This window comes from Marmota flaviventris, chromosome 10 (genome assembly GCF_047511675.1).
Source record: "Marmota flaviventris isolate mMarFla1 chromosome 10, mMarFla1.hap1, whole genome shotgun sequence".
NCBI lineage: Eukaryota > Metazoa > Chordata > Mammalia > Rodentia > Sciuridae > Marmota > Marmota flaviventris.
The window spans coordinates 54,532,901-54,758,869 of NC_092507.1; the positions used below are offsets into that span (position 1 = coordinate 54,532,901).

General features: G+C 37.6%; 1 protein-coding gene and 1 long non-coding RNA gene across 16 annotated transcripts; one reads left to right on the forward strand and one right to left on the reverse strand.

Moving 5' to 3' along the window:
* Positions 1-10,835: 10,835 nt before the first annotated feature.
* Sgip1 (SH3GL interacting endocytic adaptor 1) lies at positions 10,836-212,108 on the forward strand. Of its 15 annotated transcripts, XM_071617936.1 has the most exons (26): positions 10,836-11,222; positions 12,090-12,212; positions 100,581-100,644; positions 106,633-106,657; positions 113,276-113,332; positions 118,916-118,970; positions 119,679-119,854; positions 134,086-134,097; positions 139,521-139,532; positions 142,579-142,603; positions 143,569-143,620; positions 144,995-145,080; positions 147,936-148,028; positions 150,663-150,737; positions 152,825-153,334; positions 160,314-160,441; positions 161,349-161,475; positions 165,749-165,814; positions 166,771-166,830; positions 188,533-188,644; positions 197,690-197,845; positions 201,580-201,712; positions 205,678-205,880; positions 206,924-206,988; positions 207,722-207,886; positions 209,328-212,108. In XM_071617936.1, exons 2-26 carry the CDS (start codon positions 12,203-12,205, stop codon positions 209,348-209,350), a joined length of 2,490 nt encoding a protein of 829 aa, XP_071474037.1. In that variant the 5' UTR covers positions 10,836-11,222; positions 12,090-12,202; the 3' UTR covers positions 209,351-212,108. The 15 variants fall into 15 exon arrangements, with proteins under 15 accessions (XP_071474037.1, XP_071474026.1, XP_071474028.1 ...); XM_071617925.1 differs by lacking the exons at positions 134,086-134,097; positions 139,521-139,532 and adding an exon at positions 109,558-109,629; XM_071617927.1 differs by lacking the exons at positions 134,086-134,097; positions 139,521-139,532 and adding an exon at positions 109,561-109,629.
* Positions 171,695-180,994, reverse strand: LOC114103714 (uncharacterized). The gene is made up of 3 exons (XR_003584720.2): positions 180,911-180,994; positions 180,251-180,322; positions 171,695-171,793 (listed from the first exon to the last, which is right to left on the reverse strand). It is a non-coding gene; the product is annotated as an uncharacterized lncRNA (long non-coding RNA).
* Positions 212,109-225,969: the final 13,861 nt, after the last annotated feature.

Here is a 225,969-nt window from a genome sequence, read left to right on the forward strand (position 1 = left end):
ACCTTGAAACTGAAATGATTTATTCATCAAGACCCTTCTCTTATTCCATTTTATGAGTAGCATAATTTGGTGTAATTGTCAACTGAAAAAGTGATAAGATTAGAGAACTTAGTAATTTGTCCCTTTTATGGTAGAAACACTTCAGCATGGCCTGTTTCCAGAGACGTGAATAAAGAAGAGTACAACTATTTTCTTAAAGAAGAAAAAGGAAGCCACAGTATAAGCCCTTCTGCTTTTTCTTGAGTGTAAACCCTAAGCCCTCCAAACATTTGAAGCCTGCAAAGAATATGTTGCACAATTCATATTATAATTTGGACACCCGTGTCTATTTAAATGAGCAGCCCTCAAAAAATTTTGGTCATATGTGTACTGGTGGTAAATTCTACAATGAATTTAGCTGGATACTATTCCTTTTCTGAACCATGATCATAAAATCTATAAGAAGCTATTGGCAGTTGAACTATTTTTAATTTGGCTCTGCAGTATGAAAGCACAGTTCAGTTTCAGCTGATAAACACACCTGCCTGACTACATGCACATCTACACACCATACATATCACATGTGCTTACACACATGAAAAGCCTGATTGTAACTGAAGCTCCAAGGCTCCTCCTAATTCTCTTTGCTCTCAGTAGTGCCCCCGTCTAGTGGCATCTGTTGACAAGGCCCCTTTTGGACACTTGCTGACAGGGACAAGGAGCTTATGGGTTTTAAATGGAAAGGATTTGCTAAATAAAGCTTCAATCCAAGCCTTTAGCCCTCCCTCCCAGAGACCAGGGCACTGAAGTCCTTGGTAGCTATGGCAATCACAAAGTGAACCAATGAACTATAGACATCTTGGAGCTTGCAGCTTGACACTGATCCCAGTTAAACCGAGTTAGGAAATTAAGCTCATGCAATTATATTTTCAAATGTAAATGCAGAGTGAGAAAGCTGCTTTTTTTATAGCTATGTAATTAGAAGTGGTGTGTGCACCCTTGGTCCATTGTCAAATATTAAATATCTCCTCGTATAAAAACCTCAACACATCATCTGGGTGAAATTAAGTCTACCAAAAACTAAGGCTCTTTTTCTTCTAGGAGTTCATTCTCCATAACTTAAGTTTCTAGGCTAATGTGACATGTTATATATGCAAATATCTTTGATTTTTATTTTGATTTTGTCCTCAGGTCTCTCATACATATATATATATATATATATATATATATATATATATATATATTTTTTTTTTTTTTTGTCATTTAAAAACTGGCAAGGATACCAGTGAAAAACATTATTTTAGGATGGGGATGGCCTTCTTTGGGCTTGACTCTTAAAAGAATTTATTTTATCTTATGATATTATGATCATTGTTCTTACTCTATCTATGTCTTTTAGGGAGCAGGGGGCTTGTGCATGCTGAGCAAGCAGTTTGCTACCCCCTGCTCATGTCTTTAAATTAAGTTGACCTGTTGATTTTTATTTTGGCTAGAAAACCCTAAAAAGAAAGAATTTTATGTTTCTTGGAGCTCTTGCACAATAAATGATCTTAGATGGCTTCGTTCCCAATGTCTCTCTCACTGAACTACTTTTGGTATTTTCTGACTTGCCTCTTCTTGCCTTCATCTCTTAGTTTTGTCATTTCTTTTGCTTCTTGGACAAGGTTTTCTACCTGTCAATATTCTTGGTTTTGATCTTGCCACTCTTTTGCAAGTGACAGACAGCCAACCTGAATTTGCCTAAGCAAAATGGGGAAGTTATCAGTTCCTGCTATGGTTCAAATGTATATGTCCCCTCCAAAATTCATGTTGAAACTTAGTCCCTGATGCAGTTGTTTGGAGAGAAGGGGCCTTTGAAAGTGATTAGGTTGTGAGGGCTCCACAGATTGGGTGGGATTAAGGCCTTTGTAACAGGGGATTCACACAGCATATGTGCTTTCATCCCTTCTACCAGGTGAGGCATAGCATTGATCTCCTCTGGAGGAAATAGCAACAAGGCACCATTTTAGAAACAGAGAGCAGTTCCTACTGGACACTGAGCATACAGGTGCCTTGGTCTTAGATTCTTCAGCCTCCAGAACTGTGAGAAATAAATTTCTATAAGGTAACCAGTTTGTGGTCTTTTGTCATAGAATCACAAATGAACTATGTTCCCTTAACCATGGGAAGATCAAGAACAAAAAACATGAAAGGTTCGCCTGCCAAAAAAGACTGACTTCCTACCTGACTCTCTCCATGTTATTTCATTCTCTTCTGCACAGAGGCTTTTTCAAGGTGAGGAACATGACAATTCATAATTTTGGGTTTCCATTCTTATAAATTTAGTACCTCAGAGGAAAAGTCTCCTCTTCAGAATCTTTACTCCTAGTGTTGGATTCTAATTGGGCCAGCTTGGTTTATGGCCTGGGGCATAAGGTATTATTGGTTCACCTTGGGCCAGATATGTTTCTCTTGACTAATCATCATCGTGAGGAAGGAGATGACAGAAACCATTTCTTCTTTATGGAGGTACATAGAGAGAATAGAATTTCTTCCCTAAAAAAAGGAGTTGTGTTACTAGATAAAAGAAGGATTATGTTGGAGGCCAAAAGCAATTAATGTTCACAAAACAAGTTTATACTCCTTCAATCTCAAAGTTAAATAGTGGGCTTTAGTGTCAGATAGATGAGAGCTTAAGCCCCAATTCTGTAACTTGTTGTTTTCTTAGAGAAGCCACTTATCACTTCTGAACCGCTGTTAAATGTTAAATGGGAATAGGAATGTCAAAGCCATAGGTTTGGGGAAATTACATGAAATAATGGTTACAAAGCACTTAGATGACTGCCTACAGAAAATACTTAATAAACTTTGGCTATTAATATAATATTCTTTGTTTTTTCTTCTTCATTTCTCTAATAACAACCCTACCCAACTAGGACAGGCTTAAGAGCCCCAATCTGAGAGGCAATTTTCTGGGCTTGTGTTCCTACTGAGATTTTCCTAGGGCTCTCTGGGCTTATCCAACAAGAAACATTTATGCTTCCTCAAATTTCTTTCCTGTCAAAAAGATAGTAAAAATAAGCAGAATAATATTACTGTTATTGGATTTATATCACAAAGTGAAACATGATATATTTGTTTATAAAGTAATTATTGGGCAGTAAGTAGGTTCTGCATCCAGCATTATGTTGTTTTTTGTAAGAAATGTTAAAGGAAATTTATGATTCCTTTTGTGTAGATGTCTTTTTAAATGATGATTACTATATATGAAATAATTCAAGGATGACAAATTAGATTTAAAATATTAAACACAAAGATGAGGTCCAAAATAGGTTTATATTTTTGGGGAATAAACTACAATAGAAATTAAAGTTATCAGAGAGTCAAGGAACTTTAAGGTAGAGATGCAGGATTATGGAAGAGATGCTAAGTCATGAATGACAGGACAGGTGGTGAGCTAAAGAGGACTGTGATATAGTTGCTGAAGTCATAGAGGAAAGTTTGACCTGGAGGGGATCTGAGGTTGGTAAAAACACCAAAATGAGGGAAAGCAGGCAGGCTGCACCGTAGAAGAATCTTAACCTCCAAGGTGACAGTGTTAGGAGGTGGGGTCTTGGGAGGTGAGTAGGCCATGAGAAACTGGCACAGAAACTCAGGTGGGAACTAAGGCAATACCAGCCCCTCCTCTTCATTCAGTGAGGTGGGGATGAAGATAGGACATGGGAAAGAGTGATGGCTTCCACTGGAGCAGATATAGGGAAAGGAGAGAAACCATCTCATTAAAGGAAAACGGGGGTTGAATTTAGGCAAGATGATGCTAAAGTGTCTACAGATGTTTCAGTCCACCATTGAACTGGATATCCATGCAGAACACTGCAAGGGTTATTGGAGGAGAGATTAAAGTTGAGGAGAAATGAGGGTGAGGAAGCAGGTAGGAGTAGATAGATGGGTTCAGTAGGAGTGTGTACTTGACTTGCCCTCAAAAGGGCAGCTCAAGGAGTACCTGTGTTAGAGAGCCTTTGCTTTCTCTCCTCCATCCTGAGCGTTACTTTTTTGTGCTGCTGTGGCATTCTGTACTATAATTGTTGGTTAGTTTATCTGCTTCCTCCCCTTACTAAATAAGCTTCTTGAAAGGCTTGTGCCTTTTCCATCGTTGTGTCCTTAAATCTGACATAATGCCTTGGCATAGATAATTCTTAACATGTCTTTGTCGGGTGAAGAAATGATGGGATGTGAGTGTGGTGGGGATATGCACCTGCAACATGCAACCTCTTCAACTTAGCCAGTCCTCCTTGCTCGTTTTTGTTGGGTTGACTCTCAGAATCTGTCCAATGGAAATGTAGTGTGAGCCACCTAATTAATTTTCTAGTAGACATATTAAAAAGAAACAGATGAAATCCATTTAGTAATATATTTTATTTCACAAAGTGTATAAAAATTATCATTTCCACCTGTAATGAACATAAAATTATTAATGATATGTTTTACGTTCTCTTTTATACGTTCTTCAAATTTTGGTATGTATTTTATAGTTACATCATATCTCAATTTAGACTAGGCATATTTCAAGGGCTGAATCGGCACACAGAGCAACTGACTACCATTATTGTATAGTATACCTAGTTCTTTCCTTTTTGATGGCCTCTCTTCTAGAAGTTTCCTAGGTTTGAATTACTCTCCCTGTAGATTTTTTATTAAAAATATATATTTTAAAACATATCACCCACAAAATATTGTGGGCACATATTGCAATGAAGTGAATGTTATGTCCATCTAAAACTCCTGTGTTGAAATCTTAACCTCCAAGGTGACAGTGTTAGGAGATGGTGTCTTTGGGATGTGAGTAGATCATGAGGCCAGAGAATTCATGAATGGGATTAGAGCCCTTATGAAAGACATCCAGAGAGATTCCTGACCTTCTACAACATGAGAACATAGAACCAAACAGTAGGCTGTCACTTGACAATCTGCTGGGAATTTGATCTTAGAGTTCCAGCCTCAAGAAATAAAATTCTGTTGTTTATAAGCTACCCAGTTTATGGTACTTTGCTATAGCACCCCTGGATGATATACAATGCACATATATATGTTCATACCTATATAAAAATGATGAATATGAATAGTTTAGAGATTAACACTATAAAAGTTTAGTTCTTTCACAAAGACAGATGAAGATCAGGCAGCTCTCTAACATTTTCAAGGGGAATAAAAATATGGAGAGTACACAAGATGTTTATAAAGGCTAGGCCTGGAAAATTCCATTTGCCTTAATTTAGTTATATGACCCCACCCAAATGCAAGGAAAGGTGACACATACAGTCTTGTTATGTACCCAGATAGAAAAAAAATAGTGTGATAAGCACATATCAATGTCTCTGACACAATATAATTTCTTTATCTTCCTAATTTGGGAATGATATTTGTAGAACAATATTAAATATTAAATAACAGTAACAACAAAGAACATTTAAGTCTTATTCCTGATTTTTATTCCTAAAATTAGAAATTTTCATTATATCTCCATTTAACAAGATAGTAGATTTGGGGTGTAGATTTGGGGCAGAGATTTGCATATTTTATCATCATAAGGAAGTTCTTTAAATCTCTTTTATGTTAAGATTTTAATTTGTTTAATGAGCGACTTGAGTGGAAATTAATCAAAAGTTTTTTTCAATAACTATGGAGACAATGATGCAATTATTTTGATAGTTTAATATTACGAATTATACTATTAGATTTTTTAAATTTTGAATTATTTTTCTATATCATGATGTATATGTGTGCATTTGTGTGTGTATATATATACATATATATATCATATTTTGAAAAGCTGGATTAAGTTTGTAATTATTTTAATTTTTGCATTAATATTCATAAATGAGACTGAACTATAGTTTATTCTTTATTATTTTTGTCATGATCTAAAATTTATAAACTACAGAATCTTTTCTTTTCTTCTATTTTCTTGAACTGTTAAAGCTGCATTGAGTTAACTGATTCTGCAAAGGGAGAGAGAATTCCACTATATTTGGGCCAGTTGCTATTGTGGTTGTGGGTCTATGCTTCAAAAATATTGCCACTGGCCTATCAATGTATAATCTTGGCAGCATTTGTTACATCATTGACTATAGTTGTAACATTTAAAATTATTTAATGTTTTTACTACTTTTGTGTACTCTTTCTCTTATTATGTTTTTATGTTATCATAGCAATCTGCTCTTATTAATTGCTGATGTATCCTTGAAACTATATAAAAACTAAAAATAGATTTTTAAAAAAATATCTTTCCAGTTTTCTACATTTCCTGTCTTTCAATGAGGGTATTTCCTCTGCTGTAGCGAACCATAATTGTGTTCTTTTCTGAAACTTCTTTTCCGAAACTATTGATTCTCCTCATATATTCAATTCCTACTGCTTATTTTTTTCAACATAGATATAAACTAAGCAGAACTCCCAGCTGGTATAAATTCCTTTAGCACTCACAGAGGTATGGATACAGGGCTCTCTGGACCAGCATAGACCAATGAGTGTCAAGTCCCAGGACATGCCTTGTCTTAAGAGTAAGTGGCCCAACAAGAAGGATCTGTATCCCCAGTGGGGAAGAGGGTGGCTACAAGGTCTTCAGGTTTCTTTCTGGATGTAGTTAGTGGGCATGTATAAACAACCTCTCAAGTCTGTTGTGTGGGATTAATGTGGCACACTGTGCGCCTCTGCTACAGTGAGTCCTTGGTAAGCTTCATCTTAGGTACATAAGTAAAATCTATGTAGTTTATAGCTTTTGTTTCCTAGTTTCTTTCCCCATATTTTTTCTGGTAATAATACCTTTTCTTCCTTTGACAACATCTTTTCTACCCCTCCAATCATATCAGGAGTTCATACTGTTAAAGATTGTCATCAAAACTTGCCTTTCTTTTTACTCCATGTTTAGTCACAATAGTGGGCATATGACTAACTTCAACATAGTTTTTAGCTTTTCAAAAACCATCAAGAGACCCCATCAACTTGGCCCCACTGATTAGCCAGGTCTTCCCTGGAAGTTTGTTGAAGGATATCTTGGAAGTCAAATTGCAAAGATGTGATCTTAGAATAGTCTAAGATCACATGGATAAAAACTCCCTGATCACATGGATAAAAACTAGTAAGAGAAAAGGAGCTGAAATCCTGGGAGAAATGGAGAGAGTTCTGAGGATTTAGTTTACTTGAGTGTAGCAATGTTTTTGTTGTTGCTTTTCTCAGTTGTTTGGTTCTTCCTATAATTCTGTGAGCTAACCTAATAAATAGTGTGTGTGTATGTGTGTGTGTGTGTGTGTGTGTGTGTGAGAGAGAGAGAGAGAGAGAGAGTGTATGTGAGTGTGTGTATGTGTGTATAGGTGTACATCTTTTACCTATATCATCCCAGGGAAATCCAACTTCTGAAGTGAGAATTTCTGTTGATTTCTAGACTTTGGATGATATTTTCCAAAATGTATATTTCCAGATTCATTGGATTGTCTCAAAAGGGATAGCAAGATGGAAAGACTCAGGAGTCAAAAGTAGTGCTAAGATCATTATCTCCTGAACTTTTCCATTATGTTAATTTTCTTTTCTCCTTCATAACTGAATTCTCAGGATCTTCTTTCTCTTTCTAAACTATGGACAGATCATGCCCTTCAAAACACTAAAATTGGGAAATAGTGAAGGAATTCAACTTTTATAGCAAGAATATAAGAAGTTTGGTTCCAGGACGCATATGAAATAGATCATTACTGCCTTAAAAATGTGATTTCAGAAAACAAATTAAATGTCTAGTGACTTCATCCATTAAGTTTTTGGTCTTAATCTTGGACAGTTGCAAATACTATCTAAGAATGTACAGTGATCTCTGGGCATACCTGGTATTATGGTTTGGACATGAAGCATCCCCTGAAAAGCTCCTATGTAAGAGAATGCAGAATGGTTCCTAGGTGAATGATTAGATCATTTTGTAACCCAATCTGTGGGTTAATCCACTGATATGGATTAACTAGATGTAACTCTAGATAGGTAGAATATGACTGGAGGACATAGGTCACTGAGAGAGTCCCTTTGTAGTTTATATTTTGTCCTTGGTAACACAGCTCACTTGCTCGCTCTATCTATCTATCTATCTATCTATCTATCTATCTATCTCTGCTTCCTGATTGTCATGTCCTGAGCTGCTTTTCTCCACCATGCTCTTCCACAGCTTGACTCATCTCAGGACCACAGCAATGGAGCTGACTATGTATGAATTTAGACCCCAAATAAACTTTTACTCCTCTCATATTGTTCTTGTTGGGTCTTTTGGTCACAGCAACAAAAGGCTTACTAAAAACCTGGACATACCTTCACATTCCTGATGAACTCCTGGGCATAAGTATGTGTGTGTACACACACACACACACACAAGCACACACTTGAATATTTTTTAGACACGAGAAATGGAATCCTGTAATTTGTGACAACATGGATGAGCCTGAAGGACATTACATTAAGTGAAGTCAAGTTCAGAAAAACAAATACCACAACTTCTCATTACTTACACCTATACCTGGAAGCTAAAAAGTTGAGCTCATAGAAGTAGAAGTTAAACAGTGATTACCAAAGCCTGAGAAGTGTAGGGAGATGAGGAGAAGGAGAAATAATGGTTATTATGCACAGGGGTTCAGTTAGAAACAAAGAATCTCTTCTAATGTTCTATAGAACAGTAGAATAAATATGATTGACCATAAATACTTGCATAGCTAATAGAGAAGATTTTGAATATTCAAAACACAAAAAATAATAATTTGATTTTTAGGTAACTGATATGCCAATTATCTTGATCTGATCATTAAATATTGTGTATGTGTATCACACTGTTACCCCATAAATATGTGCAATTATTATCTACCAGTTAATAATTTAAAAATATATTAAGAACAAAAGAAAATCTTTAAACTGACTTTCTATCTGGTAGCCTTGCTACTTGTTGAAAACAAAACTGTTGTGAACCTTGGGTAAACACTGTGAAACTTACAGTGGGAGGGGAGGGCAGGCAGCCTGAGCTTCATGGACTCTGTTCGCAGTGTCCCTTACTCCTGCACTTCTGGGCTTTCACTCACCTCCAGATTTTATAGCAACCTCATTTCTTATTTAGAGTTCCTTAAATTCTTTAGAACTGCCACTCTAAACCATTCCAATATTTTTCCAGCTTCTAAAATTCCATCTCTCTCCAGGCTAGGTGTGGTAATCCCAGTGGCTCAGGAGGCTGAGGCAGGAGGATTGCCAGTTCAAAGCCAGCCTAAGCAAAAGCGAGCTAAGCAACTCAGTGAGACTCTGTCTCTAAATAAAATACAAAATAGGACTCCAGTGGCCAAGTGCCCCTGAGTTCAATCCCTGGTACCAAAAAAAAAAAAAAAAAAAAATACCTCTCCAAATTCACCTCATTTGGTCCTAATCACTCTTCTACTTAGCAAACCCCCAGAACTCCCCAATGTTACCACTAAAGATGCCTCACCTACCTGGTCTTTCACTAAGATATTCTCTATGCCTGTGTACAATTTCCAGTTGGCCTCAATTTTTTTTGATGTGCCTGCCAGCCCTTTAGTAATAATGCTAATTCTGAAAAGCCAGTATGGATGGCTTAGAATGCTCCAGACACATTGTTAAGTAACTTACTGGCAGAATATTTAGAACACTGTTTGGCACATAGTTAAGTGAATAACACAGGTTTGTTATTATTTATAGCTCTATGAACTTGGTATCATTATCATGATCTCCATTTCATGGATAAGGAATCTGTGAGGCACAGAGAGTTGAATAACTTGCCCAGGATCAAACACCTCAATAAGGATCAGAGACACAACTTTATCTCAGTTTGTTTGACAATAATATTTATCCATGTCCTTAACCTTTAAAAAAGTAATTTGCTAACTATACACATACTAACCAACCATTTTATGATAATTTTCCTGAAGATTTCAGAGCAGTGTAATTTGTACTTAAAGTGGGTTTTACTTCGGTATTTATTGTGCTTTTAAAATTCAGCTTATAGACATAAGGGGAAAAGTCACAAGTATTTGTGTGTCTCTGGAGATTTTCATTTTGAAATTTAGAGGCCACTGAAATATGTGTCCTTAGGGAGAACAATTTTTAAAACACTTTTAAGTTGCTAAGGAACTGAGTTTTTGGTTTTCGTTTTTAACTGTTGATGTGCTGCTTCAGTTGGCCTCTTTGATTATTTTTTCTTCAATATTTCTCAGCCACCAATAGGTCACATTTGCTCTGATTGAAACAGCTAGACCTTGTTAAGAGCTGAGCAAATATTAAAACTTCTTGAGTGTATTATAATATAAATGATCAATAATAATATTAAAGACTCAAACCTGAGCATGTCATGCATCTTTTTAAAGTTTTTTTTTTTTTTTTTTTTTGGAGTACATTCTCATCTGTCACTCAAACTGCTACAATGTTGAGAGCTTCTCTCCTAGTCTATATAGTAGAAGTGCCCCTTTCTCTGTCCTCTCCCCGGGTTCCTAAGAGGTCCTTTGCTGGCCTGCCATCTCCCTTCCTCCTCTTCTCTCTCCCTCCCTCCCTCTCTGTCCTAGGCCACCCAGCCCGTTTTGTTTTTTCCCTTTGCTGTTTGAGCCTCTTAGAGAGAAGCAAGGATCATTGGACCGGGTCCTGGGGCCCTCTGAAAGGCTCCCGGGGTCTCTGGGGAGTAGTCAGATGACAAACTCTCAACCCAACCAGAATGGGTGCCCGGAATCCTTCCCACTAGGCAGACACAGGAACCTAGATCCCATCCTGGAACTGCCAAACCCAGGGCTCCGCCCACCCCTCCCGCCACCACCAGGCACAATTGCCTCCCTCCGGATTTCCACCAGGGTGAACGAATGGGCTTGGAGGAGACTCCAGATGCCAGAGACGCGTCTTGAAAAACGTGTCATTTAGAAGAAAGTCTGTTCCCTACAGGGAGTGCAGTTGGCAGCTGTAGCCACAGTCGGTTGCGAGAAAGCTCCCCACCTGGGGAAGCCAGGCGGCTCACGTGCGCGCTCGGCAGGGAGGACGCGGCGGCCGCGGGACTCGAACCGGTGGTCCAGAGGCGTCCTGGGGTCTGTCTGCGGCCTGGCCTGCTGGCCCAAATTAAAGTGGGAGGAAGCCGGCGTGCACAGCTGTCGTCGGTCCGGCTGAGGCCTCCGCTCCCTGCCTTCTCCCCTCTCTCCCGCCTCCCGCCCCAGAAATGATCTCAAGCGTTGCCAGTTTGATTCCAGAGCCCCACTCGGGTGGGTTCTTTTGTTTCTTTGTTTTAATGACAGTTCCCAGCCCTTCGGCATGTCATGCGCAATTAATTCCCTGGCTCTCTTGAAGGCAGCTGGGGTGAAATTTTTTTCTGCATCATCCTTTTGGGGATAATTGTTTATGATGTGACGTCAACGGATTGCTTTTTTTCTCTCTTGAATGGAGGTGACGGCGAGAGAGCGAAAGCGAGAGAGAGAGAGAGAGAGAGAGAGAGAGAGAGAGAGAGAGAGAGAGAGAGAGAGAGAGAGACTCACAGATGTGCGCAGAAGCCACGGATACTGACATTTGGCATTCCTTCAGGGCAAAAGGAGGTTGGAATGGGAGCGTTAAAAGCGTGTTGCCAAGACTTCGGGCTGCACGGAATTATTAAGAAGTTTTTCTTAAAAAAAAAAAAAAATCCCCGCCGCAGCGAGCCACTTAGGTGCTCCTTTCATGCTAGAGTCCGCTGTTCAGGTGGCAGCGCCTGATAATTAATCTCGGGCACCCAGGCGCTGCAATAGGCTTAAGAAGAAGACGCGGAGGGGCGGGGGGAAGTGCGTCACCAGGTGGGGAAGGGGCGATGTATTTGGTGACAAACGGGAGGCGCTGGGGTGGAGAGGAATGGGGAAGGGAAATAGGTTCCGTGTGCTCTCCGGGGGTATTGTGTCAGGAGATGCAGGCTGGCTACCATGTGACGCGGTCCAGAGCTGAAGGGATTGGCCGAGGCAGCGCAGGCGGTGCAGCTCGGCCGGCTTGCTGTTCCTCTGCCTTTCTCTCTCAGCATCTTCCTGGGAGCCTGTAGGTGAAGCAGCACCAGCAAGCATCCATGGCCTGTCTTTCGGGTTAACACTTGTCTCCTTTGGCTTTGGCAGCTGACACTGCAGACCTCAGCAGCGGCGTTGTGAGGACTTAACTGAGACCTGGAAGCGTATCCTCCTGTGTTTTTTCAGACTCCTTGGAAATTAAGGAATGCAATTCTGCCACCATGATGGAAGGTAGGATGCTTTCTGCTGATGTTGGCTGGCTTCGGGCAAGATTTGGGCAAAACAGCACGGAAGAATGTGTGCAGCCAGTGTTGGTGGCCATTCTAGAACCTGGTTGCCAGGGTTTTGCAAGCATAAATGCTGCAGTTTCCTTGCAGAGAACCAGGGCTTGGACTAATGGAATCAACCACAGGGCTTCTGTCTAGCTCAGAACCTACAGAGAGCTCCCAGCTCCTTTAAGACAGAAAAGCCTAAAGTATTTGTAGGAAGCTGAGCTAGAGCTAGGAAAGAGCTTGCAGAGCAAATAAGTTGGGAGAGAAGATAAGGTTTTCTTTGCTCGGTTCCTGGAACTACACTGATTAAACATTTACAATGGAAACTTGTTTTCTGAAATTGACATTAGACAGGAGAGGTCATTTACAGAGTTATCCATACTGTCATTTTCAGTGAGCTGCTTAAAATTAAAAAAAAAAATCTTATAAGATATTTTTGTCTCTGCAATTTATATCATATAATTAGAGTGATGTTTACAGCAAATTTGGTCCATGAACTGAAGTTTTACATTTATGCCATTGCAAAGAATGAACAATATAAGGAAAATATCTGGGCCTCTTGGCTCCTGAATCAAGATCTTATCAGGTTAAAAAAAAATGTGCTTCCTAAAAGCTTTCCCCATGCAATGGTTCTTAGCCAAGCATCAAATGATTACTTGCTGATTATCTTTTTGCATTCAATATTAAGTGTAAGGAGGAACTTTCCCTGGGGAGATGCTATTTAAACTATATATTATTCTACCAAATTACCCTTCCCAGGCTGAGATAGTGACAGCCAAGATTGCCTCAAAAAAGCTGCAAGCAGATCAGGAAAGAAGCAGTCAGCTCTATGCGAGCTTTGATTTTCTGTTTTCACACTACAGGATGGTGCAAAACTCCTGGCCTTTCCTAAGATGACAGGCAGAAATTTGTCCCCAGCCTGGATTTTACAATGCAGAATTGAGTGCATAATGGGTTTCAAATCAGCCATGAAAATGGCAGAGAGGCCACCTCTTAAGCCAAAGTCTGTCTTTCCAATTTTAAATATTCCTTAGAAATTTACCAAAATGGAATTAAGGGAAGGATGGTTTCAAAAAAACAGCAGTGTACTTATTTGGCATAAATGAATTCTTTTTGCTCTTTCTGTCATCATGTCAAATGTTGTTAGTGTGATTTGGGGGAGTGAAGAATTCCAGAGTCAAAACCCATAGATTTTGGAAAATAGCCTTATAAGAGAGATTGGGTATCATTTTGTTATGGAACCTGATCTTGTTTGTAAAGGGATCTGAAGCTAGTTCTTTATATATAGGCAGGCCTAAATAAATTGAGACTGCTAGCACTCTAAGATTAAACCATTTTTCATTAATTCAAAATGAGTTTAATCTTTGAATAACAAGGAAAGGCAAAGAGAGCATCACTTATGTACTTTTCAATTAAAAGTCTATGTGGATTATCTTCTTCAGTTTTTTTTTTAAATCTTCTATATGGAAGCACTGTATTTTGCCAGATAAATTTCTTGTAGCTTTTCATAAAAATGCATCTACACTCATTCTGATTAGATTCCAGTTATATATGGGCAATTGGAAGGTCTAACATTGTACTTCTTGCCTTGCAAACTACAGAGCTAGTGTCTTCTCTGAAGGTAGTAACATTTATTGATGCTCATTAATGATCCTCCCTGGTAATATGGTCTATTGTGCCAACCCAGAATGTCAGTTCAAAGCCCTGTGATAAGCTTATCTGAGCTTCCTAAACTGAAATGAGAACTGTAACAAAGACTTGGGTTGGAGCTGAATTAGCACTATCGCCGGGTTTGCCAAATATATCTAATGAAGGATATTATCTTAGCTCTGGTAGGAATTAGAGGTGACACTGGATGCAGTTGCCTTGTATCCGACCCTTGCAAGAGAAATTGGACAGATATTGCCACTAGTTTAAAAATTAAAGTGAAGCAAATAATTTTTTCTACCAATAGTCGCTATTTGAATTCTTTTCAAACCTTGTTATTTTAATGGTTCAGTGACCTTGAGAAAGCAGGTAGGGACCTTAACCAGAAATCCATCTGCATGTCAGTGGTCTTCCAGCTTAGTTGCCAATCTCTTTGGCAATAATCTGTTTGTGTTTCTGATATTGTATTCCAGAATTTCACCTCTGAATTGCTCTTACTCTGAAGATGTGACATAATGGTTATTTTCACTTAAGTCACCTGAAAAAAAAGCCAAGGTGTTATATCTATCATAGTAACCTTGGAAAGACAAGAACCCCCTAAAAGGCATCCTAAAATGTTGTCTTAGCTGAAATATCAGTGGACTCTGAGAATGTGCCCCCAAACATCTAGCTCATTAAAATCGTGTCTGATCTCAACTTGTACATGTGTCTCTCTCACACACACAGTCACTCACACACATAGTCAGCCACATGATCGGCTTTCTATGGAGGGGGAGAATGAATGGCTGCAATAGTGTGTGTTCATTCTATATTGCTGAAGTATTTTAATCTGCTGCTCAGAAAAAAAGCATGGCCAGGGCAACTTTTCAAAGCCACTTCTCTACTTTGTGTAAAACAAGAGTAAACAAATATGCAATGGAATGGAGCATAGTTTAGTTTTGTGTCCTTGTTTTTGTGGGACAGGATACAGGCTCCATTCATTCAACAGCCTATTGGGAATCCTGGTCATAGAAGAAGAATGTAACTACCTCCCCAGTGATTCTAAGGTCATGAAAGACAGCTTAATAATTCTGCAGGGACTTAAGGGGGCCACCAGTAGTTTGTGGGTCCATGATTCTATATCAACTATGTATTTTTAAAATACTTGATTTGTTGCTTTCTACATTCTTCCTTTTTTGGCAGTGTTTGGTATTGATTTGTTACTTTTCTGAAGAAAGCCCAATGATATAGATCATATGTGGTATAAATGTGAAGGGAAAGATAAGCAATAAAGGGAATTATTTGCTTAAGTGTGTGTGCATTGGCTACACTTACAATGTAGTCTATTTGGTTAGGGCAACTATTCAGGACTATTTTCCATATATTATTATTAAACTTTAAAAATGGCATTTTTTAAAGTTATGTTTCCAAAGATAGTGAGGCCAAGCCAGTATCTCTTAGAATATCTTTTTATTCATGAGGCTGCCTGGAAAGAACTTTCCTTGTTCATGCAGAAGTGACTGAAAGTGCTTTGTGTTTTTAATTCCATACTCAGGCTTTTAGGTGCTGAATCAGAAAGATAAGTTTCTGAGTGCTGATTGTTTCATACTATATAACAATGTTAAAAATTAGCAAGTGTATTTTAAGGGCTTCATTGAAATTCAGGGTAATTTAAAACATTTTATTACGTTTACTACTGAAAATAAATGTATTTAATGTAGCAATACTTTTGCAGTAATTTTTCTAAATCTCAAAAATAAAAGATAATACACTGACACAGAAAATGATGGAATGAAATTTGAACCTAAGTCCATTCAACAACAAGACTCATAATTTTGGCCTTCTAGAAATTTTTTCTTTTAATTTTGTATGAGGATGGGCAAGGTAGCCAAAATGGAAAAAAAAAAAAAAAAGAGGCCTTTGTTTCTTTAGTTATACATTCCATTTTTCTCCATTTTAAATATGAGAATTTATGGAACCATATCCTTTGGTTCCTTTCTAATTCCTTTTCTGCCAGAATCATTATTTAGATGGTTTGGACACTATTTGAGGTTAACTGAAATTCTGCTATTGCAGTAAGCCCAATAAACAATAAAGGCTTTTTTTCCTATATAGAAATGGAGTTTTATAATACTTTAAAAAATTCTTTGATGTGATCAAAAAGGAAGAAAGCAACTGAAGCTGGAACTATTTATTTTACAGTTAACTAAGAAGTTTTTAAAGAGAATGCTTCTAATTAGCCCTGCCAATCCCCTTCCCTCAAATAATGAAGCTACTTTAGAAAATCTAAGCATGTATATGAGATTCTAATATATATCCTATCATTTATATAGTTTTTTTTTCCTTCTCTGGGACTGTGTTGTTTGAGACTCTTTAGATGTATAAGTTCCCATCCAATTTAAGGGTCAACTTTAAAAAGAATACATAGTCTTAAAAAAAAAAAAACTTAGATAAACCAAGCTAGATGATTCTGAACAATTCTTTCTGTTGTAATTGGCATATGTGCTACCTGTGTTTCAAATAAACAAGTTGCAGAAAGTCACCAACTCACAGTTTTTATGTCCTCAAAGTTCTTTTGTGAGTTACTGGAACGTGTTTTCTCATAGTAACAGTGACATAAATGATGGTATCACACTAGTCCATTGAAGGCTATTAGCCCAATATTATCGCATATCTGCAATGAGATGTATAAATAACAGTACAGTTACCATAGTGATTATCCAGAAGGGGAATGATGGCATTAAATATGCTTCTAATTTCAAATATTGCTGTTTGATATTGCTATTAGTCTTCCAGCCTGGTTTATCTAATTATTAACAAAGAAGTTTTAATTAGAGGACAATGAGAAGCTGGTGAGAATATTTGAAGGTGTTGTTAGATATTTTCAAAAATTTTTAAAGACTCATAGCACTGGATTTTTCAATTATTTTCAATTTTACTCTCATTCTTGTGGCTTTTTTTAAATTCAATTTTATCATATTAACTCTTATTAAATGTGAGTAAGGCTATTACATAAATTCAAAAATGGAGTTGAGGGAGAAGGACAGAGAACTTACTGAGATGACTATAAAAAAGGCAAAGGGAGAAAAGGAATAACAGGTTATAATGAATTTGGACTTGTATATCTGAAAAAGTTCCTGAGAATAAATTAACTAAATAAGAAGAAGGAGGTCATAGATACAAGGGGCTGGGAAACATCAAAAGGGAAGAATCCCTTAGGAGAAAGTGATTTATGGGCAGGGGTGCTGGGTCTAAACAAATCGTGTGGTGACTGCCAGATATATCTATGAGCACAGAATGGCTTGATTAGGGTGAGAAAGCTATGGGAGAAGTACTTTGGGGGGGGGGGGTCTCCATTTTTTTGGAAGATACTTTACTGGGTCTACTTTAAGGGGTCTCCATTTTTGCAATCTACATGTCAGTTAACTGCATCTACAGGATATTAGAAAAAGATATTTCAATACCTTATATCATGTAAGTACCTTATTTAAAAAATTCATTATCTTCCCATTTCTTTTAAAATCCACATCCCATAAGAGCCTGCATTCTCAGTCCTTCTTTCTTCTTCAAGTTCATCTAATCCTTTACTGAGAGGCACACTAGTGTGTAATCCTAATGTTTAGAATAAACTCTTTCCTGCCTCCTCTTTCCCCAGCTCATTGAATTGCCAATTCTCTTGTGACACTAGCATCCCCAGGAAGACTTCCCTATCGTTTTTGTCATCTTAAGCTCCTAAACACACGTTTGGGCCACTGAATCCGCAGAGCTGTATTTATGACTTGTTGTTTAACCTTGTGTTACCTGAATGTCTCACTCACAGGTTAAGCTCTGTAAAGGAAAGAATCTGGTCCACCATTTTCACCTCTGTACCTGCAGCCCCCAGTAGATAGCTAGAATGTTCGCTTACTGAATGAGTAAACTTAGGTCCAAATGACTCTGATGACTTATTGTACTTTTTAGGTATTATTTTGGGATCATTATATTTAATAGGAAAAAGTTATGTTCAACTTATATTCTCACTGGAGAAACAAAACTCATAAACATAACACAATTAGAAAATAAGACAATGTATTATGAAGTGTTAAATTGTGAGACATAGATAATACATTTTGAGAAGCAAAATAAAGAGTTCATTTGAGAACACATAGTTAAGCTTTAATTATTTGGGTGATTATTATTTTTTTAATGAAGGTAACTTTTTTTCATAACTTTATGTTATTCATTTATTTTTTATGTGGTGCTGAGGATGGAACCCAAGGCCTCACATGTGCTAGGCAAGCACTCTACCGCTGAACCACAACCCCAGCAATTGGTGATTATTTTTAAGGAAATTATTTTTATAATGGAAAGAGATACATCATGGCACAGCTCTTCAAAGAAATTCAGAGTCAGTTTTTTCAGTATCCTGGATGCTTTTTTCTCTTCTTCCCTCTTTTTGCCTTTTCTTGCTCCATTTTTCCCAATCATCCATCCCAGTTCTCTCTTCCTGGGTTCTTTTTCCTTTTCTCTGCTTTATGACTAACCCTGAAAATGGTGTCTTCTAGAGTCAGAAGGCTTGACTTGAAATCAGGGAAATTATTTTTAAATAAATAAATGAATATAGATAAGTGTAATGTCGTACAACGTGTTCATGTGTGCAATGGCAGTGTTGAGGTATGTGAAGTTTTACAGATGCCAAATTTTCTGATTGGAGTATTGGCTAATTTTAGTAGCTCAAGGTGCTGGGTGAAATTGTGCAGTTTGGGCTTTTGGTAGAAATAGCACAAACCCAGAAGTCAGACTTGAGTTTGAGTCTGAGTGTTGTGACTGCTTGGCTGTGTGCCTTGAAAAAGTTACTTTACATTCCAGGGCTCTGCTTCCTTGCAAACAAAATGAGATTTTTTGATCTGCCATACCTCTAGAACTTCCAGCTCCAAGAGTCTCTGGCATTTGCTGATTGATTTGGATTCTCCACATTGATTCCCTCCAAAGGCTGAATTCTAAAGATTGACTCCACTTCCTCTCACCTTAAAAATATACTTGCATCTGGCACACAAACAATTTGAATGCAATGCTCTCTTCTTCTTGTTGCTGTAATCTTTTATCCACTGTTATTCTGTCTGTATGACACGAGTTGGTTTTGCATTTTTGCTGTATTAGAAGAAGAAAAGTGCATTTATGCAACTCTCCTTTAAATAGTACCTGCTATTGCACTCTTCCTTTATTCTTCAAAAATTACATAACAAATGTTTCAGGCATCGTTCTAGATGCTGTGAGTTCAATAGTGAACAAAATAGATAAAAAAAATTTCTTCCTATGTCGAGTTTCCTCTCTGGTGCAAGAGCGAGATGATTTAAAAACATAAAATACATAGTACATTAGACGGGGGTAAGTACTTGGGGAAAGAATAGAATGAATTGCATGTGTTTGCTGTTATAAAGAGAGTGATGATGAAGACCTTGAGGAGGAGACATTTGGGCAGACTTGCGGGACAGAAGGAAGGCAGTGGCTGTGTGATTATTTAGATGAAGAGTTCAAGAAGTAGGGGAAACAGCAATTGTAAAGGATCAGAATGGCAATGTGTTAGGCACGTGGGCAAAACAGCAAGGAGGCTAATATGTCTGGATCAGGGAAAGTGATCAGGAAAAGAACACAGAAAGGTAATATATAAATAGGCACCTATGAGTCTTTTTCATTGGTAAGAAAGCAAGTTTCCTATGCAGAAGTCTGTCAACATTAGCCTTTGTGATTCATGCACTAAATGACAGTTGGGCATTCAGAAAACTGCAGTTTTCACATTGATTCTACAAATGTCTAATGACGATACCTCTTGGATTTATTCTTCCCACATATTTCAGTAAATGGATGAATGTCATGTCATTGCCTTAGCTCATTCTTCCAAGCTCAAAGTTAGAGCTGAAATCTCAGCTGGATCTCTGAGCTTGAAATTCTCCATAGAAAAGATGTTAGCCCCACAATAAAGATTATTCTAGAATCAGAAAGGTGTGTCATAACTTTTAGGCCATATTCCAAAGATACTCATTTTTACTCTTGGTTCATATTCACTTCTATTATGCACCTTGACAATTGCTTTAGGATTCTTAAAAAGGTGGAGAAGTTATTGTTGTAATTTGTACCTTTAACATCCCCCCAAAAGCTCTCATGTTAGTGCAGGGATTGTTCAGAGGTGAAATGATTAGATTATGAAAGCTGTAACCTCATGGGTGAATTAATCCATTTGATGGATTAATAATCAAACTGGACTACTGGGTGATAACTCTAGGTAGATGAAGCATGGCTGGAGGAAGTAGATCACTGGTGGTATGGTCTTGGGAACTAATCTTGTCTCTGACTCTTTGCTCTCTCACTGTCTCCCAGCTGCTGTGAGCTGAACAGCTTTCCTTCATTATGCCCTCCACCATGATATTCTGCTTCACCTTGGGCCCAAAGCAATGGAGTCAGCTGATCATGGGTTGAGCCTCTGAAACCATAGGCCCAAAATAAACTTTTCCCTCCTCTTAAGTTGTTCTTATCAGATATTTTGATCAAAGCAATGCAAAGCTAACAAATTTATCCATTTTACATATCTCTAACAAATGGCATAAGAAGGAAAATATTGTTCTCACATTGTTTTAAGATTATGTGACATTTGCACACACTTAAAAGTTTTAAAAAGTGCTTTTTCATTCAACAAGTACATTTGGAGCCAATAAGAACATTTAGTCTCAGGTTCTGTGCTAGACACTGAAAATGAAAGGTGGGGGGCACACAAGAGAAGGGCGACTGCAGTTCCCAACCTCAGGAGAATCAAGTCTAGAACTGTCTATGATGTCACCTACTTAGGTACATATTTTATTCTCACAATGTCTGTGTGGTGGAAAGGATAAGTATTGCTATTCTTATTTTAAATAGGAGGAAACTGGGGCCCAGTGAGGTTTAGTGACTTGCTCAAGGGACCAACTGTCAAGTGACAGAACTAGCAATCCTGACTCCTAGTCCAGTGCTCTTTTATTTGTGTCACAGTATGAAAAGTCCTGCTCGTGCTTCAAATTGTCTGGCTGGGTTTCTGGCTGACAAGGAAACATCAGACTGCTTGTATTTGATGCAGTGTTTTCTTCATAACTAAGCAAGTTCATTTATTATCAGGTCATGATCCTTCAGACTTGCTATCAACTTGAAGACCACCTAATACAGAAGTGTCCTATTCCAAAAAAAACTCCTTTCAGGGCCACTCATTGTCACCAGGATGGTGTGATGAGAAGGGTCACACTGTGATGTCACTAACCCAGCGGACTCTAAACTTTCACAGCTTACATCTGACAAACATTTTATTGAAAAGCCTGGCTCCCACTATGAACAAAAGTCCTTTTTCTCCTAGGAAGAGTTCCTGTTCCCTGGCATTCTGTGAAAGCTTTGCCATTATCATGAACACATGATATTGTGTACCATCAGTTGAAGAGTAACCAAACTGGCCAACCTTGTTTTACCATTGAGGAAGCCAGGGCCAAGTGAAAGAACTTACCCAACTATTTTTATTCTCTTTGTAAGAGGACAAGTCAAAGTTTATTTTAGTAATGATTCCAAAAATGTGAATAGACAAAGACTTGGAACCCATGGTGTCTTTCACGTTCAAAGGTGCTGAGGATGGCTGGGTGACTGCCAAAGGACACACAAATGAAATGTGTCCCCAGGGTCACCGTTCTACTGAGTGCACACACAATGTGACCATTTATAGCTCTCTCCTCTGCTTTCACAGCTCATGCATCTGCTGTGGGTGAGTCAGGACAGTAGAGCGAGAAGGGCCCAAGAGGGGCTGTGCCTCTTTACTAGTCATGTGACCTTGAGTGAGGTCTGGAACTGCTTTGGCCTCAGCCTCCCCATTTGTAAGAGAAGAATAGCTTTGGCTTCCTATCTCATCTAATTGTTGTGAAAAATCAAATAAAATTATAAATATGAAAACATCTGAAAGAGTGTAGTGCAGATGCCAGTTGTTTTCTCATGAGGTTCTTTCTTACCTTAGTTGTTGATTCCCTAGTATTTAGAGGCTAGACATGACTGCTTGCTGATTCGTTTCTCATGTAGATTATTCCTGCACCAAAGATGATATATCTTATCATCTTTGATTCTCAATGTCCAGGTGATAAGCTGCTCTTTTCTTGACTATGGATGGCATCATTAATCAATCACATCACCTGCCTTTGATTATCTCCTGTGCTTTGAAAATGAAGTCTGGTTTCAGCATCTATCACAACATCATATTCCAAAACCACCTCTGTGGGTTGATTGAAGTTGGCACATGAAATGACATCACTTTGCTTTTCCTACCATGGGCAGTTTCCTAAATTTAAAATACAGTGATCAAGACTAGGGGCTGGAGATATAGCTCAGTTGGTAGAGTGCTTGCCTCTGATGTATAAGACCCTGGGTTCAATGCCCAGCACCACAAAAATAAAATAAAAGACTAAATAGAATATTGGTGGTCTAGCTGTGCACCCACCATTACAAATGCCCTTAGAGAATCACTGAAAATGACAAGTGAAAAAATGCTCATAGCACCAAGCTATAGCAACAATGATAGGAAGTGGTCTTTAAGCCCTACAGTGGATAGAACTCTGTGGCTCCTGGGCTACTAATTTAACCATGGGCTTCTTTGTGTCTCCTTGTGTCCCTCATTTGAAGAACTGTGTCTACCAGATAGCCAACTAGAGTTAGTGTTTGGATTTATTCATGATTCCTCCCTACTTCCTGTCCCACATCATTAGTCCTCCGGAGATGCAGACATCCTTCCTGAGGAGCTCTTGACTCTGTTCTCTTCCTTTTTTCCCCTGCTCACAAGCTGATCAGGCTTTTCTCTTTCTACCTTCCAATTTTGTCCTCCTTTCAGCTATCACAGATCAATTTCCTCACCTGCCTTTGATTATCTCCTGTGCTTTGAAAATGAAGTCCAAAAGCCTTAGTATCCCCTGCAAGACTGTCACACACAGGCTGCCTGGTTCTCTCATCTCCCACTGTCCCAGCCAGCCAGAACTCCTTGCCCATTCTTTCCCTTCTTTATGCAGTAACAGTCAGTTCTGACCATTCAAGTTCAAACCAAAGTGCCCTTTTCAACGAAGCCTCCCCACATGCAGCAGGTTGGGTGAGGTGCTCCCTTCCCTGTGTTCAGGTGGTTCTCGGTTCCTGACTCCCAAGGCCACATAGTGGAAGACTGGAGAGTATTGGCTTTGGAGATTGACCTAGGTTAAACTCCATGTGGATGACCTTGGGAAGCTAGCAAAAACATTTCTGAATTAGGAAAATGGGAATGATGATAAGTCTTCTTCTCATAGGTTATTTAACATGTAAGTTGTAAGAATTAAATCAGAAAGTGCACTGGTAGCACTCAGAGTTCTCCAGAGAGGCATGGCTGAACCAATAGGAGATTTACCCATGTGAGAGAGAGACAGACAGACATACAGAGACCGAAACAGAGACTTTTCAGGAATTGGATTACATCTGTCATGACAAATTCAAAATCTGTAGGTTAGCCCGGCAGGCAGGCAGGCAACTGGGGCAGGAGTTGATGCTGCAGTCTTTTGGTTAAGTATTAAGCTCCCAACAAATCTTAGCTGCAATTTTCTGTTAGGCAAATCACTTTCTTGTACCTGCATGTTGGTTCGTTATGGAAGACCAAGGATTCTGCCAGGGCAGGGAACAAATCTTGCTTGACAACCCTATTGTGTGACATGTGTAAGTGCTTGATAAATATGCTGTAACTGCGTAAATCCTGTGTAGGGATCACAGAGTTTTGGGAAAATGATGAAGCCATCCAGTATGGTTATTATGAGAATTGAATAAGCTAATATATGCAAAACTTTTAGGACAGCATTTGATCCATAGCAAAGGCTTATTAAATGTTACTTTTGTAGTCATTTATTCTTATCTCCTAATCTTCTAGAATACAAGTCCAATCCATGAGAGCAAGGACTCTAAGTGTATCGCGTATGTCTCATGCCCAGACCGGTGGCTAAAGCATAGCATTCCATGGTCACTACAACACTTCCTCTGTGTCCACACCAAAATGTAATCAAGAGTGTGCTTCGACTGTGCTCTCTCCACTCTCCTGCAAATACCCATCTGCTGTGTAGGATCCCTCTGGCTGAGAGCCACCCTCTGGTCCAGCAGCATGTGGTTTCTCACACACTTGCCTGACGTTTAATTGTTTTCTTCTGATTTTGAGAGGCCCATTTTCATTGTAGAACTTTTAAAAATAGGAAGATTCAAAGAAGATATTGAAATCACCAATAATCTCACTGTTATGAAATAATCAATACTGCTACAATTTGTTGAATGCGGAACATGGACTTTGGAGTCAGGAAGTTTCTTAATTAACCCCCAGTGATCACATCAATCAAATAGGTGAAATAATACCTAACTGTAAACAATTGTTAAGGAAATTAAGTGAGATAATGTATCATTTACACTCAGCCTAGTACTTGGCATATTAAGTAAGCACTCAATAAATTATCTATCTATCTATATATGTCAAAAGGTTTAAAATTACATAAACACAGGCATACATACACATAAGACTTTTGCACTTTACACTGGATTGTATCCTCTATCCTAGGCACTGTCTATATTTGTAAAGAGAATGGGCTCTAGAAATGACTGCTCAGATTCAAATCCTGACCTTTACCAGCTGCATGAACTTATTCAAGTTATTTAACCTCCCTGTGCCTCAGTTTCTTCTTCTATGCACATGATCTCTACCTATAAAGATTATTATGGCGATTAAATTCATTTAACTCATATTATTATTATTATCTTAGCATATCATATATCCCATATAAGACATGCAAAGAAGAGTATTTGATACAAAGTAAATACTTAATCAAGAAACATTAACTGTCACTGTCATTATCAAGAAATCATCTCCAAAAGTGTTATTTGTACTGGCTTCATACAGTTCATTGCATGAGAATTTATTTATTATTATCCTGTGGTCAGATATTGAGACTATTATCTGGAGCTTAGTTTGTGTATTGAGCTGGAATTGCTCAGGTTAGTGAGTCATGTGGTTGATATGAATTCTTGGCTCTTGTTTAATGAGCCACCTTGCTGAAGGGATGAGCTTTCTCTCTTGTGTTCCAGCCTTGGCATTGTCCCAGTCAGCTGGATGACTTTGGGCTAGCTATTTAACAATGGAGAGAGAAAGCAGGTAGTAGAAAGACAAATTGATTTTAATTCAAAGAAATACTAGTATTTCCTGGCACCCTTGTTTCTTGGTGTTATTAAAGATGAGGCTAAGAATGTGCTACGTGAGTAGGAAGTAATTTTGACATCTCTCTACTAGCTGGCCATCCCTCTAAGGCAGGTCACCTCTTCTTTACCTTTCCATCTGTGGAATGGCAAATGATATGAGCATTCCTAACTTTCTTACTTGGTAATAAATATACAAGCACAAAATATATGGGAAACTATTTTGAAAACTATAATTTTTAAAATACAAAATTATGCAGAATTAGAACCATTAGCATCTTTAATATCTTGGAAACGCTTTTCAACTGAGGGGTAGGCTAAATAATTTTGAAGCCGGTGACTAGTGTTAGGAATCCATGATGAAACCCTGCTACTATCATCCCTTGTCTCTCCATCTTTGATGCCCACAAATGATTTGCTTATTTCTGGAGACCAGGAGATGAGCACCTTTCCTAATTTGATAAATTCTTTGTTAGAATGAGGAAAGGTATATGTAATATTGTTTAACATATTGTTACTGATAATGGATATGTAGTGAGTCCATTTAAAACCAGTTTAAAGTGTGTTCAACTGAAATCTGTCTTGGCCTAGTTACAAAACCAAATAGAGACCTGTATAAAGTTTCAGATTATAGATAGAGAGGATTCAGTCTAATCCTCTCACTCTAAATGCCAGATCAAATTATTTAATCTGGATATCTTCTCCTGAGTTTTCTGCTGTCTTCAGATTCATGGCAACATAGTTCCCAGGGCACATTGAAGGAGAGAGCTTGGCACACTCTTGATTACATTTTGGTGTGGACACAGAGGAAGTGTTGTAGTGACCATGGAATGCTATGCTCTAGCTACCGGTCTGGGCATGAGACACACGGGATACACTTAGACTCCTTGCTCTCATGGATTGGATTTCTCATGGATTGAAAAGGAGATAAGAAAAATGACTACAGAAGTTAGCTTCAGACGGTGACAAAATCAATAAAAGAAGCACAAGAAAACTGAAAAACAGAACATATCAATGAGAAGAACAGAGACAAGGGGCCTGGGACTTATAAGCTGCTCTTTGGAGACCAAAGGCCAATAAGGAGGGAAAGAGACAGGAGAGAAGAACAAGATTCAAGTCAGGAAGGGCTTTGTGAACAATGAGACGATCTGGTATTTATTCTGAGGTCATGGAAAGCCACTGGAGGAGTTTAAGGAGAAGGTCATGAGCTCGTTTGCATCTTTAAACAATTACTTTGGGTTTTGGATGGACGTCAGCAGCTACAGATGACAGTTTTTTGTTTTTTTTTTTTATTTTAATGGAGTGTTGTTTTGAATCTGTGTTTGGTAATACGTACTTTGGTTTTATTTAAATTTCTGTTCATTTTCCGGAAAGCTGATGGAGATTGGAAGCCATTGCTGTGCCCCTCCCCCCAAGCCACTCATTGGCACCCTCACTGATGAGGTCTGAGGAATCAAAGTAAACACTTAGTTCAGCCATGGAGTCTTTTTTTTTTTTTTTCCTAATCCAAATGGTTCTGGCATTAGGCTTTTTCAGAGGTGTGTTGAGAGGTTAAAAAAAAAAAAAAAAGACTTTATTAGTGATCCAGGTGTATCATGTGCTTTATTTTCATGCACTTGCTTTTAAATGGCTTTGAAGTACTTTGATTCTTTGATAGTCATTTTGATAATGAATCCGTTAGTTTATTAGGCTGACTTTCATCACTGGGGCTCTTCTTCTGTAAGCCAGATCAGAAAGATAGAAGTACATAAGAGATCTTGCCCTTAACAGAGGCCAGGCTCTCTGTATTCCATTTTCCTCCACAAATGTTTCCATTAAAACCTCTTGTGGGGGCTGAAATTGTGGCTTAGCGGTAGAATGCTCGCCTAGTGTGTGTGAGGCCCTGGGTTCGATCACATAAAAATGAATAAATAAAGGTATTGTGTCCAACTACAACTAAAAAATAAATATTAAAAAAAAAACTCATTTAAAAAAAAGAAAAAAACCTCTTGTGTCCTCTCTGAATTTTATCAACTGGGGAGATCTCTACTGCACTTCTCCAACTCCACGGCCCCTCTCTTCCTACCTATGCCAAAACTTCCTGTGCTATAAAATGCATCTGTACACCAGAGGAAAATATATGTGGTTTTCTGTTAGAAAAAAAAGGAGTTGTTCCTGTTGTAGTCCTTTTTATACAAACTCTAGTTTTCTTTTGTGTAATTCCTTATACCATCTAGCAGCTAAGGGAAAAGACTTGGAAGTTAAATATAGTTGGGTTTAGATTCTTACCCTGTGAGGTACTGTGCCTGTGGGCCAGCCTGAGCTTCAAGTTTGTTCTTTTCTTTCCTCCATTCCTTCCTTCCTCCTTTGCTCCTTCGTGTAGCTGCTGTCATCTTAGCTATTTAAATATTTATGTCATAAATTCACAAGATTGTCAGCAAGTGTTTATTGAGCTTCCAAACATCGTGCCAGGTACTAGGTATGAACATGATGAGCACATGTGAAATAGACCTTGTGGATCTTAGAGTTTCGTGACACAGATATTAAATTAATACAGATTACTCAATGATAACAAATGAGCCAAGTCCCATGAAGGAAGTACTGAAAGGCAGTCTCCAAAACCCGAACTGGTCCTGCAGGAGTGAGTAAAAGTTTTTATATGTATTACATGTTACTCACTATACACATCTAGCCAAACATACTCCCTCTTACCTTTTCATTCAGTGGAGCGTAGCTGCTGTTGTTATCATTTCTCTTGTCACTACTAATATGACTTGTACCCCATGCCTCTACATGTCCTGATTCAGTGAGGCTTCCTGGGACTTGTTACAAGGTGCTCCAAGATGTCTGTTTGCTGTATTCTTGGTTACTTGCCTAGATCTGTTCTGCACCTGTGCTTCCTGACTCCTGCCAGCTTACCTAGCTTCGGACCTGGTATCTGAGTAGTTTCTGGGGCTAACCACACTGGAAATTTAGAGTGTTTTTGTTTCCATCCAGGCTTTAATTCTCTCTTGGAAGGCCCCTGATTTGATAGCTCTTTCTCCAAAATGAATGTCATCAAAATCCTGGCACGACAACTGCTATGTTGCTATGCTGTTCCATAATAAAGCACGAACATTTTAGGTAACTTTCCAGAAGAAAAGGAGGGTACCTTTTCTCTGCTTAAGGACTTTTGAAGAGCTCCTTGCTGCACCCACTCTGTGTTATTAGCACCTGTTGTGGCTGGGTTACCAACTTGGGGGATATTGCTTCTTCCCATTATTTTTGAGAAAGTCTTCCTTGTTCAGCATGACATAGAAACTAGGTGTTTTGGTCACCGTTTTCACTGCTGCGACTAAAAGGTGCAGCCAAAATAATTGTAGGGAAGGAAAAGTATATTTGGGGGCTCACAGTTTCAGAGATCTCAGTCCATAGACAGCTGGCTTCCTTCCTCAGGGCTCAAGGTGACTCTGAACATCATGGTAGAAGAATGTGGCAAAGGGAAGTGGCTCATATGATGATCAGAAAGCAGGGAGAAAGGTCTCCACTTGCCAGATACAAAATATATACCCCAAAGCCATGCCCCAATTCCCATCTCCTCCAGCCACACCTCACCTGCCTTCAGTTACCACTCAGTTGAATCCCTCTCAGGGGATTAATTCACTGATTGGGTTAAGACTCTTACAACCCAATCATTTCTCCTCTGAACCTTCTTGCATTGTCTCACACATGAGCTTTTGGGAGACACCTCACATTCAAACCATACCACTAGGCCACAGATCTAATCCTCCAGCTTCATTATTCTTCATACCAAAGCCTGTAAAACTGTTTTTAAAATTTTTAATATTATCAGCACATGGGTTACATACATCTATGCATGGCAAATCTGTGATTTCCCCCATCAGATTGGTGAGAGAAATAGCTCTTTCTGCATTAGCTCACAATTGCTTCTTCTGTCAAAGTTGCTCAAATCCAAGTTTATTTTTTTCCTTTTCTTCCTATTCTCTAATTAGATATTACTAAAAGATAGATTCCCTTCAACTTAGCCAAAAGATAGCTGTGCCCCCCAACAACCCTGGGTATATTATATAATAAGAAAGACAGAAAATAACATTGTCTCTGTAATGTTCCATAATTCTCTTAACAGGCAGGTAAAACATAACCACTGCCCTCCTCTAGGAGAGGGAAATGTTCAAGTAGTATACAGATTTATTAACATAAAAATAGCAACCATTTCTTGAGCTCTTGCGGTATATAAGAAACTGTTGAAATTATCTGTAAGTATTCATTTCATCTAAGATTCACCATTCTCTGAGGTCAATTCTGTGATAATTATCCCTCTTACAGAAATAAGAAACTGAGCCTTAGCTAATTTATGACTCACTGAACTAATTTATGACTCATCACACAAACGGTAAATTTTAAAAGACGTATTTGTTTTCTATTATGCTATGAAACAACTACAATACCACAAATCAAAATTGCTGGCTGATGAAAAAAATGGATAAATGGTGGTAGAAGTAACAAAACTGTTATCCAGGATTTCTGTATTTTGATTGTATTTAATCAAATTTGTTTGTAGTGTCTCGCCTTCTGCTTTATAGTTTTCTGTGGCACTGTATTTTAAAGCAACTTTTAATGAACTATCTAGGATGTTTGAGATAAATTTGCAATGCCTTTTTTAGTATTTAGTGAGATTCTCCTATGCGTGCATGGGAAATCTATTTCTCCCTCTTGCTTCAACAATTATTGGGTACATCTTCTAGTTTCCGCTATAACAGAACTTTTATAGCATTTCGGAGGAAATTCAAGCATCAGCTGACCTTTGTTTAATATGAGAAATAAGATCATTCTGACTGTGTGGTTTGCAAAGGGTTAGAGTTCCCAACTTCACATTAATACCTTCATTGTAGTTACGAACTCACACCACTTTTGATTTTAATATTCCTAACAGATGCTCAGTTCTCTATAACTCTAATAAATTGCATATTTTAGAAACGTGTAAAATTATGCAGCTCCTCTCCATGTTTATTTATAGGCCTGAAATAGAGCATGTATGCCATTTACACTGCAGGAAATACAAATAAACCCTTAGGTGTTGCCTTTTACTTCTGCTCTGAGGTTGTTGTTCTCAATGCAAGTTCTTCAGTCAGGACGAAAAAAAAAAAACAGCAGTAGAGTCGGATGCCATGTATAAAGCACATGACCTCAAACTGCCCGAAGTCAAAAACTCTGCAGATTCTCTCAGGATGAGATTGGCTCACAGAAAGGCAGGCAACAGCCACTCAAGTCTGGTAGTAATTAATATTTGTTATTAATCTGTACAGTTTTTCAATGTGCCGGACTCTGAGTCCAGGTCTGTATACATGTGGCTTAACTATCTCTTACAATAACCCTATGAAGAATATTCTTAATCCCATTTGATAAATGGGGAAACTGAGGGTCAAGGTCACATGCATAGCTATGGAATGGCAGAACAGGGTGGTAACCCTGAGTCCCAGCTCATGTGACTGCGGGGACCACCGATGGTTTGCCACCAATTGTCACCATGGACTACTGTGACGTGGCTGGGTTGGTGAGGCTCTTGTCCACTGTCATAAGCAAGGATTTCAGGTGGGAACTGTTCTGAGCACTTGAACTTGCCTGTTTTGCTGTTTATGTATTTTAAAAGGCCTTTTGAAACTTCAGTGATTTTATTTAACAAAATAATTTCCAGGACTGCGCTATACCCTTCCTTCCTTCTTTTCTCTTCGGCCTTCTTTTAGATACTGTGTGCCAATTTGCACTTCTACAATGCGCCCTCTTTTCTTTTCTCTTTCCTTTTTCTTCTCCTGTTCCCTTACCTGGTCTGCATTGTGTTGCCACTTCCTGTGTTCCTGTTCTGTGGCCTCTGCCCTGGATACTCCCTCATAGTTCATTTGTTTATGTAGCAGTAGAACATCATATAAGATGGAAGCCTGAGAAGCTAGTTTTCAAGCCTGAACCCTTCACTTACTCTCTGTGCTGTCCTGGCTAGTTGGCTTTCTCTCTCTCTCTCTCTCTTTTCTTTGCCACTCTGTTTTCATAGCTTTAAAATCAATATTATAATACTAATGCCTATCTCAGAGTTTTTGTGAGGAATAAATAAGTTAACATATTTAAAGTGTTTTGCTTTGTGCCTGGCACATAGTAATTGCTCACCTAATCAGTTTTCTTCACTAAGTTTTGTTTGTTTTTGCAGAATGATAGGTAATTTGTATCAGAAAAATCGCATCCTCAGGTGGAAGGAGAAATGACTTCAATCATCACAAGGAAAACCCTTCCCCCAGGAAGAAAACAAAACAAGTCCTCCCTTTAAGGTGCTTCCCATTTGTTCGTTTTCAAGTTCCCGTTGGCCACAACAAAGCAAATTGGCTGACTGCCACCGGGACCTCAGAGACCAATACATCAGCCAAGTTTTGCTTTTCTCTTAACTCTTGCAGTTCCTGTGTCTCCAGCTCCCAGCCACCCGTATTCACAATGCTGGAGGATGCTGAAGCAAGCCCCACATTGTGCTGAGGTTGAGCTGAGTCTTGCAGTCCTAGAGGACAGACAGAAGCAGAGAGAACAGAGACTTTCTGCTCACCTGCTTGATACCAGTCAGGCATCAGGGCACACATGGTAACTTCACGTGCAGATGGGAAGGGAGGGAACAAAGAACTCAAAATGACTCTCAGAGCCAGTTGCACTTAGAACTTGAAACATGAAGCACCAATTTGATGCTCCATGACATTATAGATAGTATTATTTTTTCCCACTTAAAAAATAGTTACCAAAATGTGACTGAAAGAAGTTAAGTAACTTGGCTAAGATCTACCTGATTCCAGCCCCTGTGCTCTTAACCCACTCATGATCCTGCTCCCTTTACTATCCTGTACATCTTCCTTCCTATCCTACCTCTCTTGGCCTCAGTTTCTTTATCTGTAAAGGGATTAGGGTTTGCCACGTTGGTTTAGAGTTTCCTTCCAGCTCTGATGTTCTGGCATTCTGGCGTGGGCATCTGAGTTTAGAAGCACTGTGCCAGTGGTCAGTTTCTAAGCGTCCATCTGGATGTGCACAGACAGGCTCATGTCCTCACTGCTGCTTGGTTTAGGCTGCAGCTGTCTGTGGCTCTGTCACTGAATCACATTACAGCTTACATTATCTCGCTTCCTGTACCAAGCAAATATACTTTGTTCCATTACCACTGAGCAAATCCTCTAAGGAATCCAACAGAGCTCCAAGAATTCTCTTCTGGTAGTTGCTTAATATGTGTTGCCTTGACCCACAAGTTAATGCAATTTCAGAAGAAAAGACCTGCCATGGCATCTAAGTAAGGTTGGGGTCAAATGGGGAGAAGAAAACACCCACCCACCACTGAGCTTTACTGAGCTAAGTATCTTGCTTTGCTCTTCGAAACCTCATGAGATTAGACTCTTTCTCCACCACTCAGAGCAAGACCCCTGACGTAGGCAGAGAATTCAAACCTGATTCTGTCCATACGTTTTCTGCAATACTGTGACCTTTCTGCACTGTGTTAGTAGAAAGAGTCACAAGATTAGAACTATTATTCCAGCCTTGCTACTCATTTTTAATGTGTTATTTCAGATAACACACTCTTTATCTATAAAATGAGTCAATAAAATTGATTATCTTTAAACTGACTAATCAGAGATTCGATCTCTTGAGCCAAATTAATGTCCTAATGATCTCAACTGGTTAGAAGGAGGATGAATTATATTTTCTTCTTCCTTTTCCTTATCGGGTAAGTTCAGTCACCAAGGACTATCAGTCCTCTCTTCAAAATGCATCTCTCTGTCGCCTTCTATTTCTGTCACCACTGCTTTAAATCTGGACTTTATGCCACTGCTAGAATCCCAAAATAGATTCCCCTCTGCCCATACTCCCAGCCTGTACCCAATTCCCTTCCATGTATGTGCCTGTGTGTGTGAGCATGTGTGTGTGTGTGTATGTGAGAGAGAGAGAGCGAGAGAGAGCGAGCGAGAGAGAGAGAGAGAGAGAGCTTGTGTGCTAGCTCACTTCTTGCTCTTGTCTGAAACCTCAATTGTTCCTTCTGTATCATTAGTGGCATCGAATTCTCTGGGCTTCCGTAAACGGGAACCACCAAAATAAACTTTCTGTTCTCCCAGGGCTACCATCTTTATCTTATCTCTGAACCTTTGCCAGAGTTGTTTTCTGCAGTTCTCTTCATCCAGTTCTTCCAAATCCTCCAAGGCCCAGTCCAACTACAGAAAAGAACCCTGTCCCTCTTGTTCCTCAAGAGGGATGTATCCCAAGCACCCACACAATGCCAGGCTCACAAGAAGTGCTTGGTAAATATTTGTTGAATTAATGAAGGACTCCTTTCCACAAAGGTTTCCCTGACTACATCAGCCTGCATTCATGTCGGAGTCTCTCAACCCCAGTGGCTCCAATTTGCTCTATGGTCTTTTAGTTTCAGAGAGCTGTTTTGTTTTTATCCACTTAAGGAAGAACTAAAATCAATGAAACCAAAAGAAGGTTTTGAGTGGGATGAATCCTTGCCCTAGCCATTTTCTTTTCTTTTCTTTTCTTTTTAATTTTCTTTTGGGGGGAGGGGTACCAGGATTGAACTCAGGGGCACTCGACCACTAAGCCACATCTCCAGCTCGATTTTATATTTTATTTAGAGCCAGGGTCTCACTGAGTTGCTTAGTGCCTCACTTGTGCTGAGGCTGGCTTTGAACTTTCGATCCTCCTGCCTCAGCCTCCAGAGCCGCTGGGATTACAGGTATGCGCCACTGTGTGGGGCTGCCCTGGTCATTTTTCTTACAGATGAGAGAATGAAACACTTTCTGTGCATCAGGCCCTGTTCTAAGTTTTCTATTAATACTTGACTCATTGAACATAGCATTGAGAAGCAGGAGCTTTTTTATCCTCATATTATTGATGTTAAAACTGATATCCAGAGAGTTAAGTAACTTCTTCAAGATAAGAAAGCTATGACACGGTTATACCAAGATTGAACCCTACGTTCTAACTGCAGAATATGCAATTATCAGTACTATGCCATCTCTGGTACCACTGCAAAATACAGGAAAATATTGAGTGCCTCACCAGATGAACCCTATAGCTCCTAAAGCAGCCTCTATAGTCAGTGAAGCCCAATATCATCTCATTCAGAATAGATGGGCTTTAGATCCAGCTCCTGTTTATTCATAATCCCCAGTAAGATGCTCTCCCTGCTCTTTATAAAGGGATCTGCTCTGGTGTTTGACACTGTAAACCACGCCCTCACTGGAGCTCCTCTTCTGCCTTTGAGGGGAATTCTCAAGGCTCTGAAGTGTCACATGACCACAGCAGGATGTGCCTTCTTTAAGGAAGCCCTACTTCCTGGTGCTTCTCTGGCATGGCATCCTAGGAAGCTCTTTACTGCAAGTCTCTGGTCAGCTGAATAAAAATGAAGTGGGCATTTGTGTTTCCCTGCTGATTGGGTTGGCTCAACCTGATGTAGGTTCAAGTTCACAAAAGCGTAGACAGGCTTGCTTCCAGCCTTGCAGTGGAGCTGGAGGAAGGCAGGCTGTGTGCCCGGCTTCTTGCAAAGCGTGGCCTTGGATGTGTGTCACTGGTACCCTTAAAACCAAGGCTCCAGAAGCCCCCACCCCCACCAACAAATCAGGGGATGATTTGTGCAAGATGCCCTACTTCTGATGCCAACTGGACCCCATTCAAATGAATGTGCAGATCAGAAAGTGTTTTCTAAAGGGTGAGTGCATTCATCATGGTAAAATGTCCTGTTAAACAAAATGCCTCAAACTGTCCCCCTGTCGATTATTCAGTCTTAATATTTTGATTCCATACTTGAAAGTTTATTTTTTCTCAGAAAAGACTTGATCTTTATCATGTCAGTGCCAATTCTTTAAGAAAATGCCAGCCTGGTTAAATTATGTGCTCTGAGTTCTTGTGTGACAAACAGAAATTACAGTAGCATCTTAATGTTTACAAGTTTACTGTTGGGGTTCATGCAATGCACATTAAGTTCACAATAAGGAGTGATTTGTAGTTTTCCTAAGGTGTAAACATGAATCATCCATTTGGGAATTTAGGTGGGATTAATTAGAGAATATACCTACCTAACCGGTCAGCACCCCCATCTCAACATGGTTATTCTCTGGAGGAGTAATTATAATATAGGGATTCCCCTGCAAATTAAAGGTAAAATCTCCTTCTGAATCAGGTGCATTGTTTTGGATTTTTGTACAAATGGTTGTGACGTGAAGCTTTTGGAATTTTCCTATTCTGCTTGTGGGGCAAGCATTGCTAATCAATCCACTACACTAGCAAATGCAGCCTCCATCAGAATCCTCTACAAAAAGTTAATTGGATTACAAAAGGATTTAATGCCTGAAGATGAGAAAATTGCTCATGGTTGCTGGGCTTTGCAAAGTCTAAAATAAGCTGTCTCTTTTTTCCTTTTTAATTTGAGCCTGATATTAAACACAGATTTCTCCATTCTCTCCTACACATATTTGGGTCTCTTAGAAAGAACTTGCCAAATGTTCTCCAATTACATCAGAAAAATGGGTCACTTCATTTGGTCTGCCCACCTCTGGTAAGGCACTAGAAATAGACATTTGGGGAGGAATGGTTAAAAAAAGGAGGAGTAAAGGCCAAATTCATAAAGGAGAAAACTAGGTACATTGTTATGGTTTGGATATAAAGTGTCCCCACAAAACTCCTATGTTAATGCAAGCATATTCAGACCTGAAATGATTAGATTATGAGAATTGGGACCTTATCAATCCATCCTAGCTTTGAAGGATTACAGTACTGTGATGGGTGGTCATTCTGTGCTGGTGGGGCTTAGCTGGAGAAAGTAGGTCACTGGGAACATGCCCTGGAAGGATTCATCTTCCATGTGGCCCCTTCATTTTTCTGTCTCTGCTTCCTGGCCACCATGAGGTAAGCAGTACTCATCATCAGGGCCTTTTACTACGATGATCTGACTCATCTGAAGCCAGAGTGGCGGAGTCAGCCAATCATTGACTGAACCTCTGAAACCATAAGCCCAGAATAAACTTTCCCTTCTCTAGGTTGTTTTTGTCAGGTATTTTGATCTCAGTGACAAAAAAACTGACTAACACACACAGTAGACAAAATTTTATAAACTAATAATATGCCAATTAATCATCCAACTTATGGTACTATAAGATAACCTACTTCTTGGCCTTGTTTAAATATTTTGCCACACTCAAAATTAACTTTGGTTAGGAGAGGAAATTTACTAATCTATAGAAGACACTTAGATTTTATGGATTTGTTTTCAGTTTTTAATAGTTAATACTTTTTTGGATTCCTCTCCTACAACAATCTGATGCCTCTCCTATAAGCCTATTTGGATTCCTCTATTATAACAATCTGATGCCTCTACCGTAAGCCTATTTGGATGTTAAGTTTTCCTGCTGGAGAATAAGCTCCATAAAGATGGGAGGAGTTGGGTCCTTATTTTTAAAATTCTTAATTAGCATCCAAGAAGTTATCAATGTGCCTTGGGTGTGGTAAGTTTGAATGAAGAAATGAATAAACAACATTTAGCATGAATGGGTTTCATCTCAGAGCCTTATCTACCAGGAACCAATCATAGACCTGTTCCAATGACAAGTTCTCTTGAATGCAAGTTTTCTGAAATTGGAGATGACTGCATTCATCCCTCTTCTATTTTATCCTGAGAACTATGCTTGCTTTATGTTCATGAAACCTGTGAAACTGTATAAGAGCCCACACATAGAGGAGCTCCACACTTGGTCTAATGCTCGGCCATTGCCTTCTTAAAAGTTCTAATCATTTTGATCAAGGGGTCCACCATTTTCATTTTGCACCAAGCCCCACAAATAAAGTGCTAGTTCTGCCTGAGAGCCCAAGATACTGTGCTAGAATGGCAGCTAGGGATTAGCCTCCCTCCAATCTGGCTTTTCTCAAGTAATGGCAGGTTATGCATATGTGCTTCCCCTAGCTTAATAAAAGCCTCAACAGCATGCATTTCATTAGACGCATCCCTTGTCATTTGGGTTCTAGATGAATAATTCTAGATTCCTACCATGCAGAGATTATGATTTGGCTTCAGAGAGTCAAAGACCAACAGGGAGGGCACCCAGAGAGAGGCTAACATGTGCAAATGACTTCCAGGCTCATCCTTCTAACTGGGGATGAGGGAAAGGAGAAGGGAGCTAAGCAAACCTGAAAAATCCCCCAAGAGATCCCCAGGGGACCCATGTTGCTGTGCACCTTTCTCTGCTTTCTCTTCCAGAGCTCAAGTGTTCTAGGACAATTTTTCTCCAACTTTAGTGCATGCAGGAAACACCTAGCCATCTCCTTAAGATGCATATTCTGAGGCATTAAGTTGGAGCATGTGATTCTACATTTCAAATAGGCTCACAGGCAAGGTCGATGCTGCTGTTGCATGGATTACACTCACATAGCAAGCTGACAGGATGCCAGTTTTCCGGTTTGGGGGCAGATCCTGAATTCCTGTTTCATCCTGGCTTATGGTAGAGTTACTGCCTTTCCTAAAAGCAGTCTGGCTATTCCTCCCTTCCCTGCATTTATTCTGACACGTGCCTGCACAAATGCACGTGTACATGCTATGACTTAGCATGGTCAGAGCTTCAAATAAAAGTCTCACTCCAACTTCCTTAAACAGTGATGAGATTTACTATTTTACACAACTGAAATAACAGAGGGAGTCAAAAACAGGCCCCAGGTGCAATGTCATCAAAGATCAGGGTTTTCATCTCTCTTCTCTGCCATCCCGAGTAGTACAAAATGGCTGTGATTGTTACAGGCATTGCCTTTAGATAAAACAATGTCCAGAGGCACAAAGGAGCAGTCTCTCTGGTGTTTTAGAGCCTGGATACTTGTATTCATAGCCCATCGGTTCCCAGAAGCCCCAGACATCTCACATTTCACATCATGGGTCTGTTCCTAACTCCATCAAATATTTCACCAGGGAACAGAGTGGCTATGACACTCTTAGCTTGACGAAGATAATCAGGGAACACTTCCCGGAGCCAGAGAGGAAAGAGTTGGCATCCTTTGAAACACATGGATATGTAGAGGAGTAGATATCTAAAAAAAAAAAAAAAAAACTCAGGTTATCTTGGAAAGAGGGAATGTGCAGAACTATGGGGGAAGGGAGAATAAATACTGGGTTGGCAACCAAATACGTGTCTGCTCACACATTCTCCCACCTGTGTTAGTGAGCTTTCCATGGCTGTGACAAAACTCCTGGGAAAAATAAAGGAGAAAGGATTCATTTTGGCTCCTAGTTTTTTAGGATTTTTAGTCCGTGGTGGGTTGGCTCTATTGGGTCTATAGTTAGGAAGCATCATGGCAGATGTGACAGAACAAAGCTGTTCACTTCATGATGGTGGCCAAGAAGCAGACAGAGAGAAGGGGGGTCTAAGAACAAGACAGAGCCTTTAAGGTCAGGTCATCAAGGACCTACGTACTCCAACTAGGCCTAACCTCCAAAGTTTCTGCCACCTCCCAATAGTCCATTGAATTATTAATCCATCCCTGGATTAATCCATTGGTGAGCTCCGAGCCCTCATGATCCAATTGCCTTTCAAAGACCCCCACCTCTGAACACTGCTCCCTCGGGGAGAAGCCCCTAATACATAAGCTACGGGGGAACATTTTAGATCTAAACCATAACATGAACAAAAAGCCTTTATTTGAAGGAGGGCAACTGACCATTTTTTTGCAGATCTTCACAGAAAGCCCCATAGTATTTCATGGTGTATACTTGCCCCATACCTTCCACTGGAGTTGTCCTCCCCTGAAGCTGGAAAATGCTTAATTTGACTTTGAAAAAAAAAATAACCTTTATGGCTCCTCTTGGCTAGGCAGCTGGTCATGGATGCTTTGTTACAATGCAGGAAAAGGAGGAGGATGTGACTGTGAAGTAAGTACCTGGTTTGGTTTGGCTGTCAGTTTTACTTGATTGAAATAGTAAACATTTTCTCAGGTCCACCTTCCTTGGAATTCACGCCATCCTTGTGATACATATTCAAATAAAGAGTGGGAACTCTGAAATCCAAAACTTTCTCCATCCAGTTGTAGAAATAGCACCATCTTCGCCAGCATTGGGGAGCGTGGTTCTTCTGTTTAGACACTAAATGGATTTTACAGCCAGTCTTCTGGATAACATTCCTAGAAGACCCAGTGACCTGCCAAAAAAACTAGTTTTTAAAGTATGTTCAGAGAATGTGTTCCTTGATACAAATTCCTATAGTTAGAACATGCATTGAAAGAACCTTCTGTCCTGGTTATTATGAGTGTTATTTTAAAACAAAACTAAAAAAAAAAAAAATAGGCAGGACACGTGGGGAACAAAGTCTCAGATTCTGAACCCCAACTGCAGCCTCAGCTGAAACCTCAGTGATTTCTCTAACCAGTGATCTGAAACTAGTTACTTAACCTCTTCTAAACTAAGTTAAATTTATTTCTTATCTGACACATCAAAAACAACAATTTTACATATTAATGGGGTACCGTGTGATATTTCCGTATATGTATACATTGTGTAATATTTAAATCTGTTTAAGCATATGTCTTCTCAAACGCGTATCATTTCCTTGAGATGAAAACATTCAAAATCCTTTATTCCATCTTTTTGAGATATATATATATATAGAAAGAGAGAGAACATAATTGTTATATGTAGTCACCGTATTGTGCAATGGCACACAGGAGCCTCTTACTGCTAGCCATAACTCTGACAATCCTTTGCCCCATGCCACCCTCCTCCTTACCCCTCAACCTCTGGTAGAGACCTTTCTACTCTCAACTTCTATCTGATCAACTTTCTCTAGGATTCCACACGAATGAGATCATGTAGTACTTATCTTTTTGTGCCTGGCTTTCTTTATTTAATGTGATGACATCCAGTTTCATCCATGTTGTCACAAATGACAGGGTTTCATCCGCTTTTATGGCTGATTGGTATTCCGTGGTGTATACTTGCCACACTTTCTTCATCCATTCATTAGTTGATGGACGCTTAGTTGTTTCCTTTTCTTAGCTCATGTGAATAGTGCTGCGATGAACATGGGGGTGTAGGTGTCTCTGATACACTGACTTCAATTCCTTTGAATATATTATTCAGAAGTGGGATTGATGGATCATATGATAGCTGTATTTCTAATTTTTCAAATTGTTTTCTACAATGACTATTTACCAATTTGCGTACCCATCAGCAGTATTGAAGCGTTTCCTGTCTCCACATCCTGGCTATGCTTGTTACCTTCTGTCTTTTTTATAACAACTATTGTGGGAGTGAGGTGATACCTCATTGTGGTTTTGATCTGCATTTCCCTGATGATGAACCTCTGTATAGTCTGGTTTCCTCATCTGTGAAATGAGGATCAGAATAGCACATATGTCTCTTGGATATTGTGAATATTAGGTATGCAAATAAATCAAAGACTGATTAAATTATGTTGTAATCATGTACAAATATGCCACTATGAAACACACTATTCTGCGTGATTAATATGCACCATTAAAAATTAAATTAAAAAGAATGCTTAGAATAGAATAAGTCCTCTATAAATCTTAACACATGTATTTGTCTTGATATGCTTTCCATGAGGCAGGGCCTAAATTTATACACATTTTCTCTAATCCTCAAAATGATCCTGGAAGATTACATATATTGCAAACAACAACACCTAATGATAGCTGACATTAATTGAGCACCTACTATGTTCCAAGCAGCTTTGGCGACTAAACAGACACCATCTCATTGTAGCCTCCCAGTAACTCACAGAAATAGAATTTTTCAATTTCACAGATGAGGAAACTGAAATACAAAGAGATCAGTTAACCTGCAAATGACGTTCACTTTGTCAGTGACACTACTGAGACTGGAAGGCAGTCAGCCTAAATCTCACAGGCTGAACTTCACAACACCATTGATACTGGAGTCTATAGGCTATGATGTTGGGTGACTTGTTCGCTCCACTCCTCTATGTTGCTTCCCCCAGTTGGGTATTAACCATCTACTCCATGTAAGAAAAGGCAGAGGGATTCTGAGATAAATGATCAATAAAACACAGCAGAACAGGAAGAAACAAAGAGAAAAGTTTCAAAGAGTACTAATAATAGCACATAACTCTTCAAAAGGATTTGGAGTCTGCAAATCACTTTCATATTTAACTAAAGTAAATGAGGATGTTAATTGTCGTCAGTATGAGCTGTGCCTGCTTTACAGAAGCAGTGCCTGTGGGAGGGTACAAGGTCAGGTTCAAGTTCACAGCCAGGTGGAAAGGACACACACAGTCCCAAGAGTCAGCTCCACTTCACCTCAGATGATACCATGACCATGCCGTCTTAGATCAACAATACCGCCGCTTTAGGTATCAGAGCACTTTTGTGCCAATGGAACATTAAAGGGAACGCAATGAATAAAAAATTCAAATGTTTTATTAGTATGCATTTTTACTTTCAGTTTTATAGTAAATTGACAATAAAGTCCATAACTAGATCAGTTAAAATACAACAGCCTTAAATTGTGCTTCCAGTTTTCATGTATTTTGCTTTTGGCCGTCCATTTCTAATAAAATCTTGAGTCTGACCAGAGTAATAGCTACAAATGTCAACAGCTCTGGACTTTTTAGTTCCCAGAGATTTCTTATATATCAGTTTGAGTAGGTATAAGAGTTTGTTTTAGCCAAAAAAAAAAAAAGTGTCCTTTATTCATTGGCATGTATCAGTGAGCATCTGCTATGTGCTAAGCACCTAGCAGCACTGCAACACCCAAGAGACAGGGAGACAGGGTCCCTGCCTACACAGAATTTTGGAGAGTGGTAACTTCAATCTGGAACCTGCACAGTAACTAGTTTGCATTGTTCATTTACGTTTCTTTAAAATACAATAGACGTTAGAGGAAATTTTCAAGCAAGAACATTTTTGTTAGGCAGGGGTTTCAGGGGGCAAGAATTTTTCTCTTTAAAAGGAAAAAAAAAGATCATGTATTGGGTAGAATTTCAGAAGGAATGGAAGCACTGGGTGGCAGGAACTATGGTAGATTGAGTAGAAGGTGTACATGAGCAATAATGACTGGGACAAAGGCTACAGTGAGAGCCCAAAGCTGGGAAATGTGGACAGTGAGGAAGGATGGGTAGATTCCCACGCACTTGCTGGGAGTACGGAGGTGTAGGGTATTTTCCCCCAACAGCAGAATATTCTTAGGACTTGAACTTGAATTTTAGTTTGTTGATTGTTTACTTTTAACAAAAACTGCTTTTTAGCTTTTTGAAAGGGGGTAGGGGAGAAAGAGCTGAATTGCTATAGAAAAAGATGTTGGAAGAAGTTTTAAGTATCCAGGAATTACCTAGAAGGGGACTGTGCAGTAACCTTGCACTACGACTTTGAAGAAGAGCGATGTTCCAAATTCGGTTTCACCTTACCTGCCTTGCAGGATGCAACCCTTCCTTTGTTATTCTCTGTTCGTTGTTGTTGTTGCGAAATTTTATCAACCACTATTCTGTGAGAGGAAAAATAAAACATCAAAATTTCAGCCTAAACAGACAGTCTGAACAAGATATACCTAAGAGGAAAATTGGATTGAGCAGAGGGTCAGTGAGTGTATCCTGGGACATGTCGGGGGGGGGGGGGGGCGGGGGGGTATGGGGGGGCTCAGGCATTTCTACTTCAACACTGAAGGGTTGTGTAAGGGGACTGGGAGGAGGTGGCTCCGGGGAAGAGCCCATCGCCTGGCATGCTCCAGGCTCTGCCTTCGATCCCAGCACCATCACAAAGAAATGTTATGTAAGGCCAGAGGACTTGGGGCTGCCCATTTGGCCAACTCCTGGGTTGTTTGGAGGACACACCATAATGGCAAGAAGGCACTTTAGCCCCACATATCTATTCCAGAACCTTCAGTTTACACATTTGGTAATCACAACCAAGGAGAGGTGAGGCCGATGAAGAAAGACAATAAACAGATCTCCCCACAGCAAACCTGGTCCTCCCTCCACTCTAGTCCTGCCTCTTCACAAGGGATGATTCTGTGGTCTGTGGATGTTTGGGGAAAATATTAGTGATTTAGAGCTCTCCAGTGGGCTGACTGGCTTAGCAGCTGGGAAACTCTGAATCACATCGGATGGAATGTTTTGTTTACTTCCTCCCCACAGGGCTAAAGGGGAGAGTGGGTTTGTTCCCCTCCCCTCTCCCCCCCCCCCAACCAGTTTGCTGAAAGAAGTAAATAGTTTCCCAGTTCATCTGGTATCACTTCCAACCACTCTTTCTGTGGCTCATTTCAGAGAAGGGATATCATTTGAAATACTTGATTTCTTTTCAGAACCTGGCAAAGGGGAAGAAGACTGTCTCTTCTTTAACCCCTCTCTTAGTAAAGCTGCTGCTGTCCTTTGCTGTGATGGCACACTGTCACAGCAAAGTCCTCTCTAGGGCAGCCAGGGCTACTGGGAAAGGAAGTGTGTCCAGAGATTGTCAAACCAACTTGTCCATTCAGTCCGCTAGCTTACTGGGCCAGAAATCCTTCTTGAAGGCAAATTAGTCAACACCCCGTGAACAAAACAATGATGAGACTGGAACTGCTTAGGTAGAAGGTAGAAGCCCAGAACACCTCCATCTCCTCCTTAGCTGGTGGAGTAGCCCCTGAGACATGTCTCTGTGGAAGACACTGGAAAACTACTAAAGCCATGAAGCTAATGCACACTATGATCACTGTAAGTTCCAAAGTCATCTCCCCAGGTCCTATGAGTGGCATGTCTGGATTTGAACTCACATTCTCTCTCCACAGGCTCGGTCCATTGGCCTTCTGTAGCTCACTCCTGTGGTAAAATGTTCTCATGACTTATGCCCCACAAGGAACTCAGATCTCCTTGGAGGCAGAGCAAAAGGATGAGGTTAGACATGCAATATGTTGCTGTGTCCAGGAACCAAGGAAATCTCAGTGAGGTTGAGTCCGAGGAAGCTTGTTTGAATTGACAAACATGCAAAGATGGGACCCCCAAAATTATTTAATGTACATTCACATGCTATTTAATGAGGTGAGTACCTTCTGAGAGACGCCTGATCAGGTGATCCCATCACTGACCGATTGCACTTAAACAAACCTGCATGGTGCAGCCTACTGCACACTTGCGCTACACGGTATATATCTATGGTATAACCTGTTGCTCCCAGGGACACAATGAAAAAACAACACAAGATTAAACCAAGCACAGGAGACAATGATGCTCTCAAGAGACTCAGTAACATGAGATGTATGATGCTGCTGCTAGATGACATAGCACACTGCTTGATGGTGAACATTACTTTATAAATAGGAATGTACTCAAAAATAATAAATAGCATAGTTAACACATAAGCCTGCAGTGCAGTCATTTACCATCATTTTTGAGCATTACAGACTTTACATAATTTTATGTGCTATACTTTTTTATGACTGACTGCAGAGTTAGCTTTATTTTTTCACACTGACATCACCATAAACATATGAGCTATGCATACGAAGCAATAGGGATTTTTCAGCTCCATTAAATTCTAAGGAACTACCATCATATACACAGGTGTTGACCAGATGTGGTTATGCAGCATCTGACTGGCAGTTCTTAAAAGACTTGATATTTCTGTGTCACCTGCCCTTTCCTCTCTACATGGGTCCAGACACTATCCAAGGATGCCCTGCAGTCCCGAGCAGAAACAATGTAAGTAGGAAATCATGCTGCATTCATTATTCTTTTTTATTAAAATGTCATGGTGGGACATGTTCACCAGGCCACTCAAAGAGGAAGGGAATTAATTATGATTGAATGCTCACTAGGAGTCCTAGTGTCACTATCTGTGGGACAGATGCCAGTCACTCCAGCCCACTGAGCTTCCGTCTCCTACATCACAAGGAGGAATTGAGAGAGAAATGAGGTATTACAGAGAGCCCTTGGCCCAGTGCCTGGGTATAGTGAGCAGGCCATAGTACTAGCTATTATTTTTATTATATATCTAGTATAATAATAACACTTCTTACAATAACCCTGTGGGGCATAATAGTCAAAGTCGTCATTTTCCAAATGAAGAAATGGAGGTCTGGAAAGTTTCAGTGACTCAAAGTCACACCTTCAGGAAAGAGGCAGAGTGGATACAAAACCAGGAATATCTAACCACTGTCAATTTTAGACTACAACAACCTCTGATAAATCACTGCTTCAGTTTAATTCAGGAAAGAGATGTTTCTGCCAATGAACTGTCGTTCGACTGGTAATTCAGGTGTTTCCCTTTTGGGAATCAAATTTATTGCCAGAGTATATTGATCTACTTGATCCAACATAATTTATCTTTTTTCTTCCATTTACATGGGCTCCCTTTTCCTGTGACCTGTTTTTTGTTTACGTTTTATACAACTTACTGTATTACTCTTGCTCAAATCTTTCCCCCAACTACCCAGGTTATCAGAAACTAGTAAAAATTCAAATATAAGTATTTGAAGTCTATCTTAAGTTATAGGGGATATAAAAAGGACAAACTGAGATTTCTGACATTACAGAAGTCACAGTTGAGGACAGTAAGATCTATGCATGAAAATGATGAAGCAGGAAATAAATCCAGGTGGAGGGGTATGGGCAGAAAGCATAAATAGCACCAAAACAGCAAGAGATTTCTAAAATTGGAGGTTACGTTGAAAAGCACTCTGAAAATTGAGCTTAGAATTTCAGAAAATAACATGTTACAGAGGAATTCAAAAACTGGAAGACTCGACTTTAAATAAATGATTTGCTTCCTCATTTTTTCAACACATTTCTGTTTACCTTATTTGTATAGGTACCAGGTAGTGAGTACAGTAAGAATGGTCTCTGCCCCCATAGAATTTAAAGTCTAATTTGTCAAACAACAATAATAACAACAACCCAAAATTACTTGTTCTGACATGCTGTACTTCTAGGAGAAAGCAGAAGATACTGAAATGGAATAGTCTAGTCTGCATTTCAACTAGTCATCTTGTTCCCATTTGCCAGACTATTTTATTAAAGGAAAACTCTATTTTAAGTAATTTATTCTAGATACTTTATTTTTCAGTTAGGTTCAACACAAACCAGTCATTAGGCTGAAGAAAAGATTTTGATGTCTTCCTCTTATGGAAAGAAATTAATCATTCAGCTAGAATATGTTGGAACAAACAAACACTGTATAAATTTTATTTTTAGAAAGATACTGGGGTGATTTCTCTGGTGGCAAGCAACCCACCTCCAGCTAATTTGCTATTTACATCATAGGACCTTTTCAAGATTGATGTAAATAATAACCATTTTTTTGTTCCATGGGACCATCAACTTTCTTAGGAGTTGGTTCTCACTCCATCAGAAACATTTGAAATAACATCTGATAATTTTGAAAAGGAAACTTTAATGTATTTGATTCCAAAATCCTTTATTTTATCTAGTCAAAAAAAGTGTACTTTTTCTAAAGAGTTCTCATTAATTTGGGGATTGATTAATTTTTATCCTAGTATGCAGAACAGTGTACACCAATGAAATACCAGTCAAGAGGGAGTTAGTTCTGAGTTTTAGTCGTAACCACACCACTTGATTGGTCTTAGTTTTTCAGTGGTGATGTTGGGATGATAATGACAACAAGGTAGTTGTGAAAGCATAGTACAAAATAGAGTATGTTTTATTATTTTTTTCCTTCTTAGGATGTTTTTACTCTCTTCTAGTAATAGTATCCAAAATTTCCCTTGGATATTAGCCGCTTTCCCATGTGGCACAGACTTAGCCAATCAGAACAGTAAATGGTGATGCTTATAAAAATAAAAAAACCACATCAACTGACTCAAGATAGCATGTGTCATACAAATTGGCCAAATAAAAATGAATTTTTGGAATTTTTGTGGGCACTACATACTGAAGTAATTTTTTTGTTTTGTTTTGTTTTCCTGACCTTAAACCTGAAATGATATGAACCTGAGGCTATAGGTTCCAAATAGTGGGCTCAAGAATGAAGGTTCCACAGATAAATTTTCTTTCTCAATCTATATATCTTTTATTTCCTTTTCTTGTCCTATTGCAATAGCAAGGATTTCCAATACTGTGCTGAAAGGTAAGGCAAGAGGGGACATCCTTGCTTTTAGCCTGATCTTAATGGGAAAAGCTTTCAAGTTTATCACCATTAAGCTTAAAGTATTGTTGGCTGGTTTTGTTGTTGTTGTTGTTGTAGCTATTCTTCATGAAGTTGAGGAGGTTATGCTCTATTCTTAACTTACTGGAAGTTTTTATCATGACTCTGCATCAAATTCTGTCAGATTCTTTTTCTGTATCTGTGAATATGGTCATGTGGATTTCCTTTAGACTGTTGATTAAACAGATTACTTTAGTTGATGTTGAAACATCAAACCAGGCTTTCATACTTAATGTAAATCCCAGTTAGATGTGGTGTATAATTCTTTTTATACAGTGTTGTATTAAATTTGCTAACACATTACTAAGAATTTTTGCATCTATGTTCAAGAGAAATATTGATCTATAGTTTTCTTTTATAATGTCTTTGAATTTTTTTATTAGAGTAATTCTGACCTCATAAATTAGTTAGGAAGTATTTCCTAAACTTTTACTTCTAGAAGAGATGGTAGAGAATTAATTATAATTTATTTCTTAAATATTTGGTACAATTCACTGGTAAACTCATTGAATCCTGGGTGCTTCTTTTTTAGAAGTTACTAATCATTAAATTGATTAATTTGAGAGATACTGGCCTTTTCAAATGATCTGTTTTTCTTATTTAAATGTTGTCAGGTCGTGCCTTTTAAGGGTTTGTCAATTCAACTTGATTATCAAATTTGTAAATATAGAGTTTCATACTATTTCTTTATTATCCTTTTAATGTCCATTAAATCTATAGTGATGTTCCATCTTGTGTTTGTGATATTAATATCTTTTTTTCTTAGCCTTACTAGAGGCTTATGTTTTATTGATCTCTGCAAAGAATCAGCTTGGGTTTTGTTGATCTATTATTATTTTTAAAGCTCTTGACTGTATGAAATGCCATGCGTAGCCATGCATAAATTCTCTAATTACCATCATCCTAGGAACTTTTTCAAACTTCCCCTTTATGGCTTGAGGCCAAAACATTTTACAGAACTGACTCTTATATTACCATAATCCAAATATGCAGTCCAAGAAATAAATTTATGTTCTTTTGTCTTTTTCTATATATATTTAAGCTGTACAATATGGAAAATGCATTATAATATTAAGCATTTTCCCAAGGCACTGATAATTAATAGACAAATATTCTATAGGCAAACCAAATTTAAAGAAGTACTATGTTATCTCCCTATTTGATTTCTGTTTAATAATGTGAACGTCCAACTAGTTCTTTGTTTTAGAAATTTCAGTGCCACCCATTTATCCATCTATCCATTGATAAATATATTTAACAAATGTTTATTGAATACTTACTATGTGACAAGCACTGTACTAACCATCAAGGGTTTCATATTAAGCAACATTCACATAGTCATCTGCTGTCATGGAACTTAATGTTCTTTTGTCCTCACCACTAGCTCACCCACCCTGATTCCCATCTTCCATCAAACTTGTAATAAACTCAAATGTTCCAATAATTCTATTCCATAATACTTTTTAATCTGACAATCTGTTTCTCTACTATTTCTGCCTTAAATTGCTTCTACTTCATCTCTCCTAAAACACTATAGTGCCTCATCAACCTGTTTCCTAGCTTTGCCATAGTCCATCTTTCACACAGTACCAGTAAAGTTGTCTTCTTGATAGCAAATCTCACGATGGTCTTAGCATCACTGTGAGTGGGTTCACCAGATGTTAAGGGTCTCTCAATGGAATGCAGTATCACCTATAGAATATCACCCATGACATATTCTTGCCTTAATTAGTCCTTGTAGAATAAACTATTCTTTACAGATAGAAGAAGAAAATAAATGATACCAACTGGGAAGCAAGCAAAAAGACAAATGCAATATGGGACACAGTCCCCATGGCCCTGTGCCATGTTCTTTGAGTAAGTCAGTGGTGTGGGAATATATGATTCTGGGTGAAGAGGAGGTGCTATAAATTAAGATCTCTAAGAATCATTATAATCTAGTGCAACTAATTGAGGTCCTGAGCTGAGCAAACATACTATAACATGGATATTTATGAGATAACTAAAGACTTTAAATGTAGACTTGGATAAATAGTACCAACAAAATATTTATAACTTAGCTGTGAAAATGGATTGTGGTTAGATAAGAACACATCCATATGTAGAAATATAGGGATGAAATTAAATAGGTTGAGAAGATTGCTTTAAAAATCACTCTTTTAAATAAATCAAAAGTGGCAAAATCTTGACAACTGTTGAATGGTGATTTATATATGGTGATTTTTAGGTTATTCTTTCTTATGTATATGTTTTCAAGGAATTTTAAAGTAGTCAAATCGTGTAGTTATTTTTTTTTTAAATCTGCTAGATCTCTTGTGTCTATGGAACAAAATCTAAACTCATAAGCTTGCCAAATGAGTTGTTTCATAAGCTGAGCTCCAACTAGTTTTCAACCTCTTTTTCATTTCCCCATGATTCTGTGGTCCATAGCTCCTTTTCCTACACCTACATAGATGGCCCCCAAGTCTGTGTACATCCCATTATCACTGCCCAGAATTTCCTTGCTCCCATTCTCACATAGCAAATGTACTCATCTTTAAAGACTCAGCACAAAATATCTTCCACCGAGATAAGAAAATCTGTAAAAACTAGTTGTTTTCTCCAAGTTTCCTCTTAATTCATGTAAGTCTTTCTACATTCTGTTGTAATTATCAAGCCTACATCTCTGGATCTCTGTATTCCTAGCCTGCAGACATGGGGTGCTGCATAACTGTCGGATAATAGTGTAAATATCCAAATAGCTCTTGGTTTGTAGTGAATGTCTACAGCGTCAGTCCTTCCTTGGTAAATCCTTTCTTTGGTCTTCCCAATACCTAAAGAGGACAAATACAGAAAAAATTAGTTTTTTATCTTGGCAATTTTTTTCCCCATCTTGTAAATCTTCTTAGAGATTTGATTTCTCTAAAATGGAAAAGTGATCACAATTCTAAACTCCTGGGCTACAGAAATATGCTAATTCATTTATAAACACCACCAACAAATTGGCTCTGTCATTAAGATTTAATGGCTCTTAGAATAGCTGGGATTTATCTTTAGAAAAACACTGAGACTTGATTCCTTTAATGAACTTTTCTCCCTGATCCAGCAATACCTAATTTCTGTTTAATTGCTTCGTGTTGACATTAAATTTAATTCCTTGGGTTCCTCCCCGAAATACATCTTCAGGGAAGCTGCTCTGGGGCTGTTTGACTGCAAGACATTATTTTTTTTCCCTTAACCCATGAATTAAAAGGTTTGAAATCATGTCCTTTCCTCTTTTTTTTTTTTAATTTATTTTAGGAAATCTGTATATTATTGATTTCGCAGTAGATTCAAGTTTTCTGAATGCTTTAAGATTAAGTTAACAATATTTGGCAAAATTTGGACTTTTGTAACCCTCAAGGCTTTTAATGTGCATCCTCTAGTTAAATGAGTCTTCACTTTAGTGTGACACTAGGATGTTTTAAAAAGACGGCAGCAAAGATAATAAAAGCTTAAACATGAGTCATTGTTATGATTTAAGTAGGAGGTGTGCCCCAAAAGCTCAGGCATGAAACAATGCAAGAAAGTTTAGAGGTGAGATGATTGAATTATGGGAGTCTTGACCTGACCAGTGCCTTAATCTACTTGAATGGAATAAGTGGGTGTTAGCAGTAGGCAGGTGACTAGAGGAAGTGGGTCATTGGGGGTATGCCCTGGAGGTATATATGTTGTCCCTGGTAAGCTTAGTCTTTCTCTGCTTCCTGATTGTTGTGTTCTTAGCTGCCTTCCTCCTCCTCCACACATTTCTGCCATGATGTTCTGCCTCACCTGGGAGGCCCAGAGCAACAGAGTCAGCCATTTGGGGACAGAGACTTCTAAAACTGTGAGCCCCAAATAAACTTTTCCTCCTATATACTTATCAGGTCTTTTGGTCATAGCAGTTAAAAAAAAAAGGCAATCATCAACTAATGAATGGATAAGTATAATGTGACATATACACACACTGTGATATTATTCAGCACTGAAAAGGAACAAAGCATTGATTCATGTTACGATATGGATGAACCTTGAAAACATTGAGTCAACTGAAAGAAGCTAAACATGAAAACTACACAGTGCATTGTTTCATGCATGGAAAATGTTCAGAATAGGAAAATCCATATGGAGAGTAGATTAGTGGTTACCAAGAGCAGGGAGGGTTGAGGGTAAATAGGGAGAGAGACTGCTAATTGGTTTCTTTATGGAGTGATTGAAATGTTCCAGAATTAGTGGTGATGGGCTCACAACTCCACGAATGTACTAAAACCCCTGAATTATACACTAATAATATGTGAATTATATGTCAGTAAGGCTAGTTTATTCTTAAGCCTAGGGGGAAAAAATCAGAAGCATTATTTTTAGAGTAATGTTAGCTGATGCAACAAGCAAACCTAGATGTTAGAGTGACTTCTCATGACCAATTTAATGTGTTTCTTCATTCACATAACTGTCCAGTGCAGGTGGAGGGAGACAGGAGCCACCCAGCCAGTCCTTGAGAGATCCAAGTTCTTCCCATCTTTAATCTCTAGGATCTGCATCCTCTGCCCCAGGCTGCCTCTATATTCAGTTAGCAGAAAGAGAAAGACAGTGGGAAGAATCATATCCAGTTATCTGCCTCTCAGCTTAGGATACTCCACCTCATTTCTATTTAAACTTCACTGTGTAGCATAGCACACCAATTGTCAGAGACTGTTGAAAATGGAACTTAGTCATGTGTCCAGAAAGGAGGCTTGTTTGGCAAGTGGCTCTCCGGTCCCTACCATAGCATTCCCAAACTTCCCATCCCTTTCACCCTCCCCAACTTGCTGTTGCTTATCTCTGATTATTATGTTTTATGCATCATCTAATATTAATTCTGTATTATATACAGTATCAGGCTTTAATTAGGCACACATGGTACATACCTGTGAGAAAAACAAGATTGCTTTTCATCCTTTAAGGAAAGTGATCAAAGATAATAAAATGGGAATTTTTCAATCTGTTCTTTCACTCCTGTTAGCTCATGGTCTTGTCCTCAGACATGTCTTTCTTCAGCAAATCTATTCCTGACACTTCCTCTTCTTAGGATATTCACTGGCTCCTTGATGCCCAAAAATGTGGTTTTCACATTACTGTCTGTAGACTGATTTTTGTTCATAATAAAATTATAAAAATTAAGATAATATTGTGTATATGGGAGTTATTTATATGATTGTCAATGCCCTTACTAAAGACATTTATTTAAGAGATTTCATTTTTCTGATTTGGGGTGTGAAAATATTATTTTCTTTCATGAAACCGTGGTGCTGGGTGATTATTTTTAAATGTCCTTCCATTTCAAAATAGGTTTAACCTTTTAATTTGTCAAAATGTGGGCAAGCAGGTGTTTTGAGAGGTACAAAGCTTTAAAAAATGTCTTTTGAGAGAAGAGTTTATACAATTGCTACTCACAGAACATTTGGAAAGCACATGATCTACATAGTCAGGACCATATGACAAATATTTTGGCCTTCTTAAAAGGCCTATGCCTATCTGTGGTTCATGGAGATTAGAATGAAGGGTCTCTTGGGAATTTAGAAAAAGTTACAGACAAGATAGGAGGCTTAACTCGATCATGTCTGAATTGGCCATGAGACTGCTGTTATTCATGAAAAAATTACTTATGATCCTAACTACAATCCATAATGCTCATTTTCAAAACCCATTTGGTCAACTTTTTCATTCTTATGTTTACTTGAATTTATGATTACATTCAACCTTGATCTTGCATTTACTTGTAAAATGTAACCCAAAAGTCAATTTGGCTTTACATTTATTTATAGACGCACCTTCAAATCCTCTCTACTTAACTCTTATTTTAGAAATGAACCATTTAAGGGGCTGGAGCACCATCATATAAATAAATAAAATAAAAGTCCATCACCAACAACATATTTTTAAATTCTTGTGTATTATATGTATATGTATAAATGTATTATAAATGTATATTATACACAAGAATTTAAAAATAGAAATGAATCATTATAGTCAAAAACCTCAAAATTGAACCTAAGTATCCCTAGAACAGAGTTAATTTAGTAAATGTATATCCTATAACTCACATTGATTGACATCCTGTACCTGGCGCAGTGTGTGTCCCTACTAAGCCACTGGGGCTTAGTTTTCATCAACAGAAAAAAGAAACAGTGGGCCAGTCTAATTTCTAATGTCTCTTTATTTTTTAATTCTGCACACATTAAATTATTAATGCCGCGTATATAGTTACTTCATGGTAATATCATATCAAAAGCTTTGTTTTTTATTCATGGTTATAACCTGACAAACTTCACAGTAATTAAAATATGTGTGTATGTTTTAAACTGAAGTAGAAACGATCTGCCATTTAGGTGTCTTGGAAAGACAGATAGAGGCCAAGTTTGCTTGTTATCCATGACATGCTTCAACAGAGCTAGGCTTCAGCAGCAGTTTGATCATTACCTCAAGAGCACTGTACAGCTCATTGAGTTTCCAGGACCTTTCTTTCCAGAAATATGTGGGCTGAAGCTAGTAGTGAAGGGGCAGAGATCCAAGGTGGGCCAATATGTATTTATATGTTGCAGTGAGAGGTCAGAAAATAAGCATTCGCACTAAAAATATGAAGATGGGACTCAGAATAGATCCATCTGGAGTCACAGGATTGATTAGAAAAAGAGATAATCTGTCAACATTAATGTTTCTCTTCTTGAAAGGGAGGTGCTAAGATAGTATCAGTTTGGAATTGCTGAAGATGAGCAAGAATAGAAAAACCTTTCTTCGTTCAGACAAAAATTTTCACCAAGAAGCTTCCCATCACTGAACCTGGGTAATTAATCCCATTAAGATGGGAGGGGGGTGGCATTAGGAATATAGTGTTCTGTAGTCAGCAACCTTGATTCAAAGTCTGGCTCAACCACTTAAAAGCTTTATTAAACTATTCAAGTCATGCACCTTTTCAAGCCTATGTGCCTTCAGCTATACAGTGGAGATCAGCAGAAGCTCATGATAAGGATTTAAAGAACTATGACCCCTGAGCACACAGTAAGCAATTGAGGATAGATACCATTTTTCTTATTGCACCAGCCTTGCATACATATCCCAAAATCTCTTCGACCAATCTTTTCTGTCTTTACCATTTTTGCTCCAAAAATTCATCTGTTTAAATTTTATGAAACTGTTTGCAGTTTTACTCCTTTTCTTCGTCTTCTCTTCCTCTCCTCTCTTTTCTGATCCCTCAGAGTAGGTAAGGATGGGTGGTAGCCAGGTACAGACTGTTCTTAAAGGAATATGATTTCCAATTAGCTGGGTGGCCTCTGAAGTTTTGGATCTGGGGATTATTCTTCAATCATTGCAAACCAGACAAGGAGAATTATGGTCTTATTTCCTCTCCACCTCTTCCCCAGGCAGAGCTACTGCTGCCTGCTCAGGGCTGCAGTGAAAGCTGCATGGTGCCAACTTCAAGGACTGCAGGGCAGCCACAGGAGTGGTGCCGCTCTGGGTGTGTTTGAGAAGGGCAACTGCCAGTGGGTGGGACGAGCTCTAGTGTCTCAAATAACTACCTACCTGTTAGACACCAGCCTAGTAGTTTTTCCCAGCTGAAGCTCAAGTTGCTGTTGAGATCACCCTCCTCCCATCTTTGCTTATTAATGTTTTGTCCATTCTTCAAGGTCCATGTCAAAATCCAGCATAAAATCCTTTCTTAGTGTCCCCTGAACTTCTTCCCCTCTCAGCTCTTAGCATGTCTAATAGCAGAGACTTTTGTCTTTAAATATCCTCGATTAATCTAGAGAAATGTCTAGGGCCTCCTCATGTAAAAGAACCCCTTTAAAAATGTTTGTTCTACATAGACTGGCTCTGAACAATTTCTTGTAATATTCTCATTTTTTGCTTTGATAACCATCCTCTGTTTTTTAATCCAACCTAACCCTGATACTTAAATTAACTAATTTTATCCTCCCTGGCTTCTGATTCTGACCACATGGGGGGCTGATCATTTGCAAGTGAAGTGCATAGAGGAAAGAGGTCATGGGATGATTTTAACTGATGGGTGCTATGTTCATTCATTTGAGTTATAGTGACAAGTGTATTTATCCTTGTTTGAGAAAGAGTCCAGGGACTTGTTTTCTACGTAAAATGAGGTTTTGAACATAGCAGGTGCTCAAACAATTAATAATCTGAACTTGATGCACTAATTTATTTAGCAATCTGGAAAAGTAATACAAATGCAGTCTCTCTCTCTCTCTCTCTCTCTCTCTCTCTCTCTCTCTCTCTGTGTGTGTGTGTGTGTGTGTGTGTGTGTTGCATAAGCAGACAGAAGTAGAAAAGGCAATGACGCAGTCTAGTCCTAGGTTACATATTTGAAATTTTCTTTCTGTGACTTCTTTTGCACTTTACTTCATTCATGAAGACAGCATTCAAGTCCAGATGATCAATTCCAGCTTCAAGGTTGGTTTCTATGAATCGCTCCTCTACTAAGACCTACTGTATCCAAAATATCATGCTGACATTTATAAATCAGTATGCTTTTTTCAAGATGTTACCTCTTTTTTAATATCTGATTACCCCTGGGTAAAAATCTTATGCATATGCAACTAAAATAAGATATATTCCATGCTTATGTAATTATATCAAAATAGATTCTGCTGTCATGTATAACTAAAAAGAACCAATAATTTTTTTAAAAAAAGAAAAGTTATCTCTTGAAGCAACATTTATATTTTACTCTTTCTCTGTTATCAGTTATAAATTACTATCATCTACCAGTACTGGCCATTATCAAGAGGTAGGGGACATCCAATGTTGTATAATACTAGGTCCCCAACTGGCAGATCGCCTGAGTCCCCTGGGAGCTTTTATTCTTCATCCCATCCCTGCAGATTCTGAGTCAGAATATTTGGGATGGGCCAGGCACTAGGAATTTTTTTCTTTAAAAAGCTTCTTAAATGGGGCTAATGAGGAACTGATGTAGGAACCACTGAGATAAAAAGATTAGGTTCTTCCCATTAGGAGCTGATGAGCTGCTCAGGAAGATAAGACATATGAGCAAATAACTCGTAAGTTTTAACTATATGATGAGAGACCTCCCATCTTATAAAGTATTCTCACATACCCCATCCCTCTGCACTAATGCATTTTTTAAAATTCTATCTTTTCTTATAAGTAGGTAGTGAGGCAAAGACTGGCTTGTCTAGAAACCCAATGTCCTGACTGAGCCCAGCTGCAACATAGCACACCCCATTCCCTTGACTGCACAAACTGACTGGGTGGGGGATCCATGGTATCTATTGATGGTGAAACAAATACCAGAACAGCAAGCAGAGGACTGGGAGGTGCATCTACAAGCAAAATAAAACTGACTGTGCAGAGACACATCTGTGACCAGGTATTTTCCAGGCATTTCATCCCGACCTGTGTGATGATAGGATTAACATGTTTTGCTGTTCTTGATGCTTATTTTTTATTTTCCTTTTTTAAAATTTTTTTCATAGTTGTAGATGGACAGAATGCCTTTATTTTATTTGCTTATTTTTATGTAGTGCTGAGGATCAAACCCAGGCCTCACACATGCTAGGCAAGTGCTCTGCCGCTGAGCTACAGCCCCAGCCCTTATTTTTGTTTAAGAAGCTAATGTGAAGGGAAGTGACTGCTCTATACTCCCACCTTGTCAGTACCCCACATGCTATTTCCCAAGGCTACACATGCATGGTCTCACCCATTTTGTGCTGGCCCAGACCTTTATGTTAGTTCCTACAGGGATACTCATTAAGGTTCAAGATAACAGGTATTAGATGGTGGACATGGGGATGCCAATTGTTAGAAGTTTTGTTTAGTTGGTTTTTTTATTTAAGCTTTTATAAAGTGATAGACATAGACAGAGGGCAGAATTCCTATGAGAAGAGCTTTAAAGCTATGCATTCAGACCTTAGTTCTTAAATTCTGTTCATGTGACAAGACACCTGTAGAATAAAATCCAAGCTTATTAGTGCACATGAAAGGCTCCTTCCTCATTACTCTGACCCTGCTGACTCCCCAGTCTTATGCTCTTTGTCCTAGTTCTAAAAGACTTCTTGTATGATCCCACAACATTCTTATATTTTACATGCCCTCATCTTGGCTACTGGTACTCATTCTGATAAAAATAACCTTCCTTGTTCATGCTCCCTGGATGAACTTCCCTGACTTTACAATACCTACTCAAGATTTTGTTCAAGTGTTATTTACCCTTCCAAAGCCTTCTTTGGCAATACTCCACCCAAATACAACTGGCCATCTTAGTAAATGCCAATTTTGTAAGTCCAATGGCTCTAACCGAAAAATTTTGAGTCATCCTATCCTCTCCATTTCTCCTGTACCACATCTCATCTACCAACCATCTAATCATCTCTCAGGTCAGAATATATCCCAAATACAGTCACTCTTGGTCATCTAAAAAGCTCTCACCCTTTTATAGCTGCATTATGCTCTTAGCTTGTTTCTTTTAATAACTTCCAAATAATCTTTTCTGTTTCCATCTTAGCCCCATTTGTATGGATTTTTCTACATGACAGGGTGATCCTTTTAAAACAGAAACAAGACCATGTCACAACTCTTAAATGGGTTTTCATTTCACTCAGAAAAATCCTCACTACTAATAACTGCCTAAGAGCTAATACTTAGACAGTAAGACCCCACTGTCTCTCTGACCTCCTCTCTACTTTTCTCTGAACCTATGAGGGCTCTTGTTTCCTGTACCCCTTCAAGCACGTTCCTGTCTCAGAATCTTTGCACTTTCCGAAACCCTCTTCCCTTGATAACCATATTGTTCATTCCCTTACTTCAAGTCTCTGCTAAGTTGTCATCTCTGTTAGGTGACCTATCTCTTAGGTCTTTCTAAAGTGTTAGCACAAAAAAGCAAACATCACTTCAAACCACACAATCCACCTGAATCTGCTTTTTCCCCATCCATAGTACTTCTCGCCACCTGAACACAACATACATTATTTGTTCACCATCTCTCTTCCCATACACAGAAAGAATTTTGTTTATTACTATGACTTTAATACTCAGCATAGTGCCTGTGTAAAAATGACCTGAATAAAACCATCCAATGTTGTGATTCACTGTAATTATTTACTTATATAATTAGGTATTTTTCCTAATTTGACAGGAATTCATTTCTTAACCATTCTTATCTCCAGTATCATAGCAAATAGTACGTATTCAATAAAAGTGATCCATGGGTTACTACTACACAGTGCCTTTTATGAAGCACTTTGAAATCCTTAATTGCAGGTTTACTAGTGGAATATATAGCTTTATGCATACAGTATAAAAGCATGACAGCAAACAACAGGCATAAAAAAATGAGCCATTGTAACTAATAATCAGCTATGTGTAAGTTTTATGTTAAATGTATTTATTTCTTTATCTGTTAGGCTCTCTCTGCTCTAATCTGTAAGAAGCCATCGCACTATACCAAAAGCTTAAGGAAATGTATGGAGAAATTTGGAGAATGATTGTCAAAACCACTTGTTTCATCCATGGTCAGAACAGAAGGCCTCCTGTTGTACTGACACCCTCTGAGACATGAGAGCAAGGGTTGTCCTGTTCACTCGTCACTGTAGACCAATAAAGTCCCAAGTATTTAAATTGCCTATTGGTTCACCAAGGTAAACACTCTGCCCTCAGATTGTATGTTTAAATTCCAGCTTGAACAGTTCCTAGTTATTTGAGCCTAGGCAAATTCTTAGTCTCTCTTTCCTTGCATATAAATAGGCACACTAACAGGAGACCTCAAAGTACTGATGAAAGGATTTAAGGAGATATAGCCACAAAATATATAAAACTATGCTTTGTTAATAGTAGGATCTCAAATGATCTATTGTTATTTAAATTATTATAAAATATAGTTCTCATTACATTTAATTATACACAATAACTGCTAATTAGGTATTTCCTAAAAGGCTCTGCTAGTCTTGACTCAAAGAATAAATAAAAACTATTCATGATCAAACTCCATTTTATGGTCCATACATTCTCTTCTGTTTAAAATGCTTTGCCTGGCACATCCTTCACTCAGCTCAAGAGGAGTTGTTATGCACTCTTCATTAGAAAATTCCACATAAGTGGTTTTAGTTTGTGTTCCCTGTGGAAGACTGAAGAATGATTGCCTTAGTAATACATGGTACTAAATATAAGGTTGATATTAACTTATTTAATACTTCACCATTAAAAAGCACCAGGGACTTTTATCAAATTCTGCTTCTTCACCATGAAAGATACAGGACAGGTCACGGCCTTTCTCATTGTGTAGGGAGCTCATGACAGGCCTGGGGACCTGGTGAACAGGAAGCATCTGGAAGAGCTACAGCATGGCCCATCGTAGGTGTCTCAGTAGAGACAAAGCTAGGTACCCAACTACTTTGGTGCAAGGAAAATTATGCCAAAATGGGGGGCAGGAAGAAACATTGAATTATACTCAGAGAAGAAGAAAATAGAGTCTAAATCTCTCACTTCATAGAGTCAGAATTCAGGTCTCCCAAAGTCTATTTGATGCTCTTTACATTCTTGCAGCTCTTGGGGCTGGTAAAAGAGATTGTGACATATCTGAAAACCTGGAAAAAGTTCATGATGATTTTAAAAAGGCTCGTAGATTCTGAGTGAGAATAAGGAGACAAAATAGTAACGGGGTAGAAAATACAAAACATCACTTGTTGTGTGATGTGGCCTTTGAAAATGAATGGCTATGCTCTGAGGTATTTTTTTCCTTGGGGGAACTGGCCAGATGAACTGGCAAGTGAAGGTAGAAGGACGGTACTGTTCAGCATCCCTTCCAGGGACACTGTATGAAAATGGGTCAGGTCCCAGCTACAAATATGAATGGAGAGTCATTGTTCCCTGGGTGACCTCAGGAAAGGCATTTAGCTCTGAGTTTTTGATTAAGTGAGGGAAAAAAGACACTTCACAGGCTGAAGATGATTTTTTTCCTAAAGGGCTTTGCCAATTTATGTCCATTGAAAAAGCAATTAACTCCTTCCAGCCAAAGAGATAGAAAGGATTTGGAGTCATCAGTGCATGAACAAAACTGAAAAGATCATCCACCTTGAAAGATCTATGATCACCTTCATATAAATCAGCCATGAGATTTCATTTTTAAATCCTTAAATCTTTGTTAATTTTACCAGAGTGGCAACCAGTTGTGCTATAAAGAAAAAAATAGATATTATCTACAGGTATTTGTTGCTTTAAAGCAAACCCAACTTAAATTCAGAATTGTGCAAAAATACAAATTGCGGAGTGACTTAATTCCACACATATTTATAAAACTCTTTAATATATCAAATGCCTAATAGGTTCAACATCAGCTGCCTCATAAGTATATGAGGTACAGATGGCTTTTTGGACTCTGTCTAAAAATTATTTATCAACAAGAAGGCGAAACAGAAATGTTTGAAAGTACATCAAAATATGTGCTTCCTCGGATAAGGTACCCAGCTGTAATGGTATAACAGAAAAGCCTTAGCGATTCTGATGAAATCAGAAGATGAATTTGTGCAATAGAGAAGCCATCAGCTCTTTCTTATGGGAGAGTTAAAATACATGGTCTCAAAGTGTGGTCCAGGGACCACTTGTACTAGAGTCCTCAGAAGCGATCTTTACAAACTCAGATTAACACACTGTGCTGAATCTTGGCAAGTGAACCCCCATAACTTCAGTGCACCAAGTTTCTTAGTTTTTTTCATATGTACAATCAAGTTTGTCAGCTGCTGGTATGTCGGACTATTTTACCTTTGCCAAAACTGATGATTCTACTTTTTATTTTCATAAAGATCCAAAGCTTCTCAGTTCGTAATTAAATACATTTATTTCTCTGAATCTAAATAACACTTTTTAAAGTGAATGAAAGAAAAAAACCTTGTGATGTCATTCTTGGTGAAGGTGTCCTATTTCTCATTTATTTCCTTCCTATTTCCCATTTAGTGCTTTCTTCTGCATATCATTTGGTCACATGATATTGCATTTTTTTTTTTTTTTGCATAGTTGATTCCTGTCTGCTCCACTGACTTTAGAACCCGGAAAGGAGAAAATTTCCTTTAATTACAAACCTCATAGTATAGTAATCAAAGTATAGTAAGTGCTCAATAAACTTTTGTTGCACAGCTTTATCTTTGGTTAGTAAGTGTTAATGTTTGGAAGACATGTTGAACTAAAATCTTTCTTGGGTAGACTTGGGACTTTCTTGCTAAAGAGGAGTCTGGCCCCTAGAGGAGACCAAATAATCCCAAGAAATGTATCAGAGATAAATTAGTAAGTAGAATGCCTGGAGTCCTGCTTTGTTGTGTGGTCTCTTAATTGTCTCTCACATAGTAACAGAGGCTTGTCAGATTAAAGTGAAACTGTTGTTTGAGTATCTGCTTCCAATTAAACTATAAGCTTTTTAAATTTATGAATTATATCTCAATAATCTCCATATCTCCAATACCTAGCATTTAGCATAGGTGTTAAAAAGAAAACATTTGAGTTAGACTGAATGTAACTTAGCATCAGGTATAGCCCTTAAAATTGGAAAATGCCTAGAAGATGCTGTTTGTATTGCCCAGTACCTACACAAACCAAGTTAAGTTCCTTAAATATAAGAAATCTCTGAATACGTAAGGGAGAAGGGACTTCAGAAGTCATCTCTCCATCTCCTAAGACACAGATATTTCTTCCTCAACAACTGTTAAAATTCCTCCAGTTCCAAGAAGCTCACTGACCCTGAAGGCAAATGTGTACATTTAAAGTGCTCTAAGTATTCACAAGGTTTTCTCCATGAGCCAGAACCACTCAATCCAATGCATTACTGTGGGAACTTCTTTCCCCAGGTGACTATTTTCAAGAATTTCCATGCTAGTGTACTTAAGAATTTCTGAAATGTGACAGTAATCTTAAAAAAGTATAATAATGTAATAATAAACTTAGTTAACAGAGAACATTAAGAGACTGGGAGGCTTATGAAGTGGGGAAAGAAACCTGATTCCCTGCAGCCAAATTCTGTGCCAATGAATATTATGCAGAAAGTAGGACAGATGATTCTATGTATGCAGGGTCCTTCCTTGATATCTGATGATTTCCTGACACCACCACTGCCGTGCCCTGAATTTGCCTTACTTCATGTTTTTCACAAAAGTTTTAATAGTATAACCTGATTGCAGGCTTAGTGTACCCCCAAACATGAAGAATATGCCTTATAAATGCTTACTCTTTTCGTTGCAGTAAGCTCAGGCAGTATTCCAAGGTGCAAACCTTCCCCCAAACCACCTTCTAATTGCACCTCTGCTTTCTTGCATTGTCATAATCTTTTGTGCCCACTGGGCTCTACTTCCTGCCCTGTCACTTCTGGTCACAGGATGATTTTATATCCTGCCTGGAATGTCCCTTCTTTCAATCACTGCACACACATCCTTTCCCATGGTGCTTCTTGCATTCTGAGCCATGATTTTGTTTATTTTGTTCTGTTTATGCCTTTGATTGTCTGTTTATTTTGAGGAGAACACTGCATCCCTGAGACTTTGATCCCTTGTCCTTATATTTTTCTTCAGTGTAACATCTTTTATGCTTTCTCTTATGGAGTCTGAGATTTTAGTGTTGTGATGTGGTGTGTCAGAACATTTCCTCTGCAAAGTATGGGTCTAGTATATAAGGTGATGTTGGGTTGGATCTGCAGCTTTAAAAAAAAAAAAAAGACCTTGAGAAAGCAAGTGACTTTTTGTGCCCTTCCCCTAGGGGCAGTGCTGCTTCCAGAAAAATAAAAAGGAGCCTTAATTTTGTATAGGTATCCACTGATTTCCAAGTTTCATACCTACCGAAGAGTCTGTATTAGAGCAATTCCAAGTCTAATATTTCCTCCAGAGTTTCTGCTGAAAGAACTTGCTTGCTTTCTCTTCAATTGTTCTATCAATTGTTGGCAGAAAGGTGCTGAAGTCTCCCACTATAATTATGGGTTTGTCTTCTTCTTTCATTTTCACCAATTTTTGCATCACATATATGCAGCTTTGTGGTTTTCTGTATACACATTTAAGATCACTAATGTGCCTTTTATCATTGTATAGTTTTGTTCCATGTCTCTAGTAATTTTTCTTGTTCTTATGCCTACATTATAATAAATATAATATAATAAATATAGTAAAATACAACATAATAAACAAATATAATGAATGATATAATAAATAAATATAATGATAAATGTAATAATAAAGTCACTCCTGCTTTTCTTTGACTAGTGTTTGCATAATATATCTTTTTCCATATTTTTACTTTTGATCTGTGATCTGTCATTATATTAGAAGTGAGTTTCTTGTATACAGCATATAAATGGGTAATAGTTTTAATCCAGTTGGTCAACCTCTGTTCTTTTAGTTGATATGTTTAGGCCATCTGTATTTAATGTAATTATTGAAGTGTTAAGATTTACATGTGCCATTTCTTGATTATTCTGTTTTTGCATTTGTTTTCTTTTTCCTGCCTTCCTAATGGTTATTACTTTTACACTTTTTATAAGATGATGTTTTTAGAACTCTATTTTAAGTGTATCTTTCATATAGCTTTTCTAGTGGCTTCTCTAGTTATTACATTATGTATATATAACTTACCACAGTATACTGATGTCATTGGTTACTACTTTGAGTGAAGCATAGAAATTTTACTTCTCTTTGTCTCTTTACCCTCTCCCATTTAGGATATTGTTGTATCCCTTCTGTATGCTTTCTGATACCCCTTCTATCTGGCTTTAGAACCACATCAGACAATATTATAATTTTTGTTTCAACCATCAAAAATCATTTATAAAACTTAAGAGACAATATATGCCTGTGTTTTTGCTTATCATGTATTTCTCTTCTTTTCATGTTTGCTCTTCTATCATAGCTCACTTTTTAAGGACATTCTTTTAGAACAGGTTGGCTGGGTGATGAATTCTCTGTTTTCCTCATCCGAGAATGTCTTTCTTGATTTTCCTTTATTTCTGCATATTATTTCTGCATATTTTCCCTGAGTACTGTATTCTAGGTTGATGGAGGGTTTTTGTTGTTGATTGGTTAGTTTTAGGACTTAAACATATTGTGCCACTTTCCTCTAACCTCCCTGGTATCTGATGAGAAATGCGCTGTCATTAGAATTGCTTTTCTATTGTGAATATAATGTCATGTTTTTCTGGTTTCCTTTAAATATTTGTTCTATTCATTTAGTTTTAAGAAGTGCTATAATGTGTATCACTGTAGATTTCTTTGGGTTCATTCTCTTTATAGTTTTCTCATCTTCTTGAGTCTGAAGATTATGTCTCTTGTCAAATCTGGAAAATTTTCAGATTTTTTTTTTCTTTGAGCACTTTTACAGCCAAGCCTTCATTTACCTATTCTTCTGAGTCTTCGGGGACACAAATAAGAGCTCTCTTGTTATAGACCCATGTGTCCTTATAGCTCTATTCATGTTTTTGCTCAGTCTGTTCACTTTATTTTCAGATTTGGTAAATTCTTTTTCTTTTTTTAAAAAAGTCTTGACATTTTATTTGAATCATTTACATTTTTCTTGTAAAGGTGTCTATTATAATCCTTAAGAATAATGGCATTAGAATTAGACAAAAATCCCTTCAAATTATAGCCCAATAATTCCTTGGCTTTGGCGAATTTACTTAATCTCATCTTATCTCCAAAAATTAAAAATAAATAAATAAATTTAAAGGATAACATCAACAGTGGCCTTGGGCTCTCCTCATGGTTCCATGAACTAATCCATCATTGTACTTTGTCTATCACCTGGCACAGGATAAATACTTTTAAAAGAAAATATCATGACGATTTTGAAATCAATGTCCTTGGAGATTATTTAACATCATATGTTGCCCAAAGATACAAGTTTTTTTTTTTTAAAGTATAATGTGATCCCAATTTTGATTTTTCAAATATTAAATAGATTGACACAGACAGGAATGAAATGCAACAACATGCTAATGATGATGTTCTCAGTCGTACAGTTGTGGACACTTTTTATTTTCTTTATAATGCAATTTTGAATCTTCAAATGCTTCCTGAATCAATCTTTGTTTTTCTTCCACATTTTTTTCAAATTTAGTGATTTCCATTGTTCTATTTTCCATTTCACTTATTCCCTGCCATTGAGCCCATCAACTGAACTTTTTATTTCAGTTAGTTTATTTTTTAGACAGGATAAATCAGATTTCTAATAATACAACCCCTGCCTTGTTTGTATCACTTTCTTTGGGGCTCTTGATATATGTTGGAAACCTGTGTCCATAACAAATTAGAATTAGGCTCACTATTTAATCCTGGAATAGCTAGGTTCCTACGCTCCCAGTGCTTATGTGGATATTCTAGAATACTCTTAATTTTTATTGCTTTTACCTTAACAAATGCCAGGGAATCATCATTCTGAGAGTGAAACAATCACCCTGTAAAATTGATCACATTACTTCCTTTTAAGATAAAAGCAATCCCTGCTTTCTTGTTCTGTTCTTCTGTTAATCATCTTCAAAAAGGGTAAGGAAAATGGAGACTGCAGAAAAGAAAGAGAGGTGAAGGAAGAGAAAAACCTTTGTAAAGCTTAGTGATGTTTTCCCTAAATCTTCTCCCAAAAATAAAGACATCTTTTTATTTAACCTTTGTCTAGAAACCCTATTGCACACATTTTTAATTTTTGAACTTCCTTTCATTAAAAAGACATAGCAACAAAATTGGGGTAATACTTCATCTGGATTATAATACTAGCCCTTGAACTCACAAATGAAATCTGCTGAGAGTTTCAAGTACTATCATTTTTATTCTGTTTGTTGTTTAGATCTTCTTTGTATTAACTTCAATTATTAAACTTCCAACAGGGTTGCATTTTTATTCTTTGATTAGGAATGTTGCTAGGAGATCATCTATTATTATCATCAAGAAAAGTTGGATCACTGCAACTGCATTTGTCCCTTTTGCACATGAGAACAGAGTAGCACAGTAGTTAAATATTATGCAAGTACTGATGCTTCCTAGTCCAAGTTGCCCCTAACTCACTGAAGAGTCTCTGAGAAGGCTCTGGCCATAGTTCTCCTTCAGCATCTCTACCTGCAAAGGTGAACAAATCAGAACCTCCCCTCCTTCACGGAACTGTTGAAGAAGAGTGGAGCAATGGTGTTCCAACCTCCCATGAAGGACATATTTGTTAATATGCAAGATTTGCTAATATGTGAGACCATGTGCTCTAAGGCAGAGATGTATTCAGTGTAATATATATGGTAATTTGATTTTTACAATAAAGAAATGAGTTAACTGAAGAGAGTTAATGTTTCACTCATTCTAGTTAGTCTTCCTGTTTTTTCCATTTTACTAGGTCTGTGATCTAGAAAACCCCAACTGCCGCTAACAATGCAGTTAAGCCTCACAATGCCTCATTCTTGCTGCCCTTTTGATTTCACTTTTAATTTGGGTCTGATTCTTTGCAAACTATTAAAATAGATTCTTAGTTGAGTATTTTCTTTGATGGAATTTTATTGTTATTACTAGTTCTATACATTTTTAAATGAGGGGAACATGCTGCTGCCCTGGTTATGTAACTTTGTAAATTTCGGTAGAAATGTGACATAAAAAAAGAAAGAAAGAAAGCTTCTAGCTAATAAGAAACAGAAGCAGAATTTCTTCTTCTTCTTTTTTTTTTTTCTTAATTTTTTCTAACAGAAAACACAGACTTGCTTTAACTACTATTAAATTATATTTTAAGTTTTGTTAAATATGTCAGCATTAATTTTCTTCATTGAGATTTCTCATACCTACATAGTAACTCTTTTTTTAAAAAAAAAAAACAGGGTTTAGAGTTAAGAGAAGGTGAAGGGTTCAGGGATTTCTCAGGACTAGAAGGAAACAGAATGAATTAATTTAATGTTTGCTGAAGAGGCTAAGAACTGCCTATTTTTGACTTTGTTTTCTTAAATCATTCGGGTACAAAAATGTCCTCTGTACTTAACCCCAATTTCTCTTCTTTTTTTCAAAACAAACAAGTTCCCTAAACACTGTATCTTCTAGAAGGGCAAGAGTCTGTAAAGCAGATTCAAACTGTTGATCTTTCTGGGCCACAAATTCCACTGAGATTGGTTTTCCTGGTGGCTCCTGCATTTGTGAAGGAACTTTATGTCTCCTCCACATCTGGCCTCTAGCAGATGCCTGTGGTGAAAACCCAATCACCATGACAAACACTCTCCTGATGCCTGTCCCTTTCTGCCTAATGGACCCCAGCCCCTAGAGCTCAACAAAAAGGGTGTTTGACAATGTTATCTGTAAGTACTCATTTAATGAATCCTCTTCAGATGTGATAGAAATGTCTGGCTATTTAAACCTTCCATGGCTATGAAATTTCCAATTCTACTTCCGAATATCAAGGTCCAACTCAATACTTTGGAACTTAGTCTCACCTCATTTTTAAAACTCTGAAGTCATTATCCAGTAACTTTTGTAAAAATTTCTTTTACATATAAACGGGAAGCAATCAGCCCCAAGATGATAGGATGCTTTGTGTTGTTTCCTGTGTGTATGTGTTGCCTCCTCAGGATTTTAAATTACTTCAGGACAGGATCTCAAAGGAGCCTCAGTAGAGAAAAGATTTTGGCATTCTCTACCACCACCATATCTAATTCAAAATAGAAATGACATCCTTGGGTCAAATAAGGAAAAGCAAGTCTAGCAAATTTCAAATTTTTCCATACTTTTTTTTTTTTTTAAAGAGAGAGAGAGAGATAATTTTTTTATTTTTAGTTTTCGGTGGACACAACATCTTTATTTTATTTTTATGTGGTGCTGAGGATCGAACCCAGCGCCCTGCAAATGCCAAGCGAGCGCGCTACCGCTTGAGCCACATCCCCAGCCCCATACTTTTTTAAAAAAATGTCATTCATTAAATTTTCTGATTTTTGATGTCCCAAGAAAATGCATAGATGACTTACTGGGTAATCCTGACCTGTTTGAAAACAGAATCAAATCTATGCTCCTTATAAGTTTCTAGGAACAACTAGAATCTGCCCACATCCATTTGTTTAATTGACAGTCCTATAGTAAGTCACCAAAATATTGGCGGACACGTTAGGAAATTATTTTTATTTGTTATTGGTTTTATGGTGTTCTACCAGAATTTCTTAAAATGAGGGATATATTCTATTTCTGTAGCACAGATGACAGTGACCTACTTGTCCTCCTTTCAAACTACCCCAACAAAAACTCCATTCTTATCACAGCTTCTATATTAGTGAGAGAAGTAAAATTTGTTATAAAATATTTTTAGGGGAATGGAGACATTTTTATATCATGCATTCATAGTAAAATTGAAATCTTATGTGTTCACCTTTCTCTAAGTTTCTGATGGATTCAACATTATTTCTGGAGGGAAAAGAGTTCTCTGACTTACCCTCTATCCACAGCCTTCTTCCACATTATGGATTTGGAACCAAAGGCCAGAAATAGCTGATCAAATCTTTTCCCAGCAATGCCAGATAACTCTTTTCAATGAATCTGGATCCAATTGTTAATAAAAGTTTTTTTCAGATAATTATACCTCATTTAGACAAAAAAAAAAAAATCTGATTCTTAAATTCAACACAAAACTGTTAAAATGATTATTTCCTCAGGTGATAAATCTTTCTGACCCCTGTTTTCTTTATTTTTTGGGGGGTGGGGTACCAGGCATAGAATTCAGGGACACTCAACCACTGAGCCACATAACCAGCCCTCTGTTTTGTAATTTATTTAGAGACAGGTCTCACTGAGTTGCTTAGTGCCTTGTTGTTGCTGAGGCTGGCTTTGAACTTATGATCCTCCTGTATCAGCCTCCTGAGGCATGTGCCACTGTGCCCAGCTCTGACCCTTGTTTTCATAAGGTACCTTCTTTTCCTACTCCGTTCACTCTTTTTTTTCCCTCTCTGATGGATTGTTGTTTTTGTTGTTAATAGATTTTATTTTATTAAACCAGTTTTTTAGTTCATAGCAAAATTGAGCAAAAAGGACAGAGATTTCTCATATGCCTCTTGCCCCAGCCTACACATATAACCTCTCCCATTATCAAAATCCTGAACCAGAATGGTACATTTTTTTACCACTGGTGAACCTACCCTGACACATCATTACCTCCTAGAGTCTGTAGTGTTCATTTTTGGTGTTGTATTTTCTGTGGGTTTTGACAAATATATACATGACATTTATCCACCATCACAGAAGAACACAGAGTAGGTTTACTACTGTAAAAATATACACTCTGCCTATTCATGATTCCTTGCTCCTTGCCCCTGGCAACCACTGATATTCATATTGTCTATAGTTTTGCCTCTCCCAAATTCTCAAACAATTGTAATCATGCAGTATAGAACCTTTTCAGATTGTGTTCTTTTACTTAGTAGTATACACTGAAATTTCTTCCATGTCTTTTCATGGCTTGATAGCTCATTTATTCTTAGAACTGAAAAAAGTTTCATGTCTGGATGTACTAGTTTATTTATTCATTCACCTACAAAGGACATTATGGTTGCTTCCAAGTCTAGGCAATTATGAACAAAGCTGCTATAACATCCATGTGCCAGTGGTATATGCATGTGGTTTTCAAATTATGTAGGTAAATGCCCAGGATCACAATTGCTGGATTGAATGGTGAAAGCATGTTTGGTTCTACAAGGAACTGACAAAAGTTCTTCCAAAGTGGCTGCACTATTTTTTATTGCATGAGAGGTCCTGTTTGTGCACTGTGCTGCTCACTTTTTCCATGGGTTGATTGTGTCCGTTGGCACATAGCATTTACCAAGACATGTGGCTGGTCAGGCACACAGTTCCTTTATAAGGGCCATTTCTAGTCATTTAGCTGACATGCAATGCTGGTCCTCATTTGCTAGACAACTTGAAATGACTTTGTCTTAATTTCTTACGTATTTTGGTTTCCTTTTCTTCTGTTTAAATTTGAGAGACATCAATATATTTTAAAGAATATTTATCTAATAATACTCTTAAAGAATATAATAAATATTTTGATAAACATTCAAGCTTCCTGGTAACATTATGAGAAGTGAGGTCTTGTACCCACGGTTGCTTATTTAGAGTGTGTTAATCATTCTTCACAACTTGAAAATATAAAGTGTAATGTGAGTATAAATTGATAAAATTATAGCTATTAATTATAGAAACAAGAACAGAGATTATTCATGAGATGGTCTAAAAGGAATTAAAATGCTATGTGAAAGAAAAAGATGGATACAGTATTTTTTCTAAAATGTAGGATTTTACATCTCTACATCTCCTAACCCTTCATCCTCAAAACTATTTCTTTCCACTCCCTTGTAGGCCTCCTTGGAAAACTTGTTCCCGTTGATTAGACCTGTTGCTGTTATCATGAACATACTTTCTCACCCTATAGATGCTTACAAATTACATGTACTTCTTTTTCAGCAGTTCTAACATTGTGATGTGACCGGACAACCCAGACTCAACTAGAGATTCCTATATAAAGCATAACTCCACTTTTTTGGGGGTAAATGGGGATACTGGGGATTGAACCCAGCAGTGCTTAATCATATTAAGCACTTTTTATATTTTATTTAGAGACAGGGCCTCCCTAAGTTTCTTAGGGTCTCGCTAAATTGCTTAGCCTGGCTTTGAATTTGCAATCCTCCTGCCTCAGCCCTCTCCACCTTTTGTTGTTGTTGTTGTTGATAAACCTTTATTTTATTTATTTACACATGGTGCTGAGAATCAAACCCAGTGCCTCACATGTGCTAGGCTACCGTTCTACCACTGAGCCATAACCCCAGCCCTAGCCTTCTCCACCTTTTTAACATACAATAAGAAAGTAGAGATCAGGGGGCAAGAAAAGCAATGGAGACAGACAAAGGCTTTTCTTTCCTAGCTTGGGTGGGCTTCTGAATTTCTTCACACCTCAGTCCTCATCTATAAATGGGGAGGTTAATAGGAAACAACATCCCAGGGCTGGGTGAGAATTCATGAAGTAATGTATGTAAAATGCATTAGCACCCTGCTTATCACTTACTAAACATTCAAATATTAGGGAAAAAAAGGAAAACTTCTAGTTCCTTTGCGCAGTGATTTTTTTCTCTCAACCTGGGATATTTTAGGTCTAGATTCTGAATAAAAGGTCTTCAGGAGATTGCAATGAAGGAGAATTTGCCAGAGGCATCCTTTACGCTACTGGAAGCTTCTTGCCTGAACAGTGCTAAAGACGCCCTGATCAGGTGTTTTTATCTAAACATTGTTCAGACACACTTAACACACTTAGTGCTAGGCACTGACCTTCCAGTTGATGTCTCAACACCACTGCTGACAAACACCTGGCACAGATGTGGCACTGTTTCCACCAGCACCTGTGGCGGACAGTGAGAATCTACTATGATCTGTTGCTGCTGCACCTGCAGTCACCCTCCGACCCCTTCCCATCCCTGCCCTCCATACAGCCACTACTACTCACCCATAATTTTTTACTGCAAGTGAAATGCATTTGCTGACCTGGGAATAGACCAGAATGAAGTCACCAATACCTTCTCTTGAATGGGGCATGATATACCTCATTTTTCATCATTGTGTGCTGTTTCTATTCACCATGGTAAGAGATTTTTAGGACAACTTCCAGACCTTCCACAACTTCACAAAATAGGAGAGAATAAAGAGATATAGCGATCTCCATAGTAAGTTTAAAGGAGCTGGTCCTTTGGGAATTTCCATTCACTGGTTTCCTTAACCACTTCAGACAATTTACAAGAAGGATGGCTGGTTACACCAACCATCACAGGGAACAGTGTTCAGTAATGGAAGAGCCAGCTACAGACCCAAAACACGCTGGATGGAGGAGCTCAAGGAAGTTGAGCTGTGCTGAAAAGGCCAGGTTCAAAAGGTCGTACAGTTTTTGATTCCATTTATATAATATTCTTGAAATGACAAAATTATAAAGATGAAAAAAGAGATGAGTGGCTCTCGGGGTCAGGAAAAGGGGAAGAGGTAGGTGGTTAGGCTGTTGAAGAGTGGCACAAGGGGTTCTTATAACAGAAATATTCTGCATCTTGACTGTGTTGGTATTCATGAGAATCTTCACGGGTTATAAAACTGCATTTAAAGAATACAAACACTCCTGAATGTATAACTGGTGATATCTGAATGGATCCGTGGATTGTATCAATGTCAGTTTCTGGTGATGATACTGCACTGCAGTTATATAAGAGGTTACCATTGAAACGGGAAACTAAGAGAAGGGCATATGGGGTCTCTATTATTTATTACAACTACACATGAATCTATAATTATCTCAAAAGATTAAAAAACATCTATAATGGGCATTTTGAGAATTGTAACTATGTCTTATAGCAATTAAGTATTAAATAAAGGGGATTATTCCTTCAGAATTTTGTAGAAGAGAATGTAGCACCAGTGTTTTTAAGCTTAAAATGGCTGTGTTCTATGGGGATACAGCCACATCAATGTTTATAGCTGCACAATTCACAATATCTAAACTGTGGAAGCAACCTAGATGCCCTTCAGTAGATGAATGGATAAAGAAAATGTGGTATATATGCACAATGGAATATTACTCAGCAATAAAAGAGAATAAAATCATGGCATTTGCAGGTAAATGGATGGAGCTGGAGAATATAATACTAAATGAAGTAAGCCAATCCCCCCAAAAAACAAACGCCGAATGTTTTCTCTGATATAAGGAGGCTGATTCATAGTAGGATTGGGAGGGGGAGCATGAGAGGATTAGATGAACTCTAGATAGGGCAAAGAGGTGGGAGGGACATGGGGGTAGAAAAGATAGTGGAATGAGATGGACATCATTACCCTAAGTACATGTATGAAGACACGAATTGGTGTGAATATACTTTGTATACAACCAGAGACATGAAAAATTATGCTCTATATGTGTAATATGAATTATAATGCATTCTACTTTCATATATAACAAATTATAATTTTTAAAATTAAAAAAAAATGAGTATAAGAAATTGTCAAAATAAAGGAGCCTAAGGATATAAAATGAGTTATGTAGTATCCTGTATGGTATAATGTAACATAAAAAGGACATTACATAAAAACTCTGGAAGTCTAAATAAAGTCTGACTTTTAGTTGATGATTTAAAAAAAAAATGGCTGTGTTCTTAAAATTTCCTAATATTTCACTTTGGGGAATGTTCCCAAGGACATCTAACCTGAGTCACCCATGTTAGAGCAGAAGCTCTTTACCCAACATCTCATCAGCCTGAGAATCTTATTTAATATTTGAAAGAATATTGGTTTATAGTTTGTCTCATTTTCTATTTTTAATATGAAACAGTATAATAAGTAAGCAAAAAAAATAAGTTAAACAATGTTTTTCCCCATAAAAATAGAAAAGCAGGTGGTGCATGCCTGTAATCTTAGAGGCTCGGGAGGCTGAGGCAGGAGGATTGCAAGTTCAAAGCAACTTAGTGAGGCCTTAATCGACTCAGTGAAACCCTGTTTCTAAATAAAATATAAAAAGGGGGCTAGCTCAGTGGTTAAATGCCCCTGGGTTCAATCCCTAGTACCAAGAAGAAAGAGAGGGGGGCGGGGCGGGGACTAAGGAAAGAAAGGGAATGCCAGGAGTATTCTAGAGCACTTACATAGTTCAGCCAGAGATGGCAAATATGAGGCCAGTGCTGCCAGTCAGCACGCTGTCTGTGATTGATGTCATTTGTTGATCATGACACTTTATTTTCTGAAGAGTCTGGATATTTCCTAAGAATCCTTCTTAACATACACTGCAGGTAGCCAGTAACAATGAGTTGCCATTGATACAAGTTGGGTCCCCATATATATGCTATTTCTCCTTCTTAGAGTGTAAGATTTTGCAGTGTACTCTATCCCCTGCGCATGCCAAATAAAGAGTTTTATGCATTCACATTGTTTCCTCCCCCAGTTTCACCTCATGGAGCATGATTCACATCCTTGCTGAAGTGCTTTTGTCTTTCATAAATAAATACTCCCCACTGGGAGTGTTTTTGCATTTAAAATACAACGTTAAAAAATGCAGCACCATATGCAGCTGGTAAACTGTGAACAGATTTTTAAATTCCTTTATAAATCAAGAAGAAAAAGCAAACAACTGGTCAACATGGCAGAAAGTAAGTTCTCTTGGGCAAGTCAAATGTTTATTTTTAAAACTATTTGTCCCTTTTTGTAATAATTAATACTTACTGGCAACTGTAAGTATCAAAGCTTGTCAATATCTAAATGCTTATATCAGTGACTTGTTTTAAGATAACTTTTAATCTGGGAGAAAGAGAAGAACGGGTGATTTTAATTTATTTTGTCTACAAATACATGCAGAGTAGTATAAGAAAAGCCACAAAAACTAGCAAATCATAGAATGGTTTGCCTGCAAGACAGAACTCTTCTAGCGCCCAATCCTTCTGAATACCTGTTGTGTTCTAGGATCACAACGTTCACACTGTGAACCAGGTTTAGAGGAATGAGCTTAAGGCAATTCACACTTCCAACCTTAGACCATGATGCATTCCTCTAAATGAGCTCAGATCTTTGCAAAGCTGAGTTTTAAATGGGTACTGTGATGGAGGCAAGTAGACCATGAAAATCAGTGTGGAAGAGGGACTGAAGGAGGTGGGAGCTGGTCATTTACAAATACCATCAAATTGTGACTCTTCTTTTTTTTTTCAAATTATATGAAGCATTTTATTTTCAAAAAATCTACTAGGTTGTTAAGGACCTAAATGTTCATCAAGTTATTTGGACCTAACTTCTTAATAAATGGGACTGTTAGATATTTCTGTTTTATGAAAATATTACTTAGACCTCAAGTGAATTTGGGACCTCTGCCCTGGGTCTCTGGGGAATAATTTCATCGATGTGATCTCTTGTATTCCTTATGAAATCCCATAAGATGGGTATGATATGGTCAAAGAAATCGAGATTCACCTGAGTTTTAGGGACTTGTCTAAGTCTACCCCACTGGTGAGTGACTGAGGTTGTATGGGCGGTGAGTTGCCTAAAAATTTCATGGCAAAAGGAGGCAGAACTAAAACAAAATGCTGGCGTGATTCTCCCAGGACACCATACTTTTTCTGCAAATCCTCATTTGTCTTCCTTCCAAGTTTGAGTTGACAATAGAGAGAGGTAAACTTCATTTCACCTATCTCATTTTGCCAAAGGAATATTTGTGTGGATTTCATTGTTGCCCTTCCTGGGTATGTGAGGAATATAGTCTGCCCTGGTATATTAATATCCTGAATAAAGGATAAAATAATATTAAAACAACTTTGGGCTCCTGTAACCAAGACGACCCTGAGGTCCTGCAGAGAACCTCTCCTCAGGTTTCCTGTAGCTAAATGGCTGATCCAGCCTTTCAGGGAATTGGACACTTGGGATCTATTTTCAACCTGGTGAGCTCCAATTTAACACTGATGAGAGCGAGGATTTTCCCTCTGGCTCCTGCAAAAATGATCCCTGATACCATCTTTTTAACTTAGAGGGACAGGTGATATTAAAACCCAGAGTCTATTGAATGCTGATAAAACCTTTACAGGGTTTTCTGTTTTGGCCTCTTTCATAATGTGTGGTTTAAAACACAGTTCTCTCCAGGTTCAACCAGTTTCTGCGTCGCTTTTGAATAGCATTTTACATGCAGCCTTCCGAACAGCATGTTAAACAGTCTTTGTGCTTTTTTTCCAGCTTATTTCAATAAGCTTATAGAAATTTAATTTTAAAAAAAGATTTATTATAAAGCTGAGTTAAAATGACTCACATTTAGATACAAAGGTATCTCTTAAGATTGAATCTTTCTTTGATTTGAATAGCTTCCAGTTGTTCAGATATTTATTGACCTACATATTATTTGACATTCTTTCTGCTGGAAAATAGAGACCCAAAGGGGAGCAAGCACAGAGACCCCCCTGTATAAATAGAAGTCGTGCAGTTAGAATTCCATTCTTGTGGTGGTTGCAATAATAAGGCATTTACCAGTTCTGAGGGCTACAGGGAGAGAGTAGAGGGTTCTAGATAGTGCTACCAAGGCAACCTTTTAGAAGAGGTGCTCATTAAGTTTTATCCTGAATCTCGAGTAGGAGTGTTGCTGGGTGAATATGTTGAGAAAAGGAATTCAGTGCAGAAAAAAGTATGTACTCAGAAATCAGAGGCCAAAATGGCATGCTGGGAGGGAGGAAGCCCATAGCTGAGAATTACTGGACTATAGAGTGATGTGGGCAGAACAGGAGATAAAGCCAGTGCACATATGAGATTTTGATGGTCAGTGGTCCTGAAGGCCATAGAAGTGAATGGATTTTGTTTGCACCAAAGGGTTGAGCCGGGTGCAAACTTCACGGATCAGCAGAGCCTTTATTTAGCGGTGGATTCACACCTCTGATGGGCCCACTTTCCTGGTGGAAAATGAGCCATTGGCCAAAGGGGGAGTCTGTGCTTATATAGGTTATACTGAGAGGTGATTTAATTAATGAGTGTGTCAGTTTGGGCACTCAGGAATTTGAGATCTGTTTTTACTGGGCCAGATGGAGGGTCTGGGTTCAGCAGTCAGTACCTGGGATCTGCTTTTACTGAGCCAGATGGAGGGTTTGGGGTCAGCAGTCAGTATCTGGGAAAGGATTTATTTTGGGAAAGATCAATGCTTTGGCCTCCTCCCAGAGACTGTCATTCTAGGCTTGATGGATAGCTCCTCCCCAGGGCTTATCTTGTCACTAGGAAAGAATGTATTGGGAAGGGATCAATGTTATCAATGATAACATTTCTTCCTCACTCCCCCTTCCCAGGCCACACTATTTGGGGGTTTGTCATTTTCCATGTCTAATAGGTTTTATAGGGAAAGAACAAAAGGGCCAAGGCATGACCTGATCAGATTTGCAAATTTGTTAAAAAAAAAAAAGTCCCTCTACTGGCAGTGTGAAGAATGGCTTGAATGGGTATGAAACCCAAACAGGGATCCTGCTTTCCCTTGGGGACGACTATGAATGTCGCTTGTCACTGCAGAGGATGGGAACAAGTAGGATGAATAGATACTAGGACCTTGCAGAAAAGTGCATGTTGGAGTAAATCTATGAGATTTTCAAAATGTTATAAAAAGTAATTTTTTTTTTTTTTTAAAAAAAAGGTCTTCTGGACCAACCTAGCCAACTTGAGCTTGCCCAGGTTCCCTGCATGACTGGTTGCTAGTCCCTTCATGAATGACTCACCTGGAAGGCCACACAGACATTTGAGAGTCAGAAGCTCGAACACCATCCATCCATGTCCTTTTACTTTACAGTGAGCATTTTAACTCCTCTAACCTTTGGTTTTCTTATCAGAGAGTGGTGAGAATTACATGATAATTATTCAATCTTAATTTAATTTATTAAATTATAATTATTCAATTATATTATTTGTATAACTTAATTATAGCTGCTCAAAATCTGTTCCCTTCTTAAGACACTTTGCCTTAAGGACATTTCAGAGGTTAAGAACAGGTGCTATTGCAATATTTGCAATATTCTCTTTGCAATATTCTCCTTTAATAGGGCTTCAGAAACATGGCCAGTTTCCATGTGACAGAGCAAATATTTCTTCCTATTATGTGTTTCCTTCTAATACCCTCCAAAGTTCAGATCTTTCCCTGGCTGTCTTCTCAAGAGAAGACAGAACATAGAGGAAAGAGCTATATTTTTTTTTCCTTACTGTGGGAACTTGGGTGTTATGTTTTAGATGTGAGGTGTCCCCCGAAAGCTCATGTGTGAGACAATGCAAGCAGATTTAGAGGAAAAATGATTGGGTTATGAGAACCTTAACCAAATCAGTGAATTAATCCCCTGACAGGATTAGCTGAATGGTAACAGAAGGCAGGTAGGGTGTAGCTGGAGGAGGTGAGTAATTTGGGGCATGCCTTTGGGCTATATATTTTCTATCCAGCAAGTGGAGTCTCTCTCTCTCTCTGCTTTCTGGTCATCCTCTGAGCTGCTTGCCTCTGCTGTGCTCTTCTGCCATGATGTTCAGCCTCACCCCCAACCTTGAGGAATGCAGCCAGTTGTCTGTGGACTGAGATCTCTAAAACCAGGAACCCCCAAATAAACTTTTCCTCCTTAAAAATGTTCTTGTCAGGTCTTTTAGTCACAGCCGCAGAAAAGCTGACTAAAACATTGATCAAGTCATATAATCTGTCCTGGCCTCGGTTTTCCCATTTCTTAAATGGGGGTTATGAAGCCTATCTCTTAGGGTTGTTGTGAGGACTAATGTGAACTCATTGCAGTAATTGTATTGGCTCTCAGATACCAACAGTTAAGCACATCTTATATTCCATTTTTTCTTGTAATTATTTTATTTTTTTACACAAATGGAGCACAGCTTTTCATTTCTCTGGTTGTATATAATGTAGAGCCTTTTTTGTTTATCCCTGGACCTCAGAGCAGCAATCCAAATGCCAACTGGATATTTCCACTTGCACCTGCCTCTGACATCTCATAGTTAATATGCTTATAAACTTAACTTCTCCTTGAACTTACTTACTCTCTCATATTCCCGTGTTCACAGCAATTGGTACATGGTACCATTATTGATTCTAACTATTAGAATAGAAACCCATGAGTTTGTCATCTGCCTCTGCTCAAGGCAAGGTCCTACCAATTTTAGCTCATAGTTTCCTCTTAATTTTATCCTCTCTTCTCCATTCAAACTATCCTGGCATCACCACCCCTCACTTGGATCATTGTGAAGCTCTTTCCTCTTGTCTTCAGCCCAGAGTTTTCTATCCAGCAACACACCTGTTGATACCCATCCCTTCAGTGGTCCTCACTGTCTTCAGGACAAAGTCTCTACTATGTATCAAATGATGTAGAACTCTATCATGATCTTGGAAGGTTTTTTTTGCCATCTCATCTTTCTGGTTTTCTTCACATTCCAGTGCTTGGAGGTACTTTCAGGCTCCCGTGAATACCATGTTATTTCTTGCCCCCCATGTTTGTTCATGCTCTCTCCTGTAACTGTATTCCCCCTCCCAGTTCTTCTTTCCCTCATTAGCTTCAACCAAATTTAACACTACCGCTAAAACCACCACCCTGGCAAGCCAGGGTAGAGGGTACGATGTTAGAAGGACAACTCTAGTGTGAAAGTTTCACAATCTACTCTTATTTCTACCTTCCTTAGTCCAAGCAACAGGGACTAGTTGTCACTAAACACTTCCTGAACTGAACTGCCCTACTATTCATTGCTGATGATGCTGATATTTCTGTGCTATTTTTAATTTTTTTTTTTTTTGAGGCAGTAGTTAGTATGATTTTCTTGTGCCATTCTACATCACCTAGCTTCCTGGGACAGTGTTTAGAAATAACTATTTGTATGGTGAAAACTTATTAACCAAGACTCATTTTTTTAAAAATATCTTTTATTTCCTATTTATTTATCCATATCTATCTATCTATCTGTTTATTTATTTATTTATTTATTTATTTATTTAATGTGGTGCTTAGAATTGAACCCAGTGCCTACACATGCTAGGCAAGCGCTCTGCCACTGAGCCACAACTCAGCCCCCTAAGACTCATTCTTAAAAATTTTGGTGATTTAGTTCCTCAAACCCATCCTCCTAGTAAAAATGACTCTTCATAATGAACACAAAGAGAATTCTTGGCCTTCTAAGGCACAAAGGTTGGTTTGGCTCAAAAAAAGTAAAAAGATTCTGCTAAAGCAATTTTCATAGTTCTTTAGAAATTTCTACAGTTTTCCTTTTCCTCTATTTCTGTTAGAATTTGGGGGTGTCTCTTTTTTGGGGGGTGTGTGTGTTTGTGGGAGAGAGAGAGAGAGAGAAAGAGAGAGAGAGAAGAGAGCAAGAATAGAATCTGAAATATAATTGGAAGGAAGCCAAATGGCCTAGTCCAGTGTTTCAAAATTTTTGCTCAACCCACTGTAATAAAAACATGTTTCATTGGACCCAGATATACAGTTAAACACACATAAGCAAATTACATGTGAAACGCTTTTAAAACCCAGAAAGTACCCAATTTCCCATATGAGAGATACTCTATTTTCTACTTACTCTCTTGTATTCAATTTCATTTTAAAAATGCTCATCAACTTCCAGTAAGTTGATTCCCTGACCCACTAACAAGCAGCTGATTGCAGCCTTAAAAATACTAATTTAGTTCAACTTCTGTTCTGATGCAGAAAGCCTTTCCTTATAATAAATTCAATAAAGCAATCCTGCCTTTCTGGGGCAATATCCCAAGCATATCTGTGTATTTTCTTCCTGTCAGGGGAACGTAGAGATTCCACTAAACTGAGAAATTAGACCTCTGCATCTCAGGCCTCATGGATTTTCTACTAGAGTGACTTTGAAGTCCAAGTAGATCTAAACAGTTCAAAGCTGTGGTAGTAGGAAAAAAAACTTGACTCTAGACTTGGCCTGTAACTTCAGCTTCCCAAATACTGAGCTTGGACTAGCTGCATCAGGTTACCTGAAGAATTTTTTGATGCATTAGTTCGGAGGCCTTAACTCCAGAATTATGAGCACAAAGCTTGGAAATATGGATATTTTATAAGCTCTCTGCATGATCCCCATATGACCATGACTAGAAACCTATGACCTGGGATCTTCTTCTAGAGAGTAGTCATGCAATCCACCTTCCTGGTATGGTCGTTAAAGGGAATAAATTGAACTCTATAAATTAAAACACATTTTATACACACTCACAAGCAAAAATATCCAAAAGTCTTAGGTGCCAAAGTGAAGGTCTTCTAGACCTTCCAATCAGAGTAAATTAGCAGGGTAATCTGGGCAAATTAGCAATGGCTTTCTGAATTTTGAAGTTTCAGAATCAACTGCAATGTTTAGACTGAGCATAACCAACAAATCCAAAAAACCACAATATAAATCAAAAAGTAGCATACAATCATCCCCCAGCTAGCTTACTCTATCCTTGCTCACCTAGAAAATTATTAATAATAGCTGAAAGTATAAAGAGATGGATTTCTTTCTCCTAATAAGCTTGCATTTTGCTTGTGGTAACACCAAGGATTTCTTAGAGCTTAGAGAAAAATGTTTCACATAAATTTTTAGAACTATGACAAAAAGAATCCCTCAGTGAAATGTTGGCCTCTCTGAAATAAAATAACATGATGTACTCTAGTTATTACCTGCATAAAACAAAGGTCTTTGGGTATGCTCTCTTTTTTTCTCCCCCTTTACAAATGCATATCAAAATGAAGACTCAAAAAATTCCACCTTATGTCTTATGAATAGGTAAAATCTAAATGAGTCAGTCCTAAAGTGAATTGTGGATGTTAAGTTAATGTACTTTGACAAGAGTTTGTACTGGAAAAAGAGAGGTACATAGAATATTCAGTGTGAGGAGAAGATATCAAAGGCTTTTCAGGTCCCGTATGAAGATACTTTACTTCAGTTCTCTCATGGTGATTATGTAGTAAAGATTTATATTTAATAATATAACATATAATAAGATTTATATATAAAGTCACATTCTATATAATATTTGTACATCAAATTCCATACTTTCTGTCTGAGTGATTTGGATTCTGTCTATAGCTACTGGTGAATAAAAGTTAAGTTTCCATGTTAAAAATAAGCAAGTAATTATTTCCCAATGTTGTAAGACATTATAAAAACTGAAGATATTTTAAAAACTGAAGCTAAGGGGCTGGACTTGGAATAGTCACTTGCATGGTTTCTACTAGAGTACCTAAAGTATAAATCCCTGTATAAAATAGAATAAGGACTAGTAACTAAGATCACATTATGTTGGACCTATCATTGAAAGACCCTTCTTTAAAACATGATATAAATTTTCAGGGTAGGAAAACCCAATCTTTTGAGGCATGCTATTTAAAGGAAGGTCTAGAATATAAGAAAAATAAATAAGTAGAAAAATAGATCAATATTAAAGATGCTTAAAATTACCATATTTGATAGATGTCTGAACAATTGTTTTCCAGTTTCCCCCAATATTTGAATAAGACAAGCTGCTAGAGAGTATTTTTTTTTTTCATCTTTCATAGCTAGGAGATCAACTCCTAGCTACTCTGTCAACCTCAGAGGAACTTTGGAATGTGCTGATATAGGGAATAGACAATCAGAAAGGAGTATGAAGGATATTGACTCAAATTTTTTGGTCCTCCTCCCTTTTATTCCATTACTGACCAGAGGATAACAACACAGCAACATGTGTTGGGAAACACTTTGAAGTTTATGAATTCCCTTCATCTGTGTTATCTTATTTGACCTTCAGAATATTTGGTAAGGTAGGCACGATCTGTCTCTGGAAACATTGTCTAAGGTAAACTAAATAAGATGAGGTATCTGGAGAAAGGAGGACACTTGTCTACTGATCAGTTACTGAGACCATAAAGCTCAGTCTTTGGATTTATTCCCAGAGCTCTGAGTTTGATCTTACAATGCAGCAGAATATGCTATGCATGTAATCACCAAAATACAGAAGCAGAAAGACTCAAAAGATGAATGAAACTTACATTTCCATCCTGGACATTTCAGACGAGATTCTTCCAGTGAGGAACAACACAGCATAGTATTAGGTCAAAACATATGCAATTATGAAATAGTCAGAACAGACTGATTTATGTGGTTTATCTTAGAGAGAAAGTCATTTTCTAGATTCAGCTGTGTAAACTGGAGTCTGAGCCCCCACTCTGACACTGTTGACCACGACCAGGTAACTTTCCCTGAACTTGTGTCCTCCTCCAGGAAATGCACAAAATAGTGTTTATCTCATGGGACAGTTGAGAGGATGAAATACATGATGTGTTGAATATCCAACTCATGAACTATTTCCACTATATAAAAACGTGAGCTTTTACACTGGGTCAGCTTTGGGATGAGCTGGTGTTTTGCAAAATCAGAAACAGCTCCCCCTGGTGAACATGTGGCCCCTTACTTCTGACTCTGAGTCATTTTGAGTTCTCCTCATTCCCTCAATCTAGTATCTAATTATCCACTAAATATTTCTCACTTTATATCCTAAATGATTATTTAATCCACTTTTTCTATTTTTATAGCAGTGCCCTGTTTTAAGACCTCCATAATATCTCTTGACCAGATGGTTACAACAATCTCAAAACTGGTCTCCTTACTTCTAGTCTTAGTTCTTCCACCCTTTTCCTTGATGCATATAAATCTAACAAAATGCCTTCTAATAACCTACAGAATAAAATCCAGCTCATTACCATAGCATCATTTGTCCACCCCCCAGCCGGATCTTTATCAAACTTCCCTGACTTGTCCCCTGTCACTGTCACCTTACTAAGTTTTAAAAACAGCAAATTATTTTTAGCTTTCCATGCACACTATCCGATTCGTTCTTCTGTGTGTGACTCTGGAAGATATCATCTGGTTTGACTTAATAAGCTGCCTTATCTGACAGACAAATGCTCCATGGCAGTAGCTCCCCAGTTGGAGCCCCATGGGCAGGTTCTCTAAACACCAGGACCCTAGACTGGCTGCTTTCCTCACTTCAGTTCCCTTGCCCAATAAAAAATATATAAATGGGAGATCACCAAAAGTCAAAGAGATGCGACACCTCCAAGGCATTTCCATAAAGAATTGTAATGAGGCTTTGTTTTCAATCTGGATCCTTGATTTCAAGGAGACTGCTCGCAGACTCTGTCTAAAGGGATGTGGCAGGGAGGTGATCAGTCTAGATGTCAGAAAACCACTGTGGTATCTGGTATCTCCCAGAACCCTCAACAACTCCAACACAAACAGTGACTCACGACCCCTTTATATCCCGAAACAAGCTGACACTCTTTGTCAGCACACTTCTGAAAGGTTTTGACTTTTGATCCAGAAGGAAAAACAGGCGAAGGCTAATTTCGTGACTGAGGGCTGAATAGAAAGAGGACATGAAGTTTTATTCTTGCTGCCTGACACCATGATTGCCTCTGTGGTTCAATTAACTGTGTCTTGAAGAAACAGGGCAACACGAGTCTAATGAGCCTAGATGGAAGCCCGATCATACAGGTTAGGTTTCAATTGTTTTGTGGCTCAACCAAGACCATGTGACCCCAGTATTGGAATTACCTGAGTACTCTAGAAGGGGTAGATCACATTTTTCCTCTCTCCATGCAAGTCTTTTTATCTGGACATGCCTTAAGTTCTCTCAGACATAATTTCAAGATACAGGAAGCAAAGAGTTAGATTTCAGATTTGTTTTTAAATAAATGCTTTTAAAAGCATTATAGAGTAGGAAAAATACTACTCCTGGAGTCACACGCAAATATATTAAATCTTAGTACCATTTATCAACCATGGGTTTTGCATGAGTCACACAGTCTCTCCAAGATTCTAGCTGCCCACATGTAAAAGAGGATTGATTTAAGGGTGAGATAGATACTTGTATGTGAGAGGGCCTAGCATTATAATTAGCACTCAGGAGGAACTGTATCTTTTTATTTTCTTTCATCATCATTGCTAATGGCCAGTCTCTTTGTTTTGAAAATAACTAGGTTTTTCTCCCCCAACCTCCTTCTACTCATATTTGAAAGCTGCGGGTCCAGCAAAATCATTGTGGCTGTCTGCAATAAAATCAGATGGATGACTAAACCAGCCAGAGGAAAAATAGGGCGGCTCCACGAGGGAGACATGACAGAGGGCTTGGCTGAAGGACTGTAATTTAGAGCATCCATCATCTTTGGCCCAGGGAGCAACACTATAGTCTAAGCCTGACTTGAGCTCTGATTTCTTCCAAGGTGTTAAGAACTCATTTAATAGTGATGAAGACTCACCATAGTGCTTGTTATAGCTGGGTTATCTTTGCCAAGATAATTTCTTATATGCTGCTGTTATACATTCATGCAAAACAATGCATTCCTACAGAATAAGAAATTTAATAAGCCCTTTGTGAATACATTCAGGTAGCCTATATAAACTCCCCAGAATAGTACACACAGGTTGGTAGATATATGTGCATGCCAGAATTCAATAAGGAGAGGATCCATAGCTTTTATTAGGCTCTCAGTGAAGTCTGTAACCAAAAAGAGTTTTTAAGAATCACTGCTACTGCTACAGAGCGAATGACCTTATTTGTGACAGCTATAAGAGACAGTTTTCAACAGTGTATTTTTCCTGAAATCTCAGAACATGTGTCTTGATGAAAACAGGATTCAAGCCATACAGTTTCTTTGAACAGTACGAGGTGATTAGAGTTTTTACTACATTTGCAAGCATGGGGGCACACACCTATAATCCCAGCAACTCTGGAGGCTAAAGTAGGATGATCACAGGTTCAAGGCCACACCCAGCAACTTAGTGAGGCCTAAGGAACTTAGCAAGAAGGACTGGGTTTAAAAAAAAAAAAAAAGTGGCTCAGTGGTGAAGTGCCCCTGGGTTCAATTCCTGGTACCCCTCCCCCAAAGTTTTTTTGTTTTTTTTTTTTTTTTTTAACATTTGTTTCTTAGCTACTCCTACAGATTGCCCAAGGTCTTTCATAAAAGTTGATAAAACACGCTCAATTTTATGATACTCTTCTAACCTTAAACTTTCCCTAGTATTCCCTCAAATATCAAAAATAAGTTCTTTTTAATTTAATTTTATTTTTTTATTAGTTGTTCAAAACATTACAAAGCTCTTGACATATCATATTTCATACATTTGATTCAAGTGGGTTATGAACTCCCATTTTTACCCCGTATACAGATTGCAGAATCACATCGGTTACACATCCACGTTTTTACATACTGCCATACTAGTGTCTGTTGTATTCTGCTGCCCTTCCTATCCTCTACTATCCCCCTCAAAAATAAGTTCTGTTTTTCTCAAATGACAGTTTCTTTGAGCATGGCTTGGAGTTTCCTCTTACATTGTCCAGATAACCCGTGTGCATTACTTATAAATAAAACCTCTGACTATTGGAATACCCTCCCACAGATGTGAAACAGAGCTGCTTCGGACATGGTCCATCCACAACCCGGTATTAGCTGAGTGACAATGGTGCAATCACAGTGGTGAAGTGGATTTTGCTGGAAATTGGTGGCTGGGAGTATTTGAAAAGAAGCAGCTAAAGTGACTGCCTCTATCACGAAAATAAAAACTGACAATTCAGAGGAAGAAACAGTGCATTCTTTTCCGCTTGCCCTCTATTCTATACTAGGGGAGTCCTGAAGGCCTGCAGGGATGCCCCATAATCAGGGGACACCTTGTCACAGAGATGCCTTTCTGACCTCTTCAATTTCCTGAGAGGCGAGGCCCACTTGAAAGGTTAGCAGTTGGTAGACAAAGGAACGTTCAGTTGGACCATTCCAGTCCCCAACATTCTTGCTATTGCTTTTCATTTCCTTCTTAAACTTCCCTTCTCTATACTATTGCTAACAGGGAAAGGAAGCAGACCAGAAAAAACAGACCAGATAGAGCAGATGCTCCCAGAAGTGCTGGGAGAGAGAACAAGAAGCAAGGGGGGTTGGGGGGACTCGCCAGGAAGCTCCTGAGTCATTTAGCAAGTGTGTGGTCCGGGGAGGAGGGAGTTGAACTGTCTCCTCAAACACCCAGCAGGCAGTGTGAAAATGGCCCAAACTACAGGCTTGGAGTTCCACAAACCCAAATGAACCCCCCCCCCCCCCCCCCCCCGTTATCCATGCTGTGTGGGCAAATGGTGGAACTTAGGAGAGGTCTTCCTCACTGCAAAGTGGAGATGATTGTAGCCACCTCCCAGTAGGCCATAGTGTATTATGTATTAAGGTGATAATGCTTGAAAAGTACATGGTGGACATTCAGTAAATGCTAGCTTAAGCCTAGATACTTTTATTTCACAGGATTAAATTTTCTGAGAAACTGAGATATAACCCTTTAAAAACCTCATTTTTAAATAATAATGTTTCTAAAATATGGTGAATATACAGTTGGCTTTTCATATCCTCAGATACCATATCTATGGATTCAATCAACCATGAATGGAAAAATTTTGAAAAAAAAATATAATACAACAAAAAAATATAAAATAACACAAAAATAATACAACAATAAAAATGTAAATAAAAAAATAGTGTAACAACTCTTTACATAGCATTTTACTTTGCAGTACATATTATAAGTAATTGAGAGGTGATTTAAAGTACACAGGAAGATGTAGAAATTTCTGTACAAATGTTGTACCATTTTATGTAAGGGGCTTGAGCATCCATGGATTTTGAAATCAATCCTCCAAGAATACCAAGGGAAAACTATATATTATATATATTTACGTATATATACATATATACATATGCATCAGTATATATTCTTGTATTTCTTAAGCAAATGTCATCAAACATAATTTAGCCTGTTTTTTTGATGGTGAAAAGGAACATTTTTATGACTATTTAAAACAATTTTAAAAATACTTTTTATGTCAGTCATTGTTCAGCATATCAATGGATACCCTATGCTGTAATTCACAGAGCTATTGGACATTGTTGTTACCCTTGGGCTGGTAGCCTGGAGAAGAAAGCTCTCTGGTTTGCTGAGGTGTGTAGTGTTATTTCCGCTCTGGCAGTCACCATTCTTACTGATATTTAACTTTTTCTTTTGACCCATTCTAATTTAGGAGGGTTCTTCTAGTCTGGAAAAGGCTCTTAGTAAGGGTAACAAGAGCAAATTATCTCTGTCCTTAAAACAAGAGGGACAGGGCTCTGATTAATCTGAAGGTTTTTTTCTGTTTTGCATACACAAGTGTTAGTACATGGACTCAGACCTTATTTCTCCTTTCCTACTACTTAATTGCGTTTGCTGCATGGGTAGGGTGTCGCCATATTTAGAGTACATGTTCTTTTGTAAGTGAAGATTAGCTGGTATTTAATGGAGCTTATTCCCCCAGTAATAGAAGTCTTAACTTGGAAGCTTGGAACTCTCCTCCTCAGTTCAGTGAATGTTAAATCTGTCATGTGCAGGTCACTGAACTAGGTTCACCAATGGGGTACAAGATGAATGAGAACTGGATCCTGTCTTGAAGCAAGTCTAAGACATGTAAACCGTACTCTGAGGCAAAATCAGTTACATTCTATGATGAAGTCTTAAGTGACATTTGGAAAAATCCAAGGGTAAAGAATAGTTTCTGAAGACCAACTTCCTACAGGTATGGCAGGACATTTCTGGTCAACTTGGTAATAGGCAGGTTTCTACCATCTTGACTGAAAAGAAGGTCATCCAAAGAGAGTCATCCAAATACAAGCAAATAGAGCACAAAGGTATAGATACACTTAGAGACAATTTTCATTTGATTGCAGAGTGAAGTATTTAAAGAGTTAGAGTAGCAGATAAATCTGGAGAAATATAGTAGATCACATCCTTAAAGGCCACCCTGAGTAAGGAATTCTGTGTCCTGGAGACTTCAGACCAGATTAAATTCTGCTGAAATCACTCAGGTGACTCCATGTAAACCAAATGGCAGAGGACAAGACATGTGAACATGCAGTCACATCTTTCTTCATGATGGAGAAGATTCTCTGGGAAATACTTCATTGGGTGATTTCATTGTTGGTGATCATCTTAAAGCGCACTCATACAACCTACATGGTGTTTGCTGGTTAAGCAACACACCTCCTTGATGCCATTAAGAAGCGTGGCGAACTTGGTGTATACAAGGCTGCTGCTGGCATAACACAACACACTGTTTTACAGCAAACTTCTTTATGAGTGGAAAGAGTGCTCTCTAAAATAATGACAAAAGTACAGGATAGTCAATACATAAACCAGTAACAGTTGTTTACTATCATCTTCAGTGTGACATACTACATAAAATTGCGTGTGCTCTACTTTTGTACAACTGTTATCATGGTGGGTTTAGATACAGCAGTGTCACCACAGTGTCATCATGTCCTAGAACAACACGTTACTCACACATGTGAGTAACGTGTTGTTCTAGGAGATGATGACAGCTACGACATCACTAAGTGGTAGAAATTTTTCAGATCCTCTAGAACCTTATGAGATCACTGTGGTGCATGTGGTCCATCATTGACCAAAACATCACTATGAGACAAGTGACTGTATTTAGATGGTTATCAGTTTAAGAAAAAGAGAAGACTAGAGGACTGGGGATGAGAGTCCTTGCCTGGCACATATGAGGGTTGGGTTCGTCACCAGCCCTACAAACAAACAAAAGCATAGAGACAGAGAACGAGAGAGAAAAATCTAGTGTTACCTCGGGTTTTTGTAATTTGAGAGGAGAAATATCTGGGCCAGCCTGACTGGGATGCTAGCAAACTTTTATATTAAGCACACAGCCTCTCTTGTAAACATGACTGTTCCAGGAAGACTCAAAGTACATTTTTGAAAGGACCACGTAATTAGCTTAATTCAGGTTCAGCATTTGGATCTTGGTGTCTCTACAGACCTCATTTCTAATGACATTTTGTTCTGGTTTGTTGTATTTTTTATCATTATTTAAGTCACCTTTGACTTTCCTTCTGAAAACTGTGGGACTATAAGTCAAAAAGTCTATTTAGAGTACTTAACAGAAAATTTAATCAAAATGCTGAGCCAAATTTCAACTAAAAACATATTAACGTCAGTGGAATTGTGATTCAGATTCAGATTGTCAGGATAATGCCGTTCAGCCAAATAAAGGTTTGCCACACAGTTCCAGACATTTAGAAAGTAATGAGATATTGAGCATAGAATAGAAAGGAAAACTATATTCAAAAAACCAAAGCTACTCAGTATGCTAGAGTACTACAGAACACAGACACATCATTTGTTATCTTCTCTTTCTCAATGTAGTTGTATTTTTCATATTCAGACACATCACACACACATGTCCACTCATGCTTATAGTCACATGTGGTAATGTGTACTGAACTGATGGAAGTGGGTGGATGTTTAAATTCAGACTCAAAATTTCTAAAGATTTCTGTAATCATCACTTTTAAAAAAAATTATTTGATCTTATTAGTTATACATGACAGATGAACAAATTTATGCACTTTGATATATCATAATATCATACATAAATGGAGTATAATTTCTCATTTTTCTGATTGTACATGTTGTAGAATCACATTGGTCATGCAGTTTTATATATATATATATATATATATATATATATATATATATATATATAGAGAGAGAGAGAGAGAGAGAGAGAGAGAGAGTAATAATGATGCTTGTTTCAATCTAATATCCTTCTTAACCACCATACCCCCTCCTCTTCCTTCACTCCCCTCCATCTTATCTAAAGTAACTCTATTCTTCCCTAGCTCCCTACCCCCATTATGAATTAGCATCCACATATCAGAGAAAACATTCAGACTTTGTTTCTTTGGGATTGGCTTATTTTGCTTAGCATGATATTCTCCAACTCCATTCATTTACTGGCAAATGCCATAATTTCATTCTTCTTTAAGACTGAGTAAAATTCCATTGTGTATGTGTGCATGCACATCTTTTTTTTTAAATCTGTTCATCTGTTGAAGGGCACCTAAATTGGTTCCATAGCTTAGCTATTGTGAGTTGAATTGCTATAAACATTGATGTGGCTGCATCAATGGTAATATGCTGATTTTAAGTGCTTTGGATATAAACCAAGAAGTGGGATAGCTAAGTCAAATGGTGGTTCCATTCCAGGTTTTCTGAGGAATCTCCATACTGCTTTCCATAATGGTGCATTGGGAATGCACCAGCTTGCATTCCCTCCAGCAATGTAAGAGTGTATCTTTTCCCCACACATTATCGCCAACATTTATTGTTGTTTGTATTCTTTTGATAATTGCCATTCTGACTGGGGTGAGATGAAATCTTCAAGTAGTTTTGATTTGTGTTTTTCTAATTTCTAAAGATGTTGAACATTTTTTCATATATTTGTTGAACAACTTCAACTATCACTTTTAAGGGGGAAAGTTAATTCAGTAAATCATAGTATAGATGTGTGTATTTTAATTTTGGAAATTTTAAGAATTTATCTTAGGCCTAGATTCCATTTCTAGAAAATATGGATTGCAATGAGCCATTTATGTTGCTAAGCATGCGCATGCAAGACAAATGTGGTCTTCATTGCCAACCTATGAGATAAGATCCATTTTATGGATTTTACTTGGAGAGAGAACCTGGCAAAGGACTTGCTTTGGAGGCAGGTGATGAATACAGCTCTAGATCATGCTGTCCCAGGTAAACACTGTGTGGGATCATTTTGATAGATTGTTGAAAATTAAACAAGACTGTACAGAAACTTAACATTGCCTAACAGAAGAAACAGGAAAAAAAAACACTTCTAGTTTATGAGGGGAAATGGAATTTCTTCCCCTTTTCATAATAATAGGGAAAGAGGGAGACCTTATTATTGGAACTAGATAGGATACTTTACTTTTATATATTTTACCATTTATAACCCTTAATTAAAATGATAATTAATTATACAAATAAATGATGGTATTGATTTTTACTCATGTAGCATTTTATATATACGAATACTTTTTTTCTCGTTTAATACCACAATCACCTGAAGCAGGTATTTTACAGTTATATAAGCTGAGTCCTTGAAATATTAAGTGATTTTTTTCAATGTTACACAGCTCATTAGCATCAAAGCTAGAACCTGTTTTCAGGTCTGAATGCAAATATAATAGTTCTGAGAGGTTTGATTTCTGGAGTTATGGGGGATTAAACAAAAGGATCAAAATTAATCTAAATCTTAATTAAGATTGTCAAAATAGGCATATTTACATACTACCACAACTGGAAAACTTAAGAGCTGAGAAGTGCTCCTGTATTCAGTTGCTCTGGTAAATTAAGTATTTTAATTAGAGAAAGTTTGTGTTTCATACTCGACTATAGATAATAACTCAAACGCTAGTTTTCAAACAATTACATAACAGTACCTTTAGTACTAAAACTATATTTGATGTCATTTTGTCTTTGGGTGATCTAGAAAACATGCTAGTTCTTTATGTAGCTTATCATAGTCACAATTATGTAATTAATTGCTATTGCAATTGCCTTGGAGTTTTTTGGTACTTAGTACTTGGTAATAGACATCAATGGCAGGGGAAAATAGGTGTCACTTCTCCCACTCCAGGGCTTCCTAAGACTGCTACTTCGTTTAAAATCTAAGTCCTTGACAATTAAGACTTGCATTTCTGGGTCTTGACAACCTCATCTCATGTCACTCTTCACCTCAAACACCACACAATCTATGTATGTGTCCCTTGATGAGTAGATAAGGAAAAACAAAAGTCAGTGACAGCTATCTAACGGAAGGAGTGTTTGCAGGTATCAGGAACTGAACTCTCTCACACAAGTCAAGGGTGACAGTAGGTGCTGTATCTCCAGCCTAGAAGAGTCTCTGGTACATGATAGATGTTCAACATTTATCAATTGCTGAATGACAAGATGAAATCTTCTGATAGTGATCCACAATACTCCAGAATTTTCAGGACTGTCAACACTGAGTGAAATGCTGGCTTTGTATCCCCACCCCAAATGGAATATTGGTGAAGAGAACACTGACCTGTGATGGGAAAAGTTGCCATTCTGAGCTTGCCAAGTAAATATGTAGTCCTAGAATCAGAGGATCGTGTAGAAAAGCACATGAATTTAAATGTTAAAAATGTAAGCAAAGAAAGAGAATAATAATATTACCATTTAACCCAAAAAGATGCTGAGGGACTGGCTTAATAAATCTGCATGGCTACAAAGGTTTATTTTCCAGGAGAATTAACTTAATAAAAGACTAAGGAAGAGCAGGTTTTTAATGCAACTGGATGGATTTATGTGTTACTCAACTGCATAAAATTCGTGACAGTAGACTTTGTTACCTATTGGGATTTATAGACAAAGGATGGGTGAATGGAGGACAATGGATGATTGTTATTATAAATCTTGCAAACAGAATCAATCCACATGTATCCCAGAGGCCTTAAGTCCTCTCAAAAGAATTTAGGGCTCAACGGTACATTTAGTTCCTTTTAAACCTTTTATTTCTGTGTGCATTTTTCTGATAGCTGATCTTTTTAAAAGTATTAATAACTCCATGCTAATGTGTTTTTAACTTTCTAAACCATTCTCATTCCTTTTTGGAAGTAGGCTTCACAGATCCTAAATAAACTTGGCTGAAAGCCGGTGGTGGGTTGAATGAGGCAAGCCTTGTAAATCTTCTTTCCCTTTGCATGTCTCTTGCCTCTACTATGTAGTAGGTTAGAATAAACCAAAGGAATATATAACGGTTATGTTCCAAGTTTCTCATTTAATTGACCTCTGAAAAGTACAATGCAAAGCATCACATAGCATGTGTAGTAATTGTTTGTACATTTTTAACAAAGAACTTACTCCTTCCTTGATAAAAGATAAAAAGGCTAGGGCATATGAAAAACACTTCTGTTATTATCCAGTTGGTTTTCTTCTGGATTTATTTTCCTGTTGAAAATGGAGGGTTTTTGTTTTTGTTTTTTTCTAAATGAGGTGTGATGAATTACAACTCAATTGAATTCTTCTGTTCCGACCTGAAAAACAGAGCCTATCAGAGCAGACCATTAATTCAGTGCTGTCTACATGTCAGTGTCAGGCTGGGAAGATGGACGGAGACAGAGAAGCAGTGAACAAGGAGAACAAAGGAGAGAAAGAGAAGAGGGAGACCATTTGACAGCTCAAGGTTCTAATGGAACAGGTCATATTAAGTATCTAAAGAGTTATTCTTTAAGGAGAGCCTATGTCTCCCCACTAGGCCAGAAGCAGGAAGTTCCAAATTCTTTATACTGAACCTCTAGCTCAAGAAGAAGGAGCTCTGGCTTGCCTTCAGACCTCCTGGGAGGATCACCTGATCCATTAGTTTGTAACAGACTCACACAGAGAGAAGATCACCAATGCTATTTTTTCCTGTAGCTCCAGAAAGTTATGTTGCTTGCTGTGAGTCTTTGAATCCCCACTTATCTTTTTTTTATTTTGTTTTAATTAGTTATACATAACAGTAGAATGCACTTTGATACATTATATATAGTGGAATATGATTTCCCACTTATCTTTTATGATAAATGTTAATTACATTTCTTGAGGCTAAGTTTTGTTTTGTTTTGTTTTGTTTTGTTATGACTGTGGTAGCCAAGAAAAGCTTGAGATTTTGAAAACTGAATCATCTTTACATTTTGATGTGTTTTTATTTCCAAAGGAATAGACCTATAGAAGCTATATGTGTTGAAGTCAGGCATTTAGTTTCTCCTAATCAGTTAAAATAGTTGATTTCTCCTTGTTTTGTAACTGTAAACACTTCAAGAAACGCAAGAGAAATCTTCATGAAGTGATACCCTATGTATTACAGGTGTTATGCAGGGCTCTTACTGTTCATTTAAAACTTACATGAACTTTTTTGATTAGTAGATGAGGAAACTGAAGTTGGGAGGTTAAGCAGCTTGCTTTGTTCCTGGAGGTAATACAGACGAGGGTGGAACCCACATCTCGGAGCTCAAAGCTCATACTTTCCTTACAGCTGAGTATGTTTTCCATGGATCTTAGTAGTGTATATATAGCTTAGTAGAAATTGTTTACCTGCTTAAAATTCTTAGTGATTTCACTCAGTTCCATCATTACATTAATATTGGCATAGCAAACATCAAATCCTTTTGTATCAAATATATTCCATGGTATCTTCTTGAATATTTTCTTCCCTATCAAACAAAGGTCAAACATTTCTTTTTGAAAAAATGCATATTTAGTCCACTGGGGTTTTCAGTTGCCTTTTAGAAATCTCTGATGTCTCATATGAATTTTCATAGATTGAATTTGAACCTCAAGGTGCCATTCATATCTGACTCATTTATGATTCATTGATATTAAAGCATGCCATTACAATTTCCCCAACTGGAAGTGTTGGGGAGGGATATTGGCCAAATTAATTGTTACATTGTATGCATATGTGAATATGTAACAGCAAATACCAGTATTATATACAACTATAATGCACCATAAAAATATTTGGAGAGAAAAAATAAAAATTTCCCCCAAAATACTCAGCTCAGAGAGACTGGGTGCTGTCTTGTAAACAGGTTTGTGCTTCCTAAGCACAAAGATCATCCGGATTTCCTTTGAGTCACCTAAACATCAAGGTAAAGCATTCAAACCAAAGAGCACATAGCACCAACTTTGAACAATTTGTTTTGGTTAAAATTATAAATATGTAGCATAGACAATAAACATTGAGTGACTCTCATGACCTGGTTACTGAGAGACACTAAGCATATTTCCTAGCACTTGCTTTTATTAAGCATCCCATGTCTTCAGCAGTAGAAGAGGCACTTGAAGTTATAAGTATCATAAAATGTCATGGAAGGGTCTGGCCTCCATCTAACTGGCCTTAGGTCTTTCTATAAGAACGTCTTATGAATTGGATTACAGTAACTATATTTAAAACTTAGAGGAAACACTGATATGTGAAGAACCTTAATCCTTCCTGACAGAAATACAGTGACTATCATAATGAATAGACCTTGCCAGTCTGGAGTTGCTGTCAATATGCGGCATTATGCCCAGGGCAATTAAATTTGCCTGTTTTTCATTACTAAGACTAAATGTTTGGCCTGAATTTATGCAGAAAATAAGTAATTCCATTACATGTGATTCACCTTTAAGTAACCCTCTAAGTGGATGAAGACTCAAGTTGAAAACTTACATTTATTATATAAATAATCTATTTAGCAAACATTTATTAGTTTACCTTATGTTCACCAGGAAGCATACAGAGGTTTGAACATGGAAAGTACAGTTCTTGTGTTTAATAAATGTGCAACCTAATTTGACACACACACACACACAAAAAAAAAACACTTTTCATTAAAAAAAAAATCACATGGGAAGGGGTTGTTTTTAATAAGAAGGCAAAATGAATTGTGATAATAAGATACTCTAAAGGCATGAGGAATCTGGACTCCGGAGTCAGACGGGGTTTTGGAATGTTGTCTGCCAGTTACTGCCTGTGTGACCTGGCGCCAGCTATTTCTCATGCCCCATGCTATACAATCTATATGATAATAGCTCCCACCTTATAGCATTGTGTTAGGCCAAGATAAGGAAGTTTCTGGCAAATTTCCTGAAATATAAATACTCAATAAATTGTCCCTATTCATTTTTATGATGTGTTTTGGGCTGAACTCAGTTTTTCAATGTACCATTGTGCACATTCTCCACCTAAAAATGTAATGAGGTCACAGTATTCCCTTTACCCTGAGCCTCTGCTTGCAGGCCTAATGCCCATGCATTCAGACAGGTCCATCTTGTGCAGTTGGAGGCTCCTTCTCCTTCCCTCATACTTCCAAAATACAAAAGTGGATGCCAAAAAAAACTGAATCTCAATGGAATGCAGATTGCAAAAATCAGGACAACTCATTTTTTCTTTTAACAATTATACAAATACTCACTGACTTTTTAAAATAAAATAGTTAAACAAGCAAGAATTGGGTGATGTGCCTGTTGAACTGGGCACAGCTCTGGGTGCTGCAATAGTCATCAGGATCACTCTGTGAGAAGTTGGTTGACTTGTGAAGCAGACTTTGTCTCAAAATCTTGGTCTCTTATGTTTCTTTAATGATTTCAGAAGAAGAGCATACTCACTTTGAGTCTGTTTCATAATCCCTAAATAGGGAGTCAGTTACCTTCTGGGGTTGTTGAAAGAATTAGCCTATCTATGCCCAGTGCTTGGCACAGTGGCTGACACAGAGTACTCCATAAACAGGAGCTGTCTTCCCCTCACTCCTAGTAATTACAGAGACAAACTGACACTGCCTCTCCAAATCTCATGTCCAGCAAGGAGATGGACTGTGTTTGTAAAGTAGCACAGTACTTAGATTCTCTATGTTGCTGCAAATGAGAGTCTTCACGTAGTCAAATTAGGATTTGAACCCAGATCTTTGAATGCCAAAGACAGCCATACATTTTTCATCCTTCTCTGCTGTCTTCCTACTTCTGTTTTGGGGGAGTATTATGTGGGAAGACATGCATGAGATGCATTAGATTCCTTATTAACTGTGTCTCTGTATTGACCCTAAACCCCAACCTTACCGCCTCTTCCCAAAGCTGCTCCTCTTCCTCCAGAGCTCTAGGTCACTGAGGAGCTGGCTTTGTTCCTAGTCCTTGCCTTGTCTAGCTCGGCTCAGAAGCACAGTGTGGGGAGGAGAAGTGATCCAGAAATGTGATTCCCCCAAAGTGGCGCTTTCTTAAGGATCTTAAAGGTAGTTTACATGGGTGTTTAACATCAGCAATTAGACAAAGCAATGTGTAAGCCAGGCTGTGAAATGAGTAAGCAGAACAGGCAGAAACAGCATCTTCAAAAGTCTGCCCCCCAACAATCAAAGACACAGCCAGCACCAGTCACCACCTACCTCCACCCACCTCCAGTGTTAGAACCAGGCTTTCTCCTTAACTCTTCCTTTCACCTCTTCCTAGCCTAGTCTGTTTAAAATGGCTCTGTGATAAACTAATTGCTGCCAAGATGTTAGGGAGATAACCATTCCACATGTGACCTCTCCTCCATGTCATCTTACCAGCTAACAATGGAAAGGAAGGAGTCGAGGACACAGAGAGGAAGAGGGGCTTCTTGGTGGGATCCTCCACCTACACTTCTAGGCATCTTCTATGTGGATGGTCCTCACCTTATGCTTACAGGATGCCACCCCCTCAGTTATCTCCTGTTTAGGACTCAGCCAGAACCATGCTAGCCCTTCATTATCAGTGTAACAGAATTCTCTCCCTTTGGATCTTTGTTTTGATATTGGCAGGGAAAAGTCCTTTCATTTTTCAAAAACACTTAATTTTTACCCTCCCATTCTCAGTAAAGAATAGGTGACCAAAATCTATGCTAGAAACAATTCAACTGCAGAAATTAATATTACAGTCTTCATGTAGTTATGGAATCAAAAGTGGGAATCACTGGATAAAGTGTTTTTTAAGCTTATCAGATTATCAGACGAGTGTCTGAAACTTGTTATTTTTAGAGTATCCTTAAATATCATTTCTCCTTTTTGAAAAGTTTCTTTAAATATTTTTTCTTATAAACTCTCAAAAGACATAGTCATCCTTCTCCATTCACTTTTAACAGAAAGTGTGATTGCTTCTTCTAAAATTTTCTGAAAAAAAAAAAAAACGGTTATAATAAGAACAACGTATACTTTATAACTTCATTTGCTGTAATCTTTTGGTTTTCTTCATACTTTTCCATACTTCAGACTTCTCAAATCTTTCCACTTTTCCTGGGGGATAATTTGATCAATGCTTTTTCTTATTAAACAATTTGATTTGCATTTTTTCTGGAATTTCACATATATGATATATTTCTACTTATATTCCATGTATAAGTGTATTCTGTGTATTAGAAACATGACTTTCAGTGAAACTATACTTACAAATTGACATAGCATTTTATGAAAGTAAGCAAATTCTTTTATCTCATTACTGGCTGATTTGGTATATATAGGCCAAGAGGTTGAAACACAAACAGAATGTAATTTGTATTAAGCTGTGTGATTAGAAATGATGTTGGGAATGGTTTTTACGTCTCCTAACTTCGGATACAATGTACTTTTTACTGGAAAATGGATAACTCGTTATGTTTTTTAATTCCTGTTGTTTGTTATCCAGATATGGTGGTCAAAAGCAGGATAGGATCTCTGGAAAACTACTATAGCCTATTCTGTTGCTAATTTAATACAATAATTACTGAAATTTGTGTGTATTTTTTAATCTATTTGGTAGGGTATGCTATCTCTTAAAGACTGGGCTCCCAGAAATCAAGAACTTGAAAGCAAAAGATAAAAACAAGATTAGTTTTGTGGTCTTAAAATCACCAGTAATGATTTGTGAATACAGCATTTATTGTGAAACAAAGCTAAACTGGAAGCATAGAGAAATCATTTAGGAGAGTAGAAATCCAAGGAAAATTGTAGGAAGAAAACAATGTGACTATGATATTTTTTTTCCCTATAAGAAAATACAACCATTGGAGGTGAGAGAGAAGTAAAAGGTTTAAACAATAAAACTTTAAATGAAAGGGGGAGAGACTGTATCCCTAAATATTATGGGTAGATAGTTTTAAATGTCAATAAGTTTTCCTATAAACTCATCATTTGAAGAATAATAGAAAATAGTTCCATATGGGAGGAGATTTTTTTTAAAAAATAAATAAATACTGACATTTTAAAGACCTAAGTGTCTTAAATGGTATGTTTATTACAATGCAAAATTAGACTGCACAGAGACATTTTGGAGATCATATTTGAGCAGTATCCTAAGAGGCAGATAATAAATGACTCAGATAATCTGAGCGATTTGGGCTGACTCACATGTTTTGGAAGAAGGTGTCATCAAATCCCTGATTCTGTCAGTGTTTTTCCCTTTGTTCCACCTGGTAGTGCCAAACAAATCCCAAAGCGTGAGTTTTCTACCTCCAACTTTTCAAATCAACATTGGCATTTAGTATATTTGAAAAATATTCCCTAACATAAGTAACACAGGCCACATGATTGCTGGCAACGTGCAGGAGATGGGAAGCTCAGACAGAGCCTTGACTAAATAAGAGCAGAGACCCAAGACTGGGTTTGGTTTGTCAGGATAGAAGAAAGGGGAATTTTTACCCTACTGCTGCCTGAATGGTGCTTCTTGGAACACTTATAATCAATAAATATTATCTGGTACCAGTATGAGATGTAAGAGAAATAAGGAGGCATTGGCCTCTATCCTAGAAAGGCTTGGTCTATCACAGAAACTGAGGTAGTAACTAATGAGTGGTGACATTTGATATAACGTATATTAACAACATTCTGGTTGAAGAGCCCAGAATAGTCACTGTCTTCCACCACTAGGGTTGAGAGGCCCTCACAGACGATGTAGCATGTGGCTTGGGCCTTAAAGAATTAAAATCTCAACCAGAGGTAAGGATCTTGTACACAAGGAAGAGACACTGGTACTAATGTTGAGGTATGTTCAGAGAATGGTTAATAATCCAATCTAGCCTTGAAAAAAAATGGAAGACCTAGGAAAGAATGAGATAGAAATATAGAGTTGTGTCAGGTCAATATAGTTCTCTTGGTAGAGTTCACATGAGCCATTTCTTAGTATGATCTCAGTCTCAAGAATATGTCCAACCTGGAAATGGCTATTCTAAATCTGTGATTCAGTTTTTTGACAGAGCCTCAATCTAGGTGATGAATAACAGTAGTCTAAGAAAAGCTTGCAATTCTCTCCATACCCATACGTCCTTATGTTGCTTGTAGTGCTACGAATTTACAGTGCCAAGTTCTGATAAACATCTATGGAAAATGTAATAATGAGTCATGTATATATGCACAAACACATACATAAACTTGCTTTTGAACATGCAAGTTTAACAGCTGATGCAACTTCCAAACTAAGTTTACTTGTGCTGCAATAGAACTCTTTGACCCTTTCCTGTTTCCCCACAGGATTGAAAAAACGTACAAGGAAGGCCTTTGGAATACGGAAGAAAGAAAAGGACACTGATTCTACGTATGTACTCTAAGAGCGTCATGCCTCTGCAAGCGAGCTGTCAGGGTGCTGCTGTCACTCAAAGATTGCCGCAGAGTTTCCTTGAATATCCTGTAGTTTTCTTTGTTCTCCCCATTTATGGGAAACTGTAGTTTCTCAGCATAATTAGTTAGTTATTAGATTTGTGCTAAAAAAGGTGAAAAATTGTCATCATATGTTCAGTTTTTCATCTCTCTCTCTCTCTCTTTTTTTTTTAAACCACCTGGTAGCCTTGCTTGCCAGCAGTCCTGGGAAGCACAAAGTATGACTGATGGTTTTGTGGGGACCTAGAAGCACTCATTTCTACTTCTAGGGTTGCTCCTAATATCTGAATGGAAGAAACAACAAAGCACCTGTTTAGCTAGATTAGTCCTAGCCAAAGACAGAAATGTGTACTACATGCCATCCTAAAGCTCTTACTTGAGATGCCAAGATTTTGTACAAGCAGAATCATAAATCAGCCAACAGAATTCACAGGAGTGATAGGATATTTGCCTGTGAATAAGCAACTAATGCCAGAAACAATGACAGGGATGCTTTTATGTGTTTAAACGGTCTTATTCAAGAGAATTGATTGCCCATGGACACTGATGGGCCCTTGAAAACATCAATAAATAGCAGTTTCATTCTATGTTTAGTTATTTGACCATCTGGAATTCTTTTTCAAAAATATTTGACTCTGATACAAAAATCTCAGATGTCCTTCTGAGCCAGGCAGATAACTCCATACATGAGGTTAGCTGGCCAGAACTCAGCATTCCAGTGAAATATCCCATAAGGAGAGAATCGTGACTCAGCTGTGGCTGGCTGTGACCAGGTGGAAGAGATCTGGGGTGGTCTGCTGAGTAGCAGAATGGAGCTCTTAAACCCCTCATTTGGCTATATTCCCTGAGAGAACGTTAGAAAATGGAAAAATCAAGGTGGTACAGGTAGAGGTGAAAATGAAGGCGGCCACGTTGATTTTCTGGGCATTTTGTGTGTGTGCATAAATTTTCTCACAAGGTGCTCAGTATTTCCCTGTGCCCTTGTCCTCCACAAACTTGTAATTCACGGATAAAATACTGACTATATGAATTAAATCATCTTTCCTACAACTAAATGAGATAATATTTGAAATGCCTACTAGTACTTAGTATTTTACAAATGCTCCGTAAATGACGGCTGCTACTAGTCTTATCACTACTGATATAAATCAATAGTAATAAGTTCCTTGTGAGCAATTGAAATGGAATTTCATGGGAATTTGAAGGTGAGAAAGTTTACATTTGGACTGAGGATCAAGGCAGGAGGAGTCCTCAGTTTGGCCTTCAGGAGGAGGACATGCATTTCAGGCAAAGGGAGCCACAAAAGCAAAGGTAGACAGGTGGGAAAGTCCGGTAGGCATCCAGGACCAGGTAAGTGGGGCAAGGTGTCTCCCTAGGCTATAGGTAAAGGTGATAATGGGAGGCAACGCTGGGAAGGAGATGAGTTCCAGATAGGAAGGGCCTCAAGTGCCAGGCTGAGGTATCTGGACTTCCATTCTTCCCTAGTAGGTAAGAAGACCTGAACATTTTTAAGGCGAACAATGTGAAGGATTGGGAGGAGAAATGTTGTTGTTGTTGTTTTATTGTTTTGTGTTTTGCCCAGATGCCAAATGTCAACTCTCTTTTTTTATATTTTCTCTTTGGGTAAATATTTCCTGAAAATTACATTTACAGAATTTTTTTTCTAAATTATTGAGTTATAATATTTTTTCAGGATCATATTTGCATTGTTTCTGAATACATTTGTCATTTTCCTAAAGATTAACCTTGCAGAATAAGTGCTGGTCCCTTTGCTAGGGTTGGAACCTCTGGGCTCTTACACCAGTTCTGCCCATAATTCAACAGCCTTCGAAATTACATTTTCCCTCTCAGGGCCTAGTTTCCTCACATGTTTAAAAAAAAAAAAAAAAGAAAGAAAAAAGTGTACACTAGATGAAATCAGGTTTCCCTAAAGGCCAGATACCCCACCAGCATATCAGCAATCTGTTGACACCTACAGTGTGCCACCTGTTGTGTGGGACACTGCTGCATGCATCTCAGGAGGACATTATAGCAGAAGCAAACTAATTTTCTATGAAAATAGTGTCGATAACTGCACCAGAGATTTCTGGTGTGTGAAGAAAGCTAAAAAGCTTTCCTGAAAGGAAAAGAAGAGGTTAAGTAACCTCCCTGGGGTCAGCTGAGCTAATTTACAGGTGGCCAAAGCACTGTTCTTCCATCTCCAATACCAAAGCTACGAAGATGAGTAAGTTATTCCCCATGGCTTTGGGTGGACGCCCAATATGTCTCTGTGGTACTTTAATGAAACATTTGTTTAGAGAATCCCAAGCATCTCTTCTTAACTTCTTATCATTTGAGTGCCCAAATTACTTACGGGATAGCAAATTAGTTGTAAATTGGTTCCCCCATTGGTGATTGGTCCAAGGACAAGCTGTTTGGTTTTGTTGTTGTTTTTTTCCATGAATTACCCTCCCCCATTCTCTAATTGGATCTCATATCATTTTTGGAAAATGAATCATAATTGCAAAGGGGTTGGTGAAATGCTCTGGCAATTTGCTGTCCCTTCAGCTTTGGTTAATGCTTATGTTAGACTGCACTCATTGAGACCTTGTGGATGCAAACTGTTTTCAGGGCTGTTGCAATTCACTGGCGTTGCTAAGCAACCTGCTAGGGTAGCTGCCAGCTCCAACTACAGCTGATTGAACCTCTGTAGATAAAGAGTGGGGTAAGGACCAGAGCTTCCTGATTTGATCATCGTTACGGTGACTGGTAGAGGAAGAGAGAGAGCCTGTGCTAAGTGGAAGGCCCTGTGCAGGATATTTTGTTGCACTGATATCCTTTTTAATCCTCGCAGTAATTCAATAGGATTAATAGTAATATCTCAGTTCTAGGGATGAGAAATCAATTCCAAAAAGGGTTAAGTAACCTGCTAAAGGTTAGGCAGAAAATAAGGCTTGGAACTAGTATCCTAGTCCAGTAACCAGTGCCTGTGCACTGGTCATCCAGAAGAAGAGGTGTGGGTGGGCGAGGTTGTAACCCAGTGTTTTAATCAGCTTTTTCGCTGCTATGACTAAAGGACCCAACCAGAACAATTGTAGGGGAGGAAAGGTTTATTTAGGGACTCACAGTTTCCGAGGTCTCAACCCATAGACGACAGGCTCCATTCCTCAGGATTCGAGGTAAGGCAGGACATCATGGTGTGGAAGAGGGAGGCAGCTCACATATTGACCAGAAAGCAGAGCGAAAGAGAGACTCCACTTGCCAGATATTTTGTATACCCCAAAGACACCCGCAATGTCCACCTCCATTTCAGTTACCTCTCAGTTAATCCCTATCAAGGGATTAATTCACTGATGGATTAAGACTCTCACAACCCAATCTTCTCTGAACCTTCTTATATTGTCTCGCATGTGATCTTGGGGGATATCTCACTTCCAAACCCTAACACCCAGACAGGAGGGTGAAAGACAAATGGTAGAGTTTCAAGAAGTCACCAAAACTTCTAAAACAAGAGGCCAACGGTCCACAGTGGATGACTAGTTTGAAAATAGATACCCGTAAATATAATGGGTCTGTCATTAAAAAGAAAAATACTATGTTAAAATAAAATTAAAGACTTCAAAAAATGAAGGAAATGAATTTACAACATACACCAAGTATCTGAGGCAGTTAAAATCTTTCCCCATCCTGGGGAAATAAACTTTAATGAATATTCACTGTGATCTAGGCACTGTTTCAGACTTTTCACTTTTATTAACCTATTGGCTCCTCCTGTAGTCCTGTGGGCACATGCCATTTCTAGATAGGGAAATCAAGACACAAAGGGGTGAAGTAACTTGCCTGAGTTTCTATAGCTGGGAAATCTACTTTGGTTGTACCCAAGTAGTCCAGCCCTAGAGCTGGTCCTCTTAGTCACTATATTTACTCTTCCATGAGAGAAAACACCCGCCCATGTGCATCGACTGATGAAACAATGCATTAAAATCAGACTCCAATGTTGTTATGTACAATACAGTCTTTCTGGTTAAAAATTTGAAATACCATTCCAATAACTACCGTAGGCACAGATCAGGTGGCTTCCCACTTAATATCCCCTAGTGATGTGATAATGGGCACCACCACAGCCAAGCCAATCTCCAAAGGCTTCTCTTCTCTACATCTATTGCTGACTGTCCCCAAAGGCACTTCTATAGAATCAGTACCTCTGAATATGTCCTAAAGTCATTGATGCAACCACCTCTTTCCCAGCTCACTTGGCAGGGGATGAAATCCTAACAGGAAATGCCCATTTTTGCACAGATAGATATACGAAGGAAACTAATCTTTGATTAGTATAGGTTGGCCTCTGTCTTCTTGCTTTTGTCCTATTCTGGGCTTATTATGGCCACCGTAACTCACTGGATAGACTTGCCTGCCTTGTTCTTTCTTTGTTGAGCATGTCTTTTCATTATTTTTATCCCATTGTCCTAGCCACTTGCCTGTATATTTTAAGTACCCAATATTTGTTCAATGAATTATAACTTTTGCCAGATGAGATTTTTTTTCTGCCTTTCTATTTTAGATGAAATTTCTTTGAACCATTTAATTCCCATGCCCAGGAAATGTCCAAATACTCCAAGATCTCTATCAACTCCCATTGTCTTTCAACATCTGAGTCCTCTTTGCTTTTGGCCCCAGTATCACTGAATTAACCACTGCATCTGTTTGGACAGAGAACTAATTATCAAAAATGATGCTACCAAATGTTTTGTAATCCAGTTGGACTATTCCACTCATTTGGAAGTGGTGTTGATGGGGAAGGGAATCATCTGAGCCCAAATGTCTAATTGTCTTCTCTCTCCTAATAGCTCTCCCTCTCTATTTTCCACTGCTCCCCGCCCCCACCATCATGGGTCCCACCCTATGAAGCAATAAAGAATTTCCTTAGCTGGTTCCACCTTCTCAAGAACAATTCCAACCCCACCAAATTCCTAGAGATGTCACAGTTCTCTCCAAGTACTTATTAAGATTTTCTTCCCCAAAATACAGGTTCCTTTCCAAACACAAATCTGGTAAGCTCCTTACACAAGGAATTAATATCAGAAGTTACCAAGTGACAGTGGAGACCCTCTCTGCTTCTCCCTACTTCTGCTCATCCAGCCCAGTTTCCAGTGTGCCTGCAAGTGAGCAGTTTTGTGTTCCTGGTGAAGAGACATCATAAAATAGAAAAGAAATTATTATAATCTACTAACACCTTTGAGGACTTAGAATGTGTCAAGAACTATTATAAGTTTATTTTATACATACATTTATAGAGACCCACACACAAACTTAATATAGCTTAAAGAGGTTAAGTAACATGTCCAAGGTCATAGAACTATGAAATGGTGAAATCCAAACCTACAGATTCATCTTACACTAAAGCACTGAGCACCTCAGCAGAGTGTCCCCCAAAACAGCTTCCCTGGATTTTAGTTATCAGAAAGAGCCATTTGGTAAAATATGCTCTTCCTTCCTGTTCTCCTATAATCAAAAGATATGTAAATACAGAAATGAGGAGAAGATACAGATTTTCAAAATAAGCTCGAAAATACCTCAGAAGTTTCACCTAGCAAGAGACAGTTCAGGATCACTTGCAGTGGGTGGAAAGAGAACATAGGTTTACATGTGACACTTTTAAAGTAAGACTGGGCAGACACTAATGAAATCTCCTCTCAAAACTCGGCCAAGGCACTGCACCACCAACTTGTGCCTTTGGGCTTCGGTTTTCGATGACCATCTTTCTCTCACACCTCACTCTCAAATATCACTCCCCCAATTTGTTTTGATTTAGTTTTCCTTATACAGGTTTACTGGGGTGGACACAGGGGAGCAGGAAGGTGTTGGTTCATGATTCTTACTCTTGATACTTTAGTCTGTGAAGTCAGAAAGATTCACAGTCCTAACTATCAACTTCTTTTTGTTACAGAGGTTCACCAGATCGAGATGGAATTGTAAGTATTTAAATGACTATTTTTAATGGTTTGCACTTCAATATATACTATATTTAAATTTCCTGCAGCTCCATTTATTTTTCTTTTCTCTCCTCCACCCCCGCCCCAGGGAAAAAAAAAATAGCTTGGCAGACTTTTCTGACCTCTCACTGTTATAATTTTCTCTAGTAATTGCATGAGACATACAGGTAGTCTTGGTCAAGTTACATTTATTTGGTGTATTCACCTAAAACCCTGCCGAGGAGCAGGCAAGCAAACTTAGTCATGGAAATGATGGCTCCAAAGCCAGACAGTTCATGCAGGGACTGCTACTGTCAACTGTTATTTCATTTCCAATTTAATGATGTAAAAGCTCATTATGTGAGAATGTTTTTCTCCAACAGAGGCCACAGAGTCATAAAGGAGCTGGGATCCAATAAAACTGAATGAAGCTTTTCCCCTGGCGTAGCTGGGCTGCAGATATATTTTCTATGTTAAATTCAAAATTAGGAAATGGTCTTAAAACCACTTAGGCCTGAATTTACAGCCTGAAAGAGGAAAGTGTGTCCACTGGGTTTAGATTTAATAGTAACTCTGGCTCCTTGCTAGCCGCCAAGATTTCTTGCTTTTTTAAAGAAGTCTGTGGTGCACGGGCTTGGGTTTATCAGAGTTGCTTGTATGAGATTCTGCCCCAGCTTCTAAAATGACTTCCTTCAAATCTAAATCAGATGCCTATTCAGAAGGTTCAAAAGAACAGCTGTTACTGAAAAAAAAAAAAAAATGGACTCACATTAGGCTCACTGGGCAGAAGTGGGCTAAAATAAACCTGGTGGTTAAAAACTTATTTTTCTTTGAAATCACCCTTTATGATATTATACCTAAATTGGGGTGCTAATTGCAGCTATAGAAGGAGTTTTTCGCCCGCACTTGACTTGAGGTTCTTAGCTTTGGGGTGACTTTTGTGTTCATGTGGTTCTCACTATGAAATGTTAAGAAAAATAGAGAGAAATTGATCAGACATTGGGTAACACTATAATCAAGGCTCTATTCAGCAGGGGAAAAAAAAGACCCAGAAGACTCAGCTTCTCCTCACCTCTTGCTTCTGGCTCAGAGCCCTCTCGTTAACTCTGTCTCAGGTACTCTTTGCTTCTGTTTCTTCTCTTTGCTTCTGGCTGGTTCTCCTCCCTGGGTCCTCTTGTCTACGCCTCTCCCACCTCTGCAAGGCTCTATTAGCTACTCTGCTTTCTATCCTGGCTGCTCCAGGACTGGACTGCTTATTTCTTGCTTTTCTCACTCTGTCACTCTCAGTCTTGTCCTTTGTCTTTCTTTCTCCGAAAGCCCTGCTCATTGTCACTGAGGCCCTATTGCTACCTCACTATTCTCTGCTCTTCAGGGAACCACCCGTTTAAATCTCTAGTAAAACACACACCATGGTACCTGGTGCAGCAGCTGGCACAGAGCAGGTAGCTGAACATGTGCTGTGTTAATGAAGCCAGTGTTCATTCTGGGGGACCCATCTCCCCAATCCAGGGCTTCATGCCCAGGTCCCCAAGCCCTCCTTCCCTACACCATTCCAGATTTTATAAAGTTATCTAGTAGAAATTTTGTCCTCTTTATTGCTTAATTAGAAATGCCACAAATATCATTGGTCATAGGTCACTGGTCAGTCTTACTTGGAAAGAAAGGAATTATTTAATTTCTCAGGTTATAACACAGACCTGTTCTGAACAAGACTACATTCAAAAGTTCATTTTCTCAGAACCAAGGTGTACAGCTTCATAGATAACTGGAAGTTATTAGCCCATTGCAACTTTTACCATTTGAAAATGTTAAGTTTCCTTCCAAAATTTGGCCACCGAATTTTGAAAACCAGTGCTGTCTGACTGGGTTCAGATTCTGTTTGTATTAAGTGCTCAAACATCTCCACCTGATTTTCTTTCAAACTCAAACCAATTCCTTATCTGCTGACTCAGTCCACTTTTGTATGGCTAAGACAGCTTCCAAATGATTGTCTTTTGAATGTCTGAAATTGAAGTTTATAGTTTCACTAACATGTTCCAATAAACTACAGGTGCTGGTATGCCCACCTAGTGTTTATAAACTACTCAGCAAACACAGGGCCTGCACAAAAGCTCTAATTAGTAGTGCCCACTTAATTTCAATGTCTCCAATTTCACTGAAGCCCATCACTGATTGCAATGCTTTTAATCACTTCTTGAAGGGGTTGTGTATATGAAGGTGGGCTTGCCTTGCTGCCCACTGGCTGAGGGTCCCCATCGCTGGCAGAGTTGTCTGTCATGGTGGTGAGACTTCAGACAGAAGTGTACAACAAGACCTTTGCACAGGATTCACTAACTTTTTCCCAAGCAGTCTCCATTTCTCTTCACAAATAAACTAGTGTTCCAGGGTCACAACCCTTGCTGTGAGATCTTCTCTGCTCATCTCTATCAGGCGTGCAGGAAAGGCACAGATTTGGAACTGTCAACTGTGTGTGCTGTTTGTATTGGTGACCCCCAAGAATATTTTGACCAGGGGAAAACATGGCGGAGCGAAACTCTTCATACGTAGATATACAACAGTTTTATTCCGTCTTTTCTTGTATGTCTTGGTGTCTGTTCTCTACTTGTAAACTAAGTCTAAATGAGGAATAGATTCACATGGTCCCTAGTACCTGGGACACATCTTCCTCCTTCCCCCTTCCCTGACCTAGCCAAGCCGGCCTGCTGAATAGAGCCTCATTATGGGCCCCAAAGTCCACTCTTTGAGAAAGGAACCCTGCCAAGATTGGTAGGCCGTACAATTTGGCCTAGAAATGGTTTCTCCTCTGGTATGTTTGCTGACGCCATGTGATTCTTTATGTGTCTTGAAGAACAAACAGATCCTTTAACAACTTTTTTCTACATGAAAACAATCAATTCCAGCAGCCCAGCCCACATGAACCACCCTACAATAACAAAGCAGAGTGTGCGCGTGAAGGAGGAAAAAAAGTTTCGGTAAGGAAACAGATTTTAGTTTAAAATTTCCAAGGGGTTGTAGAAACAGTGAGTAAAATCCCACTTTGAATTGTGGAAAATACAATAGTTTTTATTTATTCCACTTAAGAGGACTCTTTCTTAGGTATTTCCAAATGACTTCTTGAATACCTGGGTTCAATTTTTAAATCAACCTTATTGACTTTATGTATTGACATCCGAATATTCGTTTAAAGAATGATCAGGTATAAAATATTTGTATTTCCTTTGTCATAGACAAAGGACAGGGATTCAAATTTTAAAATTCAAATTTTGAAAGAATATTCTATCTATAAAGAAGGCTTTTGCTGTAATAAAACATCACCATGCAAATTGAGTAGCACCATTTATTAGAATAAGCACTATCTCAACAATATAAGTTATATGGCAGGACCTTGCCCTGTGGGAACCAGTATTCTTGACTAAAGGATGTAGGGTCAGAGATGCTGATTCTAGGCCAGGCTATGCAATAACTATAGCTATGTTGTCAAATGTGGTAACCACATGTGGCTAGTTGGCTAGAATTCAGCCCCTAGCCACACTTACACATTTTAAATACTTCACAGCCTCTCATGTCTAGTAACTACCATATTTGACAGCACACAAATAGAACATTTCCAAGTTCACAGAGAGTTCTACTGGTCAGTGCTGTCCTAAAGGATCATTTACAAACCTACCTTGATAGGGAAAGGATAATATTTAAGTAGTACATCATATATTTTCAACACTTCCCACCCCAAAATCACTACATAGCTATGAGCTGACCTCAGATAAGAGGGGCACTCACAATGGAACTTTGATGAATATAATTGAACATAACTTTTATTATATTCATTGATTTAGCCCATCATATTACTGAGAATAGATAATAAGCTTCATCAAAGTAAAATGCCTATTAAAACAACTTTATCATACTTGTGAACATCAATTATCTTGAAATAGCAGTCATACGTTTGAGTTATAAAAGTTACTAATGTCAGGTGTAGAATTATAGAAAATACAGAAGAGGAAGAAGTAAAAGAACATATTAGTCCAACTCCAAGAGAGAAAAAAAAAAAATACTGTTTGTCAGTGAATAACTGATATTGCTTTGAAAATTAGGCCTAATTGTCAGAGGATGTTTTCCCACCTAAAATATTCTTCCCTGTTTATTCAATGTTTTCCATTTGAAATCAATAGATTTCATCTTTACCATTATCATTACTATGAGCTGTACCTTGCTTAGTATTTGAAAAGAAGGATCCCCCCACCCCTTGGAGTCTAACCAAAAGAATTCGGGAAGGTTCTGGCCTAGCTTTAACATAGTAATTTTCACTTGTAAAACCACAGATATTTGTGAGAGTAAACTGGCATGAATGAGACCAAATTACCAGTTCTTCTAATAAAGACAAGTGTATGAGTGTGTGTGTGTGTGTGTGTGCCCCAAAAGAAATGTATTGTTATGATTTGTAGTTTGTGTTTAGTATTTGTTATTAAAATGGGTCTGTTTTAAAAGAAAAAAAAAATGTATAGGTTCTGCTTTTCCTTTAGCTCAATCTTCCATTGATTTCCAAGAAAACTGGGAATTCTCCACTCAGACCAAATGTAGAAATTCATGAAATTCTTTATACATAGTGTTAGATGTGTTATCAAGAAGAAACACACACACATAAACACACACAAACAACAGATATGAAATTTGTTGCACTGAACATATAGACTGTCTTGGATTTGAAAGGCTTTAATTATAGAGATGATATTCTAATGGAAAGGAATTGCACAACTGAAGATTTTGAAGTCAATAATTTACCCAATCTCTTTGGTATTGAGATAGAAATCCTTTGTACTAAGGAAAGGTTTAAAATCTAAAAGGTATATTGATATCAGTATCATGCTGATCACAAAATTCATGAGTTTACTCCTCTGGAATCAACTTAATTCACTGGATATCCTATCATTATAAATTAAATTCTATACTGAACTCGGGTTTTGTATATGCTTTCTAAGAAGGAGCTGGAACACTTTGCAATTAAATTATATATAAAAAAATTGATGAAGAAGGAATTTTAAAAGAATCACATATGCCAAAAAGAAAATAGGAACCAGACTTATTTCCAGGGGAGAGAAAAATTTTTTATTATTGTGACACAATGGACTATGTTCTCAACAATATCTTCATAAAGTGTATATGTGCAGAGTGAATGTGGCAGATTTTTAAAAAGATCTTTGTACAAGGTAGAAAGAATATTTCTGAAACAGCAATTCAATGGAGACAATTCTATAGGAAGATTGAAATGATGTCCAAGCACAGATTGTCAGGAGCAGGACAAAGAAATAGATAGACACATGTCCTATGTTCCTGGGTGCTGGTCCATGGAAACAGGACAGAGTTCTTGTATTTGTAAATTCTAGCGTATGTAGAAAGAGTGAGGTCACCAACACATCTATTCCTTGCACCCTAATTTAATACACTTATTAAATTACTGCCAATTCTAAGAATGCCCAGTCAACATTCAGTAAGTGCTAGTCAATGACAACTTTTATTCTGGGTTGTCTAGTGATCCTCTGTGTATACCTGAAAAGCTTACTTCCCATCTATTTGTCAAATTGGGTTTCAATGCTTCATTGTAGTTCAAGTGGCCTTTGTGATTGCAAATTAGAGGTCCTGTCTTCAATCCTCATGCATTGCCATTTGATGTGTCATTCTGAGATCTGCTATTGCGCAGTAATATACCATTGCTCTGTGTGCTAAATACAAGAATGTTCTTGGATAGAGCCTCCATTACTGACCCGATTTATGTTTTTGTCTTTTGCTCACCAAAAAAAAAAAAATAGAGAATTTTAGCAATTTCCTTTTGGGTGATGCCAGATCCTTGCTTGAGAGCCTGTGGTCATATGTCATGATTGTACTAGGGACCAAAATAAAACTTTAAGATACTCAAGAGACAGCGTAATGCTGATATACATTCAGCTTGCAAGGAAATGTGCTCATGGAGACACAGACCACATAGATAAGGAAAGTTCACCATTAATCCTCAAATTCTATTTTAATAATTTGATGAGAAAAACCATTTTAAAAGAATCTCAACATTAGTTTTAATAACTAGGAGCTGAATTAACTAATCCGGAGCTGACTTCCTTTATACTTTATCAAAGAATTGTTAGAAAAAAATTTGAGTCAGTGTTAGAAATGCTAAAAGATTAATTAATGAGTTGGATGAAAACTCTTTTAATATGTTGGAACTAATTGTATATGAGAGCAGCATAGAAGTAAAAATGTTTCCATTCAAAATATATGTGTACATGGTTATATCCCCTGAAGGTATAGAGGATTAAATTATAATGTAGGTGCTGCTAATCCTTTGGTAATTGAATAAAATTTGAATAGCTAGTTGCTAAAACCCCTGTGCCTAGGTATCTTGTGAGATATTTAGGCTTTTTTACCTAGTGCCATGGCATCTAAATTAACCATTCAATTACATCAATGTGTTTCCATAATAGGCTGCTCTAATTTGTCTTTCCAGTGCTGGATTTTGATAGCTCTTGCTAAATACAGATGAGTTAAGTGGTTTTCGTTCCATTGTGTTTTCTTTTTCTTTTTTTCATTTAAATGTTTCCCTTCTGAATTTTATTTTCAAATTTATTACAGAAGAAAAGCAATGGGGCACCAAATGGATTTTATGCAGAAATCGATTGGGAAAGATATGTGAGTATCAGAATATTGTTTTTATTTATTAAGCATTCGGCAACTTTACAATGAGTTGAGACACTCATATTTATAAGAGGACTTAGAAATAAGTAAAAGACTTTCCATCTCATTAGGAAGTGCCTGGTGCATTTAGGATGGTGGGGAGGTGAAGAGCACTAGAGTCTGCCAAACCCTCCACATACCAGCTCCATGTGGCCATAGAATAGTTATGTGCTGGCCAGGAAAAAAAAAATGATGTCAGTATAATAGTTACTTTGTAGTTTTGTATCAAAGATTCAAGAGTTAATTATTTGCCGAACATTTTAGTAACCTATGGAACTCACAGTAAGTATTTTTTTAAAATGCTTTTTCTAATATTAACTCTTGGGGTTTCCATCTTGGCTCTATTTCCCAGCAGCTTTGAGGGTCAAGTCTAGGCAGTTAACCCCTGAATTTTGGTTTCATGACAAATACTATAGCTTCTTGGTACCAGTTTTTCTCAGGGTGAATAATAATCACTTTTTGCTTCTCACGGGGTGAAGGTAAATTCCAGCTGAGACTTAAAGTTTCCCCATTATTCCCCCCAAAACCAAGATCATAACCATATACTTCCACAACAACAGCCTGTTGGATCCAGCCAGGATCCCTCCTATATTTCTAATCAGATAGAACTTTTAAATTGTTTTCACATTGAAGATCATTTCTATTGTGTATTAGGTGCCCAAATTCATGATCCCCACAAAATGCCCTTGCTCTTATCCTGTGACTGTCATAGCCCAATCTTCTCTTTCATGAAAGTTACCCTTCATGTTTAAACTTTTTCATATTTGTTAGTAAGACTTTTGTTTTTATAATAAATGAGCCTATAGTTATTGAATGCTCAGTTTCAGTTATAATAGTAAATGCTATTAATCTTTACAACCTTAAAAGGCAAACGATACATTATCTGCACTTTAGAGAAACTGAGGCTTCGAGACATAAAATTCTTTATGCTTTCCCCCTCTGCAGTCCAAGCATGTCACCTTGCCAACATACTACCTGTCTTCTCTTAGGCTTCTTTCCCAGGATTGAGATCCTTTCGATATTTCCTTTTATTTTAATTGATTTTTTAAAAATTACAGCGGAATGCATTACAATTCTTATTACACATATGTACCACAATTTTTCATATCTTTGTATATAAAGTACATTGACATCCAATTCGTGTCTTCATACATGTACTTTGGATAATGATGTCTATCACATTCCACCATCCTTGCTAATCCCCTGCCCCCTCCCTTTCCCTTCCACCCCTCTTTCCTATCTAGAATTCATCTATTCCTCCCTTGCTCCCCCTTCCTACCCCACTATGAGTCAGCCTCCTTGTATCAGAGAAAACATTCAGCATTTGTTTTTTGGAGATTGGCTAACTCCACTTAGCATTATCTTCTCCAACGCCATCCATTTACCTGCAAATGCCATGATTTTATTCTCTTTTATTGCTGAGTAAAATTCCATTGTATGTATATGCCACATTTTTTTTTAATCTACTCATCTAGGTTGGCTCCACAGTTTAGCTATTGTGAATTTTGCTGCTATAAACATTGACGTGGCTGTGTCCCTGTAGTATGCTGTTTTTAAGTCCTTTGAGTATAGTCCAAGGAGAGAGGTCAAACAGAAAAAAAAAGTAGGCCCTAATCTTCATCATGTGGGATTAGGTCCCAACTTCCTTAATAAGACTCCTATAGCACAAGAATTAAAACAAAGAATCTATAAATGGGATGGAATCAAATTAAAAAGTTTCTTCTCAGCAAAAGAAACAATCTTTGAGGTGAACAGAGAGCCTACATCCTGGGAGCAAATTTTTTCCCCTCACACATCAGATAGAGCATTAATCTCTAGGGTATATAAAGAACTCAAAACGCTAAGCACCAAAAAAAAAGACAAATAACCCAATCAATAAATGGGCTAAGGACCTGAACAGACACTTCCCAGAAGAGGATATACAATCAATCAATAAAAATATGAAAAAATTCAGCATCTCTAGCAATTAGAGAAATGCAAATCAAAACTACTCCAAAGTATCATCTCACTCCAGTCAGAATGGCAGCTATTATGAAGACAAACAATAAGTGTTGGCAAGGAAGTGGGGAAAAAGGTACACTCATACACTGCTGGTGGGACTACAAATTGGTGCAGCCAATATGGAAAGCAGTACGGAGATTTCTTGGAAGTCCTTTCAATATTTCTAACAGTTCAATTCCTCAAAATGTCTAACACCCTCTAAGTTATCCTAATTTCAAATTATTGACAAATATTTAGTTATAAGGGAAGCTATTAGAGTGATTTCTTCTGTCAAAATTAAATCTTCTTACCTAGAAGAATTTTGTTGTGTTTTATAGAAGTCTTTAATATATCTCAATGGTTAACTCAAAACAAACAGGAAGAATGATCATTATAATATCAGATAACTCATCAAATACTTACATATGACCTTCCATCTAGCAAACAAACCCTAAACTCCAGTGCTGTTCCCGGTTGGCACAAAGTACTTAAATGAAGCATAACTTCCTTTAAATGCGTTTAGGTCTGAAAATGAATCAGATCACACAGGAACTGCTGTTGTAATAAATTGTGCATTACATAGCAATTACTCCAAGAAATAGGAACAAGTACTCCAAGAAATAGGAAGAATTTTATTTATTTATTTATCTATTTATTTATTTATTTATTTATTTATTTTAAAGAGAGAGAACTTTTAATATTTATTTTTTAGTTTTTGGCGGACACAACATCTTTGTATGTGGTGCTGAGGATCGAACCCTGGCCGCACCCATGCCAGGCGAGCGCGCTACCGCTTGAGCCACATCCCCAGCCCGGAAGAATTTTAGTAATGTGTTAATTTTATTTAATACATTACATCATCCTAATTTTGTTGAGACAGATCTCAGAAAGGAATAAGCTTTAAGCAAAGGCCTAAAGTACAAGTCAAGGATAAGTGGCTATACATTCCAGTGAAGAGAGTTCCAACCAGAGGATAATACATTCATGAGGACCCTGAAATGAGAAAGCTTTGCAGCTTTCAAGTCCCAATGTTGACAGTGGGGAAAACTGCAGCTGGAGAGGGATGCGGGGCAGTGGGTAGGGGGGAGAAGTATCTAAGGCTAAAGAGAGGGGCAAGAGGCAAATCATGCTGGGTCTTGTTGGCTACACAGAGATGCTGGGTTTTTATGCTAAGTGCAGTGAGGAGTCAGAGACAGGTTTTCAGCAGGGAAATGGCCTCCCTACAGTTGCATTAAAAAAAAAAAAAAGTAATTCCGAGTACTGAAGGAGAAGGACAACAGGGAAACCACAGTATGTGTTCAAAAATGGGCAGCTTTTAGACACAGAAAGGAAAATACTATGATCACTTATATGCAGAAAATCTTTTCTTAAGTCAGATAAATAGAATAGAGAATAAATAGAGAAGGGTAGTTCCCAGGGGCAGGGAGGGGGAAGAAATGAGGGAAGTAGGTCAAGAGGTACAAATCTGCAGTGAGGTAGGATGAGTAAGTCTAGATCTCTAATGTACAGCATGTGGATTGTAGTTAATCAAATTGTATAAACTGAAAATTGCTAAAATAGTAGATTTTAGATGCTCTTACCTCCACCCCCACCCCCACACACAAAGGGTAACTTTGGAAAGTGATGGAAATGTAAATTTGACTGTAGTAATCATTTCACTCTGTGTATGAGAGCATCAAGTTGTATGCCTTAAGCACATACAGTAAAAAATTCAACTTTAAAAAATGGTGGCTTTTTCCATGGAATTCAGGTCCTGTTCTCACTCCATGGTCGTGATGTTTTTATGCCTTCAATAAATGCAAAACTCATCTCCAAATCTCCTCTGTCACTGCCAGGCCTGTAAGCTGAACCTCAGCAGGGCCTCCCTTGCACTCCTCATCTTCCTCCCCTCTGGGGCATAGGGCATAGTCTCAAAATGCCATGTCTGACATGGGCTGTGTGTGCTCTTGAGAAATGGTATTCTGATTTCACTTAGTTTCCTTCTGATTATTGGGATATTTTTTTCCACATGTCATTTTTATGTCATTCAATGAGATAAAATGTGAGTCACCATATTTACCATATAATAGGAACTCAAATATGAAATGTTAATCCCAGTATTGCAAACTGCCTTTTATCTTTCCTTTTTCTAAAAGTAGTGGTTTTCTGCTATTAGAACCAGTTCAACTAGGAATACCAGCAATCTCCCAGGAATAGAGGGTAGAAATCTTAGATTCTTCTGAAATTTCCCTCTCTTTTTTCTCCTGTGATTGATCTAGTACCAAGAACTAGTAATCGATCCTTTCAGATGTCCTTAATGCATCCTATCTCACCACCAAATCTTGAGCCATATCCTCAGCACATCTTGCCTGCATTGACGCATGTATTTTAAATTAGTTTTCTCCAGTTTCTTCAGCTCTCAATCTATCTGCAAGTATTCTTTCAGAACACCTTAAGATTCTGCACTTGGCATGTCCCACCCTGAGAGGCTGCAGCAGCTCTAGAGAGTCCAACCTCCAGCCTGGCACATTGACCACCCGTGGTCTTATTGTCCAGTCTCCTGCTGCATACCTGTTCTCCAGTTGTCATCTCCGCTATTGCCTCTTTCTTCCCCATCTTCCTGCCACAGTGTCTCAATATAATCTGTTCCTGCACCTTCACAGGGGCTCCCTCTCTGCTCCCTCCTAACTGTTTCAGAAGGCACATGTGGACCTCATGCCTGATGCTTTCAAACTTCACTAATTTCCTCTTCCTTCTAACACGGGTGTTTTGTATTGTCATTAATTGTTGCCTACCCAAATCATTTCAATTCCATGAGGACAAACAATTTGCATTTTGATTTCCCCATGTTGCTTGGCAGTCCTCAGCTTACAGGAAATGCTTGATAGGTCCCTCTTTGAATGTCTTCTTCCACTGACAATGTCCTTTTTTTTATTTATCCAGTAGGAGGATTCTCCAAGTATCCTTGAGTAAATATATAAACATATACTGCTCAGCATTTGCTTCCAGAAGTTAAAACCTTTGGCCCCCTAAAATAAGAGACTATCTTACATAAAAGATAGTGAATGAATGGATAAAGAAAATGTGGTATATATATATATATATATATATATATATATATATATATATATATATATATACACAATGGAGTTTTATTCAGCCATAAAGAAAAATGAAATTATGTCATTTACAGGAAAATAGAGGGACCTAGATAATATTTTGTTAAGTGAAAAAAGTCAAACTCAGAAGGTTAAAGTTTTCTCTCAAATGCAGAAGCTAGAGAGAAAAAAAGGAAAAGAAAGGTAGGAGAGCAGGGATCTCATGAAAATCAAAGGGAGGAAAATGACCATGGGGTGGGAGGCGGTGAGAGAGAGAGGGGAAGTGCTAGGGAGTGATATTGGCCAAATTATATTGCTATACTGTGTGCATGTATGAATATGTAACAACAAATCACATCATTATATACAATTATAATGCACCAATAAAATGTGGAAAAAATATGAAAAATACTCTAGGAAGAGAAATGTGCCTCTATCATTTCAAAATAATAATTGCTTAACATATACTTGTATTTTACAGAATTCACCTGAGCTGGATGAAGAAGGCTACAGCATCAGACCTGAAGAACCCGGCTATATCCTTTCTTTATTTTTTTTTTAATTTTAATTTAGAATCTCAGAAAACAGTAAGCTAAGGTCAGGTTTTACAAAAGTGATGAAATAACCTGAGCTACTATTCCTAATATGAGAAATGAATAAATAGCACAGAGAACAGCCTGATTGCTAACAAGCAGGCATTTTGCCTTGATCTATTAATAGAAAAGAGAGAGAAGCGAAAGAAATGTGCTAAAAAAAAAAAAAGTGTGAATTATGGGTACTGGGTTGTCTGCTAAAATCTGACATGGCAATGCCATTTATACTGACTGGTAAATAGCCCTTACTGTCCTCTCCCCTCCAGTTCATCTCTGGGCAAAGCATGTCACACTCTGAAGCACTACCCAAGACTCTTCACAGATGATCCAGAAAGAAAGAAGTCTTTCTCTGAGAATGAGTGAGCTCATGCATGCTTGTGTGTGTGCAGAGTGTGACACAACACATGAGTGATGACAGCAAAAATTAGGGTATGGATCAGTACTCTTTGAAATTCATGATCTCTGATCATATTCTAAGGAATGGTAAAGAAATCCTAACTTTTTAACTCTTTTATTTTTGTTTGTTTTGCTTTGATTTCCTGCCATCTCAGAATACTTTTGTAGTGACTATGTGCAATCACTCTTGTCATATTATACTCATCAATGTCTCCCAGTAGAAGAAAGCGCTAAGTATCTTTAACTGTGTTCTACCTACCAAAGGAAAGCACTTTTATTCTTCAAGTGAATCCGAAGAGGAAGAAGAATCACACAAGAAATTCAATATCAAGATCAAACCATTGCAATCTAAAGACATTCTTAAGAATGCGGCAACTGTAGATGAGCTGAAGGCATCGATAGGCAACATTGCACTTTCCCCATCACCAGTGGTGAGTGGCTTTTTATTTCAAGCTTTGGTGAGGTTGGACAGACAGCTGTGTTCTGCCTGTCTGCATTTAGCCCATCATAAACCCCCTACATTGAGGGCTTCATGCAGTCACCATTGTATGAGGTCTATAAGCCTCAAACAGATCATTCTAGCTTAAGAAAGTTTTTGCTCTTTCAATACTGCAGCTCTTGCATTTTTGAAAATGATACAAATATATGGAATCACATTTTCTTTAATTTTCCTGCAAACATGTTTTTAAAAAAGTCATGAAAAATATCCAGATTTATTTCTGAAACAAACTTTAACAATTAAGAACATGACATTCACAGATTTACTAATAGTGACTTCTAAAAACACATTTTAGTTTACTTTTTTCTCATAAAAAAATACTCAAAAGGAAAACTAATAAAAATTGGCTTTGAAAAACATTTTCCTAGCTGTGCTCCAGAAGAAAATATTCATAAATATCATAATGTAACTAGATGTAACTTAAAACTCAAATTCTTCATTATATTTTATGATCAATTTGTCTTAAATATTCTCATCTTTAAGACACTTCAAGTACAAATATTGCCCTGTTTATATTTTTCAAATGAGTGTTTTCCTACCGTCTGTGCTTCCTTTCCCCAAATCCCATCTACTAAATTTCTTTAGTTGCTTGATTCTTTCAACATTTAGTACTTTTTCTATGGTGTTTGATAAATGCCACCATTGTTATCTAAAAATAGCTGTGAAAAGTAGATGAGGGCTTTCAGACTGGCAGCTAATGTGTTCCTGACTCCCTGCAGTGTCCACCACAGTAGTTGAATAATGCTAAACAGTTTGGGAGGTGCTTCTGGAGATGTCTCAGACTTTCTAAAGGAGTCTAGTCGTGCATCCTTTGAGGATGAACTTTGACCAGCTGGGGGTGAAGACCATCTGTAAGGATGCCTTCTTTACAGCATATGTTTATAACAACCCTCCTCACTTCTGCGGGTGACAATCAAAATGATTGCTGGTAGCAACCAACCATAGCAAATGATACTTCAGGTAATTTTTAATCATGTACTCATGTGCTACCTTAAAATACAGCCCAAAAAAAGAGAAGCATAAAATATATGAGTTTTCTTTGTCTTCTGCAACTGAAGATAAGGATTTTAAAATGAAAGAAATATATTTCTAGTAACAGGGGCGTATTAACACACACACTTCCACTTTTCACCTGACATCTTTCAAATTGGTTTTCAGTTACCAAATCATTTTTTTAATTGTAAAGGTCCACAAAAATGCTAGAAACTCATTGATATTCACTTCCCTCTAAGGAATAATAAATGCAGTGGGCACTTGGAAATTATCTAGGATGAGTGAAAAAAGGCAAGTTCACAGGATTAAATGAACAAATACACTTACTAGCATAGTCCTGGAAACATAGTAGAACTTACTAGTATAGTCCCAGAATATTTGCTGAAAGCTTGTTGAACCTAAGAAAGGTTGTTGAACCCCACGTCCAAGACCCTGTGTGCCTAAGCCATCTGGTAGGTATCCCTCCCACCCAATGTGTTGCTAAAGGTGCAGCAAGAAAAGGAGTTTTCTTTGAGCTGTTCTGGAATCTGTTTTTAGATTATATGAACTTAAAATTCAGGTTCTGTTATTAAAAGACAAACAAATACTATTAGAAGACATTGTCAGTTTCTGTCACTGTGTCTTAAGTCATCTCAGATTATTTAGGGGGAGTTCATTTGGAAATGAGATTTTTTTCCTGATTTTTATTCAAAGTTATTCCCAGAATCAGTTGAATCCAAGGTATTCTCTTTTGAAATTTGGAATCATTCATTTCTAACTAGTAGTGATGCTATGCTACATGTTAGGTAACGGCTGGATGAACAGAAACAAATTTCAGTCAAGTATCATCTTGCTTAGTTGATTCATAACCCTCCAACAGTAACAGTGCCTTTTAAGGCAGACTGCTTCATTGTTGAAAGAAAAGATCTTCTTCTGTTAAACTAAATATGTAATTTTTTGTCCTTGGTTGTGATTTTGTTCTTCAAAGGATGAACAAAGGATAAGATTCCTCCTTTGCCAACTGGTTTTCCATGGAGCAGATGGATTCCAACTCAGAGTTTATTGTGCAGAATATTTATTAAGGAGTGACCTTGGGCTTAATACCTATGGGATGGGGTGAGCAGAGGCAGAAATTGGACTGTTTAACATGTCCAGCAACAGCCTGAGCTAATCATAGGAGATCTATGAAGCTAGAAAATGATCCTTCAGTGTTACCTTAAGTTTGGCTGAGATGAAAAACCTTTATACTGCTGTATTAGTTATAACTCTCATAGGGGCCACCCTAGGAAGAGATGTGACCTTGAGCAAGGTAGCTTTCTGTAGCTGAGGCAGACCTTGTGCTGGCAGTTGAAGGCTATCAGTATCCCTCCTAGCAGCTTATGCAAGGAACCTTAGGAAGGGAAATCAGCAGGGCACACTTTGGTATCCACCACAAATCCCTGGATCTGACATGGAGCCTGATTATCATTGCCATTCAATAAATGCTTGTAAGTGAGTGAAGAAACATGTGAATGAGACCAGGCCAAGGAAAGAGCTCTGAGGCATGTCACCACACTCTAGCGAGTTTACTCATCCACACTTTAGACATCTTATTCATCACACTTGTTCATTTATTATATTTATAAACCTAACTGAGCCTTCTTCCTCGCCTCTTTTTTTTTAATTCTACTCAAACCAGTAATGCAATGCTGAATTTGAGAGACCTGGAATGTCTGCAGCATTTCCTGGATCTACCAGATCAGAAGCCCCATTATAGAGAGTGATGGGTTTACTTTGCCCTGGCGTGTTCTTTGCATTGGCACCTAGGGCTACCACCTTCATTTCCAAGTTCTTACTGGCCCATCTGTTTAAATAATTGGTTCTAAAATTTTAGGTTACTAGGAGACAGCAATGTGGTAACATAAAAAGCAAAGAACATGAATTCAGGCAGACCTGGGCCCCAGGCCAGAACTATCTTATTCTACCTTATACAAGCCCCATGACTGTTCTTGAGCTTTATTTTCTTACCTGTAAAGAGCTAGGATGATAATAGTCCTGAGGGAATTTTTGTGCAGATTTCATAGGTCCATGGCAGAGGTGAAGCACTTGGGTAGTTATCAATAATTGAATGAGTGAAGCACTCAGAGTATCCTAGTAACGGTAACTGACACTCTGCAGGCATTTGTTTCTTCATTACTAATCTACATATTTTTAAAAATCTTTTTCTCCCTATTTGAGGATTATGCTGTGCTTCCCCACACCCCATCTCCTGCCCTAAAAACAACTCACTGTGTTTTCATGCCCTGGAATCTAAATGTATATCTTGGGGTTTGAATTCAGTGAAAGGAGCCTGGGGATCTCTTGCCTACCTTGAGTTTTCATTCTTAACTCAATTTGACCCACCTTTAAGGGAAATTGTTTTTAATTCAGCTTTCTCCCATCTGGATATTTATGATTCATTTTTCTTTCAATACAAATAAAAACTACTTACCCCTAAAGGAACTGAGGTATAACAGGAAAGATGACAGACCTGAACCTGGCCTTTTGCTAGGTGTGCTGTTTAGGCAAAGTCCTTTGACCAATTTGAGTCCTAGATTTTCCCTCTCTAAAATGGGAATAACAAACGCTTACCTACAGATAGATGATTGTGATGTGTGTGCCTTTTTGATAGTACAATGTAAACACCAATCCCCCAAAGGAGAAGATAGAAACAGAGATGTGAGATGATGTCTTTTGCTTCCCGTTATCCCACACAGAGTAGGTGCAAACCTCTATTAAATCATCCAACAAATAGCTTTGTTCTTAAAAGAGTAAAATTATTTTCTGAAAGGAACTAAATAAAATAATGGGTACAAGTACTCTCAGGTATATGCCTTTACAAAAGCAAACAAACAATAAAGTCAGAATTCAACATATAATTGAATGGAATACAATTCTCTTTAAGGTAATTTGAGAGAAATGAAAACAGGTACTTATTCCAGTTGTGTTATAATTACTCAAACAAATGAGCTCTACTCCTTGTTAGCTGGTGATCCTAGGCACATTACAAAATCTTTGCCTTGGCTTCTTTATCTGTAAATGGAAAGAATTCCCATGCTTATTTCATATTGCTACTTTAAGGATCGAATGAGTTAATAAATATGTACATGTATTTATTATATTTATAAATATTTACATATAGTAAATACTCAGTATATTCAGAGATTATCTCATCAGAATTGTCTGCAGACACTCTAGGTCAAATTTTTAAAAATTATCATTAATAGTGGTAAATCAGGTAAGCCAAACATCCAAAAGTCATTTAGCTCCACTATCAGTAATTAATTATCCTAAGCATCAAACTGAGAAAATACGTAACTTTTCAGCAATGCCTATGAACTGATTTTAAAGGAAATTCCTTTCTTAAGTCATTTGACTAACATCTACATCCCCTGAATCAGTGTGGTGCTTCTTTCTGGAAGAAAATTTCTGTGTCATGTATGCCCCCACCAAATTTGTTTCATGGAGAATGGACTTTCTTACTCCCCTTCAAGTTATTTCACCATATATTTGTTGAACCCCTTCCATGCACGGGGACCTGAGAGCCTATAACAGAAATATTGAACAATATGTCTAACCTTCTTACCAAAAATAAAAAAAAATTAAACAACCTATAACTAACATTACTAGCAGGACACAGAAGCTGAAAATCCCCTTGTGGTCCAAACCCCTGCCTGCCTTCCCCCTCTGACCTCCTTTCAGCATCTCCCTGCTTCCTCACACTTCCCAGGGGTTTACATGTAGACATCTGCATTCCTTCTGGAACCCACTTGGAGCATCATCACTGACACATCTGTAACCATGTGCTGTGCTCACTAGGCACTTAGAACCCTGTGGCTCCTTCAGTTTTCATGGAAGTAAAAAAACAAATGCTATGGTTTAAGTCTTGGTGCAATCATTTCCCTTCCTCATATGCTGCTATTGACCCTTTGTTCTGTGAGCCAAAGACACTGCCAGCTTATCTTGAGAAGTTGTGTTTTACCCAGAAGTGTTTAGTTCTGTATTGATTAAGTTTTGCTCAGGAGTAAGTCTGAACCCTTTACATTCTGACTCAGCACTTTGACTCAGCTATTGGCTCCTTTTAGGAAAAGAAAAGTTTATTTACTCACCCTAAATATTATGCATACAGTTTCTGAGTACTCACAACCCTTCGAGTGCTACTGATGGATGCCCAGCATCCCACAGTCCCAACTCTGAAGCCCACCTCTTGGTCTTTCCCCCCCCCCAGACAATCACAGATGCTCCCTTCTACAGCACTTCATGTTTCAGCCCTTGTAACAAGAGAACCAGGCTACTGACCAGGTCTGGTCGTATGCTGTTAGGTCACATGTGATTTCTAATTTGTTAAAATTCGCTCATTTTATATTCAGACTTCATGCACCTTTGTTTCAAATGTTAAAGAATGACAACTCATTTTTTATGTGACTTATATTTCCATTACCCCAAACAATGAATCAGTCAGCAAGTACTTTTTATGTCAGTGGTAGGTTGTAATCATGCTTTTATGTGTTTGATCATGTCATGATCAAAAGGATGAAATGAGCGGCAACACTCTTAAAGAGCAGGCCTGTGATGATTTGTAGCCCTATTTTGCAAAGAAACCAGCCTCTTATACCAACACTGATCAAGAGGTTATTAAAAGTTTGAGGAACCAGGACTGGAACTCCCATATCTATCCCCTTTCTGCCCAGGGGAAACACATGGTGTTTTCCCATCTACCAAGGTGGGGTCTAGGATTCAGTTACCTTTCGGATCAGGCTCTGCTGTGTTTTCTGGCCTAATGGTCTCTTTGGAAAGCTCTCTGCTGTCAGGCTGACTGGGTATAAGGCAAGAGTACCAAGAAGGAGAGCATTTCCTTTGAAGCTCAAGGGCAAATAGGAAGAAGCAGGCTTTTGAATCAAATCCGTGTCTTATTATCTGCATATCCTGGGCAAGTTCCTTAACTCAGAGCATCCAATTCCAAGTATGTAAAATGGGAACAATAGTTATGGACCTTCCCAGGGTCAATGGCAGAATGATGGGAATGGTGTTGCACAAGGCCCCGTGCCTTGTCACTCAGGGGAGGCCCATTCACTGTCACTTCCCTTTTAGGGGCACCTTCCTTTCCCCTCCAGCTGAGAGACTTGTGGGAGGCAGAAGGAAAATAAAAATAGTGAGGGAGGAATTGAGCAAAGTCAAGAGGAGGGCTGAGAGAAAAGATGTGAGAGTAGGAGGCACCCTATTCTGGTGTGTAGGCTAGTGCCTCCTCCCTACCCTCTAAAATGCAGTGATAGGAGGAATTAAGGAACTTGATGTTGAGTTCTGAAGGAGTAATTAGTTTTAATATTGTTTCCTGGAGAACTGCAATCCATAACAGAGTTGTTTATCCAAAAACTCTGAGAAGGGGGAGAAAACTTTGAACTGGAGACAGTCTGGTGCTGTTTGTCTGTTCCAGGTGGCCCACCCACCGTCCCACCCCCAAATTAGCCTGCCAGAGAGCAAAATCCATGCATTTGCTGCTGCTTGGTAACACCACCCCCTTTCCTGTCCTTGCTTTGGCAGAAGGTTCAGCACCCCGTTGAGTTCAGTAAAAACAAGGAGTCATCAGTGGGGGAGGAGAGCTCCCATCTCCTATACACCAGCACTCTCTCCCCGCAGAAACACTTTGGTGGTGCAAGGAGAGGCTATTGGATGCCTTATACTGCACGCATGCTCCTGGTGACTGCTCAGCCCCTGACATCATATGCAGCCAGGCCGTAGACAGGGGTGCAGCTTTGGTTCTACTCATCAGGAAAGCTGTACAGGGCAACCATGATTTGAGTTGGTCTAGACGGGGCATACAAGTGACATACAAGTGCCACTTCCTCCTCCAAACACTCAGCTAGAGGTAGTTTGAGAATCCCCCTCTACATTGAGCTGCAAGCCATTGGACCAAAATCAGCCATTATTAGCATCTGACATGAAAATTTTCTTTACCCCCTAGACCTTATAGAAAAGGATAGATAGGAAAAATAGGTGGGAACTTTCTTTTTCAAAATATATTGTTCCTTCCCCTATATTTTAAAAAACCACAGACTGACTTCAAAAGTATTAGTTATGTCTAATACACATTGGTTCTCTCCTTCGTTACTTAATGTATTTTTCTGGGAGAATTCTTTGTTGCTTCCATTTTCCGACCTCTAAAATCGCAGTATCATTTTCCAAATCTTCCATGTCCACCTTACTTTGATAAGAAGACATGGTTGAGTTTTTGTATGTTTTGATCTCCTTGAAAATAAATGAGAAACATACTCGGTATTCAATCTGGAGCCCCTTAGTCGTTAGTTCCCCAGCTAACATTGGTTGTGGTTTCTGAGTACAAATACTATGTATTTGTTCCCCCACGTGAGGTGTAAAGAGGCAGATTTTCCTTCTTTAACTCCCAATTCTTGAGTTCTACTGCTTCAGGCAACCCTCATTTTTGGGGTCCGATCACAGTGATTCAAGACCACACTTAATTTCTGTCACCAGCTTAAAATCTAATTGAATGAGACTATATATATACAATATTGACCCCCCCAAAAATATTAGAGTAGCCTCACCAGAACAGCAAATTCTCAAATGCCATGTTTTGTATTATGATGTCAATTGAAATATTTAAAAAGGCTAAGTTTTATATCTCCAAGCTCTTCTACTTTGATTGAGTTAGTCCTTCTGATATCGAGTTTAGAATTTGAAACTATTTTTTAGCATCTCGTGGCCATAATCAGAGCAGAATGAGCTCTGTAAAAAAGAAATCAATGTAAAAAATACATTTTTTAACACAAGCGTAATGAATGAACAATTCATTGAATATTGGGTGTTTGACAACCCTTTCTGCACTCAAAAGTTGTAGGTTCTTAGCTGTTTCTCTAAGTGGCTATTTCCTCTAGAGCTCACAACATTGGAGGACACATAGTAGATGCTTTAAATACTCCCCTTTGATTGATTGGGTGGACGAATGCTCTTCACCATGGAAAATTACCCGGAACTTGGTAGCTAGTCAGAAAATAATACAACTTATAATCTTCATGTTATTTTATAAAAGGAGCAAATTATGGTTCTCAATCTCTTTAGCTCTCTTCCTCTTCAACTCCACCAAGTTTCTTTCTCCTTTACTGGAGATTTGAACAATATGGGTAAAAACTTCCTGTTTTTCTTCTCTTAAAATTTGCAGGTAATTTAAAAATGTTTATTAAGGTATTTGTCTACCCCCACCCCTTACCATGGGTCCTAGTTTTTGTTTTAACACTCTCTTTTCTTCATAATCTGATGAAATGTCTCAGATTTTTTTGTCACTTTGTCATCTTTGACCCTAAGGTCAAATATCTGTGATTATGTTTCTTATGCTCATTTTCATACTAAAGCATTTCTATAAGTGTACAAATAATAGTATAAAATAAGTAGGACAGGGTAGGAAAGAAGTATCTATCTTTTTGCCCTCTAAATATTTTTAGTGTCCGAAATCTATAGCAATAAATGTAATTTTTAATTGTTTCATTTAAAAACTCAGAGTGTGAATTACTCACACTAATGATATAAAATTTTTTCCATAAAATGGGGAAAATGTCATTTCTACACAGAGTGAAGTTGATATTTTTCTCTTATCTCTTACATCTGTCTGAAAGAGAGCCTCTAACTGCCCCTGGACCCTATCTGCATCAGGGGCCAGCACAGAGCCCGAGCTGCTTGTCCTGAGATGGACAGCAGAGATGGAAGTGAGATGCACTGACTTCATTCTGTTGCTCATTTAAAACTCCCTTTCTACCTCCTAACCTACTGGAAACCCCTTTTTATATATTATATTATTTTTAAACATGGTACATTGGGGAATCCTGCTGCATCCATGTATTTTCAGATTTATTTTTTGTTTTGTTTTATCTATGCCTCTTTTCAGTGGCTGCTTGTTACTGAACATCCATACTAAAGAAGCCCTGATAAGCAACAGCAATGAGCTGCTTCAGAAGAGAGTAAACCAAACTCTTTAAGTGGCTTTCCCAACCCTCATGGTCAGGTCACACCCAGTCCCCAAGACTAATACCTGCAATTCTTCCTGCTCACTTCCATCCTCCTGGCTCCCCAGCAGGACTCTCTTCCCCCAGATAGCTGCATTTTGACCACCCTCAACAATGTCAGGTCACCTTCTCAAGGAACCTATGCTGACCACTTTATCTGAAATCACAAGAACCTTTGCCCTGGCATTTCCAAACTCCTTTATTTGCTTTGCTTGTAAAAATTGCATGTATCACCTGGCATGGTGCTTGTAAAAATTGCATGTATCACCTGGCACTCCTGTAATCCCAGTGACTCAGGAAGCTGAGGCAGGGGGATCACAAGTTCAAAGCCAGTCTCAGCAACTTAGTGAGGCCCTAAACAACTTAGTGAGAACCCATCTCAAAAATAAAATATAAAAAGGGTATGTGGCTCAGTGGTTAAGCACCCCTGGCTTCAATCCCTGGTATGAAAAAAAAAATCTTTATTTAAAATAAATACTTTGCTTATTTATTCCATTTATTATTTACTTGTGATCTGTGTCCTCTTAGTCCAAAAAGTAATCTCAATATGGAGCCTTTTTGTTGTTTTTGTTTTTCACCACTGAGCCTAGAACAGTGTCTCATATTGATTATGTGCTCAATAAATAACTGTTAATGGCTTAACAAATGAATAAATAATACATTTGCTCTCTGTGAACACCTAACTAGCCATAAATAACTCATAGGAAGTGATTATTTTATGATAGAATCTCATTAGTTATAATAAAAATTCAGAGTACAGCCATTCTCTTAAAAGGGCTTACAGATTGAACTTGACTTTTTATGTCTCAATTCTACTCTATGATGCTTGATGCCAAAAACCCTCATGGGCAGCTCAGGTCTTATTAAGCTGTTAAATGTCAGGAATGTACTCAGAGCACAAACCCTCATGTAAGGGTCATCAAAATTCTGGTGTATATTTCCTTAATATTCTACTGTTAGCTTTGGCTCTGGTTTTAAACAGAATCCAGTTTCAAATGTTGCTGATTTCTAGCCCCTCGTGCAAAAACATAGGCTTTGACAAAACCTAATTTGTAGAAATGCTTGCCTTACCAAGTTTCCTGGAGCAGTAACAGTCAGAAAGAAATTCTGGCTCTGTGAAGGGCAGGAGTCTGTGGGTTCTTTGGAAAATTCTTGATCAAAGAAGGAGATGCCCTTCAGCAGGACTTGTAAGTTGGTAATTGTGGTTTTTATTTGTTTGTTTGTTTGGTACTGGGAATTGAACCAAGGAGTGTTTTATCACTGAGCCACATCCCCAGCCCTTTTTATTTTTTATTTTGAAACAGGATCTCACTAGTTGCCTAAGGCCTCACAAGTTGTTAAAGCCGGCCTTGAACTTGAGATCCTCCTGTCTCAACCTACTGAATCGATGGAAATTGGGCATATGCCACTGCACCAGGTGGTAACTGTGTTTTCTTAGGGCATCACATGAGAAAATCCCTGTTCTTAGAGATCATGCAGTGGTCATGTTTTAGGTAAATGCATTGTCCAATCTAAAAATTTACTTATTCTATCTCTATTTAAAAGTGAACCTGGAATAAACATTTCTTCAATTCTCTTATTTTTTCCATAATTAAAAATAAACTCTAATGCTGTTAGAGTACTTTATTTTTTATTTTTAATTGGTGCATATTAAATATACAAAATAGTGAGTTTCATCGTGGCATACTTATATATACATAAAAGTATAACCAATTTCACTCCCAAATACCTCCCCTTGCTTCTCTTTTCCCTCCCCCTGTTTCCCTACCTCTACCCTAATGGTGTCCCTTCTATTTTCATGGAAATTAGTATAAAGGTTCCTCAAAAATCCAAAAATAGAACTGCCACATGATCCAACTATTGCACTCTATAGTATTTATCTAAAAGAATTAAGGTCAGCATACTTTAGAAATGCACGCATACTCTTGTTTATCACAGCACAATTCACGATAGCCCCATAATAGAATAAGCCTAGGTGTCCTTCAACAAATGCATGGATAAAGAAAATATGACATATATTCAATGGAGCTTTATTCAGCCATAAAGAAGAATGAAATTATGTTACCTGCAGGAAATTAGATGAAACTGGAGATCATAATTTTGAGCAAAATAAGTCAAATTCAGAATTTTGTGGTTTTTTTCATGTTAGCTCATTTTAAATCAAGAAATATTTTTGTTTTCCCATAAAGAGAATTGTCATGCTTTGTTTTCTTTTTTCTTTTCCTTTTTCTTTTTTTTTTTACATTCTGAAGAAACCCTTAAATTAAGAGGCCATTGACTATAAGTGTAGGTAGCTGCTAATAAAACAAAACAACATGTTGAATAAAGATGGTTTCAGACATCATGCATTGTGGGATTGAAAGATACAGGGAGAAGGGTAGGGGTCCTTATCATTTATGTGCTCATGTTTATTCTTTGGATATTAATTAAATGAGGTGTATTTAGTTAGACAAAAAAGATTGAAAATTATATTATATCATCAGAGTTTAATCCCAAAGACTGAAAGCCTGTCTCTAAACACAAGTTCACCCTCCGAGTAGCTTGTTCTCTGAGACCTGCTACTATAAATTGATATGATCTGTTTAATTCCTTCATTGGAAGGATAAAGTGTATTTTCCATTCTTTATGATCTCTGAGTATTAGCTCTATTGTTTTTAGATCACAAAGGTGATAAGACCCTGAAAGTGGGTTCAGTCTCCTTAGGGGACATGGCTGGACCAGCCTCTCTGGGGTTAGATAATCTGGGATCTAGTCATAGCCATGTTCCTTTGTAATTATGTGACCTTGGAATTCCTCTGAGCCTCCTTTTCTTCATGGATAAATTAGAGACAATATAATGACACCAACCAACCACACAAGGTAAAACAACAGCAAATTCTTATGGAATTTTAACAGTCCGTGTCATCCATGTTTTTAATCCTTACCCCAACCCCACAAGGGGAATCTTACTATAGGATTATCCCTACTGTAGAAAATGCTTAATGGAAGTGCGCTGTGACTTAGCCAAAAGCATCCAGAAAATTAGGGGCTGAGCTAATTTGAATACATAAAATCTCACATCCTTCTTCCACCATGACAACCCCTTACAGGGTTATTTGATTTTTAACTTCCAAATTACTTTTTTCTGTAGATTGAGAGCCTGCACCTTGTTAATAATTTTCATTTCTCTGTGCTACTTACCAAACATCTGCCTTTGAAAGTGGCCTCAAGGATATGGTCCTCTCTCAGTTCTCAGCTGCTCTGAAGCATGCATATTTGCTATAGAAGCAAATTCTACCCTGGAGATCTGATCACATAATTCCATACTAATGTCTGCGTGAAGCTATGTCACTTTCTTGGAGCCTTTGTAACATATGTTAGCACCTAAGGTCACTAATGGGCAGAGAAATTAACAATTAAGTGGGAGCTAAGTGAAATATTTATAGGAGCTGGTGAAGGAACCATTACAAATGGGGTCACGTGCCTTGTGCCATTTACAATTCAGCCTTATTCCAGAGAGCAATTCATCTTGCCATATATCAAAAGGCTATGCTTCAAACATTTGTATAATGTTTTAATGGCCCTCAAAAGTGAATTCATCAACATGTTTTGAGAACCTACTATGTATCTAGCACCATGTTTGGGGCTAAAGAAGATTCATTTGTAACATTACAGTGAGTTAATAATTGTGTAGAGACATCTAAATGATACAGAACAAAACAAAAACTGGGAAAATATAGTAGCAATGTGTACCTTTGTTTTCCCAAAGGCTAATAAATGCCAAGCAAATAGAAAGGCCTTCAATATTTATTTATTGTTTTAAAGAAAAAGAATGTGCTGCCATCAAGCGAGAGTAGGGGACAATTTATTCTGACTGGGAGGCTTAGAAAAAGATCTCATGAGAGAAATGTTACTGGAGAATGAATAAGATTTTGACAGAAGAGAAGGACAAGGCTTGGAAGGCAGAAGCAGTGTGGACAAAAGGCAAGGAAGGGGCCTGGGGATATAGCTCAATTGGTAGAGTGCTTGCCTCACATGCACAAGGCCCTGGTTTCAAACCCCAGCACCACCAAAAAAAAAAAAAAAAAAAAAGGCAAGGGAGCCTGTGAGTGCTGTCTTTGTCTGGAGGGGTCAAGGAGAGCTACAGCTACACATGGGCCTCACAGAAAGCCCACAGAGGAAGGTGAGGCTGTGATGGCAAACTGCAGCCCACAGGAAGACCTTCAGAGCCCCAAACAGGGTTCCCATTGTATTCTCTGGTTTTTGAAGAAGGGGGTAATTTATTAGCTTCTGTTTCTGGAAAATGATTCTGGGGATAGTGTGAAGAGTGGATTAGGAGATAAAACAGGAAATAAGATCAGCGTCAACTAAGAAGTATGTGTAGGAGACTACTGGAGTCCACAGTCAGCAAGAAATAATGAGGGCCTTGCTAAGGTAGTTGCTGAGGAAATGAGAGGATTGACTCTTAGGAAGTGTCCATGGGCCAGGTATGGGCATGGCTGTGATCCCAGTGCCTCTGGAGGCTATGATAGGAGGATCACAAGTTCAAAGCCAGCCTCAGCAACTTATCAAAGCCCTAAGCAACTTAGGGAGATGAGACCCTGTCTCAAAATAAAAAATAGAAAGGGCTGGGAATGTTGCTCAGTGGTTAAGTGCCCCTGGGTTCAATCCTTGGTACAAAAAAAAAAAAAATTAAAAAGAGTCCATGGAATGGTGGGGAGAATGAAAGATAGCTTCAAAGAAGAATCCATGGCTCTAGCCAGAGCTGCTTGAGAAAAGATAAGTACCAGGTTTTCTAGCAGGACTCGAGTTTCTGGGAAAGTCACCTTGTAGTTTCATGACCAGATCTGGCTGCAATACATAAATGGCATTTCCTAACCACTTTCAATATGACAAGAGCTACTTCTATTTTCAGGGCACAAATCTGTTTGATAAAATAAACTATTCAAAAGAAAACTCAGAATGTGCTCCAGTGGAGGCCATACCTTTTGCCCTCTGAAGTTTGAACTAAAAACAGCAGCCTAGAAATGACCATATCAGACACAGCGGAAGCATGTACAGAAGCAGTGCTTTACAGAGCGGTCTTGTGAGGTCTTTCTGAGCCTTGGGTATTTCTTCTAGAAGATACATGTTACCTCTCTCATTTTCTCTTTATTTTCCCTCCCCATGCCTTCGCTTTTAGAGGAAAAGTCCGGTAAGAAATAAGAAGTCCTTTCCATGTTTTGGCCAAACATTATTAATTCTGTTCACTGTCACCATCTGCATATCTAATGACTGTGTTATATACCTAAACAAGTTTGAATTTGAAAACAAACCTTTTGAACCAGGACAAGATCTAATTACACCACCTGGGGAAAAAAAGGAAGTTGGTTGCTTAGTGATTTTGCAACCCTGTTATTAAGGGCCATAGGTAATTTTGTGAAGATTCACCTCTGTTTCAGTCACAGGCATGTGATCAAATAAATATTGTAGGTGCTACGGTTTCTTTATTGCAGCTTCCACTTGAATTAGTCAAACTACACATACATACCGTGAGTTAGGCAAACATTTTTTAAGTTGATTTTTTTTGTTTAATGTACCACATGTAGCAACCTGAATGGTCCTGAAGCTGGCCTGGGAAAAGGAAGTTTTAGGGAGTCTTGAAGGTTTTTTTGTTAACTTGTTTCTGTTTTAGTAAATCAAAATATCCCCTCCTGGAATTGTTAGAGACTGAGAAAGAGGATCTTTATAAAATGTAAATCATCTCCTGCATGTTACTTTTTAGTGCCAGTGGCTGATTTTTAATGGCAGCACAAATTTGTTATGAGGTACCTACATCTTTTTATGTTAGAAAAACGAAAAGATCTCAGGGTGGGAGGAGGGGCTTATGTTCTTTTCCTTGCCTGGTTTATTGGGAACATGTTCCCAAGATGCCATGACCACTACTGTAAAATGTAAAAATGTATTTTCATGTTAACAAACACCAAGAAGTGGTTGGTTGATTCTACCTAACTCACCTAAGTGGACACTGCAATAATTCTGTCACCTCTTAGCCTGCCGGTTGAACCAATCATGCCAGTCTCTACACCACATGCAGAATGCTGCACTTGAAGAAAGTCCCTGTGAAGGGGGCTGGAGAAATGGAAGGCACAAAAAGCATTGAGAAATGGGATTGAAATATTAAAATTTATCAAACTATGGGCCCACATCTTTTTTTTTCCAAAAACTAAAATGAGCATCTATTGTTATAGTTACGATTTTGGTGATCACTAAGCTGAATGCCCACTTCTATGGTAACTGTCAACTATCTGTCACATGTTATGTGACAGTAAAACATGGCTGGTGTCCCTCAGTGACCTTTTGGTATATGTTGCCAATTTCATCTATTCTTCTTGATCCTAGATCACTCTTAGAATTAACCAAATTTGACCACTTCAAATTTGCCTGCTGTACTTTACAGATTCTCCATTCCTCATTGGTTTTACACCTGTTGTCCTTAAAGCAACTTTAGCAAGTACATCTTTTCATTCTCATCTGTGTGTCTTGACCTCAAGAATGGGTCTTGCCTTGTTTTTCTTTGGAAATATCTGTCTTGTTGATGTCTTGGACTCGTCACCTCTGAATGATATGTTGGTTAGTGGCAGGTTCTTTGTTTCATTTCCCACATGGAATTTCAGATCATCTAAAACATGATACAATAGGTGTTCTCTGTGATCAGACTTGTAATATATGGGGACAAGCTTAAATACAAACGAACAAGGACAATAGTGGCACCAATAGGAGCTTGCTGGATAGTTTGTTCCCACCCAAGTGCATTTGAAAACAAATAGTAATGTTTGCTGGGATCATAATAATAAACTTAATTCCAACATTCTAATTCTTTTCTAGAAAATTCTGTAACATGAATCCCTTAATTTTCTGTGACCAAACTGCATAAAAGTGTTTGATGCTTTATATTTTATCACTCATTTTTCTCTGTTTCCCCAAAGCACTGAATTTAGCAAATGAAGATATTTCAAAATCTGAGGCTTGGTTATTTAGTGAATTTTTAAGCAAGAAAAATGATATTTAGTTACTTATAAGTTTCTCAAAATACTTGCCCACCTTGGTTAAGACCAAGGTATCTCAGGGGCTGGGAGTGTAGCTTAGTGCTAGAGCACTTGTCTATCATGTGTGAAGCCCAGAGTTCCATCCCAGCACAGGACAAAAAACAAAAGAGGAAAAAATAAATGATTAAGGTATCCTAATTAACTGAATTTAAATAAGTTTTGTTGTCCAAAAAAATAACAACCCTATGGCGTGGTAGAAGGACATTGTCGAAACAATATTTTCTTTTAGGGAAGAATATTCATATTTGAAAATTATATAAATTTTGAGATAAACATGTTCTAGCTAAAGGAAGATCTTCATTCTAGTGACCAAATGATAAGTTAGCTGTTTACCCACTCTAAAAATACAAAGAAAGGGTTATCTGGAGTTAATCATCAAAAAAAAAGTGCAAAGGAACATAAAAATGATTCCCAGAAACTTCTCCAGAATATACCAGAAACCCAAGAGAATTGAACAACTAATGTTTAATTAGGAATGTAGGAAATCTGTTCAAAACACAAGTAGTCCAACTGCAAAGACTCTGAGCAATCAGGCATAGAGATGAAATAACAACAGCAGAACTTATGAGAACTGATTATGTGAGATACAAATGCCTGCAATCAGGGACAAATTGGCCACCTGCAGAATCTTAACAACTGAATAGGTGTTTTATTTGGTTGTGCAGTTTAAAACAATTTTAGCCTACATTTGAAAACTAGAACATTTCAATTTTTTAAAAAAAAATTTGGATATTCATCTTCTCTGTAAAGATCTAACAGCAGCCAGGCATAGTAGCACATACCTGTGATCCCATCAACTCGGGAAGCTGAGGCAGGAAGATCACAAGTTTGAGAAAAACCCAGGCAATTTAGTAAGACCCTGCCTCAGAATAAAAGAGAGAGAGAGAGAGATGGAGCTCAGTGGTAGAGCATATGTCTCATAAGCACATGGCCCTAGATTCAATCTCTAGTACCATTAAAAAAAAGTAAATAAATAAATAATCAAAAATAAAAACAAAAATAAGACCTAAGAGCACTAGGCCCACATTTGCACATGGCAGACACCGGGTGCACCTGAATAGTGGCCAGTTCCCCAGGACTTCATGACCAGCCCTGCCTTGACACCCAGTACCATGTGTTCCTCCCCCTCTAGGCATTTGAGTCTTTAAGTCTTGACCTAGATCCCTCAATTTTTAGAATAAATCAAGACCAAATGCTAAATTTATTTTCTTCTATCTTTGATGCAAATTCTGTATGTCAGTAGAACAAAAACAAAATGCTAAATGTTTTGAAATTCTTGAGAAATGACAGGGGAAAGGGTAAAATAGAAATTTTAACAAAGACCCCTCCCTCATGGCTAATAATAATTTGGCTCACCTTTTTGTCCAGCAGAGCTCTTCAGTGGTGATAATGTATGTAAAGTCCTTTCATTTTATTTCTGGAAACCCTTTTCTTTTGAGGATTTCAGCTATCCCTTAATTGTAGAACTTCTGCGTCTGCATGTTGTATGACTTATACACGTGACTTTTGGATTCATGTTAATCAAACAGTGACCATGTGAATTTGAACATTCTAGTCTGATGAAAGAATTTGGAATGACAGTTTCCGAAATGCTATTTCTTAAGATGATCTTTTTCTAGGAAAATTATAAGTTTGAACTATTGATTTAAAATACAGGTTTTTATTTCATTAAAAATTAAGATACAACAATTTGAGTGGATCAATATGTTCAAAATTATTTTGAAAAGCTCTCTTATCATCTTACATTGATAATTTTCTTGTAGTTAAGATTCTGACTCTCTATGGTTGAGATCTGCATTTTATATCACATTACTTCTTATAATTCTATACTATGGGAACTGTGTCACTTTTAGTCATCTATTTTGAAAGTTTGTCATGAAATTCCCACATGTGATTTTTGGTGGTGGTGCTGGGAATCGAACCCAGGGCCTGATGCATGCAAGGCAAGCACTCTACCAACTGAGCTATATCCTCAGCCCCCACATGTGCTTCTTTATAAAAGAACTTTGGTCACTAAGGAATCTTCCTCTGAAATAGTGAATATTCCTCAAAACATGATATAGGTTAGTCTGTAAGTGATCTTATTTAAACTCAAATACACAATTGATAAATGACATTTTTTTTCTAATTTTGCTTAAATTGCATTCATACAGACAGGTTTATGAGAAAAGTGGGATCAATAGGGAACAGTCCCTAGAAAATAGGGCAAATAATAAAGTCTAAATTGTTACAAGGAAAACTGACTAAAGTAAGTGTGTTTAAAGTCCTAGCCACTTATGAAACCGGTCTGAGAAATCACAGTTCCTGGATGTTAGCCTCAGTGATTCTCTGCTCTAGAAATCCTCCCACAAGGTCACACTTAAAATCATGAAAAGAACAGAACAGAAGATCTGAGATCTAAATTCTGCCTCTGGTTCTGCGGATTTACTAGCTATGTGTCCTGGAACCTCCCTTTCCTCTCTGCATCATAAAAGCAGTGGATTAGATCCCCCTCGAGGCCTCCCAGATAAAAAGGCTACAGGCCTTTGTGTCCTGTCTGTTCTGAAAAGTAGCCAGCCTCCTCCTGTTGAGCAGCCTCCTGTACCTCTCTTTTGTTGCTCTTGACCTGAGTTGTCTGAGGCCAGGAGCGAATCTGGTGAATCCTGGATTAGCCCATATTCACATCCGCAAACTTCTGCACATCTCTCTCCCCTCCCACACCCTAGTCACTCATGTTACTGCAAAAAAGATCCTAAAGAGGGACAGTAATCAGAGGCTGTGGGGTAAATTGGTGGCAGCTACAGTCACGGTTGGAGGAAAGAGAGGTCATGTGTCTGCTTGTTTGTGTTTTCCAGACACGGTTGGGTCCACCCATGTTCTGTTGCTGAGCAGTTTCCCCTGTTCCTTCTGTGTTTATCAGGAGCTACTCATCTTCCCCATCACATGCCTACTCATGGGATGCCCACATCGCCAGGCCAAGGACAGATACTTAGCAAAAAATGGAAGGTCCTCAGAAGCACACATTCTAAATAGAACACTAGAAAGAAAAACGGAAGAAGAGGGCTCTCTACATTCCTCCTAATTTGTTTGGAAGCTCCCTTTTAGGCCCTAGTTATGGGAAATGCATCTGTGATGCTTGCTAACAAACAACACCCAGTTGCACACAGGGAAACAGTCTTCCCTGCACTCTCTACTCTCTTAGACCTTCCTCTTCAAATAATCTGGAGAAAACTCCTTGTGGTAAGACATTAACACCATCAGTAAAGACTTTGTATGTTTCTGCCTTTTTCTTCCATGCACATAACTAAAGCTTGAACATCCCCATGAGCAAAGCTGTATCATACAACAGTCCCTCTGTAAGGTTCTGCAAAGCCTTCCATGGTTTAAACAAGCCCTAAACACAAAGCCTGCCTGTCTTTCTTTCTCTGGCCTGATTATTTGGGGTGTGTGTGTGGTGGCCATGTTGAAGTCTTGGATTATCCACGCCTGTTGACTGATCCATCATTCTCTGACTAGGTGTCTGTTCTCTATTCCTTTTTGCTGATCACAGAGGCGCAGCCCGGTAAGAACTCTCAACATTTTACCTTAAACATGTATAGAGAAAATTGCTGCCAAGGCAAGGTGGCCAGGTTGGTTTCCCATTAAATTTATGATAACTCAGTGTGAATGAGGCAGATGAATTAGGTTTACTGGTTGGAATCCTCTGATTTTCTAAGTGTCAAGGGCATGTTTTAGAATTATCAGAGCATGTTTCCATAACAGAATAAATCAATACTTGGGAATCCTAACTCCTAATGCTAAATTTTAAAAAATGTATTTGTATACATTGTGGTGTGCGTGTGTGTGTGTGTACATCTCCAAGGACTGCAGATTGGCCAGAAAGACCCATAGAAGTTGATAGTAATGTGATAATAAAGAATCATAAAACTATAAAGAAAGTAAAGAATCATTTTTAAGCCACATTGTTCTTAAGCCTGTGTTCAAAATATGTGCTTGGACTATAACTTACATCAACCACTATACACTAATACATACTTAGAATTTACATTTTGGGGTCAGACTTACTTTCAACTCAATACTCCTAGATTGTCAGATCATTCTAAATTTCATCACTGAAGACAATTCTGGTAGGGTAGATCAAGGGTAGTTCTCATTGGTCTAAGTGGAATCTCATTTTCCTCAAGTTAAAGAGCATGAAGAATGTAGAGCAATGACAAGAACCTGCTGTTTTTGAAATGACTCCCCTCCACCCTGTCTACCTAGCCAGTCATGTTAAAGAGGAAATAAAACTGAAATCAACACCCTATGAAATATCCCTATGCCTGTGTCTGTTCAGCTAATTAGTTTGAGGCAAGTACCCTGCCCAGGTGATGCTGATGGTTTTCTGTTTACACTATACACCTGAGGTTAAACAAGGCATCTGTAGGGACTGCTCTATACATGTGAGTATTCCAACCCAGCAGTTGGGTGGTATATCAGATGAGGGAAGAGTGGGTTTCATTAATTAAAAAATAAAGAAAATGGATTCACAATATACATATAGATAAATCACTGAAAGGAGGAAAATATGTTCATATATTAAGAGGAGGTTTTAGGTCAATGGGCTTCTGTCCCAAGTGTGGTTTGTGTGGACACCCCAACCCTGTTGGAGATTTGTCATGGTGACAAGTGTGCTGGATCCAGCTCACAGTGGGACTTTCTTTTCCATTGCTATTGATTTGCTGCTGGTATTTCAAATACCTGTTCTTTTCCAAACAAACTTATTGTTTCTAATTTCCAACCATCAGGGTTTTCTTGCATATTTCTTCCATCTCTGGCTTGTCCTTAACTTATGATCATTCATTCATGAGAAGTATTTAATAAAAATGGTATAGGGACTGCTTCTCTAGTGCCTTTCAGTAATAACTGATGAATACAAAAGAAGCTTTCTACCTTTATTGTTTCTCGGATATTAACATTTTTAATAAAATGAATAGGACAGAGAGACCAAAGTACCTTCAGTCTGCCCCCTGGAATCTCCTAACAACTGGATATCAGTTCTCACAGAACTGGATTGGCCCTGTTCCCTCAATGCCAACTTATTGATCTTGTATTTGACTATCTAAACCTATTTAACTATTAAAACCTTATTTAATTCTCAATATCAAGAAGGTCCCTAACCCAGAAAAAAAAAACTTTTAGCCTCATTTAAATAATTTGTTCTCTAGTTGTTTGTCTACAGACCCTTATTACAAAAAAATGAAAAATAAAAATAAAAATAACCCTCATATCCAAATTCCCCTAATGACCTTAGCAGAATTAAATAAGCATATTTAAATTTTTTTTGCTAATTATGCACTAATCTACTATCTGGCACATGTAGTAAGGGAAAACAAATTGCATTTTGGTCAAAACAAGTCATAAAATAATAATTGGATTGAGCCACTTGCCAGAAAACACCTAATAGATCTTTGTTCAGATTGAAACTGCTCCTCCATCCTAAATTGGTTCAAAAGAGAACAGAAAATTCTGATATGTCCTTAGGAAAAAGAAAAAAGAAGCTTCTTATAGTTCTATTACAGAGGTGCTGGATCTTGTCCTAAGTTGTTAATGCTGTAGTCTGAAAGAAGAAAACAGATCTGTGACCACCAGGTCCAGCTTTCACCATAGATAGAAAATAGGGGAAAACGTGTTTGGTGGCAACTCACCAAGATGGTCCATGGTCCTAACCCTTTGCTTTCCCTGCCCTCAACTGTGTCCCTGGTATTCTCTTAAGTCAGGCCATGCCTAGTCATGCCCTACCCCATGATGTAACCCTACAGTGGTCCCATGGTTTGCATCCCACACAAAGGATCTTTCACAGCTTCTGTTTTTAATTCAAAAATTGTTCTCAATTCTTCTGTTTTCAGAATAAGTTTATGCCAAGACATTATAAAAGCTAGAAATGACCTGCTCCACAGTATTTCTGCCAAAACTATTTGCATTCCAATAGCATCATAATGTCTTGAGCTAAAGAAATAACTCAATCAGTAGATTGATGGGTCTAGTGGCAGACATGTGGAAGAAATTGGAGAGGTGGAACTCCTTAGCTTCCTGAATTAAAAACCCTTCATTCAGTGGTAGAAGCCCCTAAGTTTCCCCCGCCCCTTTAACACTTGCCAATTTTTTTAATTGAATTAGTAGCTGATGACTGGTTCTACTAACACTTTGGAGATCCCACCTGACTAGGAGCAGTCAATATTCCTAAATACAGTCTAGAACTTTCAAATGTCAAACATATGTTAAACTTGGATTTACCCTCTTATCAGTTAGAGTTTAGGAGGGGTTTTGTTTTTAATGGACTATTCATTATTTGACTTTAATTTCTCAAATCTACCCAGGTAAGGGGTTTTTCTCAGTCAAAAGACTTAGGATTTACCTTCCCTTCCACACTACAATCTTCAAATAAAATGAAAAACTGATTTATGTGTGTGTCCACAAGTTCCAACTTAAGTATGGTTCTGAGAAAATTTTTATTTTTTCCTTCTGCATTTCTTTGAGTTCAGTTTAATTGCAATGACAGAAATAATACGTATTGTACATAACATATATGTGGTCGTAAGCCTTATAGTGTCTATTTCTAATTCTAGGGTGCAATTAAAAGGAACTTATCCAGTAAGTATATCATAGCTACCAGAAATAGAGTACAATTTGAAAGAAGGAATAGTTCCTTGGCTCTTGGAGCATATATACATTTGATTTATAAACTCTTGGGTTTGATTTTTAAAGCTTACTTTTTTGTTTTTGTTTTTTCCTTTTTTATTTTTTTTTTACATTTACAGCAAAGAATTCTTGTTATAATAGAGTGCTTCTCTGGGTTCTGAATAATTAATGTTTAAATTCAAAAATTTAATTTTTTTTTGGAAAAACTTTGCTATTTTCTCCCTGTATTTGTCGACTATTGCTGAATTATTTAAGTTTAGAAATGAGTTTAATCAAGTGTGCATTTGCTAATCGGGGTGGGGAGAAGAGGAAGCCAGAAGGAACTAAAGGTAAATTCAACTTACCCATTCTTATGTTATTTGATATGAATATTTTAATCAACCAAAGTGATATGATATGGGTTATAATATACATAGGGCATGATTTTCCTCTGCTGCATACAACACATCCTAGGGAATTATAAATTCACGGTTCATAGTTAAAAGATAAAATATTTTCTTGGCATTTCAAGAAGAGAAGAGGCAGAAAATGCTGGATTCATTTACTATGTACATATGGCTGCTTTGTCATTCTTTTATGGTAATTGGGAAGCAGAACTGATCAAGGCAGCAGACATTCAAAGACTGGTATGCTATTCCACTGAGTGCTGGAGTGTACAAATCTTCTATTCCATGGCTTGTTTATGGTAATTCCTTGGTTAATGAGGTTTTACAAATGCCAGAGAAAATGCCACTACATGTGACAAATATATTTCTGTTGCGATGCCAGGGGAGAGGGTTTCTTTTGCAGAGTTTTCTTATTGAATTGTTTATTGATGGGACTTCAATCTCTAAGTGTTTCCAAACATAGTTCATTAGACACATCAGAAGGGAAGGGTAAAAACGTGCCTGAAAAGGTCTTTTGTCCCTGTGCATCAGGTGAAGAAGTGGCCAGGCCCCGGCGTTCCACACCAACTCCAGAACTTATAAGGTGAGCATGAAAGACATGAATTGTGTTTTATGTGAGGCCTCACGAACTCTTAACAATTAGGCAAATATCTTCTGGTCAAAACTCTTGGTTCCTGTTAATGAAGGGCATACCTACATGTACAAATTCATGCATCCGTAGCATGTTACCATTTCTCATAAGTGCAGCCCCAGGAAGACTTTTTAGGGAAATACTGTGCAGTTATCTAAAGTAACTCCCTATCAGAATGTGGTCCCTTCACTAATGAAAAGGCTAAAGGTCTATATAATAAGATCTTTTAGCTTCTGAAATGTTGATCTGAAATACGTTTATATGGCCGGCTCTATGAAGGAAAGTCTCTCAGGCTGTACACAGCTTCATGATGCAGCTCATCTGCCACAAACCAAAAGAATCCTCTGGTGTTTGATTTTAGCAGAACATTGCATTTCACAGTGTATTCTTTGGGTAAAATATTATACAGATGCGCATTGCTTTCCCAAAAGGCTGCTATTTTTTTTAACATCTTGATCCTTCTAGGACTTTTACTTTCCTCCCCAGCCTCTGTCCTCTCCTCTCCATCCCTGTCCCTCATCACACGCAGAGAACTCATTAGAATTCACAAGGTGTGGAGTAGAAATGGAGAAGATTGTGCAGCTGTGAGAGTCTAGAGTAGAAATTAGGAGAGAGTATATGTTGTGTTCCTCCTGTCCCACAAATAGCGTCAGCACTCTTCTTTTTTCTCTGATATGAACTGTGCTAGAGTATTAGGAGGTCATAATGAGTCCTTAACTGGGAGGGGGACAATGAAGTTAGAAGCTGAGCAACCCAGTTTCTTGTTCAAACACCCAATTTCTTGGGTGGCTTGTGACGTCACATCCCTATGCTCAACTTTTACCAATCATACATAGACTACCTTAGTTACAACCCAGAGATGTGGTAAAGACTCATAAAAATGGTTTTTTAGATATAAGGGCCAAAGGGTACTTTGCAATAAACTATTATCTCTAAATATTATCTCTTCTAGACACAGAAAATCATGATGCTTTGAAAAACCTTTTCTCCTTCAACTTATTTCCACTTGACCAGTACCCTGGCCCTCCACTGAGAACCAGAGATTTTATCTTTGACTAATACTCTTTTCCCATAATACATTTGACATCTTGATGTAATACTTTCTAGCCATAAAATAGCTTTGTATATACATTCTTGCACATATATATGCATAAGACTTTCTATGAACTTTCATAACTTTTACTATGAACAAGTTATTTTCATCACTAATCATTGGTTTCTTCTCCCCCCCATTTTTATCAAGAAAATATTTGAAAGCTTGTATATCTTTTTGAGCATTAATTTTTGAGCCCTCTCTTGTATTTTGCCTCAATGTATGTGATTTAGCAAAAAGCCTCCTGATGACACTGTGGCCCTTGCTCCCCTCTTTGGCCCACCATTAGAATCAGCGTTTGATGAACAGAAGACGGAAGGTAAGAAAAAACACTCTGCCTCTGTAGATTTGTTTCCTTTTTCATTAAATTATAACTTATCTAAAAAGATATGTATATTTTGAGGTATGTTTTTAATGTATCATCATATCTTCATAGTAAAGAAAAGTTCCAATCTTGGTTTATTTTCAAGAACAGGAGTTTAGTTTGCATATTTCTGTTATTTTAGGATGTGACATTTACTTCCAGAAATATCTAATAGCTAATAAGCTCATTCCTCGAATAAGGTTGGTAAAAATTAATGCAAATCTACACAAATCCTTATTGAGGAGTCAACACTCTGTGACCAAATGGCTGTCCTATGGGGTGTTAGCAGGAGCATGAATGGAGCCAGGCCTTCTGGGACTCATCACAGTCATTGTCACTGGCCTCTCTGCTGCATTTAATCTCTTTCCACCCCATCAGTGGAAGTGACCATGATAGGCATTGTTTCCTGGCTCAAGACCCCAAAAAGACTTACAGTCATTTGGCAACTTAGAAATCAAATGCTATGAGAAAAATACCTTCATTTATGCCATCGTTGCTAAGCTTTCTTATTACACATTTATTCCTAGTGTTAAATATTTAACTTTTTAGAATCAACCATGTTTTTTGGATGGCCTAAAAATAATATATACCTTGCTGTTATAAAATAATCCCTCTGTACGAGAGATATAATCTATTCCTGAAGTGCATTTATGTCCAATGCATGTATCTCCAGTAGCTGTGTTTGATGATATACATGTATTTATAAAAATTGTTTCATTTAAAAACATTATGGTATACATATAACAAAATGGTATCTTTCTAGGACCCAATGGTGAAATACCCTTATGTGTTAAATGCAAGAATGCTTAGAAGTATAATGAGTATAATGCCTAAGATTCAGTAGCAAAGAAACAACAAATAGAATTTTTTTTTAAATAACAGAATTTTATTTGTTTCATGTGAACAGTCTGGAAGAAAGCAATATTGAACTGGTAGGGTTGCTATATTGTCCACATCAGTTACCTTCATCTCTGAGTCCAAGAGAGCTTCTCCAACTCCCCACCCGCCTCTGTCAGAGGAAAAGTGGTGGGGAGAGGCCAATGGAACTCTGCCAAAAGTCAGAGCAATCTGGAAGAGACACCCATCACTACCAGCCAAAGCCCACTGGAGAGAATCTGGTGTCATGTAGACAGCTAAACTCTTTGACCATAGAGAAATGGAGAATGAATCTGGGAAATTAGCAGCAATCAGCCACACCTGAATATTTTCAATGATTTAATAGTTAGGAAAATGTATAAAGAACATCTCTAAATACTCCTTTAGTTATTATTAAATGTTTATAACTTGGATTCTCTCCATTAAGGCAGCCTTGCAGTCAGGCAATTATTTGTCTTATTAACTCATCTGCAACCAGTCTTGCTTTTCATGACATAGTTGTATGATGTGCAGAAATGGGATTTGATTTTTTGACCTGAATCTGTCCATAACTATATAGAAACGTTATGTAAAAAATAGAAGTAGTTCTTAAACATCAAAGTGATATTCCACATTGAATTCATGAAAGTAATGCTGCTTCACAACAAAACAGCTAAGATCATTTCTGAGGTATGTGATTGAGAGGAGAGCCATGCGTGGACTTGTCAGTCAATCTGATTTATCTGTCCATCAAGTGACTGCAGCCCCTGAAGTCCTATAAAGTTCTACCATTTGCATCAACCACATGATCCTGAAATGGATTAATTCTCCTAGTACTAGTTTAAAAGTCCTGGAAGGCTATCTATATTTTGGACTTAGGTATGCCTGGATCAGATCTTAGCTCCTCTACTTTTTCTATGAACAAGTTATTTTCATCACTAATCAATCGTTGGTTTCCTCTTCCCAAAGTGGCACCAGTATTACCACATTGGTGGTGTTATAAGGATTAAAATAGATAACAACAGCAATTGCCCTTCTGATAAATGTGCATTTTACAAACATTTCATTTGTATCCATTACTTGCTTCAATCTTATCAGTAACTTATTATCTCCATTTCACACTGAAGGAGGGAAGTTCATAGAGGTTCAATGCTTTGCACAGGGTTCTAAAGTAAGACTAGAGGCTAGATTCAAATGCAAATCCCACTGGCTTCCCAGTCTGCAGTCCACAGTGTAATGAATCACCTCAGTACTTGCTGAAAAGAGGTAGCTCTTCTCACCATTTCCATAATAACAAGATCAGAACAATAGAAAAGAAAGAGAAAAAAAAATATTAAATTCAATGTCCTTAGATCCAAAATCTAATTGCCCTGATTTACTTCAGATGTCTAAGCATTTATTTTTCTGGTGCTCTTAAGATATTCACCAACCATTTTTAGAATAATTATGTCTCTTTATGATGCTGAAAAGGGTTTTTTTTAAAGACCCTGGAGACCCTTTAAAGATAGAAACCACTGCACAGAACACAGGCATTTTCAGCTTTGAAGCATATTTATAAGAGATTTAAATAAACCAACTTACAAGAAAACAAACATCCATGGAATTAATGCCCAAATTTTCAAATGGATACCCGAATTGGAGCCAGTATGTGTGCTGATATTTGGAATGTCCTTAAGTGACCACTAGGAAGAAAATGCAGAATCCATTTTGAAAGTTTTTACTCAGCTATATACATACACACAGACGCCCCCTCCCACCCCTACACACTACACTTCTATTTCTGTTTTCCATTTAAAAAGAATGGGAGCAGCACATTGCTAAAATAATTTCCCAGTATAAGGCAAGGGGGAAATAATTTTGTAAAGTTCAACTTTAAATTGAAATTTTTAAATTCTAAAATCCAGGGAGGTTCTTTTTTTAACTTACCCTGGGAAATTCTCTTTTTATGTTTCCAGTTATTTTAGATCAGCCTGAGATATGGGGTGCAGGCCAGCCAATTAATCCAAGCCTGGAATCGCCAAAGTTAACAAGGCCTTTTCCCACCGGAAGTAAGTTATATGTCTGCTCTGTCTGGAAAAATAAGTGACTCATTTTACTGTCTGTCTGCAGAATGAAATCAGGTGACTCCTAGAAAGTCAACACAAGCAAGGCTTGAACTGTATGATATCGAGGGGAGATGTTATTCTAACAGGCTATAGGGTTTAAAGAGGCCATGGCAAGTTATCTAAGCCAGAGAAGTAATATTATTAACCTTGAATCATAGACTCTTCTGATGTCCCACATGTTCATCCACTCATTCATTCATTTCATATGTATATGTAAGAACCAGAAGTAAATGAGCTGAAGAATCTGCTGGGCTGATGAGATATGGTCTCTGCTGGTCCTACAGAACAAGTGAGGCTTCATAGGACAAAAAGGACACATTGAGATCAAAGAAGGACAGTTGGAAAGCAAGAGAAATTGCTAGAGAGAAGCTGAGACAGGAAATCAGAACAAATTTATATCAAAGCAGCCATCAGCCCAAACAAAGCTGGTTGGCTGGAGGAGGTCCAGAGATCTTTGTAACCCTTCACCTATGATGGGCTGGACTATTTGGACTGAATGCATTGCTTATTTGGCCAGGTCACCTGTATGATGGGTTAACTGAACTTTCCTTTCAGTAGACTGCTTTTAGCAAGCAAGCATATGGAAGGTGCTCCTTAAAATACCCATGGGAGGATTAGATCTCAGGAAAAGGTGGGTTGAGGCTGTAGAAGGTAATTTAACTCCTAGAGGCTCATGTACAGACCAACTAATACTTCTTCCAATTCAACTTCCCCAGGGTTTTGCCTTTGGTATTTAAAAATGATCATGGGAATTAGCCCAGAGGATTCATAATCAAAAGCCAAAGGTTATTTGTTGAGAATATTATTGTTACCAAGCCATGTAAGCCAACCTTTCCAAGAATATTTCTTCAAAAACAGAGTAGAAAACAGCATCATCAACAACTCTTTTTAAATTAGTGAACTTTGAAATATGTAAATGAAGAATGTAAAACAGGGCTGGGGTTGTGGCTCAGTGATAGAGGACCCGCCTAGCACATGTGAGGCACTGGGTTGAATCCTCAGTACCTCACAAAAGTAAATAAACAAAAACAAAGGTATTGTGTCCAACTACAACTTAAAAAATATATATATAAACATATTATATTTATATATATCATATATAATTTATAATAATATAAAATATATGTATGTATATTTTAAGTTGTAGTTGTATATATATAAACTACAGCAGCATACTTTGGAATGTTTCTCCATGCTACTAGGAAACAAAGACAGAGGAGAAAGCCCTGACTTCCTTGAAAAGCTTTCTTTCTTTCTTTCTTTTTTTTTTATAATTTCATTTTATTTATTTCTCTATGTGGTGCTAAGGATCGAACCCAGGGAGGTGAGCGCTCTACCACTGAGCCATAACCCCAACCCCAAAAAGCTTTCTTTACAGACCTAAGTTGCCTAAACCATTCCTAGAAAATTCTTCCTAAATGCCAAGAAGGTAAACAAATGAAATGTTTGCATGGATAATGTGTTGCTTCAAACACCACTTATTTCAGAGCAGTGAGTTTTATGCACTGTGGTGGCACCTAGCACAACAGAGGCTGTTGTTTATTGATGGATATTGTATAGTTCTGCTCATTGCATGGTTGCAACACAGGTTTATTACTTCAGGTTATTAGGCTTTGTGGTATTTTACTTGTTTTATAGTGTTTTGTTGATGACAATCTTTATCAACTTTTTATAGAAACCATTACTAAGGAACCTCTGATTGACTGGGAAAATATGATCCACAAGAAGTGCTGTTTTCAGTAGCTCATAACGAAGATTAAGGGCCAAGTGCTCCTAAGCTTTGAGAGGACAGCTGTTAGTCATGCTTATTGTGGAAAGAGCCCTCCAGCTTACATGTGCACCCGACTCAGCCTGCTTTTAGGATATGAAAGATTAGAGCACATCCAGGTTCACATCTGAACCTTGAGATGATTTATGAAAATAGTGTGAACTCTTTTGAGTGAACCAAATATGGCCAGTGACAAGAAAACATACATTAAAGGGAAGAAAAAAAATGTAGCTGTTGAAACAGTAATTTTTAACCTCATCCATAAAGTGATAAAGCCCTGTTCAGAAGAGCAATCTCTTGGTGGAGACCATAACACTAGACTTATTTCTATCTGAGGATTTTGTTGGCTGTCATTTTTACCAAGGGAACCTTTTCATTCTTCATTGACCCAAGTCACTTTGCCTCTGACTTTCATTATCACACCTGGATTGTTAACTGTGAACATGATTTTCATCATCAGTCACAATTCCTTGAGGGCAGAGGATTTTTATTCAACCCATTTTGTTCCTAGCATAGCAGGTAGAACTTAGTTGTGGATTGAAGTTTATTAAATAATATTTAAATGAATAAAGCATTGATGTTATTGTTACTATCTGACATCCTTTTGGCAAACTCTCATTCTCATAAAATTGAAGAACTTTAATAATCCTGCTTTAATCTGTTGGCTTTGAACTTTACAAAATTTATATCATTGATGATATTTCCAACATCAAGTCTATCATTGAAAAAACTCTAACCTGCTTATCTAGTGTCTTGTGTAATTTAGGAAGAATGTAATCAATAATACTTGATTTCTCATCTCTCTACAGCACCTCCACCACTGCCTCCAAAAAATGTACCAGCCACCCCACCTCGAACAGGCTCCCCCTTAACAATTGGACCAGGTAAACTTCAGGTCCCTTTCATCTAAGATTATATGGCAAACAGGCACAGCCCTGGACCTCAACATTTCCTTGATGCTTTGGAAGTTGTAGTCTACATTAAAATGGTACAATATTGTCATTTAGTTTTATTTCCATCACAATGTATTGTGCAAACTTATTTTAAAATACCACTTCCAGGTTTCACACATGAAAGAGAGAAAGAAGGAAGGGAGGAAAGAAAAGAAACTTCTCACAATTTTTTTTCTTGGTAGAATAAGAGCCACATTCACTTATAAAGTGAAGGGGGGAAAATACCAATATGAAAAGTTGTTTAATTAACCATTCCTCTTGTTGGATCTTATTTTGGTGATTTAAAAATTCAAGGCATAATTTGAATTTTTCCAAGAACCAATAAAACTTTTGCTAGAACTAAAACTGTCTAGTCTACAAAGACATAAAATGGTTCTCAGGATGAGTGGTATATTGTTGGTGTGGAATTTTTTCCCCAGTAGTCATTCAAGTATTTACCATCTTATGGCAAAGAGATGTATAAAGATCATGAAATGTGGCAAGAAACTTCTGCATCTTTTTAGACAGACATCTCAAAGACATATCTTTGCTTTCTATTAAAATCAATAGTATATATTCATAAAATTTATAATCTACCAAGTCTTATTGGACTGTCAAATCAAAAGTAGTAATGGTTATTTTATGGATCTGAATGTGGTTCTTTGTCATTTTGGAATTCTATAGCAGTTTCATCCTTTGCAATTTATGCAGCCTGGTGAATTTGATAGGTACAGAGAGGGTATTTATCAACAAAAGAGAAAGCAAGAAATGTCATTTATAAAATTTATATTGACTTAAACCCCCAAAAAAGGATCGTTCAGAGTCGTATAAGTACAGGTGTTTTCAAGTTTGAGCCACTGGGGTCTCCTGTATTTCCAATAAATTATGTTAGACATAAATAAACCTACCAGCAGCCAAATTATAAATATTGTGTGCCACGCAAAATACTACCCCATTTATCTTTAGCCTTGGAACCATGAAAGTTAATTCCTTTCAAACTATAAATATGGAAATGACAAGCCAATTCTTAGAGCCCAAGAGTTATTTAAAGGTAAAATAACTTCTGGTCATGCCCTCCAGTTATTTAAGTAACAATTTCTAATTTGAATAAATTAGAAAGTTTAAAAAAATATAGAGTTCTTCAAATTGCAGTTGTTATCAACTGTTTCACGCCAAGCGGTAGAAGACAAGTTTTTAACTTTTACTATTGATATGAATTAAAAAGACTACTGATGCCATCTAAGAGACTTCTGTTTTGTAACTGCAGATATATACCACAGTTAAGCATGTGATGTTAACAGATGAGATTTGATGCGAAAAAGAATGATTACATTTTTATTATTTTCTTCTCTATTAAACAGGCATATGTATAACAGTGCCAATAAGTAGCAAATGCTTCCTCAGTAACCCATGAGTGTCATGTGTATGCATGTGTTTAAAAATATTTGTGTGGGAACGTCTTTTTAATCTTTGTGCTGTGTTTCTGGAGTATTAGAAGACCTACAGCTAAATGTGATATCCATTTTTTTTAAACTAACAGATATCATCATCAGTTTCCCCAAACACACTACAGCAGACAATAGTCATAAAATATGTGTGTGATTTTTGGCACACAAGTCTTTGTCTACTGTGTTGTATTGCAGTAGCCCATATTTTCAGAAACAAACTCCTTTTGGAATTTGTATTTTCAGAGCCTATGTTTCTTATGAATTGAACATGAGTTTCTTGAAATGCTCCCTTGGTTCTCTTATAAGCAGCCTTGAGAGCAGTATCATGCTCAGCACTTTAAGTGATGGTAAAAGTGGCCAATTGTTATCACCTTGCAAGAATAAATAAGAGCATCAAAATATGACGCTCACATTATGGAGGGGGGATCTCTCCTTTCGCCTTCAGCTCCTAACCCAGCCAGATATATTCCCACAAAGGCACTTCACAGGGCAATATATCTACCAGACTTTGCCTCACCCTTATCACCCCCCCCCATATAAATAATATTAAGAAAGTCAATTAAAGTTTAAAACCAACTACTTTGACCACAGGAAATGAACAGTCAGCCACAGAGGCCAAAATTGAAAAACTACCCTCCATCAATGACTTGGACAGCATTTTTGGCCCAGTGTTGTCCCCCAAGTCTGTTGCTGTGTACACTGAAGAAAAGTGGGTTCATTTCTCTGACACGTCCCCGGAACATGTTACTCCAGAGTTGACTCCAAGGGAAAAGGTGGTGTCCCCACCAGCAGCATCAGACAACCCAGATGACTCCCTGGCTCCAGCCCCTCCTGGCCCCCCGGCCCCCACGGGTCCCCCAGGACCTCCTGGGCCTCCTGGGCCTCCTCGCAATGTACCATCTCCGCTCAATTTAGAAGAAGTCCAGAAGAAAGTTGCTGAGCAGACCTTCATTAAAGATGATTACTTAGAAACAATCTCATCTCCTAAAGATTTTGGGTTGGGACAGAGAGCAACTCCACCTCCCCCACCACCACCCACCTACAGGACTGTGGTCTCGTCCCCCGGACCTGGCTCGGGCAGTGGTACGGGGACCGCCAGTGGTACGTCTTCTGGTTTGCTTGTGCTCCGTGTGCCAGGGAATGGCCGTGGCTGCTTGAGTGTGAGCAACACCCTCCCCCTGCCTGGCAGTTGGCCGTAGAGCTCCAGCCATTCCTGCTCTGGTCTGGGTGTCCTGTGGCCCCGTGGCATGCCCCAGCCCATCGAATGCTCGCAGTCGTGGTCCAAGTCTGTGGATGTGTTCTGCCCACCCAGCCCATAGGAGCGTCCTCCTCCACTCTGCCATTTAGGAGGCGTAGAGGTTTTTAAAGAAAGCTGGAATATCATTGTTAGGAATTCAGGAAAGTTCTAGAAAGGCATATTTCAGAGAGTGGTTTACAGGTCACATGTCTGATTCTCTTGTCTGATGCCTCCTGAGAGTCCTAGGTTTTGTAGGTCAACGTGGGGGAAGGAGGGTCCTGTTTTTTTCTTTTTGTTTTCATTCTTTTTCTTTTTTTTTTTATGTGGGGAAAGAACTTTGTCTTGTTTTTTTTTAATGTAAGATTTTAAAAGGAGATTTTAAAGAACTACATTAAATAAATAAATGCCTTAGCACATCCCCACCCTAATGGAGCAGCCACTGCAGACAAACTTGTTCTCAGATCTCACCACTTGACACACCCATCAGGCTATGACATCAACGCCAAGGGTGGTGACATTTGATGAAAAAGTCTACCAGAAATGTACCTTTGGGGACTCTCAATGCAGATTCTTACATCGAATTTGATTTTTTGTTTGTTTGTTTGTTGTTATTTTGAACTTCATTTTCTGTCTTCTAACCATGAAAGGACAGAAGCTCTTGCCAGGCATACCAAAGAAACACCAAGATCTTCCAAGTGCATCGTTTTCATATAGTTTATAGTTTATTCCACTGTTACTCAGATTCACCTGGCAAGATCCTCCGAGCCTTTCCTCCCTTTCAGGGGTTCAGTTTCGGCACCTTCTCTGGGGGTGCCATGTGCTGTTTTTCTTTGCTTTGAAAGAGGTAACCAAGGTTTGGGGCTGTCGCTCAGTAGTAAAACATTTGCCTAGCACATGTGGGGCACTGGCTTGATACTGAGCATCATATTAAAAGTAAATAAATTTTAAAAGATTATTGTGTCTATTTATAACTAAAAATATTTTTTAAAAAGAAAGAGAGGTGACCAAGCATGAGATATTTAGATCTGGTGAAAAAGAAAAGGGCTTGTTTCTGTTCTGATTGTCACTTACCACTGCTCCCTCTTTCCCTGGAGTCCCCTCCAGTGTTTGTTCCACATTTGCCTCTGTGTTTTTTAAAGCAAGAGCATTAGAGGGGATCAAGAAAGGGTGGGGGTTCACCTGTGCCACAAACAATACCATATTATTAAATATGCCCCAGGCCTTCCTCTCCCCAAGAAGGAAAACTCTATATATTTAAATATATATATGTTTATACCAGGTATTGAGAGGGTATCACTTAGTTGTTTTGAACTCACAATCCTTCTACTTCAGCCTCCCAAGCTGCTCGGATTACAGGCATGCACCACTGTGCCCGGCTAGAAAACCATATTCTATAAGCAAATACATTTGGCAAACATGCCATTAAATAAAATGAGCAAGTTTCTTTACCACAGAACCTTGGAAACCTTTATTTTGTTAATAATAAGCATTTCCTTCTTAGCACTATGTTAAGTGCTTTATGCACATTATTTCATCCTTACAACAACCCCATATGGAAGGCACTATTATTTCCCCCATTTTATAGATGGGAAAACTGAGCTCAGAGAGGTCAAGTCATTTACCCAAGTTTATGCCACAGGAGATGACAAACTTCAGATTCACAGATCTATCTGATCCTGAGCCTGTGTTCTTACCCATGTACTCTCCAGGCACTTCTGTGAGGTTTGGTCACAAAATATCCCAGACTTAATTAACCACTGACAACCACCTATATTGCACAGTGTCATCCACAAAATCACCAAAATCTGCTTTCAGAACATACTGTTTTGTTCACCTCTCTCTAATTCCAGAGGGTGAGAGCACCCACCTCCATACCTCTGTTGCTTTTTTAGTTTTGTTCATGGATTACAGTCTCTGTATTTATCTATAAAGGTACTAAAAAGTTGCTGTGTTAAGCCTTCAGACAGCAAACTTGAAGAAATTGACTCTCTTAAAAAATAAAAAAAAAGTGGGGGGTATGCCTTTATTGTGCCAGGCTCTCTCTCCTGGGTCAGGCTCTCAGTGCCCTGAAAAGACATTTCAAGGAATACCCAGCTCTCTCCAGTGGAGGCCCAGGATGCTCTCCCCAAAGCAGACCCCTTTAGTGAGAGGTATGGAAGACCAGGAGACTTCGTCCTTGACTTGTGTTTTCATCACCTTTCACAATGCTCTGGGAGATATTTGTTTAATTAAACACTTAAATATTAAGGAAGAGAGAAGCTTTAGTTTTCTTTCTGGAATCTCTGAGAGTTTCATTATTTTAATGTTTAACTTCCATAGCCTTATTTGAAATTATTTTATATGGTTACCAGTAAAGACTACAAATTCTTAATAATGGGTCTGGAAAAAGCTATACTTTGCTGGCATTAAAAGGATTGAATCTTCAAGTAGGAAATTGATCTGGTCCTATGAAGCCCATAAATAAATAAAACGTTGCACCATCATTCCCTTAATTAAGTCCCAGTTTATTTGCTGGTTAATCTTTTATTGATGAATATACACAAACTGTCAAAAATAGAATTTTAGGATTACAATAATAGAATGTATAGCTTCATGCTTTAAAGAAAAATGATGCTTCTCATTACCTGCCTTTTATAACACATCCTGATGGGACTAACTTTCTTGCGCTTCTTTAACTGATTTTAAGTGGGTACCATTATTCTCACATCCTAGGGTGTCCTAACCAAGCTGTGAGAAGCAGAAGTGCTACCTGCTGTTGAAACACAGTGGGAAGTAAAGAATTTGCTCCAAGAACTTTAATTTCCTTATGGCAAAAAGTTATAAATACCTAGTTTGGCCAGAATAGTGCTTTATTGGAATATAGATGCTGATTCTTGGCAAAGGCTATCTCTTCTCCCATGTTGATTGTGTGCCAGGGGACAGAAGGGAAAATAAATTTTATTGGCCTTCAACAGGTTTGGATAGGAAAGAAAGGAGTTCGTCAAGTGAAGATGTTCAGAGAAACATTTTCCAACTCATGAAATATTAAAAGATGTTATTCATAACAGGTGTGGTGACACATGCCTGCAATCCCAGCAACTCAGGAAGCTGAGGCAGTAGGATCCCAAATTTGAGGGCAGCCTCAGCAACTTAGCTAGACCCTGTCTCAAAATTAAAAAACAAAAAGGGCTGGGGAATGGCTCAGTGGTAGAGAACCTCTGGGTTCAATTTCAATCCAGGGGGAATTGAAATTTTAGTACTGGGCGGGGGCAGAATTTAAAAAGTTATTTACAATTTCGCATACACACACACACACACACACAGTTTGAGATGCAGAGGTTGAATTAACCAAAATATACATTTCTTAACTGCAAGTCTTTTTAGAGCAATGATGTCTAAGAAATCACCAGCCACATGTAGTTATTTTACCCATAATCATAACAAATTTAAATTAACATAAAATCCAGTTATTTAGATACAGTAGCTATGATTCAAGTGCTCAGTGGCTACCTGTGACTAGTGCTATTATTGAACATAGTGTTCTAGAACATTTTCGTCGTCACAGAACGCTCTATTGGAGAGTTCTGTTTTAGAGCTTTTAATTGTGTATATTACCAAAGGAGGAGAAAAAAGAAAATATAGTATATAACCATTCCCATACATGCTTAATACTTTTTTCCAAAGAAATTGTGTAATTGTGTCCTAAGAAAAAGAATTTGGAAAAGGTCATTTAGTTCTTCCATATTTCAAAGTACATGTATTTTAATTCACTTGATTCTCCCAGTAATATCATTGGTACATTAGCTTCATTTTGCAGATAAGGAAACAAGCCCAGAGGTAACTTGGCCAGGGTCACAAAGCTAATGAGTACCAGAGCCAGGATCTGGCCCCATATCTGTTGGATTCCATAGCCTGTATTTCTGCCACTTCCCCCAGCTGCCTTCACTGTCCCCCGCACCATCTGGACACATAAGAAGTCAAAGTTGAAGCTATAGATATTTGGTTTTCAATGGTTACCAAAGAAACTATGTTGAAACATCACATCAAGAACAGCAAATGGATCAAGAGCATAACAATTGTTTCCAACTTTTGTTAACTCACAAAACTCAATGGATGTGTAATTGTTAAAGTTAAACCTTAACTTTAACATCTTAAACACTGCATCTTAAACAGTGGCGTTGTCCAACTTATTTTCTGAATCGTGTTTGGGAATAAACACTACCCAAGAAGGAAATCAAAGTACAATTGAAAATCCAAGAGGTTAGGGAGGTATAAATATTATCCATCTACACCCTTAAAACACCAACAACCTCACAAAAGCTTGTAAAGCCTTGGGTCACCTGTGGAATCACCCCAGGCCCTGTGTGTTGTCTGCTGAGCCTCAGGGTCCCTCAGGCAAGGTGTTAATCCAAATATCCTTTAAATGCTTTTAACATATTCTCTTATTTTCCTTCTAAATGCACAATAAATCAATTATATAGATTCAGTAAAGAAAAAGTGATTTAAATGGGAGTATCCATAAAGGAAAAGGAAAACAATAAATTTTTAATTAGCAATTAACACTTTTTTCTTTACTTTTTAGTTGTGTCTTTATCAAAAGATACTCTTTACCATCATCATCAAGACCTATTGCCTTCTGTTGTGTAACATTTTATAGTTCAGCAAACACTTTCATAAGCATTTTTAGTTTCCCTGTTATAACTACCTTGTAAGTAGAACAATGTCTATTTTTTTAAATGGGGGAAGCTGAGGCCCAGAGAAGAAAAGATCCCACAGATAAGGAGAGATGGCCAGGCAGGAACTCAGACCTTTGGACTCTCCACCCAGTATTCCACAGCCCCTCAGTATTTTCCTGAGCATTACTGAGAGAGGATTTTTAAATTTCTCTTCTGGAACATGGAAGGAAAGAATAAAAAGCCAGCCTTTTCTTAGGATTGATTCAGAAGACTATTTCTTAGAAATAGACCCACAGAGAAACATTTGGACCATTTCTATAGAAGGTTTTCCCAAAGCTGAATAGAAACCCCTTTCTCCATCATTAAAAAAAAAAAGAGTTCCCTAAGACTTCCTGACACAGACTCCACTGTTTCAAGGTTTATTTCCCATCTCTCTGCTGTCATTTCTATCTTCTGAAGTCCTCGTGGGTGCAAATCTACTAACACAATATTCAAATCAAAACTTTGGACTGGGACTTGTCCAAACATACTCCATTTTTTTAAAAAGAGAACATTAATCAGAGACTGAGAACATTTACATTGAGAGAGATATATACAAATTGACCATGTAAAAATAAGCACAGATTTTATGCAAAATGTGGGACTCCACAGTCTTTCCAACATTATAAGAGCTTGGGCTTTGGAATTAAATATACCCTTTAAGTGCCATGATCTTGAACATGTTACTAAATATTTCTGAGCCTCTGTTTTTATTGAGATGCTACCAGTACCTACCTCCAAAGCTTACCATAGGGATCAGGTAATAAATGTAAAGCACCTAGCATAGATCCCGGCCCAATAAAATATAAAGGGAGAGTTCAGTAGAAGTAAGCATACAGTAGGTGGTAGTGGTGGGGACAGATGGCATAGAGAAGAGGTGGCAACAATAACTAATAGGATTTCACACTAATGTAGAATAAATACTGCAGAATAAATTCAGAATAAATAGTACAGAGAAACATACTCAATATTTCAGATTGTTTAAACAAGAAGCAAGGTTCACTCCCAAGGCTATCCTCAAATGAGAACAGATTCTGAAACGATGGGTTTTGCTACTCAACTTCAAAGGACTTCGTGGATGTGAAGATCTAGAGATTGAGATGCTGGTTTAGAACTCCAGAGATCACAGATTTGTGGTGTGTTTCGAGGGAGGTAGTAGGTTGGGGTGGGTAGTGGGAAAGAAGCATGGATACTTTACTGGGGCGGGATTTCTTAGAATTTTCTTGAGATAGTTCTCTATGTTCTAATCGGAAGTGGCAAAACTTCTGAACAAGAACTGTTGAAATACTGATTGACTTTCCTGAGGTTTTTGGCCAAATAGTTTTCCCATGCTCCCAGGCATATGACTGAAGATGGGCCCTTGAGTGCAGAGAACCCCTCTGGTGTGCTGATTGGTGTGCATGCCAGCCTCTGTGTGTCATCTGTGTTTCATATGCTTGTCATGGACAGCCAGAAAAGTAAATCCAGGAGGCTCTTTAAAAAACGACTATGAAAATCATCAGGGACACACACTCTACGTTGATATTACTGAACAGAGTTCACAAAATTCTCTGAATTTGGTGTTTCTATTACTGTGATTCAAAACACAAAGAACTCATGCATCATCTAATTTCCTTTATTATATTTTGTCCTTTGCTTACTTCAAGTGTTTGGGGACATTAATAAAGTTAGTGCCCATATGTTGATTCACAGTCAAAAGCATAATCCTCTTACCCCTGCTTAAAAAAGAAAAATATAATGTAGAAAATCATTCATCTTCCTCTTCCTTTAAGTTCTAACCTTTATTTTTTGTCATTAAAAAAAAAAATCAGAGAATTTACCCCAAGTTTAGTGTGTATGTGATTAAAATGAAAAGTACCACCAGGCAAGAGTCATAAGAATTCATCTTCTGTCACAGATAGAGTAATGAACGGATTTACCTTCACTGGGTGTCACATGACAAGAAAAGGTAATGAGCTTCAGCTTCTGCCATCAACCATAGTTCAACTGAATACATTTTTTCTTTATTAAAAAAAAGAAAAAGAAAAAAAATGTGTGCTACAGTGCTTAGCATAGAACTGCCAAACCAAACGTCCAGGCATTGTATTGTGATGACAGCATTCTGGTCACCTCTGCTTCCAGCCATTTCTAACACTGGCGTGTTTTCCAGGTGCATCATCTCCTGCTCGACCAGCCACTCCCTTGGTTCCCTGCAGCAGTACCACTCCACCTCCTCCTCCTCCCCGGCCTCCCTCCAGGCCAAAGCTACCTCCAGGAAAACCTGGAGTCGGAGATGTGGTATGTTCCCCTCTGCCCTAGCTTGCTCATCATCAGATGGAGAGATGACCAATAGCCTCAACTTCAGGTCTAAGCACAAGAACTCTTGCCCAAATGACCTTTTCAGGTGGTCACTGAAAGATAGTCACTGCCCATGGGTGTATCTTTCAACCCTCCTCAAGGGTCTACCATCTTTCAAGCCAACATCTGAAATGATAGTAGGATGCTCGGGCCCTCACCTCTGCTACAGGGATGGATGTCAATGCAGATAGTCAGGATCAATTCTTGCTAATCCCTTTAGAAATGAGAGGTGTTTCCTTTCACAATATTTTTCTGATTATTGGAAAACTCCAAGAGAGAGCAAGTGCTGGTTTCTGACCCTAGAATACAGATACATTATTGATGGTAGGTTCATTATGTGAATGTAAAGAAGAAAGCATCAGCCCATGGATTTGTTGCGGAAGTCTCTAGCATTGTGATTTAAGGCTGAGGTGTGGAAAGCAATCTGTGCAAACAACTGACAAGACTGTGGCAGAGGTCAATTTTGTTGGCATCTGTACACAGTCCTTGGCTTGCTAGCACAGTCCAGGATTTTGTATTTAAACATCTTTAGATTCCAATGAGCTTTTACAATGCTCCCTGCTCAGTCCCTGAGGGCGTGAAAGGACACATCACAGATCCCATCACACATCCCTGCCTCTCTAACCCCAGCATACCCACTGAGTTCAGCCATGCTGGGGTTTATGGTTCCTCCAGCTCCATTCCCCAAGCTGTTGTGTAGATAAAGCCCATTTTACTGTGAAAACAGGCTGTCCATTTGCTTTTAGGGACCCAAGTTGTCCTATCCGAGACTGGGAGACATTAACAATATGGAATCAAAGTGCTACAACCTGTATCTAACCTGTTATCTCGTTTCTTCTCCCTACAGCCCAGACCCTTTAGCCCACCCATACACTCTTCCAGCCCTCCTCCGATAGCACCCTTAGCCCGGGCTGAAAGCACTTCTTCAATATCGTCAACCAATTCCCTGAGTGCAGCCACCACTCCCACAGTTGGTAAAAATTATCTCCTCTCTTTTCATCTGTTTGTGGTTTTGACTGGCTGAGTTTTCTGATCTGAACTCCCTGGGCCCTGTGTTTCTGGTTGAAATTGTTTTGCTGTGTGTTTTGCTACTGTCACCTGACTCTTCTTTTCCAAGCAACCTTCTCAGCAAAGGAGGCAAAAGACTTGACCTACACCAATGAACCAATAAGCAGAATGTGAAAACCTGTATTTTGCAGGGATGGTCTTATGCTATTCCATACAGAGCTATTCACAAAGCAGAGAAGAAATTGCCAAGGAAGGTCCTGTAATTTAGATATTTCTTATTTTTAAAAAAAAAAGCAGTCTCCTTTGAGGGGAAATGTTTAAATTCTAACTGTGTAACCACACCAGAAATTGCAAAAATTAGAACTTTTATTATCTTGAAGGTTTCATTTTTCATCATTTTTGGTTGTCCTAAGGTTGAAGAATGGTATAAACATTGGCATGGTGAGACATGAGAAAAAAAATTTTTTTGACTTTTTTTTTTCCTAGTGCTTCTCAATGATATGCAGTCAATTTTCCCAGAAAAATTAGTCATTGCTGGCATTTTCTGTAAATGCCTTGTGCCTCTTTTCTTATGCTGTGATGAGAGTGAAGAGTTGAGGATGGCTGCTCAGCTGGATGGTTTTCTCAGGTTTCACTGCCTCCTTTTGCCAGGAGCATCTTCCCTCTGCCCAAGGCTGGACTCTGTCTCTTCCCACCTCCCATCAGCTCCTGCTGCCTCTCCCCTCTTGCATGGTGGCTCTGACCTGGGGCTTTCCCATTCCATTTCTCCCATACAACTTCCTCCTCATTGTCTTCCTTCGTTCTCTAAACTCCCCTCCAATTCACCCAGCTGATATAAACCAGCTGACCCCCAACCTGCATCGCTTAGGAGGATCATCAACCAAAGCTAAGTGAATTCCTTCTGCTACCCAAGGAAGAGCACCCTGCAGACTTCCCCATGTGAGAAGTAGGTGAATCAAAGTCTGAGACTTAATTCTTGACAACTGCCTATTTTCTCAGAGAAATAGGTTAAGATGGGCTTCTTAAGGGCCCCAAAAGTAACTTCAACTCCACTTCAGACTCTATATGTTGCATCAGATAATCCCCAAAGAATCCTTCAATTGTGGTGAAAATATAGGCAGTTCTCTGTGAGATATTAACGTTTTTATATAACCACATCTTTTCCTCATCTGCATCAATTGGGGCAATTCAGGGCTTCTGTTTTTCAATGCCTGTTAGCTCATTCTTTCTGGTTTTGTTTGTTTGTTTGTAACATCCTAACCTTATTTTTTTCACTCTTTCTTTAATCTCCTTGATTGCTACAGCCTTCCCCCACCCCACACACACACACCACCACTCCCATTCTACTGTTTTGTTTTGTCAAGATCATTCATTCCACCCATTCCATGTGATTTGCCTTGTTGGTCAGAGAAGAAAGTAAGAGTGAACTGTCACTCCTACAGCATCCCCCAGGTGACCTCAGATGAACTAGATAGTGTGTTCTTTCAACTCACTTTGATTCATAGAGAAAACTGAACACACAGGGAATTTGAACTGTGTCCATGTTCTAGACAATGTATTTCTATACTCCCTGCTGCTGAAATCTCAAATCCTGACCCAGTGACTTTGATTTTTAATGTATCTAGTATGTGTTCTTTCAAGATTAAACCATGGAGGGGTTAAAAACAATGGCCACGGAACAGGCTGGTCTTACTGATTCACGACTGAGGATCATACTGATTTAATCTGTTTGGTTCTCTTGTTTTTTATTTGGCTTCATCTACCCACTGAATTCCTCATCCTCCTGTTCCTTATTTCCTCCTCCTGTGGGTCGCCTGACAGCCTCTTCTCTCTGAAGTAAATGCATTATTAAGTAACTGACCGGCAGCTTCTTGTGTGTTGCTATTTCTCTTTCTGAGGAGGATGTGCTTTGGCTGGTCAGCACTACGGGTCTCATCATGGCTGACTTGGAATGTTAATGTAATGTAGTCAAATGGCTTAGGGGAACTTGAAAATTTCAGCAGCAAATTCCCTGAAGTTGATGGCTCAACATTTCCTCCCATCACTGCAATACCTTTTTGACATTTCCTATGGCACTTGAACCATAATCTGGGCAAGTATATGGAAACCAATGAGCCCAAGTTTAAAGTTATCCAAGAACTAAATTTTTAAGAGCAGGTCTAAACTTTCTACAATAAAATTCATGCAAGAAAATGTCCCTAAAGAGCTTTCGATATGGAATTTTTCATAAGAGCTATGAATATCAAGTAGCCACCAAAGAAACTCTATGCATAATAAAACCTGATTGATAGATGATATCTGGGACCTTAAGAATCGACCAAAAAATATCTAATGCTACATGAGCAAAATGAAACTTTCTGTGTAATGTCACAGAAATTTGAATGATAAAGAGCTCCTACTCAACTGTATGTCATCACATTTAAGACACCCCTGATTAAAAAATACACCATTGTTTTATATATGACTAAAAAGAGAAAAAGCTATCAATTGAACTAAGATGCAATGCTTTCTTATATTAATTATAAGACCCATTCCAATTTCCGATAACTTAACAATGGAATACAGTAAAATCTTTGAACTACAAAAGGCTCATAGGACCTGCATTGTATGATTTTGGGGAAAATTCTGTTAATATTATGGGGACAGGGAATATGTATAAAATTATTCTATTATAAAAAACTAACTCAGAAAGAGAATGAAGAGAGTTATCTCTAATAATAAATATCTAATTTTTATTACATGTGTCTTATTTTTGAGGGTGTTAGTAGTTTTTTTAAAAGATATTTGCAAATATCTTCTTTAGGACCCCACTGCAAAAAGACCATGGGAAAGATAATTTTTCTTCCCTGTTAATTTGAAGTTATATTCCTTCACTGGTAGTTATACATTTTAAATTGTATCTTTAACATGCAAGTAAAACTGAAATGAATGAAAAGTAATCATGTCTGGATACCAAAGGGAGTATCAGATGGATTGGATGCTTCCTTCAGTCCAGAACTTTGAGCAAAATTGATTTGTATTCAGTATCAGAACCATAGCATCTAAAACATAAAACATTTCCTCCAAAGTGGTTAGCAATTCTTAAAACAAAGAAAAAAGAAAAAGTATGCTATTTTTTTGGAATGACCTGTCTCCTGTGCACCCATGGATATTATTATAGGAGTTGCATCAACTTGTTGTAGCTACCAAAGAAATTTTATGCATAATAAAAACTGATTGAAAGGTGATATCCTAAAACCTTAAGAATTGACCAAAAAAAAAAAAAAAAAAAGCTTCCCTACCTTATTCCCTAAGTCAGGCAGCAAGCTAATAGAATATTTTTCCCAAACATTATTGTTGATGGAGTATTTTTTTCTACCCTCATTCATGTCTATAACTTTGCATTGTAGATAGGGTTGTTCATTCCTGGTCTTATTATGATTTTTATTCAGTTTTGTACTAAAGTTGTAATACTACCTGTAAGACCTGTGGCAATTTTGTTAACTTAATCACTTAAAACAAAAACCCCAATTACCTGTTTTTGTTAGTTGGTGAGAGAGAGATCCCATGTAAAGATCTAAAACAGTTGATGTTCAGAGCATAATGTTGTGGTCAATGAACAAAGACATTTATCCACAGCTGGATATCATAGCCAAAGATGAAATTATGATAATGCTGTTGAAAATTAATGGTCCATAACTATCAAAGGCAGGTGCAAGGCAAATTGAATTTGGATATTGATGAGGCTGAAATGGGATAGTTCATTCAGAGATCTGGGATTTATACGGTTGCTTTTTATGGTCATGTTAAAAGCTAGCTTCTCTTTTCCTGGGGGGAATGTGCATGCTGGGCAGGCCTGTTGAGCTGTCAGGGTCCTGTCAGGAGGCTCTGGTTGATAAGCATATGTCTGGCCACTTGAGAATTGTGTTGAAGTGAAATACACTTGCATAAGTCAATTATTTATGATGCCTTTAGCAACTCCCTGAGAAGGGCAGGTGTGACTTCTTCCCTGGAGCTGACCAATTCACAGATGCCAAAACCTGACATTTTTTAAATTTTAATTTCTTCTCATAGAATCATTATCAAATAAGCATATCACTTTCTATATCTTAACCACAATCCCAGTGTTTTAAGTTATATTTCCTTTTTTTCATGAAAATCATTCCTGAGTTTCAGTCAGTAGAGTGTGCTGTTTGATTTCATTTGGGATTTGTATTTGTGTTTTTGTTTTCCATTTGTTTATGTTTTTTTGGTTCGTAGTGTCAGAAGATGATGTTTTTTATGACAAACTCCCCTCGTTTGAAAGGCGCTGTGACACGCCTGCAGGTATGGTGCTAGCTGAGTGATCTATAGATATGTAGACTTTTAAAATCCAAGCCATTATCCATCTGAATGCTAGAAACTTCATGGACATGCTCCTCACCTCATGAGTGTCCAGTGCCTCTCAGATGCACCCTGTACATTTAGTGTTCATTGTGGAACTCATGCCACGGAAACGTTTGTAAGTGGACATATTAAGAAAAGCAGCAGGTTGCATGACAGTTTCTCAGAGAAAAGGTTTGAGAAAGGTGAGATGCCATTGCTTTGTGACTTTTCAAAGGAAGGAATAATTTAACTGCTCACCATTCAGAATTACGTGTCCAGTAACTGCTTTTTAATTTAAAACATAATAGAGCAGCATCAGTAATCTCGTTTTTCTCTTTGGTACAGTGGTAAAGGGTGGTTTGTGTCTGGATGCCTAAGGTGATTCCAGCAGAGGGGATGGAAGACCTGAGACATCTTCCATGAACTTTAAATTGATATGCAATGCTGTTGTCATTTAAAAGCTAAGCTGATGTTTCATACGACCCATAATACCGGTTTATCTTTCTGGAAACATGGAAGGGGGTGACATTGAAGATGAAATGGATACAGCAATTGCTGAATCACAATTTGCCCAAAATTAGTGCAGTTAAAATATGCTGATGCCCCTGCATGGCCAGGAAGACTTCTGCTCCCTGCACATGAGCACCAAGTATCAAGCTACCAACAACCGTTCCCATCCCCTTAGGCTGCCATAGCTTTGCTTCTGCTTTCTGATCCCTCAACTAAAAAAAAAAAAAAAAAAAAAAAAAGACAAAACATAGATTGCCAGTCTTCCCTTTTTCCTGCACGCTAATGGCATGCAGTGCCTCTGCCCTTCCCTGTAGTGAGATTAATGACCTGCTCTGTAACTCACATTGTGTCCTTCTCTCTCCCTCTCCTTAACCTTTCCCATCCCGCTTCAACTCCTGGCCATACAGAGAATGAACAGCCTTCCCTCGTTTGGTTTGACAGAGGAAAGTTTTATTTGACTTTTGAAGGTAAGTAGTACATAGCATACCAGATTCTAATTTATACTCTCCTCATCCTTTGGTCCCCTCTGGCATTTCAAAATCCTAGTTCTATCCAAACGCTTTCTATCTAAAAAATGCTATGGCTACTTAGAAAATATTAAATACTGAAGAAAATATGACATGAATTTGGTTTGTATGTGATCTTCAATTTTTCATACTAAACAAATGAAAGCTAATTTGTCATTAATATTAGTCACTTGATTAACTGTGGTCAATTGAAAAACAAAACCAAACAAAGCACATCTTTTCTTGGCCAAGGAACTTAACTCTGTCAACCAGGGCTCTTTCCTAACTGTTTTGCAAATGCAATGCAAAAAAAAAAAAAAAAAAAAAAAAAAACCACACTCAAAGACATTTTTGGTTGGTACTGGTGTTTAACTTTGTTTTCAATAATTAGTATTCCAGATGCAATATCCATTATCGTGAACTGTAAATATGTATATAAATATATGTATAGATTCTTAAACCAAGATATGCTACATAGGGAATCAGAAAAATGGGGAAAAGAAAAAAAGAAGTATTTTAGTAGGTTTGATGTTGATCTGAAATTGCAATTGGAAGGGCTGAGGTAAAATGGCAACTATTGCTGGACTCACCATTTTAGACAATTAAAGAAAATAAACCTAAATATAATGTTAAATTTCTAAGATCAGTGCTTGGTAATTTCTTATATGCTGAATTAAAGATTATCAATCTTCTGTTTTATACTTACGTTCTAAATCATCTTAACTGACCAGGAATTTGACAAAATGGCCCACTTAAACTAATGATAGGGAAAAAATTTAGTAATTTAACATAATTAATGGGTCATCTTACACATAACGATTTATCACATAAGGCCCTACATAGCTAAATTTATCTTGGGACCAAAAGTTGGCCACAAAATATTCTACTCTAGAGAATAGAATCTCAGTATTGAACTTTGTAGTTAGTAACAACAACAATTTTTCTAACTTGGATGTGTGACTTAATGCAAAATTCAGAATGGCTGATGTATATTAGTAGGTAAGATGGGTGTAGTTCTTTCTCTCAACAGTGAATTTTTGTTTGCAACATGGCCCTTGATATGGAAGCCCCTAACTCAGAGTAGGTTGGTTTTTGTTGTTTATTTTTGTTTGTTTTGCAGTACCAATATTGAACCCATGGACACTCTATCACTGACCTATATCCTCAGCCCTTTTTAGTTTTTATTTTGAGACAGGTCTCAGTAAGTTCCTTAGGGCCTCTAGGTTGCTGAGGCTGGCCTTGAACTTGCAATTCTTTTGTCTCAACCTCCTGAGTCACTGAGATTACAGACATGCAACCAGCAGCTCCAAGTACTCTCCTTCTGTGATCTCATTTCATCTGTACAACTGACTGATGAGGAAACTGAGATGCAGATAACCTAAGTAACTTCCCCAGGATCACACCCCAGGCAGAGGCAGGGTAAGGATTTAAACTCAGGCCACCAAGCTGGAGACCACTTGTCTCCCTCTTGACCTACTGGGCATACGTAATCTCATTCAGTCTCTGCAATAGCAGTGGTTTTTCCCTCATCTCCTAACTTTCCCACTCTCTAATTCCCTGATACCAGAGAGTCTTTGACTTCCTTGTGACATCTTTTCTCCCGTCCTTCCATTGTCAGTCAGCCTGCTTGTCCTGGCCTACATTCAAGTTCTTTTCTCTATCCAGATTAGAGGGAAAAATATGTTTCTGGAAGAACCTTAATCTTTTCTACACAGACCTTAATCTTATCTAACCTTATCTTATCTACATTCTCTTCTGTTTGGAATTATGTTGTCTCTTTGACTTTTTTTTTTTTTTTTTTTTTTGCATTTTGAGTTCTGCAACCTAGTTGCATTCTGGGTTCCTTAGGTAGGTTATTGGTAAGAATGAAGCACGAGACTTAGTCATGGGTAAGTCACAATCATAGAGAGCTTATGACTTTCTTTATACTGACACAGTGATTTAAAAAATCCAGCAAGAGGTGAACAGGTCAAATTCTTCACATCACAAAGATACTGATTCATTCACTCAAGAGTCACTAAAAAAAAGGAAAATTGGAAAGTGTGACCAGTTTTCTGCTCTGCTAAATTCACAGTGTTCTTTGGGCTGGAGGTGCCTATTAATTGTGCCAACCCTCACTGAAGGCCCTTTTTAATAAAAAATACAGCAAAGTTATTCTGTTCCCACTCTGTGCAACTTACAGCATTAAGTACAAATCAGGTGGGAGAAATTATGTAAAAATTTTTTTTAAAAAGTGATGTAAGCCTGTCTTCATTAAAAACACTGAGTTTTTGTATGTCAACTGTACTGTCAAGATGAAATGTATTGTCCTTTCCATTAAAATAACAGAAGGTCACAGAAGGTTTTTTAGATAGCCTGCACATGTTAAAATGATTAAGTGGAATGGAACCTGCAGAACATTCTGGGAGATCTGCCAAGGGTTTCAGTATTCACTTTGCCTCTTTATAGTAGACCAGTTGCCTGGTTCTAAAAATCCCTGAGACTGACCAACATGCTGATATTCCACTTGGTTTCCTGCTCTTTATGGCCAATGCACTGTCCCATTCATATTTAATGTTTAATTGTCATGCTGGTGATAGAGTAGAAAGCCAGCACAGTGTTCCCTCATGCCTAGGCTGAACTGTGTGAATGCCCTTCTAGAGAGGACATGAATGTACCAAACTCGAGTCATAGTTCTCTGATTAAATACCCATGGGAAAGCTTAAGAGTAGATGGCAGCTTCTACACAAAGCATATTGCCATGGTTAGTGAAAATAGCATACTATTTGGACTCCTCTGGGTGCTGCTGTCCTTGTCAGTAATGCTGATGTTATGTGTAACTGATGAGGCCTCAACATGTCCACATTCTGAACTAATTGCTCCACATCCAGAGGTTCGTGTAACCTACACAGCAATCATATGAAGCAGGCAATATTATTACTCACATTTTAGAAATGACTGAACAGAAGCTCTGAGTATTTAAGTGATTTTCTTGCGGTAACACAGCTATCCAGTGATTAAATCAGTTCAAGGGAATACATGTTGAGTCATGGAAGTGATGTTCCTAATCACTGTAATGTCCAAGTCTGTTGAGGGCCACAGCCGAGTCGGGATGACGCATGGCATTTTTGCCAGAAGTAGTGGTTGAGAGGTGACGCCAGGGAGCCATTAAGATGATGACTTTTGAGTTCTCACGGAGTTCCCGTTGAGTTCCAGTTGAGCTCTCGCGGGGATTCCTGAAGAGTTCACATTGGTTGGGGAGGTGCCAGAGGAGGAAATTTCTGGTTGGTGGTTCCTGGAGGAGCCACATGGCGTTCAGAAGAGTTCCCGGGGAGCATGTGTAGAGTGTGCTGGTAGAGTTCAGAAATAAAGTTTGTTCTCTGCTTTATCATCTTTAAAATGGGAGATATAATGCTCACCTGGCAGGACAATTAGGAAAATCAAATAAAATAGATCTATTTTTTTATTAAGGTAGTATATATTATGAAAGTTTTTTTTTTTAATTCACACTTTGAGGTTACATTCCAACCGAGTGAGGAGAATTAAGAAAAGGAACCAAGAAGTTGCTGTTTTAAGATGCATGTCGTTTTTATATTTCTGTATTTTCCTTGGCTCTGATGTGATCTATTAACTCTAAGGATTTTTTTTTTTTTTTTTTTTTGTATTTCCATCAGATTGATTAATGGTGTGTTTTCCTCCTCTTATGATCATACTGATCTAAAATGTAGGCTTCTGAAGTATCTCTCAGTCAAAAGAAAGTGAACATAATCCAATAGATTGAAAATATATAAATATTGGACAGCCTTTGCTTTGCTCGAGATTGAAGGCTTTCACTCCCAGAGAGGAAGACATGAACCCTGAGTGTGTGTCACACTTGCTGGTGCAGAAACAGATTATAGAACTGAATTTCTCATCTTCCTAGAGTTACCAATTGGGGAAATCAAGAACAGCACAAAACCTTCGGCTCCAAAAAGAAGGGTTGCTGTGTGTAGATGATTGTGAAACCTGAAGTGTAAGTTAAATAGTTCCCTAGAGCAAGAAAAAGAAAATAGGGCCAATGCTTAATAGAAAAGAAAAGTTAAACAGGATTCGCAAGCTCCTTCCTGCACTCAGTATTCACAACTATTTCATGAGCTCTTTATAGCTGCAGATTCCTACGTGGGAATTATGGAGGTAAAATTCTGCCTTCTAAGAATTCACCAAAAAAAAAAAAATGGTAGCATTTAGCTCTTCTTATAAAAGGCATTCTGTGGCATATGCCACAGCAGAATTACAAAAACATTTTTTTTAAGTATGAAAGATTTTTAACAGGGAAGAGTCTGTGATAACTTTTTGGAGAAAGAGAGATCTGAGCCTACCTATATTAAAGGAGGACTTCAGAATGCTGAAAGTGTTCCAGTTTGAAGGAACAACTGAGCAGAGGTATTAGAGTGAGTAATATGTAGGTTGTGGTCAGGGATAGTAAACCCTGGAGAGGCAAGGAGTGTTTGAAGAGATGATCATGAAAGGTATGTAGAACTCATATCCTAAAGCTCATCCTCATATTGGAAGAAGGAATAGAATGTCAATCCTTACACAAGGTTGAATTTTGAGACGCTTATGAGAAGGGAAGTGGTATGACTTACTGAATCAGCCCAGAAGTGTTAAGGGACTGACTTACCATTGCCATGGAGAGACATCTAATCGAGTGTGGAAAGGAATGAAAGTTGATTCTGAAACTTCCATCCTGAGGAGAGAGGGTACTGCTGTCAACCAGGAAAAAGGAATTGGCAAGAGCAAGAGTTTGGGTCATGACTTGCCCTGAAGACCTCTCAGGTGTGAGGCTTTCCACTCAGCATCCATGTAGTATGAGTCCAGGAGGAAATAGACCGTAGAATCTTGGAAGTCACCTGCTTGGAGTTAATGGTTGCATCCAGAGAAGCGAGGGTATAACCTTGGGGCATGCCTGTATCCAGCAGCCATATCAGAAAAAGAACACATTGTAATTTGGATCTTGCTCCTTTGGGGTTTTCTTTAAATAGCCACAGAAATACTAGTGATGAAGTTTGAATGTGATATTCAGTGATTTTGTTTTCATAGCATGTATTAATTTCCCAGCTCTCTTGCTGATCTGGCATCTCTCAGCTGTTCATGCTGAAGGAATGCCTGGCTGGCTAACCCAGTGGCATTGAGAAGAGCATCAGAGCACCAGATAAGAAGACTGCAGCCATCATGCAGCTGCTCTGTAGCTGTTACTGCAGATACAAGTCAACACAGAGATAATACTCTGCTGCTTTTTCCTAACTGCTGGGCATCAGTCTTTTGTCCTCCCTTGGTTGCATATTCTTCTCATCTATTTTGTAACCTTTTTGTTTCTTTTTTTCATTTTCTTCTTCCTGACATCCAGATGTGAATGTCTGAACATAATATGAGACTGAAGGAATCTTTAATACTTTTGTATACCACAAATAAAAATGCACTGACATAGAAACTTTAAAAATAATTGAATAATTTTTTAGTTCTTTGCTCTTGAATATAAAGAAAATTGTTTTGAAAGGATACTTCATTTTTCTTTTTTCATGTAAAAAATAATACTTCATTTTTCTTTTTTCAAGGCCTTGATAACAGTACTATCAAGACTGATATCATATCTGTATTCATTCAATCTGTGTTTATTGAGAGTCTCCTTTGTGTGTGGTACTGTGAAAGGCATTGGGATACAGCAGTGAACAAATAAGAAGCACTTAAGAAAAATTTCAGAGTTCTCTACCTATCCCCACAGTAATCTTACAGATGTATGTCATGTTTAAAATAAGAACATTTTCCCATGATTATTATTATTATAACTCTGATTATTACAGTTTGACTTAAAATACTCCTCTTGGTAGGTTCAACATGCATATGCCTAGCCATGCACATATTGCTAATATTTATCAGGAGTCAAGGTTGCCTTTATATGTTTATGTATGTGTGTTGATTGTGATGGAAGCAGAGCAAAATGTTAAGATTTTCCATATTTATTAACTGCAACAGGTAGATATCTGATAGAGAAAATAATGAACAAATTAGTAGAATAAGGCCTTGATAACAGTGCTATCAAGACTGATATCATATCTGTATTCATTCAATCCATGTTTATTGAGAGTCTCCTTTGTGTGTGGTACCGTGAAAGGCATTGGGATACAGCAGTGAACAAATAAGAAGCCAGACATTAAACAGAGAGTTACAATAATGTGTGGAAAATATTATAATGAAGGAGATAGGGTACTTTGGAAGTGTTTACAGGAAGTCCTAACCTGGTCTAGAAGTTAGGATGGTGGAAAAAATTAAGAGTGACATTTAAATCTATGTAGAGTCTACTTAGAAGCAATATTAAACGTTTAAAGAGCATTAGAATGCTAAAATAAAATCTTACATAATGTGTAAATGTTACCCTAAGGGCATATGGAGTTTTATCCTAGATATTAGGAATAGAGTCCCAATTAATATCAGCACATGCACATACACACACACATATAAAGAAAAACATGTGGATCAGATAGATAGATAGATAGATAGATAGATAGATAGATTTGATATATATATTTAACAAATATGTATATTTCATATCAGAGAGGTGTACATGTTTGTGTATGTGTATGTGTGTGTGTGTGCAGGGGCTCTGGGTGAAGAAGTCTTCTGAATCTCAGCTATAGCCTCAGCACAATGTGTAACTAGGCAAGTCACTTAACCCTTCTAAGACTTAGATTCTTCCTGTGGAAATTGGAATGATAATGGCATCTGTTTTATAGAGTTGTGATCAAGATTAAAGCCAAGCTCTGAGTTCAATGTATGCAAAGCACTTCATACATTTTAACTTGTCCCGCTGTTATCCAACTTCATATATCCCTTGCTGATAACATGGCTCTGTTCTACGCAGTTCTTGCCTCCTTGGGAGGAGTTTGAGTTGCAGACTTGGAGCATTCTAGTTTGCTTCCACATAAAACAGCTGACAACTTGGTTTGCTGTGAATTGCTACATTTGGCCTCCCTCCTTGTTAGCAGCGACAGCAAGTGATCTTTGCTGCTTAGGGAGCAAGAGAATGATTCAGAAGCTAGTTCCACCTCCCTGCTGCGTACACCCACCTCCCCAAAAGCCCATCATTAGAGCTGACTTGTAGAGACTAATGATCTGCCTGGAGGCACACTCCTCAGGGCTCAGTAATGCCAGGAAGAAATCTATAACCATTTTTTTTTTACTATGTGATTTATGAATTAAGGCATTTCAACAGAATTGACAAGTAATTCTAACCTTCCGGAGAAAAGACTGGGAAAGCTAAGAATCCCATAGGTAACTACCTTACCTTTGGATGGTTCTGAGTCTTTGTCAGACAATAAATTTTGGGTTTATTATGAGTCTTTGTAAAAGAGCTGTGAACAGATTGAGGCTGCAAACTCCATTACAAAGTACTCTTTTTATGGGCTGGGAGTATAGCTTAGTAGTAGAACAAATGCTTGGCCTGCACCAGGCCTTGGGATCCATCCCCGGCACCATACAAATAATAAATAAATAAAATAATAAAATAAGAGGTTTTGTGAACCTCTGACTACCCCAAGAAGACATAAATGACTGATGAAGGTATACTAGCAGTTCAAAGAGATGTCAAAACTCAGGAGAATCTCTCATTTCTAAGTGCGTTAATGTGTCAGAAATGGATATATTTAATTAATGTCACATATACCCCAAACAGATTTTAGATAGTCACTTATGAAAGTTCTTTGCTAGCTATTAACTACTATAAAATGTAATCATTTCCTAAAATAATAATTAACATTAATGAACACCTAATATGTGCTAGCCATGTGCTAAGTCATTGACACTAATTGCTTCATTTATTAAATCAAAAATTGATTTGAAGCCATTAATATAAGCCATTGCCCTCAGGCTCATAACCCTTCTGTGTTCAACTATTTTCTCCTCATTTCTGCCAGAGCATGGGCTGTCAGCAGACAGGAGCTATTACAGACTTGCTCCTCTCTTCTGCTGGCTCTGCTGGAATTCACCAGAACACAGTAGATACAGTTTTGAGGCCTCTTTTCCTGCTAGCACACAGGCAGCATCTGCTATGTACAATTAAGTCTCTTAATCTATTATTCAGAGTAATGACAACATGGCCTCCCTCAAGAGATGACTGATTGGCTCAGAGCATGCCTCCCAGAAAACACAAGAGGCTCTTCTGGAGAGGGTCACCAGAGAACAGGGACAATGCTAAATTTCCAAGGCTGCTTAGGTAGAATTACAGTCATCATTGAGGAGAAGGGTTCAGGAAGAGGAAGAACAAGATTTTGCCTGTTGTGGACTCTACTCCCAGCTCATTCCCCTGGTGCTCGCAGCTGAAAGAGCCGACGTACAGGCATTCCAACATCAGCAGTAGCCTTCTTCCTGCTTCTCCATTCACAGCTACTTGCCCTCTCAGGAGAAAAACTTTCAGTTGTTTTCAAAATTACCAGCACCCACTTTTTAACTATAAGGAACCAATCAAGAAATAGAGGAGAAATGTAGAAACCTCAATGTTATTTAAAATCCCAAAATAATTCCCAATGTCTATTCATAATATTTTTTTCCACAATACAAAAATAATGCATGTTCATTATAGAAAAGTTAGAAATATAGAAAAGTACAAAGAAAATGAAATAATCTATAAACCAATAACCATAAACACTTTGGTTATTTTGGTTTATTTGGTTTATTTCAGTTCTAATATTTGTCATGTGACTATGTGCATATGTGTATATGTGTGTAGTTTATAATATCATACATACAGTATATGATTATGCATCATTTTCTGTTAATATATGATAATGTTTTCCTTGTTATTACAAAAAAATTGAAATTTGAAAATCATAGTTTTTTATTTAGATCATGATATTAATTTAAACACAACAAATTTTTCAAACAATATGGAAAAGCATAAATTAAAAGTAAATACCACTCCAAAATCATAATCTCTAGAGATGATTAGTAGAGATAACAGTTTTAATGTTTTTTGTAAAAATTCTTGAAGAAAACCCTCTTGTGTGTGTGTGTGTGTGTGTGTACACACACACACACACATGCATTTACTTGATCCCAAAAACACATTCAATAGAATATAATCCATTGGTTTAACAACTTTTCAGAAACAAACTTTGTTAAATGTAGAAAAAATTTGTTTTTTAACCATTGATAGCAAAGTGCAAACCATAACTATCTTCCATATAATCATCAGAAGTAGAACCTAAACCTGCTTCCTATTCAGAATCTATAGATTTGTCTGAATCATGTCTGGCCATTCAGTGGTTATAGTTAATATCACAGTGACTCAGCTTTTTAATACCATATGTTTGTGGTCTTGACCTGTTTATACCCTTTTAATTGATAGTCTAATTTTGCAACACGTCAAAACTCCCAGAATTTTTAGAGTTGCTTTATAAATTGTTGCAAAGTAACCAGCTGCCCTGAAAGTCAGAAGTTTTTGGCAGATGGAATCTTAGTGCCTGAGTTTTCCTTCATGATGCCTCAGTCAGTCATAACCTACTTGTTCCATCTTTCAAAAGTCTGTGGTTTAGAGTCCAAAGAATGTGACACTTTTTCCTGTCTCCAGCAGCACAGTCAGGTATATGGCAGTTAATAATCTCTGAACTAGAAACTCTTCAGTGTCTTACTGAATCAAAGTAGAATTTATTTCCTTCTTTTTCCAAATGTAAGTTAAAATTTAGACACATGAGGAGCTATCAACTTAAGTAACTCATAAGCTCAGTGGAGGAGAACGTGAAATGAGCTTCTAACTTCTACTTGTGGTTACATTCCCATGGGCATGAGCAAAGATCATGGTGGCACCTGCTCTGTTAGCAGCTGGCAGGTTTCTTTTGACACTGATTACAAGCTGCATCTCAGGTTCAGAAATGTCAAGATGGTTTCAGAAGTATGTGTTTTTATAATAATAAAGGAAATATACATATTTTAGTGCAACTAGAATATACTCAGCTTGGTAACCTTCAATCAACATTTTAAATTTACTTTATATAATGAGTATACGTGATTGTGTGTACAGTCACATGACACACTCACACAAATCTGGTCTTTTTAACAAATATTTTGTTGTAGGGGAAAAAAAAAACACTAAATATAGGATTTTATAAACCCTGGTAGGTGAACAAGTGCAACTTTAATGGTAAAAACAAAGAGGCAAGACCTGCAAGCATTTGCCTTTGGGAAAAAGGGTATTTCAGATCCCATTCAAGGCACAAGTGTGACTCCATCTCCTGTGAAAGCATCAGTTTTGTTTTCTTAGTTCAACATGCCCATTTAAAACAGTTTCAGAATGGAGGCAAGAAATGACATTGAGCCCAGAGCAGTGACACCTAATCCCAGCAACTCCGGAGGCTAAGACAGGAGGATCACAAGTTCGAGGTAACCTTCACAACTTAGGGAGACCCTAAGAAACTTAGTAAGACCCTGCCTCAAAATAAAAAATAAAAAGGGCTTGGGGGGGCTGGGATTGTAGCTCATTGATAGAGTGCATACCTAGCAGGTGCAAGGCACTGGGTTCGATCCTCAGCATCACATAAAAATAAATAAATAAAATATAGGTAATGTGTCCATCTACAACTTTAAAAAAAATTTTTTTTTGAAGGGCAAGGGATGTGTCTCAGTGATTAAGCACCCCTAGGCTTAATCCCTGGTACAAAAAAAAAGTGACACTGAATAAATTACTAGGAATTCTTTATTTTTAACTTTCTATTGGCACTTGATTAAAAAGACTCCATGTCACACTTTATGGTAGACTGTGGGTTAAAGCCTGTGCTCTAAATATTTGTTTTATTTAAAATAGGATCTTATAGAACCTTGTTTTCAAATACATCTATCCTTCCTGGTATTGTCATAAACCTATACACATTATATATCACACTGTCCTCTTGGAATGTAGTTTAGAATAAGATTGGCTGCTGTGTGTTGTGCAGTAATCCAGTTATGTGTCTCCTTTACCCTCACTGTTGTCATTCTTTCAATATCTTTCAATATTCTTTCAATACTTGTAGGTTTTGCCTCTTTACTTTGTTGTTGTTTTTTTTCCTTTTCTTCCAGTTTGGGAAAAACCATGAAGTAATCTAACCTGGCAAGTTTTAATCTAACCTGGGAAATAATCTAACAAAAGAACTGTCTCCTTGTTCTATCTCCAGCTCCTTAATATATATCATCGTTTTAATGGTTCTGTAGTATTATATTATATACATGTATCTATTGTTTATTAACAGATATTTAGGTTTTTACCTCTCTTTTCTAATATATACAATGGTAGAAGGAATATCCTTGAACCTGTAGCTTTTTGTACTTGTCTGAATGTATCCTAAAGATGCATGAGGTACTGGGTTTGATCCTCAGCACCACATTAAAAAAATAGCAAAATAAAGACATTCTGTCCATCTACAACTACAAAAAAAAAAATTTTTAATGGAGTTGCTGAGTGAAAGAATATGCATATTTCAAATACTACTACATATTGCCAAACATGCCTCCAAAATGTCCATCACAGCATTATGATTAACAATGTTTTCATGCCCTTATCTACACAATTGTGTCAGTATTTTTTTATCTTTACAATCTAATAGGGAAAATGCAATATGTAACTTTTTAGCTCCATTTCTTATTTACTGAAAACTTTTTTTAGTATCTGTATAATGCTGCATTCCATCACTACTCATGACTTATTTCACCCACTTTAGTTATTAGATATGTAAATTATTTGAAGTTTTACCCCATGCAATGAATATCTTTACACATTATTCTCTGGCCTTAAGATATTTTTCTTAGAACAGGTATTTAAAATTGGATTTATGGACTAATATTATGAACCTTTTAAAGATTCATGGTGCACATTGCCAAACAGCTTTCTAGAAAAATTTTGCAAAATTTTACTTCCACAAACATCACATGAAAGTGCCAATTTTATCATATTCTCAGAAGTATGTAATATTAGCTTTTTCAGATCTTTTATGATCTTCAAAAGCAAAAATTGCTTTCTTCTTATTGCATTTCTTTGATTAATAGTGATGCTGAAAATATTTTAATACTTTTTAAGGTATTTATGGTTCTTCAGTGAATATTTCTGTTTCTTTTAAAAGTCTTAATATTTCCCAATTTTATGTGAGAACGGGGCTAGTGCCCAAGACAGAATCTTCTAGCAGCCACCAATTCTTTGAAAATACCCAGCAGATTTGCCACATGGAGACCATACTCCCCATGCCTGATGTTCTTGGATGTCATTTCTAGAAACTCTAATTCTCCTCATCCTCCCCTGGCTCTTGCTTCTTCCATCCAAGCAACTGGACATGTTTCATTGTCTACCTACCTGTGTTTGGCCTTGCTCCTGTTTGGTTTTAGCCTGACCCAGGCTTTCTCTAGCTTCTCATTCCTGAATCCCCAGACCATGTTCACATATTTCCAGGCTCAAGGATTAACTACATTGCTCATAGGAAAACCATCTCCTGGCTTGACCAGAACCTCCTTCCCTATACTCGGTTCCCTTGGAAAGTCCTTTCTAGAATTTTCCCCCCAAAATCTTGACTAAATCACAGATAATCATAGCACTGCAGATATGACTCATTCAGTATAAGTTTGAAGATAGAAAAATTACTATTCTTTAATAAATCCAGTACCTTACATTTTTCTCAAGTTGTTGAGTTATATGAAAACATTCACATCCTTGGCCCTTTTAAACCTATAGATCAGTGCTTCTCACACTTGTTTTTCATTATTCCCCATTCACTTATTCAGAGATCCTTTTTAGATTTATTTTTTTACTTCTATTCCCCAATAGAATGTTAATATCACACATGTAGTATACATCTGACTATGTACTTTATGTATATTTGTGTGCTTTATATATTTAAAAAGTAGGATTTTGTTCATAATTTTCCAAGAACTAATTTTTACCTCCTTTGAGGTGACACTAACCCATTAACAATGCATGCTGTATAGAGTAAATCTTACTAACCCATAGGGTAAGCATTCACATATGGGGTAGGGTTTAAGAATACAATTAAAGTTACATGGGCTTCAGTTCCAGCTCCTCTACTTGCTGTAGAATACATTACCGATGGCAAATCATTAATTTCACTAAGCTTTAATGTCCTCCATGATGAAATATACGTAATAATGGTATGTGCCTCTAAGAGATGTTTTGAGATGGGAAGACATATGCATGTAAATAATTCCATGCAGTGGCCATCCCAGTAAGTGCTTTGCATAAGTTTGCTCTCCATATCATTATTCACATCCTTCATAGTACCAGGCTATAGCTAGCTCAATTTCAGATCAAACTCTCAGTGCTGTCAATGTGAAAATGCTTAGGATTTGGCAACAAGAGTCCTCATGTTAGACAAAGAAAACAGTAAATTCTTACCTGAGGAACTTAGTTGAATATGTGGCTTGCTATGGCTCTGGTGATGAAAACAAAGCACAATTTTCCTGTTTCCTGAGTTGAACAAAATAGGCATTAATTTTGGGTGACAATTTAAGAATGTTAAGGAAAGACTCAGTTTGAAGAAAAACTATCAACTATGACAAAAAATATTAGTTGATTCCATGTTTCTGGACTACACAGAATTTCAAAAGCAAAAGTGTGTATGTGTGTGTGTGTGTGTGTGTGTGTGTGTAAACCAGGGCAGAGCAAGTAGGCAAGGCAAGGAGAAAGGCTGAAAACAATTGTAACCCTATTTACTTATACCTTGGGGCTGCTTGTATGGGAAAGCATGGAGCCAGATAGACCTAGGTGTGAATTCTGATTCCGCTACCTTCTGATTGTAAGAACATGGGCAAAGACTAGTTTCTCTCTTTCTTGATCTGTAATATGTGGTAATGCCCAGCCGGGCACACAGCTGTACTCATAATTAAATGATGCACTATATGTAAGGCATAAAAGCCAGTGTCTAGTTCAAAGCAGGTATTCGATTATATTGGCTCCTTGCTTTTTGAAGTCCCCCCCGCTTTTTCCTTTATTGACACTAAGAAGGCCAACTGATGCTACTTCCCTCTCAACACAAGAAGACAAGGTAGCACTTACAGAGGGAAGCTTCTTGACGTTTTTAAGCCTCAGGTTGGTCAGCTATAAAATGGTGATAATAATATGTTTTCCATAAAAGCGTCAGCTTCCATAAAGCAAACGTGGAACATTTAATGTCATCCCTGGAATTCAAAAAGTATATGCTCAGATTCACTCTCATCATAAAAGTATTATTTTTAGATTAAATAATAGTATTAGACTGTCAAAACTCCCCAAAATTTAGTCTGTAGATTTTTATATGCAGCATGAACATACATGTACACTTACAATACACATATATTTTTTACAATGTGAACCAAATGTAAATCATAACATTCCAAAATGTAAAGGAAAAGATCAAATTTGACTTTTCTTTCCCCAAACTTATCCTAAATTAAAAAAAAAACAAGCTGCTGTGACTTTTTTTAGAATTACTTTATTAATCATCAATTCAGCTCATAAGGTCACATAAGTGTGTTCTCACATTTTCAATTTAAAGTCTCATGATACTGTTCTTTCTACTGACCTAGGAAGAACTTCTAATCTCCTCACATCCCCTCCTGTGCACACAGCCTTGAGGGCAGCCTGAAATAATACATTGCATGTGATGACTGTTGGTAGATTTGTCCTCACTGCTAGTGGTAATGGCTACCAGTGCATTGAATACTCTGTACCAGGTACTGCAATTCACACATACTGGTGAATCCCTACCCAAACTGTTCAGTTTTGGTGACCTTGCTGTTAATGGATTCTGAAGGCAAGCAAAGGCCGTGATGACATAAAAGTATTTACTTCTAACATTAATCTTCACTTCAATATCCTTTTTCCCAAATTAACACTAGCACATATCCCCATCCATTATATGAATGCAGAACCAGTAAGTTTTTCCATTAAATATCTGACCTTACAACAATGGCTGTACTATCCAAATGCAGTGCATCTTATTACAGAGTATAATTGCTAATCTTAACTGGTATGCAGCATTCTATGAAGTCAATGAAAGTGATTATGTAAGTCTGCTTCAATCACAACCAAAGTCGTCGTCCATTGAGTTGACAGAAATAAAACTATTAATAATTAAGGACAGAGGGGGGGAAATTTGCTGATATCATAGCCACCTTAAAAGAAAAATCAAGAAATTGAGAGGCCCTTAGCAATAATGGCTTCATTTATGGTCATGAATCAAAGCCAATTCTGAACCTCAGACGGTATGGAAAGCTATAATATAATTTTACTGAAAAAATTTGCCCTTCCTGAAAATATCAGCACAAATCATTTGTGTTCATTTTAAGAACTTATTAAGTAGCATTGTAGCTCAATATTGTTAACAAAAGATCTTTCCACAAGTTTGGTTTATGTCAATTTAGAGTCTCAAACAAACCTTTCTCTCATTATATACCATGAAATTTTAATACCCATTTTACCATGAAATATTAGTATCCATTTTAAATACATTATTTTTAAGCAACTTTTTTGATATTGACTATTCTCAGATAACAAGGTCATCCTATATTATCATATTTAATCCTCACAATATCTGTGAAAAGTATCCATTTTACAATACGATGAAGCCAAAACTCAAAGAGAGATTAGGTAATTTTCCCAGGTTCAGATTATAGATTTGTTCATTTGAATAAAATAAGTGTGTATTTCGTCAATTTTTGTCTCCTACAGGCACAAGTACTATATCAAGCACCTTAAACAGATACAATAGCCATTTATCTGACCTGTGACAAGTTAGGCATGTATACACACATTTCATTTTTGTTTTAAAAACAAAATTTTAGTGATGAAAAAAAAACAAATCCCAGTCAATCTTCACTCTCAGTGAAGAATTACATTTGTAGTTTCATCTACCTTTGTTTTCCTAAAGGAAACATCTATTCAATTTTAGATAAGCAACTCTAATTCCACAACCTCAGTAAAACTCACCCTGACCCAATAACAGCAAAAAAATAAAACTAGAATGTTTTTTAAATATGTTCCACATTAAGGACTTCACAAATGTTATTTGGTGTTCACCACAAGTCTTTAATATGGATACTTTTATTGATATTATCTTAAAGATGAGGAAACTGAGTCACGGGCTTTAATAGTTTATCCTTAGTCATATAGATTACAAGTGGAAAAGCCTGAAATTTATACCCAAGTCAATATGACTATAGAGCCCAAGTTTTCTTTACTTAAACCATGTAATAGCATCTCCTCTACCATGCATTTATCAATGCAGTGAAATAATTTTATAGTTCTGTCAATTGAACTATCATCTTAAACTCCTAATTGCACTTACTGTTCTTATTTAGTGTTCCATTCATTTATGTCTTTATTTTCTGAAAGTTTACACATTTGTGTCCCCAACATTCTCTCATACATAGTGGAAGCTCAACACACATGATAGACCCACACAAATCACCAGTGAAGGGGGACTATTTTCAGGGCAGCTTATTTCTCTATTAGAAAATTGTTCTTACTATAAAAAATTTTAAATACCTATAAAAATCTTAAAATCATAGCATCCTAAAGCAGAGAGTATTCAGTGATTGCCTTCATTTCTTGGTTGAGAGAAACTAAGGTTAATTGACTTCCCCAAGGTCACAAAGCTATTAACTTGAAGATATATAGCCTTGACCTCTGGTCCCCTGAGTCATTGACTAGTGATATTATTTCAGGTATTATAAAACAATTTCCAGATCCTTCTTTTAGTCCTCTCAGCCATAAGGATTGAGTTTCTCACCATCCTGGACATTCTCCTGGTTTTATTCCAGTTTCCAATAATCCTATTAAACAAAGATTCTGAGGTTCTGTGGAGGAACAGAAGCATTCATTTATTACTAATAGCATTATGATTGAGTATAATCGTTATGTAAAATGTCCTGGCATTCTTTTTTTATTTATATATGACAGCAGAATGCATTACAATTCTTATTACATATATAGAGCACAATTTTTCATATTACCCTGGCATTCTTAACAGTTAAAAATGATCTGCTTTTAGGTTTGGTGCCAAACCAAGAAGGAATAAAATTAAGGAAATAGTTAAAAAGGAGGAGAAGATCAATTCAATTCATACAAAGATGAATTTCGATTAGTACTTAGAAATGGCCTAACAGTAGGATAAGGTTTGTAGAATAATAAATAGTTGTGGGAAATGATATGAACAACAGATAACAATGAGGAAAATTATGTAATAAAAGAAAAAAGAAAAATCCAAAATGGCATACTATAACATGTATAGGCATGTCCAGAAAGTAGAGTTGTAAACTGTGAGTCTTTTAAGGTAAAAGGATGTATTTGGAAGTGCTTAGTGTGTTTCTGCTTCCTTGGAAATTATGATGAGATCTACAGCAAGGACTATATGCCCAGAGGTAGGCATAGCTAGGTAAGGGCTGTTGGAGGAAGTGGGAGGACACAGATCATGAGAGAGAAAACTAAGTCAGACTCCAGATGGCCTTGTACATCACAAGTTGTAGTGAACTAGTGTTCTCATTGCAATCTCATATGCTTTTGAGCCATGCATAAAAACAACGAAGACAGTGAAACCATCACTCCCAGTGATCTTTCTGTTACTCCTCCTTTAATACAGCCCAAGTTAGCTGAAGTGTTTGGAACCCAACAATAGAAAGCTGATTAGCTGAAACCCCCAGAAGGGTTTTTTCCCTCACACATTCTTCTACCAAGTCAGTCTTCCTCAAGCTACAATTGTTTGACTAATTTTTAAACTTGATATGTAAGCATTTCACACTGATTTGTGCCAATATTTTTCTAGTTATTGCCAGCTAAGTATCCCAAAAATTTGAGAAATTTTTGAACATTTCAATAAACCTGTTATTATTTTAGATAACCTCTGTATACGATGTTAAATTATGATAATTATCATAAAATAGCTCATTGTTGTTCAGTGTTTTCTATGAACCAAGTGCTGGGCTAAATGCTCTAACTTATATTATCCTGAGAACAGGTCTACAAAATGGGTATTATTACATCATTCCTGCCAAAGATCATTTAGATAATGAGGGCAGAGACAGCACTCAGTCCTAGGTGTGTCTAATGTCAAATGCCATGCTCTTAGCCTCTACAATGTGCTATTTCTGAGCATTTTTTCTAGTTTTATCCAAGGAACTAAAGAGCCCAAACTAAGGACAGACCTCTGAGATCATTTCCCAGAGAGTTTCTCCTCAAAACAAAGCAAAACAAAAAAGACATGGAACCCCTGATTCATGCTCATTAGATATTGTGATTCATCTAACTATCAGACTACTTAGAAAGATTGTTATCCACCCAACTTTCACTATTCACAAGAATGTCATGAAAGACTACTAAATGCTTTGCAGAATTAAAAAATAAAATACCCATAACATTCTCTTTTCTATATGAACATCTGCATTTCTCACCAATTTTATCTTTTTTCTTTTTAAGAAGTCTCATCTCATTATTGTCTCCCTCATTAAATTGTCTTCCACAATATAGCCAATGTGATCTAAAGTAAAGCTCGCAGCCCCCCTCTCAAATATTCTAGGGGACTCTCATCTTGGATAGAAGGTGTTCTAAACTCGTTCCAGGACCCTCAAGGATCTTATGGAATTTATAATCCTTCTTCAAATTATATAAATTAGATAGATAGATACTTTGCTCAGAAAAACACCCAGGATTTGTATAAGATTGTCAAAAAGAAAGTATGATTTAAAAAAAAAAAAAGAAAGAAACTATGATTTTAATGCCTATAAATCATTTACAAAATAAAGACAAATTTTCCCAAACATTTATACAAAACTCTTGACGACCTGAGACTCTTCTGTTTCCATGTCTCACCCTCCAGTACCGGTTGCACTCCCCTCCGCACACTGACAACACACTTTTTGTGCTTTCTCAAAAGGCCATGTGTCTGCTCAGGCCCACATTCATGTGCATGCTGGTCTCCTTTCTCCTCCCCTTCATGAGACCTTATTCATCCTCAAACCTCAGCTCTAGTATCATCTTCTCAGTGAAGCCTTCCTTGATCTTTTCAAGCAGTAGTTGGGCTTTGCTCACACCATTCTTTAAAAGCGTTTATAGAATTACTCTAGCATTTGCAGGTTTTTCTGCCCCCTCACCAATTCCAACTTCCAATCAAAAGGTGACTGAGTATTCCAGCCCTCTCACCACTCTGGCCCTACTTTAACCATTACTTAGGGAAACATTTCTCCTCCAAAACCTATTAGTCACTCAATAAATATTTGAATGAATGAATGAGCAAATAAACTGAGTAACAACATTGCAAAGTAATGACCTCTTTTTATTGTGCCTTCGTTATTTACAGATTTGTATAGACTTTGCCTTACTGAGATCCAACAATGGATAATTCAACATATATTTACAAAAGGTCAATGTAATTCTGGTTCTGTGATAGGGAGTATGGCAGTGCCATAAAAGAAGCTCATGCCTTAGTTCCTTCATTTTAGGAGTTTACAATCCCACAGGCAACAAAGACTTAGATATACACACTCTAACAGTGCTATAGGTATTTGCCTGACCTTAAATAGTACCACAATCGACTATAGGAGGTAAAATAATATAATCCTTAGATTACGTATGAATCTTTAATTCATACAAAATCTCAGTTAACAATTTTAAATTGTTTGTATACCAGCTATGTAAGACTAGCAAGTTATATAAAATCTCTGAGCCTTGGTTCTGGGGTTAGTCAGTTTTCCATTACTGTGACAAAATACCTGAAATAATCAGCTTAAAAGGAGAAGGGGTTTATTTTGGCTCATGATTTCAAAGTTTTCAATTTATTGTTGCCTGTCCCTGTTGCTTTGGGCCTGTGACAGCACAGTACATCATGGTGGGAGCACGTGGCAGAAAAGGTCAGTTCTTATGACAGCAAAAAGCAAAAAAAGAGAGAGAGAGAGAGAGAGGCTGGGGTCCCAATGTCTCTGTCAGGACCATACCCTCAATGATCTACTTCTTAAAGGTTCCACCACCTTCTAATGGTGCTATAGGCTAATGACCAAGCCTTTAACATACTGGCACTTGGGGGACACTCTAGATCCAAACTATAGCAGTTTTGTCAACTGCAAAATGAAGATAATACTCTCTTCCAACATAGACACACAGCAAGTGTACAACAAATAATGGTGGTGGAGGTAACCCTGATAGTGAAGGTTGATGGTGAAGATACTGCTGCTGCTAATACATATTTAACTATATGGGCTGGGGATGTGGCTCAAGCGGTAGTGCACTCGCCTGGCATGTGTGCGGCCCGGGTTCGATCCTCAGCACCACATACAAACAAAGATGTTGTGTCCGCCGAAAACTAAAAAATAAATATTAAAAATTCTCTCTCTCTCTCTCTCTCTCTCTCTCTCTCTCTCTCTCTCTTCTCTCTTTAAAAAAAAATGTCTGACATATTTAACTATAAGTGCTTCAGGACAAGGATCATGTTTAATATATCATTGCATCCTCAGTACCTAAAATGGCATCTGAGACACAGTAGATATTAAAAAATGTTTGTTAAGTTAATTGTCAGTTACCAAGTCCAAACTATTGGGAGCCAAGAGAAGACAGAAAAGAAAGTAATTAGCATGAACTAGAATGATCAAGAAGGGTTTTATTGAGGAAGGAAGTATACAGAGGGTAGAATTTTTGCATAGCTGGAGAATACAGAAGTTACTGAAAGCAGAAGAAAACAACTCAACACTAGCATATGCCAGAAGTGGGGAGAAGTGAGCATGAGACATAAATACTATTTACTCTACTGTCAGTACCATGCCTCGAGGTTAGTAGCGAAGATGGCAATTCTAACCCTTGGTGCATTTGGAAGCTACAGGTTACAGCAAAATGATACAGTTGAATCTTTCATATAGACAAACTGTATGGTATAGTGGTGAAAATATGAGCTTTCTAGAAAGACAAATTTAGGTTTACCCTTCTGACCTTCAGCTTTCTCTTCTACAAAATGGAACCAGCATGCCCATTGGGCAAAGGTGGAGGTGGAATGAGATAATCCATGTAAGGCACCTAATGAATGTGATGTCTGGTACACAGCAGGTGTTCAATAAAGCAGGAGAGCTGCTGATATTTTTAACAGTGTGAATTGGTGCATTTATGTGCTTGTAATTAGGCACTATGTACATTTTGGTTGTATATGTTTTTAGAGGTGTAAACTTGAGCTTACTTGAACTAAGAATAATTGAATTTTTCGAAATGAAAATAATCCAGAAAGGGACAGTGTGTGTAATATGATACCACTTGACAGTTGGGCCCTTCCAAAGTTTTAAGTGTGAGAAATTGACTAGGTTGAATGCTCAAATAGGAAATAGAAAAGTAATGATCTTATTTATTAACTACCTGCTGCACAAACTGTCATGCAAAATACTGCCTCATGCTTTATGCAAGACATTTGAAAACTCTTGTGACTTTGTTCTGCTTGGATTTTCTTTTCTGTAGTGATACATAATTGAATGAATTTCAAGTGTGTTTGTCTGTAAACCAGCCAAATATTTCCTTTCAAATACTTGAGCTCTATGTTGAATATGCATACAGAGTTATAGTTCTTAGCACGTTTTTTAGTAATAGATTTTATACCTTAATCCTTTTATGGGCTTTTAGTTCCATGTATACTAGATGTCTCTTAATAAATGAAAGCATTTCATTTCATGCAGGTTCTTCCAGGGGACCCAGCCCCCTAACCATGGGAGCCCAGGACACCCTCCCTGTTGCAGCAGCATTTACAGAAACTGTCAATGCCTACTTCAAAGGAGCAGATCCAAGCAAGTAAGCCTTGGACGTGGTCCACTGTATTCTCCAAACTCTATCCTATCTAGCAGGGGACAGCCCAAATGTAACTATATTACTCTTTATCCTAAAACCATAAAGAATTCAGTTAACAATAATAGTTGACACACCTAGAATAGAGGATAAAATTTAATTAGTAATATTATCTGCTTTTTAACAAGCATCAAATGATCCAACAATCTGATATCTTACTGTTTAGAAATCTCTGATTCAGTTTTAATTGCAAGTAACAGAAACCCACTCTAATTCTGTCAAACTTGAGAAAGTTTATGGTCCCCTAAAAGCTACGTCCAGATCCTTTCTTTTATGTCTTAGTCTTCCCCAGAAGGGAACAGCCCACATATAGGTGGAAATAGTGGATCATTGGAATGATAACATGGAAGAAAAAGACCTTCCCAAAATGCCCAGTAAAACAAGGGAATAAGTTATTTGATATCCTCACTAAGAAGGAAATACTGTCCAAAAAGAAGAGGAAAAATTAAAATCATAGCAAAATTAAAATTCTAGGGGGAAAATGCAGTACCCTCTATTCAAATGACCCTGATTTCATTTATAGCAGTATGTACTGACAGTGAACTTGACCTGAACATATTTGTGGCATCATTAAATACTTTACATCTTGACAAGGAGTTCCATGGGTAGGATTCAGAAAGTCTGTGCATTCCCTGAAATTATATTGCATATCTTTTGTGTGCATTTTACCAGAGAGAGCAACTACAGAATTCATCAGTTTACCAAAGGGGTTCATGATAATAAATAAATAAATAAAAGAGTGGCTATTAGTCCACACTGAAAACTAAACGCCTAAGTCAAACCAGTTTTTAAATGTCATAAGCATAATACCAGATCTTAATCTGATTATAAACAAAGGGGAAACATAGGGAAGGGAAAAAATTGCTCTCTTAATTTTTTTTTTTTTAACTTACAAGGACTAAGGCTCGGAAAACCTTCTATCTATGATAGGAAGAATGAATTTAAAATTAAACGTGCATGCAGACAATTTTATAATAAAATTTTAAAACAGTGATGATTAAGTATTATTAGAACTTGAATCCCCATATATATTTTAAGTGGCAATTTGTATGACTAAGTGTGAATCCTCTTTACACTTTAGAAACACTAGTTTTTTTTTAAAGTCTAACCCTAACAAAATTATACTGGAAAACCAATATAATTAGTAACTCCACCTTTAGGTGTAATGCCAGCCCCTGGGATCTACCAATCTCCCTAAATGTCACATCTCTTTCAACAATACGTAGATTTTATTCTAAACCCATGTGTTAGTCAGCTTTTCGTTGCTGTGATCAAAATACCTGACACAAACAACCTGGAGGAGTAAAGGTTTATTTTGGCTCAGGTTTCAAAGGTTTCAGCTCCATTGCTGAACAGGCAGAACATCGCCGTGGAAGGGCGAGCAAAGGAAAGCTGCTCAGTTCAAGGCAGCCAGGAAACAGAGAGGGGAACGGGTCAAGGACAAGATGTAGTCCCCAACGGCGCAACCCCTAGTAATATACTTACTTCAACCATGCCCCACCTGCCAACAACTTCCATCTCCTCCCAGTAGTCCATTAGTATTATTAATCCATCAAATGGATTAATCCACTTGATGGTTATATTAACCCTCTTGAGTGAATGAAATCAAAGCCCTCATGAACTAGTCATTTTCCTAAAACCTCTAGACATTGCTGCATGGTAAACCAAGCCTTCATTATACCATCCTTTGGGGAACTTTCCAGATCCAAACCATAATAGTCCATAATATTGTAGAGAAATAAACTCTGTGGGCTCTGGTTTCTCTCATGTCCTTTCTCAATCATCTTCTAAGCACTTGAGCCATGTGCCATAACCACACTGTCTATAGAAATTAAAAGCTACCTCATCTGAGCTTGTGAGCACCAGGCTTCGGCTGTGTACATACTTTCCACATACATGCTGGTTATGCAGGATCTTTTTTGTACAAAGAATCTGCATAACTTTCTGTCTTATCAGTTCTAAGAACTATTTATTGCCAACTGACATATACCTTAGGAAACTCAAGCTGGCCTTCATTGAAGGAAACAGACAGATACATGCTTTTTAAAAAGAAGAACTAAGAGTGCAAAGAGAATGGTTATGCTGGTGTGAAAACCACTGGGAATCATACCAGAGTGAATTCTTTTCTGACTGCTGCTGACTCGGCTTTCACTCACTCCCTCACTTATTCACTCAGAGAGCCCTAATGGGTCTTCCACTTACACTTCTGTCCTCTAGAGTCTACTCTCCTCATGTCATGTCATTACTCTGCTCAAAACCCTCCTATCTTGCTCAAAGCAAAAACACGTAATGCTCTGTCCTTCAAGACCTGCACACCCTCACCTCCCTACTCACTCTGGGGAAGGCATGCTGGTCTCCTGGCTGTTTATCCTTCATTTCCAAATCCTAGCCACACTTGCGAGACATGCACTTTACCACTGAGCTACAGCCCCAGACCATCCTCCTGTGGTTCTTACGAAGATTTATCAGAGAATTTCCTGTTTACGTATATAAAGTAACCACATTCCTCCCTCCCCACTTAACACTTCCTTCTTCCCTTCCTCCCCTCTTCCTCTTTCCCCATAACCCTCCTCATTAACATCTTACATGTTTTTCCCTGTTGTCCATTATGGTTCTCTTAACCCCACTGTTTTGTCCACCATATATCCTTGGCACCTAAAACAGGATCTGGCATGGAATACTCAAGGGGTGTTTGCCGGACAAGTGTAGTGGAATGACTCACCTAACATCTACAGAATGGCCACTGTGTACCTGCCATTGAACTAGATAGAACGAGTATTGGTGATGAAGAATAGCTGCTATGGAAAATAAGACTTGTGCATAAATGTATTACACAGTCCATAAAAGAATAGGTGCAGATATGGGGCAATGGGTGATAAGAAGCCCTTAATAGAGGCTGGGGTTGTAGCTCAGAGGTAGAGTGCTCACCTACCATGCATGAGGCACCGGGTTCAATCCTTAGCACCACATAAAAATAAAATAAAGATATTGTGTCCACCTATAAATAAAAAATAAATATTAAAAAAAGAAGCCCTTAATAATATTTTTTGTTTTATTTCTAAGAAGTGGTATAACCCCTGTGGGCCTATCACAATACAAGCCAGGTTTTTTTATACTGATTCGGTCTCCCCAGCACACATGACAGTTGTGTCGAGAGGTCTGTCTGCACCTGTGAGCCTACTGACCATGATCGTAGCATTCCCATGAGCCTAATAATTTAGTGCCCTTCCTATGTCCTTTCTAATTAGCTCAGCATTTGGATATATATAGCTTAGCTTTTGGAGATATATATATATATGTATATATATATATATATATATATATACACACACACACACATACACATATATACACATATATGTATATGTATATATATATACATATGTATATATGGCTTATGGATATATATGCAATCTGTCTTCAAATATAGTGTCATAAATAGTTGCAGTATATCTTACATTTATTCTTATAACATTTAATTTAAATGGAAGATCCACTGTATTTCATTAAAATTTTGAGATCTGAAATTCATGAACAAATTATGAGGTGATATTTTTTTCTCTATTCCATGTCCAGGCAATAAATCATTTTATTTTTCTTCCTTCATTATTCACTTTCAGGAAACTTCTCAGATTCTAAAACCAGGTAGAAATAAAGCCAACTGCTATCTTGCATTAAAGCCACTTATTTTCAGACAATGGATCCAGAAACCTATTAGCTTAATTATTACATACAATGTCATGCAATAATAACACATTCAAATATAGTTATGTTCATTCCCTAAACATGGATAGCACCTGGAACAGGTACTCTGACTTTTGCATCTTTTTGAGTAGGTCATAGGCAGAGAATCTTTGACCTTTGCTACATTACCAGTTCACATTTGAATAGCCAAGGCACTAAAAGATAAGGTAAAAGGATTAATTTCCTAATCCCTTAGAAAAACTTGAGTTTCTCAAAATATGCTACCATCTCTTATCCTCATATGTTAATTATTCATTCTGTATTGTCTTCCTGTTTCAACAGGAAGCTTGTACAGTACCATGCATATTCTATTTGTTGCTATTGATTCTAGTGCAGTACACAGAATTTGGTATGTTTTATAGGTACCATTTCTACAGTTGTTAGAAGTATAAATTTATTCTAATAACATTTCATTGAATTCCTGCCCTGTCATGTTCTGCATTTTGTGCACCTTTGTCTTCCCAGAACTGAAAACACAGTACTTACCTTCACAATAGTAGATTAGAAGTATAAGAAACTACATTGGTTTCCTAAAAATAATCTGTACTTGTGTCTAAGGGGACCAGAGAAAGGAAAATTAAGGAAGGTTGAAGCCCTTTTGAAAGGGCTTCCCTGGAACTGAGTCTTGTAATATGAAAAGGATTTTGCTTAATATACAAGTCAATGAAAGAGGCATATAAATAAAAGATGTCAAGCTGCGTATTCATTGAAGACCTCTTATGAAGAGAGTTGTGGGCTTAGTTATCAATGTAGTATGTGGAAGTTTCACTTAGGAGGAGGAGTGTGTTTCTGGGGACAGCATATAATTCAGATTCAACATTCACCTACCCAAACTGGCCAGCGTTACATCTGACAGCCAGCAAACATAGTGCTACCTGTGTCAGTAGGGAGAGCCCAATTTATAAGTCCACTTGACTTTAAAAATTTTTGCCATTCTTGATGAACATTTCATCTGTGAGGATTCATACCACTTGAAATTTTATTCATAAAGAGTTTGTTCATATTTCCATTTCACATCATTTTTAATTTCTGTAATTCGAACTCACATTAAATGTAGCCACCTTACCCTACTGATAGGAACAATCATTAAGGTAAAAAATTATTTTCCTTTAGAGAATATTCAAAATAATAAATTTTATACAAAGATTTCAGATCCAGTTAGACACTGGATGGATTAATAAATCAGCAAAGATCTGCCTCTGACAATGGAGATGCAGAAATATAACTGAGGAGCCTCCATACTTTTTATTCTGGACTATGCAAACTACTCTGTTACCCAACACTGAAAGCCATTGAGAGGCAGGAACTGTTTTACTGTTCTTTCTTTCTTTCTTTTTTAATTGCCTCCTGCTCAAAATAATAATAATAATAATAACAGCTTGCATGGCAAGGGAGTGAGTAAATGTTTTTTGATTAATAAATGTCACATCCTCTCCTCTCCAAAAGGTTAATGCTTACAAAAGACAAACTCATTCCTTACCAAGACACTTCTTAGATTTCCTTTTCAACAACCTAGAAAAGAAACTGAGAAGGCTCCCTATCAATTAAAAAACACATGGGCCACTATTGCTAACCGCAATGTACTGAGTGATGGTAGGTGCTGACATATAAATTAACAAGTGCTCTGAAAAACTGTGGTTGTCTTCCAGAATGTAATATTCTACATGTCCATGTATTGACAAGCATCAAGAGTAGAATTAGCTTGAGGAGAAGCTAATTTAGGCACCACTTAAACACCAGTAATCAAACAAGGTTAATGACTCTAAAAAGTAGAGGAGAAAGACAGCAATTTATGCCCAATCTGGGAGATCAGTAATATTCTCCAGGGGAGACAAAAATGCAAACTTCCAGAAAGCAAAATTCTTATTCAGAGTGGTGCAAATTCATGCATAACATCTGAGTGAGGGAGAAATACATGGCAATTTGAGGAAACTCACCTTTCCTCACCCTACTTCTAACCCAGACCCAGCATTACACATACAAAGCTGTGGCAGTTCTTCCCACACACTATTTTGAAAATGTACCATCTCACCTGAGCTAGGTGTATCCCATCAATTACAGAGTTGCATAGTACATCAAGTGACTATGGGTGAAAATTGAGTCTTTTGTTCTCAAATGTGAGCAAAGTTTTCATTTACTAACCTAGAAATTTCATTCTTGAGTTTGGAGCTGAAGTGATACATGAGTCAATTATCCAGATGTATGGGGAAATCTTAAAGAAGGTCTCTTGTTTTAAATACAGGCATCCCTCAATGTGTAGAGGGAGAATAGGTTTCAGGAACCCCCCACAGATACCAAAATCTGCAGATGCTCAATTCCCTTATGGTATCATGTTATCCTATAACCTATGCAATCCTTTTATATACTTTAAATCATCTCTAGATTATTTATAAGTCTAACATCATATACATAATATATAAATAGCAGTAGCCTGTACTGTTTGGGAATAATGACAAGAAAAAGAAGTCTGTAGTTGTTCAGTACAGACACAATTTTCCATAGAATCTGCAGAAGCTGAGGGCTAACTGTATTTCCTGTTTTCCAAAGAAAAATAAACTTTTTGAGATGTTTGCTTCTGACCAAGGTAGAGTATCAGACCAATTTACTCTCTCACCTGGAATAGCTCAAATATGGGCAAAATGCATGAAACAAAGATTTGCAAACACTGGACCTCAGGTGAAGGACTGTCCCCATTGAAAGGTGAGGTGAGCTGTGCCAGCTCACTTCTTCAAGTTATTGGGCATGGCATAGGCAGAGCCCTGCAGACTAACTGTTCATGGGGAGGTATGTTGCTGAAACACTCCACTGCCAAATTGGCTTAAGAAGATGCCAAAGGAAACTAATGGCAAGTTGTGCAGCTGGCCACCATGTACTGCAGAAGCCAGGAGGGAAGAAGGTTGAAATTTAGCACACACAAGGCAAGAACCCAGAGCTAGAAACCCTTCCGGCTTTGTAGAATCTAGTCATTGGGGCAGCCCAATCACTTGAACTATATGAGCCCATAGGAAAGCTGCTTATGTTACTGGTCACTGGCAGAACTACTTTTACAACCCACTCTAGGTGACACCACATTCATTATAGGAGTTTGGCCCTAGAAAAGCCCTGTACATTATAGGAACCTGCCTAACAAGCCCACTGGAATTGAACATGCTTTCTGTCCAGCGCCCTCTACTGACAAGACTTAACATGGAGTTTGTTGGCAAAAAGAAGGAGAAAGGGCCCATTATTCATGGATTTTTAGAGTGGGCAGTTAATGATGAATTGGAACTGAGAGGTAATAAATTTATTTTATGTTGAAATTAATACAGTGATTCTAAATTTCATATGGAAATGCAAGGACATACAATACCCAAAACAACTTTGAAAAAGTACGAAGTTGGATGACTACCATGACTTGATTTCAGAACTGTTGTAAAGCTACAGTAATCAAGACAGGGTGGTATTGGTTTTAAAATAGGCAAAATAGATCCATGAAACAGAACAATGGATCCAGACACCGTCCCAAACATGGACAATCGAACCAAAGTAATTCAATGGAGAAAGGATAGTCATTTCTGAACAAATGTGCTGATACAGTTAGATAGCTGCTGCATACAGATAAACTCAGATCTGTATACAGAAGTTAACCAAAAATGGATCACAAAGTACATGCAAAACTAAAAAGAAAGAAAACTTCTATAGGTAAAAAAAAATTTTGACTACTTAGGACACTAAAAGTATAACTGGATTAGAGGTAATCTATAAGAAATAAATTGATGAACTGAAAACTTGCCCTTTAAAGTGTTCTTAGGAGAAAGGAAAAACTAAGCCACAGACTAGAGAAGAAACTAGTAAAATGCTGTCATACAGCTGTATTTTCCACTTTAGAAAACAGTTGGGTAGTTTCTTCAAAAGTTAAAGATACACTTACCATATGTTCCAGTGATTCCACTCATGTTCTTACCAAGAGAAAGGAAAGCATGTATCCATGCAAAGGCCTAACATATGTATTTATCATACCTTAATAACAGACCAAACTGGAAAGAACCTGAATGTTTTTTCAACAGGCGAATGGATTCTTTTTAACATTGTAGTAGTATATCCAAGTACCTCAGAGCAACAAAAAGAAATGAATTACTGATGCTCACAACTACATGGATGAATATCAAAATAATAATTCTCATAGAAAGAACTTTGACACCTCTAAAGTACATTCTTTGTAATTCTGTTATGTAAAATACTAGAAATTGCAAACTAATGTAGTAACAGAAAGCATATTAACAATTGCCTGGGGATCAGGAGTGGAAAGTTGGGGTAGAGAGATTACAAAAATGGAGTTAAAAGGCAGGAGGGGCTCAGGGTTGTGGCTCAGTGGTAGCACGCTTACCTAGCATGTGTGAGGCACTGAGTTCGATTCTCACAAATAAATAAAAAATAAAGGTTCATCAACAACTAAAAAATGTTGAACAAAAAAAAGGCAGGAGGAAAGTTTTAGGGTGATAGAAATGGTTACCTTGGTTGTATGGTGACTTCACATCATACAATGTTATAGAATTTTATGCTATAAGTAAGTACCGTTTCTCATATGTTAATTGTGCCTCCATAAAGCCCATTTAACAAAAAAAGGTGTATTTTTCATTCCAAAATATCATTTTATTGGGGATTTTGGTTGTAGCTCAGCAGTAGAGTGCTCACCTAGCATGTGCGAGGCCCTAGGTTTGATCCTCAGCATCACATATAAATAAAATAAACATATAAAAAATCATTTTATTGCATTAATTTCTAGGTCTGATTTTATAATTGTGACCAAATAGACAAGTTAATAGAATAAAGAACTAATTAAATAGTAAGCAAGAACTTTACCTCATGAGTATGTAAAAGACTATGCTCAAGGTACTAACCCCATTACTCAAAGTCTCAGTAAAATGTGACAATATGATGCAATTTAATATCTTGAAACATGCTGCCAAAAATTCAGAAATCAAAGTGAGAATCACAAGAGTAGATGATTTTATTTGTGAGGACAACCTATAGACTTTGTACTTTGATTCTTATAGTTCACTCTTTAAAAGTAAGTTTTAAGCAACAAGTTCTCATGTAAATTAGAAATGACTTAGTAGCTGAGAGAGGAATTAAGAGCACACCTATCATCTCTTTTGCTATTTATGTACTTACCCAAATCTTTTCTTTTTCTTAGCTGTTTTGATTGACAGTTTATTGACCTGGATTTCCTCTCTTTCTTTTCTCTCATGTGTTTTGATACACCAGATGTATCGTTAAGATTACTGGAGAAATGGTATTGTCCTTTCCTGCCGGCATCACCAGACACTTTGCCAACAACCCCTCCCCAGCTGCTCTGACTTTTCGGGTGATAAATTTCAGCAGGTTAGAACATGTCCTGCCAAATCCCCAACTTCTCTGCTGGTAAATATTATTTTGCATAAATTTTTAGATATATGTGGTTTAGCACTTTGTACTTAGATGACAAATAAATCTTAGCAGTAGCACTGTTGCTAACTACCACTGCTCTGATATGCTTGTAGATTCAGACACAGAACTTTGACCAGCTGTCAAAGTTTTCCAAGGATAATTCCGTGTGTATGTGTAGCTGCATATGCATATGGGTATTTTCATGAACAGCTATCTAAAGTGATAAAAGAGTCATTGAAAATAATTAAATGTGTTAGTGACAATATATGCATTGGATAATAAACCCAATAATAGGGAACTCTTTTGTTGTATCAGCATCTTTTAAAATTAAATAATATTTGAACCATGAGCTACTCTTCACATGAACTTGAAAATTTTCTTGTTAAACATAATTTCATTATAATGGTAAGTGTTTTGATGGAAATTTACAGGTATGATATCAAAGAAGTTCAAGCAAATGTGTTTGTATAAATACTTTCCACATTTTCTAACTATTAAATCTGAAATGATGTCTATTATGCACCTGCACAGCTACACAGACATACATATATTCATGATATTAAAATGATAAACTGTACCAAGTTATTTATTTGCAGTGGATGAGATAAAAGGAGTCATTCTTGGTAGCTTCCTCTTCACTAGATCCTGATATTCTATTTAAAAATATCTCTCTAAAGTGGCCACATTTTTAATTTGCTGTAACCTCCTTGGTGCAAATGGCCACTATCATTTCCCTGGACCACTGCAAACTGTCTCCCTTCCTGAATCCAATCTTGCTTGGCTACAATGTATTTAAACAGCCAAATGATGTTTTCTAACACAACCCAGCCCATCTTTGCCCATAACCCTCTGGGAGCTTCACATTGCATCTGTCTAGAATCAAAACTTGTTACTATTTCCTTTGAGCTCAAAGTGTACCCTTGCCTGGCCTCTCTCCCCTGGGAATCTCTCTGGCTACAACCAGGTCTGCCCATCAGTGACAGGCTAAGTCCCACATCAGCCTGAATCTTTCATTTTCGTGGCTGGGCTGAAGTGGGTGACTCTTTAGCCAGTGATTGCCGATTTGGTTTTGTTATGTACTGCTGCTTCACCATCACCACCACCCCTAATTTTTAAAAGACAATGGTGACCAAGCTGTTTTCACTGCAGTATAAGCCTTTTGGCATCTATCATCTTAGATCCAGCCAATTCTCTCATTTATCTTTACTGAAAGATGTCATTGAGGTTAGCAACCTGGAAGCATTTAAGTTTGCAATCCCTTTTATCTTAGGAAAGGGGTTTGCCTTCAAAGAATGTTCAGGAAAAATTATCAACCCAAATATGAGACTGAAGAATTCTCATGATTTCTTTAGCATTGAGGAGTTCTGTGTCTCTTTGGGCATTTAATAGGCAAAGCTTTCTGGAATAAATATTAAAGCAGGTTCTTTGAGGAAATAATCATATATATATGTATTAGCTTATTTTTAAACTGAGCAGATGTATTTGTTTTTTAAAATAGCATGATTTTAAGTCCTTTGGGTATAGACCGAGGAGACAATGTTTATAGCAGCACAACTCACAATAGCTAAACTGTGGAACCAATCTAGATGCCCTTCAATAGATAAATGGATAAAAAAAATGTGGCATATACACACAAATGGAATATTACTCTGTAATAAAAGAGAATAAAATCATGGCATTTGCAGGTAAATGGATGGAGCTGGATAAGATAGTGCTAAGTGAAGTTAGCCAATCTCAAAAAACAAATGCTGAATGTTTTCTTTGATATAAGGAGGATGATTCATAGTGGAGTAGGGATGGGGAGCATGGGAGGAAAAGACAAACTCTAGATAGGGCAGAGAGGTGGGAGGGGAAGAGAGGGTTAGAAATGGGATTAGAAATGACGGTGGAATGTGATGGACATTATTATCCAAAGTACATGTATAAAGACACAAATTGGTGTGAATATACTTTGTGTACAATCAGAAATATGAAAAATTGTGCTCTATTTGTGTAATAAGAATTGTAATGCATTCCACTGTCATATATAAATTTTAAAAATTAATTTTAAAAAGAAATAAATAAAATTAATAAAAATAGCATGATTAAGATCCTCCCAATTATTCAGCTCTACTTAATATAAATGAATGGCAACCTGCTAGATATTAATTCTGAACCTCTGTTATGATCTAGTGGGAAAGTTTGACAAATGCAACTGATCAGGGTTGGAATCCTGGTCCTATTACATATTCGCTGTGACCTTAAGCAAATTACTTAATTTCACTGACCTCCCCATTGCTCTTATCTCCTGCCTCCTTGTGTAGTGACAACTCTGGGAGCTTGGGATAACTTAGATGTTTTAAAATAAAAGTAAAATGAAAAGCCCTGATCAATATCCTTGGTTCGGCTTGAACAGGGAAAAAGTCTCAAGGGCCAGGACTCTTTCCCAGGCCCCATAAGATTCAAAGAGCTTTGCTTTGTTGGCAAGCACCTCATACCAGAGCCTACCAGAACCACACAGGTCACACTCACTGATACCTGACCTCTTCCCTCCTAGATGCCACCCTCTCCTAACAGACCAATGGTAGTTTTAAGGCCCTGAGTTTTGTAACTCTGCTTTCTTGATTTGTTTGCCTTCTAGAGACTAAATGGTAGCATCTCACTTTTGATCTCCCTTTACCTCTTTTTCACTTTATCAATCCTCTCTTTTCTGAACCGTTAATTTTCTTGTATTATAAATTTACTCATCTTTTAAGTTGAAGATAATGCTTCCTTTGCAGGGTAGATTTTAATGTAATAGTTTATAATGTATCTAGCAGAATGCCTGGAACATAATTGGTGCTCAAGAATTATAACTACAAAATTATAGATTTATATTCTGAAAGTAAGATGTCTGTAAACAAGCTGTGTGTCCAGTTACAAACTCACATGGGGTCTCGGTTTCCTTGATATGTTGGAAATGAACAAATGCTTTGTGCACTCTTGCTTGATTCGTATTATTATTGAGACAAGCATCTACAAGATGGATTGAAAGGGTGGTCTGTGGACATGCCTCTGAGTAAAACTAGTGACTCACAGGGATTCCACCCTCCTGGGTTCATCAAGACTGCTCTCTGCTCTTCCATTGTAACTACCATGGTTACCATCACTTATACTCTAGGATCATCTTGGATGTGAAGTGATGTCTTTTATGGTTTAGATACTCTTGAATGAAGTCTTAAATGTTGAAAAGGTAGCATGGGAATTTTAGTGTCACCCTTTTCTCCTTGGCCAGTAATAAAGACCGTGTTTGCCTTTGGCCAATTCTTTAACTGGATAATTTCTAAAACCTATGGCTCAAGTGAATTCAAAACAAATAAACATGTTCAGCTTTTTAATTGCATTAACTGACAAATTTAGACAAAACTGAGATGAGCTATTAAATTCAGATTATAATTCATTTTTTAAAGCAACCATGAATATCATGGTTTATAGCAATCATGATTAACCATGATTGGTGACTAGTTAATGTTACTGGGTACTCACTGAGAATTAGAACACAGTATTTCCTCGATATCGATATTAATCTGTTAACATGATACTGCTCAGAACCACATTTGTACTTAAACTACACAACTGTGAATTATATAATCTCTACCAGTTGTCCAGGGTGGATACAGAAATCAGATGGCAATTTTCTATGATGCTGCTTGTGTAGATGCTATTTGTTATAAGCTGCTATTTAATCATTTTTCTTCCCAATTAAATAGTGATAATACACAAAATGATGCCAATACCAAGGAATTCTGGGTAAACATGCCAAATCTGATGACTCACCTAAAGAAAGTGTCTGAACAAAAACCCCAGGCTACATATTACAATGTGGACATGCTCAAATATCAGGTAAGCCTATTTATATGGCCAGGGTGTCTTTCACATTACAGTTTACATTCTAAAGTACCTAATATTAAATAAAAATAAATAAAATAGTATTTCTTTTAATATTATATGAAGGCTGTCAATATAAGGAAATGGACACCTTAAAGAGCTACTTTGTGACCAATGACAATAACATTCATGTGTATCTTTATTTAAACTTATAAATGAAATATTCTCTTAAAAAGTTAAAGAAATGTGACAAAATGAAGATAACAAAAAATTATATTAAAAGTGTAAGTATCATTAAACTAGATCACTGCAATTTTAAGACCACTAGTGTTCTAAAGCCTCTTTTTTAAATGATTACATGTAAATAAACTAGATTTTTTCATAGTGCAATATTCCTATGAAACCATTCTAATAAAGCTTAAGAAATAACTCAATGTCAAAAATATGTTTGATAAAATATAATATTGTATCTGAGAGCTTTCTTTTTGTGCCTAGGATTACCCTTACCTGAAATTATTACTGATCTAGTAAATAAGTCTATTAGAAACAACATTACCTGTCTGAGTGTCCACCTGATTCTCAGTTACTTGACCTCCTTGATTTTTTGTTTCCCAGTACTGGAGATCCAACCCAGGACCTTGAGCATGCTAAGCAAGTGCCGTTCCACTGAGTTACATCCTCGGCCTCTCCTATATTGTTTTTAATGCATTATAATTTTGATGAATAAATATATTCAGAGTATTTTTCTTTGTATGAGGAAAGTTGCATTTTAATAAAAATCAGTACATTCTCAAAAATGACTGCACAGTGTAGTTACCAGAGAATCCGTAGACCAATGCTGGCTCTGAACTGATGCCAAAAAGAAATATATGTGCAGACATTTAGACATAATATGCACATTCACCCTGACACCACCAGGTATTTGTATTTACTTGTGTCAACCTAGGTACCTGTATTTTTAATAAGTTACCCAAGTGGTTCTAGTGCACTCTGTAGTTTGGAAAAAAACTTACTTGAAATGTTGTTTGAAAGTGGAATATCCATATGGTGGTGCATATTACATAAATGCAAACAAACGTGAAGTTTTTGCCTGAGGATAGTATTGTCACAGGAGCAGAGTTGTCTCTGAAGAAGGGTCTGAGGAGTTCCCAGTGTGATGGGTAATTCAACTCAGCAAGGTCCTTGACTTTCATGCTGGAAAAGAATGTTAGCACCATCAGTCAGCGACATAGATAGGTTTATTTCAGAAAGTAGATATGCATTCAAGGGAGAATGCAGGCCATTCAGAAACACACTGGGGTGGGGGTGGGGGCGGGCTGGCTCTCTTTCTAAAGGAAATTTGGTGAGAAGTCAGTATGGAAAGGTATATCGGGATGATATTAGTCCTGAAATCTCTAGGAGGTTTCTGGTGGTCTGGTCAATCTCTGAATCCTTAGGCAGACAGGCTCTTCATTATCTGATCAATAGATAGCACTGGAAAGTTCCCTAAGTTTAGGTTCCTCAAGATACTATATCTATCATTACTTAATCTATTTGTGGGGGGGTGTTAATTAACAGTGCTAAGATAGAATTACAGATCTCCCAGGAATTTGGCAGTAACAAGCCTTGGTAAAAGACTGAGTGTGAGAGTCCTGGAAAAGTATGCAAAACTCTAAATTAAAATTTTATTTCCTGCCCTTCCTTTATGTCTCCTTTTTACCCATTTATTTTTCTGCCGTACTTCAGTATCATTTAAGCTTTAAATATCATAGGTTATATAGTACCAACAAACATATGCTATGGCATAAGTTCATTACTTTTATAAGTAAAATATAATAGAAAATGTATTTTACTTAACTTTTTTCCAAAATATTTAAACATGTCTAGTGGCTGCCGTGAGCTTGTAAGAGAAATGAGAAGGAATAAGAAATGGAACGTCCAAATTTCATTTTCACCTTAACAGTTAAATTTCAGGGTACAATGTGTGTTCTCCTGTCCAACTGTGAAAAGAAAACTGTAGTTATTTCCCTTCGTGAATCTAATTACATACACTCTATCTACATTTTCATTTCAGATTAAAAGATTTTTAAACTTCTAAATCCTGTGCAATATTTGTATTCTCTCTGTTTGTTATTGACTCTAGAGAGTAGATAATTCACTTATTGCCATATGAGCTTTGTGTAAAATGTAAAGTGTAGGCAAGAGATTAAATTCTGAAATTAAGAAAGTTTCTTAATGGCCCCTGACCTTGGGTACTTAATTTCCCAGAACCCTTTCTGCAGCTGAAAATAAGGGTAAAAATATACCCATCTAGGTATTTTATAGGTTATTATAAGGAGCTCGTAGCCTACTATATTTCAAAGTACTCTGAACTTTTTGCTGTGATTCAGTTGTATTGTTGTTTTTCAACAATGCAAGGAGATGGGGTTGGGGACACTGCTAGCATTTTGTGGGACTGCCCTCAAATCACAGCATGTTTAGTCTGTAGCCACCAATAGCATATCCCAGAAATTGGGACAATCAAAAATGCATCTTCACCTATGCAAAAAGCCCCTCCCTGGGTAGAGGAACACTTATGGAGTTGAGAACTACTACTGAGGGTGGTAGAGAAGGAGAGAGTGCAGAAAAAGCATGGGGAGGAAGGTGCTGCCTGGCTTTTGATCTACTTTAGATAACAGATTTCCCAAAAAAAGTTTATTTGTAGAAAGGATTGTACAGCTAACAGTATTTTAAGTTTAAAAACTATTATAGTGGCTGTCTGGTTAAAATTTTCATCAAAAGTCATATCTGTCATCTTATAAAGGAGGATCCGAGGAGGAGAGGAGGAGAGGAGGAGGGTACGGGAGAATAATGGTAAAGTGGATGTGATCAAAGTATGTCATGTGCACATACGAATATGTCACAGTAGAACCTGTTATTCCATAATTAAAATGCACTAATATGTTTTTGAAAAAAAGAACCCATTTCTGGACTGTCTACAACAACCACCCCTGCTTGTGAGCCAACCCACCCTGAGGACCCTTTCCCAGGGCATTCATATGTGCTGCCATTTCCAGTGAGTTGTGTATGTTCTTCAAAAGCAGCAAAACCCATATTCCCTGAATAAAAATCCAAGCTCAAAGACATCCCCCATGCAGTCCCTGCAGTGTATACAAACCTAGCAGAGGAGAATCTCCAAGAGATCTATTCACAATCATAATCAAATACTGATAACACTGAATTTTTCACTGTGGACCCAGAATTCGAAATTATATTAGTCTTTAGAGAAGACAAAATGCTGTTGATTCTTCAAATCTGACTTTGTTTTGGTCTAACTAACTCATGGTTGGTTCAAATCAGAAAGTAGTTCTTCGAGTTAGAGGACCAGAGGTCAAGTCTTTCCTCTGGAAAATCACAAAGGTGTAATAATAACCCTTTTTGTCTATCTCACAATTTGTTGTGAAGAGCAAATATGGTGAGAATATTAATAGGAAACATTTATTAAAATATTAATTCCTTGCTCCGTGCTGGACCTGTGCTATTTTATCTCCTTCAATCTTCCTGACAGCCCTGTGGGAAAATATTATTATCATAATTCCCATTAGGCATACAAGGAAATAACTGAGGCTCAGTGAGATTATGTCCAAGCTTCTAAGTAGCAGAATCTGAATTCACACCAGGACTGTCTAGCTTTGTGGCCTTTGTGGTCTCAGCCCCTAACCAGTGTGCTATCCCACCTCCCTAATCAGAAGGAAATGCACTGTAAATTCTAAAGTGCCCTAGAGATTTGAGCAATTGACTTTATGTTTTTAATCTGGAACAGTTTGCCTGAAGTACCCAGCTCTGTCTCACATAGTACCCTTTACAGTGCTTTTCACTGAGTGTTCCTTTGTGAGCCACACAAACAACATTATGATATTTTGATACCTAAAACCATTCTTTTGGAAGATAACCAGAGCTTCTGGTTTAGTTTCACATTAATGTTTGAACCTTAAATGCTCCCTTTCCTGTTGTTTGGAAAGGTATCTGCCCAGGGCATTCAGTCCACGCCTCTGAACCTGGCAGTGAACTGGCGATGTGAGCCTGCGAGCACTGACCTGCGCATAGATTACAAATACAACACGGATGCGATGACCACAGCCGTGGCCCTGAACAATGTGCAGTTCCTGGTCCCCATAGACGGAGGCGTGACCAAGCTCCAGGCCGTGCTTCCACCCGCAGTCTGGTAAGAAACTGCTCATCCCCCGGTTGCAGACTCCTTGACATTTGTGTTTCCTGTAGCAGATCATAGTAGGCCAATGTTGGAGGGTTCAGGGCAGGAAATATTATTTTAAGCAATAATGATTTAGTACAGGGATTTCAATGCTTCCATGATGGTGAAAGTGCTAAAGGAACAGGCTGTAGCTCCAAGAATGTTTCCCAAACATTGTAAGAACTGGCCCACCAGGGGACTGGCTGTGTCTGCCATAGCTGTGGGAAGGAAAAAAATCAGGAGACTACCAGTGGAATCACTAAACTCAAGAGCCCACTCCTGTAACTCTGATGCAAGGATCAGGAAGTTCCTGCCTCTCAACACCTGTGACACTAAAGACCAGACTGCACCCCTGTGTTAGAAGAACTCCATGTCTCAGTTGGGTGGCTGGCCAGAGGGAAATAGTGAAGGCAGCAAGAAAAGGGCCTCTGCCTCCCTCTCCTTCCAGGTCTCAAACTGAGCCTGTAACTGGTGGGACCAAATTTGCATCTCAGAACATCTTATTGCAAGAGTATCTGGGAAACACAGTGCACCTCTTACAGCCTCTGAACTACATAAAAAGGCATGGTGGTGAAGGTAGAAACTGAATAGATACCGAGTGCCAGAAGCATCCATGATAAAGGACTTATACTAGAAAGAACATTCCAGTTTTTCCCTATTACCATCAAAAGCAAAAAGTATATATTTTTTAAATGATGCCAGCCAGATGACAGTTGCAATTTAAATGTTCTGAATTAATTAGCTAATACTTTTTATGCTTTCAACAGATGTGTTCAAAACTTTTTTCTAAACTTTTTATTATCCTCTAAATGTCTACCTCACCGTGTTGTAGCAAGTTAGAATCAGAAAAAGAGAAATGTATGTGTAAATATAGGTATATAGAGATAATTTTTAAAATTATAGCCAAACTTTTCAACATTCTTTTAAAAAATACTATCTTGAAAAAAAAAAAAAACATGGCGTTCCTTAAACAGAAATTTGCATATAGAAAGACCTTTTTTGTATTTTATTTTTAGGAATGCTGAACAACAAAGAATACTGTGGAAGATTCCTGATATCTCTCAGAAGTCAGAAAATGGAGGTAATAAATATAAACTATAAAAATAAAATATAAACTATTTTATTTAGTTTATAAAGCTGAAATAACTTGTAGATAAATGCCAATTATGGAGCTGGAGTTGTGGCTCAGAGGAAAAGCGCTCACCTAGCATGCATGAGGCACTGAGTTCAATCTCCAGCGCCACATAAAAATTAAATAAAGGTATTGTGTCCACCTCCAACTAAAGAATAAATGTTTAAAAAAATGCCAATTATTGAACCAAAATACATGTGGCACTAAAAAAACAAGCAGAATATTTAACACCATTTTTGCATTTAGTTATTTCAATCAATAAAAACAAACAATCCTTCCAGTACTTTTCCTCTTCCCCTTCCTACCAAGACCTCAACTCACAGACCATCCTTTCAGGAAAGAGCCTGTATGGAGGCATGTCCCTGTCCTCTAGTAGATCCATACTCATAAATATTTTTCACTCTCCTCTGATATTATTCAGAGTTATGAAAATACATGGCCTTCCATGCAGCATGCCCCCAAATTTTGAAGCACCATTTTGCTGAGTATACTTCCACTAATGTGCAAATAGAAGTATTCATATTATTCAATGACACATTTCATTCATCACAATTTTGTCACTAAAACTTGTACTATTTCCAAGTAAGTCCAATGTTGTATTTTAACTTTCTAATTTCCAAAATTATATCCAGAATGTTGTGTTGCCTATTTTCTTGTAATATTTCTTTTTTTTTTTTTTAAGGGGTGGGTTCCTTATTAGCAAGATTTCAGCTGTCTGAAGGCCCAAGCAAACCTTCCCCACTGGTTGTACAATTCACAAGTGAAGGGAGCACTCTTTCTGGCTGTGACATTGAACTTGTTGGAGCAGGGTACCGATTTTCACTCATCAAGAAAAGGTTTGCAGCAGGTAAGTTGGTATCTCAAATTCTATTTGCAAAAATAAGGTTGCTTTTGCTACTCTTCATTAAGGAGGAATAGGTCATAGTTTTCTCACCATTTTCCTTCTTCTTCTCACTCCCCATTAGAAATCAAACCAAACCAATAGTTGAATGAAATACAAATGGAACAATGACCTGGAAGTCAGAAATCAGGAAGGCTACTTATGCTAGCTCTGTTTCTTATGTTGGCTGATGAGTCACCCACTATGCACATGTGTGTATTGAGGTCAATGGAATAAAGCCTACTTTTGTTATATTGGCAAATAAGATAAATGCTGTTTGTCTTTGAATTTATCACCTTCTGAAAACGTTTTTAAAAAAGGAAAAAGAACACAAAATTTTTGACATACCTAAGGCATGGGAGTATTGGACTTCTTGTAAACTTTTAGTTCCAACAGGACTTCATAGAGTTTAGATGTGGCAAGCTTAGCTGAGAAGTAGGAGAATCTATTTTCACTTTAATAACAACTTTAAAGAATACAAATCACAGATCGAAACCATTTACCCATGAAATGAACATGACTACGAGACAGGTTTTGTTTTGCACAAAGGCTAGGTTTTTTCATTTTGTTTTTGTAAGTAGGGCAGGGGGAGGGCTCCCAATACAAGCTGATTATATTTGTCAAGTATAATTTTCCAGGATGAATCCTGGTTTGGTATGGTTTTGGGTTTTTTTGTTTTTGTTTTTGTTTTGTTTTTGTGGTGCTGACAATTGAACCCAAGGCTTCACGCATGCTAGACAAGTAAGTACTCTACCACTCAGCTTTATCTCAGCCCCAAGTCCTGTCTTTCATGCCTGCTAAACTGCTATGTTGGCATGATTGTTAATTATCTCTTTCACTCTCAAAAATAAACCAAGTTGGAAAATGAACTATATGAGCACCCTTCCTAAAATAAGTTGGATTCTGACATGCAGGGGGAAACCCCACACACCACCACCTATTCTGAGCAAAACTCAAACCTCTGCAAAAAATGGAAGTGTTAAAAGTCAACTAGCTGATGTAGAAAATTGAAAGTTTAAAAACCTTTACATAGTGGGCCAGGCACAGTGGTGCATGCCTGTAATCCCAATGGCTTAGGAGGCTGAGGCAGGAGGATTATGAGTTCAAAGCCAGCCTCAGCAACTTAGTGAGGTCCTAAGCAACTCAGTGAGACCCTGTCTCTAAATAAAATCCAAAAAAGGGCTGGGGATGTGGCTCAGTGGTTAAGTGTCCTTGAGTTCAATCCCTGGTACCAAACAAACAAACAAACAAAAACCTTTATGTAGTTTGTATTATTATTGCAACGTAAAGTATGCAATATTTGGCTCCAAGGGATAGGGCAAAAGGAATAGAAATCTTACCTATATAATAATCACAGTATCAAAATAGCAGATAATATATTGATATGTTGTTTTGTTTTGTTTTGCAGGAAAATACTTGGCAGATAACTAATAAAATCTTATGCAAGGATTCATATAATGGAGAACTGTTGTATGAGAAACAGGTTTTAATTCTGGTTTGATGAAAGCAAACCAATGTCTGCACTTGGGATCTATCAGCTGGAAAGTCGATGGCTTTCAGCAGTGATTTTCCTTACACCACACCATGATGACCAATCCTACAGTATTTACTTCTAGGTGTAATATTGTTAATGGTTTTCAAATGTAATTATTGTATTTGTAAATTGTATTCTCATTCCAGTAAGGCAGTTAGACACTTGAGTTTTAGCATTTTACCATTCCTGAAATGGATGTAATTTAAACTGTGGTATGTAAATTTAATTGTAGTACTGTTGAATGGCACAATGCTTACAGAGGTAGATTGCATTTTGTCAATATATAAAATTTAAATATAATATTGATAGCTGTCATAAAGGGGGTGCCACATATAAAGAAACTTAAATGGAACGAGAAGAAAAAAAGAAACTTTCTTTTCTTCAGTCCTTAGTATGTTTTACTCTAGTGCTAAATAAAAAGTCTATCTTCAAATGTTTAGTGGGTTAAATTCAGAAACTATTTCAGAAAAAAATTCTAAGGTTACAGCATATTCAAAGAAAAGCATTAATTACCACTTTTTAAAGAGCTTTTTTTTCAAACTGCAAATTTCATAAAAAATGCAAACTATAAACAGGGCCTCTTATTTTTATAACTTGTGTAAAAAGGGAAAGCAATTCATATTTAAAGTTTAAGTATATTAAATTATAATCAAGAGTAAAGAAGATGTCAAAATCTTAACTACTTCCCCCTCTCTCTGCAGTTTAGCAAATGTGGAGATTGCTGAATAACCAGTCAGACTAAAACCAAAATTGTGACTTTAATATTTAAGACTTTCCATAGTTGAACTGGTTAACAATGTTTGCACAATTCCTCTGAACAGATGGTCTCTCTCATCCAGCCTGGGGGAATGACACCTCGTGTCTTCCTCTTTACCCACAGGAATCAAAACACTGAGAATAAGAATCTCAGAAAATAATTTTTAGTTCCCTGTTTAGATTCAGAAGGAGAATTTTAATTGTTATCATTTTTATCATTTGGGAAAGAACAAATAAGCTTTATAAATGAAATTCTATTCACATCATTGTATAATAAATTTCCTTTGGGATGATTAATATTCATTGTATAAACCTGTCAATCTTTGCTCTTATTGGGGAATCAAGAAAAGAGTCATCTAAGTCATCTCATTGCCCCAAGGTACCATAAAAATTGCAGTTTCTCAGTCTGGCCCCAAGATGTGGGGAGTCAAAGACAACTCCTTCAATAGTCCCAATCATAAAATCTTCCCCCATTAAGATCTGAAAATGTTATTCTGTCTTTAAGTCATAAAACTTACTTTAAACATAAACTAAGTCCTATTCTGGGTTATACTATTAAATAACTGAAATTAATTGTTCTATTTGCCATTAACTGCTAAATTTCATTTTATATTCACTCAAATTTGACCAAGAGTCTTTGGCTCCTTTAAATTTTAGAATGAAATTAAATTTTTTAGGTCTTACTTTTAAAATGAGATTGTGACTGGTAATTGTTTATAGTGGAAATTTTTAAATTAATATTTGTACTCTTCAATCAATGCTTGCTACCAAGAGAATGTTTAGAATGACCTGTTTTAGCTTAAAAGAATTCTGACTATTCAAACAAGCAGTCAGTTGGTTCCCCAAAGTCCTGTAGTATTGAAGCTTTTTTGAACAAACTAATTAATATACTCATTTTAAGTAAAAATATTCAATCTGATTTTGAAATCAAATTTGAAAAATGCAAACTTTTAAATCCCCAAAACATGGGAAAATTCAGAACACTAAAATCAATGGAGAGCACACAACAGAAAATTGAGAATTACACATAGTAAGAAAATAAAAACGTGGTTTTTAAATAATCAGTTCATGAAAAAACATTGAATATTAACACAAAGCATATTAAAAATGTGTAAATATTACTGGTTCTCATGTTTTTCTCTTTATATTTTATTTTATATAGATTTAGACTGAATTAGTAATTAAACACAATTTTTTTCCAAAGAATAATTTTGTTGATATTGTAAAAAATGTAATTAAAAATATAGATTTCAGTAGTCTCTAACGTTATTCAAATGTTTCCAGGAACTAAATCTGAAACTATGAAGAAATCCTATGACCCCATATTTGGCCTTCATGAAACCAAATGGAAGTCATTGATTTCAAAATTGTTAAATATTGAATAACCAGAACCTCAATAAGAATGTATTCCTTCCCCCTTCAGAAAATAGGTCAAATAATAACACAATAAGCTTGTATCAGGGATTTAGATTTTGGTGTTTTGTTGTTGTTGTTGTTTTTTTTTTTTTTTAATTATAGGTTAAGCCTATATTTTCACAGTACTGTAGAATAAGAATTCATGTTCTTAAAAAAAAAAAAAAAAGATCCTAAACAATGCAAAAGTCTCAGTTATCAAAGACATATCAAGTCAGGTTCATGATCAGTTCCTAGGTCAGAACAAAGTAGACTAGTACATCCTAAGATGATTTGCAGTATAAGGGGTTAAAATTAAAAAAAAAAAGTTCTAGTTAACCTGAACACTGTTTCCTGAACATTCTGATTCAAAAAGCCTCTGCTCTAACAAGATAGAAAGTATAAATGGTACTGCTTTATTTTGGCAAGATGAAAAGTATGTTTTTCTCTTCAAATAAATCCCATATTTTTATGAAATTTTTAAAAATAAATTCTTATTAATAATTAGTCTGAATTTTATCATAATTGGAATGTATAATTACTAAGAATTAAATACTACATTTTAAAGTTCTACTCACTTCATCTACAATCAAATGAAAATTCACTGTGTGGTATTGGGGAATATATTCACCTCTAAGGAAAGAATGCCCACATTTCATATGATTTTGAGTGAATACACAGAATCCTCAGAAAGTCAAATTACAGATGTTCTTTTGGGCTTTGTATTTTTTTTTCACACAATCTCAATCTGAAAAATGTTTGACCTATAATTACACAAATTTCCATTTTAAAATCTTCTTTTCAAAGAAGATGATGAGTACATTAGTTCTACCATTACTCCTGCTGCGTGACCTTAGATAAGTTTCTATGCTGTTCAGTTCTCTTCTTTAGAATGAGAGGCTGGGACTGCTGTGGTTTTCAGGCTTTTCTTCATAGCAGGACTTCTTTCTAATAAAATTTTACATGGAATTCTGTTAGGCAAAACATCTCAAAGCAATGAGGGAGCTTCTCCAGCAGCTTAATTTAAATACCATGACAACAGACAGATGAGGTGTAAAGTATCTTCTGACTCTGAAGTTCCACAATTCCACTTTATTCAGATAAACCATTTTTAAGGCGTTATAAGGAAACTTGTACATTCATGTTAATCAGTACACTGTGAAAGTGAACATATACTTGAGTGCTTGCTGTGTACCAGTGACAGATATAAGCTCCTTTATTTCTTATAAAAATCCAAAAATTGTTTAAGTACTCCTTTTAATTCCTGTTTTACCAATGATGTCATTAAGGCTTAGATAGATGAACTAATTCACCCAAAGTGGTACTACAACTAGAATACCCAATTAATTTGAGGGCACAGGAGCCATCTTGAGCTCTTCTAATTTGTCCTTGGGTGGGTGGGGGGAATCTCCTATTTTATTTTATTACACACACTCCATTTGAATGCCAAAGTAAAAGACAATATGAAAAACTAGCCTTGAAATAAGGATAATTTAATAACAAAATTGTTGAAAAAAATCAGTGCTTCTCAAAGTATATGGACCACTTGTATCTTCACATAAGAGAACAATGATGTGGTCTTAGTCATCACTATAACCCCAAGTTTTTATTGAATTAATAAATCTCCAGGGATGGAATTTAGGAATATGTATTTTGGTAAGCACTCAAAATTTCAGAATCATTGCTCTAGTCATTCTTCAAAATCTTTTTCAGTTCTGACATTATATCAGAATTTATATATTAATATAAGCATTAAATTTTAAATTGAATATCGTTTTTCTAGTGAGTTTATTTTTCATTCAGTCAACTTCCTTCAGTCTTAGAAAAAAAGATAGTTTTATAATTATTTTCCTAGAAAAATTCTTACCTTTCTCTTTTGGAGTCCTTCTGTTATGCTATCACCTTCTCAAAGTAGCTTGAAATGCATTCTCTTATTTTCAATTCTCTGTCCTTGTCTTCATTGTCTTAAAAGAATTGAGATAGTAGGAGTATCATATATTGTCACTCATTCCCAATACCAAGTTCTAATAAATGTCTCCTTCCTTGCAAGGGACACCCAGACCTCTATCTTGTGAGTTGGCCTTCTTTATTTTATAGGCTTTTTTTAATGTTTTTTTTTTCTTGGTCCATTTGACAACTAAACTAAACTTTTCATTTATTTATATTTGGTGGTGAGAATTGAACCCAGTGCCTCAGGCATGAATTAGCCTTATTCTAAAAGAGTTGCACCAATCATTTTTATTTTTGAATTTTTCAAAATAATCAGTTTCTCATAAGTTGCTGATACAGTAAAATATGCAGATACCTACCAAGAAGGGGAGTGTGGGCACACAGCTGTTTCTGCTTTTTTCTCCCCAGAAGAATGTACATTTAAGCCAAATCCCATTTAGTCTAAATGTATTCATTTTGTCACATGATTTTTATATTAGCAACTTTTTAAAAAATAAAACTAGGATTTTTAATAATATCAAAATCAAGGCAGGCTCTAAAAAATCACTTTAAAAATTAATATAAGTATCAGGTTTCCATGAAATTAATCCAATAAGTCAAAACAATTAGTCAAATGGGGCTTTTTGGTTTTTGTTTCTTTTTTTTATTTATCAAACAGTATAGAAATACCACTTTCTTACTCATGAATTAACCATGGTTACTTTTTCATTACTTTTTGTCCATGGAATATACAGAGGAAAAAAATGAGATAGGAGTACGTTGCTTAAATCTCCAAATATCAAAAGAAAACAACAAACACCTTCCTTTCTTTTGTGCCAATTTTTTTTTTTTTTTTTTTTTTTTTTTTTTTTGGTATCAGGGATTTTGAACTCAGAGGCACTTGACCACTGACCCACATCCCCAGCCCTATTTTGTATTTTATTTAGAGTTAGGGTCTCACTGAGTTGCTTAGCTCCTCACTTTTGCTGAGACTGGCTTTGAACTCAAGATCCTCCTGTCTCAGCCTCCAGAGCCACTAGGATTATAGACATGTGCCACCACTCTCGGCTACAGCTGCATTTTAAATGTCCTGTTGAAACTTTAGTCTCCTTCTTGAAGGGATATCAGATTTTAAGGTCTATCAAGTTGACTATTGTGAAACTATTTGTTTCATCCTCAGGTTTAGTATGTAATTTCTAATCTAAAGGGTATTTCTATAAGAAAAAAGTCCTCTGTCACCCTTTGCCAGTGGTATAATAATTTATTCTCTAATTTTAATTCTTGAAGTTATTTTTCCTTTGATTTATAGTATTTCTGATCTCCTTCTTCTATCCTTAGAGCAGTAGTGCATTGGCCTCTCCTAAATACATCTTTAAGGTTGCAAGAAAAGATGTTTTGACTTTGAAATATATTTTTAAGTACCCCTTAATGTTTTAGAGAAAAGATGTAAAGTATATATTTGGACTGTATTAATCCACACACTGGTATTTTCCAATCCACTTTCAGGTCCACAAGTTTGGGCAATATTCATTGTGATCCAAAAATGAGTGGTCCTATACCATAATCCTCACTGCTTGGATTTTTGACAATAAATATTGTGTTTTAACGAAACTCAAGAAAGTTATTGGATCAGTAAGACATTATTTCTAAGCATATCTTGGAAAACTTTAGAAAAGTTTTCTTTTAATACTCATACATATTTCAAAAACAGCAAATAATATAGCCAGGAAAATTTTGAAAAGATGCTTCTAGGATTTTGTTTTAACTTTAAGGGAATTCTTCCATTTCATGCTATCTCTTTTCATTAGTATCTCTTAGTGAATGTAACTTTCTCACCTAAAGTTTTTGTAAGCAAAACAATGAAACACATTTTGTTTTGTTTTGTTTTAAATGTTGTCTTTAAGACCTGCGTCTATGAACAGCACATCTGGCCCCCAATTGTTAAAGATCTTCCAAATTCTTGGCAGAGTGAAATTAATGCTAGTGAGCAATTTACAGTCATATTTTAGCAAACAGCTTTAAGAAACCAAATCATGATAGATAAATGTTGACAGTATTTTACATAAGCCTGCTAAAAATTATATGAAAAACATTTTAGTTAAAGCTAAGAACAATGCACTATTTAGCATAGATTTTTGTAGGACTCCACATTCTTTTAATGAGCATTTCACAGTTATTGTTTGTTTTGCTTATTTTTTGCAAATCAGTATCTATCTATATATATACATGTGTGTGTGTGTGTGTGTGTGTAATGGATAATGTTCCTTTATAAAATTCCTGGGTAAATTGTCTGTTTACAAATAGAAAAACAGTAAAGCTGAATTACTTTACATTTCTCTAAATATAGATCAATTTTTAATCCATTCAGAGTTTGTGCATAAGCCATCTATAATTCCAAAATGTTCCACTGAATGAGTATATCATGCAAATGTTAATTTCTCCTTATTCAGTTTTATATTACTTTATTGACGTTTTTATGGCAAAACAAATGCTTAATGTTATTCATGTATGTGTTACCATTTTAAGCCATTTTAAATAATACACCAAATGACTATTACAAGGATCACTGTCCCAAGATGCAAAGAAAGATTTTAATTTTTTTTCTTTTCTTTATGAGTTGTTAGGATGAAAAAATCTTAAAGCTGTATTGATTTTGCAGGTCAGTATTTATTTCTTACTTTGTTATGTGAATATGCATGAAAGAGAAGAAAGGGATTGGCTTCTGATTCATTCATTCATTTATATTCTCCACCCCCCATCTCTTTTCTCCTCCCCTTCCTTCCCTCCCCACCTTTTTCCCTCCCTCTCTCTTTCTTTAAATCTAAGGGAATTGGGAAATTGCCACTAAAGATTTTTTCCTGAAAAGCCAAGTGTTAGTATGATATTATGCTGATCCATCTATGAGCAGAGTTCCACTATAGTCAAGCAGTAATTTACAGCTCTGGCTCTTTGAACACTACTGTATTTTAGTTAAGAAGTCTTTTTGTTTGTTTTTCACTTGGATAGGAAGAGATCTGTATGAATGAAATGGTCAAATTTTCATTTACATTCCTACTAAGAGACACAATGTAAGACATTGATTTTTTTTTTAACTTGTACAATAAGAAACTAGAAAAGGAACTCAAGAGAAATTTTGCTGTGGTCTAACGGTAAAATGCAATTTATTTAAATAAGAACAATAGTGTCTGTTTGTACATTGATTTGGTGATAGATATTATTTAGAGTTCATCATCTATGAAGCAAAAAGATACTGAATTTCCTTACAGTCTTGTGCTGAGTATATCATTTCACAAAATGCCTTGGGCATAAAATATTTATAATCAGAATTATGGATTAAAATACTCAAAATACATTTTAAATTTAGTCAAAATGTGGTTGCCTCACCTTGTTTTACTCCATGCCCACCTATACAGGGCATACTTTATTCTGACACCCTTCCGGCTCAGGCTATGATGAAGGTCTGTTGCCTCTCTGCAGATCTCAGAGGAGACCAGCAAAGCTGCAGATGCTTGCTGCCTGCAGAGCTGAGCAGAGCTTTTGCTGAGAGCTGGGGATGAACACAAAGTGTTGACTTGTTGGAGATAATCGTGAGACCATCTTAACTTTACTTGCCTTATAAGTTAGAAAAAGTGTGGATATCACTTTTTTGTAAATACTGATTTTTATAAATTTTTTTCCTTCCTAACTTGCCCTATCACTCATTTCACAAAATCTTGAATATGCAATTATTTGTCATGACACATTACTGCAAATAAGGTTCCCATTTCAGAATAAAGTTTAATTCTACCTGTGAGTAAGTTGTTATTGAAATGTGATTTTTTTCTGGAAAAAAAATTAAAATAAATCGAGTTGTGAACCTCTTTTATTGCCAGCCTCTTAAAAATTTATGTGCATGTCTGGGACATTTCATTGCATGTTTGTGGTGGGGATGATGGGCCAAGGGTCTGACAAAAGTCAAGGGCTTTAGAATCAGACAAATCCCAGTCCCATGGTTTAAGTGTAGACCAGAGCATGTTACTAAGTAATTCTCCATTGCCTTACCTTAAAAAAATAGAATACTATGGCTCCAAAATCATAGGGTTGTTGAACAGATTAAATGATTTCATTTAATTTATTTTGTTTTATCTATCAGTCACTTAGCAGTTCATAATTAATCCAGGGTAAATATTCAATAAGCAATGCTTTACTGGTGATTTTTTCCTGTGAATGGGGATTGGGATGAGCCAGAAAACTTCAATGCTCTCCGTCCAACACTATGTTAACTGTGCTTTATTGTAATCCTAATGTGAGTTATTATCATCAGCTAATGCTGGCTACAGTGAACACTCTTCAGGAGCCTATGCACTGGACTAGGATCCTGGGGACTTTACCTTATCTCTTCCTCCAATAGGGGCTGGGGGGAATGTTTACATCCTGGGGTTTTTTGTTTTCTTTTTTGTTGGGGAGGACTGATATTCTTGGAGAAGGGGGTGGTTACTGAAGGGGGAACAGGGCTTGTTAGTTATAGCAGCCTCCTTTCCAAAGTTTCTTAACCTTGGTAGGCTAGGAAGAGTTCTGCCCCGGCATTGATAACAGGCCATAGTTAATACCTTGTGTTCCAGGGGAGCCCTTGGGCATATTACTTAATATCAGAGAATCTCAATTTTCTAATTGTGTAAAGGAAGAAGAATCCTTTCTTGATAAAGTTGCTGAAACAACTGAATAAAACAAACAGTTTCTGACAAAGATAAAGTTTCTTACCCTTGTCATCAACCATTTGTGCCTTGGAGGGGGAAGATGCTTAGGGGTGGGGTGGGGCGGGGCGGGGGGGGGGGGTGTTGATTGCAATCCCGCAGCACTTCTTATTCCTACCCCTGACAACCGCGGAAAAGGGAACAAGATGGAGAGGCGTCTTGAGTGCCAAATCTCTGCAATCCCAGAACGCAGTGGACTGCAGGGTGGCCCCGTCTACAACCCTAGAGCGGCTCAGAGTACCAAGTCTGGCGGGGCGGGCGGAGGGCATTGTTTGAGGAGGTCACCCTGGAGACCAGTCGCGGAGTCCAGGGGGAGTGCGCGGGCAGCCGCTGGCAGAGGGAGACCTGGCAGATAGAGCCAGGCTGCTTGCCCCGTGCCCGCAGTGAATGAGCCGAGGTCCAGGTGGGCCCCCTGCAGAGCAGCTCTCGCCACCATAGCTGGGCTGTAGGTAAGGGAGCTCTATCTGCAGTGCACAGGACTGGAGGGGAGGAAAAGTGGTTGGAGAGGTGGAGGTTCAATAGTAAGAAATGGCCTTCCATGACCGGGATATCTCCACTACCTTTTTCCTCTTTCTTCCAACAAATAAGAAAACGTGACCCTAAATCTGGGAACTGGAAATAGGTCCGGGCCTTAGGACCCCACCTGCCTAAGTGCCAGGGCTTCTAAGGTGATGCACAACACGCGCGCGCGGAGCTGCCCAGCGCGGTGACCCCTAGAAAGCCCAGCAGCGCGAGTCCCAGGTGGTCCTCCTGTGGCCAGCTGCTGCACCTCTAGGGACCTCCAACTCAAGTTCCAATTGGGGTCTTCCCGGGGTGGGCGCGGCCTGCGGGGGCAGCTGGGAAATAGCTAAGGAGGGCGAGGGCTGCCTCTGACTTTGGAGCAGAACATAAACGACTTCCGTCATCTGGCCGCCTGTGTTTCTCTCTCCACATCCCTAGTCCCCTTGCAGGAGCACTCATGCCTCATCCACACAGGCCCAGCGGGGCTCAGGCCGCTCAGATGCCCAGGCACACGCCCAGGGCCCGCCCTGGCACTGAGAATACTGGAATGTGTGGTGTGATCTTGGCCCTTCACACTCCCCTGCCTGTTCCTGTTCCTGCCTAGCGCAGTGTTAGGGCTCTGAGATGCACAGATTATGAAATAATTTAAGTGAACACCTGAATAGAGGTAGGCAGTGAGGGCATCGCAGTCAGGGCGCAAGTCTGGAAGTCCACTGCTTCTAGATTTTAAATAAGCCTTTGTGAGAAAGAGGTAGGTTTTCCAATAAATCACTTCATTGAAGTTAAGTCCTGTTAACCCTTTACAAAATAAACCGCTTTTGATAGAGAAAAACAAACAACTCCTCTTAGGGGAAGTCAGTTCATTTTAATCTTTAAAGTTATAGCAACAACAACATGTGTTAATTAGTAATCATTTGCAAAGATTAACTATGGAAGTAATAAAAATACAGGTTTCTGGTGTGGGTGTGGAATAGCATCTTCTACATGTGGCTCTTTTCTCAATTACTTTCTTCCTCTTTACCAGTTCTGCAATTTAATATTTACTTGGGTGAATTAGATATACTGTTGCATAAATAAAAGTTCTCAGAGTTCTATTTCCAGTTATAGTGACCAGAATATCAACACACACTATGTATTGCTCTTGAGGAAACCTCACTTGGCCATTCTAAAAGGCTGGGTAAAGGATTTATGTACAGTATTTGGGTAACTAAAAGGTTTTCAGATATTTCTTTTGCCATTTTGCACAACTTGTCTTCCATACAGTGTGATGACGTCAGACTTCCCTAAGGACAAAGCTGCTCGTTCTCTGAGGAAAGGGGGGAGCGTGGACTCTCCAAGTGGTCATGACTTTCGCCGGAAGGAAGGTCCTGGGCGCGCCAGAGAGTGAGTGATGGGTGTCTAATGACTTAAATTCAATTATTGAAGAAAAAGGTCCTTAATGTTCATCAGCAGGGGAAAAAAAAGTCCTGGGGGACATGAAAAGAGAAAATGGGCAAATACAAGGCTATTTGGGGGGGCCTTAAGAAAAAGAGGGAAAGCTTAAGTGACATGTTGACCCTATCAGCATTTGTACTGTTTCACAGATTACCCTGAAAAACCCTGTTCCCAAGAGAACCGCTACATGTAATTTGCACCAGCCGCCCTTACAAGTCTCTTGAATTCCTCTTCTCCATGTCACACAACTGCACTTTGTACATTTTTAGAATCGATATGTACATATATAATATACTTATTATTTAGTACAAATTTTGTACTGTATTTTCATGGTCTTTGTATCATTTTTTTCTGTTGTTTTTTTTTTTAATATGCTTTTCAATGGTTGTATCATCTTTTATGAATTTAAAATTCTGGAGTAGTTAACCATTTTCAAATTATTGGCATTTTTTCTTTTTCACCATAAAATATCTTTCTGCTTGGTTATTTATCAACAATATAATTAGTGGGTCAAAGGATAATGAGTACTTTGTTTTGTTCTTGCTACATACTGCATTTACTCTGCTAAAAAGATGAATTTCATGGCACTCCATTTTGACCACTGTTGGCAAGAAAATAACAAATTATCTGATGCAACAGTCAATAATCTATGTAATAGATTTTCCTTCTTAACAGTCTCCACAGGGCCAAAGGATGTGGTGTATTAATCCCCATGGTTGGGAAGTGGGATTTGGTTTGTTTGCAAAACAGAGACTAGAAGAATTAGAATAATTGGAATTCTGAAACCAAAAGCTTTCTATTCTCAGCATCTTTTAGTGCACTTAAAGCTCCACCTTCAGTCTTAGAAGTTCATAGATTACATGTGTAATCTCCCTCACTTGCAAATGAAAAAATGAATATAAAGGAAGAGCAGTCCTGGCATCTGTCAGAAACATAGGTGGAAGAATAGTTAACTTTTGCTTCTAATTCTAAACCATTCTGGTTGCTACCTCCAACATTTAAGTAAACAGAGTCTTTTTTTTTTTTTTTTTTAATACAAGGGATTGAACCAAGTGTGTTTTCACTGAGCTACATCTTAAACCCCACCCTCTTTTTTTAAATTTTGAGACAGGATCTCCCTAAATTGCTTATGCTGGCCTCAAATTTGAGATCCTCCTGCCTCAATCTCCTGAGTTACTGGGATTATAGGTTGGTTCCACTGTGTTCAGCTAAACAAAGTCTTTTAAAATTTTGTTTTAAAATAATTGCTTAAATTCAACTGACTTTTACCAAGAAACTATTCAAATAATCATCTGATATAATGTCCCCACAATTTTTTTAAATGCCCTCATTCAAAGACTAACCTAACATCCTTATTTGCATGGTTTTCATTTACCTCATCCTTATCAAAACACATTAGAAAGTCATATAGATGCAGGGTTTGGTGAAGCTTGAAGAATTAAAGATCACTTTTTAACCCATTATTGATGAAGTGTAAATTGAAATTAAAATTTCTAATGCAAAAACTATTTTTTTCAACACATTGGATTTTTATCTAACAACTACTTTTAAGTAGCGCTCACTTTGGTTTGGACTCTCAAACAAAACATTTGAAATGGATCTTCTACTTGCACATTTTTCCTTAAACAGCCGATGAACAGCTTCCAAGTGCCCTTGCAATGCAGACTACTTAGGAAGCCATCATCCCAGTTCTCATTCTACATTCCATCCCATGGTCTGCTTCAGTCAGAATAGCTGATCCTCCTTCGTGATATAAGTCCTCCACTGTTAAAAAAATTCCAGAAGTTCAGTGGCTATCAAATGCAGGTATTGTTTGAAATTGTAGTGCTTTACAATGCCTTATAGAAAAGCATTAAGTTTGAAAATTATTCCAAACCAAATCAACAGCATAAAGCATATCGTGAAGTATCTTGAGGACTTATGACTTCATCTCATTTCATTTCCCCAGTTAATACAATTGGGTGGACATCTTTCTTTCTGCGAAATAACTGAGGCTTGTAAGATGAGGATACAGAACAAAACATAAGTATGGCATCTGGAGTCCACAGATCCCTGCCCATTCCCAAGGCAGCATCTTCCCCAACATTCTGCAGCATCCTACCCTCTGGCCACTATCAGCAATCCCTCTGCTGTCTGGCCTGGGGCCATTGCCCCATGCTGCTGCACTGTGGTGCAATCCCACTCCTTGTCTAGATTGCTGTTCTTACACTCTTGGGGCTTCCCCTTCCCCTCCTTTAGATCTTAACTCCATCTCCACCCTTCCAAAAAATCTCTCAAATTACCCAACCATGACCACCACCTCCTCCAAACCAAGTTGGAGGCTCTTCCTTTTTCTCCTGCTGCTTTCCTTTTCTACAAGAACCTGTATTTAGAGATCTTCTCATCTGTCTCCTCTGATAGACTGTGCACTTCTTGCCTTTGTAGCAGTAATCACCCTAAGAAGGAAGACAGTAAAGAGTAGGTGGGGCTGCTGGCAGGCTGCTCCTTGGGTGTGGTATAAGGAGCACAGAGTTAGCCCTTCCATTTTGGTTCTCTGTCCACCATCTTCTGCGGTGGTAACCTGTGCTTAAAGGGTTCCTGGGAGTAACCAACATCTGAGTGCCTTCCAGTTGTGAAAGAAAGATTGAGTTTACATTTGACAAAATTATCGTCAACTCTTCTCTGGATTGGGTCTTTTTTGTTGAAGTTTCTGGTTTTATTATAATGTAAATTTTATGTTTCATTAAAGAAAAGAAGAAACCTCCTAAGTTGGACCTCCTCAACTCAACATCTTAACTGTTGACACAGTTTCTTTCTATACCTACATAGTTGTCACCAAATTGCTTCTGTACATTTTAATTCTGTTTTGTTTTCACTTAAATAATTTATGATGCAATCGCTAGCATTCACTGAGTCCTTATCATGGACTTCATTGATGCCTTACAGAGGCTCTGTAACAGGGGTTGGCAAGCTACAGACAAGGATCAGGTACAGATGGCCAGCTGTTTTGGTGTGGTCTCCTGGCGAGGTATGGGTTTTACATGTTGAAAAAAACTCAAAAGGAGAATAGTATGTTATGTCCATGTGAAAATATAGTAAGTTCAGGTTTCAGTGTCCACAAGTAAAGCTTATCAGAACACAGCCATACCTGCTTACTCCTGTGCTGTCTCTGGCTGCTGTCACACTGTAATGGCCCAGTCGAGCAGCTATGACAAAACCCATAAGGATCCTAGGCAAAACCAAAAATACTTGCTATTTGGCCTTTTACAGAAACGTTTGCCAACTCCTGCTCTATAAAGATAGGTGTTACTCTCTTCCCCGTTTTACAGATGAAAACAAGCTTAGAGAGTTTGAGGCTCTGAAGCTTCAGAATTAGCAAGTAGTAAAAAGGCTTTTGCTTATTAGTCAAGTATTTTCACTCCCAGAAAATTTGGCAATGCGTGTGTAATTTTCATTAATGATACTATTCCATTTATTCACCAGAACCTTCTGTCTCCCATCCCTGGGTCAGAGCAGGTACTCACAATGCTGTCTTTCTGGCTGGAAGCTTAGCCTTGGCAGACATGGAACCGAGTTTGAACAGATGTGTTCTTAAAATAGAAACAGAAGCTGTGAGGTCAAGTTTCTTCTCAGGATAATGTGACATGATATCCAGACTTACTTTCTCTGAAAACTAGAGTCCTTCTAGATGCTCAGGGTGAAGGGTGGGGGCTAAAGAATCTGGCTTTTACCTCAAAACAAAGTTACAGTGACATTATGTAACCAGAACTTTCTGTGTTCTCCACTTGAATCTACTGAGGGCCACACTCTATACTTTTTCACTTATTTATTCAGGGATTAGTGAGCTTCTATCATGTGCCAATTATTGTGCCACTTGTTAGACATATGTTTAAAAGATAGGTAACTATGGGGTTCCAAATGAGAAAAACTCATCTTTCTAGTGAATGGAGAGCCACCTGGTAACTCTTTTGCACAGTAGGGTAGGTCTTTCCAGTAAAAGTAAACAAATTAGAAAGAATTGTGTTCATTACTTCATTTGAAGCATTTATGAACCACACAGAAACCATCACTGCTCTTAAGGAGTTTATAATCTGATGGGAAAGACAATGAACAGTGAACTTAAATGTGATGAATTTGTTCTGAGATTTTAACCCTCACTACTGTGAGCTGCTTTGGAGCAATTAAAAATGGTATGTCCAGGCAAAATATTAGATGATCAGAGCTAGGGACCTAATTATATTTCCAGCTACATCAAACTAATGCCTCAACAAGATCTGATTGAGATATAGCTCCCCCCATGATGAGAGAGAAGCTTGGAGAAATGAAAATGGCCATGTTTCCAAATCCAACCACAACAATAGCTAGTTTTGTATTTTACAGGTAATTAAGTCATTTAACATACAATATCCATGTGCTTAACCTGTGGGTTAAATGGAGAAAATTATTATATTATCCTCCACTTACTTTTGTAAATGGGGAAATGATGGATTCAGAACTGATGGATTTTTTGATAGATGGTACTGGGAGAAAATATGGAGGAGAAGCTATAAAGCAAACAGAGGAAAGCATACGATAATATGTTGTGTTCTAGGAGTAAGGAAAGTTATCTTCAACAAGATCCCAACATGAAGAATCAAGTGGTAAAGCAGAAAGGTGTTTGATAAATATAACTTCAATAAAATTTAGCATTTCTGTTTAGTAAAGGATATAATAGATACAGTTAATAGAATATAGGAGATATATGTTTAAAAATCTTGCATGTTAACAACAAAAAGGATATACATTTTTTAAGAGAGAGAGAGAGAGAATTTTTTAATATTTATTTTTTAGTTTTCAGCGGACACAACATCTTTGTATGTGGTGCTGAGGATGGAACCCAGCACCCCGCGCATGCCAGGTGAGCGCGCTACCACTTGAACCACATCCCCAGTCCCAGGATATGCATTTTATACAAAGGAGATAACAGTTTTCAGAACCAAAGCCTAAAAAGCTAAGCAGAATATGAAAAGATGCCCAAGTGCACTTGAAACCAGTAAAATATCAATTAGAACTAGATACCGTTTTGCACCCATTCAAATGGCAAAGCATAAGAAAGGAAAATAATACCAAGTATCTGCAAGGCAAGTGGGAATAAAAGTCTTCGATCTATTCAGCAAAAACATCTAACAGTATTTTAAAATTTTAGCTATCTGTGTGTTCCTTATTCACTCAGCTTTCTCAGAGCCAAAGTCAGTTTTCCCAATGGCCCACAAGTCCCACCATAATCTGGCTACCTGACCCCTTTGTAATAATCATCCTTTTTCAGCTCCCACTACTCTGGCCTCTGGACCCATTCAATCAACAGTTCAGCACTTTTGCATGTGCTGTTCTCTGTCCATGGTATACTTTTCCTGTGCCCATCCACATGGCTCACTTCCTCACCTCCTTTGAGTATTTGCCTATGGATATTTAGCTTGACCACTTGGTTTAAAACTGCACTCAGGCCAAGAGCAGAGGCACCTGTAATCCCAGTGGCTTGGGAGGCTGAAGCAGGAAGATCATAACTTTATAAGCCAGCTTCAATAACTTAGCGAGGCCCCTAAGCAAATCAGTGAGACCCCGACTCTAAATAACATATAAAAAAGGGCTGGGGATGTGGCTCAGTGGTTAAGCTCCCCTGGGTTCAATCCTTAAGCAGGACGACTGCATTCAGGCACCCTCTCCCTCACCAACACCCAAACTCCTGTAATCTGATCTACTTTTCCCTGTGCAGCTGTCTCCTCATACAATACATAATTTAACTGTTTAGTATT

Coding starts and splice junctions, on each gene's coding strand:
- Sgip1 (XM_071617925.1), top strand. Junction 150,738..152,824: donor CCCCTTAACAATTGGACCAG/GTAAACTTCAGG, acceptor CTTTGACCACAG/GAAATGAACAGTCAGCCACA. Junction 201,713..205,677: donor TGGACATGCTCAAATATCAG/GTAAGCCTATTT, acceptor TTGTTTGGAAAG/GTATCTGCCCAGGGCATTCA.